This window comes from Pteronotus mesoamericanus, unplaced genomic scaffold, assembly GCF_021234165.1.
Source record: "Pteronotus mesoamericanus isolate MK-2021 breed Mesoamerican mustached bat unplaced genomic scaffold, CSHL_Meso_final scaffold_85, whole genome shotgun sequence".
Classification (NCBI taxonomy): Eukaryota; Metazoa; Chordata; class Mammalia; order Chiroptera; family Mormoopidae; genus Pteronotus; species Pteronotus mesoamericanus.
Window position 1 is genome coordinate 55,422,869 of NW_026555329.1, and position 288,358 is coordinate 55,711,226.

At 37.8% G+C, this 288,358-nt stretch overlaps 1 protein-coding gene and 1 long non-coding RNA gene across 3 annotated transcripts; one reads left to right on the forward strand and one right to left on the reverse strand.

The window, feature by feature from the left end:
- Positions 1-321: 321 nt before the first annotated feature.
- Positions 322-170,607, reverse strand: CTTNBP2 (cortactin binding protein 2). The gene is made up of 23 exons (XM_054564250.1): positions 170,478-170,607; positions 158,153-158,260; positions 98,452-98,676; positions 86,374-88,030; positions 79,988-80,191; positions 78,464-78,563; positions 76,061-76,211; positions 71,012-71,266; positions 58,642-58,759; positions 54,178-54,453; positions 51,434-51,529; positions 50,249-50,328; positions 38,299-38,385; positions 38,117-38,216; positions 30,051-30,203; positions 29,705-29,892; positions 21,666-21,844; positions 19,060-19,265; positions 18,318-18,500; positions 7,954-8,017; positions 6,738-6,870; positions 5,560-5,661; positions 322-1,145 (listed from the first exon to the last, which is right to left on the reverse strand). The coding sequence occupies exons 1-23, from the start codon at positions 170,556-170,558 to the stop codon at positions 900-902; spliced, it is 4,992 nt and encodes a 1,663-aa protein (XP_054420225.1). The 5' UTR covers positions 170,559-170,607; the 3' UTR covers positions 322-899.
- Positions 76,735-118,065, forward strand: LOC129063287 (uncharacterized). 2 transcript variants are annotated; one of them, XR_008528336.1, is made up of 3 exons: positions 76,735-76,844; positions 103,152-103,241; positions 117,831-118,065. It is a non-coding gene; the product is annotated as an uncharacterized LOC129063287 (long non-coding RNA). The 2 variants fall into 2 exon arrangements; XR_008528335.1 differs by lacking the exon at positions 117,831-118,065 and adding an exon at positions 104,230-104,346.
- Positions 170,608-288,358: the final 117,751 nt, after the last annotated feature.

A 288,358-nucleotide genomic window follows, 5' to 3' on the forward strand; every position in this document is an offset into this window, starting at 1 on the left:
TAGAAACTGCAGCAAAATTATTTCACTGATTCAATATTTTATTTGATGTCAAAGCATCTTAACTTTGAATTGTATAGTGTATTTCATTAGTAATTTTAGAAGAAATAGTTCTAAAAAATATCAATTGTACTACTAGAATTCAATTGAAAAGGAAGTTAACTCTTAACTCAATTTATTGAAGCACTTATGCAATTCTTTTTGATGTTCACTTAGGTACAAAACTTTATAAGAAAGATAACATTTTTATTGCATTATATAATTTTATATTTTACAGTCATAATGCAAACTCATAAGCATAAATATACATGATGCAACCAAACAGCAATGTGACTATTAAAAGATTTAAAACATAAAACTAGAATTTAACAGGCAAAATACTTAATATGGCTTTTAATGGAAAGTAACTGTTTAGAAATGATTAGTTATTGCCTCATTCTAGTCATTCCTTATCAAGTGAACATAAAATTATGATCTCCATTTAAAATGGTAACATCTCCATTTATCCAAGTCAATGTTGTACATATTTTATAACATGTAGTATGCAATATGATTCATGGACTTTCTTAAATATATACATATATACAGATATACAGTACACAGTTTTGTTTTAATACCCCCTGAACATGTTGATTAAAACTATTACAATAATTCTATTCTACAACTACTTGGAAAGTTGGCATAACTTCTTGATATTCAAGTTCAAACCTACAGAATTGGAAAAAAAGCAACAAAATGTTGGTTATAAATACATTCTTTACAAAAAATTGAATAGTGGTCCCGCACTCATACTTCATATTACAGTGAAAATATTTTATTCATTTACAGATATTTATGTCTTGTTGTCCTTGGCTTATGTTTGAAATATATTGAAGGTAAGAGAGAGAATATTGTAGGCAGGCCTATTTGTTAGGTTCTTCTACTTGTTCATTTTTGTGTAAGTTCCAAATCTCTTCTTTTGAGTTGTTGTTTATTTCTATTTGCCTTGTATTACTGCTGCTGCTGCTTCTTTTGGTGCTCTGGGAACACTGTGTAACTTTACTTCTAGGAACAGGAAGAAAAGATTTAACTCTTAAAACACCCAACTCAGTCTTTGATTTACTGTTGCTGCATTCTGTAGTTTGATGGCTGCTGAGAGGACTGACGTCCTGTAAGGGAAGAGAAACAAAAGATATTTGTTGCATTTGACAGTGTTACCAGCTTTTAGTATCAGTCCTAATACTTACTCCTCTCTCTATCTGAGCACCCATGTGAGGGTTTCTCCTGAAGAAAAGTTCTTATGAAAAAAGACAAAAGACCGTGGAGAGAAGAAGCTCAATGGTTAACTTCCTATAGACTTAGTGATTTTCATCAGCCCTTTGTGGTGTCACAAAAATGTGAGATACAGGAGTAGTGAATCAAGTGCCAAAGAGTCTAGGATCTCCTCACCAAGAGAAGCTTTAATAGAAATCACCAAATTGGACCAACTATTTGTAGGCAGTTGTACAAATGAACTGTATCACCTACCTTTTCTGAGTGAGTCACCTAACTTTTCTGCTTTTTACTTTCAGATCTGTAAACTAAAAATTGGACTAATATCCAATAATAAAAAATATTTTTTGAGCATTCACTGTAGGATGGGCACTGTACTAGGTGCCTGGTGTCCAGAAGAGAACACAAAGGAGAAATGTCCTTGCTGTAAATGGAGCCCACATAGTGATATAGGCTTCTGCGCAGCAATTCCATGATTAGGTGGCTCCAAATTTTCCTGGCTTGCTCTCATTTTTTCCCACAAAGAAACTGAGAGCTGGACAGGTAAGATTATCCGCCCAGAGTCGCAGAGTGATGAAGCTGGCACAAGGCCTCAGGCTCCCAACTTTTTATTCACAGTGTCTGCCTCTATTTTGTGTTAAATTCCGCCAAACAGCAACCACGATGTGAGTCACTAAGTGAGCTGCTCCAAATGCCTCTGAAGTAGTTGACATTGATTATTTTCCCTTTTTAAATTTAAAAGTAATAATACAACCAAACAGCAATGTATCTTTAAGAGACTTAAAATGTAAAACTAGAACTTAACAGGAAAAATACTTAATGGAAAGTAACAATTTGGCCTCAGTTGAGAGTTGGATTCTCCAGGGTGTCTTCTTAAATCTGTAAAATGTGACTTTTGCAGGCCTAAAGGCCAATCCCAATTTGTAATTTGGTCTAAAACACCAGCAAATTCAATATGCAAACTATTCAGAAGACACAGCACGTTATAATAAAGATAACAGCTTATCAGTATACAAAACTCATGAGGAAGAGAGGTGGGTGTAACTATAAAAAATTTTTGCCACAGTCTTTGACCCTCTGGAAACCCACAGAGGTAGTGCCAAGGCCCAGGCAAAGTGAAGGTAACACACAATGTGTTCTTTGCTTGTCTGCCACTTCATCTACACCATAAAGGCAAGGGGGGTACATCTTTATGGTCTGAGGCAAGAAATGCTCACATGAACTGAAGTACCAAGAAGCACCTGTAACATCTAAAAATGTGGTTGGGATGTTAAAGTTGGGCATGGGTATGTCCCTTACACCTTCAGTCCTTGGAGGTGTAAGGACAGAACAGGAGAGCATGGAAAATCACCTGCAGAATGAGGTGAATGATTCAATTCAAGGCTGAGAGTGTAAGAATAGGGCAAATGACTGACACACACAGTGATGTTCCTGACACTCTGGCAGCCAAGCACAGGTTTTTAGGTGTTTTCCCCAAAGCTAAGAAGTACCAGAGCCCGGAACTAAGAAAGTTAAGGGTGTTTACTGCTTCCTAGCTAAAACCCAAGAGTTCTCTCCATTAAACATACACGGTTACCATCAATGTTGTGCATACTAAGCTCAAAGAAAACCTACAGTCTATATAGAAAGGCACTGCACATTTGTAGTTTTAAAGAAATATTGTTAAATCATAGCTATTCATTCACTCATTCATTCAATACGGAGCATCTGCTGGAAACTAAGAGGATGCTATAATCTCTGTTCTCTAGATGGGAAAGCAGGAGGCAGGGAGTAAAGGAAAACACTGTAGGGAAGATGGCATTAGAGATGGTGCTGCAAAGACGTGCAGGATTGTGACAGGTGAGGTGGAGAGAAAGGGCTCCATGGGAAGGAGAAAGGGTGAAGACAGACATGGGGAGGAATAGTGGATCACACCTAAAAACACATGAAGGATACCAGATACATCTGGGAGGAAAAGAATGGGGTGGAAAATAAGGAGGATGACAGATCAGAGCTATGTTTTAGAGCCAAGGGTCTAACTAAGCCCCAGCTCTACATAAGAACCACCAGGGAGCTTTTAAAAACTCCAGTGTCCAGGATGCACCTTAGACCAAGTACATCAGAACCTTTAGGGAACATGGGTCAAGTATTGGGGAGTAAAAAAAAAATCATGTGAATTTCCTTATGTAACCAAAGATAAAAACTTTTGCTTTAGGGGGATAAATTTGCATTTTCACGAGAAGAAAACATTTGTTAGTATCTGCTCTATTGCCAATTTAAATGTGTGTTCTTTTTTTGTAATTTAGAAGGGTGGCTAACATGCCACACAATTAATAAACCCCACTATGCTCTCTTACTGTTGGAGCAGTAAGGAATTATATCGTGGCAAATGAAGAGTAGGAGGGTAATTTACTGATTCCTGTCTTCCGGTGTATAATGGTAGCTGCTGAGCCCCAATCCGGCCACACAGGAAAAATGATTTCAAGTAAGCTGGAGAGCTCTTACTTCTAAAGGGAATTACTTCCTGATTACAGAAGAAACTGGGCATCTGACCAAGAAATGCCAGCTGAGGAGAGAAAGGGAATGAGCGTGCCAAGTGGTCAGAAGGTTGCCAAGTGAGTGCTATTTTGCCCTCTGCTGGCAGCTTCTGGGAAACACATCCTCCAGCCATTGGGGAAGTGTCTCCAAATGCGGTTCCATCAAATCACATTTAAACAAGCACATAGTTCTTTTTTTTAAGAGCCCAGAGAGTATAAAAGAATCCATTTTTTAAAATATCCCTTTTAAACAAAGCTGCCCTGAGCTTCCCTGAACTTACGACACTTTCAGTACTATTTTTTTTTTTTTATAGACAGTACTTTATTATAGCAACTGAACATGTTCATGTAACAGAGAAGTAGGGGTACAAAGCTGTCTCCTTTCGATGTGTAAACAAAAGCAGCCGGTCACTACCAGTCAACATTTTTATATAGAAAGTGACTTGGCTCTGCGGAGAAACAGAGGCTCACTGTTCCTCTTCGTAGACCTTCATGGCCCCTTCCACTGACTGTTCCACAAGGAATCCTGAGCAGTGGTCCTGGAGGCCCAACATGCTCTGAGCCAAAGCTCAGGGACAGCTCCTGAACACAACATTTTCCAGCCAGAATTCTCAGTAGTGACCCCAGGTCACCTCCTTTCATCATCCCTTGCATGCTCTCCAAATTAAGTTGTGCTTCTAAACTGTTCTCAGCTGAAGAAAGAAAAAGCAGACATACGAAGTGAGCCAGAAAGGTCTTGTTCATCTTCACAGATCATCTTGTTAGGTATTTTTACGTGGGACTCAGCCTTGCCAATACCTCCCGGCCCCCACTTCTTTCCCAACACACACACACCTCACACAGTTTCACATGTAAGTCATCAGAACTGAAACCTAATAAAGCGGTCACCGGGGCCAGGAGCTCAGGGCTCTCAGGTGATCAGATAAGGATTAGTAACTTAATGCTCTCACCATGTTCACTTTATAATCTTGCTCTCTGTACTTCCCCCTGCCCCAGGTCGCTGGAAGCCACCATGGGAGTGGATGAGAACAGGATGTGAACCCCACTGATGTGGCTTGGTGAGCAAAGCATATAATACTAAATGCCTCCATGAAATCTGCATCCTGGCAAAATGACTACTGGATAAGAAGTAGTTATATTGTTTCTCTTCACCCAGGAGCACCATGCTGGTCCATCTTTTGGCAATTACTGTCCAATTGTAGAAGTTATTTTGAGAGGTTAATGATAAAGCCTTTTGGAATCCTGACTCTGAAGTTTGATATCCTGACTTGTTTTTAGAGGAAAGCCTCTCACTGAGACAATGCATGTTAGAGCAAGTTAAGAAGATAAACTAAAAATGAGATTTTCTTAACATAAAAAGGATCTTTATGTTATCACTCAGCCCTTTGCTGTAATTAACTCCAAAATTCCAAAATGCAGGAAATCTTAAAAAGTTCTCAAATGAAAAACAATACATTTTAAAATGGAACAGCTAAGAAGACATACATTATATTATTTCCAGTTTTAGAATATACAAATGCAGACCTCAAAAGACACCTAAAGTTTTGGAATAAAATTTTAGGTATCAAGTAGAAGGTTAAAAAATAATAATCCTTTTCTGGTTATTGTTTCCTGCTACTATCAAAACAAACTTTCTAACTTTGCTTAACAAATGAACACATTTACCTTTATTCTATTTCTTACTTCATAGTTGTGGCTTAAAAATAATTTTGTCATTTACATCGAAAGGAGACTTGTGAAGTCAATTCCAAAGCAATCCCTGTTTGCCTGATTTTGGGAGCAAATGAACACTTGCCTTTTGTGACACTGGCATTCTTAGATTATTAACAGTTGCCGAAAATGTAGGGTTGTTTCCTGGACTATCAAGCCTCCTTAGATCATCCCTGGAATCTGCAATCTGGAAAATATAATTAATCAAATCATGTTTTCACAGTTACACTGTGACACACTGAAGGCACAATTTAAAGTCACTGTGGATAAGCAGGAGGAGAAGTGTTATCTTCCTCTTCTTCCCCGACGTGCAGTAGCTCTGCAGATTGTACCCTCAAGCCCGGTGCTGCTCCCATGGCAGACTTGAAGCCTTCCTGTGAACTGACAGCCAACACATGAGAAACAGCCTGCTCGGGAAGAGAGCCTACTTCAGAAAGTCAGAAGAAGATGACCAGATGAGCCCTATAAAAAAAATCACTTAGCAAAAAAAGAATATAAAAATTGCAAAATTTTAATCATTACCTTGTTTTTCCAGTGGGTAACTGTTTCAGATCATTTTCAGGAAGGTTAAATAAATTGGTCAATTCTATTTTGTCCTTAAGATTATGACAGGGCAAATGCAATAGTTGAGTCTTCCAGAGAGAGCTGCCCAAGTTATGCTCCCTTTCAAATAAAAGGTATTTATCAAGGAAATTTGGTCTAATTTGCTGTAGATGTCAGCATGTTGAAACAGGCTGAACTTGATGCCACTAATGCTTTCTCTGAGATTTTGGGTTACTGATTCCCATACCTGGATCTCAGTTTTCACAGCATAAAGACTGTGACTACAGGCATTATATCAGCCAGTTACTGTTCTTATTTGTAAGGAAAGTTGCTACTGTTGCTCTGTCTTTGCTCTTACTGATAGTGACTTGTTGCCAAATTTCAGAAGACAGAAAGAAAAACTGCCTGAGGAAACCAACCGAGGCTTCCACAAATGTTGCTCAAAGGTGCTGGTGTGATTTGGACTAATTATAACATAAGCAATTTTAACTTCCGAACTTTCAGAGGAGTTTACAAAAGCAAGTTGTGCTTAAACAGAGATTCCTTATTGTATAAATGATATTTTGGAAGAAAGGGCTTTTCTAAGTCAGGTTAGGGTCATTCTGATCTGGAGCATGAACCACGCTATTCCATAAGGAACTTCTTTCAGGGAACGAACATTATGATGTGGCTCCGAGAAGTCTTTCCACATTTAACGTTCTCCCAATTTGTACTGCTTACCTTGGTTATATCTGATTCAGATTTGCTGGAGCACATACTCTGAAGTTCCTTGACAAGGTCTGCTTCATCATCTGATTCCAGACAGAGTCTTTGATCCAAGTTCAACATCAACGACAGATCATTCCTTGAAGACCTAACACAGTTCAGAAAAGAGTTTTTAAAATGAGAGCCACAATCCAATTCCCAACATGGAAATCTAGACACTATAACTTGTTTAACTTTTGTTGTGCAGTGGAAAAACTGTTTTAAAAATCCCTTAAATATCATTTAATATAACAACCCACTTTCACAGGATTTTGATAACCCGTATTTGAAATTCTCCTCAATAGAATAAAACTTTACTCATGAAGCAGAGCCCACTCTGACTTACAACATTTCAGCCGCCTTACACTGCCCTTTCCTTCTCCATCTCCAAGGCTAGATAGCGCTAAGACACTATAGGGACAGTGTGATAATGGAACAAATATGAATTTCAAAGTTAGCTCTACCACTTACTAGCAATATGGCCATGGGTCAGATTTACTTTTTTCATTTCGTTTTTATTTTTGCCTCCTTAACACTTCAGTTTCTGAGTTCACTTCTGTAATGGATTCCTTATACATGAATTATAGAGTTACTGAGAAAATTATATATATAACAGATCTAGCAGTGGGCCTGGCAGGAAGAAGCATACGGTGCTATTCCCTTTATCTCCTTTCTTTCTCTTTAACCTCCTCATTTCTATAATTCAGTGAACCAGGGACAGGGTCTTAAATGTTACCTGCCAAGTGATAGACCACACAATTTACTGGGCTACTAGAGGGAACTATTTGCAACTGCCCAGCATTTCTACTCTGTGATTAACTAAATCATTCTTTACCTCAAAATTTGTAAGCTGAAATAATCAACAATAAGAGCAACGGAGGAAAACAAATAATAATATCAGTTTAAACATTTAACACCTAAAAGCAAACATCATACTATGTTTTCTATAAATTCAGCATTAAAAAAAAATCAGTCATCGGAAACCTGTTTAAAATGCAAAACACAGGATTTTACATCTTTATGACAAATGCATTAATAATAATTACCAAGTTTGATAAAAATAAAGGTAATAATATTCTAACCCTTTCAACAAACTGCTTTTTAAAATATTATATTAACAGTATAATAGCTGCACAAATAATAACAAGAGTGCATATTGTTTGCTCTGAGTTAATCTGAAAGGAGAACTTACTTTTCTTTTGACAGAGAAGTGTTCCTGTTACAATTCAGCTGTGATATAGTCACATTTTTGATACCTGCGAGGAAAAATGTAATCATTTCAATAGAATGAATCATTGTCACTGTACATCTTGAACTCTGTATTTAAAAAAAAGAGACTATGGGCTCCACTACGTTTTCATATATTCTTGGGTTGAATCCATCTCTTCCGGGGTTTTCCTCAGATTAGTGGCTCCAGATGTAGCTTCCTGCACAGCCACTGGGGGAAGGTACCTCGTGTGTGTTCAGAACTGAATTAAGCTCAGCTAATGTCACCTGAGGCTCAGATCAGGATCCTGCATTTCACTTTTATCAACAGACCCTTTTCTCACCAGTCAGGTTCCTATGTTTCTACCTTTGCCTTCCAGTTCTGACCTTGCAAATCAAGTGCAGTTTCTGATGCGTGGACCCCCATAATGTGTCACAATATGTGGCATTAGTTGTGTATTTGTAGAAATTTAACTTTTAACTGCTGTGCATTATACAGAAAAGAAAATATAAATAGTAAACAAAAAGATACAAAACAGAAAATACCAGATTGCATTGCTTGCAGTAAATATATTATGTCAGTTATATATACACATAAATGCATAGGTTTCTGTGTACTAGTCGTGATGTAAAACATATTTCTCACTGTGGGTTATGGTCAAAAAGTTTGAGAAAATAATGTTATAAACCATTTCAGACTCCAGAAGTCTGTTTTTATAATACACTGATTTTATAAGCACATTTAAACTTTTAGTTGCTTCTGAGTGATTTCTAAAATTGTATGAATATTGTTAGTACAAATTATCTTTAAAGAACACTTTAAAAACTACTTTGAAGATTTTATTTATTTTCAGAGAGAAGGAAAGGGTGGGAGGAAGAAAGAGGAACATTAATATGCGAGGGAAATATCAGTCAGTTGCCTCTTGCATGTTCCCAACTGGGGACCTGGCCCAAAACCCACATATATGCCCTGACTGGGAATTGAACCCATGATGTTTCTGGTTCACAGGTCAGTGCTCAATCCACTGAGCCACACAAGCCAGGGCAAGAATAATTTTGAAAAGTATATTGAATTTAATATATCCTCATTAAAAGCAGTTAATCAGAGATAATGTCTGTACTAGTTTTTTTATGCATACTTTTGTCATTATTGGCAGAAAGCATTGACTAGTGGCTTTTTTTTAATTACCAAAAGTGCCTATGCTTGAGCCATGCAGTGCAGAATCCTATGCTCTGACATCATGCTTTTCTGTTTTAGGTCAGGGAAGAAAGAGGTTGTGTCTTTACTAATTTCATGACTTTCCATGGTGACTGCATGGAATGCAAAGTGGTTCCTATTTTGATACTCTTTTAACAATGGTGTAAAAAAAAAACAACCCCAAATCAAGCCCAACATGTTATAATCCTATACTGAATGCAATTATTGGAAAGAACTACGTTATTAAAAAAAAAAACATAACCAGAGATATATGTGAATCTTTGGTTCATTCATCTAATCATGATGTGTGCTTAAAATTCATGGCCCATAAATTTTACTTTGTAAAATTAGTTTTTAGATTTTATAAATCTTTAAGTTGAAACCTGTGTAAAATATGGTTACATGCAATTTTTTTAATGTATTTTTTTAAAAATTTTAATTTATTTTTTCAAATACATTTGTCTCTGCCAACCCCCCACCACTTTCCCTTGCCCCCTCCCTCCTTCCCTCCCTCAGCTCTTCCCTTTTGGTTTTGTTCATGAGTCCTTGCTATATGTTCCTTGACTTTCCCCTTCCCTTCCTTTTCCCCGCCCCCCTCCCTCCTTCCCTCTTGACTCTGTTGATTTCTTTTCCTTTCAGTGTTGCTGGTCTTATTTTCCTTGCATCTTTGTATTGTTGGTTAGGTTCCGCTTATAGGTGAGATCATATGGTATTTGTCTTTTGACCCCTGGCTTATTTCGCTTCGCATAATGCTCTCCAGTTCCATCCATGCTGTCGCGAAGTTTAGTAGTTCTTTTTTTCTTTCTGCTGCGTAGTGTTCCATTGTGTATATGTACCATGACTTTTTGATCCAATCATCTACTGATGGGCAATTAGGTTGCTTCCAACACTTGGCTATTGTAAATTGTGCTGCTATGAACACTGGGGTGCATAGGTTCTTTTGTATTGGCCTTTTGGTGTTCTTAGGGTATAGTCCCAGCAGGGGAATCACTGGATCAAAAGGCAGTTCCATTTTCAGCTTTTTGAGGAATTTCCACACTGCTTTCCACAGTGGCTGCACCAGTCTGCATTCCCACCAACAGTGGACTAGGGTTCCCTTTTCTCCACAGCCTCGCCAGCACCTGTTGTTTGTTGATCTGTTTACGATGGCCATTCTGACCAGCGTGAGGTGGTACCTCATGGTGGCTTTGATCTGCATTTCTCTGATGGCTAGTGATGCTGAGCATCCATGCAATTTTATTAAACTTTCAAATAAGATTTAATGTTTCAAAGAATATCTTAATTATATATCAAGTAGTTTAAACTACAAAATAATTATTAAAAATGTAAGTAATTTAAAAATTATTTATAATTCAGTTTTCCAAGTTAGACTTATTTTCATAACATTACTTTAATATTTATATTCATTTTATTGATTTTTTCCAACAAGTATATATATTGACAGTTATTATTGTTTAGGTAATTATTTAGCTCAAGAAAGAAACTGGACCTAAACTCTATGGAAATTGTAACAAACTTAGGAATGATGAACAGCCTGGATGGGTGTTCACCTATCTGGGTGCTTAGAGGTTATTACTTGTGCCACAGGATTAGTCCCATGCACTGAAGAAAACAGCATTAAACAGGCAAGAAACGAAAACATGGACAGCAGAACGCTATGTAGCCAGGAGAGGGGATTTTGAGCATAGAGCCAAGGGTTTCTGAACCCCAGTTTTGTTATCTGTAAACGAAGATAATAATACTTATATTAGAATTCTTTTGCATATTATAAGGGGATAAACAAATAGAGGGTATAATCCTTTAGTCCTTGCTACAGAAAGTCATCTGGGGAGTCTCTATGCTACACTGGGAAGCTAGAATCTAATGACTTTATTCTCTGAATCAAACATTCTTTGGGAAGTAATGGCAAGATCTTGAGGTCAGAATACATCTTATTATAAATACATACAACAAAAACATATAAGTAAAACTCATTTTATTCAGTGACTCTCCATTTAATCATTTAAAAAAAATGAGTCACAGGTTTTCAAGATGGCAGTGTAATATGTGGATCTTACTCTCACATCTTCCCAGATCCAAACTGGAAACACATTAAATTGTGGAGCAATCATCCTGAATTATCAATTAAAGACTATCTGAAAAGGAGACTTAAAACCAGGGAAAGGAAGAAGAAGCCACATTGAGACCGCTTCAAACAGATTGGGCTGGCATAGACAGCATCTCTCAGTGGATTATACCAGAGTCCTTTCCAAGAGGCCCATAATCAACACACCAAGTGGCCAGCTTCGGACAATGTTGGAACAGGATCCAACAAGCTTCACAAAACATATTCAAAGGGAGATCACAGCAGGCACTAAACTCTGCTGTGACAGACTCCCCTTTTTTCTTTTTTCCTTTTCCATTTCTTTATTCTCTTTTTTCTTTTCTACTTCTTTTTTATCTTTCCTTTTCTTATTCTATTTTTCCATTTTTTTCTTATTTCTTTTCATATTATTTTCTTATTTTGTTTTTCTTTTCTTATAACTCTTTACATTTTTATTTACTCTTTCTTGCCTTTTCCTATCTTTGTTGTTTGTGTTTTTTTTTGTTTGGTTTGGTTTGGTTTAGTTGTGTCAGAACCTGTACAGTTACATGCACACCATGGTGGGGGTTCAGCCTCACAGTCAGCCTGACTGAGGGTCGATCCCACCCACAAACAGGCCAACAGTAATCAAGACCCAATTATAACAGGAAGCCCACATAACCCACCCAAGAAACATTCCTAGATTCCCCAGTTCAGGAGATGAAGGAAACTGTACCACTCAATTCCACAGGACACCTACTACATGAGGCCACCCCATGAAGACTGGGAATCACTGCAGTTCTATATAATCCATAGGAAAAAAAACACAAAGGGACAGCCAAAATGGGGAGCAAAGATGAGTCCCAAATGAAAGAACAGGAGGAATCTCAAGAAAAAGAGCTACATGAAATGGATGCAAGCACTATATCAGACATAGAGTTCAACGTAATGGTTATAAAGCTGCTGAACAGCATGAAAGAAGACATAGAAACCTTGAAAAAGAACCAGTTGGTAGTGAGGATTAACGTACCTGACATCAAAAATACACTGGAAAGAATAAAAAGTAGGTTGCATGAAACAGAGGACTGAATCAGCAATTTGGAGATAAAGTAAAAAAGAAAACACCTAATCACAGCACAAAAAGAAAAAAGAATGAAAAAGAATAAGGATACTTCCATATCTTGGCAATTATAAACAACCCGGCAATGAACATAGGGGTGCTTATGTTCTTTTGAATTACTGCTTTGGATTCCTTTGGATATATTCCCAGAAGTGGGATCACTGGGTCAAAGGCAGATCCATTTAAAACTTTTGAGGTGTCTTCATACTGCTTTCCACAGTCACTGCACCAATCTGCATTCCCACCGACAGTGCACTAAGGTTCCCTGTTGTCCATATCCTTGCCAGCACTTGTTGTTCGCTGATTTACTAATGACAGCCATTCTGACAGGTGGGAGATGGTATCTTGTTGTGGTTTTAATTTGCATTTCTCTGATGATTAGTGACATTGAGCATCTTTTCATACGTTTATTAGCCAACAGTGTCTATTCAGGTCCTTTGCCCAATATTTAATTGGGTTGTTTGTTTTTTTGGTGTTATTTTGTAAGTTCTTTATAAATTTGGGATATTAATCCCTTATCAAATGTATTGGTGAATATGTTCTTCCATTCTCTGGGTTGTCTTTTCATTTTGTGGATAATCTCCTTTGCTGTGCAAAAACTTTTTAGTTTGATGAAGTCCCATTTGTTTATTTTTCCTTTTGATTCCCTTGCCTGGGGATATATATCTGATAAAATATTGCTATGAACAATGTCCGAGATTTGGCTGCCTATATTTTCTTCTACAATTTTTATGGCTTTGGGTATAACATTTAAGTGTCTATCAGCAGGTGATTGGATAAAACAACCATGGGGCATTTATACAATGGACTACTTTTCAGCCATAAAAAAGAAAATTTTACCCTTTGCAGCAGTATGAATGGACCTGGATAACATTATGCTAAGTGAAATAAGCCAGTCAGAGAATAGACAAATACGATATGATCTTACTCATATGTGAATCTAATGAACAAACTGAACTAACAAGGAGAATGGAGACAGACTTATAGATAGAGAGCAGGTTGACAGCTAGTGTGGACGTGGAGGGATTGAGCAAAAAGGTAAAAGGACTCATGGACATGGACAACAGTGTGGGGATTGCTGGAGGGAAGGGATATAGGGGGACTAAAGGGTAATGGAAAAAATTATAATAAACATTAAATTAAAAAAAAAAGAATATGGTTAATTTAAGGGAACTTTGGGACAACATGAAATGTAACAACATCCGCATTATAGGGTACCAAAAGAGGAAGAGAGAGCAAGGGATCAAGAATCTATTTAAAGAAATAATGACTGAAAATTTCCCTAACTCGGTGGAGAAAAAAGACACACAAGTCCAGGAAGCACAGAGAGTCCTAAAAAAGAATCCAAAGAAGCCCACATCAAATGGCAAATTTAAAGACAAAGAGAGAATCTTAAAAGCAGCAAGAGAAAAGAAGTTCATTACTTACAAGGGGGATCCCATGAGGCTGCCAGTTGATTTCTCAATAGAAACATTTCAGGCCAGAGGGGTTGGCCTGAAATATTCAAAGTGATGAAAAGCAAGCCTTACTACTAAGACTACTTTATCAAGCCAGGAAGTCATTTAAAATTAAAGGAGAAATAGCTTCCCAGTCAAGAAAAAGCTAAAGGAGTTTGTTACCATCAAACCAGCATTAAAAAATGTTAAAAGGCCTACTTGAAGAAGAAGGAAAAGGAGGGGGAGCAGGAGAGAAACAAAAAAAAAAGAAAAAAAGGTAAAAGAATAAAATGACAATAAGTATAATCTTATCAATAACACTTTAAATGTAAATGCCTTAAATGCTCCAATCAAAAGACATAGGGTAGATAAATAAATAAGAAAGCTAGACCCATATATATGCTGCCTACAGGGACCAGCCTCAGAACAAAAGATATGCATAGACTAAAAGTAAAGGGACGGATCAAGATATTTCATTGAAATGGAAATAAAACAAACAAACAAACAAACGGGGGTAGCAATACTTATGTCTGACAAAATAGAATTTAAAATAAAGGCTGTTGTAGGAGACAAAGAAGGGATATGACATAATGATAAGGAAAAATCCAACAAGAGGATATAACACTGGTAAATATTTATGCTCCCAACATAAGAGTACTTAAATATATAAAACAAATCTTGATGGACATCAAGGGAGAGACTGACAATAATAGTCAGAGTAGGGAATTTTAACATGAAGTTGACATCAATGGATATATTTTCCAGAGAGAAAATCAACAAGTGATCTTGAAAAAGAAGAACAAAATTGGAAGTATCACAATATCTGAGAGGCCACTGAAATCAAAACAACCTGGTACTGGCATAAGAGCCAGCAAGTAGGAAATTGGAAGAGAACAGAGAGCTCAGAAATCACCCATATGGTCAAATAATATTTGACAATGGAGGCAGGAACACACAATGGGGTAAAGACCGTCTCTTCAATAAATGGTGTTGGAAAATTTGGACAGATACATACAAAAAAACCTAGACCACCAACTTACACCATACATGAGAATAAATTCACAATGGATAAAAGACTTAAATGTAAGTTGTGAAACCATAAAAATCCTAGAGTTTGAAGACATAAGCAGTAAAATCGTAGACGTCTCTTGGAGGATATTTTTGCTGTTATGTCTCCTGCAGCAATGGAAATAAGGAAAAAATAAACAAATGGCACTACGTCAAACTAAAAAAGTTTCTGCATAGGAAAAGAAACCATCAACAAAATGAATAGGGGACCCACTGTATGGGAGAATGTACTTGCCAATGGTACTCGTGTTAGGGGGTTAATCTCCAAAATATGTAAAGAACTGATACAACTCAACACCAGGAAGACAAATAATCCAATTAAAAATGGGTAAAAAAACTGAATAGACATTTCTCCAAAGAGAACATACAGATGGCCAAAAAAGATGATCAAAAGATGTATTAAAAATGCTCAAGGTCACTAATCATCAGAGAGACGCAAATTAAAACCATAATGAGATATCACCTTACACCCACCAGAATGACTACCATCAATAAAGCAACAAACAAGTGATGGCGAGAATATGGACAAAAGGGAACCATAGTGCCCTGTTGGTGGGAATTCAGACTGGCACAGGCACTGTGGAAAACAGTACGGAATGCCCTCAAAAAATAAAAAATGGAACTGCCTTTTGACTCAGTGATATCACTTCTGGGGATATACCCTAACAAAAAACACCAGTTCAAAAGAATATATGCACTCCTATGTTCATAGCAGCCTTATTTACACAAGCAAGGTATGAAAATAGCCCAAGTGCCCCTTAGTAGATGACTGGGTAAAAAAGCTGTGGCACATGCACAAATGGAATACTATGTGGCCATGAAAAGAAGGAAATCTTACCTTTTGCAACTGCGTGGGTGCATATGGAGATTATTATGCTAAGTGTAATAAGCCAGTCAGAGAAAGACAAATACCATATGATCACACTTATATGTGGAATCTAATGAACAAAATAAACTAATGAACAAAATATTAGAAACAGAGGCATGGATACATGAAACAGATTGACAGCTTTCTGAGGAGAGGTGGAGAGGAGGGACTTGAAGAAAGAAGGTGAAGGGATTAGTCGAAGAACATGAATGTACAACCCATGGGCACAGACAACAGTGTGATGATAGCCACAGGGAAGGGTGAGTAGGAGGTGGCAGGAAGGGGGCAAAGGGGGAAAATTGGGATATCTGCAATAGTGTCAACAATAAAAATAAAGGAAAAGAAAGATGAGGTAACAAATACTGGGGAAGATGTGGAGAAAAGAAAACCGTTGTTCAAGCCCTGTTGGTAGGAATGTAAATTGATACAGTTACTATGAAAAACTGTATGGAGGTTCCTCAGAAAACTAAAAATAGATCTACCATGACCCACCAATCCCACTTCTGGGTATGTATTTGAAGAAAATGAATTATTATCTCAAAGGGATATTTTCACCCCCATGTTCACTGCAGCATTATTTACTACAGCCAAGGCATGGAAACAACCTAAGTTCCCATCAAGAGATGAAGGATAAAGAAAATACTATGTATATACTACTTATATATGAAATGAAACACTATTGATATATATGATATATACATATAATGGAGTACTATTCAGCCCTAAAAAGGAAATTCTGCAATTTGTGGCATCGTGGTGGGACCTTGAGGGCATTGTGCGGAGAGGGGTGAGTCAGACGGAGAAGGTCGAATATTGTATGAACTCACTTACGTGTGGAATCTCAAAAAACCACAGAAACATTGTGAGTACCAGAGGCTGGTGTCTGGGTAGGGAAATTGGGTAAAGCTGGCTAAAAAGTACAAAATTCCAGTTATAAGTCCTGGGCATATGATGTACAACATCATGACTATAGTTAATAATACTGTATCATATAACTCAAAATTGCTAAGAGAGTAAATCGTAAAAGTTCTCATTATAAAAAAATTTGTAACTGTGAAGGGGTAGATGTTAAATAAACATTATAGTAATCATTTTGTTTTATATACACACACATACATACATATATATCTGAAATCATTATGTTGTATAAGTTAACTTATAAATGGTATGTGTCAATTATATCTACATAAAAACTAGAGATAAATGATAATCCATAAAGGAATGGGTATGGCTGTAGTACTAATAAATAGGCCCTTGGTCTACTGGATCATCAGTTAATGAATGTATATGTATCTTATGTATCTTATCTCAAAATTTCCACAGAATGTGATATCTGAGAAAATATTTTAAATTTCATTAGCTTTCCACAGGGATGTAAAGTACAGCATTTGGAATATAGCCAATAATATTGTAATAACTTTGTATGGTGCCAGGTGGGTACTAGACTTACAGAAGGAATCATTTTGTAAGTTATACAAATGTTTAACCACTAGGCTGGACACCTGAAACTAACATAATATTGAATGTCAACTATAATTGAAAACTAAAGAATTTAGAAAGAAAGAAAGAAAAGAAAGTCATAATTTACTAACATGCACTTGAATTACAAAACTCCAGCATGAATAAGGTTAAAAACCACATTAAATTTTTATTAAAAATCAACAAAATACAAGCTAAAGTGTAAGATTATATTAATGAACAAAATGCTTTGTTTTTAAATTTCAGGCATCACATTCTCCTATTTAGCAACCCTACTGCTGTACATTTGGCATACAATGACACCAGAGAGAACAGATGGAGGTGTTTCCTCAAGACCTAAACTTAATTACATACATCAGAAATCCTCCTTGCATATGATGTTGGAATATCTTTTCATTCTTACTCAAATATAGATTTCCTTTAGGAAGGACATTTATAATTTGTATAATTATTGATTATCCTATTATCAAAACCCAAAGAAATAGGTCCAACAACAAAGATAGATATTTCCTTTGTTATGTGTTTCTTTTTTATAAATGACATCCCATTATATAGATTCTATTTAATGATTTATTAGAATGTAAGCTCTATGAGGGCAGGGACTGTTGCTGTTTTTTTGTGCTCTATTTCTATTGCCTAGAATAGAACCTGGCAAATAGTACATATTATATATGAAAAAGAAAAAAGTAAAACAGATTCATTTATAATGGCCTTAACTGGTATCAAATATGTCTGTACACATACCTTTAAACATTTAAGGTTGGCTTAAGGATGACACATTAAGGAAAGAAATATGCCGAAGTGCAATTATTGAATTACAAAAATTTAATTGTGGATGCCACAAATATCACATTAAATTTAAAAAGACCATTAACATGGTACAGATAAATTTAACATCAGAATTCTAGTATGAAAAATTATTTTCAGTTAGGGAGCTCCCAAATATTTTTGGAAATGTACCTACCACATGCTTTTATTCCACAAAAACGTGCTTTGAGATACTCAGAATTTTGTTGAATGTATAGTGAAAAATAAATAAATAAAAGGAAAGCACATTTGCATTCAGAAACTAGATCTCAAGTGCCCAGGTGCCTCTAGGTGGCAGGATGGCCCCCTTACCTTTCTCACTCAGGACTGGCTTGTTCCAGGCAGGTGAAGAGAAACGGCCGGACTTCTTGCGAGGACTGGTGCTCACGTTTCTCCAGGTACCACTCTCTTTCTTCTTGCTGCAACTATTGTAACTTGAAACTCTGCATAAAGGGAAACTTCCTCCTTTGAAATCAGCTGTATGCTGGTCCAGCTCTGAAACAACACAAATCATGTTTTGCCAAAAACAAGGCAGTGACAATGCAGTTTCATAGTGTCAAGCAAAATGCACATTTCCAATTCTCAAAGAAAGAGTCTTCAAAGAGAGGGAAGGAGGGAGGTGGGGAAGGGGAAAAGTCAAATCAAGGGACATTTATAAAGGACCCAGGGACAAAGCCAAAGTGGGGAGGGATTGAGGGTGGGAGGTTGGGGTGGGTGGGGCAGGGGAAAGTGGTGGCGGGAAAATGGAGACAAATGTATTTGAACAATAAAAAAAATTTTTTTAAACACGTTAAAAAAAAAGTCACAGGCCTGCTTAATACTGAAGCAGTAATTTTGTGAACCAGCACACTTTATTTGGAGGTCTCAAATTTAAACATTAGCCCATAATTACAAAACAGAGAGACAGTTCTGGAGCAATGGTATGAAATGTTCATTAATGCTGAAATAATTTTTCTAGTTACAAAGAGAAAAATCAGAGCTGCCTAATAACAAATTTAAACAAGTTTTACATAAGAGTGCAAATTTCCTCTCCTCCTAGTATGAACCCACATACCTGCTCTCTGGAGGGGACAGCCACGCAGAACAGCTTTATTGAGCAAGATGCTGAGAGCAGCTTTAACCACGGCCTGCTGTCCTTGACTAGGGTGCTTTGTAGCAGTTGTTTGCACAAGGCCAGGTTGTCTTTTCACAGAGGCTCTTGCCAATATTGCTTCTTGAACTCTGGGTGCAATGACAGCGTTCCATAGTTTACACATCCACCTTGCAACAGAAGGGTGGACACAGTGAGGACTAGGCCTCTCAGGAATTATACGCGAGTCTACTGAGTACAATTTGAAGATGATAGAAAGAGCATAAGTGTTTCTAAATATATGCTATTTTTTTCCAAGTAGTTCTGGAACAAGTGTAATTTTCCAACCCCAAAGTAGTTTGACTTTGCCTCAAAAATACAATCTATTTCAAACGAAACTGACTGTTTACATGTCTCTCTTCTTTTACTTTATAAGATCCTTGAAAGCAGAAATCAATGCTTGAGTGTGTGTTGGATTGAATGCATGAATAAAATACATGCAGATATTTCACTTAGGGTGGTAAACACACAAGGCAATATACAGATGATGAATTATAGAATTGTATACATGAAAGCTATATAATTTTATTAACCAGAGTCACCCCAATAAACTTAATAACAATTTTTTAAAGACATGGGAAGAAAAGTAAATTTACAGACAGAAGAAGTCTGGAAGAAATATTTCCTGAAAATTTGTGTTTAAATAGCTTAAACTTATTTGCCTTATTTCCTTAATAAGACACATATATTTTAATATTTCTGAAACTGGAATACATCTAAGAATTGCTGGCAAATTAAACCTTGCCCCGAGGCAAGGGCTCAGTGTCTACAGTTGGGTGGGCTGAGCCTTGCAGAGAGGGGACAGGTCAGCCAGCCTCAGGTGGACCTTTGCATTAAAAGCTGTAGCAGCGGAACTTAAGCTCAAGTCTGGAGTACCCCATACCAATGAAAATTCCTTCAAAAATTACATTTTGTTGCTGCATTAAAAAACAGTTAATGTGATTAGGGTTATAGAGGAAAACCACATCTCCCAGAAGACGAAAATTTTCAAAGCCATTACGTAGTGGCATAAGCCTTTTAAGACTATTAAAACTTACCCATGTATCAAGGATCTATCATAAACTTTTTTGTTGCTGTCTAGTAATACATAAATCAAGAAAAAAAAGAAACTACAGTAGAGTGTATAGAAAAAAATCTGGTATTCTACCATGTGAGTCAAACTTGCACAGTTACTCTAAAAGTGCTAAAGGGATAAAGATGATAAGCTTTGTTTAAAAAAAATTAGCAGTTCCTTAATATGGCTGTTGGGAGATACTTCTCTATGACACATCTGCACACTGTGTGTCAGTTTTTGTTCCGGACTATCTTTTCAAGGATGTTAGTAGAGCACACAGCTTTGAAGATGGACTCAGTGTCTCTTTCTGGAGCAGAGGGCAGGTTTGTTTCCTGACCAGGATAAGTAAAGTAATGTCTCCTTCCAGGGCAAAGGGTGAGCAGATCTGGCAGCGATCCCGTCAGAAGTCAGGGGACTCCCAAGCTTGGAGTTCTGCAGGTGTTGATGCAAAGCCAGTATCCACCTGGGTCACTGTGTATCACCCAGGGGGACGTGAGCAATTAATTCAGTATTTTATGAGAAAAGATTCATAAAAATCTTTGTTTTACCAAATAAAGCAATGGGGAACCAATGAAATGTGAAGCCCAGTCTGAAGCCGTGATGCGAGTGATGAAGTCCTTGGCCTCTGACGCAGCACCCTGAATTTGTTAGCTTGCAAATAGGGTACAAATCTCAGAGTTTCTACAGTTCTCTACAATGACTGTGTTCCTGACAGGAAAGGCCAGAATTGGATCCTAAGAATCTTGAGGCTGTGGATGTGAAAAGGCTTAACTTAATTGTAATAGTGATTTTAAAAAGGGGGTAATTATATGCATCAATGTGTTTCTGTTCTTTAGCAAGAGAATGCTGTGTATATTTTAATACAGTGATCCTCCCTCCCTACCCCCAAAATAGCTGTAATTAAATTGACAGTTTGTCTTAAAATAAAGAAGATATATTATTTGTATCCCGCTTTCCAAAATGGATTTCTTCCAAGGAGGCCAGAAATTACAGAATCAAAGCTAACAGCTAATCACAGAACCCTTACTAAGCTGGATTATGACAATCTTTTTCAACCATTCAATTTCCTCCTGATTTTCTGTTTCATTAACCATATTGTTGACACGTCTGTTCTCATAAGCTGCTGCAAAGAAAAGCATCGTAAGTACGTAAGTCTCTTTAATATAGGAGGAAGCTCTCAATTCACCAATAGAATATAAGGTTTTGATTTTAGTTAAAGGATACTTGACAAAATTTCTGATATGGGCCTGCCCAGGAGACAATGCACAGCCAGTCACACATGACTTTGATGAGAGTTTTGCTATCTAGTTCTTAGTAAAAATGGTTTCCTAAAGAGTTACCCAACAGACAAGTCATAGTTTCCCTCTGCCACTTCCGGTTGATGACAGGAGGTGGCTGTCAGCATTCTTACTCTTGAAAAACTGAAACCGGCCACAGCTCTATTTTAAAAAGGCAAATAAGGAGAAATGACACTTACTTCACTGTCACTTGGGCATGTCCTGGGACTACAGGGCAAGACAGGAAATACTTTGGCCCAAGAAGTGCTTCAGGTGTGCCCAAGCGGGCCAGGCAGGAGTTGAGCTGGCGCCAGACAGCCAGGGCCCAGTCGACTGTCTTGCACACAGGGTCGCAAGGAGAGGGCACCAGACCTCTGAACTAGAGACAGGGAGGCGGAACACCAGGGCCTGATTTAGAATAGTGCTTCTTCTCATTTAACAGTCCAAAATTAAGAACGTAAACACTTAAAACCATAAAACAAAAACGTAGGTGAATCTGATTTTATATCACTTGGGGTCACTGAAGGAAGGATAATATCTCAAGTGTTAGCATGAGATACAGACCTGTAGCTCCCTACATGAAATGAAAAGGTTTAGACACAATGGAACAATAAGCAGGCTAAGGAGAAACTCTGGATGAAGTCTTAAACATCAATTCTGGAAGAAATCATTTGTTCACATGTACATAAAGCACCTCATAGGATCTTGCAAATGGGTGCTCATAAAAGGATTTTTGAATTAATGAAATAAAAAATAACATTAAATACTTGCATATTTTGGGTGATGAGATCCACATGGCACATCTGGATCTGTGGCATGTTCACCTGTATTGATTTAACTTCCCTAGCTAAAATGGTAACTTCCTTAAAATGTACAGAGCTCTGCCGATGTAAGAAATTTTTTTAGCATTTGTTATGAGGAAAAATATTACTCAGTTATATAGAAGTCAGATATAGCAATTAATTATTTTATGAGAAAAGATTCACATAAATCTTTGCTTTACCAAGTAATTATGGTATTAAGACTGGGAACAATCTGTGAATGTAGGTATGTCCTGCATAAAAGGATACAAACTGGCCAAGTGAAAATGAAACAGTGGCTCAGTGATACTGGCAGCTCTGTTAAAATACTGTGTTACAAGAGGCTTTGGGATCTGTCATCATAACTTCCCTTCTCTTAAGAAGGGGAACAATCATATGTCTGTTACTTTCCCTGATATTCTTCCATCAAGAACAAGACTATGTATTACAATTAATGATGGCTCAATATTTATTTTATACTAATAAAAGTATATTCTAAAAAATACTAGTAGAAAGCATGGTATTGTCCTGGAAGATTCATTTATTTGTATCCTTTAAAGGAATTGAAAGAAGAAGTTGTGATCAAGTGCCAGTGGGCTTCTGAGTGTCCCTAAAGATTTGGTTCTCTTCTGTAGTTACAATATATCTGATGTTTTGCTGAAGTCATTACTTCCCCTTGAACACTTACCCCAGAAATTATTTTGTTAACCTACTTGAAGTGATTCTTGGTAAATGAAAGGTGTTACCCTTTTCTGCCCTTTCTGTTCTGCAAAGAGCACCCCACACTCGCAGTCTCAAACACAATGGAGAAGAGATGGGAGCTTGAAGCTTGGAACTGTCATTTCGAAAGAAAGTAGGAGGGATCACAATACCTGACATCAAACTATATTACAAGGCCACTGTAATCAAAACAGTCTGGTACTGGCATAAGAACAGACACATGGATCAATGGAACAGAACAGAGAGCCCAGAAATAAACCCATGTCTATATAGTCAATTAATATTCAACAAAGGGGGCAGAAGCATAAAATGGAGCAAAAATAGCCTCTTCAACAAATGGTGTTAGGAGAGCTGGACGGCTACATGCAAATATTGAAATTCTACCACCAACTGATGCCATACACAAAAATAAACTCAAGATGGATAAAAGACTTAAATATAAGTTGTGACACCATAAAAGTCCTAGAGGGGAACATAGGGAGGAAACTCACAGATGTCCCATGCAGCAATATTTCCACCAATATGTCCCTTAGAGCAAGGGACATAAAGGAAAGAATAAACAAATGGGACTTCATCAAAATAAGAAGCTTCTGTACAGCTAAAGGAAACAACAGCGAAGTGAAAAGGGAGCCAACAGTATGTGAAAATGTATTTGCCAATGATATCTCAGACAAAGGGTTTGATCTCCAAAATATATAAAGAACTCACACAACTCCACCACAGGAAGACAAACAATCCAATTAAAAAATGGGAAAAGGACCTGAACAGACACTTCTCCAAGGAGGACTACACAGGGTCCAGAGACATATGAAAGGATGCTCATCATCACTAGCCATCAGAGAAATGGAAATTAAAACCACAATGAGATACCACTTCACACCGGACAGAATGGCCATCATAAACAGATCAACAAACAACAGGTGCTGGCGAGGCTGTGGAGAAAAGGGAACCCTAGTACACTGTTGGTGGAAATGCAGACTGGTGCAGCCACTGTGGAACACAGTTTGGAATTTCCTCAAAAAGCTAAAAATGGAACAGCCTTTTGACCCAGCCATTCCATTGCTGGGATTATACCCTAAGAATCCTCAAATGCCAATTCAAAAGAACCTATGCACCCCAGTGTTTGTAACAGCAAAATTTACAATAGCCAAGTGCTGGAAACAACCTAAGTGCCCATCAGTAAATGAGTGGATCAAAAAACTATGGTACATTTATACAATGGAATATCACGCAGCAGAAAGAAAGAAAGAGCTACTATCCTTCACGGGAGCATGGATCCAACTGCAGAGCACTATGCTAAGTGAAAAAGCCAGGGGGTGAAAGACAAATACCATATGATCTCACCTATAAGTGGAACCTAACCAACAAAACAAACAAGCAAGGAAAATATAACCAGCAGCATTGATAAAAACAAAACAAAACAACAGAAACAAGAGGGAAGGAGGGAGGGGAGTAGCGGGGAAAGGAAGGGGAAGAATCAAATCAAGGAGCATGTATGAAGGGCACATGGACAGAGCCCAGGTGGGGAGGGATTGGTGGGAAGAGCAGGGGAAAGTGGTGGCGGGTAAATGGAGACAAATGCATATGAACAATAAAAATTTTTTAAAAAACCTTTTTCAAACTATGTTTACCAGTGAGTAGGAGCAGGGAGAGCAGAGGTACATTTCACCTGAAACAGTGCCACATCTAGAGAGTAAAACTAGCACCTTTCATAGATTAGGATGGCCCCTGTGCAGGAAGACACGAATTTGTGAAGCATTCCATGTTTTTCCCCTTAGGTAAACTACGGGCTTTGGGTTACTGAGGTGTTCATTCTTGGTAAAAAAGTGTACCACTCTGCTGAGTGATGTTGATAGTGAGGGAGGCCATTTATGTGTGAAGCTGTATATAAGAAATCTCTGTACCTTCCTCTTAACTGGAAACCTGAAACTGCTCCAAAATAAAATCTTTGAAGGAAAAAAAAACTGGTATCTTGTGAGTATTTAAGTGATTTTTTTACAAAATAATATTAATAATTGTGAGTTAATGGAAGTATCAGTAATTTGAAAAGCTAAAAATCTTTCATGATCTTTACCTCACCTTTTTGGCTACTGGTTGAGGTCGTACAAGGGCTATGCTTTGGTCAAAAGTATATATTTATGACCAGGCAACCAACTTTAACATTGCTTGGGTAAGAAGATTTCTCTAAGTAAATTAAGAATTCCAGATATTAATTCAAATGACTAGTGACAGGTACTGTTCACTGAATTACCAAAACCATTCCCACCCCACACTTTTCCCTTCACCTACCTCCTCTGGTCCCCACACCCACAAATGCATGCCCATTCACATTCTCTATATAGCACAACAGACACAATTTTGTTCAAGTACCTGGTAAAGAGCTTTGATCTAAGAAAGGTAGGTCTGGGATAGTCTAGACTGAAGGGTGGGCATGAAACCAGTTTTGGCTAATGGACATTACAGGAAGTCTTGTATTTCTGGGAGTTTCAGAAAGAGATGCTTTCCTCCTCAAGAAGGAAAGTGAAAAAACATCATCCCCACAGTACCCCACTTCCTGCCTTTGAATATGTTTGTGTGAGTATGTGGTGCGTGAAGTCCTGAAGACAGATGCCCTGCAATCCTGAAGGCGGAGGTCACGAGACTCCCCCAGGCCCAGCACCTGACGTCATGAGGTGCTGAACTGATGCCAGCAAAGCCTACCTTATGACATATGGTCATGGTGAGGGGAAGATGCCTCATTTTGTGAAGCAGCTACTGGTGGGGTGTTGTGTGATTTACAGCTTACAATCCTGTGCAGATCCAAATGGTTCCATTGTGCAGGGATACATTTTTAAAAAATCATGCTAAATCAAACTTTTGTTTCAAACCCACTTTGACACACAGCTACTCACTAAACTTAAGATTATTAAATTAAATAGTAAAGTAAAGATTTAGTTAGCCTTAAGTTAATTTTATTATTTGTGAGAATATTTTAATATTCAGAAAAATCACTAGAAGTTATTATTACTCTTGAAAATGTGTGAAAAGAGGTTTCTGTTCATGATGGCAGAGGAGGTAAATGTTGTACTTTCCTCCTTCCATGACCACATCAAAATTACAACTAAACTACAGAACAATAATCATTCAGAACATCTGAAGATTGGCTGAACAGAACTCCTATACCTAAAGATATACAGAAGAAGCCACATTGAGACTACTAAGAGGGGAGAAGACACAGAATGCGCTGGCCCAACACTCATATGGTGGATAAAATCTGGAGAGATATCTCAGCTGTGGAGGTCCCCCCTGGGGAGTGAGGGGTTACAGCCATAAATCAGGCTCCCCAACCCTGGGTTCTAATGTTAGGAAGGGAAGTCCTCATGACTTCTGGCTGTGAAAACCAGTGGGAATTGTGGCTGAGACAAAGGGCTGCTGGAGTCTCAGGTGTTCCTTTTAAATGGCCTATACACAGACGTACTTGCTTATAGACTCACTCGCTCTCAGCTCCAGTGCTAAGGTAGAAGCTCAGAAGGTACCAGGGACATACAAGGAGGAACTAAATTGTCTGGCTTTAGCACAAGGGTTGGAGGGGCAGAGAAAAGTTTTCCCAGAGAAAAGTGTTGGCAGAGGCCATTGTTCCTTTGCTGAGCCCTCTCCCTGCATGCCAAGGCAGGTGGCGTATCTGAGTCTCCATCAATATGGCTAACACTGTTTGGCATCCTTGGTGATTCCCAGAGACCCTACCCCACACAACTAGTAAGCCCACCTGAGTGATTTCCAGTGGCTTTTTCATATAAATGGCCTTCTTGGATCATCCTCTGATCTTTCCTAAAATGTCTCAAAGGTTCACAAACACCAGACAAGTAGCATCTAGCCTTGACATGCCTCATACCTCTCACTAAGCAATCCCCAGCCAAGTATTAGTGGTTGCTGGCCTCAGTTCACAGCTTAGCCTCTCCCAGGTACCTCCAAGCCTAGAACAAGTGACAACCATTTTTAAATCACCTCATAGCTCATACCAAGTGGCCCTGGGTAAGGGAACAAGCAGCAGCTCACCTTGGCCTGAACCAGAGCTCCTCCCAAAAGGCTCCAGAACTAATATACCAGGAAGCTAGCTATAAACCACACCAGAGCACAACCCAACCACCTCCACAAACAATACATCCAAAGGACAGACTTCGCAGACACCAGGCCCCTACTAAAGCAAATCCTGCTCTGTAGGGTCAGCTCCTGCATAACAGCACCTCCACTGTAGTCATGGCCAGTTCTCTCTACCAATCAGCCTGAGGGTCAATCCCTCCCAATGGTGTACAAACAGCAATCAAGGCTCAACAACAACAGTAGGAAACACACAACCCACACTAGGAACACACCTGGAGCTCTGATGACCAGCGTAACTATGCTGCTGGGCCCCACAGGACACCTACTACATAAGACCACTCTACCAAGACTAAGGGATATGGCAGTTCTACCCAATTCATAGAAACAAACAAAGGGAGGCAGCAAAAATGAGGAGACAACTAAACATGTCCCAAATGAATGAACATAATAAAACTAAAAAAGAACTTAACAAATGGAGATAAGCAATCTACTAGATACAGAGTTCAAAATACTGGTTATAAGGATGCTCAATGACTAACTGAGAATGTCAACAAAGAGATAGGAAACAAACATGGACATAGAAAACATAAAAAGTAATCAGACATGAAGAATATAATAACTGAACTGAAGAATACATTAGAGGTAATAAGCAGTAGATTAGATGAAGCAGAGAATTAAATCACCAATTTGGAAGAGAATATAGCAGAAAAAACTCAATCAGAGCAGCAAAAAAGCAAACAGAATCTTAAAAAATGAAGATAGTTTAAAGGGCCTCTAAGGCAACTTCAAACATAACAACATTCACATTACAGGGGTATCAGAAGGTGAAAAGAGAGGCAAGGGATTAAAAACCTACTTGAAAAGATGATGGAAAACTTCCCTAACCTGGTGAAGGAAACACAAACCCAGGAATTACAGAGTCCCAAACATGATGAACCCATAGAGGCCCACACCAAGACATATCATAACTAAAATGCTAAAGTTTAAAGACAAAGAAACAATCTTAAAGGCAGCAAGAGAAAAGCAGTTGGTTATCTACAAGGGAGCTTTCATGAGAGGTAGCTGATATCTCAACAGAAGCTTTGCAGGCCAGAGGTATTGATATGAAATATTCAAAGTGATGAATAGCAAGTACTTATAACCAAGATCACTCTATCCAGCAAAGCTATCATTTAGAATTGAAGGACAGATAAAGGGCTTCCCAGACAAGAAAATGCTAAAGGAGTTCATTACTACCAAACTAGTAATGTAAGAAATGTTAAAGGGACTCTTTAAGAAAAAAAAAAAAAGATAAAAAATATGAATCAAATGGCAATAACTAAATATCAACAATTACATTAAATGAAAATGGATTAACTGCTTCTATCAAAAGATGTATGGGGGTTGAATGGATACCAAAACAAGACCCTTATATATGTTGCTTACAAGAGACTCATTTCAGATTGGAAAACACACATAGACAGAAAGTAAAGAGATGGAAAAAGGTATTTCATGAAAATGGCAACAAACAAAAAAGCTGGGGTAGCAATACTTATTATACCAGACAAAACAGACTTTAAAATGAAGGCCATAATAAGAGACAAAAGGCCTAGCAATTCCATTTCTGGGTGTTTTTCCAGAAAAATCCAAAACACTAGTTAGAAAAGACATATGCATCCATATAGTCATTGCAGCACTATTTATAATAGCCAAGCTATGGATGCAAACTAGGAGTCCATCAATGGATAAATGCATAAAGAAGAAATGGTGTATATGTATAATGTAATATAACATAGCCATAAAGAAGAATCAAATTTTGCCATCTACAACTTTGATGGACTTAGAGGATATTATGCTAAGTGAAATAAGTCAGACATAGATAGACAGATGCCATATTACTTCACTTATATGTAGAGTCTAAAAAACAAAATGCACAAATAAGCATAATTGAAATAGACTCATGGATGAAGAGAACATTTTGATGGTTTCCAGATGAGAGATGGTGGGAGATAAATAAGAAAGAGGAAGGAATTAATAAGTACAAATTGGTAGTTACAAAATAGTCACTGTGATGTAAATTACAGCATAGGGAATATAGTTAATAATATTGTAGTAACTTTGCATGGTGCCAGGTGGGGCCATTTGTTGGCGTAATCAATTTCTAAGTTTTGTAAGTGTCTCTGTTGTACACCTGAAATTAATATATTATTGTGTCAACTGTAATTGAAAAATAAAAAAAATTTAAAAAAGAAAATATGCCAAAAGATAGAGAGTTCTAATTTTTCATGTGACCTTTTAATATTACTATAGCCAGTTTAACAGTCATATATTAAAAGTAGCTTTGAGTGGGTGGATAATGTTCTGAAGATCCCATGGTAGCATTGGCTTCTCCTTAAGAACAGTGATTAATTTTCCAGTCTAGTCTTCTACAGCATCTAGAACTTGGTTAGTTTATAATGGTAAAATCAATTTGCTTTTAGATAACTTAATATGGTCCAGAAACTGTTACTGATTTTATATGCATTATCTTATTTAATCCTTGAATGCAAATATTGCACTAGCTCCAGGCCACAGTGTAAGGAAATGGTAGAACTAAACCCAGGTTTCCTGACACCAAATTCCCTCTCCTGAAAAATAGGCTGCAGCTCTGGGCTGCTTACCTTATTCACAACTTTCCTTCTTAAGGACCTCTGCAGCAGGCCCTGCATGGGCTCACTGTCCCACCGCAGCTGCACCCAGCGGAAATGCTGCTGCACCAGCAAGTCGGAGCCCTGGAGACAGGCCTTGGCAATGGTACCCATCAGAAAGCAGTTCTCATGAAAGTAGTAACATTCTGACGTTCCATTTCCTAAAATGAGCCATGTTATGGGACAAATGTAAATTAAAATAAGCCAAAGAAAGAAGAACATGAAATATATAGCATGTACAGAAAGTAGGGGACAGAAAGTAGAATGACCTCACAGGCGCTTGCTTCTCAGCATGGTCTTGTCTCACCATAACCATTACCTTTTTGAAAAGTACAGGGGCTTTCCATGCTGCGATTTTCCAGAGGTGCCAAGAAGTCCCCCAATAACTCAGACAATGAAGATTTTTCCAAATTCTCTAAGATGATGATGATTTTCTTATTACTAGGAGACTGTTTCACTGGGATCAGACAAGCTGTGGTCAGAAATGAAATTCAGTGATTTGAGCTTTTACAACAATCGGTATGAATTGGCAAAAACTACAAAGTCTGAAGATATTAAGCATTAGTGAAGATATGACATAATAAGAATGCTGCTGAATTGTTGAGGGAATATAGGACTCTGGCAGTTTGGCACTATTTAATACAGTTGAAGATACACACACACACAACCACCCAATACTAGTTTCACGACAGATCCCATATAGAATGAACCCAACTGTCCACCAACAATGGAATGGATAAATAAATAGAAATATATTCATGCAATGGATATGAAAGTGAACAAATAACCTGAAACAACACCACAAACGATTACCACGATATATTAAGGAACAAAATGCAAAAAGATATATACAATATGATTTCTTTATGTTAAGTTCAAATACAGGCAACACTACATATATAATTTAAGGATTAATACATAGGTAGTAAAACTATAAAGAAAAGCAAAGAAAAAGATTATCACAAAAGACAGGTTAATGGTTACTTGCAGAAGGAAGTGTTTGTGAACCGAAACAGGGGCCTGTGGGCACATTTTGGAAGCTGGGAATATTCTATTCCTTGGTCTGATCAGTGGTTAAATGGTTATTTTATTTTAAATTATTCATTGATCTGCAAATGTGTAGGTAGCATGTATTTTACAGGTGTACATTTCACAAAAGGTCACAACTCCTTATATTGCCTTTAAATTGCACATATATAATAAAATATTCATAAAATTAGGGAGACAGGAATGCAGAGAGATGATCAGAACTTTCCTTTCACTTTATAGGTCTCAGAAAGGTTACTGTGATGTGACAAAGGTTTCAGAACAGTGGCAACAGAGGACTAAACTCTCTAGGACTTCTGAGTCTTCTTTTAGCAGGCTTCCCATTAAAGATAGGGAGACTGTACTGAATAGCAACTTCAAATAAGAGGGAAAGTACATGGGAGATTATTATATGTAGGAAACAAATGAGTCAGTGGACAAAACATACGTGAGACAGTGCCTCACACCTACCAAGCACTCAAATGTTAATCATATTGTAGTTAAAATGAATATAGTTATTTTACTTCCTATATACCAATGAAGAAAAAAATTAAAGTCACTTTTTAATTGTTTAGAGGAATCTAATAGCCCCCAGTCTTAGACAAATTAACCTTGAAAAAAAGATCAGTTTAAAATACTTGAGTAATTTTGTCAAATATTCCACTTTTCACAAATTCTCCTAGTAATGTATTATACTCCCTTCCTCCTTGTTACTATAGACACAATGCATTTTCACTTTTGAAAGAACTCCTTGAACATTGTAAATGAATTTCTTTTAAGACTGAAATAGCTTTTCTGGATGCTATGAAGCCTTAAAAATCAGAAGACTAGAAACACTAACACCCACCTCTCAATTTAGTTGTATTTGTGTGGGCTGTTACACTAGTGTCTGGTCTGCGTTGTATCCCTTCCAACAAAGTTATTAAGTAAAAAGTGTTAAAATACTATGAGTCTCTGTGTTCAAATGCTCTCTCATGAATAACTGAATATGGAAGTATGATAAATCTAGTTTGTTAAAACAACAATGATAAACTAACAAACCTGTAATAAAAAATAGACCAGGTTGGACAGTTTATGTACCTGCTTTCCTGTAACTAAGCACTAAAGGTTTCCAGTTTTCTTTGATTTGTGTTAAGTGTCTGGCTAGTTTCCAGGGCCCTAAAACTTCTGTATCCAACCAGAATCTCTCTGTAGGAACATCTAACTGCATTTCAATGAATGTTTACCCAGTGCCCCTTCCAGGGCTGCATGGTACAATCACCGGGGACCCATCTCCTAGAGGCTCAGGTTTAATCGGTCTGTGCTGGGCCTGAGCACTGTGTGCAGCCAGGGGTGAGAACTGCGGCTATGATCACAACCCAACCACAAATGGAAAGCGGAAGACCCAGAATGTCATGTTGCGAAGGAGCAACTACCGGCTCTGGGAATCACTGGACTTCTTTAAGGAAGGATATAAACAAAATTTGACTCTTGGTTTGAGATCTCACTTTGATGTCAAGAACTGACTGGAGAGGAAAGAAACAGGAGAACACACCCCTAAGGCTTTTATTGCTGAAGTGAAGGCAGGAGGCAATGGGAACCTCATTGAGGGCCAAGGCAGAGAATGTAAAGGTGTCTTGAGAGCCAGTCAGTAAGCCTTGGTAGTGGCTATCTTGAGAGAGGGGTGGAGAGGAAATCTGACACTGGAGTTTCCACCTGAGAAGAGGTTGCGCAGGCAATGGAGGCGAGGCATATGAGCAAGAGTGTACTTGGGGGTGAGGGTGGGGTGCAGGGTGCTAGTTTATACTGCAGGCTTGATGTGCCAGATGAGCAAGGTGGCCCCACTGAGATGTTCAGCAGTGGGATGTGAGGATGGGTGAAGCAAGGGAGGAGGATTCAGGATGCAAATGCAATAAATGAGTTTATTAGGGAAGAGACAGCAAACTCATTCTTCTGGGTCCCCAAGCAATAACTTTATTAATCCCGCTTTTAATAGAAAATTTGTGCCCTAGACAGGGTTGCTGTTCATAACACTGGGTTGGGTTTTGCCCTCATCTTTGTCTACCTTGGTCTCCCATGAAGTACCAACAAGGGTCAAGTAGACTCGGTGTCGCCACTGAAAAGCTTTGTCTTCTACACTGCTAGCCTCATTTCCTCAATTTTTCAGTAACGCCTATTTCTTCATCTGACCATTTAAGTTCAATATCCTCAAACAAATTAGTCTAAAGGCAAATTTTATTTTAGTTGAGAAAAAGCATGTGCCTAATTCAGGTTATTTAGCATAGTTTCAGGTGTACTTTTTTAACCAATCACAGAAGCAGGAAGTCATTACAGTTTCTAGTTTGAAAGATTCAACAGCCTCTGATCAGGGTTTACAGAGACAAAGGCCACAGACCCCACGCTGCTATAGAGTCCTTCTGGCCTGGTCCCAGAAAGGCAACCATTCGGAGTACTTCTGTCTGATGCTACGTCAAGGCCCTAATTATAGAAATTATCTACCTTTTCTTCCTTTTTTCTTCCAACTTTATAGACTATGTCTGCCCTGCTCCTCTCCTACATGTTGATAATCTTAATCAGACACCTCCATTGGCTAGCTCAGGGCTACACTGCAGTTTCGAACAATCTTGTATTAAAAGTTCTGAACAGTCAGTCCCAGAGCAACACTCATTGTTTTAACAGTATTTAACATATCACATATATAGTTAAATTCAAAGTCCTCTGTGGCTAAAGTGACCCCATGTCTACAATTTCCCCCATGGGAACAAAAAGCAGCTGTCTTTTACGCTGTCTACTTAAAGGAAGGCCCTTCAGGGACAAGGCTCTGAGAGTCCAGATGAGGAGCAAGCGGCAAGCCCTGGAAGAGCCCCCTGTATGTAACGCAGGATCCAGGGAGGTGGGGTGAGTCACGGAGATGCTAATGAGCATGTTCTCCTCATGTTATTACAGTAACTCCATCTTTATTACTTCTAAAAAGGAAAGTTCTCTCAGGAATTTGAAGTATTATTTTAAAATACTAATCTAGGGTTATTATTATTATTTTTTTACTACTTAGTGACATCTGTAACTTTAAAAAAATACCAGTCTTGCTAACTTAACTCCATACCTTACTTACACTGAGGCAAATTTTGACCCAATTCTAGTATATGTTCACACCCTCCTTACCAAATAAGAGAAGCAAGGGGCCTGGCTCTCTCTCACAAAAGACAATATGAAGAGGGAGATGTGGTTTAAATGGTTTTAAAACAAACACAGAATAACTCTTGCTAGTATAAGTATTATGTTACTCTTTTGAAGTTTTCTTTTGTTCTATCTTCTTTTCTTCACTGGTACAATTTTTAATCTCCATATAAATTTTAAATTCTTAAAACTATTTAAAATACATTTGTTATTCTTATTTTTTTCTTGTATACTTTATTTATTCATTCTCTGTACACTAGCTTTCTTCTACAGATTTGTAGAGAGGAACAAAAAAGGTTATATAAGTGCTGTGCACAGTGGAAGATAAAATTCAACATTCTAACCTCAGCCCAATCCAAGTTTTAAATCTCTTTCATTAGAGAAAATAAAGTTAAACATCAGGAATAAGTGTAGAATGCTTAATGATAAGTATATTCCTCACTTGTAGTAATGTTATTTGGTCAATTTCATTTCTTGTTTAATAAAGTAAGGGTGTAACAGATAATTGCTATCCCCTCATTATTCGAAAAGCTTAAGTGGAACAGCCTAGGAATACCATTTTCTTCTCTACTTTCTGCCTTTTTTGAACACCTCTTGACCAAAAGAACATCCCTTCATCGTGCTTTTGGCACTACAGAAGAAGTGACCCCATACCATTGACAGATCCGACCCTCTTTTTCCCTCGAGATTCTCTAGCACTCTCAGAAGCATTTTGTGTCCCCATCTACAGTACTTACCGGGTACATTCTCCACGAGCTCTTCACTGGTCACAGTCAAGAGCAATGGCTCCTACTGAGAAAATGATGGTGCAAGTGGAAGGAGTTTTAGGAGCCGATGATAGACAGGAGCAAGAGCAAGGTCAGACTGAGGCCAGACCACAATGTTTCTTGACACAACACTCAGGGAACTTTGTATTTTATTCTGGAACCACTGCAGTATATATAATAGCAGGGAACTGTTACGAGCAGCTTTGTCTTCTGGACTGAGCCCTATGGAAGCCCATAGAGGGAGGGAGTCCAGAACAAACAAGGGTTAGTGATGAGGCCTCCTTAGTTTCTTGAGCAAGAAATAAGAGTTGGCAGGGGGAATACAGAACAGGAGGTAGAAATGAAAGATAGGAAGCAGGTTCAACAGGTCTCAGGACTGACTAGATGTGGGAAATGAGGCAAACTGAGGAATGGATGATAGTGGTCAGGTAGCGAATAGACAACAGCATTTAAGGCCTCAGCAGATGAAATTTGTTTGTGTCTTAGTATTGCTATTAAAAAAAGAAGGAAGATATTTGATGCTGATAAATGTCTTATCTTTTACTTACTGATAATAATTACTTATTAGCTCCAAATACAGAACATTCTTTCATATTTGGAGATGACACACTGTTTCCTACATAAGAAAGTAGAGTGGAGACTTTGGGGGCCTCAGTCTACTGCTTAAAAAGTTCATTTTTCATGTATTGTACAGCCCGGTGACTATAGCTAGCAATGTGGTATCGCATATGTGAAAGTTACTAAGAAAGGAGATCTTAAAAGTTCTCATCACAGAAGGAATTTTTTTAATTATGTATGGTGATAGATGTTAACTAGACTTACTAATAGTGATCATTTTGCAATATACACAAATATTGAATCATTAAGTTGTATACCTGAAATTAGTATGTCATGTTGATTATATTTCAATTTAAAAATAAAATAAATTTAAAAAAATACTTCATTTTTCAAATCTAATTAACTCTATCTTTTTGCCCTATCAACTACTCTCTTAGCAGCCCCTGCACTCTCTAATCTTACTTCTTACTGCCTTCCCTACTTGCAAGTTCTTCTACTTGCTAGCACCTGAATATGACTAGCATTTCTTTTTTCTTTTCCCATTCTATTTCCTATATTAGAGGATTCATCTGTTTATTCAACATATAATCACTGGCAAGGTAAAGTGAAAAAAAAAAGCTACACATCACTAGCCTTCAAGGAGCTCACAATATAACATGTATTTGGGCCAAGGCAAAAGTCTAAATAATACCCTCAACTGCCTTGACCTATAGTTAGGTGAGAAACAGAGGTTTAAACAAAGTCTACTGCTATTTATTAAAAGGAGTTGTCATATTGGGAGGGATCAGAGAGGTCTTCATTTGAGATGTCCTAAGAGCATTTTAACAGGTACTTTTCCTGTCACAGACCATATCTCTTTTAATCTTTATTGTATAATATAACACTTTGCATAGTACCTGCCATGTGGTAGTCACAGTGTATATTGGCAGGTGGGAGGACTGTGTATTCACTTTAAAATTCTACGTGAAAACTGCAGCATGAACAAACACATGGAGTGTGGAAAAAACAAAGAACATGTAAGAAATAAATACCATATTTTGCTGGAGGATAGACATCTATTAAAAAAATCAGATATTTTAAAGAAGACTTACAAATGGCCAATGGGTACGTGAAAACTCAACATCATTAACCTTCAGAAAAAATGCAAATCAAAATCACAATGAGATATCACCTCATGCCTTTCAGAATAGCTATTATCAAAAAGACAAGAGATAAGTGTTGGCAAGGATGTGGACAAAAGGGAACCATTGTATACTGTGGGTAGGAATTTGTGCAGCTACTATGGAAAACAGTTTGGAAGGTCCACAAAAAGTTCAAAATATAACTACCATATGATCCAGCAATTTAGGTATATATCCCAAAAAGATGAAACCAGGATCTTAAAAAGATATCTGCTCCCCCATATTCACTGCAGCATCATTTACGATAGTCAAGATAAGGAAACAAGTGTTAAACAAGAGATGAGTGGGTAAAGAAAATGTCATTACACACATACACACACACACACAGTGCAGTATTATCTCACCATAGGAAAGAATAAGAAAATCCTATGTTTGTGACAACATAAATGGACTTCGAGGGTATTATGCTAAATGAGATAAGTCAGGCAGAGAAAGACAAATACTGTATATCACATATGTGGAATCTGAAAAAGCCAAACTCATAGAATCAGAGAGAGTAGAATTGTGGTGGGCAGCACCTGGGGAGGATCAGGATGATGGGGAGATATCGATCAAAGGGTACAAACTTTCAATTATAAAACAAATAAATTTTATTTTCTGGCCAGGCTAGTTTCTGGCCAAAGGCTAGCCTGGGTACTACAGCAATACTCAGATTCTAGTGGGATTTTCCTGTATCCAAAATGTGCTTCTAGGTTTGGGAATCCTCAGTCTGTCCCCAAATCTGTCTCTTACTTTTATTTCTTGATTTAGGAACTATTGGTCATTTCCTTCTTCCTAAGCCTGGTCACTTGATCATAGCTCCAAAGATAAGAAGTACCCTTCCCTCCAAAAGGGAGATTTGAATTTGGTTTCCAAACCATCCTTCATGTATCTTGCAACTGCCTCCCTCCTTCACCTGCTCCTCAGGGCTCTCTGTGGCTCTAATCCTGTGGAGACTGGAGTCTGGTTCATTTAAGTTTTGTGTCATAGTCACTAGTCATGCTATGCTATGCAGGGCTATGCTAATTCCACCTGTGATGAAACTCAGGGTCTTAAGCTCTGAAACCTAAGATACAAAATTCACAAAAATGTTACAGTACTAATAAACTCATTTAATCCAGTTCTGCCACTGTGCAGTTGTGGCAAATTATTGACCTTCTCTGTGCCTATTTCCCCACCTTTGAAATAGATAATTACACCTACTTGCATAGTGTTCACAGAGATTAAATGCATGCAATGTGTTTAGCAAAGTGCCAGTTAATACTGTACTAAGGGTGAAGTGGAGAAAGTAGCTCAATAATAAAAATTACCATAACCAATCTCTCTCTCATTATCTCTGTGCTATTCTAAACAGCATCAGTGATGCAATACTTAGTCCCACTAGGGTAGGCTGCTCCTGCCACTTCCTCCTTGGTGTACTCTGGTGCCAGTAATACAGTCCACTCAAAACAGATGAGTTATAAACAAAAGATAAAAAAAGGAGAAAATAAAATGCAGGATGTACAGTGAGTACAATGATGCGTATAATTTTTACAATTGTTGATAAGCATAATGTTTGGCAAATGTTCACCTGAGCTCCCAATTTTTATCCCATAGCTGTTGAATAATTGAAAAGTCGATTTAAATTTATTTCCAAGCATTAACTTTACTGCCTTTAATGACATCATTGAAGAGTATGCCTTTGGTTATCACAATTCAGTTTGCTAAAATGGTCTTACCTGAATTGATGAACAGGTCTTCTAGCTGTTCCTTAGAGAAACCAGCATCCACTTCGGCTCTCACTATTTCACATGAGAATCCTGCAGCCATTTGCCTGTGCTGTGATAAAGAAATACACTGGTTACTTCCGCACGCATTTGAATTTTCAAAGAAAAGGAGAGGGTATGCAATTAATTGATACCTTCATACAGAGTGCAAGCTGATGTACTATGTAGTCCTGCAAACTTCCTTCTGGGCCATGGAAAATGACGGTATGATATTGCTCAACCTATTAATAAACCAAGAAGAGAATTTAGGTTAAAATTCTAAGTTCAGAAGAGAAAAACAGTGGTACACAAGTGTAAAATTCCCTTTTTGATGGTCCTCAGCCTTTCAAAATATTAAAAGTAATATTTTAATTAATTAGCTTTATTCCTTGGGCATGTCATGTTTTTCACTTTAATGTGAAACACTGGAAAATGTATTTATATATTTATGTATTTATATATTTTGTATAGTGTTTATATCTTTAAAGCAAGAGGTGGTATTTTTATGAAAAAGCATCCTCCTTGTTCTATTATCTACAGCTGCAGTTCAGTATATTATCTGGGAACAGGGATCCTAGCATATTTTGTCCCTTGCAGATATTTTATGACTTTTTTATTATTGCTTGTAGATGATCTTTAGTTTGAGTTTTCCCAATGCTTACTTTACTTTTCAGTGAATAAAACAGCAATGAATTTTATTGAGAATTTTGAAAAATACAAAGAAACATGAAGAAGCAGAGAAATCACTAAAGCAACCATTATAAATAAGTGTTTCCTTCTAGCTTTTTTTGAAAAGATGTTTTTCAGAATATGTGAGGGTTATCTTTTTAACAGCTGTTGTACATCAGAGAGTATCTATGACTTCTTATGTAAAGGATATCTCGATGAGTATCAAAAATTCTCTTATAAACTAGGGGTGTCCAAACTGTGGCCCACAGGCCATTGCAGCTTAGGATGGCTATGAATGTGGTCCAACACAAAATCATAAATTTACTTAAAACATTATGAGATTTTTTGTGATTACATGTCACAATGTATTTAATGTGTGGCCCAGAGATGCAGAAAAGTTGGATACATCTGACAGTATTCCATTCTGAATTCAGAGTTTCAAAGAAATTTAGGTAGAGACTGATCACTATTACTTGGTAAAAAAGAAAATCTATCTGGATGCCAATACGATTTTAAAAACATTTATCTTCACGTATAAGTATATTTCATCTGAGAATGTGTAGAGATGTAGCATATGCTGGGATGGAAAGCCTATAACCTTCTACGTAGGGCAAAGGCAGTGATGTTTGGAGCAAGATGTGAAGGGGAAGTCTCCACCTCCATCATCTCAGTGTTGAGCCCCCACTCCCAGCCCACATACTTGGAAGAAGCTTTCTTCTTGGAAAGGTCTTCCAAAAAACGACGCAGGTAAAGTGCCAACCTCACCAGTACAGTTGGAGGTAGCTCATATATGTAGATTGAGCCACTCAGACTTGGAGAAATGTTAAACATAAAAGGGTCTGTCTTCTCTTTATAATTTGGAATGGGACAGAATAATATACACATGCATATGCTCCATTGTGCTCTGATGAGGCTGTCCCTCCCTTTGAGATCATAAGGGAAAGCCACATCTTTGAGAGTGTCTGGGGTGGACCTCTATGAAGACAGTCAATGTGCTCCTAGCTCAGTATTACAGGAAAAGGCAGATCCTGGGAAATGAAGGGAAGGCTTGAGGGAAAGCCCTTGGCAGGGAAGAGGGAACTCCTTCCTACCTGGGGCCTCCAAGGAGACCAATACATGCTGAGAGGAATGTATTTTTTTTTTTTTTTGACTAGTACGTGCAAAAAAGTGAAACCAGACTACCAACTTATACCATACACCTGAGTAAACTCAAAATGGTTAAAACACTTAAATATATTTAAGTTGTAACACATAAAAGTCCTAGAGGAAAATGGGCGGGAGAATTTCAGATATCCCACATAGCAATAATTTTGCCAATACATCTCTAGAGTTCAGAAGGATCATGGCCTTGACACAGAGATACTCTTTATGTTGAGCTTTAACTCATGAAACCTTGAAGATGTTGCCAGGGGCATGTCAAAGAACTCCTGGCAAGTGGAGAAAAATGAGGCTTGACTACCAGGTGTCGGACCATGAGCTAAAGAGAAAGTGGTCCTTTAAGGGACTCCTTATGTTGTTGGACTTGGGACTGGGTGTTAGGCTCTGAAAGACAACATATCTTGTAGCTACCAGTGGTTTTCTCTGAGTTTGAATACTATTCCACTATTGCTAAGCCTCCAGTAGAAAAGGGAATGGTTGGATTCACACTGGGACTAAGGCAGCAACAGGGAAAGTGGTGCACCTGGAAGAAACATGACAGTGGCTACAGGTGCCCGAGAAATGTCAGCATCCTAAAGGCACAGGACGAACTCAGCAGTGCCTGGTCTGGGCTGTTTTCTGTGGTAGGGGGTCTGTGAGCCAAAAAATGGTAGACCTGCAGGCAAGGAGCAGGACATGGACAGGACCTCCCCCTCAGACATGGGATAGAGAATGCCCTAGCAAGTTCAGCTGAGGTTCTGCTTCTAGGGAGTGAGGCTATGGAGCCACCAAACTGCAAAAGAAATTACTAAAGAATAATTTTTAAAGAATAACCTGTTCTCATTTGTACCTAGGAGAGGGAGAAGCTTGGGAGATAAATAAATTGTACCTGTAATAAAAAAATGTAACCCAGATTTGTCTAGCTGTGGCCTCTCTCTCCCAATTTTAAATGGAACATGGTAAGTCCTTTAGTATGCACAGCCAGACATTGTTTTGGCTTAGAAAATTTTTCTTCTTTTTTTTGTAATTTCTCCTTTTCTAGCTCTATTATCTCTAAGGAAAACCTATCATCCTATGTTAGAGTAGGCAGCTAGTTAGATATTAATAAGGAGAGGGGGGCCAAGAAAACAAAACACCAGACTAAGCAGGTAAACAGCCCTGCAGTCACAGATGGGAAGGTTGGCAGTAAAGGACAGTTCCTCCAGCTCAACAGGCCTGGAAAAAACCACAGATATCCTGAGACAAGAGAGAAAAGGGCAAAGGGAAATTCCTATTATTAGCTCATGCACAGACCTGGACACAAGTCATCTTGAAGTGGCCTCTCCTCAATTATACCTTGATTATAATAAATTAACATGTGTTTTTGACACCTGTCACCCTCATTGTGGGCAAACCTAGAGAATTGTGGGGAGGAGCCAAAGTGGCAGGACACCACCCTAAAGAAAACAGAGGACAGCATTGGATAGCTTAAAAAAATCCTCCTCTTTTTAGGGATGGGATAATTCAAAATAAACTCTTTTCCCAGCCCAAAAGAATACAAGGATCATAGCCCCAAAGGATTGGTGCAGTTGCTCTTGGGGCTTGCCTGCTCTCTTTCCCTCTCTGAGGGTGTACTTTTGCTTTAAGGGGCATTGGCTCTTTCGGCCTGCCCACTCTCTTTCTCCCTCTGAGTGGACCTCCCCTTTAATAAATCTTGACACTGCTGCTTGAACATCTCCTGTGTGTGTGTCCCTCAATTCTCTTCCATAACACCTCAAAGAACCTTCTCCATCCGGTGACATTATCATGCATATCTATGTTCCCTTTCTGTGCTCTGTGAGGACATCTATCATCATCATAACTCTGTCCTCTTCTACATTCTGGGAGAGCTCAAGTTAGCTTTTTCACAACACTGACTATTTACTGTCTCACTTCTGCTCTTTATTGTCTCAAGTACAGTTTAATGAATCCATTGCATTTTGAATTGTTAGAACTCCTTACCCCATCCACCTCCTTTCAACACTTTTCTTTTTAATTTTCACCTGCACTCTACCATGGCTTTACTGTCCTGCTTTCATAATCTATCTTCTTGCATTCTCTCGAGAATAAACATAATTTTCCACTTTTTTCCTAGTAATTTTTAAGGTGTGCTTTTCTTCAGAATTTTGAAAATGATGAACTCTGCTAATCTTCCGCAGTATCCTTCCTATGTATAATGTTAACTTGTTATAAGTATTTATATACTTGTGAAATCACAGGAAGAATTCTGCAATAAATCAGGATGTGTGAACTAGGACAGGCTTCATTCAGTGTCCACTAATTTTTTTTGGCTGAATTCCTGCCTTAGGCTATTGAGTGGGAAGTGGGCTGGTGTCTATAGTTTATAATTAAATTCCAGGATCCAGGACTAGCTGCAGTTGGCTGAACTCCTGCTGTTCACCATGGAAGACAAATGTGTGAGATAAAACTGCGGTCCCAGGGAGCAGGATGCTCCTGCATCCACCCACTGACAGTGCTTATCTAACACATTATCCAGATACAGCACAGTCTCCCCAAGCCCACCAACTTCCTGCCAGGTATTCACAGGAGCTTCATCTCTGAATGAATGTCAAAGGACCTGTACTGACAGTGGGTAAAGGAGAATATTGTGGTGCCACAAATAGCAGAGACTGTGAAGTTAATGTTGTATGTCCATTTTCTAACCAGTGTAATCTTGCCCTTTTAAATATTAGTAAGATGATACTAGTGCAGTAGGCAGTTAGAGAGGCACGAGCAGAGCAAGGGCGATAGGCCAGGTACCAAAGGCCACCCTGGATACCTAGCAAACAGACAGTGAGTGAGACCTCACTGCCAGGGTGACCTTTCCTCCACTAGCATATCACTGGTCATGTGGTTTAGACCTCCCTGACCTTTCATATTGCTGGTCATGTAGTTTGAGCACTCCCTGACCTTTCCTCTCCTGGGATGTCACTCATCATGTGGTAGATCCCCTTCCAGGAGGAAAAAGGGGATCAGAGTATAGCCTCATATGACTCCCATACAAGCCCTCGCACAATCACGCCCTTAAGCATTAAGCCCTAGAGATAACATCTAGGCCTCGGTTGTGTGTCAGCTCTAGGCCCAGGAAAGCAGCGAGGCCAGATGGGGGTGACATCATGGCTGACACCAGGACCAACTGCAATGATTAATGACCCCTTGCCTTGGAGCCAACCAGTTAGTAGACACCATGGCCCTGAAAGGACACACCAGGGAAGCTGGTGAATATTCTATCAAGAAACTCTCCTAAGACCTCCAGATAAAAGATACAAATCCTTAAGACAAATGACTCAGTGCAGTGTCTGTCTGTCTGTCTGTCTGTCTGTCTCTAGCACACCCATGCCTTTCTCCACTGTCTTCTTTCCCCAGGGGGCACTTTCTCTCTCTTTCTGGAGTATGCCTGTGCTTCTCCCCCTCTACTTACCCCAGGCACATTCTCTCTGCTTTCTTCCTCTGATGTTCCAAGGGCCCTTCTTTGTGCCTGTAACTTGTTTCCTGAGCCCATGCAGCCCAGTTGGCTCACTCCTTCCATGACTCACTCCTTCTACCTCTGTGACTTTCTACATAAAATTTGCTTGTATTCTGAGTTGTGGCTCTGCTTAGACAGAACTCAAGTACTGATCTCCCTGAACCAAAGTCCAATTGTGGGTAGCATTCTGATGCCTTTTTGTGGCTGACATTAGAAAGGTATGAAAATTGTTTTCCTACCTAATTTCTAGTTGGCCTCAAATAAGTAGGCCTAACATTCTCTTGCCCCTATAAAGACAGTGGCAAGTTTTTCTAGATTATCATCAAAGAGAGAACTCAGTTCTCTCCTTCTGTTATTGTGAGGTTTTGTCACTTTTCCAAAGCATTTTAGTGGGAAACTGCGTGTTAGGCACTGCAAGCCATGTGCAACTTTAAACCTTAAGTTCTGAGCTCTCCAAGTTAATCTCAAACTGCCACAACCCATCGTGTAGAAATTCTCTCACAAAGAATGGATTGTTTCACAACAGTGAAATTGAATACAGAATTTCGAGATTTACTGAATATTCTACCTCTGAGATTTTTAAGTAGCATTGCTATTTAATCTTGTCTCACTTTTGAAAACAAGAGTGCTCTCTATTCACTACAGCCATCCTGACAAACTGCCTATACTTCCTTAAGATCGATTTTGAAATCATATAACAGCAAGAGACTCAGCTTTGCAGATAAGCTGTCTTCAATTTCAACACCTCATTTGTTCTCAGATTGTAGGGTATTACAAAACATAAGCAGGAAACATTCAATTTAAAATTTCATTGAAAAGGCTGTTCACTAACAGTAAGCATTTTGTGTTCACATAGACTATTATCCTTTCTGGGAAAAGGTAAACTACAAATAAGTGAACTAAATAATAAAGAGAAAAAGAAATCCATACATTCCAATAGTAGGTTTCTCCTCATTTCAGGTATTAACAATTTTTTGTTAATGTTATTTTGTGCTAATTCATCAAATAATATGGTTTTGTTGGTTACCATTTAAGTTCTGAACCAAAAAATTTAATTGCTGGGAGCCTAGTACTCTACCCAGACTGGTGCAAACATGCAAAGCTATGCCAAGAAAACATATTTAGCTATTCTAGCATTACCATTTACATTTCTCTAAATAGCAAGATCTGAGGTATAATAATTATATATGCTATGCACTTCCAGCAGAGGGCTCTAAAGATAGATAGGTAGGTAGGTAGGTAGATGGACAAACAGGCAAGCAGACAGATTTTTCAGGGCAGGTGGTAAACACTGTAATTGTGTTAAAAGGAGATCTGTCCTTTGAAAAAGAATATCAAAGTTAACATCTAAAAAGGTGAACTGTAGTTGTCAGAATCATCCCCTAAGTGCATGCTTACAGTGTACATTTCTGCTTATTAGTCAAGGGACATGGGCCTTATTATCACAATTGGTACCAATCCCTTTTGTTCTTGTGTCTTCACAGCCTATTCAGGAAGCTGTTACCACTTGTCAATTAGTGCTTTGTGAGGCAAATGAATTCTGGATTAAATGGGAACAATGACCTCAACAAAAGGCCCATCCATCCCTTTATTTTTTCCCTGCACAGTGTTTTTTCTGCAGAATGGAGTTTACAAGTCTCCACTATGGTCAATGTGGCAGCTGTAACATGGTTTCAGACATCTGGCATTATTTCAGAATTGTGGCAATAAACTTTCACCTTTTATTTGGAATTTTACTTGTCAAAGTCTAAGGAAAAGCTTCTATTATCTTGAGATAGTTTTAGGCCAGGCTATGGTGAGATGCTGAACTCAAAAAAGAATGAAAACTAAAAGGTCTTTATCAAGCCAATAAACTTGGGATGGCTACAGCTTAACGTGTCATGTAGTTAGAACTTTCATTCTGACCTCTTCTGACACTGTTTTAAAAAAATAATTCATATATGACTTTACAGCCACAAATGACAGTTACTATCAATTTATACATATAAAATCCCCCAAATATATTCACACATCCAGCATGGAGAATACACAAAACTGGAGTCCTTCTTATTAGGGAGGGTTTTAACCATTTGCTGAGGTCCCTCTTAATAGAAAAGGTATAAGAGAATACAATGGGAGAGAAATTACAGTTCACAAATGGAGACACACATTTCCCATTTTAAAAAATTACCCCACTGAAACCGTAAAGGTCAAGTTCAGACTTGGTTACTAAATTCAAAGAAAACTAGGTCATCATTTATTAACACAAACATGCTAACTTGGGTATTATAGCTATTTAGGAAAAAAGGACTCATAGACAACAGTGTGGTGATTGCTGGGGAAAAGGGGGTATAAAGGGACTAAATGGCAATGGAAAAAATATAATAAAAAATACATAAAAAATAAAAAGATAAAACCATAGACATCTTGAACCTAACATTCCCTTGCACCTAGGCTCCAGCACTCATGAACTCGTCCTGCACCAGACCACCTCTGGGCTGACAAATGGCCAGAATCTTCTCCCACTACAGCCATGGGAACCTAAGGATCCACTGCTGTTGGAGCCACCTCTTCCTCATACCAGGGAACTGGCCTCCTCCTTCTTCCACTGGGACCTCACCCAGCCTTGCTTCTCCACACCATGAAAAACATCAGGCTGGACCCGGTCATCTGCTGAAGGGACTGATGGAGGTTTTGTGGGCTGTTTTATGTATATAACCACTGTTTATGACATTATTTTTATGGGAACATAGCACATTTGTTTGGGGATTTATGAAAAGTAAATATAATCTCCTAGTTAGGACTAGAGTGGACAGCCAGTATGCAGAAGAATCTAAAGAATTATGTCCTGTTGGAATCAGGGTACTACATTTTAAAAACAGGGCTCAGATTAGGGTGATCTATTCAAGTATCTTTTTAATATAATAATCACTTAAGTCACTAAATTACTAAAATACAAAGTTATGAATAAATTAATAAAAATTGCTAATTGGGTAAGAGAAAAGATTGAGTTAATGCAATAAGTTCAACTACTATAAATTATTAGTGATTAAAAATTCAAATAAGTTAAATGTTTCCTTATTAACTCAAAGATGGAGATTTAAAATATATTTGTATTAATTTAACTATTTAATGAAAATATTTAAAAATAACAACTTATTTTAAAAGCCTGGTTTAAAGTCTTTGTTCCATTTGGCTTTCTGCATAAAGGCTTTAATACATGCATTTTATATAACACATTTACATGCATAATAAAAACTGGTTATAAACTATGATTAAATGTATGTGAACAGAAGATAGCCTAGGTTCAACTCCTTAGGTTCCACCACTTACTTGCTGAGGACCTTAGGCAAATTATTTTGAATCTTGGTTTATTCACCTGTAAAATGGTAGTAACTGGCATAGGTACCTATCTCATAGAACGAGTAAATGAGGCCACCTATATACTTAGAACAGAGCTTGGCATATAATAAATACTCATTAAAGTTAGATATTACCAGGTTTGCATCTCTATTGTACAGATTTTCAACAATTCTACTGCACAGCAGTGTGCATATAATTATGTTTGCACATGCTAATCCCTTTGCTTCAAACACCCTCCCTGAGGCCTTCGCTTCATTTGGTCTTCCGTTTCCATGGCACCACGGAAGATCTTTCCTACCAACTCCACCTGAAAGCTCTTTCTGCCATCCCTTCCACTTGCTCTTCATTTCCTCACCTGCTTTATTTTTCATTATACTTATAATTAGTATTGGCCTCACATTATATGTATTTATTTGTTTGTTTTTTAATCTGTGTTCCCCACTAGAATGTAAGCTTCATGCATTTAGGGAATGCATCTTATTTATACTTAGCTATATCTTAAATTCCTAAAACTGTCTGCATTTAGGAGTCTTTCAATAAATAGTTGTCAAATAAGTGAATTAAATAACTACACAAAATACAAAAATGTGTTACCCATGGTCTATCTCCTTAAGGGGTTTATAATCTTGTATGGAAGAAGAAACACTGACAACGATTATAATATACTATTGCCTCAGTCACTTACATTTGATTGCTAAAATGAGTGATAGTTTTTATCCTCATCCATGAGTTAACTGTTAGATTAATAAAGCCCTTGTGAACACTCATTAAATGGAAAATAGAGTTAACAACAGTGTTCATTTAGTGTCTGGTTTCCTGGTCATTGGTACTCAAACTATGTCTTATGCACGGGGAGAAACACATTTAGTTACAATTGGAATGTGACTAGCGGACATTTCATTTGACAGATCTACTCAGGTAAGGCTAAAATGCAGTTGTAATTCAGTTTTCTATTCATTTTATTATTGAAATAGGTGAATGAGAAGCACTGAGCCATAACCTAGCCTGGTACAGAGATGCTGAGGAGGAGGAAGGAGAGGAGGTGGCTGTAGGAACTGACTTCACTGAGCCTGAGGTTCACATTCCTGAAAACCAGTTGGTGACACAACTCCAAGCTTCACTTAAGCAAAGGAATGAGACATATCTCCTTCCCATTTGTATAAAATCCACAGGCTTACTTTGATGCATTAGAGAAGAAGAGCAAATAGCAAATAAAAAAATGAAAGTATCAAATTTAGAAGACACCATCTCTCCTAAATTTTAAGGCCTTTGAATGTTTCTATGCTACTGTAGCTACTTTTACAAAGGTCAATCTCAACTTTGACTAACTAAAGCAACAGAATGGTTTTTCAATACTTCTTTTCATAAGGGCTTCTGCCTAGTCTTGATGGTCAAAAAGCAGGACTTACACCTGCTAATTGTCACAATTTCTGGTAAAAGAAGGGGTAGAAAAACGCTGGAATCCAGTAAAATTTTCAAGCAGCAACAATCTTTGACCAACACAACACTAATTAAAGTAGCCACAGCTGCTGATTCCTTTGAATGAACGAAAAGCTGCCTTTGAATCTGTTTTTATCGAAACTAGTAAGAACCTACCTGATTACACTGGGAAAAGCAAAGATCTTTGGTATCGATCATGTTTGCCTATAGTTGAGCTATAGAGCACTTTTAAAAAATTACTTCTTACAAAGAAATTATTCTACAATCCAATGAACACATTTATTAATTGCTATTCCAGATATTTTTCTGTTAGAAATTGTTAAAGTTGTATACTAGTATGTTGGTCTAGCGACCTGGTTACATTTTGTAAGTTACCGGACTATGAAGATACTTGTTTCATCTAGATTTTAAGATTATGGAAACTGGTATCATTTTCATCTTACTTAAAACCCCATGTTTATTAAAGAGATAAGAGTGAAGAACTATAGAATATACTGTTTGCTACAGTAGGGATTATTAATATTTTTAGAATTCTACATTAACTGTCTTGGAATTTTCAGAAATTGAGTGCTAACATATGAGAACAGGAAAAAAGGCTAATTTTTTTACAACTTTAATTATACTGAATAAATATTTTCTGATCTGTACTAAAAATACTTCTTTTCAACAGGAACAAAAATACCAATTCATAGTTAATCAAAGCAGTTTTTATAAAGGGTCACACTCAAACCCATTTGTTTTTTCTTTTTAAAAAACATCCTCACCCAAGGGTCCTTTTTAAATTGATATTAGAGAGGCAGGGAGGGAGGGAGAGAGAGAAACACTGATGAGAGAAACATGTGCCTGGACGAGGGCTCGAGACCACAACCTAGGGGTGTGCCCTGGCCAGGATCTGAACCTGCAACTTATTGGTGTATGTGATGATGCTCCGACAAACTGATCCAAAAATGATTGTTTAGATAATGTTTTACACCATCAACATATATTAGTTTTAGATAGATCTCACATACACAGACACACATGTGTATCAGGGACTGCATAACCCTGGCTTCATCACTCACTATCTAGGTGGCCTTGTAATTGTTTTACCTCTCTTTGTTTCAGTTTCCTCACCTATAAAATGGGTGATATTATCTACCTCAGAGGGATGTTTTCAGGAATTAATAAATACTACATATTGCCAGGCATGTAATAAATTCTGGACAAATGCAAAGCATTACATTTATCCATTTTGTATTGAGGATTTGCTACTTTCTCTTGATAATCATACTCCCTACTTCTGCCTTTGAGTAACAGAACTGCCTAATATTAGCAGAGATGCCCAGCAAAACACCACACTTGCTAGTTCCACCTGGACATGTGTCTAAATTCTGGTCAGTAGGATATAGGCAGGAATGGCATGTGCAACTCCCTTGAAAGGAAGGGGCTTGCCCTCCAGCCTCTCCTCCCTCAGACGGGAGCCTGGGGATGCAGTGCTGGCTGTCTCAGACAAGCCACACAAGCCATGCGCCAGGGAATAGCAAAGCACTGAGAGAGAAGGTGCTGCAGGGGTCACCTGGCCCCTTCGCCCTCCCTGGATCTCCCACCTGCCAGGACTTCTATATTTGAGAAAAATAAACTTCTACACTGTGTAAGTTACAGTTTTCTGGTTTGTTAAGTGGCCAAATCAATATTCAGATTAATGTTAATATACTTGTTTTTCAATTATAAAAGTTTATTGCAAGGCATCTTGGTATTATTTACAGCCATTCTCTTCCAGGTTGATTAGTTATTTGATGTCCAGTCCTTGTTAGGGAAAGACAATCTTCTGTTGCTCAAGTTATAACACACCTCACAGGTGGTCTCTGGCTCCAGGTAATTAACGGCTGGATGACAATGACAGAAATCCAGAACTAAGCAATCAGCAGCCTCCCAGGATGGGGTCAGAGCACAGGAACAGGGTGGGCGGGAGCTCACATTCTTCTAAACATAAAAATGGGACACCCAGTGTCAGGGATGGGAATGTGAGGCTCCACTCAGCAATGTCCACCTACCAGCCTGAGGTAGTTCTGCAGCATCTGAAGAGGGATCATAGATGCGTAAGTCACACTACAGAGGCAGCCTTCTTGCGGACCTATGGGAAAGAAAAACACAGAAGGAACACTGGCTCTGATCACTGCATTCACTATTTTACTGTTTATAAGCAAACATTACCAGACCTTAGTTCTGATCCTCAGAAAGTTCGAGCCTTGGTTAGCATTAATGCACAGGTCTGGGGTCTCCCTTTAGGCCCACTCCCCAACTCCAACTTCCCAACCCCCCCATAAGTTTTGCTGCTCTCTCAATACATTGTTTGAGCCTAATAGAATTTTCTAGGAGAATCACACATGTTTTCTAAACTAAGTATAGTTCAAACAGTAAAATAAAACTTTATTTGTTGAAATAGAATTTTTAAAGACTTTATTCCCAAATATGGGAAGTACATGATGAAATCTGTAGCCTTCAATCTGAGCTTTGATTTCCTTGTATATAAAATGAGGACAGACAGAAATATGTATCCCATTAAGTTGTTATAAGGATTAAATAAATTTATACTTTTTAAAAAATCCTCAACTGAGGATATTTTCATTGACTTTAGAGAGAGAGAAAGGGAGAAAGAGACAAAGGGAGAGAAAGAGAGAAACATCAATGTGAGAGAAACATTGATTGGCTGCCTCCTGTATGTGCCCTGACTGGAGATCAAACCCGCAACCTAGGCATGTGCCCTGACCAGGGGTCGAACTTGCAACCTTTTTGGTGTACAGGATGATGCTCTAACCAACTAAGCCACCCAGCCAGGGCATGAATTTATACTTTTTAATGTGCTGTAATCAACAGGGCTTAGCACATAGTAGGTATTCACTAAACATTAGCTTGTACCATTATAATAATATTGACCATACACTATGCTTGACAGTAACAAACTTCTTTTAACACTATTTCTGTCACTCTGTCAGCGTATCAGTTTGGCCTCTGGTTTGTTCCTAATGAAATGCAATCAAAATTGCAGGAATAAACAATCATCACCACAAGTGTCCTTCTTAAGAGAAGGTTCCAACAAAAACTACTTATTAGTGGTAGTCGTATGTACATGGCTAGAGGATGCAGGACTAAAACACACAAGTTTAAGAACTGGTATTTTGAATCAATCATGACGCGAAAGCTCTGTCAATGTTTATCTCACTTTAGAGTATCTTTACCTGACAATAGCACAGTGACTTGCTCTGTTTTATTCTTTCTCATAAAGTCCCACGGGGACAGGGTGGAGCTCTGAACTTCTGACCATGGCACACTTCCTAGTTCAAAAAAATTAAATTAAAAAATGTCAAAAGAGATTTAAAAGTAATTTTTCTTATATGGGTCGATGTATGATCTCCTCTGTGAGAACCCTAAGGAATCCAGAGCTTAAACTGTCAAAGGCATAGACAGAATTTGTAAGGGTCACAGGTGGTTAATGTGATAGTACAACTTTTATTGAAGGTCAAGAGGAAGACCTTCAAACTACAAGCTTCTCCAAAGCTGTCCTGGGGAGGGACTGGGAGAAAACTTGAGTATGAAAATACAGCTAAAGACTTCTAGGGTTAGGTTTTCAAGGGCAAAGCTGGTCATAAACTTTCATGGTTCTTTCAATGCCTACTTCACAAAGGCCAAGCACTCTAATGAGGAACAGGTCCTTTATGATCTAGTCCCTGCCTCTCTTTCCAGCAAATTTTTAGATTCCAGAAAAAAAAACCCCAGATAACCTTAGGTGCTCAGGAGTCTTCTCACAGTCTGGGTGTTCTCTGTGGAGGGATTAGTAGTAAGAACCTGTTTTCATCTCTTTCCTTCCACAGATCAATTCTTAAATAGCTATTCTCAGCATGTCCTTAACATACATGCCTACCTCACCTGTAACTTTCTGTTAGCCTGTTATCAACACAGTAGAATCACTTATACACATATATTAATAACAATAATAATGCAGTTACCAATTATAAGTGGATATAGCCAGGCACTAAACTAAACCCTATACCCACACAATGATATTAGATCTAAAATTCTACTGGGGTGCCCTGCCCTCAGTGATGAGCACGAACACCAAAATCCATTGCTCAGAGGTAAATCTATCCGATGGTGGTTAATACTGATTTTTCTTTGCCAGTTTCCAGATTAACTGGATGAGGGCTGATGGTAGAGGTCCATTTCCTTCAAAACATGGCTGTGCTGACTTTGTTTATCGCTCCCTTAAGGAGGACCCACACCTTTAATAACGCTCTGCTGTATGGGCAAAATGTGATGAAGTTGGAATCATTTCCGACTTCTTTTAATGCAATTATTTAATTATATATATAGTTTGATGATAATTATGGTAATATTAATGATCATGCCAAAGAGCCATAAAATTAAGTTGTGAATAATTTATTTTAACATCTAGCAGTAATATATATTTTGAAAGTATATGTATGACCCATGGACATCAACTAAGGGGGAATGCAGGTGGGAAAGGGGTTGCAGGGTAGAGGGGGAGGAGGGAAGGAAAAAAATGGGATAACTGTAATAGCATAATCAATAAAATATACTTTAAAAAAGTGAATTTGCATATATGAGTGAAGAAAATAAAACACTTTCTTAGCCTATACATTAATAGCATGATGAAACCTGCCCTTCCCTCACCCTTGATCATGCTTTTGCAACACGGTGCTGTTGAGGTATACAGGCTTTCCTGTCAGATGGACTGGGGTTTGAGTCCTGGCGGCGTTGCTTGTTACGTGCACTTCAGACAGGTCATTGCGTAACTTGTCTAGTGATCTGTAAAATGAGCCTGCTGCAGGGACTTGCTGAGGTGCCAATATAAAGTGCCCAGCACAACTCTGGCATTGTGCCAGCTGGTTCCTGTAGATGTTAGTTCTCCTGGTTTAAGAGGAAAGAAACTAACCAGGGATAACTAACATTTACAGAATACTTACTAAGCTCACAAAAAAGCAAATCTTATTTTTATGAGGTCTTTCAAGGCTGTTTATGGAACCTATCAAACAGGAATAGTCAAACTTTGGTTCTCAAATGTCTTGGTTCTCAACCAAGTTGTTCACAGAAAAAAATGTCTTGGTTGTTTAACAAAACTTCAGTCTCAATTCTCTACCTGACAACACTTTCATGCTGATACCTGTATGATCAGTCACAGGTTTCTCAGGTGACAAATAAAAGAGATTCAATTTTCAAAAGAACTGTTTCTCAGTTTTCTGGGATGAATTAAGTTCCAGAACCAAGGTTCCACTGTAACCAGTCATCACCCTGATTCATCCCATGTGGAAGCTTTAAATATGTCTTCATTAAAGTGCTTCTTCCAACTCGAGACTTCAATAGGACCCCGTTCTTGGAGGTAAGGTGCTAATGGACATGCAGGGGTGTCCAACCTGCGGCTCCTGGGCCACACATGGCCTGGGATGACTATGAATGCATCCCAACACAAAATCATGAATTTACTTAAAACATTATGAGATTTTCTGTGATTACATGTCACAATGTATTCAATGTGTGGCCCCACAACTCTTCTTCTTCCAGTGTGGTCCAGAGACATGAAAAGGTTGGACACCCCTGGACAGCATCCCTGGAACGGCCCGCTCACAAAGTCGGAGCTGTGTTCAGTACTTGTGTATTAGCAAGCAGTTGCAGTGTGGTTAGTTTCTTGCATTTATCTAGAACAGCAAGTGCGATCACAAATCCTCATCAAGGGCTTTCATGTTTTTTACTCTCTGGGTATTATCTGAGGCATAAAAGCATTTTTATACTAACCGGCAACGTTATGTAATGGCTGCACTGCGAATACGCAAATTTCAGCACCAGCAGCTGCCACAAGTGAGCTCTGAATATGTTTAATCAGTGAAGTAAGTCTCAGGTTATGAAGCTCATAAACACAAATAAATGCAGAAATTTAACTTTCTCTTCATCACAGAACTGATGATACCTAGCGTGATGGATTGCACACTGCCTGCACCGAGGCCAATGCTGGAGTCAGTGGTGTTATTAAACGTCACATCTTCCAGACTCCACCATTTATCAGAAGAGATGGCTTGGAAATGATTTGTCAGAGCTTGACTCACTGCTTTTGAAAAATCATCCCATGATGTCTGTTTGCGGATATTTAAAGTACATACTGTGTTTTCACATTCAAAGTCATCAGAACCATAGTTGCCTGGCTGAATCTCACCCACTGATATCCTTAAGGGTACTTTAAGAGCATCTGTTGGAAGAACAAGAGAATCAGAAGTTTAAAAATAAATCCTGATAGAAAAACAGCAAAACTACTATAGAAAATAAGTAAATATGAATATTTCAAAGCAAATCTAAGGGTACCTTTAATATTTTTGTAAATAACCAATTTAGTGTACATATATTGCAGTAAACTTTTGTCTTTCATCTCTTCCTGGTTTTTTTTTTTGAACCAAGGTTACTTGAACTGTTCATATTTCATTTTATCATTGTTTTTTCCTACTTTACTGACTTTTCCTATGGCACAATTCTCAAGTTCTTTAAAAAACCGGTGAGAATAAGGGCCCTCTCTGAACCCTGAATTCTCTGTATTGTCCTTTTTCCTTATTGTCATTTGATAATGTCATGCATGAAGCAGGTTATATATACTTTACATATATTAAAGCAACCACAGCATGAGTCTACAGGGGCTTAGCAGGACTGTTGAGAACAGAACACTGTGGACATCACTCATTCACTGGGTGGCCAGGAGTCAGAGCTGGCTCAATGGCATGTAACATACACATGGCTCTGTAGGTCAATGTGCTTAGGATATGGCTTCAGTCACACAATCTTGGTCTCAGCCTCAGGATCAGCAATCTCTTAGCTGTGAGTACTTCATAAATTGCCCTCATCTCTCTATATCCCAATTTCTCCTACAAAATGGAAGGAATATACAATCAAGGTGTTATGGGGAATAAACTCACAGTGGGAATGAATTTAATACAGTCTGTTACATGATAAGTACTAGCAGGAATTTGATCATGGCAAACGGTACGATAAAAGCTTCTAAAATGATCTTTCCAATCTCTCTGAGGCCCCACTTAGGTGGGCAGCAACCCCATGCACTTCCAATTATATAAATTGATTTAGATGCTTACCAAGAGTCACATGTGATTATTCCCAAACCTTCTTTGTTTGTTAACTCATCACTATAATTAGTAAGTTAAATATTTCATGAACTGATGAAATGAGTTACTATTCCTATGAAAACTATGTCAAACACTTTAGAGACACTGAACAAAGGAGTTCTAAGAAAAAAGTAATCTAATGAAGTACATATGAGGCAATTACATAAAATTAGTAAACAATTTAATTATCTCTATACAATACCATCTGTAGTTTGTTTCACAAAAGCAAGATTTGTCCAGAAAACAGTCCAGCCATTTTAATAATGAGAATGGTTTTCAACACTGATGTAACCTGGCAGCCAAGGAGAGCGAACTGGAATGTGCATGTACGAACAATGACGATTTCACTACACTAGTCAGTGAGGTTGGTAGATGCCACTGAGTGAGCATGTGTACTGTCTGGCCATCATATTCAAAACGCCTGAGTGAGGAGAACAACGAATCTGCATCAAATTTTGCATTAAGCTTGAACATTCCTCCACAAAAACTATTCGGATGGTTCAGAAGGCCACAGCGGTGGGCAACTGGTAATTGGCAGCTTCATCACGACAACATACCCACTCATACATCACATCATGCAGAGGTTTTTTTTTGTGTGTGTGTGTGTGTGTGTGAAACATTAAATCACAAAAGCCAGGTGACTCAGACCCCCTACAGCCCAGATTTGGTGCCCTGAAATTCTGGCTTTTCCCCAAGCTAAAATCACCTTTGAAAGGGAAGGGATTTCAGACCATAGGTGAGATTCAGGAAAATACAATGGGGCAGCTGATGGCGACTGGGAGAACTATGTGAGGTCCCAAGGTGTCTACTTTGAAGGGGACTGAAGTGTTATCGTCCTATGTACAATGTTTCCTGTATTTAGTATCTTCTTCAATAAATGTCTCTGTTTTTCATATTACATGGCTGGGTACCTTCTGGACAGACCTCGTATATTTAAATCCTCAAACACTAGATATCATAGGTGAAGCATTGAAGGTGTGGTTTGTTCAAACAAGAATAGTATATGGAACTTCAGTCAGTAGAGACATACTAAAATGGACTTTCATCTAAAAATTAGTAAAATATTATTTCAAATTAAAATAAAATGTTTAAAAATGTAAATTTTTATGACCCCCTTCTTAAATTGGCTTTTTCCATTTACTGGCCAACTAGTGGATTCTTTTCTTTTCTGGTTGTTAACTCTCAGTTCTCATTTTAGTTATCACCAGCATCTGACAGAACTGATGTCTCTGCTCTGTGATGCATACTCCTACTGGATTTCCTCGTATTTCAGTATCCACTCTTTAATGTTGTTCTTTGTGGGTCCCTCCACATTTTTCCAGATTTCTCAATGACAGAGTGTTGCAAAGCTCATTTCTCTTATATTTCTATCTGTGTTCACTTCCTTTGTGATCTCATCCAGTCCCATGATTTAAATATCTATAGACTGCTGACTCTCAGATACACATATCCAGCTCACACTCACCTCCACAATTCTTGCTGACTTGACATCTCCATACAGTTCTAACAGACATGTCAGATTCTTACATCCCAAACTGAACCTCTGATCCTTATTAGCAAAATCTGCTTGGTCTGCAGCCTTCCCCTTGACAGTTAACAGCAACTCCAGTCTGCCAGTTAGTTGCTCAGGCTGAAAATCTGGAGTTATTCACAAATCCCCTCTCTCATACACTTTATTTAAATTTTATTTTTCAGCTCTGGTTGGTGTTGCTCAGTGGTTTGAGTGCCAGACTGCAAATCACAGGTCGCTGGTTCGATTCCCAGTCTGGGGGACATGCCTGGGTTGTGGGCCAGGTCCCCAGTAGGGGGTGTGCGAGAGGCAACCACACACTGATGTTTCTGTCCTCCTTTTCTCCCTCCCTTCCCTTCTCTGAAAACAAATAAATAAAATCTTTAAAAAATTTATTTTTCAATCACAGTTTACATTCAATATAACTTTGTATTACTTTCAGGTATACAGCATTCCCCTCTCTCATACTTCAATTTTAATCCAGCACTAAGTTTGCTTGGCTCAACCCTCAGCTATGTCTAGAACCAAGCCTCTTCTTACTACCTCACTGGCTACAGTCCCAGACAGAGCCATCATTATTGTCTCTTCCCTAGAATAATACATCAATGGCTTAAGAAGTCCCTTGATTTTACCTGTGATTTCTTATAGTATATTCTCAACAAAGCAGCCAGTGAGACTATTAAAATGTACTTCAGATGCTGTCACTCCTATACTCAAACATGGACATGGTTCCCTCCTAAATCCTTAGGATGCTTCAAATTTCAACAAGATCAGGCCCCCTGGCCCACTGCATCTTTTAACTTCTCTGACCTCTCTCCCTTCTTCTCCACCCTTGCTCATTCTAACCCAGTTGCCTTGACAGTTCCTCAGACATACAAGTATGCCCCTACCTTAGGGCCTCTGTCTACCCGATGTTCTGCCTGGAAAATTCTAACCTGAGATATCTACATAGCTGCTCTCCTCATCTCCTTTGAGTGTTTGCTTGGATGTCTTATCAGTGAGGCTACCCTGTCCATCATCTTGAAAACTGAAACTGCTAAACTCATTAAAAAAAAAACCATTCCCCATCCTGCTTGATCTTTTCCGTAGTGCATACTACCATCTCACATACCCTAGAATATATTATCTCTTATGTTTATTGTTAATTTTTTGTCTCAACATTAAAGTACAAACTGAAGTAGAATTACTTATAAGGCTAGCTGATAGAATGGATTGAGTGATAATCTGAACATAAGAGGTTATATGTATTATTTTGTATGATCTATCACTCCATATTCATAAACCCACAAATGAACCTTTCATATAATGTGTTGAGAGTATATATGCTGTGAGCTAGAAGACACCAAAAAAATCTCCAATTATCTTCACAGACAGGTAGACAAACAGATATGGAGAGACAATCGACTTGCCTAGGTTCATACAACCAGCGAATGGCAAAGTACCCAGCCATGACTTATACCCTCTTAATCTCATGTCTATAAGGACAACCTAAGTCAGAAGAAAAGAATAATAATTACTTAGAATGTTTTCCTAGGAAGATTTTTCAGTATCTGAATATCAACTAATTCTGTAAAAAAGCCATTCTACATGGAAAAAATAATTACCACTGTTGTAATCAATAGTTTTTATAACAGCTAGAGTTCAAAGAAAGGTAAGCAGAGAATGGGAAAATTGAGTTGCATTAATATTTTTCCCATGGTCCCAGAGGCCCCCACATTATGGATGAGGGATGAACAGCAAGGCTGCAAAAAGCACCCACTCAGGTTCTCCAGCAGATGCTTGCAGTCATCAGTGGCGACATCATGCGCAGTCCGGCCGCACTTATCTCTCTTTTCTGGCTTGAGTCCTTCATGCCTACACAGGATTTCTAGGCAGTTCTGTAAGGACAAGAACTCCATTACCTCATGTCCAAATGAATAAACTTGAGCTAAAGCCCCAAGGGAAAAGTCTGTTGCCCACAACAAGCAAGTCAGGAATTTTCAGCCAGAAATCTTGTTTCAATTCCAGCAACCCAAACATATAGACCATTCTTAACAATGTTTCAAAAAGAAAAGCAAAGAGTGTTTCATTTAATTTGTGAATCATAGGATCAAAACATTGCTCCACAGAATAGCCTCTTACCTTTCAAGAGAAAAAGAATTAGTTTACTAATCACTCAGCTTGCATAATAAAATTAGGAAAGAAATTGACTTCAGCAGACAGTATTCCCTCTATGCTAATTTGGCAATATAAACCAAAAGACTTATCCTATGACTAGATGCTATTTGCTGTCTTTTAGGCTATGAACTGCTTTCCTGGTCACATAAGTTCAAGGCTCCAATTTTAACAGTTCTGTCTCAGAGTCCTTGAAAACACTTTCAAATTAAGATCTTATACTGTCTGTTTTTCTTTTAAATTTAACGTACATAAAGACCATATTGGTTCAATTTTTAGAAAAATATTCCCAACAGATATTAGAGTTACGTTCCCTCTCTTTTCCAGCTTTTCTTCTTCTGTGCTTAAGAAAAATCTTCACTGAAAAGTGATCAATAACCTACAAACTGACAAGTCTTATTTTTCAAAAATCTTCAAACTAATTTAGAAGTAAATGCAAACATTTTCTAATAAATAATTGCACAGCAGGATATGACATCAGGATATTTACCAAGGAACTCTACTAGCTCAACTTCTATTACCACAAGTTTTGTTTACTGATTTCCTGCAAGAACAAGCACAAAACTGAATAGACCAGAATCTATCAAAAGGAATGAACAACCAAAACAAATAACATCCTTTTCATCACACACACACACACACACACACATTGACATAAAACACCCCTTTTATGTTTGACAAAACACACCTTTTACTTTTTATTTTAATATTTAACTGGAGTAGAATATTTACATAGGAAGTACACAAATAAGTGTGCAACTTGAAGAATGATCACAAAGCGCAATACTTGTGTAAGGAGCACTCTTGTGAGCTTCCATCTCAATCTCTAGCCCTTCCTTTCTCCCCTCACAGGTATCAACAATTCTGATTTCTAGTATGAGAGACTGGCTCGCCTGTTTATGAACTTTATATAAATGGAATCATAGTGTAGGCACACTTTTATATTTGGCTTGCTTCGGTCAACATAATGTCTACAAAATATATCCATGTGTTTGGAGTAGTAACAATTCATCTTTTTGTTTTATTCTTTTTTAAATTACTGTGTGGTATTCTACAATGTGAATACACCAATATTTATAATCTCTTATGATAGGCATTTGGGTCCTTCTATGAATATTCTAGTACAAGTCCTTTGGTAGACACGTGTACACATTTCTATCGAGTACATGTACCAGAGTTGGATTCCTAGGTCATGGGGTATGCATATGTTCTAAGTCAGTATATACTGCAAAGTGCTTTAAAAGTGGCTATACCAATTTCCACTCCCAACAGGAGAACATATGAGTTCCAACTGCTTCATATTGCCCCTAAACATACTTTAAATGCAACTACCAGTTCCCAAGGAAATTCAGGAAATCCCTAACAGCCACGAAGAAAACCAAGGAGTAAGCTGAGACCACCAATTACTGAAATTTGAACAAGAAGCCAGTGCTGGTTTAAGGGCAAAGTTGATACAGAGACTCATTTTGGAGCTGTAGGGATGGGTGATTAGGCCTCAGGACCCACAGATTGGAGGAGCTGAGCCAGAGGGACCCTGGGTAAAGAAAATCTACCTGTCTGCAAAGGGAATCAGCTAGGACATCTATCTGTTTCTCACTGCCTCTGCCCAGGTTGGAGGGATTGTCCCTATAACTGTAATCAAAGTCTAGCTTCTGTGGGTCTGGGGGCAGATTTAAGAAATCACTAAATCAAGAAATTAACTGAAAACAAAGTCAAATATATAAATAACAATTCTAATCAAACTGTTTCATTAATTTGCACAAAAGCAGTGAAGGGGTAAGGTCGTTAATGAGGAATTCAGAAATGTTGACTTAAAGATTAACTCTTTAAGTTAAGAAGAATGCAGTCTGAGCACTAAACTTTGTGAATTCCCAGATGATAAAAGAGAAAAATAACATATATATTATGCAAGTTAGTACCTGTAGCAAAAGCAGTAAGAACCAAAACAAGTCTGGATTATAATCCTGCCAATATAAATTATTTTATCTATATCTTTGGTAAATCATTTAACATTTTTTGCTTCAGTTACTTTATCTGTGTTTCAAATGACTGTTTTCATAGGAATTGTTATATCACTTATATGAAAAGATGCATAAAAAGCTCTTGCTCTTATATTCTCAGCACCTACTAAACTCTTCATATTTATTAGCTGCTGTTATTATTATAATCAACATAATCATCATCAGTTAGAAAACAGCCTGAACAGTTAAGTGGTAATGTATTACAGTGCATCAATAATTGTCACTAATTTCAACATAATTACAAAACTGCAAGATTCTTTTATTTCTGATCCTTGAAGAATGTTACATATAATTTCTATTGCACTCAGGTAGGTCAGCGGGCAAGATGTATAAGCAGTGACTTTCTCTTTAAGGAAGCACAAAATGTCAGGAAGATGGCAGGATAATGCATATCCAAACACTGCTACAGGTGTGACTTCTACAGAGCTATGTTGGGTTCAGTGGGGAACAAAAAGAAGATGAAAAGTTTACCCAACTGCCACATAGCAACAACAGCTACAACAACTATTTGCATGCATACTAAGTGCCAGGCACAGTCCCAACACTTTCCAAGTATTTAGTGCTTATCTATCCACACAGGTGCTGTGTTAGAGCCGAGGACTGTGATGATGAGTAAGATAACATTTCTGTTCCTCAGGGAGGAATGCAAAATGTAGTAACGAGTTAGACATGGGGAAAATGTATACAGGAAAAGGAGCTGTTGATATGATGAGCAAAGTTTCACTATGTAGAAAAGGAAGAGGAGGGAAAGGTGAAGCAAAGAAGCTCTCTAAGCTCTCTCTGATGGGTGGGATTGTGTGAAGAGGATAAATGCTGTGATGCCAGTCACTGCTTCTGGAAATGGATTCCCAGGGGCCTTAGTGGAGCAGGGTGTTGCACCCAAGTGATGTAGAGCAAGAGACATAGACGAATGAGTCCAAGCTAAAGTTCTATTAGTTACTATACAGCTACAACTGTAATAACAGCGGCTTAAAAAAGCAGTGGCTTAGGTCTCAGCTTTCACTTCTACTCATGTCCCATTCATCAGAACTTAGGTAAGTGGCCATAGTTACCTACTGTGGAGGCAAGAGAAGGTAAATCTTTATTTTGGGCAATCAGGGGTCCCTCTGAGAACTGAGCAATCTGTTATTATAGAGGAAAGGTAGAAGAGATGTTGAAGGCTAGTGAACCATTTCTACCATGGTCCTTTAAGGAGAGCTGAGAAGCAAGGTACTAGTGCCAAGGGGACTAAGTAGAAACCCTAAGTCCAAAGAGCTTGAGATAAAGTCAAAGTCAAGGAAGAGAGTCGAGAGTCTGAGACTAGACAGAGGGAGAAAGCAAAGGCAGTTTGCAGACACAGAAGAGGTAAGGCCGAGTGCAGGTGCTGGGAACAACCTTGGGTGTGGGTGCACCCACTGTTTTGCAGGGCAGAGGAGATGAAGGCTGTTAAAATGGGAAATAAGAGCCAAAGGAAAAAGGTAGATTTTGGGGTGAGTGGTCAGAAATGAAGACACTGGAGTCAGCTGTGAAGGACTGAGTGCTGAGGAGTTTGGATGCTTTCCTATTGGCATGAAGATACGTTCAGGTAGCAAAGTGTTATAATCATCTCAATTCTGAAAATGAGTTGGTGCACTTGGAACATATATTGGAAAGGAAGATGGTGACAGGAAGGGAGTTTTCAAAAGAACTCTAGTAATTGATTCAATAAACAGTGCTTCTGGGCGAGAGACTCTGCTGGGCATATACAAAGATGGAAAAATGATTTGGGGAGGAGGCAGAAAAGGAGAGAGGCATGCAAACAATTACAGTTTTAAAGTACAAACTCACTAACTGAAGTGTGAAGATGTGCCCTGGGAATATCTAACTCTTGGAAGCCAAGACTTAAGCTGAGATGTTTTCCAGGCAGGGAAGGGTCAGGACAGGAGAGGAGGCCATTTGAGGTAATGGGAATAGCAGATGCAATGACAGGGAGAAAAGAGAAAGCACAGGCTGTTTGCACAGCAGAAGTAGTGTGTGGTTAGAGCACAAATGCATTAGGGAAGGAGACAGGAAGTGTGCCTGCGGAGGGAGACTGAGGCCAGGTCAGGAAAGGACTTGTCTGCTGTGACAAACGTCTGGCAATTACCCCAGAAGTGACAGAGCCTTGTAAAGACATTAAGCAAGTAAACAACGTGACCTGTGTTTCCAACTGCAAGGTCCCTCTGATGGCAGTGTGACAGAGTAGGGGTGACTGGGTGGAGAGACGCCCCTAGGTGCCTGAACAGATGATAATGGCACTCCCAGGGCAGTGCTCATGGGGCATGAAGGAGGCAGCATATTCAAAATTCATTTATGGAAGAATAAAATCTAGAATTGATTCACCATTTGAAATCATTAAGTTAGGAAGATGGAGCAAGTAAACACAAATGACAGGTGATGTTTTTAGATAAAGAAAGGAAGAACAAGAGATACAGCAGACTGGCTAAGGCGCGTAAACATGGGAACCCAAGGATTTACCCACTTGGAGCTGTTGGGTGGAAGCCAAAATGAATATGCTCATCAACAGGGTTACCATGGAATTTTTTAAACTGGGACACTTTGAGTAAAAAGGAGGCACTGTTAATAATTACACTGCTTTCACAGGTATAAGCAATAACTGTATGAGCCAGACTGAGAAGTTTGTTTCTTTAGTTATCAAGGAAATGTCCTCCAAACTGTGGCTGTCTGGATGGATTCAGAAAATGGTAAATTGGGCATGAGGTAAGATTTTGTAATCTCTAACAGACTGTATTATGAGGATTGATAAAATCACTTAAGAGAGTAAGTACAGAGTGGGAGGAGAAAAGGGTCAAAATCCAGACTAATGGAAGGTGTTGGTGAAAACACTGGAAAGTCCATGAGCATGCTTATTAGAATTTCTCAGAATAATTTAGTTGGCTAAGTTCATGTTAGAATCCTTTAGGATTCAATCAGTTGTTAACTGCTGCTCAAATTAGGCAAGAATGCCATACTCTGCACTGAACATTGTGGAATGTGTTAAAAAAATAGTCTTCCCTTTGTTTACACAAAGTCAGTCTGGTCTTTCAAAAATAATTTTATAAAAATTAAGAGAAAAAGAAATAACCATGGAAAATCAAAAGCACAAGAACAGATTCCAAAGAAGAGATTTCTATGTATAACAATTAACCTCTAGTCCCAAAGATACAGTTCAACTTCACAGGCATCTTGTCTTTCTCCTCTCAGCCATTACCCACCCCTGTGTGACTTCTGATCATCTTTTCCCTTTCAGCCATGACCTACGAGGAGGGGACCTAAATCTCAATGCCTCGAGTGGGCCTATGCACTTGAGACACACACTTCATCCAGACCAATCAGTTGGGGGAGATGGTACAGTGTGAATGGAAATGCCTGACACTCACCAGGGTAAAAGCCAATGATGCATCAGGCCGACAACAATCCTAACATAATGCAAGAATGGCCTAAAGATGGTGACAAGGGGGCCACTGTCTGAGCAGATGACAGTGGGCCTGCCAGGAGATAACTTCTAGGATGCTGGAAATGTCTGGAAGACAGTTAAAAAGCCAGATGTGGAGACTGGGATTGGGATTAGTTATTATAGAAGCCAAACTTAAAAGCTAAAAGACTGGGCAAATTCTTAAACAGAAGGACTAGCCAGCAGTGAATGGAGCTTGGAAAATGCTTAGGGTTAAACAAAAGAAAAAGACACACAAGTCCAGGAAGCAGAGGGTCCCATTCAAGAGGAACCCAAAGAGGCCCACTCCAAGACACATTATCATTAAAAAGGCAAATATAAAAGACAAAGAAGAATCCTAAAGGCAGCAAAGGAGAAACAGGCAGTAACCTACAAGGGAGCCACGACATGGCTAGCAGTTGACTTCTCAACAGTAACACTACAAGCCAGAAGGAAATGGCAAGAAATATTCCATGTAATCAAAAGGCCTGCAATCAAGACTGCTCTACCCAGCAAGGCTCTCAATTAAAATGGAAGGAGATGAAAGGAGTTTCCCAGACAAAAGAAGGCTAAAAGAATACACTTCCACCAAACCAGTACTGCAAGATATGCTAAAGGGACTGCTTTAAGAAGAAAAGAAAAAGAGTAAGAAAGAGAGGAACACAAGTATAAAGGGAAAAAATGAATAAGTACCTATCAGTAATAACTTTCAATGTAAATGGAATAAATGTTCCAATCAAAACACAGAGAGTAGCCTAATGGATAAGAAAACATGACCAACACATATGCTACCTACAAGACCCACCTCAGAATAAAGGACTTACATTACTGAAAGTAAAGGGATAGAAAAAATATTCCAAGCAAATGGACAGGGAGAAAAAGAAAAAAGCTAGGGTAGCAATACTTATATCAGAGAAAATAGATTTGAAAACAAAGGCTGTTTAAAGAGACCGAGAAGGACACTTTATAATACTCAAAGGAAGAATCCATCAAGTACACATAAACATTAAAAAACCTATATGCACCAACACAAGAGCACCCAAATATGCAAGGAAAATCTTGGAGGATTTCAAGAAAGATATAGACAGCAACACACTGAAAGTAGGGGATTTTAACAACCTGCTGTCAACAGTGAATAGATCTTCCAAAGAAAACATCAACAAGAATATTGTGGAACTGAACAACGCATTAGATCAAAGAGACTTAATTGACATCCATAAGACCTTTCATTTGCAAAGAGCACAATACACATTCTTTTTGAATGCACATGGAACAGTTTCAAAGGTAGACTACATGATAGGACACAAAGAAAGCCTCAACAAATTCAGGAAAATTGAAATCATAACAAGCATTCTTTCAGATCACAAGGGCTTGAAACTAGAAACCAACCTGAAGGAAAAAACTTAAAAACATTCAAACTCATGGAGACTGAATAGAATACTACTAAACAATGAATGGGTCAATAATGAGATCAAAGAAGAAATCAAAGTTTCTGGAATCAAAAATAAACACACAACAGTCCAAAACCTATGGGACACAGCAAAGGCAGACCTGAGAGGGAAGTTCATAGCAATACAGGCTCATCTTAAAAAGATAGAAACATTTCAAATAAATGACCTAACCCTACAGCTTCAAGAACTGGAGAAACAACAACAAAGTCCACAGCGAGTAGAAGGAAGGAAACAATCAAGATCAGAGCAGAACTGAATGACATAGAGACTAAAAGAAAAATTCAAAGGATCAACCAATACAGGAGCTGATTCTTTGAAAAGATAAACTGAATCAACAAGCCTTTAAGAAGACTCATCAAGAAAAAAATGGAGAGGACCCAAATTAATAATATCAAATATGAAAGAGTGGAAATAACAACTAATACCACAGAAATACAAAGGATTGTAAGAAATTACTGAGAACAAGTATATGCCAAGATATTTGAAAACTTCGATGAAATGGACAAATTTCTAGAAAAGTATAACTTTCCAACACTGAATGAAGAGGCAGAAGAAAACCTGAACAGACCAATGACAGCTGGTGAAATTGAAGCAGTATTCAAAAAAACTCCTGACACACAAAAGCCCAGGGCTGGATGGTTTCACAGGATAATTTTATAAAACATTTAAGGAAGAGCTAACCCCTGTCCTCAGATTCTTCCAAAAAATTCAAGAGGGGGAAAGACTCCCAAACTCTTTTTATGAGGCCACCATCATCCTAATCTCAAAACCATATAAAGACACACACAAAAAAGAAAACTACAGGCCAATATTGCTGATGAACACAGATGCTAAAATCCTCAACAAAATATTGGCAAACTGCCTCCAGCAATACACTAAAAAGATCATCCACCACGATCAAGTGGGATTCACCCCAGGGATACAAGGATGGTTCAATATTCACAACTCAATAAATGTAATAAATCACGTAAACAAAAACCACATGATAGTATCAATAGGTGTGGAAAAAGCATTTGATAAGATACAGCACCCATTTATGATAAAAACACTCAGAAAAGTGGGAATAAAGGGGGCATACCTCAACATAATAAACGCCATTATGAAAAACCTACAACCAACATCATAATCAATGGGCAAAAAATGAAAGCTTTACTGCTAAGATTGGGAACAAGACAAGGATGTCCACTTCACCACTTCTATTCAACACAGTATTGGAAGTCCTAGCCACAGTGATCACACAAGAAAAAGAAATAAAAGGCATCCAAGTTGGAAAGGAGGAAGTAAAACTGTCATTGTTTGCAGATGACATGATAGTGTACATAGAAAACCCCATAGACTCCACTAAAAAACTACCCAACCTAATAAGTGAATTTGGCCACACAGAGGGATACAAAGTCAATATTCAGGAATTGAAGTCATTTTTGTACACCAACAATGAAATATCAGAATCGGAAATCATGAAAAAATCCCATTTGCTATAGCAACAAGAAACATAAAGTACCTAGGAATAAACCTAACCAAGGAGGTAAAAGACCTGTACTCAAAACTACACAAAACTAAAGAAAGAAATATGGAAGACACAAATAAATGGAAGCATATACTGTGTTCATGGATTGGAAGAATTAACATCATCAAAATGTCCATACTACCCAAAGTGATTTATAGATTCAACGCAATCTCTAAAAATAACAATGACATACTTCACAGATATAGAACAAACATTTCAAAAATTTATAGGGAACAATAAATGACCACGAATAGCTGTAGCAATTTTGAGAAAGAAGAACAAAGGGGGAGAGATCACAATATCTGACATCAAACTATATTACAAAGCCACTGTAATCAAAACAGTCTGGTACTGGCATAAGAACAGACACATAAGTCAATGGAACAGAATAGAGAGCCTCAAAATAAATCCATGTATCTATAGTCAATTAATATTCAAAAAAGAGGGCAGAAGCTTAAAATGGAGTAAAAATAAGTTCTCCAACAAATGATATTGGGAGAGCTGGACAGCTACATACAAAAAATTGAAATTCTACCACCAACTTATACCATACACAAAAATAAACTCAAAAAGGATAAAAGACTTAAATATAAATCGTGGCACATGTGGACAGCTAAAGAAAACATCAGCAAAATCAAAAGGGAACCAATCGTATGGGAAAAGTATATTTGCCAATGATACATCAGATAGGGGTTTGATCTCCAAAATATATAAAGAACTCACACTACTCCACTATAGGAGACAAACAATCCAATTAAAAAATGGGCAAAGTGACCTGAATAGACACTTCTCCAAGGAGGACATACAGAGGACCCAGAGACACATGAAAGGATGCTCATCATCACTAGCCATCAGAGAAATGGAAATGAAAACCACAATGACATACCACTTCACACCGGTCAGAATGGCCATCAAAAACAAATCAACAAACGACAAGTGCCAGTGAGGTTGTGGAGAAAAACGGAACCCTAGTACACTGTTGGTGGGAATGCAGACTGGTGGGGCCACAGTGGAAAACAGTTTGGAATGTCCTCAAAATCTAAAAATGGAGCTGCCTTTTGACCCAGCAATTCCACTGCTAGGATTATGCCCTAAGAATCCCAAAACACCAATTTGAAAGAACCTATGCACCCCAATGTTCATAGCAGCACAATTTAAGATAGCCAAGGTGGAAGCAACCTAAGTGCTATCAATAAATGAATGGATCAAAAAACTATGGTACATTTACACAATGGAATACTATGCAGCAGAAAGAAAGAAAGAGCTGCTGCACTTTGCGACAGCATAGTTGGAACTGGAGAGCATTATGCTAAGCGAAATAAGCCAGGGGTTATAAGACAAATACCATAAAATCTCACCTATAAGTGGAACCTAATCAACAAAATGAACAAACAAGAAAAACATAACCAGTAATATAGAAAGGAAAAACAAATGGACAGTAATGAGATGGAAGGTGGAAGGTAGATAATGGGAAAAGGAAGGGGGCGGGTCAAATCAAGGAACATGTATAAACAATCCATGGACAAAGCCAATGTGGGGAAGGATTGAGGATGGGAGGTGGCAGGGGATGGGGCAGGGGAAAGTTGTGGTGGAAAAACGGAGACAAATGTATCTGAATCAAAAAAGAAAGAAAAAATAACGAAATATTTTATGAAGTGGGAATATTTTTCATAAATTATAATAAATAGACTGCAAACTATCACCAACAGAATAACAGCATTTTTTGTAAATGAAGAAATAAATTTCCCAGGCAAGTCACAATAGTGGTAAGGCATTTAATACATATTAATAAAAAAGGCAGTGTAGTTTCAAATGCAAACTTCTCACATTTCCCAGCTTTGTCTCCTAAAAATTTTTATGTCAAATGCTATTAAATTCCATGCAAATCAATACACGTGCATATTTATTAAGTTCACAGGAGTTTTGTAGTTTTTTGTTAAAGAATAAAATGAAAAATTGCTAATGAAGAATACCTTACCATTAAATTGAATCACACCTTTTTCTCACTTAAAAAAAATAAAAAACAACCAAAGTCCAAAATTAACAGCTTTTCTAGATCATAATAACACAAAGTCACCCAACCACAGGTGCTCCAAATGCATATTTTTATGTATTCCCAGGTGTCTCTAACTGGATGAACATATCACAGCACTTAAATTCAGCTTGTCTGAACTCACATTCTATCTTCTTGATCACAAAGATACCTCTTCTTTCTTTCTGGGAACATCACTGTTACCCTTCTGTTTTGCTCCGTCATTTCCCATATCTAATCTGTCTTCAACCTGTGGACATTTTTAGTCTTAAATACCTCCTATTATTTCTACCATTCCCGTCCTCTTTAACCTAGTCTCTCTCCCTTGACACCCACTTTTTCATAATCCCAAATCTTCTAAATGTTTTTGCCAAATTAATTAATTTAAACTAGAGAGCTGATTTTTTTCTTCTTTGTGCAAAACCTTTCAACGGCTTTAAATGACTAGTAAATAAAGCCCAAACTCCTTAATATATCACTGAAGGCCCATGCAATCCCATGGAACTCCCAGTCCAGTCTTATTTCTCCTCCTTAGGTCAGATGGAGCTGCTACCCACCTGCCTTCCCATTTTTCTGTTCCTATTGCTTCCTCCATCTGAACTACTCTTTCCCCATGACAATGGCAAACCCAGCCCACTCTGCAAGGCTCCAAATGATATCTAGCTCCTCTAGAATGAGTCACTTCTGAGCCCAACACCCCTGCAAAGTGCTCTCTGAAATTAGTGGGCATTCTCTCTTTTTTTCTCCATAAAAATAGTGCATTTTTGTACTGTTCCAACCATACACTTCTTTTTAATATAATGTCAATTGTAGTGGACTTTCTATTACCTTGTTTTAGTTTTTTTGTACTTCTCTTATCCTACAGCTGTCTTGTACATACACCCTTGCCACTGGACTAAAGAGTTACCTAATGGCATAAATGATCCCTGCAAATGATAGCATGCAGTGCCATGCACTCAGAAGTTTCTAATACCTTATTATTGCTAGAGCATATTATTTCCAAAATAGCATAAATAGAAAAAGAGGTATAAATGAATGTCCCACTATATCATTTCCTTAATAATCAGAATCGTTTTCAACTCTGACTGATGAGTAAAATCCAGAGCTCCCTCTATAAGCAGGACAACAAAGGTAGGGTGTAATGAGGCTGTTCATATTAGAGGGCATGTATTTGAGTCCTGGCCCTCCCTCTAACTAGTATCATGGCCTTGGTACTGAATCAAACAACCTAGTGGACTAAATCAACACCAAACTTTTTTTCCCTAATTTTAGATGAGATAGTCTAAAAATTCTCCCACATTTCTTGTTAACAAACTCCAAACATTTTTTATGAAAAGTGTCATATACTCTTGACCATAAATATCTGCTCGACAGAAAAAAAAAATCCGTTCATATAGGTAGCTAGCTAATCATCTACTACAATGGTATCATTCAGTCTCCTACTATTCAACTGATATACACTCAGTCAACAGCAGACAACTTTGGCACTCATCAAATTATAACTGCATAATGAGGTCAGCTGCCCCAGACACACCTTAAAACCCTTTGAAGCAGCAATATGGGCAGCAGTCCAGCCTTCTCTGTCGGCGTGATTAATGAGGTCTGCAGGAACAACAGGTTTGGCTCTGCCTTCAGGACTCTCTTCTCCCTGATCCAAGTCAAAAACATCCAACCTGATCTCCTCCTCATGCAAGGAATTTCCACGAGTTGGTGCTCTATGGTACATAAGAAGCTTGAGGCTGTCCACATTACCAGTGTCCACAGCTGCGTGAACTGGTGTCCAGCCATCCTGAAAATAAAATGATCAGGGGAAGTGGTTGATTACAGTGTTAATATTGAGAATGGTGTTACTTAAGGTTCACCTCTAAATGTTCCTGAGCATGGACCATTGAGCTGGGAAACGCAGGCATTCCAATCCTGAAGTTATCACTGATGAGTCAAGTTCTCTGACCTCTGTCAATTAGTGTATTGCCATTGCTATGACTCATGTTTGCTATTTTGTAAGAATTTCTACTTAAAAGTTAACCATTTGGAGTGAGTAGGTACTGCCCAGGCCAATATTAAACATTATGTATGGTGAACCAAAATCTCAGTTTAATAGTACAAAAGACAGTGAACTTTAGCATAAAGAAATTTTTAAAAATGTGTATCTAGCTACAGTGTTATTAACAATGTACTAAATAAATGCTATTATAAGCCAGTTTTATTTATAGGGCAGAGTCCTAATTCTAGTGATCTTAAAATTTTATGTTAATGATTCCAAAAGATTGTAGATAATAGGGAAAAGATAGGGATACAGGAAAAACAGAGCCAAATTACTGCATGGTGTGCCCATGGGCCTCTACTGAGTGTTTTGTGATGGCAGTGGGCCATTGATACATGCAAGCTTAGAAAATGTTCCAACTAAAATGACTGAGTCCATTTTCTGGAATATGTTACTTTGAAGGCTCAATCACCCACTTAGCTGGTTTCTAGAGTAGACTCAACTCTTTTCTAGGGCAGTGGTTCTCAGGTATGGTCTCGAGACGATCAGCATCAGCATCACCTGAAAATTTGTTAGAAATGCAAATTCTTGAGCATCACTCAAAACCTACAAAAATCATAAAATTTTAGGGCATGGCAAGCAATCCAGGTGATCCGGATGCACTAAAGTTCAACAAGCACTATTCTAGGGAAAACCTTTTTACCCTTTGAGTCCTGTATATATTTTTATATAGAGATGGATCTGCCTTCTACTCAAGTACTTGTCTTCATTAGATTTTTAAGACTTTCATAAAAGAACTGAGCTTTATTTTGGTGATTTGTGTTTTGGCTTTATTTTATTTCCTACCAGCATGTTTTTTCATGCAGTGTTGTCACCAGTAAACAGTCTGTCCAGAGCCTGGGGAATCTCCTCCATTGGCCAAGATGGAAGCAGGGGGAGGTTCTTAGACTCAGAGCAAAAAAACAGCAAGATAATTGGATAGGAAAAAGCCTCCTCCCTTCCAGTACCAGATTGGGGGTGGGATCAAGTGAAGGCAGGCACATGCACCACAGAAGTCAAAATGGTATCGGGGGAGGTGCCAGACTGAAGAGGTCTATCAGTCTAGCCTGGGAAAAGAAGGAATTGGTTGGGAGGTAGACCCACCCAAAGCACTCAAAAGTTTGGATTTTGAGAAAGCACCTGGCCTGCTTCACACCCAAGCTAATATAATCCCAAGGGAACAAAAATAATAGGCCTGCTCTGGCTGGTTCATGACCTGCACTGGCACAGGGCACTGTTCCGTTCTCTCCTTAGCAGCCATGGGGCCCATGGCCTCCAGGAGGGAGCCTCTCTCACTCTTGCCCACCTGGTGATGCTCTCATGTGCTCTCTCCCTGGAGCACACAACCTTGCAGCCCTAGCAGCTGCATGGCCGATGACCACATAGGCTCCACATGCAGGCTTCAAGAGGTAGCCTGAAATGGACGGCAGCTGGGAACAAGCTAAGCTACCTGGACAGCCACTTAGCAACCATTGGTGGGCTTCAAAGGACTGTATTTTGAAATGTACTTTTGTCTTGGTTTTGCAGAGGGTATGAGCTTTGAGACAGGGGTCTGTCATTCTCATAGATTGTGCAGCACCTGAATAAAACCTCTTTTCTCTTACATCATCATCTGCTTCATGAGTTTGGCTTCTGTGACTATAGGCAGCTTCACCTCCATTTTTGGTTTGTTAATGGTGTTTCATACTGTTATGCTAGATATTTTTTACTGAGCTTCAGCACACTTTAAAAAATATAGGGTAAAAGACAGGGAGAAAACTAGACAATAAATGGTAACAGTCTACACTTAGATTGAATCATCTGATCATTTGCTAAAGCTATCCTTTGATAAAGTGGGTTTCTTGTCTGGTTCTGTACTGCATACCAATGAGGTCAACTTGGCTGAGATAAGACCATGGGCAGTAACTGGAATACCATACAGTGCTTGGACGGACTCCAGCAAGCTCCAGCCAGGCAAAGCGTTTCATGGCTTGTTCTCTGCTGGGCTGTGGACACCTTTACTTGGGTATCAGCCTTACGCAGCTCCTGGAGTATAAGTGCTCCTAAGCATACCTAATTTACATTATAAATACCATGCAGCCTTTCCTGAAAAACTTTCAATCTTCCATTCTCCTTTGATTTCTTATTAAAAGTAACAGGAGATAATTATTCTTTAAAATCCTCTATTAATTATACTGTTTACCTCTGTACTTTCAACAACTTGCAGGACAGCATGGATTTCTGTGTTCTCCAACTTAGAGGGATGTGACAAATTTTTCTGTGGCACTATTTATTTTTCATTCAGCTTGGTAATGTAAAATTCATTCAATTTTCACATTAAGGTACAATTTCACAATTTCATAATGAAATCTGTGTGTGTAACCTCATAGAATTCTCAGATAAAGCATATAAAATAGCATGAATAAACATAACACTATTCTCTCAGATTTTCAAAAATAAAGTTTTTTAAAAAATATCTTTAACAATAAGATTCAATGGAAAATATTTATACCTAACTTATTTCCCTGGTTATACCCTTTAGTATTGGTTCTTTTGGGAAATTTCTTAAAAAGTCCAGATCAAAGAGTGATCTATAAAACAGATAATGTACCTTTTTATCCTAAAAAATTTTAAGGATGTTTCCTGTGAAATGGATACCCAGTACAGTCAATTCTCTATTAACAGAATGAATCTAAGGTACAGATAACCTTTGGAAATTAAAAAGTCTACATTTGTCTTTCATTAGGAATATGTTGGAGGGTGGTGATTACTACATAATATTATGGGAAGTTGCAATAACAAAAATAATATAATGCCTGAACCCAATGAACAATGGATCATGATGGAAGCTCCGTAACTCCTCCAGCCCTTAGATGAGCCTCCGTCAGAGAAATGCTTGTCAGTGTACACAGGGCTGCTTTCTCAGTCTTCAAGAGCATCATAATAGCTTGATGAAGACAAATTTTGGAGACTTAATTGAGACGTTTTATTTCAAATGTATTCCCATGTGGCTGAGCCAAAAGTACTATCCAAGGACTTTGTCAGCTTCAAAATCTTTCTTCACCTGTGCAGTTTTACAGGCAGTATCAAAACTGTGCAAGGTGAAGTCAACAGTTCCATTAGCATGTTAGGTTTTATAGTGCATTTCCACATAGTGTTTCAAGTTCTGAGGCAAATTAAACCAGTGACCCTAAACTCTGTGAGGTGCTGCACAATCTTAGCAATAACAAACATCATTCTAGGAGAAAGAGTCAACACAAATAAGCCTCCTCCAGTGCAGGGCAAAGGTCATCACAAAATTCCCTTTCATTTACACGTTACAACTCAGTTCTCCTATTGATGGTGGTGGTGGTGGTGGTGGTGGTGACGATGAGGACTGCTAACATTTGTCGAGTGCTTACAATTCTCAGGCACTATACCAATCACCTTATATAGACAGGCTCATTTCAATACCCTAATAATGGCGGCCACTATTAACCTCATTTTATAGAGTGATCAACCAAGGAAAAGAGAAGTAAGATAACTTGCCCAAGATCATGCTACATTGTGGAGACAAGGTTAAAGCCACAAGGTCTAACTCTGGACCCTGACTTCTCAGCCATTACACAACACTTTTTCTAATACCATCATTGCCACAACTGCCAAAGTTTATACTTCTGTAGCACTTTAAAAATATATATAATGCACCTTGAAAATACATCCAGAATTGGACCATTCCTCCCTCTACCCTTCAATCTTGATCCAAACCACTACTTTTTCCCTCAGTTAATACAACAGATGCCTGACAGGCCTCCTGTCATCTGTTCTGTGCCTCCCTACTTACAATTTCTTCTTATCCCTGCAGCCAGAGTGATTCTTACAAAAACGAGTTAGTTCATATCCACCTTCTGTTCAAAGCCATCCAGTCTCTTACCCAGAGTCCTCATCATGACCCACATCTCCCTGAAGTACACTGAGGTGCCACCTCTCTCCCACCTGGGACCTCTGCATTTACTGTTTCTTGCTCAGGCCTGGCACATGGCTCTCCTTGTCCCTTCTTGACCCATTCCTTCATTTCCTTTAGGTCTTGGCTCAATTGTCACATTTTCACTGAAGACTTTTCTGACTGGTTATTGTAGAGTAAACCCCGCCCCCGGCACTCCCATCTCCTACACATCCAACTACTATCTATTCTCTTATTTGTTTACTGTTGCCCTCCCCCCAATAATGGAATATAAGATCAATGAGGGCAGGGGCTACTTTGGCTGCTGCTGTCTCCCTTAGTCCCTAGCACACCTGGTACTCAGGGAATATCTGTGGAATGAATAAAAGCTAGTAAGTCCATTCTCTCACCTAATTCTGAAAAAAGTCAGGACACAGATATTCATTTTGAATAAGCTGAGGTTCAAAGATAAAGGTCTGGTTAGGTTAAGACAAGGCTTTTAGTTAGTAGAGACTGAGAGAATAGACACTGTCCTTACCCAATATCCCAAAAGCAAAACAAAGCAAACTCTAGCTTTTTAATATATTTTATTTTTCTAGCTGTACAATTTGTAGACACATTGTAAATTACAGAACAAAACCCCCAAAACTGATACTCACTCTGGTTTTTATACTTCGGTCACTTCCAGCTTCCAACAAGAGTTTAATACATTCTTCATTTCCATTTTTACAGGCCAGGTATAGAGGGGTCTGTCCTCCATCAGCAGCATGATTAATGTCAGCATCATATGCAACTAAGAATTCTACACACCTAAACACCAAGATTATAATTAATTTCAGGGAAACTGGGTTTGATTTCTGAAGTGCCACCTGACCAAAATATTAAATTTTGATAATAATTATGAAGTAATTTTGCATCTTTATATACATGAAATATATAAGTGTGCATCATAAATTATTGTGGGTCTTACTATATGGGAATTGTTTCTTAACAAGGCTAGAAGATGTATTTTAATCACAAACTTCATTACTCCCATGAACATTTAAAACAGCAACTTTGAGTAAGTGAAACCTGGTTTATGACCTTTCTCTGTAACCAACTTGGAAAAAGTGGAGTCCTTAGAATGTGTTTAACTTATTAGTATGAATGATTTAACTGTGCTTGACATATATATTATTAGTGGTTTGAAATAGTTTGAACCTTCAAATAAATCAGGCTGCTGAGTCATTCTGAGATTTTTCATTTGAGAAAATAACTATAAATAGTGCAGACAGCCAGCGGGGCACCATGTGCCTCCACTATAAAAAGCAGCAAGCAGGGAGGAAAAGGTTGCCTGGGGGGAAAAGACAGCAGAGGCTGTCCCATCTCCTAAAGGGATGCTAGTTTACCAGGAAAAAGACATAGCTAAGCAGAAACTCATTGCCCTGAGAATCAAGACATGAGGTAAGAAATGAGGTAAATTCAAGACAAACTATCACTTACTAAACAACTAAACACTGAATCTTGAGTTTATAAAATTAGATGAAAATAAACTTAGAAAAGAGGACTAAATCATAGTTAAAATAAGGAGCGATTCACATCTTTTTTTTTTTTTTTTAACAGCGGATGCATGTTTTCTTGTGGATTCCCTTAACATTTGATTTGTGTGTGTATGTGTGTGTATGTATAAACATATACTAAAACTAAGTTATATTTTAAAGTGTATGTATAATATGCACATTTAAATTAATCAACCCCAGCATTCTTCCTTTTTGTAAAGCTATCTATGCCTCTATTCCCATGACTATTATACTATTCAAGCAAGTGGCCCTGCAGATTGCCTGGTGACAGTAAAGGTAAAAGTATAGCCCAGAAGAAATCCTTTTGGAGGACTCAAGACATGCAAAAAATGAGGGCAAAATCTACAGTTTTCAATAACAACTCAGGGTGATGACATGCAGAAAAAAAGAAATAATGTATACTTTATGGATGCATTTTGAATTTAGAAATTTTTCCACTTATAATTTTAATTGATTTTATTGGGGTTATACTGGTTAATAAAATTATGTAGGCTTAAGAATTATTATATAATTCTACAATACATCCTCTGTATATTGTATTGTGTGCTCACCACCCCAAGTCATGTTTCTTTCCATTACCATTTAGCCGCCCCTCACTCTGGCTTATGTCTAGCCACTCCCTTGCCCTCTGGTAAGGACCATACTGTTATCTGTCTATGAGGTTTTTGGGGTTTTTGTTTGTTTGTTTGTTTGTTTTGCTTAATCCCTTAACTTTTTAAATAACATTAGTATGAACCTTAAAACCCCTATTTTAAGAATTCAGAAATTTGTTAAAGAACATTTCTATCAGGGTAGCGATGTAAAAAATTGAAAATAGCTTGTAATCCCTGCTTTTTCAGCACAGGCAAAGAAAACAACTTAGCTAAATTCTCTTTCAGTAAAATAGGACACAATTTAAAAAAACTATTACTATGTTCAACTGCCTTAGTAATAAGCTACTGAAGGAATCACTGCTAAAGTTATGTATATTTTAATTGATAGGCTCTTTTCGTTCTGTGCTCTCATTACTTTCAGTATATAAAATTTCTTCTTCATTTTAAAAAAAGAACAAGGAAAATAACTGAGATTTAATACTGAATAAATTGCTACTAGTAAGTTAAGATTGTTAAAAAATAGTATAGTTCTATGCTTTACTTTTAATGCCATTGTAAGTAAAAAGGTTTCTTTGTGTTGGGGTGGTGGAAAATAGCAAAAAACAAAGTCTAACAGCCCATTAAAATTACTGCATATATGTTACTATACTGCCACAAAATATATGTTACTATACTGTCACATGAGGTTTGGACACTGCGTATTTCTCTTCTTCACTTCCCTCGTATGCAACGCTTAACCAATTACTGAGAGCAATTTCAAGTTCCTAGTGTGTTTAAATCCTCAAAAATACTTAGTAAATTTACTTGACACTAGATTTTAAGCGCTAGTTTACATATTCAGCTAGAACAAAAATATGTGTGCAAATTATGAAGAACTTCTCCTCATAAGAAAAGAAAAAGCATCACTTACTTGAAATGTCCCTGAGAAGCTGCAGCACACAAGGGTGTGAAGCCATTTTTATCAGCAGCATTGACTTGGGCTTCTGCATTCAGCAGCAATCTCACACAGTCTACAGGTTTTAATAGAAAGTCACTTTCATTCCCCATGTAGAGTTTCAGTGAGCCAAACTCTATGAAAACTGTAGACAGATACTAAACCCAAAGGACCTCTCCCTAAGGACAGTCCACCCGACAATTAGTTGTATCATGGCAAATGTGAGATTCCAGACTGTTTACAGGGAAAGTAGCCTCTTTTTCTGAACATTGAAATACCCCAGACTCACCAACTAAGATATGATCTTTACTTTCTTTTGGTGCTTTGGGAAGAATTGCTGATGAGTGAGAGAACTGCCTGTCATGTGTCAGAAAACACTTTACCAGATTTTTCTACCATACTACCCCAGAAAATAATGTTATTGGATGGAGATCCAAATCCATTCACTAAATTGAAATACCATTCTTTATATTTAGTAAACTCTTACTTTATGTTTTCATCTTTAAAATGCTTTTGTGTAATGGTCATCCTACACTTAACTCCATAATGACAGTAAAGGAGGATCCATAGAAAGTCGCCTGACTCAGTCATAAATAGCACCACTTAGATCTCATGTTCCTCTTGTAATTCACTAGATTTAATTTCTCTATACTAAAGAAAATTCCCATAATGCTTTTGAAGTAAAAATGAACGCCAAACTATTTTCAAAACAATGAGCTACTTTCTGAGCTCATTAGAATCTTCCATTTAATCCACCTGAATACAGGAAAGTTCTGAAGACTTCCAAGGAAGCCACCTTATCTGAATTAATCGACAATCGTATGGCTACCATATGCAATGGTATTTGACTTTGCATCTGCAGTCAAATCATCTTTTTCTTCACTAGCTTTTATTTTAGTATATTTGACTAGGCTTTGCAATTCAAGGAACAAAAATAATGCCTGGACTTCTTCAATATGTTGTTTACAATTGTACAACTTTTTAGTTTCTAAAACAATCCAAATAAGTATAAACTGCATCAACTACAGAACAATTTCAGACCCATGACTTTTCATAACTACTAAAACTTTCCCTCTGTAGCATGCACTGAAGTTCAGGTGCTTTGACTTTCCCACACACCAGGTATTTCTAACAGGCAAAGTAGGGCTGTTTTGTCCTGATCAAAGTGATCACAGATGGAGGACTTTATTCTACAATGTGTGTTAGTTACTAGACCTAAAATTTCTACATACATAATACATTTATTGGCACAAAACAAAGATTACTTTTTCCTAGCTGCTAAACATTTTACATTATGATAAAACTGTATGATTTGGATTTTTAAAAACATTTACAAGAATCTTTAAATCATAAAAAAATAAATTATCCAGTGCTACCTGTAAGGGAAAATTGAAATAAAAATGAAAGTCTTGCTCATGACAGTGTTACAAATGCTTTTGCCTCTCCATCCTTTTGCAAACGGGTATTTATACGATGAGGTAATACTATCGATATCTTTACCTGTATGTCCATTCTTAGCAGCAGAATACAAGGCAGAATGGCCATCTTCACAGGAGTAATTAATGTCCAGTCCTTCTTCATTAAGCAGCATTGATAATAAAGTGACATTTCCCTGGGCAGCAGCTTGCTGAAGAAGGGTGGGCCTGCCAGCCAGGGGGGCAGGACCACCACTCATTAGCAAAGGGGTTAGGGAGGGTGACCAGCCTGTGGGTTAAAGTGACCCCAGTTAGAGAGTAGGAGCAAGGACAAGTGACAGACATTACCCATTGCTTTCTGAATTACATACACACAGACACATGAACATGTATTCTTAGAGGATTATGTGGTTTCTAACATTATCAATCTGTTAATAAGTACTTAGCACAAATCTGTACTGTTATTTCAATCTTACATCTACTAATTAACATACATGGTGACATTATTTTTAGACATCAGTCTTGCACAGATAAGGGTTAAAGTGGGGATTGGTTTTAGGAAACTAAGATGGCTGTTTCATATTGGAAGTTCAAATTCATCTTCAAGGTTTCAAAGCAATTTGAATTTTAAAATTATGTACAGATGTTTTCAATTTCAGTATCAATCTAAAAAAGTGAACTGGTATCTTCAGGTATAAGACAGAAATAATTTTAAGAAATAGAGATTTTCCTTTTCTGACAATGTTTCCAAGCTACTTAATTTTACATAAACCATTGAGTTGGACCAAATACTGTCAATTTACTTACACTCCTTGAATTTCCGTATTTGAGAATAAAAATAATGGGGGGCCAACTACTACTCAGTATCAACAGCTAATTAAAGCACTACATATATAATTGGATCTAAAATATATCAGCACAAATAATCAATACAATTTTGAAGACTGTATCATCTGGCCATCTTTATAACATGTATTCTGGACATTTTTAATCAGCCAACAGAATAGGACACTGTACACAGATTTAACAAAAATTATAAGAGTTATCATAGTTAGATATTTATCATCAGTATTTAGCAGCTTTAGAAGAGAATCTGTTAAGTGTGTAAAGTCGGCTGCATAGAGCATGGAAAATTTTCTGAATTCTTCCTTGATCAAAAAGCTGTAAAAACAGTAAAGTAAAAATGTTTATTTAATGTGACATAGGTATTTTGTGTATTTTATGCTTAAATACAATTAACTTTCAAAATACATGATTTTATTTTCTTCCTCACGGAGCCTGAAATACCTCTAGGCAATGCTGATGTGACTATAAAGGCATGTGTGCACATTGTCACTCCTCAGGGTACAGTTTCTACATATATCTGGTAACATTCCATATAGTAATATATGCTTAATGGATGTTTTATAGTCTCTGCACACTCTAGGTATATGGGTTTTACATTACTATGTATGTAGTAGTCAATTCTTATAATTGAATCTTAATTATTGGCCTTAAATTATTTTAATAAATATTGAGTACATATCAAAGGATTTCTCAGCATTTTAAAAATTCTTTGTAATAAAGTAGTAAATACAAATGAAACTAGAATTGCTTATTAAAAGCTGTATAATATATCTTCATGATCAATTTCTTTGGGCCCATAAATAAGTTATTGCTTTTACTCTATTAGACTGCAATAACATACAGAATTCAAATTGCCATAAAGTTAAATATTTATTGAAACTTTGTGATATTTTTCCATTGATATTCATCAACCTCCTCTTACAGAAGTTATTATTTTTACTTCATACTTACAAGAAGGCTCCTCTCTGGTACATTTTACCTTTTGTATTAAAACAAAAACAAACCCGCAAAAATTATATCAGTACTTATCAGAAATGGGTGATAAACAGAAAAACTGTAAACACCAAGGTACGAAACCTTGACTGCAAAGCAAACACAATGGCAATATGAAGGTATTGTATTGTCCTCTGCAGAACAGCAGGGAATGTGGATCACACTTTATTTCTCCTTTCCTCTCTTCTTTCTTTCCTTCCCTCCCTTTCTCTGTCTCTCTCTCTTATACTTCCTCCCTCTGTCTATTTCCCTCTATCTCATCCAAGGGTTCTTAGTTATTGATATCCCTTTAAGAATATTACCCTGGCCAGGTGGCTAAGTTGCTTGGAGCGCTGTCCCATACATCAAAAGGTTTGATTCGATCCCTGGTGTAGGCACATACACAGGTTGTGGGTTTGATCCCCAGTTGGGGCACAACCAATCCAGGTTTCCATCTCTCTCCCCTTCCCTTTACCTTCCCCTCTCTTTTCCTCTCTCTAAAATCAATAAAAACATATCCTTGGGTCAGGATTAAAAAAAATGTCAACAGGTGTATATTAAATGGTTTGCTGTTATTTGGGTTTTGTTTCCATCTTTTTTTCTATACAATTCTAACCTTTGGAAGACAATTTAAATATAACTTTATTTAACTGATGTATAAGGAAATAGTCAACTATAGATATAATTTCCTGAGAAATCTATTTTTAATGAAAAGCTATCTGAAAGATAAAGTATTTTATCACAAAATTTTCTTAATCCTTAAGACCACTCAAGAGTCTTATAGTTGTTACGCATAACTGCAGAAAAATATATATTAATTTTCTCATTACTTAGCAGCTTGCATTTTTTAAAATTATTTACAAAGATAAACTACTATAAAGTTTAAGTAAATTTTGTATCTGCACTATCATTTCCAATTTTCTCTAGCACAAACATAAATTATCATAATAAATCTCCTATAAGTATGAGAAAAATAAAACTTTACCATGAGAATTTATTAACTCATTTGAAATTTCCAACAATGATAAAAATGATAATATTTAAATGACTTTTTAAGTAATGCTTTAGTAATGATAGAACAGATCCACGGTCACACAGCTATTTTAATGATGTTAGAAAATGGTCTTCAGCTCTGCAGTGTCACGTGCAAGCATCAGTAAAGGTGAGTATCTCACAGAACATGCAGTGACGAAGGGAACAGACAGTACGTGCCATGGCAGTAGGAAGAGTTGAGAACAGCTTCTGGCATCAGCTTCAGAGTGTGGAGAAGGTTAATGTATAGCTCAGATCAATCTTGCTTTCTGATTTAGCCTTTAAGCCAATCATTCATGGAGGAGAGTAATTTTTAAAATGTATGTTTAAATAAGGAAAAAAGGTCTGAATCAAAATAAATTAAATGTATCAAATTAAAAAACAAAAACAAAAAATTTCCAAGGGTATGGAAACTCAGCTGCCTGGGATGATTCCTGGTTTAGGCTTCTATTCATCTGACACTTAAAATGTGTTCATCTAACAAGTCCAGGAAGAACAAGAAATCTAATTTATTTATAATTCAATATGTTATTTAAAAATTTAGCATATGGCCATAAAAACTATTAATAAAGTTAGAGTAATTTACAACATAATCCATTGAAATGGTATCTTTCATCACTGCGATCTTCTCAGTGCTTTAGTAATCATCTTTGTTTATCATAAGCTGAGATAGAAATACAGAATTTTGGATTTTGACAGATCATGAGATCTAGTGGTTTTCCAAGGAGGGAAAAGGTAGTGGGTTGCTTAAAAATTCAATAGGCAAGTTTCATAAGTCTTTTTGGTCTAGAATTATGACTTTTTGGTTCAATGCTTTCATTTTTAGAAGGGAAATCTAATGGCTAAGAGAAAATTTGCTCTTTAGCGTGATAGCTAGAAAGGGGCAGAAATGGACTAACTCTACCTTCTTATACTTAGTCTAGTGCTCTTTTCATCACTGAAACTGGAACAGACCTCCACTGTGTATCTGGCAGATGTGCTCTGTCCCCATGCCCTTCTCTTAGCGATTACAATGGTTTTGGTGGCTTTTTAGAAGATTACTACCCTGCAATGAGTTTATGATCTGTAGAGGCACAAACTCACCCAGGCACAAATGGGTTAAGAAGCAGGCTGGAGGGATCTCTGATGCTTCCTAGCTGCAATGAGCAGGGCAATACAAATAGGAGCAATCTAAATGGAAAGCAGAGTCGAAATCCTATATCTCATTTAGAAAGTTTTGGTTGACCTACACCCATGGTGGAGTTGTATGCCCCCATTATGTAATTATTTCCATTCCTGAATATACTATATGTTCAGTAAACACTTGCTGAATAAGTAATGACCTCCACTGCTTCCATTTCAACTAATGCACCACATCTTCCAATCAAATGAAATAGAAACCTGTTATCCCACCCAAGGTAATCCTGTAGTTCTGAAAATATTTTGGGCAAATTACAAAGTCAAAGAATAGAAAATAAGGAACCAGTTTCACATATTTTCAGTGGCTGCTATTTCTTTGGTTCCGCTATTTATTCTTTAACTCTATAGATACAAACCAAGGGAATTTTTCAGATGGCTCTTCTATCCAAAATTCTGCTATATCCTATGCAGGTCATTCTGGTGAGTACACAGGGGTGAGCAAAAGTAGATTTACAGTTGTTTGTATGGAAAAATGATACAATAATTAATAAATAATAATACAAGAGTAAACTGTTTCATTTACTCACAACTATAAACCTACTTTTGCCCACCCCTACTGACAAATGTTCATCTGTCATGATTCCTGGTTTTAAAGCTTTTCTACTGAACCCTGGTGCACAGAAATGACCAAAACAACTACTGACAAAACATCAAGGTACAAAGGGAAGATAGTTTTGTATTTTTTAAAAACTGACAAAATTTATATATCCCAGGAAGTGTTTTCTGTTTTGTAGTTTGTGCATTTATGTCAATAACACTCAACTGCTCTGAACATTTTTGGAAATCTGTTTTGTGACTAACTTATAACCATACAGCACATTCTCTGATTCTCCTGAATGCTAGCAAAAATTCCTTCTTTGCGAGTGGATTTAACATGTGGGAAACACCCAACATCATTTCAGGCCAGGAGAAGGTCTTCTAGCTCAGTAATACCATCTCAGGCTGTATGTATAATGTTGAATGCCTGTAAAGATGTAAAAAAGTAATACTGAAGTCATTTCTAAAGCAAATTTTCAAAAATGCTTTTAGTAATGATATCATTGAAGCAGCAATATCACCTTTAGTTATTCATCACTCATGCTGCTCTACACTCAATATAATGCTCTTTCACATATTATATTAAATCTTCCTAATAGTCACCCTCCCCATGTTAGTAGCAGAAGTTCCAATGAGAAAACTTTCTCAGTTCAAGAAAATGCACCCAAAGCACACAGTTGTAAGTGGCAGAGCCCAGATTCTAACACAGATGTAGATGTGACTCATATCGAAGTCCCTGCTGTTTCCAATTTTGCCCCTAAAATATAAAGATAGCTTCTCAAGGAACTTAATTTCAAGGAGACAGTTTATAATTGGGTAAATAAGTTCTGGTGTGCTGCTCTCATTACCTAGTCATTACCAACGACCTGTTTTTCTATGGAGAGCAGATGACACCTAGTGAGGAGGGGGTTGACAGGGGAGGGATGGAGCAAAAAGGAAAAAGGACTCATGGACATGGAGAACAGTGTGGGGATCGCTGGGGGACGGGGAGGATAAGGGGACTAAATGGTAATGGGAGAAAAATACAGTAAAGATTAAATCAAAAGGAAGAAAAAAAATTCTTAAAGTTCTCTCTTGTCAGAACAAATCGTCTCTGCTAACCACTAAGATCCTGTGAAGAGCTAATCTAGTCAAGTTGGTAAAAAAACACTTCCTCTAGTACTATAACAAAAGGAAAAATCCAGATTTCTCAACTTTTTTGTTCAAGAGTCCCGGATTCTGTGACTTTGTAAAGTACATCTGCAATGGACACCTTCTCTAATGTAGGCCACATGCTAACCACCTGTGCTCAAGTGTTGGAAGAAGGCAGCTCGAAATAAGAGTAAATGACTTCTGAAATAAACTACACTTAAAGCAGAGATTGATAAATATACACAATTTTTGAGGTTAAAAAATGTTAACACCAAATTGATATTAAAATTTAGGACATACCAATTACAGAACAATCTAATCAATTTGATAATACATGTTGGACTGTAGTGTTAATACCTGCTTGAAAGGATTGCTTTTATGTCATCTCAGATGCGGTAGAACTGAACACATACTGCCTGGTGATGACCCACTAAAATTGAAGTCTTGAGAGATAAATATTTAATAAAAAGGAATAGTCTTTTTTTCCCATGGAAATGATTTTGTCTTCCTAATCAATGGTCTCTGTATGCTACAAACCACTGTTTTGGGTTATAAAAAGCAAAACGGAAAAGAAAGCACTTAGCATAACAAAACTGCAATTCACATAGCAAGATGAATCGCCATACCCTGGAGACTTTAAAAAAAGAGAGGAAAGAAATATATATTAAAAAGTATCAAATTAAAAAAAAGTTTCAAGGCGATGTGAAAGAAATTAAGGCAAGTGAGAGGACAGGCCACATTCTTAAAAAGGGTATAATATTACAATCCCTTTACCTGATGCTGTTACCAGGAGGCTGTCTGAGGCACCTGTTCTACAGGATGAGGCACTAACAGGGTTTATGGAAGAGCAAAAGGCAATGGTGGTGGGAATGGCAAGGGAATGTTCTGAACATGCGGGTTGGTTCAGTCCAGGGGTTTCAGCAGGCCAGGCACCCACCTGAGACGTGGCCAGGGCTGAAACGGCACAGCCTGCAGGTGCCACAGTTAAATCTATGGATGGTTTTGGTGGCAGCTGAGGGGAGGATGATTTAGGGAGATTCTCCTCATTTATGACCCTGTTCCCTTGGGATAAACTGGAAGGAGGTGAAGCCACAGTTTTGTTATCCACTTTGGCCCCAGCACTGGAGGCCCTGCTGCTATCCATAATAACCTTGAATTGGGGGTGGGGTGGAGAGGGAGCTTGGGAGAGCCCTGGCTTTTTTGGAGGGATAGGAGGAGGGTTTCCTCTGTCAACTCGTGCTACACCAGGGGTCTTTACGCTGGTCCGACCGACTGGAGGGTAGGTGCCAACATCCCCCGTGGGGGTCACTCCAGGCCTTGGGGGTGCTCCTGCTTGAGGGCCCGTAAATCTTGACAGTGCTTGGGTCACGGTATTCCGAGCCAGTTGTTTGGCCACTAGGTTGTCACGACTTGTAGGAGAGACATCTCTTGATGGAGGACTTTGAGTAGTATTGCCATTTTGGTCTGGGTCATTAGCATTGCCCTGGAATCTAAATCTAGCTGCTTGGATTCGTGGGTTTAGACCTGAATGCAGAGATGCATTGGCACATGGTGAATGTAAACTGTGCACAGGTGGAGCTTGTGAGTAGCTCTGGGGAGCTGTGCCTGGTGTTTGCACGGTGGGAGGGGCAGCATTATTGGGAAGTGGGGGTGTGCTACTTGTTAAATCTGGTGTTGAGCCTGTGCTGGGTCCATTTTCCTCAATTCTGTTTGCACTTGGAGGTGGAACAGTGGGCAGAGAAGAGCCAATCAAGTCACCATGGGAAGCCTGCCTGTCAATACCTGGTCTGATCAAGGTGGCATTGGTGCACACATTGCCTTTTGCATTTGCAGAAACTAGGGGACTCCCTGTGGAAGGCTTTACAGGCACAGTCAAAGGCAACTTCTTCACGTGGTCAGCGCCTTCTGTTACTAGGTCTGTCTGGCAAGCAACAGATCTTGTCATAGGGCCTTCTGTTCCCACAGATATGGAGACCAAACGCCTCTCTTTTGTCTTCCGGGGGAGAGAGAGGCTTGGTTTGCTGTCATTTCCCCTTTTCAGTTGCTCAATCATTTTCTTCATCTTGTCTATCTCCTCTTTGAGGTCAGTGGTGTGTGCTTCTTCTCGGTGCAGCTTGGCACGAAGCTGTTCTCGTTCGGTGTCAAACTCAGAGAGCTGTTTCTCCATCTGAGCTTCCATTTCCGTGCTTCTTCGTTTCTCAGCAGACAGTTCCTCTTCTAATGCACTGGTCCTTTTCTTTTCCTCGTCCAGTTTGGCCATTACTTCCTCTAGCTTCTGGGCCTCCTCTATAACTTTGCCTGAGAGCTGTTTGCACTCCTTCACCAGCATCAGGACCACATGCTTGTTCTTGCCACGCTCTTCCTCCAGGCGCGAGGTCAGCTTCTTGTGCTCTTGCTCAAGGGTTTGTAGCTGAAGCTTTTCCATCTCCAGCTGAAAGAAATCCACAGGACAGCTCTTTTAATATGCAGAGAATTCTTTTAGCCAAGAAGTGCTTCTTGTGAGGTTTTAGACTCATTAAAATGAGAAAATAGATGTAAATGATTTTATGAAAAACATCTAAGTTACACCAATAGAGAATTTTCTTAAATCTACTGAAGTTAACTACAGAAAAGAAAAACAGTAATCTCATACTTCAAATCACAGCGCAGAGTTCAGTAACTTTTATTTTTTGTAAAAATAAAGCTCTGTTAGGAAATGGATTTTTTTAAGGTTTAATGCTTTAAAATTACTCACCAATCTTTGAGGTAAAGTATAAAGAAAAGTGCCAGTAAACAGCAGGCTTCAGTTAAATTATAAGCTCCTTCTATGTTTCCTAATTGTATTACTTAGGATTTTTTTTAAAAAACTTCAAACTTCTTATGATGGGCTGCTGTAGAAATAATATAAAATTATGTATGAAAGTTCTTTGAAAACTAGAAAGAGCTAAAAACTAGAAAGAGCTAATAAGAAATATCTTATTAGAACTATAATCAATGTCAGTGAACACAATTTCTGACATCTCCGACTTCAGTCTCACTTGCACACTTAGATCCCACTACATTGGTTTCTCTTGAGTATCCTGAACATTCTTGAACATGTTCTTGCCTCAGAGTCTTTGACCTTGCTATTCTCTCTGCCTAGAATGCCACCGCACATCTTCATGTAGGGTTCCTGCACCAAGAGATGAGAATGGCTTCCTGCCCAGAAAGGAGTCTGGCATGTTATTCATTTCCTTTCGGTGCTTCCTGCTTTGAAAGAGTTGTTGAATAGCATCGCAATGGGCCCTATATATAGGTGATCAGGAATACAGATAATTCTCCATGAATAATTAGAGGCCACTGTTTATTCACATACACTCTATTCTACAATATAAAATTTTGGGGATGACTTTATAAGTAGATTAGGTAAGATCTGGAGTAAAATAATGTCATATATTTATATATTCATATTATATTGATCTGGGTAACAGAGAAGATTTACTTATAGTTAAAGCACATGTAACTTTTAATGCATCAAATAATAGGTTGTTGTGGAAGGAATAGACAAAATTGGAAGAAAATTTTAAATATATTTTATATTAGCACCTCCTATTCTTATAAGGTGCAATGAAGGAAAGAGCAGAAACTACATCAGGTTTCAGATTATTTTTAAAATATGAGGGTTTTTTTTGTTTTTTTTTATAATTTATCTCTGACATATGTCTTGCAGAACTCTAAGAGCTACCTTCATTTTACAAAACAGGTAACTACTGGCCAATTTGTGATTTGCCTAATGTCATCCAGTTAATCAGTGGCAGAATCATGTAACTCACTCAAGGTTCCACTTGTCTCAAGCTTTTCTCACCACAGGATACATCTTGCCCACAGCATTTCTTCATTATCGGTCATCAAACTTTATTTTTGAAATGATAATTTTAATCTGAAACTTCAGAATCAAATTAAAGACCGGCTTCCTACAGGAGATGAACTCAATCTCAAATATTTATGTAGAAATCTATACTACTCTAACTCTCCCATAATTCACGTGTATCTTTTGTCCTAATATCTCTCATTCCTTATAAATATTATCTCAGACCAACATGAATCGTTTTTAATCTCATCACAGACAGAAAAATACAGAGGAACCACATAACTGATGCACCTACAAAACATGGCTCCAAATTCAGCTGAGCTCTGAGTCCCAATCATCTATCACTCTACCTAACTCTGCTAACTTCCCTCGCAGGGATGTCCAAACTTTTGGCATCTCTGGGCCACACTAGAAGAAGAAGAGTTGTCTTGGATTACACATTAAATACACAAACTCTAACAAAAACTGATGAGCAAAATAAGGGTTTTAAGTAAATTTATGATTTTGTGTTGGACTGCATTCATAGCCATCCCAGGCTACGGGTTGAACACCCCTTCTACGTTCACTTCAAGGGATATTTAAACCTCTGCCTCTCTGCCCTAATTGGTGTGCCTCAGTGGGTTGGGTGTTGGTCCTGCAAACAGAAAGGTTTCCAGTTCAATTCCCAATCAGGGGCACATGCTTAGTTTGCTGGACAGGCCCCTAGTTGGGGGCATGTGAGAGGCAATAGACTGAATGATTTTCTCCCTCCCTTCCCCTCTAAAAATAAATAAATAAAATCTTTTAAAAAACAAGTAAATAGTAAATAAATGGAAAAACCTCTGCCACTCTCCCCAAAACTTCACCCAATGATTACTCAACTGACCCTCAGTCTATTCTAATAGACTCTTAACAAGATAATTCAGACTAACTCACATCCCATCTTCTATATCCTGTCTCCTGCATGAAGCCTTTTTATAGCCACACTAATCCATATGTTCTTCCCCTCACTCTAAGGGAGAAAGGTTTCCATCTGTTGAAGGTCAGCCATTCTTCAGCAATTAATTTTATTCTCTCCTGTCACCTCTGAGACTTGCTTCATTACTTATCACACTGCTCTTCATATTAAACATCCCCTTCTCTACTAGCTCCTTTCAATTAGTATAAACATACTCCCATACTTTAAAAAATAAGATTTTACATTAAAAATTTTTTTTGACCATTCTGGCTCAGACACAAAGTTTTTGTGCTTGAAAAAGTTAAGAGATGAAGCCCTGGCCAGGTAGCTTAGTTTGTTAGAGCATTGCCCTGATATGCCAAGGTTGTGAGTTTGATCCCTGGTCAGGGCACACACAAGAATTAATAAGTTGATGTCTCTGTCTCTCTCTCTCTCTCTCTCTTTCTTTCCCTCTAAACTCATTCAATAATTTAAAAGAAAAAGTAAAAGATATAGTATTGAGTTGGCAAAAAGTCCATTTAGTTTTATCTGTAAAATAAAAGACACATTTTTCATCTTTACCAATAACTTTATTGATTTAGATATTTTGAGTATGTCAGATATACCCATGTGGCATAACACTGATTATTCTCAACTAATGTCTCGATTTGATTACAATCAAACTTCAACTGGCCTACCCAGCCATGGTGCATCATACAGTGAGGAATCTTTAGCATGAAACTTTGCAAACCACCTCTGACACATTTGATCAGTCACAGCACTTTCCCCATACACTGCACAAATTTTTTATATTTGCGTTTCAGTTGAGTTTTCACCTTTCTTGAAATAATAAAGCATAATATGCCAAAAATGTTGTGTATTTTTCTTCATGTTCAATATTAAAATGGCTACACAAAAATTCACCATGATTTTTATAGGTTGTTTTAAATGCACGCTGACATGACAGCTGTCACAATACTATCTAACAAAATTGTTTCAAATGAAGTTATAAAGACAACTAAGCATTACTAGAGACATCTTATGGACAAAACCAGACGAACTTCTTGCACAATAGAGGAAAAATAATGATCATTTTACAGATTAAATAAGGCAGCATATTAATGCATGAATCATTGTGCTTGGAACTAAAAAATGTTAAGTTTTCAATTTATAACAACAATTTGTGCTATTTAAAAATGTGTTACTTTTGCACAGTGTTTCTTCTCTGAAGACATATTTACAGGCAAACTAGGATCTAGAGAATTGACCATATTAAATATTAAAAATATAGATGGATATGTTTTTGTAAGTTAGATAGCTGTTGTAATTCAACAATTACAAAGTACAACAGAAAAAGTTTCACTACCAGTAATGGTGAAATTACTTCTTTAGACTATCCTTCCTGCAAATAATTATGAACCTTTGAAAAATACAAAAAATAACTATTTGAAGGTTCTGGAGAGCAATAAAATTAGTAGAAATGAGAAAGGAGCCAACAGCATTGGATGAGACTTGCCCCCGTGTAGCTTTTCAAGTAAGGCAATTCTCTGCCCTGACAGCAAGAGCTCAAGCACAGAGCACCTCTTATTCTGGCCTGAGGAGGCAGAGGATGAAACTGAGGCTGCCACAGTTAACCCACCAGCATCTTTGGTTGGCCCTTGAATTACACATTCATCAGGGAGACTCCACACTAAATGATAGAGATGGCTGCTGAGTGCCTGAGAGGACTCAGCAAATATTTTAGCTATTGCCAACTGCAGGGAGACAGTGTGTATACCATGAGTCTTACCAGGTTCCCTGCTTCTGAGAGGAAAATACATTCTTCAGAAAATAACAGAATCTAAGGTCTCTACCATATCATCCATAATGTTTAGTATACAATTACAAATTACTAGACAGGCAAAGAGTTTATTTTTTTTTAAGTGATCCATCGTCAACAGAAATGTACTCAAATATAAAGTGGGTCCAAGATGATCTATATTGGAATTAGAAAACAAGGGCCTTAAAGCAGCCATTCTCAAAGAAAATATGGTCACAATGATAGAACAGAAGGAGAATCTTGGCATAGAAACAGAAACAAAAAAATAATTAAATGAATATCTAGAACTAAAAAACATAATATCTAAAATTAAACAAACTAGTTCACCAAATGAGCTTAATAACAGATTTGAGAGGGTAGAATTAAAAACAAATTCAAAATGAATTTGAAAACAGAGCAAAAGAAAGTATCCAATTTAATAGATAAAGGAAAAAAAGACTGGCAAAAGTGAATAGCACCTCAGTAACCTGTAAGACAATATGAAGTGGTCTAAATTCCATGGAAGTGGAGATTAAAAAAGAAGAAAGAGAAAATGAGGAAGAAAAACATATTAAAAGAAAAATACCAAAATAATTTACAAATATGATTTAAAAAAATTTACAATCCAGGAAGCTCAGCAACCAAAACCAGGAGGACCCCTGTAAAGAAAATCATACCTACGCACATTATAGTAAAACTGCTGAAAACAAAGTTAAGAAACAATCTTGTAAACAGAAAAAAAAAAGATGCATTACATACAGAGGAGCTAAAATATAAATGATGGCTAAATTATTATCTCTAAAATATATGAAGCAAAAACTGACATAACCAAAGGGAGAAATAGAAAAATATATAACAATCTTCTCTCATAAAAAAACAAACAAAACAAAACCCCACTAGATTAAAAATCTGCAAGATTAGCCCTGACTAGGGTGACTCAGTGGGTTGGGAGTCATCCTTTAAACTGAAAGGTCATGGTTTGATGACTGGTCAGGGCACATGCCTACGTTGCAAGCCAGGTCCCCAGTTGGGAGCGTGAGAGAGGCAACCGATCGATGTTTCTCTTGCACTTCAAAGTATCTCTCTCTCCCTGCCCCAATAATAAATAAAAAAAATCTTTTAAAATATCAGCAAGAATATAGATCTTAATAATACTATGAACACGCCATGGCCTAAGTGACATTACGGAACAGGATACTTTAAGGCTACCGAAGATGTAGTCTTTTTCTAAAGCACTCGCTAAGCTATTCAAAGCCACCAAAAACATTACAAGACTAAAATCTTATAGAATATGTTCTCTGACCATAGTACAATTAAATTGTAAATAAATCAGAATATTAAGAAACCCTAAAATCCAAAAATAAAACAACATAATTCTAATAATAAAAAAATGTAAAAAGAAATCACAAAGTAAATAAGAATACATTTGCGGCTGAGTGAAAATAAAAACAGAACATACCAAAATCTCTGGGATGCTGTGAAAGAAGAGTATTTAAAGGTGGCTAGAGCAGAGGACAGAGAGAAATTTATATCTTTAAATGCTTACACTGGAAAAGTTTTTCTCAAATCAATCATTTGAGTTTCACGTTAAGAAGCTATGAAAAGTTAAGCAAATTGTAGAAGGAAATAACAAAGGTAAAAAATGAAATACAAGAGACAAATGATAGAGAAATTAAGAAAGCCAAAGGTTTTTCTTCTAAAATATTGATAATATTGTTAAACATTTAGAATAAACAGGCTAATACAGAAAAACACAAATTGCAAATAACAGACATAAAAAAGGACATAATCACTACAGAATAATATTAAAAGAATAATGAATAACTTTGTGCCAACAAATTCAACAAATCAGATTCCTCTGAAACACATTTTATTTCTGAATTGACAGAACTGGCATAAAATGGCACAGAACATTAAATGGCTTTCTATCTTTTAAAGATACTGAATTCACAAATAAAAACTTTTCCTCAAAGATAACTCCTAGCTCATATGGCTTTCTAGTGACTTCTCCCAAACATCAAAGAAAGAAATAATGCCAAACTTATATATACCCTTTCAGAAAACAGCACGGGAAATGCTTTTAATTCACTATACAAACCTAAAATTACCGTCAATCAAAACATTCAAATATTTTTTTTAATTTACAGAAAAATTATCATTCATGAACACAGATACAAAACTTCTTAGCAAAATATAGGCAGACTGAATCCAGCAATAAATAAAAAGAATAAAAGGTAACCCACTGAAGATTACTTCAGGAATCCAAGTTGCTTTAATATTTGAAAACCAATTAATGTTTTCACAAAATGAAAGAGAAAACTATGTAGGTGGTTGCAGAGCAACAATGTAAAGGCAATTAGCTCTAATTCAAAGTGGAAAACAGAAAGGGAAGAGATTGTCATCATTCATAAAATGAAAAAGCAGAGTGCATGTTTGTCACAACCACCAAATATTCTTATGACATTTAATTATATCCATTATTGCTTCCCTGTATATTTTGATACTCACTGCATCTTTGTCCTCTTCTGCAACTACATACTCCCACCCACCTGCCCAATATACTGGTAAACCAATAAATAATAAAACACATAAAAATAACTTTTTTTCTTTATAGGGGCTGGAGCTCCCAGTCAGGAGTTTGGGCTCTGCAGATGTCATCTGTCTCTTTCTCTTGATCTAGAGTTTCAAGGGGAGGAACACAAGACACGGGTCAAGTGAACTGGCCTCTACTCTTAAGACCAGAGTCAAGAGTCACAGACCTCAGTAGCCAGCTCCCCCTTAACAGTCACTGCAATGTGCCTGCGGAGTCAAAATGCATGCTGAAATGTATCAATGAATCATACAAAAAAAGACTCAGATATTAGCTAAAAACAATCACTCATGTATTTAGAAATGTCCTAAATACTCTTCCTAAAAATGCTATCTTAGATGATTTCCTATAATGGTATCCTCAAATAGAAGTCTAGACAGCAACTTAAAATTATATGTTATAAACCATTATATAATGTAGAGAGCACTGAATACAAGTGGCAGAATAATATAATCTGTTACAACAGGAAGAGAAGACACAAAATAAATTAAACAAAAATAATCTGATTATTCTTTTCTGGTCCAACTGTCATTTTTTTGGCTGTCTAGCACTTGAAGCTCTTTCTTGTGTTAGAATTCTCCACCTTATGATTCTCCCCTTCAGAAGTGAAATATGTCCAATAGTAGCTTTCCCAGTTGTCCTGTAGCCAAGGAGAGGGTATGGGGCCTAAGCTTGACCAATCAAATGTGCCTGTTCTTGGGCTTCAAGCGGGAAATGAGGGATGCAGAGAAGCAGGGCCAGGAGAGGCACCACTCAAGGCCCAGAGCAGTAATGGCAGTGGTGCTGCCTGGAGTCTGCAACTTGCAGGCTCCTCAAGTATCACCATTTAAGACTAGATCTATAGTGAGCATTTGTTATTGGTGATGTTGGCTGACAGGAGCTGGTCCCTAACTGTCCCAGCCAAGCTCTACCTTGCTGTAAACTAACCAATAAATGCTTTTTCTGCTTAACTCTATAAATACTGGCTTCATTTGCTCACAACTAAGAATCCTGTGTGATACATCCATTACCATGCAACCATCCTCAGTATGCTGAGCTGCCACCTAGAACAAGCTATACCCAACACACAGAGCTACTTGTAGTTTTTACACTGCTGAAAAAAAAATAATTTTGCCCCCTTCTAAATTTCCTTAACTTACCTGGCTTCTTACTTTTAAAGGCTCTGTTCAAATTAAAAGGTCTTTCCTGCTTCAGGGTTAGAAATTATACTTTCTAACTATGAATAAAATGATTGAAAATAAATTAGGAGAGAAACTCTATTAACAGATGATGTACAAGATAATAAAAACCCAAATACCATTCAACTCTAGGTTACTGACTATAAACGAGGAGTAGATTACTGGAGGCTCCCCCATGATGATTACTCATTAGCTTATTCAAAGCTTTAAGGGCTCGGTCCATTTGCCAAATTGATTCTTGCCAAAATTTTCCTGGCACACAAACTACCAGTTAACCCTCCTATTAGCAGTCTCAGTGGGAACCAATGCATGAATGAGCACAGAGCCTCTTCTCTCTCCTGGAGAGGCCAACCAGAGCAGTGTTCAGGCCAAATGTCTTAGAATTACCCAAGAGCTGTGCCCAGTGTCAGATAATAAATACTAGAATTGTAAATGATGAGGCCCTTGGTTTCCCTGACTCTTGCTCTGGCAGTTATTTAAAGAACTGGACTCACTGAAAAGAATGGATTTTTTTTGTTTTACCACTTTTACATTTCTAAAGCTGCAATCTATCCTATATGCAAGGGAACTGAGGATGTCTGGTTAAAATATTTACTTTCAGGACTATAGATGACAGGTAATTTTGTTACTAAAATGATGACTTCGGTGTTTCTGGTCTTATCGGCTGATGTGATTATTTCCTTTGCAAGACTGGGGATAAGAGTACAAACACTAATTTTTCTTAGACTTCTTACACGCTACAGTCTACCAGAACAGAATATCCTTTAGGGACACAGGGTAGCACTGCCTATCAGAGAGAACCTTCACTGAGACTACACAGCCAATGAATTCGCCCATAAAGGACCACTGTATCCCCATTAGATGGGAGACAGGTCACTGGCTCACTTCATATTATCCTGTCAGGACCCATAGGAGAGAGGCAATTTCCTTTCATTCCCAGCCAGGTTGGAAATGACCCAGTCATTCAGAAACAAACAGGATGTAAGTTGGTTTTTAAAAAATCAGCTGGATAAAAAATCTTTGATTCAAGTCAAAATGAGTTTCTTTTTTTTCTACAAGAAAAACAGTAGATAAAATGCACAACTGAAGTAAAATTTAAGGAAGCATGCATTTTTATATATTAAGTGAAAACTCTATATAATGAAAACCGAATATTTCTTGATTTTTGATAACATAGCATAAAATCCAGCAGAAGTACTTTATTATGAAATAGCTCATTTGACATGTTAAGAACGTAACTGAAAAGTGTTCCATATAAGAAATACAAATGAGCTTCAGTGACATCAGCTGAAATACACTGGGTCTTGCTTATGTGGTTTGTGGGGACTTCTGGCAATCTTAGGAGACCTTAGTGGTTGTCTGCTGGGCTTTGCAACATCCAAAGTAAAACTGTTTGATTCCACCTCACATCCATGTTCTTTCTTTCTTCTTTAATACATTACCTAGTCCTTTAGTTTTCTACCACGTGACATACTGATGAAAATGTTTGATTTTATTCAACACCCATACCAAAACACTGACATACATATGTTAATGCAAAGATATAATTACAGGGAAAAGACATACACATTAAATGACAGTATCATAAATATTTACAGTATAGTACATTCAGGTTGTCAAGCAGGTGTTAGATGTAAGCTATAACAAGTTCTTTGAAAAGGACAAACAGAAACATTTTAATTTATGCTTTAATAATGATTGGAAGAACACATTGCTCTTAATTCTAATTATACTACATCATTAGCTTCCATGATTTCCTCACTCTCTTTTCTAATAAAGGGAATTAGCAGTCTTGGCTGCACATCAGAAGGACAAAATTGAAACTTTTATTTCCTCATGGTGGATAAAATATTAAGCTTTTATGACTCAGGACTCTTTGGGCCCTCTACTCCTGCACAATAAATAAGTGTGTGTGGGTTGGGGAGGGGAGAAGAGGGGAGAGAGTCAGTTTAATTGAAACACATGTGAGCGGGAGCCTGGAGGTCTGCAGCGAGCACAGCTATCAGACCCCTGAGGCAAGTCTGAAACTAACCAGGACTTCAGGATGACATGAGCGAGATTGCATACAAACTTCCATTCTAATTCTCCTCGTGCTAGTTTCATCTTCCGGAGAAATAATTTAAAGGATTTTTAGTTTTAAATATTGGAGACAGCTGGATAATGCAAATTGGGAATGCCACCATATCATCAGAGTCATGGTTGCACGACTGGATCACCCACCTATTAGGTAAGCATGTCTTATGACACTAGAAAAAGGAAATTCAAAAGGAAAAAATTCATATTTTAAAGAAAGTATTAAAGTCACCATTACAGAAAACATAATTTCTTTGTCAAACACCTTTCCTGGATTAGTGTGGCTGTTTAATTTTGAGTGACACTTGAAAAAAAACCCACCAGAATCTGTCAGAATTTTGAATTTCTATGTATTTATCCCAAATTTTTTTGAAAATACAATATTTAAGAACAAAAGATAACCTCAGAGATGGTCCCTGCATTCTACACTGTATTATGGGAAAAATAACCTTTTGAAAGTCTCAATACCTTCTTTTGTCTGCTCTCTGCAGCAGCTAGCTGTGTGGACATTCTTTCTTGCATTTTTCTGCAGTGGGCCATGACTGCTTCAAGGATGGAGAGGGGGTTGGTACAAACTGGCTTCTTGTCTTTATCGCCGGCACCTGCTTCATAGTCTCTCTGCAGTGCCAAGAATGGGTCATTTAAATTGAATCTTCCATACCGTTCCTGGATAAATACCTCCTTCCTGCGAGCCTAGAACAAAACCAGAGAAATATACTGAAGAAAGAAATGAAAAGTTAAGATATTTATAAGATTTTGTGATTACTTTTCCAAATGGTATTCACAACTCTTTTGAGTAATGGCTTGCGTATGATATTAGGCAGAGAACAAGACGCAAGGGGAGTTTCAGCCCAATCCCTGACTACCCTGGAATATCATTGCATCTACTTTTAAATTTTCTTCCTTTAAAAATGTTGACTTTTAAATTACAAATGATACAGATATATTTTTCCCTTGATGACCACTCCTTCAAGGATCCATTTTAGGTGCTGCCTTTTCTAATTTAAAGTAAAATCAGAAAGATCAACAATTAAAATAAGCTTTAGCACAAGGTCAAAAATAAAATTATCTCTATGTTGACAGAACTTACATATATCTCATAATACTTATGAAGTCACAAAATATAAATCTCCTGTAAGTTTCATATAGCCAAAAGAATTTATAAGGGTATCTACTAAAAAAGAAAATATTTCATGAAATTTTTTAGTCAAAAATTCACAACAGTCTCATTTTGTGAAGTTTGAACAACTACAAAAAAACTTCCAGAAAATTTAAAATGTAAATATCTCATCATTGAAGGGCATTAAAATATAGTTCACAGAATCCCAGGAAAGAATGTAACCGCATTTTACTCTAAATGTCAGTCCATCACCATCAAAGTTAATTAATTGCACATCCATGTGGGACTAAATGCAATTTTTGATAATTAGCCTACTATAGTCTGTCTTTGCATAAGATGGGAAATAACAATAGAAATACATTGAAAACTAGCAACGGTCTTCTAACTCAGGTCATTTGGAAGAGCCCCTAGAAAAAAAATTACTCTATGTCACTGCTAGTGAAAAAATAAAATTAGTTTACTATAAATCAAGATTAATTGTCCCAAATGTTAAGTGTATTTTCTAAAGATATATTACATATTTTTCCTCACTTTAAAAAGCAACCACATTGAGCTAAAGTTTTCCATTTTTAGACCACTGTTAGCAAGCCAACAAATAGATAAACACAAGTGCAAATGACAAATGGGAAAATCTAACTTTTTTTCCGATTACCAAATTAGATCAATTTGGAGATGTAATTTACAAAAGTCCAGTTTCACCATTAAATTTAAGCTAGTGTTCACTAGCTAAATTTTAAATAGTGATGCTTAAGTTAAGCATCACTTGAAACTTAAAAGTTATCATGGTTTATGAATCAAAAGCATTTGATATTTCTACATTCTTATGTAATCAATACATTGAAAAATATCACTTTAGAGATGCACTTTCAAAAGCATTTCATTTTGTCCTTCACTTGTCTCTTAACTTTTTTCAATGTAATAGTTCATCCCCCACCCCTGAACGAAATCCCAAAAAAGCACCATGGTTTTTCGAATTACTTTTATCCAATACAAGTCCTATTGTCACTTTAAAACATAAGAGTCTCCACCTGGCTATTAGAGTATCTGGCTTCAGTGGTATGACAGCTTATCTTCCCCAGCTAAGACCTGCTACAGGTTAACATGCACCACCTGGGGAAGGAGTGTTTATGAAAATCTCCCCTTTTATCCAAATCTTCTCCCCCTTCCTAAGCTGTTTTAAGTCCTCTCTGGGTTGGAAAGGCCTGGAGGTAGATGATAAAAATGGAGGTCAGAGAAGCAGCAGCATTCTACCTGACTGGTTCACTAGCCTTATCAGCAAGTGTGATGAGTATTTAAAGCCTACTCTTTCCCACTTTAGAGCAGCAGTCCCCAACCTTCTTGGCACCAGGGACTTTTCACTCTGGGGGGAGTGGATGGGGGACTATGGACGGTGTAGGGGGAGATGATTTCAACATGATTCAAGTGCATGACATTAAAGCTCACCTCCTGCTGTGTGGCCCAGTTCCTAATAGGCCATAGAGAGGAGCAGTGCATGGCCCGGGGGTTGAGGACCCCTGCTTTAGAGAACTACCCCTTCTCCCACTGCTGAGACCCCATCATCATAGTTTCCTCAAGGCAGGTAATAAATTTAGGACTACATATGGTAATCTGTGGAATTCCAGTTAAAAATGAAAACATAAGGCTGCCTATTTAAAAAATTAATTTCAAGATGGTAGCAGCACCCCATTTAACCAAGTATGGGGCCCTTCTTAGGGCCTTGTCTTTTTGCAACTGCACAGGTTGCACAGCCATGAAACTAGCCCTGCATACACTTCTTATGAAGCATCTAGGAAGCAGGTTTTGTGGTCCGAGGGTCCATGTTCTCCAGACTTCTTTAGTAAAGAGGACCTGAACCAATCTCATTCTCACCCTTGGATGTCCACGGCCCACCACAGTCTATAGGAAACACCCATGGGTCTTCATCTAAACAAAATTTGGCAGTGCAAGATGACTCTTGAAGCCACCATTCTGTCATTTCCACAGGAGTTCAGCTTTTTTATCTCCCCCTATATTCAGCCCACCAAGGCCTTCAGGAGAAACTTATGAAATCATTAATTTGTGTCCTTGAAGCCTGTTTTTCTTGACTTGAGATGAAGGGAGAAGCAACTTGAAGGGGTAGGACTCAGCACAAGTCTCACCAGAGACTTAAACAAAGAACATTTACTCTTTTATAAAAACAAACAAAACAAAACAAAAACGCTTTCTCTTTAATCTCCAACAACTAGATTGTTTTATACCCTCAATGTGGGCAAGGACTTTAAAAATTAAAACCAGATTCCAAAATTTCTTCACAAAATTTTTTATCTTCTTCCTCACTTTAGTATCCAATATTTATCATCATGGGTCCCCTGCTGAAACTTATGTTTTAACAACCAATTATAATTACCTGATGTCTACTCACACATCCAACATATTTTATGACATACAGTACTATAACGCACTCAAGCCATTTGTTAACCACACAGGTTATTCTTAAATTGGAATGAACATTTGATAAATGAGTTAAAATTAATTTTTTATTAATATAATGTGAGAGGTAAATACATGTATCACTGACATATTTCCAGTTTTAATAGATTTTATGGTAAGAAAATATTTAATACATTTTTTTACTAGTGTGGAACAGTTTTTTGTTGTGTTTGGTTTTGTTTTAAAATTACTACTTTAACTGACAGCCCCACTGTGACATGATTAAATGTGGGCAATTTTTTTTTTCCTGCTGAAAATGTTGTACAATTATATGCAGGATCATCAACAAAAAAATGGCCAGTGATTTTCTTTGCAAATATAGACTCACATTTAACTTTTATGTCGAAGTGCAAGATCCATACATTCAGTTCTTTTAAGGGGAGCAGTAGTGGCTCTTTATTTGCTGCCATTCATTTCAAATTATTTTCTAAGTTCCTTGTGATTTTGTCTTTGCCATATGAATTACAAAGAAATTTTTTTTCAAAAATTTTCAGATATTTAGAGTTTTCCTATATAGCTCATTGTTATTGAGTTCTCATTTAATTCTACTGAGGTCAGTGAATACATTCTACAGATATAAATGTCAACTAATTAAGACAACTGATAGTGTTATTAATGTTTTCATTTTTACTGTTTTTTCCTATCAACTGCTGGTTGTTTATCAACTACTGATAGAGGTATTAAAATTTATGATTATGAAATTCTCTGTTTCTCCCTTCAATTCTGTCCATTTTTGTTTTAGTTTCATATATTTTGAGGTTCTGTTACTAGTCACATAAACATTTTTAATTACTCTTTGTGATGAATTATCCCTTCTATCTCTATAATACTGGGTCTGTTTCTGCAACTTCCATTGTTTCCGTTTTCATTCTATTCATAATTCTCCAGTACAAATGCTTTAATTTGTATTAAGTGCTACCAAACAGTAGGATAAGCCTCCTTCACAAAATCCAGTTTCTAAAAATTTCTTTGCTATGTTACAAGATCATTCTTCTAGATAAAGTTTCAATTTATCAACTTCTAAAAAATCAATTATAATTTTGGTTGGAATTACACATATAGTAGACACACATGGGAAGAAATTTTCATGAAACTGAGTCCTGCCAATGGAAAATAACCTTTTATTAAAATTTGTTTTATCTTATAAAAGTTTGAGATCTTCAAACCAATTAGCATAACCATAAAATAATGGAATCCTTTTTACATATCCTTGGCAACATTCCCTACTTTCTTAATTATCTGTGTACAGTACATATTTTACCTTGATTTAACTTGGTAAAGCAGCTCTTAGTGCTGGCCGCTCATCAGATTCACACTCAGCTTTGTCCAAATACTCAATTGGTAAGTCTATCAAGAGCCCTCTAAGTACTTAATGCCCCAGCCAAGGAGAAGAACTAATAACCAATTTTTTGTTCCCTTTTGCACTTTCATACCATTACTTATTTTTATGCTGATTTATAGCTAGGTAAATCTCCAGGTCATTCATTTTTCAAGTAGCTTTTGGATGGGGATATTTTATATCATTGTCAACCTCAGAATGATTTTTATTTTCTTCTTGCATGACCACTACCCTGTCTAGGTAAAAACATTCTTATGGTGTCCTTCAGCAGAGGTACTGTTTCTGCCACTTTCTGAATTCTGCAGGGCGCAAGAGCAAGTCCAAAGCCAGGTAGGGTTTTCTCCCTTTCAAGTAAACCTGCTTTTCTGCCTGATTAAATTAATTGGTTTTCTACCCATTAAATTAATAAATAACATTTAAGATTATTCCTAGTGTTGGCTGGTATTGTCCTGGCATGTAGCCATTTTCATCTAAAGATTCTGCTACATTTTGTTTGCAGCATCAATTCCATTTGTTCAAGTCTCTTTCAAAAACATGAATTTCCTAGTGATCTCCATTCTCTATTGTCCACATACATATATCTTTTCTACTTTATCATTTTATTCCCTTCCTCTGGATTCTTAGTTTCGTTACGGATTCAATGTTTTAATAGTGTTGGTTTTCCACTGTTACTTTAATATATTCTTTGATTCTCCTAGTTCATTTTAAATTCTCCTAACAACCATATTAAGTAGGTAGCCTCATATTATAGATAAAAACACTGAAGCAGAGAGGACAAGCGGCCTGTCCAAAGTTGTATGGCTAGAGCCTGGGATGGCTAGAATTTGGGACCTGAGACTCACTCCCAAATTCTTGCCTCAAAGATCTATGCTGCATTCTCTGCTCTTTTCTCCTTAGCTTTGCAGACATGCTCTCTCTTCATCACAATCTGGCTTGCCTACCTCTCAGTCACTTCAAAGCCTATGTTTCCCTGAATTTTAAGGTCCAAAGCAGATGCTATCTAAAAATTAATTTCTAAAATTTACCTGTCTCTCATAATTTTGCCAGCTATATGTTGTTCCCTTGCATTTTAAATGTTATTTTTTTTTCTCTGCTGCAAAATCTTACATAGGCCTTTTCCTTCTTTTCCTTTTCTTTTTTTCTGCTTACTCCAACTTTGGATGGTAGGAGTCAACCCATATCTGGCATTTACCCTAAGCAGGGCAGGTAGAGTCTCCTTGAATATCTTTACTTCAGAGGGTTACCACCAATATGCTTCTCTAACATGGGGAATCAGTGGGCAGAATGGTGCAAATTTACATCGCTGCGTTCCTTTCAGCTGACAGTATGAGAAGTCCGAGCCACAGCCCCTGCAAAGGCCTGGAAGTCAGACTCTGCCACTTTCAAGTTATGTACATTAGGGCTGATTACTTTACTGCCCTGGGTCTTCACTGGTTCCATGAAGATACTCGCTACCTAACCCATGAAATAATGCATGTAAGGAACTTAGCAGGGCCGGGACAATCATGAACATGTAATAAGTACCAGCTGTCATTTCAGTAATGATGACATTCTTTTTGGCTTGTTTTTGCCTATTTTTATATCCTTAGTTGATCTGACAAATGGGAGGCTGGGAGTGAAATGCCTGTGCCGGTCTCCATGTCATTCAGAGCTCCCCGGAGAAGTCTGCCAAGTGTCCAGTGTTCTGGGTGACTGTTTTCATGTGTGTGCCCACGTGTGTACAAGTATTCTGCCTCTGCTACTGCATCATATACCTTAAGGGAAAAGCCTGTGCTTCTGAAGTCCATTATTCTAGAGCCCCCTCAGTGTGCGTAGGAAGCCAGGCACTGAGGGTGCACTCATGATACTACACAGGAACAGAATCAACATGCCCATGGGCGGAAATAAACTCGTCATCATCACATAGTTACAGAAACACATGTAAATATGACACTCCATGGATAGAGAAAATATAAATAATAAAATCTTTTTAGAGATCTTTTTAATGAATTACAGAGCAAAAAGCAAAGGCTTAGAACAAAATACTACAGAATCCTATTTCAATACTACTCTTCAATACATAAAATCAAATGTTCTAATGCAAATCAAATGATGGGCTCTGAAGCACCAAATTTAGAGAAAGGAGACACTGTTATGCCATTTACTTCAGAAGCTTTGCCATTACGAATGGAATTTAGATATCACATGTAAATGTTCTATTTGTGGCCCTAAAATAACAAATATACCTCATTTGCTCAAGTTGTAAATGATATTCTTCATGCTAAGTTTTCCAAGGCTTCTAGATACTGAGTAAACTGGTAGAATTTTCCAACAAAACAAGTAACTCCATCAAAAAAATGTATCAAAGTTTACAAAAATAGAGTGAAGCAGCAAAATGAAAGCTCCTGGTAAAGAGGTGACTTAGAACGTGTTTGAAAAAATGTTTCCAATAAGTGAAAAGAGAGTAGATTTGACTTTACCATTGATTTTCAAAACAAATGTTTGAAAATAGGCTTTTGTTGAGTAGTCAGACTCTGTGTAGAGAAGCAATGACCACTTCTGGGGATTGAACAGTTCTGTACCAACCAAGCAAAGCACGCCAGCCGGGATTCTGCAGGTACCTTCCTTCACAGGTGCCAGTGCCAGACCAAATTTGTGTTCTAAAAACCACCAAACAGGTTCTTTTCCCATTTGCCTATTATTCCCATCACGATTCCCATCGTGACTGCACAGAAATATTTTCTTAACTGGCTTTAATCATCTAGAACTTTTAACTCCTAACAAGAAAAAAAAACAGCATTAAACTTATTTCCTAAAAATGAACATATAAGCAGTTATCCAAACAACCAAGCACACCTGAAGAAAAGGCAACATAGCTTCCTTGTAGTGTTTGAACATTCTAGGAATAATGTAGTTAGCCAATATTATAATTTCAGAAATACCTACTTACTTATAACTCGAGGGAAAAAAAATATGGACACAGTGTTAACATAAGCATGTCCGCCCAAAATTTTTAAAAGTGAAACACAAAGAAATAAAGGCGGTAACTTTTCTACTGGGGTAATATAACAGATAATTTCTGTGGACAAAAGTTGTGATTAAAATTTTAAAATACCTTCCCTTTTATAGCTGCAACAAACATAAGTTGGCTTAGTTAGAAATAAAAGTCCCCTGGACACAAAGAGACAATGACGAGGACAGTTTTGTTCTTGGTGCTGTACCCTTTCCCAACTCCCTACAAAACCCCTTTGGTCACTGAGGAGTAACCTACTAATCATAAGAACTGGTGAGCACCAGCAAAACACAAACAAAAAGGTCTTAACATTCTCACCTTCTACCAGCTGAAATGACTCTCTTCCTTTCAACAACAAGGGAAAAGAAAGGTCAAAGTTTTGAAAGCAGTCTTTATTCAAACTGCCAGTAATTTTACCACCATTAAATGTGCCCCAGTTCCTGAAAGAATGTATACCTGCTGCCTCTCCCCACAGCAAACCAGAAAATGGCTGCAGCTGCCAGAAAAAATTCACTCCACAGACACAGAGCAAACCTGGGAGAAAGCACAGTCCCTGGAGGGAAACTACATCATATGCCTGCATAAGGATGTGCGGCCCCTTGGGCAGGCTACAGAGGTGCAAACTGTGGGTTGGACACTCCTGGCTACTCTTAAGACAGAGACACAGGGACCTAATAGGCAAAAGGTGAGGAAAAGAGCTGATTGTTTTAAAGGGACAAGCATATCTCAGCAAGACAAGTGTCATTTGCAGGAACAAGGTAAGACTCCATTTCAGATCATGGATTTCTGTATCCTTTCATTGTATCTGATGCAAGGACAGCTGTGAAAATGCTTTAAAAACCATCAAATGTGGTGCATAGGTTGGTTGGTATTATTAACATAAAACTGGTCATTTATCACAGGCCTGTTTGTGTTGTTCACATCAGTAAAAATGCTCAACTATTTATTCAAGCAAGGCCTGCGCATAGGCCATTTTTCTCCAGCAACCAGCTGCCTTTCTCTTCTTTATTCTGATGGGCATTTGTGAGCAGAATGGGAAGGTGTAGTTAACTAGTCTATAATATAGAATAAATTACAGAATCCTGTAAACATGTGTTATACATTATGAAACAGTGGAATGTGGAGTATCCTCCAAAGGAGTTTAGGCCAAGATGAATGGTAATCATTTCCTGAGTCTCCAACATGATTTATGACTGTCTGTGATCAATTTCTGAAGAGTAAACCTGAACTATAGTTTTAAAGTTTATTCTTGTAAGAATCCAATTTCTCCTCTCCAAGCTATGCCACCCACTTTCTCAATAAAAGACTTAGTGGCCTTAGACCAGATGACACTGCTCTTCTGTGTAGGTGGCACTTTACAGAACTCGCTGGAAATTGCTGCAGGAAGGAGACCAGGACCTGGTCACTCCCACCCCCTCTATTCTGGATCAGCTGACAAAGGCATCTGTTTTTGTCCTCTAATATCCTCAGTCTCCTGTTAATATTCCTGGAGAACACAAGGACAGTGAAATAAAGTTAGTTAGGATGGGATTAAGGTCACCACCTTTTGCCAAAATCATGTAAGCTCTCAAAAAACTGATCAGTTATAGGGAATTGTTATATGTAACTAAAGCCTGTGGTCACAGTTCCTCAGCCAGAGTAAATAAGGCTGTGATTCATATTAAAGGCTATAATTTTCTTTTTATCCAAATGCCTTTGCTTTGTATACAAGATCAATCAGATTACGCTATGAAATGTCCCAAAAGACATACGTCCCTCGGAGCAATAGGACTGGGAATGGGATATACAGGCACATTTGTCACCCATTCCTATAGGTGACTGTCCCCACCCTGAGGCTAGCCAGCTGGAAAGGACTCATGTACAATTTTACTGCCTGTGTGCTATAGTAAATGCCCCAAATGGGAATCACATCCAAGGCCATGGTCATAGCCCCACATTCATAACAACTGACCTAACTTGCACATCAGTATTTCTAAAAAAGGATTTGTCAGAGTACACATAAGTCACCATGAGAGCTGTCTGAGCTGTCAGTACAGCCATGCATTTAGAAGATCCCTCTAAAATAATATCATGCTTGGAAGCAAATGCACAGACTGTTTTGCCTGTATAATCTATTTTTAAATATTGCTAACAGGCACATGGGATACTTGCAGCTAGCTGTGTTTGAGAAGTAAAGGATAATATGTACTTTCTTGAAATTAAGCATGGCATCCATAGAAAGTCCACAAAAATGACCAAAAACAAACAAACAAAAAAAACCCCATACAATTTATTGAAGGAAAAATTTCAAAAGCCCATTTCCAAGATAATTCTTCCTGAAGCTGATTTAGTAATTAGTAACAGTCTTAATTTTATTAATATTTCCTAGTGTTAAAATGATCCTAACAAACAAAAGATTTTTTAAACACACGACACACATGAAGTTTACAAAAGACCATCAAATTCTCTTTACACCATAAAGGATAATAATCAAATAAATTCACCCTTAAAAGTGATCTACGTTACAGTGTTTTTGCTATGACCCTGTTGTGCCAGAGTCACACTAGAAGACCAGCATCAAGGGCTCCATGGGTGTCTTCTAAGGTGAAGACATTCATCAGCACTCTAACGTACTAAGAATCTACCCTAGGATTAATGAGCCCATTAGCCAACACCTGAGGGAAAGGACCAGCGACATATTAGAACACACTATGCATGGTATCTCTTTCTTTTCTCTCACTTTTCAAATGCAAAGATTTTGAAATTAAGATTTGGAAATGAGAATAAAAAATTAGAAATCAAACATACAGCCACTGGGTGGAATGCTGTCCTCATAGTTGAAATATTATTTGGAGGAAGAAGAGCCCCAGAAAGGCATGAAAGCTGCTAAACAGCTGATGGTTTTGCTGTAGCATTGGACTGTTTTTCCTTCCTTACAAAGGATTCATTGGTAGAATGAACCACATTCTTCCCTGAATATATGGCCCTGGAGGCTGCCTGCTCCTCATAGGAAATAAACACCTCTCAGCCTGAATTAATTGAAAAAGTAATGGTTGTTTTTGTTTCACAAGGTCATAACTGGAATTTATATTTGAACTACCCTTTGGGGATGAATAGCCTAGATTACTAAATGGTCAAAGAATCCTATTGGCTATAAAGAGGCTAATGATGTTTCCACATGTAAGCTTTTTTTTTTTTTTTTTTAAGTAATGAATGTTAAGGTAAGGTATAATTCTAACTGTGGATAAAATATTTACTGGTTATTATATTTTGATATCAAACACTTGGGGAAAAATAAAACAAAAATAGCTTATCTAAGAGTTTAGTGTCCCCTACACCCCACTTCACTGAAAAATGTTCTACAATCCAGGAGGCCCAGAATTATATGGATAAGCAAAAGGATCAGAGCTTATAATTTATTAATGTCCTTGCCCCCGCTGGAACTCTCCTCAATATTCTGATGTCCTGGTGTTACTGTAGACACTCGGGGAGTGCCGGGGACTCTCCCCTATAGGCCTAGATGGTACAGGGGGAGGTTCTTACACTGAGTGCACCAAAAACTAGAAAGTTGAATGGACAGGACCCAAGCATGCCAAAAGCTGCCAGATAATAGGATAGAAAAAAAAAGGCCTGCCCTCCCTATCCCTGCAAGAACCTTGCACTTGAGCAGGAAGGGGGATGGTCTTTGACATGGGAGTCCACCATTCTCCCAGGTCACAGGACCTGGATAAACCTCTTTCCTTCTGTACCAGCACCTCTATCATGAGTCTGGCTTTCACTGAAGCAAGCAGCTAAACCTGTGTTTTGGTTTCAGTTTTTGGTGACTCTGCTGGGACAGTGTGGACCTTGGTCCTGGAGGGCCTGGCCCGGGGTCCCAATTACCTGTGGCAGGCCAACCCCAGGAAGGGGACTATGGGGACTTCCGACAGGTGCTGAGAGCTTTATTTGGAATTTCCCTGCCTTCCTTATCAAGGTGTCAGCCACCTAAAACACTTGGCTAGTAAAAGAAAACAGTTGGCTGGGGAGCAGGGAGACTCCAAGACTAAGTTGAACTGGTGTGCACACTGAGGGTTTCCTATCCCTGCCATTGGGCGTTGTGCTACTTGTAATTCACGCCATGTGGGCTTTATGCAACTTGGGCTTTTCGCAACTTGGTCTTTATGACACTTGGGTCTGGTTAGGACCATTTGGGGTATCCCTTGGTAGGCTGTCCGTGATGATTAAGCTTCATGCCACTTGGGCTTTGTACCACTTAGGAACAGTTGGGATCGTTTGCAGTACTGGTTGGTAGGCTATCCCTGCTGCTTGGGCTTCATGCGACTTGGGCTTCGTGCCACTTGGGTACGATGAGGAATATTGCAGTATTGGCTAGTATGAGATAAGATGCTATGACTTGCTTGTGAATGCTCTTTTGGACTAACAGAATTAACAGATCCAAGTTTTGTTCATATTTTCCCACTTAGTCAAGGGTCTTTCAGTGCTTATGGTTTTGGGTTTGTACTTTCATGCCATCAGGGGTTGCTCTCTTTCAACTCCTAAAAGGAATCCACTGGGCTGAACTGTAGCAAACCAGTCTATGTACAGTTATGATCCAATGACTAAGAAGGAACTGGTTTTCTATTGAAACACTGCTTGGCCTATGTATACTATAGACAGTGGGGGAAAATGGCCCCCAAATGGTTCGCTAAATTAGGACATCACCATACAATTGGAATTGCTTTGCCATGAGTCAGGGGAATGGGGCAAAATCCCTTATGTCCATGCATTTGTGTTTTTATACAATAAGGAAATGGCAAAGAAAGGGAGCAACCTAATGATGCAGAGAAGGGAATTGGACTCAAACGGCCCCACCCCCAATAGTAAGACACAGTAAGAAAAAGAAAATGGGGAGATGAGTCTCTTTAATGCCCTGAACCCAGAAGACCCAGGATTAGCAGCAGGAGGATTTCCCCCACCACCACCACAGCTGCTAGATACTCCTGAAATAGGACCCAGAGGGGTGACAGCCCCACCTTTGTATGAGGAAGGAATGGTCTCTCCCTCAAAGACCTGAAAGGGAACCCAATTTTCCCTTGGTGCATCCTATCCAGAGCAGGACAATTCCTTTTCAGACAACTCCCTATAGGCAGAATAAACGAGCCCGCTGGCCATTACTGGGCCCATACTCCATTTTCCACATCAGATTTGCTGAATTAGAAAAATTCCAATCTCTCATATAGAGAGGATTCTCAGAAAATGGCAGATATTATCACCTCCATTTTTGCCACTCACCATTCTAACTGAGCAGATGTACAGGCTCTCCTTAACATCCTGCTCATGGCAGATGAAAGGCAGCTGGTTAGAGATAAGGCTCATTACTTCCAACAAAAGAATCCCATTGTGATCCCCAGCCCAACTGGGGTCATCCCCTTGATAGAGCCAAAATGGAACCAAAATAGTGAGGACCTAGTTTATCTAGAAGATTACAAAGGTGCATATTAGAAGGGCTGACAGGGAAGTGCTTAAACAAAAGAGCCTGAATATGACATGTGTCATTCAACAACAACAACAACAACAACAACAAAGCCCTTCTGAATTTTTAAAAAGGCTCTATCAGGCCTATCAAAAGCACATTGATGCTGACCCACAGGTACCAGAAAATGTCTACTACATGATAAACACGACTTTTATTGGGAAAAGTGCCCCAAACATCAGAAGGAAGCTCCAAAGATTAGATGGGGCAGTGGAAATGAATCCCTTCCAGCTGGTGGACAGTCTTTAAAGTTTACCATGGCCAAGAAACAAGGAAATAAAAGCAGGCCACTGTTTTCATAGAAACGGTGCAGGGAAACGAGGAAAAAGTGGCCCAAAAGAAAAAGGGAAAGACCCACCCGGTGCCAATCAATGAACCTATTGCAAAGAGGAAAGGTATTGGAGAAAGGACTACTTGGACTCAAAAAGAAAAATATTGATAAAAACGATAGAAACTCTGCCAAGAAATAGGATAGCAAACGGTTTTCAGTCCTAGACTTGAAGGGTGCTTTCTTCCTGTATCCCAATAAATAAACAGGCTCAAATGTTCTTTGCTTTGAATGGCAGGACCCAGAAACTAAAGCCACACTCTGATACTGTTGAACTATGTCACCAAAGGATTTAAGAATTCCCCTACTATATTTAAGGAAATATTAGCAGAAGATTAAAGGAACATTCAATTGAAATCAAGAATTCGTCTATAATATGCGGGTGACTTAACACCTACACTGCTCTAAGTATGTCTTCATGGTAGTCTGTATCAATAGGGCAATATGGAAAGAGAGGACTCAACCTCAAGGAATAGGACATCAAACCTGCAAAAGAGACTTTAAAATTTCTAGAAGCAGTGGATCTATCAAACCAGACTGCCATAATGCACTTCCCAGGACATGAGGACAGTTCCCAAACAAGCCAGGGAAACCAAACTGCCAACAAAGCAGCAAGACAAGGCACCCAAGGGTTACTACTTCTAGGAGTTTTAATTCCCCACCTAAACTAGTGAGAATTTAAATTCCACTACAGAGAATAAGATAAGGAATAGGCCCATGGATGGGGATTCTCTAACACAGACCCTAATTCTATATGGAAGGTCAACACTCATGGTATGATCTTAGTCCCTGAAGCTCTAGTGTATACCATCCTCAAACACCTCCATGAAGGGATCCATTATAGAAGGGATGCTTTAAGGGACCTCATTAGACCACATCTGAAGAGTGCTCATTTATAAAGAACCATTCAGAAGATTATTCAAGATTGTCAGATATGAGACAAAAACAATTCTAAGATAGAATGTGTCCCAGCAGGACAGGGAGTACAATATAAAGGAATATGCCCATTTGAGGACTGGCAAGGTGACTTTACGCAGATGCTTAAAACCATAGGAAACTTTAAATTTTTATTCGTTTTTATAGACACCTTTTCTGGATAGGTAGAGGCATATCCCACTAGAACTGAGAAGGCAACTGAGGTAGCAAAACTTCTACTCAAATAAATAATTCTTTGGTTTGGCCTTCCTTACAGCATTCAAAGTGACAATGGGCTGCTGTTCACTTCAGAAATCTCCCAGAAGACAGGACAGGCACTACAGATTCACTGGGAAATACATGCATCTTGGAGACCCCAATCTATATGGAAGACTGAAAACATGAACCACAGAAGAAAGAAGACATGCCAGGGAACACATTTGAAGCGAGACCACGCACTCCCTATTACTTTGCTCCAGATTAGGGTAGTGCCCCAAAGCAGGCTTAAATTAAGCCCTTTTGAAATTGTTTTTGTGAGATCCTTCCAGTTCCCATTTTAGGAACACCCCCTTTGGAAAGGGCCAGCTAAGCTAAGTGACAATGTTAATGTTTTATTTTATTTATTTATTTTTGACAGTTGCTACCGATAACGCTTTTTTCTATATTCCCCAGATAGTGGTTTTCTTGGCAAACTTATCCTGCTGTTGGGTATGGCACCCAAAGCCCCACTCAGGATTAAATCATGGGGATCCTTTAGTCTCTCCAGTTTCCGATTTCACTACAATTCCCCTTGCACTACTAGACATATTCCCCACTAAATACTTGATTCCTTGTGTATGCAATAGGCCTCACTCTGGAAGCCCATCTACAACACTGCCTCTTGAAATATGAAGCAATTTACCAGCTTTGCTTGTTCAGCAGTGTGATCCTCTAGACACTGCATGTGCTGCCTTCCAAAATCAGCAATCCTTCTTCCTTACATAAAGGCTTCCTTCCATTACTGAATCCCTTCTTCCTTTAGTAGACAACAAGAATCTCTGGACCCAGGGATAGATAAGACTGTGTCCTTTGAAAGTAGGAAGAAATTTTAGGACATAAGATCTGTATCTATTCATCCTTGTAAAATGACAAGGGTCCAGAGATTTGAACGGGTGAACTGTTATTGTAGGCAGTCAAGGAGCACTGGGAGTCTCCCCCATTGGCAAAAATAGCGCAGGGGTAGGATCTTATAGTAAGTGCACCAAAAGCTAAAAAGATGAATGAGCAGGACCTAAGTGCACCAAAAGCTAGTAAGATAAATGGACAGGATCTGAGATCGCCAAAAGCTGGCACGATAACTGGATAGAAGAAAATGTCCTCTCCTCCCTATTCCTCTAAAACTATGAACTTGAGCAGGAAGGGAGATGGTCTTTGACACAGGAGTCCATCATTCTCCCAAGTAACGACACATGAATAAACCTCTTACCTTTGCACTAGTACCCATCTCACATGTTTGGTTTTCACTGAGGCAGCCAGTTGAACCTGCATTTCAGTTTCTCTTGGACTCCATCATGACTATGCAAAGATCTCAGTGTCTTCCTTTTCCCCCAATGAATCTCTCACTCAAACACTTCTCTCCATTCAGTGGAGAGCTCATGCTTCTCCAGATGCTATTTCTTCAAGCCATTATTTCTCAATATTGCATGCTTGCATCCTTCCAGAATATTTCATCTATTCTTTCTCAGGAGGTTGAGTGGTGTTAAAGCACACGATAGTATATTTTAAAGCTAACACACACATAAAGTCTACAAACTCACCTAAGCTCAAGGAGCCAAGACTTCTACAGATCTAGTTGATATTGATTAAAGGAGTCTTATCCTTTTACAGGGACTTGGTTGCAGGGTAAACATTACAAAACTTCTCTTTATTCCTAACCCATCTTCAGGTTCCTCATTACATTCAACCTTGCTTTCCTCCTGCTGTTGGTAATCACTTTTTTTTAGTACTCACAAAATTCTGTTTCCTCCCTAATTATCTTTCTGAAAGGAAACTGTCTCTAAGGTTAATTAATTCTAACTATGCTATAATTCACTTTCCCTCCCTACTTCCCTTTATCTCAAAGCTGCTACAGATAGTACTCTGTGACCAAAACTACTTTTTCCAGGCCCTTAAATTCAACTGCCTACTAAATTACTTACCCTGTAGGTTTCAACAAGACCAGAAAACTCAGTAAGTACCAAACTGAACTCTTCATCTTCCCCACCACACACCTTTTACCTCACATATTCCCTGCCTTGGCTGTGGCACCACCACCCTACAGCTCACCTGAAACTTGAGTGTCAAGAGAGATACCACTTTCAACCCTCATACCCACAGCTAATCAGTAAAGGTTTATCACTTCTACATCCTAAATTTTGCTCACCTATATCCCCTCTTCTTTAGTCCAGCCATCACTGTCTTACTCTAGCCCCTTGCTATCTTTCCCACTAACACTTGCAAGAGTCTCCGGTGTGGTCTCCGCATCTCCAGATCTGACACTCCTCCAGTCAATCTTCCTGTTTGTTGATAAGAATGATTACCCTGAAATACAGGTCTAAGGTATTATTGTATTACTTAAAATTTGTCAAGAGCTCTTTACTACTTCCAATGCTGCTGCAAAACCATCAGCTATTCAGTGGCTCTAATGCGTCCCTGGGGCTCTTCTCCCTCCAAGTAATGTATCAGCTATGAGGACAATATTCCTCTCAGTGGCTGTATGTTTGGATTTCTAATTCTTAACTCTCAGTTGCAATTCTTAATTCCAAGTTTTTCACAGTTGAAGAATGAGAGAAAAGAAATGGGAATACCATGCATAGTGTGTTCTGAATGTGTCTGTTTCACTCAGACATGGGCTAATGGGTTTATTAATCCTGGAGTAGATTTTAGTATATCAAGGTGCTGATGAATTTCTTGACCTTAGAAGATCTCCATGGAGTCCTTGATGTTGCCGTCCTAGTGTAACTTTGTGGCTCAACTGGATGATGGCGAAAAAATACCCTCCCAGGGCCAGGTGATGATCAGAGACAGCAAATGACTCTCCAGGAAGGGTGACTTTCTCATGTAAACCAAACGATCCAAAGCCCATGCCCCCTTTATCAAATTCTCACACTTCAAGCCACTATTCCTCTGCCCTAGTGACCCCAGGGCCAAGTATCAGACAACCAGGGACAGTCCCTATATCCTAGAGCCTTCTGAAATTATTCAAACTAGCCAAACTACACCTGCTTACCTTGGCTTGTCCTTCCCTTCACAGTGAAACCACAACAAAGGCTTTGCCTATGCTTTGCCTCACTTTTCCTACTTCCTGACTGGCCCTGGTTCTTCCCCATGTGGCCCTGCAAGGCAATGTTGCACTTCTTGTTTCTAGGGATCTGAGTATAAAATCTTCATCCTTCAAAAAAGTCATTTTCATGCATGTGTGTCTTACCATATCTGATTAAAATAAATCCTGTTTTACATTATAAAACAAGGTTAAACTACAAAACTATTTACAAGGCCCTGAGTTCACCATGCTGTTGCATAACTCCATGTGTAGCTGGTACGCTGTATTCTTCTTATGAGACCCAATGTCAAGTTTGTTTTTCTCTGGAAAGCCTTTTCTGATCACCCCAATGCTGAACTGCTTCTTTGTGCCCCCACTGTATTTTGCATATAGCCTTGACTGAACATTTGCTATTCCACCACAACATAATTATTTGCTTGAAAGTCCACCTCTCCTCTCTTCCAAGAAAGCTTGGCTGTAAACTATAATAAAGATGCTAGGCATACTCATGTTTATTATAAACATGGAGCCTAGTACACAAAGAGAATTCAATAAATTCTTCATAAGCTAATTTAAATGTACATAAATAGTGTTAGTATTTAATAGTGCTGATAACTAGCTTTAGCTTTCCAATTAAGAATTTCCAGCTGGACGTTGATCAGTCATAATGTTACACAGCTTATTCTCAATCATTTCAACTATCCAAATACATACAGACACACACACATATATAGATAGCATCTTCATGATGGCTCAGCCACTCAGATATACTGACTGACTTCAGAATGTATTTTTATATATATTATTTGGCTAAGGCTATGTGATATAACCTGAGAATCCACAATACAATACCTTAAAAAGTCAGAGAAGACAATCTGATTCTGACCTACTGGGAACTTGAGTCAATTTTCTTTTTATCTTCCTACTTAAGATTTGTCATTCATTCCCTTTAGGAAATGATGTAACACACATATAAACAAACCGATCCCTTTTCCTCCTTATGAAAGGCAATTTAAAACTTCAATTATAATATATTATATAATATAGCTATACTATAACCATATATTATTATATGGTTATATTATAGGAGGAATGACCAAGACTGATGTTCCTACTTCCTCCTGCTACTTCAAGTTTTAAATACAGGCAATGTTCTTGGATTAGCAAGACAGGACCTGCTCTATAATTTTTCAAAGACTGTTTTTTAGAGCAGTTTGAGATTTGACAGGAAGGTACAGAGATTTTGCATACACTTCCTGTCCCTGCCTTCCCCCATTATCAACACCCACTACCAGAGTGGTACATTTGTTACAACTGATGAACCTATACTGGCAAATCATAATCACCAAAAGTCCACAGTTTACCTTAAAGTTCACTCTTGGTCTTGTACATTCTATGGATTCAGACAAACATTATGACATATCCAGAGTAGATCTGCTGCCCTCAAAACACCCTGTGCTCCACCTCTTCATTCTTCTCTCCCTCTTCACTCCTGCCATAACCACTATCTTTTGACAGTCTGTTTTGCCTATTCTGGAATGTCATATAGTTGGAATCATACAGTGGGTGGCCTTTCAGATTGGCTTCTCCTACTTAGCAATTTGCATTTCAGGTTCCTACAGGTCTTCTCATGGCTAGACAGCTCATTCATTTTAGCACTGATTAATATTTCATTGTCTGGATGTACCACCATATTATTTATCCAGTCACTTACTGAAGGACACGTTGGTAGTGTCCAAGTTTGGGCAATTATGAAAAAAGCTGCTATAAAAATCCGTATGCAGATTTGTGGGTAGACATAAGTTTCAATTCCTCTAGGTAAATACCAAGGAGCACCACTGCTGGATTGTATGCTGAGAGTATATTTCCTTGTTTTTGTCCTCACCCAAGGTCATTTTTTCATTTCTTTTTAGAGAGAGGGGAAGGAAGAGAAGATGGGAGAGGGGGAAAAAGAAACATTGATGCAAGAGAGAAGCATGGATTGGCTGCCTCACAGATGCACTGGGTATTGCACATGTGTGGACCAGGAATTGTATGTACCCGGACCTGGGACAGAACCCACAACCTAGGCATGTGCCCTGACCAGGAATCAAACATGCAATTTTTCAGTCACAGGATGACGCTCCAGCCAACTGAGCCACACCAGCCAGGGCAAGAGAGTATGTTCAGTTTTGTAAGAAACCTCCAAAGTGTCTTCCAAAGTGGCTGTACCATTTTATATTCCTGTCTGTAATGAGTGAGAGTTCCCATTGCTCTACATCCTCACCAGCATTTGGTATTGCCAGTGTTTGGATTTTGGCCTTTCTGGTAAGCGTGTAATGGCTGCTAAATATTTTATCATTTCATGTATTTTTCCCCTCGTGTTTATCTTTAAGAGTGGTCTTTATGAATCCTGACTGAGAGGGTTAATAAATATAAGTCTTTTAGAGATACTGTTAGGACAAGGGTCTCAAGGTCTGGGCCATTCTTACTAAATGCTATTCTTGCTAAACGTCAAAATGTAACAAGGTATTTTGTAGACCAGCTTTGAACAGGATGAGCTTCACAGGAACCTAACCCAGCAAGTCTAGCCAACTGAAATCAACATACAATTGACTAAATAGCGTTATTTAAGCAATAGCTAAGTCCCTTTTCAGGGAGGCAGAAGTTCTGGATATGAATCTGGTCTCCTTTACTTGCTACAAGGAAATAAAACTACGTTGTGACAACCACATCTTGTTTTTGAATAGAGCATTCCAAGTGGCAAACCCCTTGAGTTCACTAACAATACCCTAATGCTCCTCTACCAATAATTGCACTTTTCAGAGAAACCAGGGCAATTTTTGGTGATACTGAGTTCTAATTGACATCACTTGAGTCCCTGGGTTTAGCCACATCTGAACCCTAGACTTATTCCTGTGATTTTTCATGAACCAATATACTCTTTGGGAGGTGTCTGGTTTCTGTCAATTGCAACCAAAAAATTCTTAATAACAGTGACACTTGATTCCAGTTTCTAGCAATACCACCAGTAACAACAAATGTTCATTTGTTAACATCCACCAGCCCAAGAAACTTTAATTGCTCTCTCACCACCACTTACTGACAGCATCCTTTACAGATTCTTTCTGATTTCCACTAATCCTGTCTTGGTTAAACCCTGGCTACCATCTTTTCTCTTATATTCTCCACATCACTGGCCCTAACAAATCTGTCCCAGTTAAGGAAATACAAAACTACCTGCACTCGAAGAATGGCCTGGAGGCCCCATAAAGGTGGCATCCACCTGAACCTGAGGCCCACAAGGTCCTTCCTTCTAAGCTTCACCTCCCACTGCACTATCCCACCCACTAGCCCATTTGAGCCCGACCAACCCACAAAGGCCACAACAGAACAAATCATTGTTGAAAATAAAAAATGTTGGATATTATTTATGTGGCAATAGATAACTACAATATTGGCCTAAGGGATATAATCTCCTGAGAGGAGATACATAGACCTCACAAAGAATTTAAGTATCACACTCAATAGCACTGTATAGTTTAATGCTTTCCACAAATCTTCCTACGCACCAGAGCCCATCTTTGGTGTTAGAAACCACCAGGATAAAGTGAAAAAAAAAACAACAAAAACAAACCAACAGATTCTGCCACTAAGACCAGTGCAGTTAACCAGCTTAGCTGCAGTTTCCCATTGTAAAATGGAACACATTATACAGACTGCATGGCACAAAACATTAGCACATTCTCTATTGTAAGCAATATTAAAGGGTCTAACATAATATATGATACTGTAATGGGAGTGGGTAATGCCGAGAAATGTGGAGGGGTAAAGTGCAGAAGACGGTGCACATGTGTGTCACCCCGGCAACCAGGATGATGTGCATATGACACAGCAAAAAGCAACGTGGCATAGGGCTGGTGCAGAAAGCTGGAAAGCTAACTGGGTGTGCCGGGCATACTTTTCTATCTATTCCACTGCATGGGGAATCATGGGGGCAGTTTTAAAATGCAGAGTACATGGAAATTGGGTGCTTTTGCTCCCCCACCCCCTGGCTGGGTGGTCCGTGGCTGTGGCTGAGGTTCCTGAGCTGGCAGGCCTTGTCCAGAGGATACCTCATGCCCCTGCCCAAGTGCTCCAGGACCTGCCTGGCCAGGAGTGCAGCAGGCTGATAAGGGGGCAGAAGAGGGGCAAGTGGGCTCAGGAGGGAGGCTGTTATGGAATCCCCACTCTCTTCCCCAGAAAAGAAGCCATGGTCGCTGGTCAGGACAGGTCTCGCACCCCTCCCCAAGAGCTCTGGTCCTGACCTGGAGTGCTGTGGGTGCTAGGCTCATAAGAAATAGGGAAGGAGGCTAGAGATGGAGGGTCCTGGGAGGCGGCACAGCCAGGCGACAAGCCCTGTCCCTCTCCCCCAGGCAGGGAGTCCCAGGAAGCTGCCTCAGCAACCATCCAATACCAGCCCGCACACTCCTTCAGCTAGAGGTGGGTCCCATTGAGGAACCTGTTGTGCATATTTTAAATAAAAAATTCCTTTTTCTTTTCCATTCAATTCTGTCTCTAGAGTCTTTGCCTATGAATGGAATAGGGCCTCACTAGGTGTTTGGTTATAATAATGGTGCCCAATGTGGGGCCTCAGCTGCTTGTGGCAGGTTGAACACCCTTCCCCAGGAAGTGGGACTGTGGGGTTCCCAGTTACTGGGAAGTTCTCTGCAGGCCCACTAAAGGCATCAGCCACTTAAACACACATGGCAAGTAAAAAGGGAATGGGTCTGGGAAAGGAACAGACTCTGGGAAGGAGGATCACCTGAGTTTTGGGGCTGTCAACTGGGGTCTGGGTGAGGACAGGCCAAGTTTTGGGAAAGCCATTGGTTGGGGTCACTGTTTGCGTAATTGGTGGGCAGAAAAACTTGCTTGTGATCATTTGTTAGAAGAATGGAGTCTGAGTGACAGTTTTCTCTGTATGTTCCCAAGTGCCTGGCTTCTTTTTGTCATAGGGTTTGGCCTGTTGTATATGTGGGCCAGCAGGAACCATTCTGGGTTGGTTCCTGGAGGGAGCCCACTGGGTAAAATTTTAGTGGACTGTGGTACATACAGCCATTATCCAAGGTCCAAGGAAGTATTGGTTTATTACTGTAATATTGTGTGGGCTATATACATTTTGGATTGTGGGTAAAGGGGGCCCACAGATGGTTCCCTAGATTACTGTACTATTATGCAACTAGAACTGTATTGCCAACAGTTACATAAATGAGATGAAATCAGTTATGTCAAGGCATTTATGTCATTGCATAATAGGATTTCACCAGAGACAAAGATCGACATGACAGTGCAGAGACTGGAAGGAGTCTTGAAACCTCTTCCTGATAGTACATAGGGAGAAAAGGAGAATAAGGGAATATCTCATTAATGCCCTGAACCCAAGGGACACAAGGTTCGTAGCACCTCCTCCATTGCCACCCCCACTGCTAGCTATCCCTGAAGTAGGGCCTACAGGGTCAACAGCCCCACCTCTTTATGACGAGGGATAGATCTTCGCAATCAAGACCCATTAGGGCACCCAATTTGGCCAGGGAGTGCCCCATCTAGAACAAAGCAGTTTCCTTTGAGGCACTATCCCATAGACAGAGTAAACAAGGAAGATCAGCCTGCTGTCTACTATTAGACCCATACTCTGTTCTCCATTTCAGACTCACTGAATTGGAAAAATCTCAAATCCTCCACAGGGAGGATCCTCAGAGAATGGCAGAACTTATTGCCTCCATTTCTGCCACTCATCCTCCAGCATGGTCAGATGTACAAGCTCTCCTTAATATCCTGCTAACAGCAGATAAGAGATGGTTGGCTATAAGTAAGGCTAGTGAAGAGGCTCAAAGTCTCCACCAAGAGAATCCTAATGGATGGGACTTCAGTTGGGGCAATTTCCTTCGCAGAGCCTGACTGGAACCCAAATGGTGGTGGCCTACCCTTCCTGGAACATTGCAGAAAGTGCATACTAGAAGGGCTTAAGAAAGGAGTGCCCAAGCAAAAGAGCCTGAGTAAGATACAGGCCCTTCAGCAAAAGCCAGATGAGGACCATTCTGAATTTTTAGAAAGGATCTATCAGGCCTATAGACGACACACTGACACTGATCCACAGGCGCTAGAGAATGTGTGGATGGTGAACATGACTTTAATGGGCAAAATGCCCTGGATATGAGAAAAAAGTTCCGGAGTTTGGATGAGGCAATGAATCCCTCTCAGCTGTTCGACATAGCCTTTAAAGTCTACAATGACCAGGAACCAAGGAATGTAAAGCAGGCCACAGTGTTTTTAGAAATAGGGTGGAAAGACCAGAAGAAGAGGTGGGACCATAAAGAGAAAAAAGAGAGGCACACTAGGCACCAATCAATGTGCTTATTGTAAAGAGTAGGTCCACTGGTGAAAGGAGTGCCCGAAATTCAAAAGGGAAAGTAGGAATGGAAACCCTTGCTGGGAAATGCTAAAAAGGCAACGGGAGTCTGACGATGAATGAGGAGGACCAAGGGCTCCATTGGACATCTCCTGACCCATTACTCTTTCCCCACAGGAGCCCAGGCTACAGTTGATGGTGGGAAATAAGCCAACTGATTTTCTTGTACACACAAGAGCTACATGTTCAGTGCTGAATACAAAAGTAACTAAGGAAAGTTCAGATATAGTAATGGTTACTAGAGTGATTAGACAAGTACAAAAAACAGGCATTCCTTCAACCCCTAGATGCTAGCTTGGGAACAAAACACTGCACAAAGTTTTCTCTACATTTCAGACCACCCTATTCCACTGCTGAGACAGACTTACTTTGCAAATTGCATGGACAAATAACTTTTTCTCCTGAAAAGCAGCAACTATGTATAGAGGTCCCACTGGAACATGCTCTCCAGTTTCAGGTGCTCCTTACCTGCCCCGAAGGCCTCAGAGGTAAACTCTCCCCACCTGAGATCCATGAACAGGTCAATTGAACTGTTTGGGCTGATGGAATCCCAGGTAAAGCAGTTAACTGTGCAACTCACAGAAGTCAACTTAAAAGAAGGGGAATGGATCCCATGTAATAAACAGTACCCATTTAAAAAAGGAGGCTTTAGAGTGGATTCAGCCAATACTGCATATGTTCTTAAAATCGGGACTAAATTTGTCATACCAGTGTCCTGTAACACTCCCATTTTTCCAGTCTAAAATGCCTCACTTTAATGAATATTGATTGGTACAGGATCTTAAGAGCCATAAATGACATTGTGCAAGGCAGTCATCCTATGGAGCCCAACTGCTATACTCATGGTGTTTGGACATAGCAAATGTTTTCAGTCCTAGACTTGAGGGACACTTTTCTCTGCACCCCAAAAGATGAACAGGCTCAAATCCGTTTGCTTTTGAATGGCAGGACCCAGAAACAAAAGCCATGCTCCAATACTTGCTGGATTCAAGAACTCCCCAACTATATTTGGTCAACTATAGCCAAGGACTTAAGGAATATTCAGTTGAGATCAAGAGTTCTTCTGCAATATGCAGATGATATACTGATACCTCACAATACCTTTGAGGATTGTTTACTCAACACCATGGCAGTCCTAGATAATTTGGCAAAAAGGGGATATAAGGTATCACCCCCAAGGTCCAGATTTGAAAACAGGAGGGGGCATACCTGGGATTTCAACTGAAAAAGGGCACTAGGAGCTTGATGGTGGATAGCAAACTAGCCATTGCTATACTAAGCATCCCAATCCTAGAGAACTGAAGGCAGGTTTGTTGGTTCTTAGGGATTATAGAGTTCTGCCAAACTTGGATTCCAAACTTTGTACTTTGCATGGTACAATCCTTGAAAGGACTGGATTCTGAACCTTTAGAACCGACAAGGGATTCTCAGGTAGCAGTTGATACTTTGAAGGAAAAGCTGTTTTCGGCTCCCATGCCAGGACTGCCCAATTTAAGCCTTTCAAATACTATGTTCATGTAGGTAAGGGACTGGACTGGGTTTACTAACCCAAATTGTGAGAAACATCCCCATATCCACAGCCTGTCTCTTAAAGAAGTTGGATCATATGACAACGGCATGGCCACCATGTCTTCGAGCAGTAGTAGCTACTTGTGACATCTTAGAGAAAGCTGAGTTCACTTTGGGACATTCTACTACAGTATTGGTACCACACTAGGTCCTAACCCCATTGGAACAGAAAGAAGGGTACTGGCTGACAGCAGGGTGCATGGGAAAATACCAGGCCATTCCATTGGACAGCCCAAATGTTACTCTGAGAACTACCTCAACTTTGAATCTGGCCACTCTGCTCCCAGACTCAGAGGAAAACTCAGTCCTCCAGCATAACTGCTTGGAAATCACAGACAAATTTATTCTAGCAGGCAGGATCTACTGGACCAGTCACTGGCAGCACCAGACTGGGAGCTATATACAATGCAAGCAGTTTCATGGACAATGGCCAATGAAGAGTGGGGTATGAGGTAGTCACCATACACAAGGTAACAGAAGCCCAAGTCCTTGTGCCAGGACCCTCAGCAGAAAGAGCTGAGTTGATAGTCCTCACGAAAGAATTAGTACTGTCCCAAAGAAAGAAGGTTAATATCTACACAGACTCCATATATGCCTTTGAGGCAGTCTATGCCTATGGAGCAATATGGAAGGAGAGAGGACCCTTAATCTTGAGGACCAAAGATGTTAGACATGCAGAGATTTTACAATTGCTTGTGGCAGTGAATTTTCTGGACCAGGTTGTCATAATGCATAGCCCAGGACACTAAAGGGATGGTTCCCACGTGAGCCAGGGAAACCAAACGCTGATAAATCAGCAAGTCAAGCAGCCAGAGGGCTGCCACAATTAAGGGTATTGATCCACTGCTTGGACTTTTCAAAATTTAAACCTCGTTACACAGAACAAGATGAGGAATGGGCCTGTGAATGGAGATTCACTAGCACAGATTCCAATTCCATCTGGAAGATCAACACCCATCGAAGGATCTTTGAGGCTCTAGTGTATCCCATCCTCAAACACCTACATGAAGGGACCCATATGGAAGGGATGCTTTGATGGACCTCATTAGGTCACATTTGAAGGGCCCCCATTTGAAATGGACTCTTTAGAGAATTACCCAAGCCTGTCAGATATGTGCCAAAAACAATCCGAACACAGAATGCACCCCAGTGGAAAAGGGAGTACAATATAAAGGGTTATGCCCATTAGAGGACTGGCAAGTAGATCTTATACAAATGCCTAAAACGAGGGAATTTCAAATTTTGTTTGGGGACCCTTTCTCTGGATGGGTAGAGGTATACCTCTCTAAAACTAAGAAGTTGACTGAGGTAGCAAAACTTCTACTTAAAAAATTCCAGAGTGTGGACTTCCTTGCAGTATTCAGAATGACAATGAACCCTCATTCACTTTGGACATCTCCCAGAAGGTTTGACAGGCACTGAAAATAAAGTGGAAACTACATGCATCTTGGAGACCTCAATCTACAAGACTGAGAAAATAACTCACAAAGAAAGACCCTGGCAAAGATATGCCAGGAAGCACATTTGAAATGGGACCAGGCACTTCCCACTGCTTAGCTCTGGCTTATGATAGTGCCCAGAAGTAGACTTTTGAAATAATTTATGGGAGACCCTTCCAAATCTCAGTTCTGGGAGAACCACCCCCCCAACCCCAGCTATGCAGCATGAGTCAGAAATGAAGCAATATGTGCAACATTTAGGGAAAATATTAATCACTGTGCACATTTGCTCATTGCAGGCCTACCTATCTATCTGACAAGCCTTTACACCTATTCCAGCTGGGGGACTGAGTCTCATTTAAGACTTGGAAGACTCAAGTTAGCCAAGCAATGGACTGGCCCCTATGACATAGGACTGACAATGTGCTCTTCTCTAAAACTTGTGGGAATTAAGCCCTAGATCCACCCAACACAAATGAAATGGGTACCACCTGAGAAGAATTCAAACCCTGCTGCTGTGGTTGATGCTGAAAAAAAAAAAGCTGGATCTGTACTCCAGAAGATTTAAAATTTCTCTTTTGGAAGAAAACTGCAGGACTCAATGAAAAGTGACAGTATTCCTTTATTTATTTATGTGTTTGCAGATTTAGGGGCTTTTAGCTGCCAGATACTGAGTCTGAGTGTGATCCTTTACATTGTTAAAAAGGAAAAGGACTGAAAGTGTGTTATGGTCATTCCTTATTGAGTAAGAAGGTTTATGAAAGTTGCAGAAGGTGTGTAGAAAGTTGTACGTGTATAGAAAGCAAAAGAAAAGGTTTGTGAAGGTTGTAGAGGTCATAGAAGTGCGTGAATTTTTTTTTGAAAGGAAAGAAACCTCAGTGCTTCAATTCAGTTATTCTTTGCTTTATGTTTTATTTTGTTTCTTGTTTTCTGATCTCTGGGGACTTGGGGAATCCTCTGTCTCTGCCATTTGGGGCTTGGTGCCATTTAGACCTAAGAAAGGTCATCTAGTGCCAGTTAGAGCTGGCTGGGGTGAGAGAGCATGTCTCTGCCATGATACTGGTTGGCCAGTGTTCATGTCTCTGCCAGGAAACCAGTGAACACAATAGTAAGTGAGAGAATGCCTTAGGGCTTTGTGCCATTGGTGCAGGGTAGTCTCTGCCATTTGCGACTTCATGCCATTTGGACCTAGGAAAGGTCACCTGGTGCCCATTAGAGCCAGCTGAGGCAAGAGAATCTCTCTACCATTGGGGCTTCACACTATTTGGGACCTGGGAAAAATCGTCTGTGTGACTTGTTAGTGTGACTGGTTGGTAGGGAACAAGATTCTAAGGCTAGTTTCAGTCTCCCCCTTTTTTATTCCTGAACTTTGTTTTGGGTTTTTTTGTTTTGTTTCTGTTTTAAAAAAGAAATCAAGGTTTCTAAGATATAATGAACAGAAATGCAACTTTGGTAGATATTGGAAGGCCAAGGATTCTCCTTTTTGCTTTGTATTTTTCACCCTACCTGATCCCTCTAGATTTTGGCATTCTCAGTGATGAGTAATGAATAAAATTTATTTTACATGAAACCAGTAAGACTGGTTTCAAACTATGGTTTTAATAACCAAGACTTCGACTAGACTTTTATGCCTTGAGGAGGCATGCCTGGGTCCTGGTTGTTACCAGAAAGCCTTGAAGAACTAAAATTGACTTTGGAAGCTAATAAAAGCCCATTGGAGAAATGGCCCGGTATCTTATTTGGCCATGTGGTTCATGGCAGTCTTTCCAAGGAAGAAACAAAGGTTGCTTTCTTGAATGATGGCAAGGAGGAAACTTAAGTCTTCGATGGAAACCTCAAAGACATGAGGAATGCAGGTACTGCAGGCAAAGTTGGACCGCAGGTGTGGGGATTGGCTTCTGTGCCCTGAAAGGTTGACTAAGGGTCAATCTAAAGGTTCCTTGTGTAAGTTCCAGAAAGTAGATTTGGATAATCAATGTGATCAACTGTTGCTCTTGCTGTTTTTATGCAAACAAGAAGGCAAAACTGAAAACCGGCAGTTGTTTTGATGACAATGAGGGTGATCCTTCAGAGAGGAAAGAGTTTAAGGAAAATCACAATGGTCAGTCATGAACATCGGACTCTCATGCAGCTGTCTTCAAAGTTTGTTTTCACTTGAGAGTTGAACTGGTTTCACCTGATAATATAAAATTGTCACTGCTTAGTATCATTCCAGCAAAGACCTTGCAACTGAATGTCTTCTCAAAAGACAGTCTTGCAGATATAAAGATGGTGTAGGCCTCACTTAAGAAACCAATCTGCATTATCACCTCCCGGGACTCAACGGTTTGGCTGGAGTAAGTGGTTGAGTTGGTGCAAAACAGGGCAGCTTATTGGCGTCACCTTAAAACTGCTTTTGTTTTCAGCCATAATGGTTCAGATAGAAAGAATCCATAAGTGTTAAAGGGTGGAATCTCAGGATATTGCCTTCAGCCTAATTTAAGTAGTAGGCAATAGTGCTTCGGACAGGTGTGACACTTTACACATCTTCTTTCAAGGAAGCCACTTTTTTTAATTAGGGACACTGTAGAATGAGCCCCTACCTTTTGTTTGTTAGTGGTATAATTCTGATTGTGCCTTTTAACCCTCTTGCCAAATTTTTCACCTCTAGAATAAGACAAGGATGCCAACTAGTCTAGTAATGCCATCTTTGGACACTGCATATGCCGCTTTCCAGGGACACCACTGACCTGGACTTTGCAAGATCCTTCTCCTTTGCCTGAAGGCTATCTTCTACTCCAGAGCCCTATGTTAGGGACCTCTGGACCAGGGAACAGGTAGGGCTATGCTACTTGGCCAGCAGGAAGTAGTTGTCCATTTTCTCTGGCAATTGGGATGACAAGCTCATGAAACAGCAAAAAGAGGAAGGTAGGGCTGGTGCCAAAAGCTAGGTAGGTAATTGGATAGGAGGGATGTGCCCTCCCATCTGCTTCTACTGTGTGGGGTGGCGAGGGGGTGTTATGGGGCAGTTTTAAAAAGAGAAGCATGTGGAAAACTGGTGCTTTTGCACCTCCATCCCCTGGCTGGTGGGTCCATGGCTGGGAGATGAAGTTCCTGAGCTGGTGGGCCTTGCCAGAAGATTCCCTGTGACCCTGATGGAGCACTCCAGGACCTGCCTGGACTGAAGTGCAACAGGTTCTGATAAGGAGGCAGTGGGAAGGCTTGGGATGGCAGGCTCAGGGAGCATGGCTGGTCAGCAAGCCCCACACCCCTTCCCCAGATGGGAAGCCACTGTGGCTGCTGTCCACTCACAACCCACAACAGTGCAGGTCTGTTGGGTACAGCTCCAACATAGTCAGGGTACAGGCCCCGAACCCATCCCTGAGCACTCTGGGCCTGAGCAGGAGCACTGCAGGTGCTAAGGTGGTAAGAAGTTGGGGAGGAGTCTGGGCTGGTGGGTCCTGGGAAGCAGTACAACTGGGCAGCAAGCACTGTGCCCCTCCCCGGTGTGCAAAGCTATGGGAAGCTACCGTGGTGGCCACACACCAGTCACCTGCACAGTCCTCTAGCAGTGGCGGGCCATCAAGAAACCTGCTATGCATATTTTTAATAAAAAAATTCATTTTTCCTTTCCACTGGACTCTGTTTTCAGAGTTTTTGTCTATTGGTGGCGTGTGGTAGGACCCCACTGCTCATTCATTTACAACACCTTGTTTGGGGGCATAACTTAGAAAACTATAGGCAATTCTTTTCTTGAGACACTAATCATTATACAGGAACAGAAAGGAGAATTTTTAAAATTCATTAACATATATGAACTGCAGTATTACAGGCCCAATCTTTGAAAAATACCCTGCCTGTTAAACAAATTTAGAGCTCTGAATTCAGTCTTTTTATTTTTATTTTATTTTATTTTTTTTTACGAATGATCAGCTATTTAACAAGTATCCAATTTTGAAGGCTTGGAGCAGAAATTCACCAAAATCTACTGGTTAATTTACAGGGCTTAATTCTTATATATTACTTTTGATTGTGCCTTTACAAAAATGATTAAATACCGGCATATAAAATACTGAAAGAAACCTTCACAAAAATAAAGAGTTTAGGACTTAATATAGTTCCTCTAGGCTTCTTTCTAAAAATCTTTTTAATAATAAGCATTCTGTAGCATCTGGGAACCACAGCATCATTTCATTATTTAGAATTTCTTTATTTCTTTCAAGTGTTTTCTATATTTTTGTTTAATAATGTATATGAATGTTTGGGACTTAAAAAAAATCCTCCAAAATGCAATTTCCACAAGTTCAGGGTCATTTTCCAGAGAAATATATTGAAATTAACTTTAAGGCCTCCCTATCCACCCTATTCAAAGTAGGAACCTACCTATTATTTCCTTAATACAAAATCTTGTCACAAGTACTAATAATTTCCAGTGTGTTATCATCTTCCTATCTAGCACATTGCAAGAGCTAATGACTATTAGAATTTGCATATGCAACCTCATTAAGTACTCACAACCACATTAAGATAGCTATTTATACACCATTTGTCAAAATGGTAAACTGAGATTTAAGGTGGTAAAAATTTTCCTAAAAACCACAGAGCTGAAACAGGCAAAGACTGGACTTAGTCCGAAAGCCCTGATTAGTACCATAGAACTGGCTTAATAATGAATCTAGTAGTTGGTAAAATCCTTTAGTAATGACTAAAGGGATCACAGTAAATGAATTTACTATACTATTGGGTTGGCCTAATAGTTCATTCGATTTTTTCTGTAAGATGGTTCTAGTAGCATTTAACTTTATTCAAATCAATTCTGTTAGACCGTATTATGACAGCTGTAATATCGGTGTGCATTTAAAAAAATCAAAATGGGTGAATTTTTGTATAGCCATTTTAATACTGAAAATGGAAAAAAATAAGCAACATTTTCAGCATATCATGCTTTATTATTTCAAGAAAGGTAAAAGCACAAATGAAACACAGAAAAAGATTTGTGCAGTATATGGAGAAGGTGCTGCAACTGATCAAACACATCAAAAGTGGTTTGCAAAGTTTTGTGCTGGAGATTTCTCACTGGACAATGATCCATGGTTGGGTAGACCAGTTGAAGTCGATAGCGATCAAATTGAGATATTAGTTGAGAACAATCAATGTTATAACTTTCAGGGGATAGCCAACATACTCAAATATTTAAATCAGTGAAATTATTGGTGAAGATCAAAAATGTGTATTTTATTTATGGAAAAAACTAAAGGGATTTTGTGGCCAACCCAAAAGATTATTCACTTCAATAGTATCCAAGCAATGACTCTTGTTAATTGTTCTTATGAGCATTTTGGCCACAAGGTTAATTTAATAAAAATGCCTCTGGCTTCAGGAACAACCTGGTAGAGTGGCAGGCACCTGGCGTCATGTCCCAGCTCTGCTCCCTGACCATTGCTGGCCGGCTGCAGGATCTGACCCACAGCCCGGGCCCCACCCTCAGCTTCATCATTCATAGTGTGACTACCTCCGGGTCCCATGGAGTAGCACATTATACATCTATAAAATTCCCTGAAAATGGTTTTGAAAACAGGCTTTATCCTTTAAATGTTTTTCTTTACAACCATCAACTACTCTCTATAATTATAAAGAATTACCAAATAATCAAATCTGATTAACCTAAACCTCTAAACCTATGACTTAAATTATTTTCATGACTAAAGAGTCACTAATTTATGTGTAGAAATAAACACAATTACATATTTATATTTGTATATGTGTATATACACATAAAAACACATACACATATAAACATGTACACATATAAACACCTCAAACATTCCATAAATATTTCAGGCATACTTTAAAGGGTTTTTGAAGGCTGAAAAGTACAAAACCATAACTAAATATCACAGCTTTACTGAACCCATTGGCTTTTGAAACATTTCTAGTCTCAAAAATAAGCTGGAAGGGGGGAAGAATCATCTTTTGAGCAAAGCAGGACAACTCAGCAACAACTAGCACTTCTGTTGGAGTCAGAGAAGGGGATATTTCTAATTCTTGTCAGCATCTCCACAATCAAATTGAAGTCAGACATATCACAGGATAAAAAAAATGCATTTCCCCTGCCCCCCAATGTCCTCCCCACATATGTGAACTATTACCACACAGGTGCATCATTTATAAGCACACGTCCGGATGCTGTGCAGTCATCTCACAGAATTCGTTTTTAGCAGCTTCAAGGAGTATAATTCTATCTCTTTGGAAAGGAGTCTGGGCTTCTCCTGCAGGCAATTATTTCTACTATCACTGGGAAAAGCTTTGCTTTCCAGCAGGAAGTCTAAATTGTGAGGGCAAACCCTATGTAATCAAGATAGAGGAGGCCACTGAAAGGCCTTTGTCTTTTCCTCAGAGATTGCCATGAAAAAGTCATGAACTGAAGGATGCCATGATTTGCCACTTATATTAATTGGAGCACTTGTGACTGCTCTGGAGAATATAGACTATAGTGCAGTAACAGAAGGCGAGTTTTCACAGGAAGAATAATTGCCCCCAAGATAGCCATGCCCTAATATCTGCAACCTGTAAGTACATTACCTTACTTGGCAAAGGAGACTTTGCAGATGTGATTAAGGATCTTGCGATACAAAGATTATCCCAGGTTATGCGGATCAGCTGAATATAATCATACGGGTCCTTGTAAAAGTGACTAACAGAAGGAGAGAAGAGGTAGGGGAAGAGAGAAGGGAAGGATACATAATTCACAGCTGTATTTGAAGATGAAGAAAGGGACCACAAGCTAAAAAATGCGAACAGCCTCTAGAAGCTAGAAAAGCCCCTTCCAAAGGAACAGAGCCCTGGCAACCCATTTTAGACTTTTAGCCTCCAGAACTGTAAAATAATAAATTTGTATTGTTTTTACACCACTAAATTTGTGATGACTTGTTACAGCAGTGCTGTAGGTCAATGTTTTTGTTCTTCTAAAATTCATATGTTGAAACCTAATCCCTAATGTGATGGTATTAGGCAATGGGGTCTTTGGAAAATGATTATGTCATGAGGATGGAATCTCCATGAATGGGATTAATATGCCCTTATAAAAGAGACCCCACAAGTTCCCTTGCCCATTCCTCCATGTTAGAATGTGAACCAGGAAGTAGATTCTCACCAGATATTGAATCTTGATCTAACCTTGGACTTCCTAGCCTCCAGAATGATGATAAATAAATGTTTGTTGTTAAAGTCACTCAGGCTATGACATTTTGTTATAGCAGCCCAAATACACTAAGACAGCAACAGGTAATTACTACAGAGAAATGCCATCGGAGATGGTGAGGAGTCAGATTGTGCATTTATCTTACAGGTAGAGCCAACATGTGGAAGAAAAAGAGGAACTGAGTCTTAATCCAAAATGTTTTATTTTGGTTTTTTTCCCCTTGTAATTATAAAAATGGACGGACTTTTGGTTGCGATAGTGTTAGAAAAAAGCCTCATTAAAGTAGGTCCAAGGGAGAATGGAAGAAAAGGCATGGCATCAGCTAGTGGACAACTATTTCAAGGAGTTTTGCTGTGACAGGGCAAAAGGAAATGTAGTAACACAGAACCAGAGCCAATTTGAGGAAAAATGATGACACAAAAGGTGTGGATAATTGCTTAAGAGGTGTCCCTGAATATGTGAGAGGGCACAGCACCAGGCACACAATGACCATCTGACCCTGAGCCAGGAACATAAACGGTCTGCCCACAGAGAGAGGAGGAAAGGTGAGTATATGGGTACAGATGCCATTTGGTGATGTGATGGTGAGGGAGTAGGGAGGTTCTTTCTGATTGCTTCTACGCTCTCAGCAAAACTGAAGACAGCTCAGAGTAAAACAAATGAAGGGGGTGCTAAAGGAGGGTCTCAGAAGACTCAAGTGTTAAAAAAATCTAGAGTAAATCTCTAGAAATGTGATACAACTGCCAACCAGCACAAAGGACCACCAAGAAGATGTGGTTGTGAATTTAAAATGAGACCAGTAGGCAAGGCTGGATGGTTTTTCTCCAGGCTACACAACCCTAAAGGTATGGGCAGGAGGTGGACAAAGTTGAGTTTAACAAGCACTGGATTTTTTCCAAGTGAACAAAGGCAACCTGAGAGCACTGAGGAGATCAGGGGTACCAGCAACGGAGGGACTGTAGCAATAGCTCATGTGCTCGAAGATGGGTAAGGCGATTTCCAATGAAACAACTGAGGTTTCATTAAATAATATGCAGTGATGAAAGATCACAATATTGAAGAAAATCTAGTGACATTCACAATATATTGAGAAAATAAACAGGCTGCACAAATTATTATGTAGCGTATGATCCTACATTGAGAGGGATATATTATATATACTCATTAATAAGGCAGAGAAAAATGTTACTTCTGAAAGGTGGGAAATTTCCTTTTTTGTGACCTTTCAAGATACTCCACAAAAAAAATGTTATTACTTTAATAATATATCCCAGGAGAGTATTATGCATGTTATTTTAAATAGCATAGCTGTTAAAATTTTGTAAATTATGCCATTTAAAACAGTACCCCCTTAAATTATAGGTTTAATTGTATGAGTAGGTTATCCTAAAATCATTAAAAAGTGCTGCCAATGGGCATTAAGATGACAAAGATTTTTACAAGTAAATGCATTTGATTGGATTGTGCATCTCCCTGGAAGGTTTTCCAAGCTGAAACATTTCAAAAAGATACACATAGCAAAGGTTCTTGTTCAGCCAGCATGCATCAAGATGGTATAACGGATGCCATCTGTCCTGGTTAGTTAGGCATCCTTTTTGATTCACTGGTTGTCTATGTGGTTTCTGTTCTGAAATATTTTGAACATGATTCCTGCCCACAGCTAACAGAAAAACAGAAGATGAGAGAATATAGAGGAATAATTAGGTTTTAGTTCTTCAACCATATAAAACACAGCTTAATCAAGAAGGTTATAATCTACAAACAGTAGAAACACAGGAAATATTTAAAATGCTTGATTTAAAAAATGGAGAACTGTGTTGAATAACCTGGTTACAAACTATGTTATGGTGGTAAGATTATGGGTGAATTTTTAAGTTAGTAATTTAATAATTAAATGACATATGGTTCCATTATGAAAAAGTACCATAACTTTCTGGTATATAAAGGATTAAACTCAGTTATTAGTAAGGAAAATAGAGCCATGGAGAAAGACTGATCCTACATGGGTCCTGTAGATAAAGTACAAATTTTTTTTTTTAAAAAAGGCTGTAACTTTAAAACATCATGCAATGTTATCTATCCAGCTAACACAAAAATTAATGAAAAGACATTTAAATAGCCTGTAGAATAAATCGTTCCATTTTTACAAAGCTGATATAAATTTTCAATTCTCATAAATAATTATCTTTAGTAATAAAAATGTTAACATGCTGTTCCATTCTTACTGTTATCTGGTAATACTCTTTTGTTAAATGTGTGAAGATTTAAAAGCTAGTCTCTTAAAAACAACGACTTTTTTCAGCAGATATTTATATAATTCAGTATTGTCTCATAACTATTTTCATTTTAATGAGGCACACAGCCTAACTTAGTTATAGCATAACTTAGTTATGATTTTAAAAACAAACTATCTACTTTAAGACACCACAGAAAGTAGCAACGAGGCTCTTTAAAAATCAATATACAATTCACTGGCAGAAAGTAACAAATGAATAACAGCATTTTGGATTATAGGGTTAGGAGGGGCTTGTAACATTTTAAACCATTTGAGGTGTGCCAAGAAAAAAAAAAGGTGGCATAAACTGGTTTTCAAAGCATGGAAAGTAGAACAATAAAGGGAGTTGAAAAGTCCAAAACTAAGCAGGTTGAAAACTGGTACGCTTTCAAACTGATGAACTTCCAAATGGAACTAAGTTGATTAGAGGATATATTTAGCAAAATTATTACAGTGCTATAAAAAATGTTTAATGTCAATCAAAAGTACTTAAATTGTAACATATGCATAAACTTATAACATAAAAATATTTGTGTTATAGGCATTCATCATACATTCTTAGGAAAAAATGTTATAGACCAAAATGATCTGACATCAACTCTTGTTTTCTTTTGAAACATTGATATAACTGTTTTCATTCTTTTGCCTCATGTTCTAATTTTTATAGCTACTGCTTTGTCTAGCCACATTTGAATATAAATGATATACTGTTCAGTCTGGAAATCACATACATAAAGTGATTAACCAAGGAACATTAGCAAATGGTATGAGATTATATTGGTAAATGGTTTGAAGGTCACCCAAGCCCATCTGTTTATTTAGAGGATCTACTTGAATGTCTAGTTCACAGGAGAATATCAAAAAGCTGTGCATTTAAAACTCCCACTATCTTGCCCGCCCCTCAACACCACCCCTTCCCTTCATTTTTACCCCAGTTACTTCAGCTAAGCATCTGCCTCTCACTCATGTCCCAGAGGATATGCAAACACACCCATTTACAGCCAGCTATTGCATTTTATGTGGATACTGTTGAAAACAAAGCCGGACCACGTTACACAACACCTCTGATTTGAAGGGGCATTAAAGAAATGTTAGACCTCTGTACCAGGAGGAGCTTGCCTTCCTTGAGGAAGTAACTGCCATGGCTTTTTCCACTAGATTACATAGGAAAGTAGTTAAGATGCGTTGGGAATGAGAAAGGCCTGGCTCCAAGTTTTGGGGCCACACTTGTCAGCTGTGACACAACAGATTTACTTAACCATAAGCCTTAAAGTGAGAAAGTGAGATAGCAATAGTATCTCTTTCAAGGGAGATTGGTGAGGATTAAATGAGACAATTCACGTAAAGTACTAAATAGAGCTCCTGGCAGATAGACCTCAGTAAATAATACCAGCAGTTTTCGAGAATTTTAAACACATTACTCCCGAATTCTCTGATACTCCTCCCAAGTGGTCAGGTCTATGTATCTTCAGGGCCCTGTGACTACTTGATAGATGGAATATAATGGAAAGTGACTTCGTAACTGAGACTTTAAAGAACTGGCAGATTCTATTTGTGTCTTGGGATGTTATTCACTAACAGATCCTAGCCACTCTGTGGCAAGGAAGCCCAAGCAGTCCATGGAGAAGAACCCAAACCGCCCAGCCCACAGTACCCACCAACATCTTAGTAAACAGCCAGCCACGAGGGGGCCAGCCACCTTGGAAGCATATCCTCTAAAAGCCACAGCCACATGAGACGCAGGTAGTGAGCTGTCCCCACCATGCGCAGCCTAAATTGCAGATTTGTGAGCAAAATGAATGACTACTGTTGTTTAAATCCATTATGTCTTGGGTGGTTTGTGGCATAGCAATACATGACAAGCAGAAACATGTTATTATCTTTGCATCCTTTCTTTTTTCTAGCAGAGAGGATCACAGGTTAGGACCTTAAAGAATGTTCATAACAAGATTCAGACAATTCCAAAGGGAAAAGTCCTCCCAGGAGATTTCTTTCGGTGAGTGAACAGAGAACTCCCTGGGAAGGAATTTATTTTAACCTAAGAAAACACAATCTTAGTCCTCATCTCACCTAACCCACACCAGACCTTGGCAGAATCCTAAGAAATTGAGGCTTCTATAAATATAATGGAGCTTTAAAAATTTCTCTATAAAGCCAGCTTCACTCTGCCATAATCCCAAATATCCCAATGAATGCTAAATAGAGGAGACTAACATCCATTTTGAAAAACAAGGAATCACGAGGCCACCATCTGCATCTACGGAAAGAGCAGATGGAGACAGAGCACAGCAGCTGATACACACTCAAAAATAACTTTTGGGGCTACTGCGCAAAATCTAGAGGCACACAGTGAGCAGGGATCAAAACAGGAACATGGTTATTTTCCTGTTATTAAATATATTTAAAATGTTAATATTTTACTAAGTTACTAGCATTCTTCCTGACAGTTTTACATGACTCTCCACAGTGCATCTCAGAAACATATTCATTATGGCACTTAATGATAATGTAGAAAAGCATCATTGATTTTTTAATTACGGTACATATCACGATGCCCAGTACCTCTTTGCTACACTTATCACAAATAAGACCTATTAATCATGGTTACTCTCCTTCCCTAAGACAGTAAATTCAATGACTACAGGGACTGTCTAGTTTACACTCTTCCCAGGACCCAGCACCAGGCATGACAGAATACATTCAATAAATATTTGTTGGGTGAATGTTGAATGACTAGCACTCTTTTGAGTTATTGAAGGAACTAGAGTTTATGATTCCTGGATTAAGTGTGAATTCACATGGGGCAGAAACACAATATTCTTTAAAAAAAAAAAAAAAAGAAAAGCTTATACACCAATACTGAAATTGCTTCAGAAATAACTGGCTGCTGTCACAGGTTAGAAAATAATGCATCCTTATGCAGGAGAAGTTATTTTTATTCACAATCTCCTTTCCATCTATTCATGTCCTTTTATTGTACCCTAGCAGGATGTCACCTACACTTAGAACCATCACCCACAATTCAGAGCTTTATAGAACTCATATTTTAATAAATGTCAATTGTAATTGCTTCCTCAGATCCATTTTCTCCCTTTTTCTGTCAATCTGCTCCCAAAAGTGGTTAACACAATCTCCCCTAAACACTGTTTTCATCATATCTTTTCCCAACCTCAGAGCCTATAGTGAATCTCAGCTGCCAACTGTTTGAAATTTAAGTTCATTAAGAGTTTGACACATTAACAACCTCCATTAAGGGGTTCTAAAGCTCTTCCATTAATGGTCCTACCTCCTATCCCTCCAAACTAAACTTGTAGCTTATTCCCATTCATTCCTCAGATGGGCATGAAAATGCACAGAACCTGTGATACAGCTCAGCAGAGTTGATAGAAGATGTCTTCTCAATTACACCAATGAGGTCTCATTATTTTGTCAAGACATTCCAGAAGGAAGCCCAATGTACTTTTCAGAGTTTATATGAAAGATTTATCCCCAGTGACTCATGGGAAGAGACTCATCAATAGAAAACCATTACCAATTATAAATTAACTTTTAGGGATTACTTAGAGGCTTATATAAAATAATCTAATCTAAGACTATTCGATTCTGTTGAATCAGCCTTTGTGAAGGAAAACCTGAACTTCCTAAGAAAACCAATGTATATCTCACTATACTAAGTATTAGGAATATTAAATCCTTCATTGGTAGTAAATTTACCATTATCCTGACTACATAATCTGCCCTTCCAAATTTTCTGCAACTACTACTGACTGGGGAAAAAAAAATCAAAGGATTATATAACTGAAGAAAATCAGTACAACAGACTTTCATGAAAAACAAAATAAATTCCTATTTAATTACTCAATATACCACCTGTCAATTTTTAGATGCAAGCAAAAACAAATTGATCAAATACCAAAACAATCAAAATATGAAATATAACTGTAAGAGACAGATTTAATAATGACTGAAATGTGGGAACATGATCAGGATAATAACCGCAGTTCCTTAGCTACTGCATCCTTGTCCGTTTTAAAAAATCTCCTTCCTTAAACTTGGTGCATGCAACATTCGCACATGCTCCAACATGTTTGCAGCAGAGGATGAGAATATGCTAATTAGAGAAAAGTACAAACTTTTCTGTACTTTGTGTGATAATTAGTGAGAAGAAAACATTGAAAGATCAATGATGCTCTTCTACATTATCATAATAGCCTTTCAATAAGATCTTATAAGTCTTTCAGGGTTAAATTCTGTTTATAATTACCTGCAGTCAATGGGAGGGAACAGCAAATGAATGATTAAACACAGAAGACTAACAAACAATTGCAGTGGTGCTTAAATTTCTGCGCACCTTTTGATAGTTACAATTGATTACAGGTGTGTGGAGATGGTCTGGGAATTCACAGCATTTAAAGTAAAATAAAGGATCTAGGAATGACAACCTCCAGCTCTAGGAAAATGCTTAATTTCATTAACAATGCCTTTGAAGCAGAGGTATGGTAAGAGCCAAGGTTAGGAGTCAGACAGAAAATGGCTTATTCTGAGTCTGTTTCTCCTTTCCTAAAGTGAGGTAGTATGACTGATTTTAAAGGATTTCATAGCGATGCCAGGGGATAATGCACGTAAAGTGCCTGGCACACAATAAAAGTCCAACCATGTTAAGTCCCATGCCATCTCCATGTGCTGCTCCAACATCAGCCTGCTGGAAACAGAAGAAAACTGCAAGACTCCTGAGCACATGTGCCAAAATGACATCGCCCCTTTTCTTGATTTTAGTTTGTCTACTGCCTAACCCATAATCATTGGGTGGAGGAAGGAGGTTGAAGAAAAATTGTTTGGATTTCAAAGTACTGAATCACTTCCTTCCTCCTCATTTTTAGAAAGCTGTGAAAGAGGTCACCGTAAACAGAATATTCATGCAAAATTTAAAATACTGTCACTGAAAATCAAAGATTTAACATCATAAAGAATATGCTGCCTAAATATGGAGATGGGAGGAATGACCTGGCATGCTAAGGATGAATGTTTATAAAAATTCATAGGTCTAATTTTTATCATGACATTCCTACACACATAAAGGCATTTTTGAGAACAATTAATACATATCATATTCCCAATACACTTCATTAGTTTCCAAAATTCCTAAGGCCTCCTTGGGGTCTAAGGGGAACATGTAGATCCAGGGGGAACACGCAATTTTGCTTTCGAGAATGTTATCTGGATAACATTTGACAAGTCACTTCTTTCTCTCCAAGACACTCTTAAAACTAACCATTCCGAACCCAGAGTGGCTGGCCACTTGAGCCCACAAAAATAATGCTGACCCCAGCTCTTTCCAGTGCTTGGTTTTATTATCCAAGATATCCATTTGATTTCACTTTACTGCTTATTTCTCACTTATTGTAGGCTTGCTGTGAGGACAAATTAATAGAGGAGCTTAACCTTATTTTCCACCTGCCACCCTCCAACTTGAAGAGTGTAAGTTCCACCCTGGGGAATAAGGGACAATGTCCACTCAAGACAGGATTCTGGCGACCAAGATCTGTCCTGTATCTTTCAAAGTGTGAGAAGGAGAAAGTTCAAGGGGAAACCTTTCTACTAAGACAGACTGGGATTCAGCAACAAATTCTTTCTCAAGCACCTACTATGTACCAGATCCAATTTTGTTTGATCTTTAAAATTCATACAAAACTACAACTGTGTATTAAGGCCAAAGCAGTGAAATAGTAAAGCATCCACTGAACTTTGTTTAACTAGGGATTTAAAGGCCACCATAAAGGCAGAATGGGTGCAGTGGCCAGACGTAAGCAAATGGACAGGTCATTTCCCCCTAACTTGGCGAATCTCAACTGCTATTGTGCATAAAAATTATTACTTGAATATACAAAACCATGTTTGAAGTACTTTATGGATAAGTTCAGAGGTTCCCAAAGGTTTATCATCTGTAGTGTTTTAACCATTAAAACATAAAGCCCACAGGAGCCTCAACCCCCTTTGATACAGGTAAGATGCCTAGTGTAGCACCTGGCACAAAGACAAGACTGTCTGTTGTCTGATTCTACAGAAAAATTTCATGAGAAGAGTTCAAAGCTGTTGAAGAGCTTGTCAGCTCTAGTATTTTTATTTTTGTAGGGAATAATTATGTGAACATACCCCCTGCAATTGTCCACTTAAAATAGGCCAACATTCCTGTATTGGAGGATAACAAAGTCAGACACTGTTGAAGCATATTTTACATTCTTGCCAGGTCAGTTTTAGCCTTGTGTAAAGCAATGTTCTGCTACTTCACCCAATCCTATGAGAAAAAGTTTTTTAAAAGTTGATTTTATAATAGATAAGCCTTTAGAAATATAAAGTAATCTTCAGGTCTAAAAGGAGAGCTTGTAAAAATAAAGTTCATTCAACTTAAAAGTCTAAACTGAAATGAAATGAATTGGGCTGGAAAAAATAAAACTGAATATAGAATTTTGCCTTTAAAAAAAGTTCAAGTGGAAAATTACTCTAGAAATCTTATTTCAGGTATACAATACCTTAACTAAAAACCATAGCCAGCTCAGCTGAACAATCTGAGGAAAGACACTGGTCACATCTAAATGACACACTTTACGTGAGGAAGCACATTTTCCATGCCTTTAAGGCGATAATTATAAACATTTGAGATATTCACATTTCTTAGACCACCACCATGACTTTCTACCTTCACTTTGGCTTTCCTGAAAACTTTTGTCTGCTTAGCAGTTAGGGTAGTCTTTGTCATTTTTCCCTTGAAAATCAGGATAAATTTTAAATGTTTACATTTAATAAATTAAAACTTTTAATGCAAAAGATAAAATACAGTATAACTGTGCTATGAGAGTGGTCTTTAAGAACATACATGTGAAACCACTGGCACTCTTGAGCTTAAACACTTCAAATGGCTATCCACCCAATATAGGATGAAATCCAGCTTTACCATAGCCTTTACCCTTCAGCATGGTTGGGTCTCAGCCTAGCTCTGCACCTGATCTTGCACCATTCTCGCTCTACGTCGGTCTTCTCACAGGTCCTGTAAGTTGCCAAACTCCTTCCTCTCTCAGGGTTTTGGCATTTGTGCTCTCTTTGCCTGAGCATTCTTTTTCCAACTGGGTTTACAATATCCCTCCTTCAAGTCTCAGGCAGAGGCGTCCATTCCTCAGAGAAGCCTTTCCTGTCCCAATCTACAGTACCATACTGCTTAATCCCTCTCATCGCATTCTTTCCTTTTCTTCTATAAACATAATTTGTACTTAGATGGTTTGTTTATTGGTCTAGTGTCAATTTTGTCCACTAGATTCTATGTCCATGAGAAAGAAATGCCCATGTTCACCATCTTTGAAGTCAAGGACCTGCCTAAAGACAATAAACATCAGTTAAATAAATGAATCCATGGATCACCACTATGTTCAAATACTATCTGAAATATAGGATATAGCCTCTCCTTTCATATTTCATTTGTTCAACAATTATTTATATTTGGACTCAGAAAATTGGAAAGGTGGGGGATCCAAGATGGCTTCAGGGTAGCTGGAAGCTCTGTCCACTTGCTCCCAGACAGGGAATGGTCTTGCAGCTAAACCACTGAGCAATCAACTCAAAATTCCAGCTGAAAGTGAGATACAGCATGTGTGAGTGTATGTGCGGACAAGTGTACGGATCACATGCGTGAGTGGGCAAGAGGCTGCCTGCCTGCAGGGCACTCGGAAGTGGGCGGTCTGGGCCCTCCTAGTACAGCAGCTATCCAACCCAGCACCTCTGGCTGTGCACATAGGCGGCAGGAGCCATTTTGAGGATTTTAAAATATCCTCCTTGGGAAGAAGCCTCCAGAGTGCTGGCACCACAGCACTCAGACGTGTCTCTGTGCTCTCTGCCCTGGCAGGGCCATGCAACCCATTGTGGCCAGAAGCTAGGATCCAGAGACTACAGTACTTACTAGAGAAGGGGCTGTCACCTCCCTGACCCCACACACCACAGGAACTGCAAACGGGACACAATGTGATAAAGGAGGCTGCAGTTTGGCTTAGCAGCTGCAAGCTCTGGGGGCGTTGAGGGATGGTTGAGGCAGTGAGAGATGGTTGGGCAGTGTTGGCTGCAGAAACAACATGGCAGGAGCAGGCCCACCAGAGGCTAAGCATCACTGGAGGGAGCAGCAAACACAGTCCTCCACTGCCCAGTGTTACAGCATCGCTGCGGACTCCTCACTGCGCATCCGGGAGAGATCCAGAGAGAAATTTTATCTAAAACTATTGGAGGCTCATGCAGACTCTGGCCAGCCCTGACCAAGAAAAAAAAGTTTTCTGGGCTTTTTGGGGACGGGGAGCATGTGGAGAACAGTCTCCCCAGGGCTCTGTGCTGCAGTGAGGGAACGACACAGAAACTATTTTAAAAAAGAGCTTAGGCGAGAGGAGAGACTCGGCAGAAACCCTGTACTCACACACACAAGGATAGCCAGGAGCTGAATGCCTGAGATTTGCTGCAGCCAGGCAGTTCCCTTCACAGGAAGGACCTGCGGGATGACAGGCTCAGGAGTCCCCTGCTGGGTGCATATCCCCACTGGAAAGATAGAAGCTCTGTAAGAGTCCCTTCTACCAGACACAACAAGCTGCACTGTTCCTTAGGCCCTGATCCACTGAAACCAGCAGAGCAAAGAGATTAGAGACAGGTGAAACAACCCACGTTCAGGGCCCCTCCCAGCCTCTCTACCTAGACAGAGCTGCTGTCTGCACCAAGGAGGAAAGAGCTGACCCTTTTATACAGATTGGCTCCTCACAGGAAATGGACAGTTAATTCACCAGAAACCGTACATTATTGGAAAGAATGTGGGACAGACCAGGTCCTGTGGTGAGGGGGTGGGGAAAAACTCACACCATCTTCCCTAAAAAATGAACAGCATCTCCTGGGGGTTTCCCCGGTTTCCTACCCTCCCAATTGCACCAAAGGTCCCCTCTGGAGACAAGTGGAGATGGTACTGGTAGTCGTCTTGGGTCATTAAATGAACCACTCCTGGGTCCTGGGCAGAGGGACAGCCAGCAGGGCAGAACAGTGGGGACCAGCCAAATCTGAAGAAGACAGTCACACACTATGGATCACCTGTAGTCTCGAACAGGCTGCCTAAGGCCAGTCCAGGACACCATCTGACATCACCAGAGGCGGACCCGGAGAGAGCAGGCAGTGGTAAACACTGGATCCTACAGAGACGAATTCCACCATGGTCTTCGTTATTTGTGTTATTTTCTCTCCTGCATAGCTCTTTAATGTTCACTTATTTTCCTTCAAGTTTGTGCTTATTTCATTTGTTTGTTTATTTTAGTTTATTTCAAATCTCATGTTTTGCTCCTCCATTCTCTTACTCCATTTTGCCTTCCCACTTCCTCTTCTTATTTTCTTTTTCATTTTTTCCCCCTCTGGCTATGTCTTGTTTCTGTTCCACACTCTTACTATTTCTGCCTACTCCAGCCTCTCAAACCCCTTATTCTTGTCATTAGTCATCTCACATTCTTTTTCCAGTTCTTAAAATACACTTATTCTCTTTCCAAGTTTATCAAGCTTCACTCATTGGTTGTTGATATAGTGGTTATTGTTGCATTTCTCCAATTTTATTCCTAGATCAGAAAACTTCCCTAACTTCATGAGACAAAAAGTCATGCAAGTTAAGAAAGCACAGAGGGTCCCAAACAAGAACCCAAAGAGGTCTACTCCAAGACACATCATAATGAAAATGGCAAAATTTAAAGACAAAGAGAAAATATCAAAGGCAGCAAGGGAGAAACAGCTAGTAACATAAAAGGGAGGTCCAATAGGGGTATCAGCTAATTTCTCAATAGAAACACTGCAAGTTAGAAGCAAATGGTAAGAAGTATTCCAAGTAAAGAAAAGCAAAAGCCTGCAAACAAGACTACTCTACCCAGCAAGGCTCTCATTTAAAACAAAAGGCAAAATAAAGAGTTTCTCAGACAAAAAAAGAAAGGCTAAAAGAAAACAATTCCACCAAACCAGCATTGCAAGACATGCTAAAGGACCTCTTTAAGAAGATGAAGAAAAAGGGAGAGACAAACACAGGTACAAAGGGAAAAAATGGCAATGAATAAGTACCTATCAATAATAACCACAAAGGTAAATGGATTAAATGCTCCAATAAAAAGACACAGAGTAGCTGAATGGATAAGAAAATAGGACCCACATATATGCCGTCTATAAAAGACCCACCTCAGAACAAAAGATCTATAGACTGAAAGTGAATGGATGGAAGAAAATATGTCAAGCAAACGGACATGAATAAAAAAGCTAGGATAGCAATACTTGTATCAAACAAAATAGACTTCAAAACAAAGGCCTTAAAGAGAGACAAAGAAGATCACTACATAATACTTAGAAGTCGATCAAGAAGATATAACCCTTGTAAATATATATATACACACCCAACATAGAAGCATCTAAACATTAATGAAAATCTTGAAGGACTTCAAGAAAGATATTGATAGCAACACACTCATCACAAGGGATTTTAACACCCCATTGTCAACAACAGACAGATCTTCCAAGCAAGGAATCAACAAGTATGTTATGGTATTAGCAACACTTAGACTAAACAGACTTAACTGATATATACAGTACCTTCCACAAAAAGAAGCAAAATATACATTCTTTTCAAGTACACATGGACATTTTCCAAGATAGACCACATGGCAGGGCAATAAACAAGCCTCAAAAAATTCAAGAAAATTGAGGTATCAGTCATCTTCTCAGATCATAATGCCTGAAACTAGAAACCAACATCAAGGAAAAAACTCAAAAATATTCAAATACAGGGAAACTGAATAATAGACTATTAAATGATAAATGAGTAAACAATGAGATCAACGAAGAAATCAAAACGTATCTGGAAACAAATAAACACAAAATAGCCCCAAACCTATGGCACACAGCGAAGGCAGTTGTGAGAGGGAAGTTCAGAGCAATACAGGCCTACCTAAAGAAAACAGAAAAATCTCAAATGAACAGCCTAACCCTACATCTACAAGAACTACAAGAACAACAACAAACAAAGCCCAGAGTGAGTAGAAGGAAGGAAATAATCAAGATCAGAGCAGAATTAAATGACATAAAGAATAAAAAAAACAATTCAAAGGATCACTAAATCCAGGAGCTGGTTCTCTGAAAAGATAAACAAAACTGACAAGCCTTTAAGCAGACTCATCAAGAAAAAAAGGGAGAGGACCCAAATAAATAATATCAGAAATGGAGAGGAGACATCACAACTGATACCACAGAAATACAAAGGATTGTAAGAAATTACTATGAACAATTATATGCCAAGAAATTTGAAAACCTGGGCAAAATGGACAAATTTCTAGACAAATACAATCTTCCAAAACTGAATCAAGAACAAGCTGAAAGCCTGAATAGACTAATAACAACTAGTGAAATTGAAGCAGTAATCAAAAAATTCCTGGCACACGAAAGCCTTATCCACTTTCACCACTTTTATTCAACATAGTATTGGAAATTATAGCCACAGCAATCATACAAGAAATAAATGGCATGCAGATTTCAAAGGAGGAAGTAAAACTGTTATTATTTGCAAATGACATGATAGTGTACATAGAACATCCTAGTCTCCACCAAACAACTTCTGGACAGAAGTGAATTTGGCACAGGTGAATTTTATCAAACATTTAAAGAAGGACTAACTCCTTCTCAAACTGTTCCAAAAAATTAATAAGAAGGAAGAAAACTCTTTTTATGAGGCCAGTATTATCCTAATTCCAAAACCAGTAAATACACAACAAAGAAAGAAAACTCCAGGCCAAAATCACTGATGAACACAGATGCTAAAATCCTCAACAAAATACTGGCAAACCGCATCCAGCAATACACTGAAAAGATCATACACCATGATTAAGTGGGATTCATCCCAGGGATGCAAGGATGGTACAATATTCACAAATCAATAAACATAATACATGACATAAACAAAATAAAAGACAAAAATCACATCTACCAATAGATGCTGAAAGAGCATCTGCTAAAGCCCAGCATCCATTTATGATAAAAATATTCAGCAAAGTGGAAATAGGAGGAGCATACCTCAACAAAAAATGGGCTATATATGAGAAACCTACAGTCAACATCTTACTCAATGGGCAAAAACTAAAAGTTTTCCCCATAAGATCAGAAACAGGACAAGGATATCCACCTTTCTCCACTTCTATTCAACATAGTATTGGAAATTTCAACCACAGCAATCAGACAAAAAAAGAAATTAAAGGTATTCAAACTGGAAAGGAGGAAGTAAAACTGTCACTATTTTCAGATGTCATGATAGTGTACATAGAAAACCCTATAGTCTCCACTTAAAAGCTACTTCATCTAACAAGAGAATTTGGCAAAATACAGGATACAAAGTCAATATTCAGAATTCAAAGCCATTTTTGTACACCAACAATGAAATATCAGAAAGAGAAACTAGAGGGGAAAATCCAATATGCTATAGCAACAAGAAACATAAAGTACCTAGGAATAAACTTAATTAAGGAGGTAAAAGACCTGTACTCAGAAAACTACACAACACTGAAGAAAGAAATTGAGGAAGATACAAATAAATGGAAGCATATTATCATGTTCATGGATTAGAAGAATTAACATCATTAAAATATGCATACTACCCAAAGCAATCTATGTATTCGATGTAATCCCTATTAAAGTACCAATGACATACTTCACAGATAGGAAAAATATTTCAAATATTTATATGGAACCAAAAAGACCCCAAATAGCCTCAGCAGTCTTGACGAAGAAGAACAAAGTAGGACGGATCACAATACCCGATATCAAGCTATACTAAGAGGCCACTGTAATCAAAACAGTCTGGTACTGTAATAAGAAGAGAGACACAGACCAACGGAACAGAACAGAGAGCCCAGAAATAAACCCACGTCTCTATGGTCAATTAACATTTGACAAAGGAGGCAGGAGCATAGAATGGCATAAAAACTGCCTCTTCAATAAATGTGTTAGGAGACCTGGACAAATACATGTTAAAAAAAAAAAAGAAACTAGACCACCAGCTTACATCATAAACCAGAATAAACTCAAGATGGAAAAAGACTGAAATTTAAGAAGTGACATCATAATAGTCCTAGAGGAAAATACTGGCAATAAAATTTCAGATATCCCACACAGCAATATTTTTGCCAGTATATCTCTTAGGTAAGGGAAATAAAGGGAAAAATAAACAAATAGGACTATATCAAGTTAAAAAGCTTCTGTGGGCTAAAGAAACCATCATCAAAATGAAAAGTGAACCAACCATATGGTAAAACATATTGGACAATGATACCTCAGACAAAGGCTTCATCTCCAATATATATAAAGAACTCACACAATTACACACCAGGAAGACAAAAAGTCCAATTAAAAAATGGGCAAAGGCCTTTAACAGCTACTTTTCCAAGGGGGACATACAGATGGCCCACAGACATATGAAAGAATGCTCAACATCACTAGCCATCAAGAGATGCAAATGAGATACGACCTCACACCATTCAGAGTGGCCATCATTAATAAATCAACAAACTAGTGCTGGCGAGGCTATGGAGAAAATGGAACCCTAGTGCACTGTTGGTGGGAATGCAGACTGGTGCAGCCACTGTGAAAAACAGTATGGAATTTCCTCAAAAAACTAAAAATGGAACTGCTTTTAGACCCAGTGATTCCACTGTTTATATTATATCCTAAGGATCCTGAAACACCAATTCAAAAGAACCCATGCACTCCTTGGCTCATAGCAGCGTTACTTACAATAGCTAAGTTTTGGAAATAGTTTAAGTGCCCATCAGCAAATGAGTGGATCAAAGAGCTGTGGTAAATTTACACAATGGAATACTATGCAGCAGAAAGAACTTCTACTCTTCACAACAGCATGGATGAAAGTGGAGAATATTATGCTACGTGAAATAAGCAAGGCAGTGAAAGACAAATACTATATGATCTCATCTATAAGAGGAACCTAATGAACAAAACAAACCAGAAGCACAGTAAAAGGAACTGACTGACAGTGACCAGAGGGGAGGATAGAAGGGTATAAGGGTGGAAAGACGTGGAAGGGAGTAGTATGAGTGACCCACGGACATGGACAACAAGGTAGGGATTGACTGTGGGAGTGGGTGTTGGGCTCAGTAGAGGACAGCAAAGGGGGAAAAAATTGGGGCAACAGTAAGAGAATAAAATATTTAATAAAAAATGAAGCTTCCTGTCAAGATGGAGGTGCAGGTAGATATGCCTCACTTTCTTGCATAATCAAAGAAGGATAACATCCAATTTAAAAACAAAAAACAACCCAAACTGCCAGAAAATCTAACTGTATGGAAGTCCAACAACCTAGGAGATAAAGAAGAAACATTCATCCAGACTGGTAGGATGGGCGAGACAGGCAGCTGGGGCAGAGAGGATATGCAGCAAGACAGCAGCTGGTGGACCGGGCAGTCCCACATTCACATGCGGATAAACTGAGAGGAACAATTGGGGAAAGAGACAGACCTTGCAACCCAGGGTTCCAGCACTGGGAAATAAAGCCTCAAAGCCTCTGACTATAAAAACCTGAGGGGGCTGCAGAGCAGGAGAAACTGCCAGTCTCACAGGAGAGTCCACTGGAGGGGCCCATGGAGTCCTAGAAAGTACACAAGCCCACCCACCCAGGAATCAGCATCAGGGCAGCACCTAGAAGGCCACAATTCATTTGTGGGAAGCAAGGGAAGTGACTGAAAGCCAGGCGAGAGCCAAGCAAGCGGCATTTTTCCCTCTCTGACAACTCCCCCACATACAGCACCACAATGTGTCAAACTGGGTTGACCCACTCTGGCAAATATGTAAGGTTCCACCCCTTACAATGTAACAGCTGCACCAAGACAAAGAAACATTGCCCAAATGAAAGAACAGGTCAAAACTCCAGAAAAAGATCTAAGTAATGAAGAGATAGCCAACCTATCAGATGCAGAGTTCAAAACACTGGTAATCAGGATGCTCGGATAAATGACCGAGTATGGCTACAAAATAAAGGAATAAGTGAAAGCTATACAAAGCGAAATTAAAAAAATATACATTCAGGAAACCAAGAGTAAAGGGAAGGAAACCAGGACTCAAATCAATGATTAGGAATAAAAGGAAGAAATAAGCACTCAACTGGAACAGAATGCAAAAACAAGAATTTATAAAAATGAGAGGCTTAGGAACTTCAGGGACAGTTTTAAATGTTCCAACATCCAAATCATAGGGGTGCCAGAAGGAGTAGAGGAAGAGCAAGAAATTGAAAACTTATTTGTAAATAATGAAAGAAAATTTCCACAATCTGGCAAAAGAAATAGGCATACAAGTCCAGGAAGCTCATAGAATCCCAAACAAGTTGGACATAAAGAGGAACCCACCAAGACACATCATAATTAAATTGCCAAAGATTAAAGATAAGGAATCTTAAAAGCAGCAAGAGAAAAGAAGAGTGTTACCTGCAAAGGAGTTCCCACAAGACTGTCAGCCAATTTCACAAAGGAAATCTTGCAGGCAAGAAGGGGCTGGAAAGAAGTATTTAAAGTCATGAAAATCAAGGACCGACATCCAAAATTACTCTATCCAGCAAAGCTATCATTTAGAATGGAAGGGCAGATAAAGAGTTTCCCAGATAATGAAAGTTAGAGGAGTTCATTATTACCAAGCCCTTATTATATGAAATGTTAAAGGGACTTATCGAAGAAAAAGAAGATGATGAAAACTGTGAACAGTAAAATGCGAACAAACTCACAACTATCAACAATGGAACCTAAAAAGACAAAAACAAACTAAGCAAACAACTAGAACAGGACCAGAATCACAGAAATGGAGATCACATGGACAGTTATCAGCAGGGTGAGGGAGAAAGGAGAATGGGGGGAGAAGGTACAGGGAATAAGAAGCATAGTTGGTAGGTACAAAATGGACAGGGGGAGATTTAAGAATATATAGGAAATGGAGAAGCCAAAGAACTTATATGTACAACCCAAGGACATGAACTAAGTGGGGAGGAATGCTAGAAGGAATAGGGGTACTGGGGGAGGGGGACAAAGGGGAGAGAAAAATGGGACTACTGTAATAGCATAACCAATAAAATACACTTAAAAAAATTGGAAAGGTAGATGAGTGCTCTTAATTCTTCTTTCCAAAACAATAATCAAAGACAAGAAAGGTAGACTTTTATAATACTGCTTTAGATCTTTGTTTCCTCTTTTTTTTTTCCCAGGAAAAGCATTTTCATTTTATTTAAAAATTATTAACAATTCAATAAGCCTTTGTAATGCTTTATTTTAAAATTATAATCCTCTTTTTTTTAAAACTGTTTTCCAACCTGAAGAAAATTTCGGGTGGGGGAGTTGGGGAATAGGGGAGCGGTGACAGGCTCCTCAGGGATGATGGAAAGCCCCAGCAGTGGCCTGAGTGGTAACGTAGGGAAGACTAGCCAGGCAGGCCCTCTTGGGCCAGTAGCCAGCTGGGCAAGAAGAATGCATGATGACATTTCTTGCCTGAAATTCACAGTTGACTGGTTTGTCAGACCCTCGTTTCCTCTTATAATGAAGACACACAATCAGCAACCTTGGCAAAGGAAATTCTCACAAGGTGGTTAAAATGTTATCAAAATGCCTCAAAGGAACACCTGGTGTTTTTAGATCAGAAGGAGCTAATTCTAAAAAGGAACTGTTAATTAAACTGACAGTTCCCCAAAATATGATAATCTTCAAAGTGTACAAAAATACATTCCTGGTTTCATCCCTTTTGTAACCCTGAATCTGTCCTGCACCCAGTGCGGATCAAATGGCACATCACTGAGGTGAGAAACCCTCATTTTTAGTTTGTTCTCATAATATCCTGACGATTTATTAATAAAAATCAGCATGAAAATGTTGCTCAAGTAAATTCAGTTGCTTATTGAAAGGTAGTGATCAACATCTTGCTTTCATGGCATTACAACCTTCATTTCTTAATCTATTTTTTTTAATTCACTAACAGTAAATGTTCATCAGAAATAAAGGAAATTTCTCAGAAGAATCAAAATTGATATTTCTTATATTTGACCTACTGCACAAAATACAATGCTACTTAAAAATCATCAGATATTTTTATTTTATAAAAATGATTTGCTTACAGAAACAATACAATATTTGACCAATTCTTTTTCCTTTCTCTAGACATGAAATAAAGGCATTATTTTAGCAGACAGAGATACAAACAATTTATGTTTTCATGAATTCAGCTCTGCTTAGCAAATTAATTCATCCATTAAATAAAACGAACAACATAAAAAGGTATGTTTTGGTCAATTAATTGCCTGCAATCATAAGAGAATTTTGAAATGCAAGGGGTTGTGTGTTCTACCAAGGTGAAACCAGAATATTATTCTTTTTGTCATTATTTAGCAGACATGTCATATGAGGAATAACCTCACAATACTCGGTAGTATACCAGAAGCCGCTTTCAGCATTATTCTATTTAATGCTTTTATCTTAAAGAGATTTCCTTGGTTCTATATAAAAATTCCAGCACTACACCATAAAGGTTTTTTTTTATTTAAAAAATAAGCATTTAAGCTCTGCTTTAAAAATGAATGCAATTTAACTATGTGGAGTATTTTGAAAGAGTCATAAAATATGTTAAAATGAGCATTTTCAGATTAATTTAACTTTAAGGAAAAATATTTCACCAACAATATTGTATCATAGTAATATATATTTGAATAATTAGAGTTCTTTCACTTATGTCAGTGGATATAGTTTTAAAAGTGGTATTTTCTTGACCATCATTACTTTATATCAGTGTTTCCCAAGTATAGGGCTACAGTGTTTCCCACAGGAACACAACTGGGGAGGTGCTACTGGCATACAAGGAGTAGAAGAGGCCAGGGCTGCTGCTAAGCATCCTACAATGAGCAAGACAGTGCCCCTCCCGACAACGGCAGTGAACCGCCATTCTCAAATGTCAATAGTGCAAACCTGCTTTAAAACAGCACTGTTAAAAACATTTTTTTAAGAAAATGAATTTTGAAACCAGTTACCATCAGATTTTAAAAACTATGGAAAACACTACGGAATTTCCTCAAAAAACTAAAGATGGAACTGTCTTTCAATCCAGTGATACCACTGCTGGGACTTTATCCTAAGAATCCTGAATCACCAATTCAAAAGAATCTGTGAACCTCACTGTTCATAGCAGTGTTATTTACAATAGCAAAGTGCTGGATACAGTCTAAGTGCCCATCAGTCAATGAGCGGATCACAAAACTGTGGTACATTTACACAGTGGGATACTATGCAGCAAAAAGAAAGAACTCCTACCCTTTGCAACAACATGGATGGGACTGGAGGGTATTATGCTAAGTGCAATAAGCCAGATGGTGAAAGACAAATACCTTATGATCTCACCTATAAGTGGAACCTAATCAACAAAACAAACAAATGAGCAAAATATAACCAGAGACTGGAAAGAAAGAACCAACTGACTGACCAGAGGGGAGGGGGGAGAGGAGCAACGGGGGAAAGAAGGTGAAGGGGCAAGCAAAAGAACATGAATAGAGGACTCATGGGCAAGGAATATGGGATGTGATGGACTGTGGGAATGCGGCGGGGACAGAGTAGGGGAGAGCAATGGGGAAAAGGGGATCAACTGAGTAACAATAAATAAAAAAGATTAAAAAAAGAAAAAAATCATTTCAGGCAAAGTCTGAAGATACTGAGTTACAGTCTAAGAAAAGTAAATATAAAGTCAAGATATATAATTTTCTAAATGGACACAATTTCAGCATAACAACAAACCTCTACTTATATTCACTTCAAACATTTTTTGTGTATGCCAGATACATACTAAGTACTCAACAAACACTTGAGGGAAGGACAGAATCTATCTTCTTACAACATATGCCAGAACATTTTATAAGAGAACTTGAAACCAAGATAATGGACTGAACTAGATTGTTTAGATGCCTTCTAAAGTCCTCCCATCCTCCTTAATACTAGCATGTTCCCAGGAAACCAGAGCAAGTTCCCAGTGTCCTCTGCAGCCAAGGCTGTCCACAACAGTTCTCACCAATGCACATTTGTGCACTGCTTAGAAGCTCCTGGTCCTTCATTTCCTCTCTTGTACCTTTTACCAGAGTTTGGGATATGGAGGTGGCATTGACTCAGCTTCAACCATGCAGATGAGGTAATTTCCTAAGGTGAGCAGTAAGACAGGAAAACCGAGGTTGCTGAATAACCACTTGTCATCGAGCTGCCTCTCAAGCGGAGATCACTCACCTCCAGAATGATATGTGTGAAATAAACTTCTTAATCAATCTATTATACTTTCGGTCTTTTTGTTGCAGCCACTAATATAAGGCAAATTTATAATTTGACATCCCCTATGAAACAAGTGCTATAAATGCATTCTACCTGAAGAAATGTTAACCTAGCTAATTCTTTTAAAAAAATGTCAATGCAAGTAATACTTGAAAATCTGGATTATATAGTCACTGATTTCTTAGAAGGAAAAATGGCCAAGTCTACAATACTGTAATTCTCAACTCTCTAAAAAGAAAAAAGGGATACAAGAAATCTAGAGCTAATTACTCAAATAATTCATTGTTGCAATGATACACCATTCACATAAACTCATGCTAATAATAGCAGGCTAGACCCTATAAAATGTAGCTGAAAACACAACTTTGACTCTTAAAATTTTATGATTATAGCACTTTCATTTTTTTGCTCTTTTCTCTCTTGACTAAGATACTGATAAAAAATACTAGTAGCAAGAAGGAAAAGGAAGTGAAGGCCAGAAGATTCTACAAACAGAACAATTAGCATTGAATAAATCATTACTGAATAAATTATATATTCAAATTTTAAATATTCAATTAAATTTAATTCAGAAGCCTTTGTGTTTGTCTTGGATTTCAGAAAATGTAGCTGCTTCCTCAGAGTACTTTCCTCTAGACTTCATCTGAACACATATATTATTTGTAGATTTATTCTTATTTTGTGCCAATGAGGGGGAATCACTGAAAAACAGTATTTCTTATGCAATTCAATTAAAATATTTCAATTAAACAGCTTCACATTTCAATCAATATTTCTCTTTTAAAATATAATCCCCCAATAAAAATTAAATATCTTGAATATTACATATGTTATAAATCCACAGAGTTGTTTTATTGGGAAATATTTTCACTTTAAATACACAAAAATAGTAAAAGTACCAAGACATATATTGTAGTTTCATAACACCCTCCTCCCAAAATCCCATTTATGGATTGTACTGAAAAGTGTATTGCCATTAATTCAATTATCTATGCAATTTTTAATGATAATTTGAAGATCAAAAGCATCAAGTTAGCATGATTTAAAAAGTAAAATAGCTTGGTATGGAAATATCTTTTTAAAGTTTCTAAAATTCTTAAGGATTTGAGTGCCTCATAAGGGAATCATTTCTAAGTTTTAATAAAGTTCAGGGTACAAATTAGGTATCTTTATATCTAAAAAAATCACAATTTATATATTAAGTTCAAAATCATTTACTATATGCAGAAAAATATTACTTTTGCCTTATTTTAAGAAAACAAAATGCACTAAATAGCAGCATACTTATTACTCATTAAGTAGATTTTGACTTTTAATTGAGGAATAAGTTTATCTGATAATATGAAATAAAAATATAAGTTTCCAATTCTCTCTGCTTCCCAATTTCTGTATGGGGCATTCACAAGTCACTAAATAATATTCTACTATTGAAGGAAAAGGCAACTAAGTAACATATCTGGACCCAAGTATTTCATTAGTTTCACTGGCTCCAATGAATAATTCCCCCAAGGGAATCACAGTGAGACTACGACAGCTATGACAGGTAATGTGATAATGACATTATTACCTACTCTTAACAATACAATCATCTACATACAGCAATCACAATTATCAACTTAAAAAATGACAATAATCTTTAAGAATCTCCAACACACCCAGTTTGTGCATACCACGTTTTGACCTAAGTCATAATCTCTTCAGGCTTCTTTTAGTTTGTTTGATTTTAATCTACAAACAGAGGAGACTGGTAGCACCCATTGGTTCTGCATGGCGGCAGTACCCTAGGAGTCATTTTGGACACAGGACATAGCATTTTTAATTTTCACAGTCATTGGCTCTAGGGGGCAGGGCTGGGGGTCTGCCACACATCGAGGAACAGTCCTGTGCCCCCAACAACTTTCAAACTTCCTTTTCATTCCTTTCATCTGAACCTTTAGTGTAACTATCTGAGCCTAGAGAGTAATTTCTTTTAACATATTTCAGTTTTAACAAACATTGAATTTTCAAGGGATCCAACCCTCATGTAAATATGCACTTTGGTTTGGAACTTTATCAAGAGTCATCCCCATTTCAGAAAAAATCACTTCACCCACCACAAATCTGCTCACTATATCTGAGTCAACAACATGGCACATCTGGATCAGAACTCTTTTGCAAAGATTATAATCATAGCAATGCTATGAATAGGTGCAAATAGCCACCTACTTTATCATGTCTTCCAGAAGAGTCATGACCGAGCTCTTTTATGTTGAATGTACAATGTTGTGGTATAAATTTCTTTCCTGTTACTTTATTTCACAATTAGGGCAATGTATTGGATATTTTTAACATAACCTACTTATACATGCAGGTATCCTTAAATTTCATTGCAGAATAGCAAGAATAATACAAAGTATTTTAATGAAATGAAACATTAGATCTAAAAGGGATACAAACCATTGACCTAAACATCATGTAGGGATCTTTGCATCTCAACATCCCCTCATTCTGTGAAAAAACTTTCAGTTTGGTAAGCCCTGAGCATTAGTGAAGACTTACCTCTACTTTCACACTTGAAAATATTGCAATTAAGTTAAAAAGAGAAATACATGTGGTTGCTGAAGTGATACATTAAAAGAGACTCCACTGAACTCTTAAACATTTGTGTGAGCAGTGGGAAATGCTATATGCCATAATGATGATGCCTTTTACAATTAATAGAGAGGGACAGAAAAATACCAAAGTAGAACAGGCGCCTTCACATCTATTTGGTCTCAAGAGGCTATTCTACTGACCTCACAGGTGACGGTCTCTCCTTGAACCGAGGGTCACACATTATAGTGATATAATGCCTTAGCATTTCTTCCATAAAGTTCATTCAAGAAAATATTCATTGGTAAACAATGCAAATGTTCCAAATGTGGAGTAGGATGAAAACCTCTCACAACCAAACTGCAGTTTACTTGGCAAATCTTGTTATTCAAAAAAGCAACACCTTCAACTGAATACTGGTTTAGTTATACTGGTATAACTATACTCCCATTTTTGTGAAGCAATCATTCTCTGTCATCAGACTGAGGAATAATCAATATCCCTATTATATTAATTTTCAGTTTGTGAAAATGTACCGAAGTCATGATTTCAGGAACTCCATCATCCCTTCCCCACACAAATGGATTCTCAGCACATTGACCTTCTCCCTTATTTCTGACCACCCACTATTATTACCTCTTTCCCCCACCATATCATTGGGGCAACAATTTTTTGACATTCCACAGACCTGCATGTGTTAAAATAAACTCCCTAAAACAAAGTATGAGGAAACACTCCCTAGTGAAAAAAGATATCCATACTGCATGTATAATAAATATATCCATCTTGGCCAAATGACTTAAGTTTGGCTCACAAGCCAAAATAAGTGAAAGACTGGGAACAACCAACTAGAAAATTCTGTATTAATAAAGTTTAACAACATTACTTTATTTAAAAAAAAACTGTATTGGGGTATTTAAGTAATATATTAGAAGATAATTCTTCACAAGTTTCAAAATAACTATAAAATCAGATGAAAAAGTAATAATTGAAGATATATAGACATGAAAATTTAATTTTTAACTCTTTTAAGTTTCTGAAAATAATAATTAATAATTTATATAGAAAGGAAAAAGCTTTGCTATCAGCAATATCTTTTTATGTGATTCTTTCCATTTTTCTTCACTGAGCATACATTCAAATTTTCTGAAAACTATGTCTTTAACCAAATAAACTCATGAAACATAAAATGATTTAGGAACCATAAGCCCTAATTCTCAAGTTTCCCAAATTAATCAATATTTGGGTTTATAATGATTATGGGTTGATGTCCGGGGTAAGGGACACAACGTGATGAAACATTTTAAAACTACACGACTGAAAAATTAAGAAAAAGAAGCTTTACCACTGATCCTCTGAAAAAAGAAACTGGCACAGCAATGGGACTCAGTCCTGGAAAACTCTTACCCGCAGGGCCTCGATGACGAGGTCTCTGGCCTCCAGCTCCCCTTCCATCACGCTGAGGAGCATCCGGAGCTCAGACTTACTGAGGGTGTCCACATCAAACTCTTTTTTCTGTAACACAAATTTTTAAAAAGCCATGAAAAAACTCTCTAGGAACAATTCACGTATTATGTCTGCAGCCCCTTTAGAAGTATCATGCTCTTTACTTTGCTACCCCTGCCCCCTGAACACACACACATACAGACACAAACATGGAGTCGGTATGCAATGTATTATCTTTATTCCAGTGGCTCAGTAAATCCAAGAAGCCCTGGGGCCCTGCTCAGCAGCAATCTTCCCTGACCTTGAAAAGGAGGAGTAAAACCACAGTGCCAACTTCGTAAATCTCTCCATTAGGCAGATCTCTTTTCCCAGCCTGCCTGGACATCTAGATTCAGAATCTCTTCAAATTGCGACACACATTGTAAAGTACCTAGAATGTGCATCAAAACAGGCTCAGAGTGTGTTGGGGAGAAGGCTGTTGCAAAGGTAGACAAGAAAGCACAGAATGTATTCCTAGAATGGCCCCAATGTAAAGGCTCCTGGAAGGCTGTTATAATCCAATAACATCAGGTCATGTTTTTAGAACACTGCAGTAGAGGCCACCAGCTGGCAACCTACAGCCAAACCTAGTTCACAGATATGTGTTAGTTGGACTACAAAGCATTTTTATTTTTTTATTCAGCCAGCATTAAAAAAACCTGAAGATGTCACCAAAAAATCCAGATCTCTGGCTTCTCTTCAAACTTCAGATGACTGGGTAACCCGAGACACACATTCCCATGGGGTAATATGTAAAGCCAAGCAGCAGCAGCCCCTTTGGAAGGAATATGCTCTTTACATTGAGGCTCATGCGCTCACACACAGCTGGTAATGTGCACTTTTGAGAGGCCTGGCCCACCACCCACACTTCGTTATCTGGGCCTATGGTAAGGTGAGTCTGGGACCCCAGCTACATGGTTATCAAATGCTTTCTGATATAACACCTCTGTAGCTTCCTGCTATTTCAAGGGCAGCTGAGGCTGGAATAAATGAGCCTCCCAGAGACCAGCTACACCACAAGGCTCTGGCTTCAGGCCCCTGGGGGCTGTAATCCTCACCCATTACTCTTCCAGCCCTGCTGTCTTCTCTGCATTCCTTCTCTAGGGACTGCATCCAGTACTACCATTTTAAATCCCACTGATCTATCCCTGATTCCCAATTCTTTTGTCTCAAACTCTGCCCACTATCCTCACAGCAAATTTTATGAGCAGGTCTTTGGACAGTCATATTCCAGGTGAAGCTGAGAGGATCAGTGTTCACAGCTTGGCCTGGAAGAGTTTTTCACAGCCTTGGCTCCCTCCATCGTACATGCTGTGCTGATCTCATCTGGGGAAAGAATCATTTGATGAACCCAGTCACCATCAGAGGGCAGGGAATACACATTCATCCCCAAATGTCTCAACCTCATAGCCAACCTCAGAAGCCATACTTTAGGACATTCCGTATTATCTCTTCACATTCGCGTAGCACCCAATGGTTTCTAAAGTATTCTCAAAAATTCAAATCTAATCCGGAGGATACCATCTTGTCTATGTTTCAGTTAAGAAAACCACAACTCAGAGAAGTGGGATTATGTGCCCAGACCACGCAACCAGGAAATAGCAGAATTACAACTAAGTGCTTGACTTGTCTACACACTTTATCAATGCAAACATTCTAAAGATGAAAAATAGTACCATTCTCCACCATAAACAAATCAACAAGTACTGGAAAGATTGTGGAGAAAAGGTAACCCTAGTGCACTGGTGGCGGGAATGCAGACTGGTGCAGCCACTGTGGAAAACAGTATGGAATTTCTTCAAAAAACTAAAAATAGAACTGCTTTTTGACCCACCAATTCCACTGCTAGGATTATACCCTAAGAATCCTGAAACACCAATTCAAAAGAACATATGCACCCAATGTTCATAGCAGCATTATTTACGATAGCCAAGTGCTGGAAGCAACCTAAGTGCCATCAGTAAACGAGTGGATCAAAAAGCTGCAGTACATTTACACAATGGAATACTATGCAGCAGAAAGGAACAAGGAGCTCCTACCCTTCGCGGCAGCATGGATGGATCTGGAGAACATTATGCAAGGTGAAATAAGCCAGGTGGTGAAAAACAAATACCGTATGATCTCACCTATAAGTGGAACCTCATCAACAAAGCAAGTGAGTGAGAAAAACAGAACCAGAGACATGGAAATAAAGAACAAACTGACAGTGACCAGAGGGAAGAGGGGAGGGGAATAACAGGGGAAAGAAGGGGAAGGATCATAAAGGAACATGTATAAAGGACTCAAGGACAAAGACAACAGGGGGGTGAACTGAATGTGGGAGTGGGGGTGGGTAGGGCAGGGGAGAGTAATGGGGGAAAATAGGGACAACTGTAATTGATCAACAATAAAAAAATTACACAAACAAAAAAGAAAAAGAAAAATAGTGCCATTCTATCGATAAGCTAATAAGGAGTAGTTTAGCAGCTATGTAGCTGACCCTACGTTACCCCTTTGACACAGAAGTAAACATGGCAAGCCCATAAGTGATTCCAGGGGCTTTCAAACAGGCATTGACCAGAAGCTGGTCACTTCTCATTTTCAAAGGAAACTTCTAAAAGGTCATAATAATAGTATAAAGGGGAAAGAGACCAGAGGTTGTGATTCTTGAAAGAAAAATTTTAAAAGAATCTTCCTCTTAGCAGTTGTTTGGAAAGGCAGGGGCTGAAAAAGAAAAAGAAATGAAAAAGCGGTAGGAAGCCTAAAGCATGGGTAGTTCTAGGAGGCTTAAAAGTTTAAGTTTGAAATGTTCCTTATGACTAGTAAAATCCAATCCAGTAGGGTTCAAATTTTGCTCCCACTATTCAGTGGTGTCACCTAGGTCTTATAACCCAAGTGTTCTCAAATTCAGACACACAGGGTAATCACCCGGAGGCCTTGTTAACACAAACAGCTTGGGCTTCACAGCAGGGTTTCCTGGGTGAGTTATATCTGAGGTGGGGCCCTGAAAGTGCCTTTCTGATAGGGTCCTGCTGCTGCTGGTCCAAGGACTGCACTTGGAGAACCATTTCTGCAACTTACCCTAGTCTCGATTTTCTCAGCTATATAATAGAAAACTTAACATCTATCCCACAAAGTTCTTGTGAGGATTAAACAAAAACATAAGTGCTAAATAAAGATGTGTGATTGTTACTAAACCTAAGCACTCATGTATTTTACATAGGGAGGCGTGAGGTATTGGCTATAAGCCTAATTCTTTGAAAATCTACTAGCCCAAGTCCAATAAACTCAGCTTATTGACTATGACAAAAGACAAACTCTTTTATCCTCATTTTTTCCCCACTAAGATGGGAGAGTAAGTTGCAATTCTTATGTGCTCTAGAGAAGTGATTTTCAACCAGTGTGCCACAAGAATTTTTAAAACATGCAATACCTACTAGTCAGGGACACTGACCTCTTTTCCTTTAGAGTGTCACACTTAAAAAATGACACAGCTGTCTGAGGTAAATGAATAAAAATTATACCTATTTTTTTGTCAGGTCAGCAAAAAATATATTTTTCAATGTGTTGCAGAATTTTAGTAATTAGTTTATGTGTGCCATGAGAAGAAAAAGGCTGAAAATCACCACTTTAGAAGGTAGTGTTTTATTAATGCTGCTGCTGGTGTGTTCTAAGTTTTTATTAATTGTATATTTTATTGTCCTTTCCCCCCAAAGCTTCATAAGTAAAGCACTCCATTTTAAAAACTAATACATTGTGAAAGACATTGCCAAGATTCTTATTCATGTTAAGATTGGGAGAGCTTGTCCTGATTCCATCATCATCATCAACATCACAGCATGTGACCTGCAACCAACATTTCTGTTTTTTAATATATCAGTAAAAAGAGAAATTCATTAAAATAAAAAAGTTTCAAAGATTCTTGCTAAACCATGGATTGTTAATAAATTATTTAAAAAATAATCTGTCTTTCATCAAAATATATAGGGTTGGACAAAAAGATTGTTTTTTTCCTATAAGATGTCCCTAGTAGCACTTAGTTGTCTTTATAACTTCATTCAAAACAATTTTGTTAGTCTGTACTGTGACAGCTGTCATATCAGTGTGCATTAATTAAAAAAAAATCAAAATTGGTGAAATTTTGTGTAGCCATTTTAACATTGAAGATGGAAGAAAATAAGCAACATTTTGGGCATATTATGCTTTATCATTTCAAGAAAGGTAAAAACACAATTGAAACACACAAAAAAAGATTTGTGCAGTGTATAGGGAAGGTGCTGCAATTGATTGATCAAATATGACAAAAGTGGTTAGCGTAGTTTTGTGCTGGAGATTTCTCACTGGACAATGGTCCACAGTAGGATAGACCAGTTGAAATTGATAGTAATCAAGTCAAGACATTAATTGAGAATAATCAATGTTATACGACACGGGAGATGGCCGACATACTCAAAATATCCAAATCAATAAAATTATTGGTGAAAATAAAATGTGTCTTTTATTTTACAGAAAAAATCCATAAGGACTTTTTGGCCAACCCAATGTTAAGTGATGAGTAATTTTTACAAAAAAAGACTACTACTTCCTGTCCTGCAGTAATAAAAATATTAGAAAATTTTCAAATTATCATTCTCAAATGCTTGTTGTTTCCATCCCCTATTTTGTGAAAACAGAATAAAAGAAAGCACATGAAAACATTACAGGGCATACTTTGGTTATTTTACAAATTAATTAGCATTTTGGTATTTTTAGAAAAATAAAGATGCCCTAAAGCAAAAATTCAAATAAAAAATGTTATTATTGTTTCAGAAGAAGTGGCATTTATTTGATGTGACATATATATGGTACAAAAGTATTTAAATATAGACAAAGTAAGTTTTCTTGGTTTATGAACAATATAATTGTTCTAAATCTTATATTTTTAAACCACTTTGTTAAGGCATGAATGACATATGAAATTGTTTACATATTTAATGTATACAACTTGATGAATTTGGAGAGAAGTATACAACCATGAAACCATCACCAAAATCTATGCCATAAACAAGTCTGTCACCTCCAAAAGTTTCTTCCATCCTTTTTAAAAAATCCTCACCCCAGAATATATCTATTGATTTAAGGGAGAGAGGGAAAGAGAGGAGAGGGAGAGGGAGGGGAAGAGTGAGGGTGAAAGGGAAGGAGGAAAAAACAGCAATGTAAGAGAGAAACATCAGTTGGTTGCTTCCTTTTTGCACCCTGACTGGTGATAAAACCTGCAACCTAGTACATGCCCTGACCAGAATCAAACCCTCGACCTATTGGTGTATGGGACAACACGCTAACCAACTGAGCCGCCCAGCCAGGGCCTATCGTTTTTTTATGATAAATTTTATATTAAAAAAAAAAGCTAACCTGATAATTTAATTTGCAAAGTAAGATACAACAAGACAAGATCCAAATGCCACATTCACATAAAAATTAAGATCTACATTGGGGTACCTGTGAAAACATGACACCCCTCAAAAAAAATCACAGCAGACATGTTCACAGACTAAGCTTTATTATTACTGTACACACTTATCCAGATCTCATCTGTTAGTGACGGCAAGGCACTCAAAAACAAAACAAAACAAAACAAAACAAAAACAAAAACCCTGCTAGATTTCAACTCTGCAGGCCTTTCCTCCGCCCATCATGTTTTCTGCCTGCCAGAAAAAGTGCTCCAGGAAAGTGTTTCTTAATACCAAATTCTACAAATCTGGCATGGGAAACTTAAACTAATCTAGAATAATCATATAGAGAGTGAGCCTTCTTTGGGACATAAAGAAATTATGTATAAAGAGGAGACACAATCTCAAAACTCTTACTGTTCACCACAGCAGTTTTCAACAGTTCTGAATTATTTGGCGTGGGTGTGGGGAGGGCATTCTTTTCTAGTTTCTCAGTGTGAAAGAGAGAATGGGGGAGAAGGGAGCCGGGGAGTTGCGGGGGGAGAGAAACAATAGAACCTGGCTAAACTGTCATCTTAAATTGTCAGAATTGAACAGAGACCAATACCAAGTTTCATTCAAAACCACTCTCCCAAACCTGCCCACAAGTTAAAAAGTGCTGTGTTTATGTATGCAATTCAACAGTCACAGCCAAATAGGGCCAGAAGACCCATTTTCTTTAAGAATTCATAGAGTCAGCAAGTCAATGATGTGTAAATAATAGAGGCAACTAAGTAACTAATAGCTCCATCATTTCCATTCATTGTTTCAAAAACCACTAAAAATAATATAAACAGGACAATTTTGTGTGTGCCTTTAAAGCAATGCTAAAAACTTGGGGTCAGCTCTCTGTGGTCATAACCTCAAATCAACCAAACTGCCCAGGGTCTTTCATGCAAGAGAAGCAACTCAGTATATTGGAAGGAGGTAAAACTGACAAGAAAACAGGCTCTCAGAAAGGAATCTTGGTATTGAATGTAACTAATTTTAAGTAGAAGAAAACTGGAGTGAAAAGCAGAAAAGCAGCTCAGTCAGGGATGGCAGCCTCTGATTATTAAGGACAGCTGCCACTCTTTCCTCCTTCACATGTCCCATCAGTCCCTATTTCCTCTTTGGTATAAAAGGACCAGAGCTCCGATCAAACAAATGTCTATTTCCATCCCAACTCAGCTTTTCAATGTTCTAGGAGTTCTATGTGAGACATGGATCAACTCCACATTTGAGCTGGTATCCAGATCCAATAACTGTCCGTTAAGAAGCTCATAATGCACTGAGGAAGATCAGCTGGGTTATCGGCAGATGGCAAACGTCAGCATGCCAATTTTCCAATGAAGAGGCTGAGACATGGATGGCTAAAGGATGTTCTTATAGTTACAAAGCCCTTCTGTGAAGAGTGCAGGCCTTCGGAATCACCTTGTTGCCTTTTCAATGCAATATAAAAAGGTCAAAACCAAATAGTTTGAAAAAAAAACTACTCCACAGAGCAAAGTAACACACTTGAAAAAACAAAAACAAAAAAAAAACTACAATCTATTCTGATATAGCTCACTGTCTAGTGAGATTTATAAGTACAAATGATTTTTAAAAGCCATCAACAAACAACTGTGACAGAATGTTGTAAAAGGTATTCAAACTGATGTTTTCAAGTAGGAAGTAACTAAATGCTAATATCTCAAGAAACTGTCACTTGAGGATAAATAATAATAAAATGACAACGGAACATTAAAAATGGCTTTTTTGATTCATCCTCAACCTATTTGGTTATTTATTAACAATATATTCCAAGACAACAGTTTTTTCCCTTAAAATCAGAATTTCTACATGGATGACATCATATTGCACATGGCATTAATACTATGATTTCATTTTTGTGCAAGCTATTTATAACTAAATAAGCTACAAATTTAAAAATCCCTTGCTATCAATGTCATCATCATCTCTCTTGTAACTGGTCTCCATTTCATTAGATAATTATCAAAGACAAAAGACAAGTTTCCTTTTCCATGTTATATAAATCTTTCAAAGGAGCTCCAACAGAGAATACAATTAAGTACATTTAAGTAATCTCTCCTAAAGTAATCTCCCCTAAGCAATAGTCAGATGTGCTTAGTGCTTCGGTGGCAAAGTATGTGGGCGTGGAAGGGAGACTGCTCCAACCTTCCCAGGCACATTCAAAGTGGAATTCTAGTCCCATATTTCTGGGCATTTGCAAATGATTCCAAAGCCTTGCCTAACCTCCTTCTTCCTGCCCACTCTCTTCTTTTCTTCCCTTTCCCAGTTTCCAAACTTCCCTGTTTTTGTCTTGATACCCTGTGGGTGATTTGGCCTGATTCTATTACAGGAAGAATTCCGGATGGAGAGGGGGTGCAGTTACCATCTCAACACTACATTCCTAGGCTCGATCAGTATTTCGAAGAGGAAAGAATCTAAATGAAAAACTAACAGTGTTAAATATTAAATTAATTTTTTTAATCTGTAAAGTATCTGAAACATTACTGAGAAAAGCAGCTTGGAAAGGGACCACATACAAATGAAAATCAAAAAACAAGGGTCATCCTTCTGAAACGAGAAAAGATCTATGATACCTACAATGTTAATTATTACAAATCACAGGCCAAGAGTTTCACAAAGTATTCCAATTGGCCATTCAATGTTAAGTATTATGACACAGCTTCTTGGTGAGTGTTCATTTTCTTCATTCAATAAATATTGGTGAAACACCTACCATGTTCCTGACACTGTGCTGAGCAACCTTTGCTTTCTTCTAAAAACAAAACCCACACAGCTCTTCTTGAAGAGGGAATATGTTTCCTCCCAGACACAGACTTGCTTTCCATATGATAAACAGAAGATATTTGTAAATGGCTAAGTACTAAATCTGTGAAATGTTTTCTCACCTCACAGTTACCTGAAACACAAGAGAATAGAACCAACTGGATTCAAGCACAAAGAGGATAAATGCTTTTCTCTAAACAAAATTGCTCCTGTGAGAAATATAATAATAACAATGACACCCCGAACAACAATAAAGTTTAAACAACGGGTACAAATTACGTAAGAAGGAAAAAAGAATAGAATGAAAAGCATCACACTGAAAGCAGTTATATTCTAATCTTGAGGGAATGTTTTAGTCTATTTCCTCAACTTCTAGGCTATTTTCCTAAGCACATAATCGATACTGAAATTGGAGCTTACATGCTCATCTTTGAAAGCCCCTCACATGTGGTCTGGGTTACCTCTCAAAGAATCCTAGAAAAATCCCAGCCACACTTGGACACAACTTCCTATGGTCTTCCTATCAAGTCCTTCTTATTTCTCAAGGTCCAATTCAAATGCCATCCTTCCGTGGAATGTTTCCAGATCCGTCCATTAGTAACCCTCTCCATGATTCTTTCTCCCCAAACTCCTAATGTAAATTATTTGTGCCTCTCATGACACCATCATCTCTGATTTGATTCCTGGTATATGTCAGTTTCTATCACTGGAATGTGTTACTTTAAGATAGCAAGTATGTTACTCATGATGCCTCCATCTCACTAAGTGCTCAGAAATGTATGTCTAATTAAAAATTAGATTATTTTCTACTTAAAAATTATGCTGTGAAATTTTCAATAGTCTATAGCTGCCATATAACTATAACTGAGTTTGTTTTAAAGAAAACTTAGCAAAATTGCTAAAAAGATTCTTTTCATTGCATTTATGTTCAATACTGTGTCTAGAAATAAAAATTTCAAGGTTCTGGCTGTTTTTTTTTGTTTAACATCACTGTTGTACATTTTTAATAAAATCATTGTTCAAGTTTTTTCTTGTCACCATCACCATGACAACAAAATTTATATCTACTTTTTGCATAGTAGCTGCTCCAGAAAACCCCAGAATGACAACAATGTTGGTCTATCCCTGACTGGTGTGGCTCAGTGGGTTGGGCACCATACCACAAACTGAATGATTGCCGGTGTGATTCCTGGTCAGACCACGTGCCTGGGTTGTGGGGCCAGGTCCCTGGTTGGGAGCATTAGAAAGGCAACCTATAGATGTTTCTCTTGCACTTCAAAGTTTCTCTTTCTCTCTCCCTCTCTTCTCCTCTAAAAAATAAATAAAATCTTTTTTTTTTTTTTTTACAAAAAGAATGTTGGTATGCTTTCTAAACATAGCTCTAAAAAGATCTCCCTTTTCCTTTCACTCTTAAATTCTCCGGTGACAATAAAAAAGAGTTCTGTTTTCCATACTGCCTTATCCATTAGTAGTTACTTTCAGAGTAGAAATAGCAATACATGCTATAAAAGTCATCACATTTGGCTAAGGTGCTGAAAATAACCCAGTTCTCTCGGCATGGTTCACAGCAAAAAAAACTATTATTATGATCCTAGTGAATAATGTACAGCTTTACACTTGGGATGTTTTCAAGATTTAAACAGCTAGACCAAGGATCGCAAACTAAATTTAAAACATACCACTGAAAATCATATTAAGCTGAAAACTATAAATTAAACTTGTCTCTAAGCAACAATCTAAATAGTCAAAACTTAGTGAAAACACTTTCAAAAATAGCCTACTGCTTTGGAGTGTCCACTGGCTTATTACTGTCAGATATACATATAAAAACCCACTGTATGTAAACTGAAATAAAATAAAATGAAAAATTATTCACGAAAAAAAACAAAAAAAGTAAGTCCACAGTTTCCACAAACCCAAAATGCATAAAAATGTCTTTTGATTTTTAAATCATTAGATAAGGAACACTTATAATGATAAATATCATTCCTCAACCTAGATATTCTTGAATTTAAAAATCAATCTACAGGACAAGTGCTGATATGAAAGGACCATGCCTTTTTAAGTGAAAAATAAAACACTCAGTTTACTGCATAGAAGACATCAAAAATTTACTATAAACTCAAGTTATTTAAAAATAAAAAACTATTAGATTAAGAATCCTTACTGCATCTCCTCACAGCTCTAAAGAATTCTATGGAAATAACAAAGGACTTTGACTTTCACAGATTTTCCGTGGCTATTCTCCTTCCTAGGGTGAAATGATCAAATCCCTACCACTACAGTCTGAAAATCAGACTCCTGGAAATTTTCAGCATCAGAAAGGGAACACAGACCTGGTTAACACAAAAATCTGCCTGGCGTCCAAGGTTCTGTTTACAGTCTAACCAAATGAAACTACAGATCAGCTACAGACCATAAATCAGATGTTCTTGTTTGGTTTAATTGTCAAATGATTAAAATACTGAGGCTAGCCGAAAGAAGCCTGTTCTAAGTAGATTAAATAAACAAATACAACCTTCCTGGCAAAACAAGAAAACACACACAAACAGCTTTTTCTCTCACTCCCTCCCCTTTCAATCTCTTGGGGATAAAGGTACCAAATCATTTCAACTTCCCAGAGAGGCTTGTATTAACAGCAAGCTTCCTTGTTGTACTTCCCAGAGGGGAACTGATCCACTGCATCACCGGTAGGCAAGGTTAATTTGAAATCATAAGTAAGTTCTCATTTTCCAGGCAAAAAAAATGAAAAATCAATTTTTCTTAAAGTTTCTAATCTAAACGACAGTTTCCTAAGTAGAAATCAGCAGCTCTCCCCCTCCTCCGGTTTTCCTGCTCTCCCTTTCTGTTTTCTTTTCTTTCCCAGGTTTGGCTCCTCTCACGCCCCAACAGCTTCCTCCACATGCCTCCTCTCCCGCTCCAGAAAGCCTTACCTCAAACGCTGAGAGGGAGGAAGTTAAAGCAGCCCTGGCTATTCACACCTGCCCCTGCCCTCTGCTGCTTCTGCACCGATTACGCTCAGGTCACGGGAAGAACTGAGGGACGTCCACGCTCCTCTCACTCCGTCCCACCCGGAATCTGGCGGGTGGGATCGCGCGATGGGTGGGAGGCGCTCCCACAGTTGCCTTTCTATGTAGATCCTTGCAGCTTTCGCGAAGCTGCTTCCCAAACCCCGAGGACGTTGTTTTCCCAGGAAATGTGGGTCTACCTCTCCCTCAAGGTAGGGCTGGAAACCATAATTGAGACTGTGCGCGGATATTCTGGGACTGAGAGTGGTGATCAGCGATGAGTAGAAGCTCATTCGGTTTCCAGACCCCAGAGAAGAACACTGTGTTGATACCAGGTGCTGAACTTCCACCTCTGCCGGGTGCCTTCTCAGGAAGAACGAGGACCCTCGCCCCTACAACCACCACCACCAAGTGACGGGGGCAGGCAGACAGCTAGGACCCCAAGCGCCGGCGTTCGGCAGCAGCAGTGCCCACAGCTGGGCACAGGGCCTCTCCTAAGGGGCCTCAGCACACACACAATAGGCATCCCCACACCTGCATGGTGATGCCCCGCGCCCGTCCCCCGCGCCGTGCTTTCCTGGGGCCCCTGAGAGATGCCAGGCACCGCTAAGGCACGCGACCACAGCCACGCGAGCAGCGAGAGGCGAACAATGGGAGGGGGTGTCAATTTCACCGGGAAACACACCCCAACCCTCACCTCTGGCCAAAGGCGACCGCAACGGAGGGAGTGGGCGTAGGGGTCGCACGGGACACACGCAGGAAGCCTCGAGAACGGGGCGGTCGAGGCTGCTTCCCGCGGGGCTCGGAAAGGACGGGAGGGATCCCCAGCCCAGGCAACCGCCTCTCCCCACAGGATCCGGCCTCTGGCCATGAGGACACCCCGAGGAAAGGCACCTCGGGAAAGGGGCATACCGGGAAGCCCAGGCTTAAGGAGGACCCCGGGTCGCAAGCCGGGTCCAGCCGGGACTCTGGCCCCCGTCTATATACTCCCCACGCCCACCCGGGGACTTCGGTTACCGCCGCCTCCGCCGCGGCCCCCGCCGCGTCCTCCGGAGCGCGGGAGAAGTCGGGTTCGCAGCTCGCGCCATCCGTCGCCATCTTCCTGCTCTAGCGGGTCCAAACGCGAGCTCGGAGCGGCGGCTCCAGGTTCAGCCCTCTCGGCGCGGGCGGCGCTTAACCCGCTGCGGTCCCGGGGCGCGGGCTCTCGCAGCCCTGCCGCCGCCGCGTTCCCTCCGCCCCTCGATGCCGCCCCCGCTGCCTTAACCCGCTGAGCGCCGGAGCGCCGCCTGCGCCGCCGGGATGGGGCCCGCGCCCGGCGCCCCGCTGCCTGCGATCAGCGGGCCGGTCCTTGGAGGTACCGGGAATGGGCACACGCCCAGGCTCTGCTGTGGCCCCGCGCGCACATGGGGAATCACAGCCCCCGGGTGCGGTAACGGAAAAAAGGAGCCCAAGAGGTGATTTCGCCCAGCACCGTCCCCACCAAGACGGCGGCGCACAGAGAGACCAGATGAAATGTCAGGCCTCCTGATCTGAATTCTCTGTAACAAGGAAAATCCTTTACTTCAGCACCTCTGCCCCACCGCGCGGAATCACATAAGGCGCCCGTTTATTTTTTAAGTTTTTTGTTTGTTCGTTGGTTTTTGCAAGACTGGCGCCAGCGCCAGTCTTCTGGTGTATCTATCTTCTTATATCGTATTTTATCTTCTTGGTGTATCTATCTGGCTTTGTTTTACAGTACCGTTGCCTTGTGTCCTCCAAGAACCATCAACTCCCAAGTCAAAATGCTTACTGCTACCCTTTATTTCGCTGCACCTGGCCCCTCAGCCCATACCTTTCTATACAACCTCTTTTTCTAAAAAGTTGAAGCAGAGTCCCCTTTGACCCCAAGTCTGAGATATTTCATAAAGGGCTAATCAAGAAATATTAAGTGACATTGCTTATAAAAGGAGGTCTCTACTTCTAAAAGAATTGAAAAGAATTGACTCTATGCAGTGGATACACCCATCCCCCCCAGAAAAAAAATTTTCTAAAAATAGATTTAACGAGAAGTATAGGTTTTAAAAGACACTACATGGGATTAATGAGTTAGGCCCAAATTCTCAATTTTCCTTTCTCACATTTGATTCAATTCATACACTTTTCTGCCAATTCCCAGAAAATCTATCACCTTATGAAGGCCGTATGGTACAGGCCTTTCCAAATCACCAGATCTCGCAAAAACGTGTTGAAAGCACAAAATCAAATAGAGACATTCAAGCTGTGTCTGAAAGAAGTAAAATCAAACCACAGCCAAATCCTGGACTTGAAATGCTGGAAGATGAATGCCTGGAATGTTGAGTCCGAGGGTTACAGATCCTAATTTTTTTTTAAATGGTGGACTCCTATAGAAAGGTTTTGGCACTTTAATTGCTTCAGGTCCCAAATTGGATCTAAATATGACACAAACCAGAGCAGACAAAATCCTTCCTGCAAATGCTCTGAAAGCGTTGATCAATAAATTGTATAACGTTTCCCCCCAGAAGAGATCTACATCAAGAAAGAACTTTGACCTGGAACCTTGGGGTTAAGGGTCCACGGGTTTAGAAATTACCCGAGGTTTATCCTATAAGCAGAGATGCTCAGTGATTTATTTTCTTTGACTTTATAGCAACTACATCTCTTAGCCCTATGGTTATTATCCCCGTTCATGATACCGCTTTCTTTTATCAAACATTTTCTCTGAAAATGCTCAATATTGGAATAACTAGAGTCCTTATAAAATGAAAGAAAAGCATTGGGCAGTTACAGTTACATGCCGAACTGATAGTAAAAATTTGAAGTTGGAGCCAAAAACATTGTTTCCAAAATGCATATTCACACATTTACAAGGCAATGAATTTTCTCATACTGATACTTGATACTGATGTTGAATTGCTATTTAAGAAATTAACTGACTTGCTTTTGGGGGGAAGAAAAACGATATAAAAATGAACTTGGGGATTAAGAACTAAGAATATGACATGATAATATTTCTGGGAAGCAATCCCACTTATTTTATACAAGCAGCTCAATCTTTAAAAAATCATTATTGAAAAGAAATAGCTTCTGTTAGTCTAAAAACAATTAGAGAAGAGTCACAACAAAAAGGAGTCAATCAATCTCTGAGTGGTTTCCCCCCTCTCATCTCTTTTATTTAATTTAGTAATTTATTTTTTGGTAAAATGAAAAATCAACAAGTGGAAAAAGTCACAGGACAGCACATTTTTTTAAGTGCCCAAATCCAGGGCTTTGGGAGGAAAATACACAGTTTTCATATTTACCTTAAAGCTGCCACCGCCCACTGTCCAGGGTTGATGGAATGTCCCACCCTGCTGCACAGAAGTAGCACACTAGGAGTTAATTCTAAAGGGAGGACACTAACTGGTTTAAATTCTCTCCTGAGAATTAGTCTTATTGAGATTGAGATTGCAAATTAACTCTTTCTGAAAGACTTTCTTTGCACAAAGGCAAGCTGTATTAGAGTCAAATGAAATGTATCTGAAAAGGTAGTGACTTGATGGCTTTAGAAATTAAATCTTTTGAAGCTTCATTAAACAGCTTCCAAAAAAAAAGGATGTTCCAGGACTAAGGTGAAATTTTCTAAAGATAGGAGGAAAGCTAAAAGTATAAATGGGAAGAAAAGAAATCCCTGTAACAAAATTAAAAATGATTTTTAATCAGTAAATTACTTGCAGCCTTTAATATGGAAGGATACTGAATACATTGCAAGGAGAAAACAGTGTAACACTAGTTACACTTTTAACCTAGCGAAGTAGATGACCTGACAAATAAATTTGGACAAATTATTTTCTGACCCCTGAAATGGAAGTGTTTGTGTTGAGCCATAGCACACTCTTCAAGATTGCCTTCTAAGACCCACGAAAGGGGTTGCTGCAGCTAGGAATGCAGAGCGTGAGGAGGCCGGGGGTGGGGTGTGGGGAAAGAAGGGAGCAAGTGATTTTCTGATTAAACAGTGGCCTTGGCCACATCAGCCACATTCTCCAATCCACTAAACCAAAACCCAGAGAGCTATACATAATGATACAATAAGATGCTTCCTCCCATGTGAAAAGATAAAGGAACATACGCATATCCTAAAACAGTTGCCTTGTGGAATAAGATAATTCTTTATTTCAGTCAAATAACAACATTTATGTTAACTCCAGAGAGCAAACCATATGTTATCATGTCTTAGTATTGCCAAATGACAAAATTATGGAGAAGCAAATCACTTCTGACTATATCCACAAGACTGTAGTTATACAATTTAAATATTCCAGACCACGCTTATCCCTGTCTACACCACTGCAACCAATTTAAGCCCCAAACCTTGACACAGGGAACTCTATCAAAAAGCACAGAGGAGCTTGAGTGCCTTGTATCTGTAACATGCTTTTGAAACCAAGACATTGCCAGAAATGAGTTTTCACATGACCTAACTACATTCCCTCATAGTTAACTTGTCATTATCTACATATGCTTAGGCTCTTTGTGGATTTTACTCAGTAAATTTAGCCCTAATTTAGTTAGCCATTCTTGTCAACAACCTATGGTTTGGAAGGCCTCCTCCACCAACTGTAGTTGGTTTGTGCCAAGGGAATGCAAGCTAATTTTACCAAGTTAATGCAAAACATAATTAGGAAATTAAATCTGCTAGGTAGGAAGCAAGCCAAAGTTTAACATAAATATCTATTTATAATCACTTCCAGCCCCTTTTAACACTACCTCTAGCTGGAAACTTAATTTGACCATTCAATGCTAAAGTGATGACCAAATATAAGGTTTTATTGAAGAGTTAACATACAGTAATAACACTATTCTCTAGACTAGTCACTCTAAGAACAGAAACTAGGACTGATACAGAACAATAAAGTAGTGCTGGTTTTGCTCTATTAAATGTTTTTTTAAAAACCATTGCTTTTTAGTTTGGATTCTTATCTGCAGAAATCATTTTCAAGAGTAAGTTTTAATGCAGATGGATGTTTTAGTGAAAAAACATTATGGAAAACCGATTTGAATAAAGGAATCTGGCCCACTGCTGTCCCTCATCCACCCGAATTGGAAATAGATCTGAGTATTTCCATGTATTCAGCCTCTTTAGCAACCCCACCAGCCTGCAGTATGTGGTTGCTAGGCAACCACTAATGCAGAGGTATTTATACCATTAGACATTAATTATAGCAAGCTTTATTTTTCTTAGAAAGTTTTAAAACTATATAAATAGGTTGTGAGATCAGACCTTTTTCTCCTTTGATTAAGAATGAAGAGATAGCTAAGCGCTAAAACCAAAGGTGAGATTTGCTTTTCACTGTGGGTGTATATTGTTCAGTTCAAAAGAAAATGTAATGTTTGAAGCATTAATAAGGAAACTAAAGATCCTACCTTTAAATTTTAATAAATAAGGAGATGACATGTATGATTAATTCAGTGATGATTTACTTATCGTACACAAAGCAGGAGAAAAGCCATAAATGTATAGCTGTCCCATGAAAAACTGTGAAATAAATCAACATACCAACTTTTCCCATGCAATCATAATCATTAGCCATATACCAAGTTAATGCAGTTTTAAATATCTTTGGAATTTTTGAAACATGAATTCCACCTTATACTTCCCAAAGTCTCAGTTGATGACATTTTTTGCTTTATTCAAATCAGTTGGTTTAATTTAAAATCACCTGGAAATGGGATGTTATTATTTGAAAAAACCTAATTTAAATATATATAGCAAAATTTACTCAGTTAATCAATAAATAAAAAAAATGTAATTCACAATGTTTATTAAATAGTGTCATGGCTAGACTTGAAGGCTTAATTATATTTGTGATTCAAGAACTGAAAGGAAAAAAAGCATTGGCGGTATTGTTTTCTTTCTAGGGAAGATGAAATCATTTTGGAGAAAGAAAGAATTCTGGTAAATCAACATTAAGGTTTAAGGAAATGGAATGTTTTATTCTGGAAATTAAAGAAATATTTAACCACTAAAGTAGTTTAATGCTAGCCATACAATATTTTTTCCTTATGGAAAAACAGAAATAGATGCATCCTGGCCATTACTACCAGAATCAACATCCCTTTATCATTACATCATCACTTAATGCTCATGATTTATCACTTTCAGCATGAATGTCTTCTTTGTTAAGAGTCAATTCAGTTGAGATGTATTTTACAACTACTATTTCCTCCCTTCAACATCTGCAAAAGAGGTAATTTTATCAAGTTTTAGTCTTCACCTCCTGGCCATTGGCCATCCAAAGGCATGATGCCATCTGGATCATAGGGCACTTTCACTTGACATTTTATGCTTGGATAAGCCCTCTACCTCCATCCAATGAGGCCATAGATACCGACTGGAATGGCGATGGGAACCCCATCCTCACAATTTAAAATCTGAGTTGGTGGTAGGGAGGGGTTGAACTGAATCTGCTCAAGAAACCCTGAGCTTGAGCAATGGGTAAAGGCTCCATTTACAAACACCACATTGTATGGTTCTATTTCCTGTAAAAATCATTTTTAGAGATATAGAAAGAAACAAAAATGGAATCATAGATTCATACATGAGTGGTAAAGCAGTAACTTCTAAAAAGAAAATATTTCCATGAACCTGTTAATTAGGTCATAAATTCTTACTTATAATGCAATCTAACTTATCAATCTTTTTCTTCTATGGTTAGTGTTTTGAGTCCTGTTTATGAAATCTTTCCTCAGCTCCTTGCTTTCCTAGATGCTGTTTTCTATTGGCTTTCTTAAAATCTAATCCTGCACATGCTTGGCTTAGTATGCAGCCTAAAATTTGAGACAAGATTGTGTACAGTTTTTTGACTTTTTCTCTTAAATTTCTTCCTCTATGGCACTTTGTCCTTCAAATCCTGGGCTCTTAGGTAACTCCAAAATCCTGACCTCTATCTCCTTACCTCAGTAAACTCATCTTTACTCCCCAGTTGTATCCCACCCGCCTCCTAGCCCTTGTCTTCGGAATCATAGCTCCCCCATGCCCCTCCTGCATTCACATACATGTTGATTCACTTTTTTTGTTTCTCTCAGTAGGAGGGTTGGACCACAATGACTAGAACTGAAAACCACACATGCTTACTTTTAGAGACAGTGTTTATAACTAAGGAAACTTCCTAATATTCCCTTGTCTAATTGGATTGTATTCAGGACTGTATTATTTGCTTTTCTTAGAATTGGGATGGGGATAAACCCACCTAGATACTCCAGTCGCCATTGACAAACAAAATCCAGGCACTGATCTGCTAATTCATCTATAGTCAGACATGAAAAACCATGTTGGCAGTAAAGGATGATGTTGTAGTAGTAGAGTACACTGCCATGATGGATGAACTATTACCAGTCTCAAAAATTTAGCAATATTTCTCTTATTTCAAAGGAGTGGTATGCCTGCATGGTTTTCAAAAATGAGAGAAAAGTTAGTGATTGAAAAGCAAAGGAGAGGAAATAGTGTGAAGGTGGCCTTATGTTTCCCTCAGTGAAGAGACTGATGATTACGTGGATGTCTTTCAAAGAACAAAAGTATCTTGAATGTGAAGATTCTGGCACATTCTGGAAACTTTTGGTAGATTTCTGAGCTTCAAGGTCAAATGAAGTCTGGAAGGTCTATAAGAACATTAACTCTGTCTAAATCGACAATACCTAACATGTCACAAGCAGTAATAAATATTTGGTTAACTAACTCAATGGAACAAGTGGGTGGATAGCAAGAAAGATAGATGAATAAATAGATGAAAAAATACAATTATTTACTTTTTTATGTCATTGACACCTTTGGTATTATAGTGAGACAGAAGGATTCTTTCTCAGAAAAAAAATTAAATAATTTTTATGTTTTGTTTTATGCATTTAAATAAATGTATAAATGCATAAAACAAAACATAATATCATAAAGAAAACCAGTTATACTCAAATGCAATGATCAAAATTCTGAATATAAAAACAGATTTCTAAGGTAACAATAGATTTTTATCACAATAAGTAACATGATATTGTAGGCCCCATAATTAATGTAATTTTGAAGTTTCTGTGACTGTAAATGATATTTTTGTGATCTCTATAACAATTATATTGGGATTATAACATATCTGTCATTTCTACTGTGACAAAGTGACAGGCACTGCCAAGTCTTTCGTGGTCTGTTGCCTAAATTCGTAATTGAAGTAAATTTTAACTGTTGAAGGTTAGTGAACTGAAAAATATAATTTATTCATTTTTTTATTGTCATGGAGTTGCTACTGAATTCTATCTACAAACTTCATTGTTTAAGAACCTTATATTATAGACATTAGAGTTCATACTTATTAAAATGAAAATTTTAGACATTTAGTGACATACATGTTATTATGTATATAATATAGAATGTATATTTATATAAAATATTTATCTATACATTTATTTTTATTTTTAGGGTAGAGGTTAACATTTCGATGTGATAGGCAAAGTAGGGTATGCAGAGGAGAGAGGTTCAAGGTTCTCAAATGTCACACTCCCTTCGTTCCCAAAGAGAACAGCTCAGGTCCCACACTGTAGCGTAATAGCTAAATACAAGATTACATGATTTAAGATTCTGTTTCTAGCTGTGTGATCTTGGGCAAGGGCTTCTCTCAGTTATCACTTAAGTGGCCATCATAATGGCTCTTCCCTCCACAGGATTGTTGAGAGGATTCAATCACTTCATTCATTTAAAGCACTTAGAATACTGTCTGGCCCCCAGTAAAGTTTCAACTCATTACTATTTTCATGGTCTTCACACACCTATTAAAAAGTGAACAGTCACTCTAATATACATGGAATTTCAAAAATAATTTATTGAATTTAAAATAATCCTGCAATTACACAAAAGTCTTAACTAGGTTATTTGTGTATTTTTTTAATTTTAAACCAAATATTCCAAGATGTTAGAATAAGTAGTAAAAACTCTTCATAAGTGGTTGCAGAAGTCATAATGGAGAAGTGTGGGAGAGGTCATAGTAATCAGTTTCAGTCAAATTGATTGTTGCTACATTTAGAGCATGCCTCTTTTTACCAAATGAGGAAATATATTTAATTAAATAGTGCATAATAATTGTTCAAAAATATAACTAGGGGTTGTGTAGAGCTAAGATCACAAACTCTGATCTAGTCCAGGCCATTAGATTCAAAACTAACCTAATTCAAGCCAACGGGCTAAATTACATAAGAAGACATGTTTTGTTTTACTCATACGATATTTCTTTTAAAAAAAATACTAAATTGCCAATACTTAAAAAATGAGGAATTTCACATAAAATTTCAGCTTTCCATATCTCAGAAATTCAGAGGATGATACCACTGGGCTCACACCAAGTCCGTTTGAGACTGAGGCATGCCCTTTCCAGCTGGCTGGAACTTCCATCTACCCTTTTTTATTTTACTTTACTGCTTCCCATTATATGTCATTTGTTTGTCTTTCATAGAGTTTTAATTTTTTATAATCCCTAATGCAAAACATTGTAGTTTACGTGATTACTAAGATTTAACGCATCTTATTCATTTCAATAAGAAAAGATAGAAGAAACTTGGACTTAAAAACATGTTTAAGTCCTGGTGATGCCAGTATCTTGCCATTTACCATAAAAATGCATGTTCACAATTCATAAATCCTCTGATAAAGGTCAGTATAAGCATCTGTTATGGACTGAATTGTGTCCTCCTCAAAATTCATGTGTTGAAGTTCTAACCTTCAGTACCTCAGAATGTAACCGTATTTAAAGACAGAAATTTTACAGCGGTAATTATGATATAATGAGGTCTTTAAGGAGAGCCCTAATCCAATAGTGCTGGTGTCCTTATAAAAAGAGTTTAGGACACAGACACGCAGAGGGAAGACCAGCTGTGAGAGGAGAATATGGCCATATACAAACAAAGTAGAGAGGCCTCAGAAGAAACTAACCTGCCAATACCTTGATTTTGGACTTTTAGCTTCCAAAACTGTGAGAAATAAATTCCTGTTATTTGAACCACCCAGTCAGTGGTACTTTGTTACAGCAGCTTTAGCAAACTAATATAGCATCTATTCTGAATGAACTCATTTTTCCTCTGCTCTCCCACAAGATGCTTTTATATCAGCCAGCTAGGGTAAGAAGTTATGGACAAATATGAGGCAGTGTGGGGTGTCTTGGTGCTTCTCAGTGCAAGTGTTTTGACATAGGGGCTTGTTATGGGCAATCTCAAATTTAGTCATAAGCAATTTGTCCTCAATGATAGGCATACTGAAGTTTGATCACTTCTATATCATCTCATTGGCTTAATTTTAATATGCTTTAATGAGTCTGAGAAAAACAATTTACACCCAGCCTACAATGAGTTGCATAACGCTTGTCACATGTCTTCCTTATGCCTGCAGTGTACCCCACGTGTAAACCTTTTCCATCAGTGTGCCAGGGCTCAGAACCACCCACACTGCACAACTCCATCGGATTCCATTTGTCTGGTGGTCTGTGTAAATAGCAACCTCATCCATGCTCCACAGAAAACTGGGAAGACTGAATAACATTTTAAAACAAACATTGATTGTAGTTTAAAATGTAGGGATTTGGTATTAGAAGACCTCTTTTGATCTGAACCAAGTGACACATGCTCAGTGAATCTGTTTTCATCTCTATAAAATGGGAATGATCACTTTAATATTTAATTCACAGGATTTTTATGAGGATTAAATAAGATTTACATGCCAAAGTGCCTCAAATACTGAAAACAAGGGGTATTAATGACCTTGAGTTCCCTTCCAGCCCTCAGATTTAAGGATTCTTTCAACTGGGCATCTGTAGCCTCATCATTAGGAAACACTGCCAGCCCTTTCTTAGGTGAGACCATGATGGAACTTCTGTCCTAAATACTCACATATTCTGAGCTCTTCATTGAAGAAATGTCTTTGAGGTTAAAACATTGAAGGAGTTTCTTATTCCTTCATTACCACGTGTTTTATATGTCAAATTTCCCCTGTCAGAAATACGAGATACCATGGTGACAATTGCTATAGAAATGCTAGATTTAGAAAGAACTAAGTGATTTAGATTGTTTCCTGCTACCTATGTTTGACAACAAAACCAAACCAAACCAACTAAACCAAACCAATGTCAGCCAGGTGACCAAAAGTGATCACTTGCCCCAAATATGTTGACCACTCTCTGCTCTAGAACCTAAAACTCCCACTTTCTAAGACCTTTCAGAGGTTGTGCATAGAATTGTCCTAGCCTAATGTTACCTGGAACACAGGTAACCCAGGATAACATTAACAGAGTTGATGCTTTAAAAATATGTGATTATCCACTTGAATATAAATCCCAACTTATTAAATCAAATGATTGCAAGGTATGTAGGCTACTGAATAATGATAACCAGGTGTATGAGACAATAGAGAATGACAGGGTCTTGAGCCATCAGGAAGGAACAAGCTCTATCCAACTAAAGATGAAAAATTCCTTGAATTGAGTTGAGTTGAAATCCATGATATCAGAGCTTGAAATTTTTGAAGAAAGAAATCAACCATTTGTGTAAAATTTTCAACATCTGCAAGTCAAAACTGACCATGGCTGTGAGTGCTCTGGACAACCTGAATCCAAAGAGAAAGGTAAAAATGTGGATTCCAAGTGGCCTCCTCAGATAGCCCCACTGAGTAGGCTCCTTTTGTAGGCTAAGCAATGACATATTTTAATAAGCAGCCCAGAAGATGCAGCTGGCGATCACCGAGGAACCATTTTTGGGGGCAGAAGATAGCACACTACTCAAAAGTTCTTATTTACCTTTCTGCATCTGGGTGCATCACAATACCAGGTACAGGAAGTTTTAGGAGTGAATGAGTTCTTCCATACCCTAGGGCTGCATCATAACCCTATACACAAATTCACTAATAGTTGTATTAACTATTCACTAATAGTTATAGCAACTCATTTTCATTTAATTGTCTTCAAGTACCTAGCAAGACCCCCCAAGGTATGAGATACTAAGCAAATAGAGGAAAATAAATTTCAGCCAGGGAAGGAGAGAAGAGCAAGGAAAATTCTGGGATAGGGCATTGTCTGGGGAGGACAGGCCTTGGTAAAAAGCCTTCATGTGTAACCCCACAGCATTTAAAGGGCTTGAGGCACTGAGAAATGTTTAAAGGCATCAGAATAAACTCCACTGTTTTTTCCACAATAGCAAAGTTTGATGCAGTGGAAAATAATTAGGCCCTGAATCTCTAGCAATTACCATTTATCTTCAGGTACTTTTATTTGTCAGAATTTTGATTGTTAATAAAATAGATCTTTAAGTTAAGGACAGATAATGATAGAAGTCTCTGAAACAAAATACCATAAATAATTGATATTGGGTTGGTCAAAGATCATTTAGCATTTTTTCCATAACATAAAAGACACATTTTTTGTTTTTATCAATAACTTTATTGATTTGGACATTTTGAGTATGTTGACTATCATCTGATTGTGGCCTGTCCTTGGTAGAGGGCAGGTGTAATGCTAAACATCTTCCAATGCATAAGATAGCCCCACAGCAAAGAATTATTTGGCTGAAATATCAATAGTACCAAGAAACTTTGCAAACCACTTTTGACACGTTCGATCAGTCACAGTATCTTCTCCATATACTACACAAATCTTTTGTTTTGCATTTCAGTTGTGTTTTTATCTTTCTTGAAATAATAAAGCATAATGCACTGAAAATGTTGCATATCTTCTTCCATCTGCAATATTAAAATGGCTACACAGAAATTCACCAATCTTGATTTTTTTTAAATACAAGCTGATATGACAACTGTCACAATACAACCTAACAAAGTTGTTTTGAATGAAGTTAAAGAAAACTAAGCACTACTAGAGCCATCATACAGAAAAAAACAAACATATTTTTTGGCCAACACAATATTTTGACTGGAAGTCCAGATTTTCTACCTTAATTTCCCTTGAAACATTGATATATTCCTGTAAGTATCTTTATAGTGAATCGAAAATTTTCAATTATTAAAAGTATCTATGCAGCAATATTTCTTGCTTCTCATGAGAGGAGTGGTAAATTTTTAATCAATGTTGATTTGGAACAACATTGTAAAGAGTATTTAAAAAGATTATATTTTTTCCAAATTATTTTCAGGGCTAGCATCATAAAAATAATAAGACACGGGTATAATAAAAACAATATACAGTTATATCAGCATTTTCCTACTAATTATAAGGATTCCCCCATTTCTACCTTCTTCTTTTGTAGAAACTACCTGGACTCTCCTTGTTCAAGGATCCTGCTGCCTTGAAGCTTTCAGAGGCTGGGCCTCCTATCTCAATTCCAATAGCTCTGTCCTCTCTGTTATCCACTTGGAATCACTCCTAGGTTGCCTTGTGACCTTTTTTTTCTATATCTTACTTTGCTACAGCTATATGATTCTGGCCTACAAAGTTTTGATCATTATATGGGTTGATGAATGCTTGTTTGTTGACTGTTGGCTAATTGCCTGATTTTTGGTGTATGTTTGGGGGTGGGAGGTGCCTCAGAAAATGACAGAATCTTTGAATGGAAGAGACCTTGGCTGTCATTCATTCTCTATAGATGAAACTAAGGCCCAGATCGACTTGATTTTGGCCATACAGGAGGTTGCCTTTTATTCTTCAAACATTAATGCAATTCCAGTGAGCAAACTGTGTCAGCCTTTGTTTAACATCCAAATGAAATAATGTGAGCTGTCATCCCACAGAACTCTATGTCTAGTGCCCTCCTTTTTATTTCTAAGGATTTCCTAAAAGTGTTTTCAGTCCCCTGATGTTAGTCCCTTCCCTGCTGTTCTGAATCATTACCTTTGACCTGCTTGCCCTCAGATTTCCAAAGAATGCCTTGGTTTACTTTTTTTCTGCACAGCAGAGGATCTATTCTTAGCTTTTTCCACCATAAAACAGCTCTCCACATTTTAAACCCAGTGAGCCTTTTAATAAATATAAAATTCCAATTCCCTGATGATTCAGAAATATTCTCCCAACTGTGCTGAAAGTCACCAACATTTGTGTATTTCTAGCAGCAAAGAAGATGGTTACATTTTACTCCCAGGAGTGTGAATATTAACATCAATTGTTTTCAAAACACAAAATTGCATTGTTATGCTAAGTATGCTTTTCTTACTACACATACACTGCCCATACCTCCAGAGATTCTAATACCCACCTCCAAACCCAGAAATTCATGCCCCTCTGGTGAGAATCACTGTACCTTAAAAGAACCGGGTATAGCTCCAACTCTGGCAGAAAACCTAGGCATTTAGAGAGGAACAAGGCTCACCTTAGGTTATGGTAACATTCTACCACTTCTGGAGTCAAACACAAAGCACACAGCCAAATTTACGCAGTTCACTGGAGGAAATTAAGACACACTTTGCCACCCTATGGACAAAGATTTTATGCTTACAAGTAACCTCAGAGTATGGGCATAATCAAAGACTTAAGTTATCCACAAAATAGAAATACAGGGTTCTCATCTAAAGAAATAGTGCTAGAGTGCAAAGCAGTGATAACAATAATGGTGTGAGACTACCAGCTGTATTAATGGAGTCGAGAGGTAAAACAAAAAGGTGGCCCAGGACAAAGGGTATTTTCTTAATTAAGCATGGCAAAGGATGATCATTAAATCTTTATAGGAAATGAACTGGAATAAATATTAGTATCCAACTACATATCATTTGTGGTTGTCAAGTAAAATGACATGTGAATAAAAATTTCATTCTGCAATATAATTCTCAACTAATTCTTCTGATGATTCATCAAGGTGTTATATCTAAACTGGGGAATAAAACTGAGTAATAACCTTTTGTAGGGCTTATTATGTCTCTATGTGCTATTATATGTTATGTTGGATATTTTGCCTAAATTTAAAACTTCACCCAAATCACTATAAATTGGTTCTTTTATGGTCTTTTACACAATAGTATAAAACTGTGGCAGAGGCAATGCTATGTTTTCACTAAGGCCCATTCAATTACATAGGAGTATACCATTTATCAGCCTTCCCGGTAGTCTGTTTGGGGTCAAGTGACTAATTCTGGTAGCCTGGCTGTAAACAGAAGTGACACATAGAACTTCCTGGCCAAAGCATAGAGAATGGCTGTGATCGCTTTTCCCTTGCTTCGGGATCCAGAAGTCAACAGTTCCACATGGCATAGGTACAAGGTGTATCCTCGAGTCACCACCTGAATGGCAGGGACTCAGAGATTGGCTGGGTGTAAGAAACACTGCTCATTTTGTTACACCACTGAGATGCAGGAAGTAATTATTACCACAGCGTCACTTACCACATTGTGACAAATCAAAAATTTTTAAAAAAGATAATAATTATTTTTATCTTTACATTACTGGAAACAATTGTAAAAATGAAATAAAATTAAAAGTCTGAATCAGAACCCTGGCTGGGTGGTTCAGTTGGTTGGAGCATCGTCCCTTACACTAGAATTTGCAGGTTGATCTCAGGTCAGGATATATACCTAGAGTGTTGGTTCCATCCCACGCTGGGGCACATGCAAGAGGCAACCAATAGATATTTCTCTCTCACGTCGATGTTTCTCTCTCTCCCCTCTTCCTCCACCCTCCTTCTCTCTTTCTAAAATCTGAATATATCCTTGGGTGAGGATTTTTTAAAAATCATTACCTGGAGATAATGAATTATGTTAATGAGGAAAATCACAACCTTAGATTGCATAAAAAGTTATACAATGAATTTTTAGAAGTTGGAAATAGATTTGCTGAATCTAAAATATAAGAACTTTTGGATTCAAAAGTTACTGATCCTAGATAAAACCTATTCTATTACAGAATAGAATACATAAATTATAGAAAATACATAAAACTATTTACTACATTGTAAAAAGTAGAGCTGTTTTCATGTACATTTATATTATTCAAATTGAACTATGTAGCCTTCACCTTTAATTTATTCACGCCCTTTTTCCACTTTAAAGAAGACCAGTTTCCAGTGCTCTAGGTCAGGTTCATTAAACTATGACTTGCAACTTAAATCCAGCCCTAATAAACCTTTACTGGATCACAACCACAACTGTTAATTTATATACTACCTATGACAGCTTTTTCTCTGCAATAGCTGAACTGAGTAGTTGCAATGGAGACTGTACAGGTCTACAGAGCCTAAAATTTTAGTCTCTAGGCCCATGTTAGAAAAAGTTTGCTGTGTCCTGCACTACAGAAAGCAAGACCACAGAAAAAAATGTAAAAACAAACACAAAAAGTTTTGTCCTTTAAATCTTAAGGAATTCTTCATGGTGTTTTTAACTATGTGCAATTTTCATCTTAACACACTGAATTTAGGGCCATGTTGCAGTGGACTGAATGTCTGTGTCCCCCCACCTCCACATCCAAATTCGTATGCTGAGACCCTCATTTCCATGTGATTGATGGTATTTGGAGATGGGGCCTTTGGAAGGTAATTAGGTCATGAGGGTGAAGCTATCTTGAAAGGTATTAGTGCTCTTTTAAGGACAGGCCAGGGAGCTAGTTAACTCTTTTCTTGCCATGTGAGAAAAGAGACAGAGAGAAGAGAGCCATCTACAAGTCAGAAAGAGGGCACTCACCAAGAACCCAACCATGCTGGTTCCCTGACCTCAGACTTCCAGCTTCCAGAACTGTAAGAAATAAATTTCTGTTGTTTATAAGTAATCCAGTCTTTGATATTTTGTTATGGCAACCTAAACTGACTAAGACACGTGCATAGGATGTTAAAATCAGAACACTTGGACTGGTTATCTCAAATTCTGAATGAGATTAGTAAAAAGTAGTTTAAATTCACAGTATGTGTTGTTCATCTTCAATATATGGTTGTGTTACTTTTAATTCTTTTTCCAAATTACCTTGCACCTCTTCAAGACAATCTTATGTTATATCACTCCATAACATTCTTTTTGTGTCAATTCAGATTATTTACCCCTTCTCTTATATCCTATATCAGAGAGAATAGGATATAATTTACTTATAGGTGACAGAAAACTTACTACAATGGCTTAAGCAAATAAGGGTTAATTTTTTCCTCCCTTACAATAAGAGATTTGGAGGTGAGTGTCTACTGTTGTTGTCTTGGCGATTTAACAAATTCACGGCTTATATTTCTTGAATGCTCTAGACTTTTCCCTCATAGTCAGAAGATAGCTACTGCAGCAGCATCCATCAGATTCATATTTAAGACAGAAAGAGAAAAGGAAAGGTTAATGTAAACCATAGCTGTCCCTTTTACCAAGAAAGCAAAAACTTTACCAGAAACTCCAAGCAAAATTTTATTCATATGACTTATCCTCCAGAACTAAGTTTCATGATGATATGGCCACCCTAGCTGCATATACTGGGACAGTATTTAGACTTTCTGTATCCTAAGTAGAAGCAGACAAGGACAAAGTGGCTAGGAAAGTGTGTCTGGGAAGCAATTCAACAACTGCTATATAAACACTGAGCTCATTTCTGCCTCCGTGTTCTTTCGCTCTGTAAAATGCTCTCTCCATCTCTGCTTCTTCCAAACCCTACTCTTTTTTTTTTTTTTCAGTGTCCAGCTTTACATTCATCTCTTTCATTAGGCATACTCTGAAACTTCCAAGAACCAAGACCTTTCCTTTCACTGAACATGTTTTTCACACACAAAACATAAAAATCTCAGTTTTCAAAACACTGAATTTTGCTCTACTAATTTCACATATTTTCCTTATTGTCCTCATAATGGGATACTTAAGTTCTTGACGGGAAGACTGTCTTCAGTGTCTTCTCTTCGGTGTCTTCTATCTACAAGAGACAGTCTCTTTTAGGTAAGAGTAAATGGTATACAAAAATTATACTCATTTTATTTAACTAGTTGGTGGCTATGTTTCAAAGGATCTCATAGAGTTTATTTATGATTGTTTTTTAAAACTATTACATGAATTATGTCTTTACAATAATGAGACCGAGACCTTAAATCAACCACAAGTATAACTTTAAAGTTACCTTTTATACATACTGTTACCTTTAACATTGTTAATTAGATAAAGATACTGACTTTAAAATGCAATGTATTTTTACATAATAAAAATTATTTTATTGGGTGTTTGGGGCTGATTACTTTGCTTATTGGGGTGTGAATAGGATCTCTAAATCACATATATTACATAGGAGGCCACCATACTGATACTCCCTGAAAAGGTGGATTAGCCAGGAATTTAAGCAGGAGTTTGAGTTCTTAAGTAACTCAAGAGGTTGGAACAATTTTTAAAAACTCTTTTCCAGGTTCCCTAAGCACCTTTTAAAAAGCTCTAGTTTGTTTTTTCAGCACCTTATCCCTCACAAGGTAAACCTTATTTTTTTCCTCATTCTTTGTTAAAGGCTTTGTGTTTTCCTTTCTGAACTAAGTATTTTTAGATTTGCTTTTTCATATGAAATATATGACTTTCCCTCACAATGGAATAATTCTTTCTCCAAACAAATTACAAAATTACCTAGAAATTGTTTTAATTCTTGGGTGGAGATATGAATGACAGAATATAATTTATAATAATAAACTCACATGAGCAAATGTGGGGATGCTTTTGAAAAAAAGGTAAAATAAGAATTAATGAAAGAAATTCCCCACTGATTTAAAGTGAATCTAAGTACAAGCATACTTCATTTCGTTATGCTTTGCTCTATTGCACTTCACAGATGTTGCATTGTTTTTTACAACTTGAAGGCAATACCCTCCACCTGCAAAAAGATTATGACTTGTTTTATTGTGGAAGTCTGAAACTGAACTTGCAATTTAGCCAAGGTATGCTGGTAGTGGGTACCAATTTCATCTTAGAACAGGCTTCCCCACCAACACAAACATGCTCCAAAGAGGACACTGAGAATCTGAAGTAGAAGAAGCTGTAGGGCAATATGGTAATGTACAGATGATTTGATGTTAGAAGAACCAGGCAGGCTGTAGAAGAGATGAGAGAATGTGGCTTTCACAGAGCTCCACTCTTGGCCTCCTTTTCAGGGAGTAGGCTTTTACATTGGGAAATAAACCACACACCTTTGGATGTTATGCCACATCAATCATATGTTTTTATATACTGATTAACAGCCTCTCTCAGCAAGAGGAAAGAGCCAGCCAGCTTTCTCACACAAAAGATACCAGTTTTGCAGCTCATGAATTAACCCTTTTATTTCCAGATAAACTGTTTTTCAGGGTAATGAAAACAAAGAAATAACATGTTTCAAATGATTGGATGGAAAAAATAAATAGTGATTATCTTCTCACTAAACTTATACTAAGTATTAAGATCACTACCTAATAATCTAGAACGGCTGCTAAAAACCAGAGGTCGCTAATGATAGAAGAATGAACAAACTGAAAACATTGGTAGCATGCATTCAGAAGCATTCTGCATCCAGTTGAGAAGTGCAAGGGACTGAAGTAGACATGGATTTACAGAGGATTAGTGCATGCTTGACGTTTGGGAGAACTGAGTTGTCTGATTTTCCATGTAGAATTTTCTAGAATAATGCTTCTATAACCAAAATGTATCTACAGATATTGATAGATTCAATATATCTGGATGAGTCCAAAGACTCCATATTTCTAACAATCTCCCAATTATTGTGGCTGCCACTGATCTGTGGACCACCCTGGGAAGTAACATGGTATTAGAGGACTTAGCCTTAATTCACTGATCTCAACCCATGCTCCAAAGTAATGATGTAACCTTCATTCTCTTTAAAAATGTGGGGTCTCTGTAGGTCTACAGTCTCTCTTGATCTAAGCCTCAACTTTAGCCAGACAAGACTAGTTGTCAGTTGTGTCAGTTGGCTAGTGTCAGTTGTGGTCTGTCACTAGATATAGGTAGATAGTGGCGGACTGCAGGTTCAATTGTATTATTTTCAAACATTATAGGATTTGCTTTATTAAAACATTATATAAATTATAACATAAAATAGAACAAAACAGAGGAGAAGACTGTTCATTGCATAAAATATGTAATCCACCTAAGCACATGGGTTTTCTGACTACTTTGGCATATGTAAAACATATTTCAGGAAAAAAATTACAAGAATAAATATACATTCAAGAATGTATTTGTGGTGTTAAACAAGTAACTTTTACAGTACATCTTTTGGATCAATGCGCAAATGAAGAGTAGTAATGATACCTTACTTTTGTATATTTAGTCACAGGGCACTTTCATTTGCATTATCTCTTTAATCCCTATAATATCCCTTTGATGTAGGTGTTATTATTATTTTACAGATGAAGAAACAAACTGAGAGATTCTGTGCCTAATTTCCCAATGAATAGGTGGCAAACCTCAGACTTAAAACCCAGTTCCTGAGACCACTTATCTTTCTAGCATCTCATATACTCAGCAATAGTTTTCAAAGTGGGTTCCATACTGAGATCCCTGAAAGAGCTTAAAAAAATGCTGATGCCTGGATGCTACCTTTAGACATTGAGAGACAACTGGTCTAGAAAGTGGCCTGAAAATCTGAATTTTTAAAAGCTTCCAGGTGAACTTTCAGGGTTTCTCAACCTCAATGCTATTTACATTTGGGGCCAGATAATTCTTTGTTGAGGAGGGCTGTCCTGTGCATTGTAGGATGTTCAGCAGCATCCCTGGCCTCTACCTTGCAACTGTGACAACCAAGTGTTTCCAAACATCATCAGATATTCCCTAGGGGAGGGTGGTGTGGTGTAAGATCACCCAGTTACAAAGCACTGTTTAATGTACAAAATGTGAATGGATAACTGATAAATAGCTAAATTATCAGCAGCAACTATCAGTTTATTTGTTCATTTGTTAATTTGGTCTACTCATATCCAAGGAGGTGAAACAATTCATCATATTTGCCTTTTCCCAATTTCATAAAAATTATTTGTCAAACCTGACAAATATTTTTGGAAGACTGTGTGGTTATTATCTGATCTAAAGGAAACTTGATAGTTCTGTTTATCTGCAGTTTTTAATTCACTCAATTATATTTTGTTTGTGTTACTGCATGCTGGGTCAGTATTTCCCCATCTTGCCTGATGATACAAATCACCTGATTTGCTTGTTCCAACAATAGATTTGTAGACACTAACCCAGAACTACTGAGTCATAATTTCCAGGGAGAGGCCAGATGATCCAGACAATTTCTCAAGTACCCTAAGGTAATTCTTATCACTAGAAAACTTTGGGAAAAACTGGGTAAGGCATGGAGGATACAGAGATGAATAAGACACAAGGAGGCATGTAATCAAATAGTTATAATTCATGCTGGTAAGAGCAGAAATGCAAATATGTAGAAGCCTGCAATGTAGTGTACAGGAGACAGTAATTTGGGTTGGGAAGCACTGCTCAGAGAGAGTATATGTTAGAGATGATACCTGTCTTACAGTTTGTAGTATATATAGAGCTAGCCAGGAGTACAAGGTATAAAATTACATTTCAAGTGGTAAAAAACAACAGGAGAAAAAAAACTCCTGGTTCCAGTTCTTAGTTGCCTAGTCTATAGTCATGCATGTAGTAGATGCTCAATAAATATCTGTTCTTTGGTCAACCTTAAATTCACTTCCCATTTATCATAGTGATCTCTTGCCAATTTTTATACTTACTCATTATTATCCTTAAATGGTCATGAGAAAAATTTTTCTAGGTTAGAATGTTGCCAATAGATGAACATTTTGCATCTCATTTAAGCCCACCATATACCCAGATTTAATTCTTATCTCCTCCAAATTACCTTCCCTGCCTTTGTTTAATAGCTGCTGATTTTTAAAACCTTATCCCATAACTCTTTGTAATAGGCAAATTACTATATGACTACTGTGCAGGCATAGAAAGATTCAACAAGCTCCTAGAGAATATTTATGAGAACATGAACAGTATTTCTGATTTGTGCAGTCCTATTTTCAATGGATGATGGCAGTAGAATTGCAAGTCAACCTAAAATCTGGGGACATCTCTGTCCCTCCTACTTTGAAGGCTACCTTCCATGAAGCCTGATGAGATGCGGTTGGTTCCATAAATGGCCAACTCAGATGTAATCTTCTCAACATGGCTTTCTCTACCTACCACTCACTATTTCTTTCATCTTTCTCTTTATCTTTTTCTCCATAGCATTTATCATTCCCAAACATTATGTTAGTTACCTGTTTGTAAATGTTTGTGGCCAGTGAGGAGAATGAGGTATAGGGGTTCAGTGTAAAGGTTCAGAGTGAGCCCCAAAACCCAGTGGAAGCCATGGGTTGGGTCCTATCTCTTGAGCTACTGTTAGTAGTAGGCATTCCTCCCTAGAAAGTCACTCACAACCTAAAAATGGATTCCACATTAAAAGTGGGCTATCTATTGACATTACCTTCAAACTAAATCCTGCTTCATGCTCAATATACAATTGTGTTCTGGAATTCTTGGCTCCCAGTGCCTGGAACCCTCATCCCCTGTTGTCTTCGGGGCATTCCTGCACCTCTTTTGAGGGTTGTTGTTCAAATGTCACCTTATCAGAGATTTTTGCAAGGTGATCATTGTTGGTGCTCTCAAATATGCCTTACAAAATCTTTATCTATTATGCCACACATAGAAGACAATAGTATTTGAATGGCACACTTGAATAAGTAGACATGGCTGCTCCTCCTGCCAGACAGCCCAGAAGAGCAGTATATTAGGCATACCTGAAACTCCTCTGAGAGGTAGCAATCAGTCTGCAGCTCACTGTTTAGCAGTTCTGCCCTGGCAGATGTGTTATTAATTTCCAACAATCATGGAGGGATTAGTTCATGTTAGGTTCTTTATTCATCCAGACAATGTTTATGTTCCAAGCACTATTTAAATTAAGGGACAAAATAATGAATAAAGCAAAGACTCTTCTATCATTAAGGTTACATTCTAGCAAGGTGAGACAGAAAACAGAAAAATAAACCTTTGTCAGCTGATGACCAAGTGCTATGAAAGTGAATTCAGCAGGATAAACAGATTAGAAAGTAATGGGTGTGAGACAGAAATGTGAACAATTTTATATAGGGAGTGAGAAAATGTCTATGAGTTCCCTATTTCTGCTGTAACACATTTCCACACGTTAGTGGAAAAACAGCACAAATTTATTATCTTTCAGTTCTGGAGGTAAGAAGTCTAAAATGAATCAACAGGGCTGTAATCCTTCTAGATGCTCCAGGGAAGAATCCATGTCCTTGCCTTTTTCAGCTTCTAGAGGCTGCCTGCATTCCTTGGTTCATGATCTAGTCTTCCATGTTCAAAGCCAGTAGTGCAACATTTTCACGTTTCCCTCCTCTCAATCTCACTGTTTCTTTTTATAAGGCCCAAATGATTATATTTGACCCAACTAGGCATTCCAGGATAATTTCCCCAACATGACATTCTTAATCACAGCTGCAAAGTCTATTTTGCCATAAGCTAATATACTCACAGGTTCCAAGGAATAGGACGTCAACATCTTTGGTCAGGATGGTAGGGGACGTTATTTTACCAACCACCATCTCTGAAAAGGTGACATTTGAGCAACAACCCCCAAAAGAGGTGCAGGAATGCCATGTAGACAACAGGGGATAAGGGTTCCAGGCACTGGGAGTAGCAAATGCAAAGGCTCTGTAGGAGAGTGGACTTGACACGCTCAAGGACTGGTAGGGAGCTGAGGGCAGGGAGACGGCAATGGGAGAGAGGGGAGTTAACCTGGGAGAACAGAGCAGAGAGGCGGCAGCAGAGTGAGTCAGTTGTTTAGAACCTGGTAGGCTGTTTCACGGCCACTTGGATAACCTCATTTGTTCTTCACAACAACTAGATAAAGCAGCAGCTATTATTCGTTTTCTTTTTTCAGGTTAAAAACCAAGGCTTAGAAAAGTTAAGTACACAGCTTCCAAGTGTTTTTTTTCCCCGGCTCTCTGATTCCAGAGCTTTCACCCATGACCCCTCCGCCACACTGCCTCGTCACATTCCGAAATTTGAAGAGCCTACTTTGAACTGGAGCCGACAATCCTGGTTTAGGGAAGTGAGAAGATTCTCCAATGTGGAGAAAATATTCATATCCTCTGAGTCACTACTTCAACTGGGACTCAGAAGCCAAATCAATGGGTTAGAAAGCACAGGAGCAGGGCCGAGATAGCTGCCCTCCTACCAATTCCCCACGTGACAACAAAATTAAGGGCTGAGGGTGCTGGTATGTAACTAATATTAAGCCAGGCAACCTTTCTTGTCCTTCAGGTTTTCTATCTGTAAAATGATAATGCAGAACTGCAAATGTACCTTGGTACTAAAAAAATAAAAGAGAGATTCAGACTAATATGAAATTTCAAAATAGAAAAAAGGGGCTTTGTATCATCAGAAGCCACTGCATTAACAAAATGATCCAAAGTTTTTTCTTTAATAGTAAGTTCTGGTGCACGGATTCTTTCTCTCTCTCTTTTTCTGATATTTGATTGACAATTTTTTTTTTTTTTTAGAAAAGCACCAATTACCACAAGTGTCTTTATTTTGCATTGCATATATTAGTTCCTTTCCTCTGTCTCAACATTTTTTTTGCCATAAGCTCTGGTAAAAGATGAAGAGTCTTGGGGTGATTTTGCAGGTTGTATCCCTGAGGGGTTCTTGGAAAGAATAGAAGGCTTCTGAAAGTTTTTTAGTCACAAAGAAGTGTTTCCTCCTCCTTCCTTGAGTTCTGTGCCCTGTGACTACACTGCACTTAGGGAGGAGAGCCAGGCTCAGTATGGTTGGCATTGTTGCTAGAACAGTCCAGCCATGTGGATGATTAATAAAATTAGATGTTTATAGAAAATTGGGCAATTTAAAAGCAGAGCTATGCGTTCTGTTCCAAACACCTTCTTGCTTGTTTAGAATAGAATTGTTGAGCATGCCAGTTGATTCTTTAGTTTCCGGTATTCATAGCTCCCACTCATGGGCTTGGAAATTCCTTTGTGGCATCTACTTACAGCAGTCAAATTACAAAAGTTAAATGACACACATTAAGACAAAATGGGCCCCCATGGCTCTTTGTGCTTTTTTGTCCTGTGAGGAGTCAGGGACCCTAGAGGGACCTGCATTGTTCATGTAGCTGAGCTTGCAGAAACAACACATGGCCCCCCAGTGCCAGAAGTCATAAAGCATCTTCCTTAATGTGAACCATATCGCAGCTCCCTGCTCCACCACATGGTGCCGCCCACAGGCTCCTGCCACCGAGCCTCCCCCGTGTGTCTTTACATCTGGCAGCTCTGGAGAAGGGGCTCCAAGTCCCTGCATTGTGTTCCACCTCCCACGTTTTTCTTCCCACCTCATCCTGCCCCAGGTGAGTGTTTTGGAACCACAAAGCTGCCAATAAAGAATAACAGGCCTGAATAACCAGGACAAGTTCATGTGAGGTCTGAGAAGTGTCCCAAAGGGAAAAGTTTGCCTCATAGGCTTGTGGTGAACTTGAACAATGGAGCAGGAAGCACCACAGTGGGGGACCCAGAGAAAAATGGACCTTTGTGCAAGTGGAAATACAGGGTGAGTTAAAAGTAAGTTTCCAGTTGTTCATATGGAAAATAATACAATAATTAATAAATAATAATACAAGAATAAACTCTGTTCTACATATAACTGTCAACTTACTTTTGCCCTACCCTTATATCTAGGTGTAGAACTTCCACATTTAAAGATATTCAATGATGCAGTTATTATACATACAGTATCTCAATTTTTAGACACTGAGGGTCCCTGAACTGAACAGAATGTGCTTTTGAGTCTTCAAGGACTTCTGTGACCCTTCCCAAACCTTGTCTAGTTATCTGGCTTCAGCATTCAGTAGAGCCAGCTCTGCTGGGAAAGAGGATAAACTGGGATTGGAATTGGGAAGAAATATGTTTGAGCTTAGTTTCTCCCCTTACTAATTCTGTGAACTTGGGCAGCTTTCATATCCTTCTGAACCTCAATGTCCACATAAGAAAAATGGGCATCATGTTTCTCTTGCTGGCTTGTTGTGGGGCACAAATGACATAATGCATGTGGGGGTTACTTTGTAACCTGTGAAACTACAAAAATGTAATTTATGAATATAATTAATAGGAAAACCAAAATTAACTCATTGGCCTTGTACTCATTCAATTTCTTTGTTCTGTTTAAATGTGGTGACCTTTTTTCAAAAGAGGTATAGACATAGTTTCAATATTTGATATCATTAGAAACCAACTCATTATTAACATAATTTTCAACTGACTGATAAAAATGTAATAATGCAGAATTGCATTAGTTATAATGAAATAACGAGCCAGCTTAAAGTAGTTGTAAAATATGAAATGTTTCAAAATAATGGGGCTATTTTGAACAGCTGACCAAAAAAAGAGGGTTGGTTGAAGCTGAGCTGGGGTCTTCCTAACACATCAGAGTTAGGCATTTGTGTCTACAAAAGGGGCGGTCTATTCGTATGGAAGCCCATTTCCCTTAGACCATGACAACTGTAGCTTTTCACTAGTCATGATTTAAATGCAGCAAAAAATATAGCACATGACGTGAGTAATAAGCTAACTCAAAATGTCTCATGTCCGTGATGAGACCTGCAGGTATGCATGCCGTAAAGTCAATTTCAATAATTTTAGGTATTGCCATTCTGTGAGCATGGCCTTCCTCTTGTCTTCATTCTTCCTCTCATTCCCATTTTTCCTTTCTTTCTGCTTGCTATTCTTCCCTCTTTCTATCTCTTTTTGAAAGACCAGCTCTTTGTCTTTTTAAGACCTTTAAATGTAACCATTCAATCAGATAGACTGCTTCAGTCAGCGTATCAGATCAAACCAATATACTCTGGTTAAACCCCTTGCTCTTGAAATGCTCATGTCCAATAAGGGAGATTCTCTAATGATGGGCCTGCAATATACTACTATGTGCTGTAGAGGGAGAGGTACATACAGGTATGTTTGGAAAAAGAACAAATATCCATGTTAAGAAAAATGAGGCAGGTGTACTTATCCATTCAATATACTCTGAATTGAACCAGAAAGGACAGCAAGGCTGTTTGACATGCTGCAAGTACACCCAGGTGATCTAGCAAATGAGATGTACTGGCATTGTAAATTGGTTGAGTGACCTTTGAGAAGAATTAAAATGCTACATACAGCTCTAATTGAATATTTTTCATTTTGCCTTAGTCTGATAAATTTGTGAGAAATAGAGGCATATACATGTAACCTACATCTTTATCCTTAATATTGATGTGACTCTTTGAGTTTTCCCATTAATTAACAGTGATTTTCTCCACATGCTCATTTGTCAGAATATGAGTAAGAGAAATATTTTACTGATATGACTTACTGCAGCAGCACAGAATGTTCAGAAGTAGGTATAAAGACTATATATATATATTTATATAATATATAAAAATATATATTTTTTCATGACCAAGATTTCGGAAAAATAGATGTGAACAATTCATACTAGTTTTCCTAGGACTAGGAAACCTCAGTTGTCATTTTAGTTGTTTCTGCATTTCTAGCTCCTGAATTATATATGCTATCCACCTTCCAAAAATACAGAACTGGAGTATAAATTTGCTTCTTATATTGCTTGGGACCTAGCCTTAACATCAAACAATTTTTCATATTCTTATCACATCCTTGAATTCAGTTTTTTAAAAATGCAATTCTTTCAGCCTTAAAAAGAAACAGTAGCTTTTTTGTTTCTGCCATGAAGTATATTATCAAGCAGGTTGCAATTTGAGAATCCTTCTTAATATTTTCTGAATTTCTCATAAATAACATACATATAAATGGATTTTAGTAGAAAATATTCATGCACCTTGATTTAAAATGAAAGCAGATTCCACTATTTATGGTGAATAGTTTTTGAAATGACTAATAGAAGACATCAGATAATGTAAACAAATGTTAACAGAAATATTAAGCTCATTAGGAATATTTTAAAATACATATAGTCTTTTTAATATAAAAATTTGTGCTTTTGTTAGGTTGCTAATATATCATATATTGAACAAATAAAAGGAATGGTACTTAAAATTTTAGGTATATATTCTTAGTGTAGATCGTTTCTATCCTCTAAGGTAGGAACTGTGTCTTAGGCATTTGTATTTACTTAGTACCAGGCAAAACACTTCACTCAGTCACTTTCTGGTAACTGAGGAATGGACACTGCCTGATCTCTCATCCTCCCCTGATTTCAGCTACAGCCTCTGCCCTGCTTCCCCCCATCTCCAGAAATCCCGGGTGGGTTTTCTCTCTATTAAGTCCTTGTCTCCTTTTAACATCTACCACAGTGCTCACTCAAACTTGCCTCAGGGTCTTGGAACTCCCCAAGCCTGGCCTAGAGCAGGTGCTGGCCAAGGCTCTGCACCATCAGCACCTCTGCTCGGGGACTGGGCCAGAGCTGAGCTGCTGAGCATTGTAAGAACAGCAGCAGCATATCTGAGAACCAGGTTCCAGAGAATCTTTTAGTTCTGTGGCTTGTGAAGCTGTTCCTTAAAGACCTTGCCTCCAGTGTCAGCTGAACATCCCTCCACACATTGAACAACACACTTCACTAAATCACTAAAGGGTAATCCAATACTCAAAAGCAAGTTCTTCATGCACTGACAATGTTGTGACGGATCTTGTGTTACATAAAAAGTGTTTATGAGCTCCACAAAGAACACATATGCTTCCTTCTCATCTCAGAGAGACTCTATATTCATATGCTCATGTTTGGCAAATGCACTCTCTCATTTTCATCACATCAAAATTAACTTTGAAATGCTACTTCTGTAAAGTAAAAGTTCCAGTAAAAAATGAGAATGTACTCAACATGGTTAATATCAGGCAGTACCACCCATCATTTTTTCCATGAAATTGTTTATTTTAAAATTGAATTCATCAATTTTTTTAAAAAAAGTTAAATAAAAGGCATGTGATTTAACTTAATAACTAGCTATTTATTTTTCCCAAATATTTCTTCCACCTATCCCTCTTCATATGGCCTTTTCTCTCCCATCCAGAACAACTGTCTGCTCGTTCTTTGTCCTCTTATATTTTATCTTCACAGTTGAGCTTCTTGCTCTCCCCTCCATCCTGCAACCAACCATTCCCCACCTCTCACATTCTGACTTACCTTCCATTAAACCCTTTCTCTGGAAAGAGAGTGGTGGTCTCCCAGTTGCCATTCTTCAGGTAATCTTTTAATCTCCTTATTATGGTCCTGAAGCGTTTTAGGATCCCATTTTAGTTCTTTTTTTCTCCTTATGCAACATTTTCCTTGCTTGCTTCAATTTATACCCAGAACATCTGTATTAGCCAGGGTTCTCCAGAGAAACTGAACCAATAGAATACATATGAGATTTATTATAGGACTTGGCTCACATGGTAATGCGTCTAGAAGCTCCATCTGCCTAATGCAAGCTGTCGTGCCAGGAAAGACAGTGGTATAATTCAATCTGATTCTGAAAGGCCCAGAACCAGGAGCACCAAAGTCCAAAGGAAGGAGAAGATGGATGTCTCAGCTCAACCAGAAAGAGCAAATTCGCCCTTCCTCCACTGGATGAGGCCCAACCAACTGAGCCACACCAGCCTGGGCTAGACATTTTTCAAGGCTTTTAGGCGCCATCTTTATGTGAAACTTACCTTTTCGTTTCCGGGCATACATGCTTCCATTGTTATCTCATCATAACCTGAAGGATCACTTTTGTTGATCTCTAATAGATTGTAACCTCCTGGAAGGCTAAGTTATATGTTTCCATCTATGTATTTGTGTCACATATACATAGTGTCCAACATAGTAGGAACCCAATAAATACATGAGTGGGCTAAAGTAGGTTAATAATAATAATAAATAAGACAAGAATAAACTGTGTTTTTCATGTACTCATGACTGTAAACCTACTTTTGCCTACCCCTATATGTGTTAAGGCAATAAATAACTAAATAAGTGAGTGAAATTACTAAACCAGTTAATAGCTTCAAAACCATGCAATGCCAAATATTTTCCATTTCAGCTTCTTATCTTGATTCTGTGTAGACACATCATTAATTAAATTCTGGGTCCATGGCAAGCTTTATGGAGCATGATTATATTTCTATCTAAGATGATGATAAAATATTTACATGTAAATGAGACAATACTCAGTTTCAGAGAAGCACTGCCTCTTAATACTCCAAATAAACTCCATTACCTGTTGGGAAATAAATGAAAATGAATCCACTACAGTAATGGGTTTTCAGACCAATTTCCCAAGCAAGAGCTCATTTCTTGCTGAAAGTAAATATGCTCCCCAAGCTTAGGAAATCAGCTATTGCTTTTGTATACACATGCACTGAGGATGAGCTCACATCTCATTCAGGATCTATGAGCTTTGAAATGAGTTCTGAGTGTGAGCAAGACATTTGTAGTTTCCACAAATTCCAAGTGTTCAAATTAACAAGCAAACCCTTACATTTCTAAATAATTTGAGTTATGAAGACAACTCATATTTGAAGCATTTGCTCTTGTCTCTAAATAGAGAACTATTTCTTAACTCTGGAAATAAATCAGGAAAATGACCCATTCTTTTGGTGGTTTTAATGCTGTCTTCCGTTTTTCATTCATTCCCTTCTCAAATCTCTTTAATGCCCCTAATAAGTTGTCAATGGAAGAATGTGATGGTTTACTATGTACCAACACTAGGATAAGCAGAGTCATTTTCATTGATTTTAATCCTCTTAACAACCCAGTGAGATGGATACTACTATATTCACGTAACAGAAGAGGACCTGATGCAAGCAGAAGACAAGTCATACACCTCACAATTGGTGAAGCCAGGGTTTGAGTCCAGGGCTAATTCTAGAACTTTGCCTGTTGCCATTTGTGGCCCACCTCATCCAAAGCGTGGTTAACATTTGTGAGACAGAAAATTATTCCAGCTTCTTTTAAACTACCTCACACTCTATTTAACGACAGTTGCGCACATCCCATTATTATTGTTATATTATCTTCCATGTGTACTTTATAAAGTACATAGGTTTATAGCTAGTGGTGCTGATTCCGGTTTGTGAGATATAATAAATGGTTTAGACGGGCTAAATGTGCTAAAGAAAATGGAGGAAGTAGGGAAGAAACTTTTCTACTTCCTGGTCATATGATTGAGAAATAAAAAACCAAAACAAAATCTAAGAAAAAGGAGAAATTTCAGGTAAAGCAGCAGTGGCAAATTTTTCTTAAAGGATGAGATGATAAATATTTTGGATGTTGCAGAAGCTTTTCCATCTGTCACAACTATTCAGCTCTACTCTTGTAACATGAAAGCAGCCATAAGTAATGTGTAAATGAATGAGTGTGTTTGTGTTCCAATAAAACTTTATTTACAAAAACATGTAGTGACCCAGATCTGACCCATGGGCCATAGTTTGCTTTAAAGTGTCCAAAAATATTCCTTACATTGTGTTATCAACCCAGATATTTGGAAATACCTAGGTAATTAGGAAAATGATGATAAGTGATAGGCAACTAATAGCATTTCAGCTCTATCAAGATTATTTTTGTGCCACGTAGCTGTAGTCCCACTGTTTTCTTGGATGTTATGAGTTCAAATGGAGGTGATTTATTTAAACTCTAGGAGCAAGCTGTCTGGCAATTTGTGGAATCAAACCATGAAGGCTTAAAACAGCTTTTGACAGCTATGGAACTATGTTCATACAATTTAAAACTGCAATCTTACCTGCGAGGTTTCAATTCAGACTCAAATACAGATGATGCAAACAAAGGTGTTATAAATCTCTGCAGTAAAACCAGCAAGAGAAGCTGAGCATAGAGGTGTCATTGTCCAAACTGACAAAGTGCAATTTTTTTCCCCTACAAAGACATTAGAAAGAAGAAATATGAGAGCTGTGTATATAAATTTCAATTTCACGGATTTATTAAAATTGTGATTTATTTTAAAATGGCAAGCCTATTTTAAGGTTGTTGTTATTGTTATTTTCAGATGGATTAGGATGGTGGAGGAGTCTTTGGAAATGTAGTTTTTGAGCTGAGAGCTCCATTCTGCCACTTCCTGAGTGTGCAAGTTCTCAATCCTCTCTTAGCCTGCATGTAGGCCTGGCGCATGCTAACTTCTCAGCAAATGTTTGCAGAAATGATGGTGTCTCTCTTCTCCTTGACTTTCTCTGCCTCCGGGTGTAGGTCTCTGCTTTAATAGAAATAAAAAGGAAAACTGAATCTGGATGTTAAATTCTAAAACTGGATTGAATGCTAAGGTGAAAGGCTTATAGCTAATCCTAGTAATTGATCCCAGGCTACAGCTTCCTCATCTTTATAATCATTCATTACCAGTTAGTCTTTCCCCCCAACCTTTAAGGGATAGAAAAGAAAATGAAATTCTCTTCTTATGGCTTCTTGGTATCACTAAAAATAATTTATATGTAAACCTGTTGTATGTATTTGATACTTTGTTAAAGAAAAGATGTTGTCTTTAAGTGTGTATATGTGTGCGTGAGAGAGAGGGGCGTGGGGGCAGCTAATGGGCTTCCTCTGGGTAATATGCACAATGCAGAAGCGGCGATGGGGAGAATCGCTAAAATTTCTTCTTAATTGACCACTTTACTGATATTTGAGAAGAGGAAAATATTGATGTACAGCAGAAACCTGTGCACATCTCATTCACTTTATCTCTGTTTTAGGACTGGGGCAGAAGTTTCCAAACCCTTACATCACAACTCTAAATTTTTGAGGGAGAGATGAATAATACACAAATAGACAACTAACTTTAAAAGGCAATTACAGGTTGTGAAAAGGCAATTCAGAAATAAGGTGAGGTGACTGGGACTATGCTTGGAAGTCTCTTTGCCTCTCCCACCCCAAACCCATCTCTACCTTTCTCTTGCTGTCCAGGTTCAGGTTGGGTTCAGCCAATAGGAAGCACTAGCAGAAGATCAAAGGGTGGGAAGAGAGATAAACCAGGGTATTTTCCCCTAGTCCTCTGCTTTGGTCCACAAACTGTGGCACGAGCCACACACAATGAGTGGGAAGGGGGCATTGAGTGCTTCACTGAGTCATATTTTTTCTTTTAATCTTGCTCACACCTCTGTAAGGAGTCCCCTCCTTTATTAAGTCTTTTCATTTGTACAATGTAGAAGCAAATCTGTTTTCTGCTATGGCCTTGATTGATATAAGAAATAATTTGAAGGAGGCCTAATATGGGCAAAGTGTTCAGAATATTATTCTACATTCCCAAACACTCTAGATTACTTAAGCTATATTCTGTTGTTTCAATATTTTCTCCCCACCAGTTTTACTAATGTCATTTTTATTTCATATTCTAAAACACTAAAGGCTACACATATCTGCCCTCATTAGAGAGTAATGAGGTCACATTTCCACATCATCAACCAATATAAGCAGTTCTCTGTATAAACTCATTTTGATCTAAATAATGGTCTAGGAATTAACTTCCTCACACAATAATATCACAAAGAGAAGTTGCAGTGAACAAAGAAGCCACATTTTTCACTTTTTCCAATGCAGTCATTCCCATTCAAATGTGGGTCCCAGAATTAGTATATGCATATGTACATATGTATGTATATGTATATGTATATATGTTGGGTTGGCCAAAAAATGTGTATTTTTTCCCATAAAATAAAAGGCTTTTTTTTTGTTTTTACCAGTAATTTTATTGATTTGGATGTTTTGAGTGTGTCAGCCATCTCCTGCATGGTATAATGTTGATTGTTCTCAATCAATGTCTTGGTTTGATCTCTATCAACTTCATCTCGTCTATCTGGCCATGGAGCATTGTCCAGTGAGAAATCCCCAGCATGAAACTTCGCAAACCACTTTTGACATGTTCAATCAGTCACAGCACCTTCTTCACACACTGCACAAATCTTTTTTTCATGTTTCAGTTGTGTTTTTACCTTTTTTGAAATGATAAAGCATAATATTCTGAATATGTTGCTTATTTTCTTCCATCTTCAGTAGGAAAATGGCTACTTAAAAATTCACCAATTTTGATGTTTTTAAAAAAAATGCTTGCTGATATGACAGCTGTCACAATACAATCTAACAAAATTGTTTTGAATGATGTTAAAGACAACTAAGCACTACTAGAGCCATTTTTATGGAAAAAACCGAGTGAACATTTTGGTAAACCCAATATGTGTATATGTATATGTATGAGTATGTGTATGTGTATGTGTATGTGTATGTGTATTATTTGTATATTATGGCTGAACACTTGGTGACTCTTCAGGGGGCACCACCCACCCTCCTAGGCCTCGTCCTAGTGCATCTCATCTTGGTCTCTGTCTCTGCAGTGGTGGGGCAGAGCTCAATCTTCCTCTGCTCCAGGTGCTCCCAATATCCCTTGTAATGAGGGATAACCTGGGGAAGGAGAATGACTATGTGAGGTAGCAGTGCTTTGTGGCCATTTAGGGGATCTGGCTTCTTTTTTAAAATTAAGTTTAATTTTTTTTTTTTACTTCATTTGAGGACTTGATTTGTTGCCTTTTCATATGTGCCCCAACTGGGAATTGAACCCACAACCTGGGTATGTGCCCTGACCATGAACTGGACTCTCAAGATGATGCTCCAACCAACTGAGACACACTGGCCAGGGCGGGGATCTGGCTGCTTTATTCTGGCTGCACAATGACTGGATTTCAGTGCAGTGGGCTGCCTTTTGAAATCCAGAGCATGTCCAGTGGCACAATGGCCTCTCTTTAGACAGCTATGCTGGGCTGCCACTCCTGCTCCAACTTCAGACAGCTCTGCTTGGATCGCATCTTCCCCTCTCTTGCAGCACCTTCCTCATTGAAGGTTGCAAGAAGTAACCGGTACCTCCAAAATCCTGATTTTTTTCCTACCAAGTCTTGTAAAGCTCTAAGTTCAATGAGGATAGATACATGATCTGGATAACGATAAGTAACCTATAAGGATTAACTAACTGCTTTGCTACTACGTTTCCTAACTCAGGATGGAGAAACTGCACCTGAACATAGCCATTTCCACATTTTGAGTCAGTCCCTCTCAATGCCTCTTTTCCAGCTACCGACTCCAGCATCAGTTAAGGCTCTGCTGGTTGCCAATGGCATGGACCCCACCCAAAGGAGCTAAACAAATGAAGAAACAAAAAACACAGATTCCCTAGAGAGCAGTGCTGTTTCAAAAAAGTATAATTTGAGATTCATATGTACTATAAAAATTTCTAGAAACGATGCTAAAAAATAAAGGAAATATAAATAGAGGAAAATAATTTTAACCTCTAGTTTATTTAAACTAACATAGCCAACATTTTATAATTTCACATTTATTCATTATAAAAAATAGTGAGGTATTTTGCAATCGTTTTTTTCATGCAAAGTCTTTGAAATCTGTGTAACTTTAGACATACAGAACAATTCAATTTGGACTAACCACATTTTAAGTGTTCACTAGCCACATGTGGTTTGTGGCTACCATGTTAGAAAGCACAGAACTGAAGTACATAATGGTGGGTCTTGGACTGGAAGGAGCTCATTAAAAACACCTTTCATTTTGTGTGATGGCTTCATTTTGTGTGCTTCTGATCTGCTTTCTCAGTGTGCTTGGGCACACGGCTACCAGCTTCTCTGCACTCCCCGACTCAGTTTCACTGTCAGAGAGGAGAAAACATTTTTTTATCTCCCTGTCAATCACTATTCTCCTGAGTACTCCAGCTCCTTTTCAAAAAACCTATGGGAAGAACTCTAACAGTGCCCACATTGGGTAACCGCTTGATGGGGGGAGGTAATGATTGGTCTAGCTTGTGTTGGGGTGGAGTTCTGTGATTGACAGCTCCCAGATAAAACCTTATGACCAGAGAAAGGAAGGAAGAGCTCTCCAAAAGAAAAGGGTTTGCTAAACCAGAATAGGAAAAGAGGTGCAATAAATACATACTACCATATGTAAGGAAGAATAAAAATGGCTCTTTATGCAAATACTATGAGTCTTTATTCTCAGATGAGCTGAACACTTGAGGACAGATAGCGTATGTGCTTGCTACGTAAATATTCTATAATAAGTTTGGAATGTCAGGAAGATGAAGCTGACAGCTTCATTTAACAACTAACTCTTTAATTAACTTATTATTCACACTTATTTTTGTTCCTTTGTTAAACAATAATCAGGATGTGTAATAAATTGATTTGGTACTTAATATTAATCATAATCCCTCAGTAGGAATGTCTGAATAAAAAAAAAATTTCAGGAATTAACGGCATTTTTTTAGAATACAGGCATGGTAACTGACTTACAAAAAAGAAAAGATGTCAGACTCCCATAAAACTCTGATAAGCAACAGACCCTGCTGATTCCAGAACATTTCCAATTACTGTCATTTTGCGAGTTTCTTCCTGGAAAGATTGACTGATGTACAAGTGAAACTTTGGGTCTTTTCAGATCAAAGACAGAATAGAAACTACTCCTGCTACTATGGCAGGTGATCATTTTAAGATGATGACTGTTTACCTTAATCCCCTGGGACCCATGAGCAGCTTTCAATGCTGTGAGTATGAGATGCTAATGGTTTTTGTAAATGTTCTGGCTGAAGGAGTCAGCTTTCTCCAGGGTAAGTGCTGTCCTGTCTAACACACTATACCTGGAGATGTTCCTATGCTGAGTTTAAATTGGTACCGACTGCAGAAAATGTTTTGAGAACTGATGGAGTTAAAAAAAATATTTTATAATTTTTTCTTGAGTTCTGTCTCTTTCATGCCTTGCTGGAAAGTCAAAAGCAATGTCCATTATGGTACCCGCTTCATCACTAGATCAGCTGTTCTCTAAGCAAGGTGGGCATCACAATCAGCTAGGTGCTGGTTAAAAATATATCTCACCTGCTCCTACCATTAAAGACCTGAGTATTTCTGGGTGGGATTTAGGAATATAGGTGTTGTATAAACCTTAAGGTGATTATAATATATATCACACTTTAAGAAAACCTACTTTTTAGTTCATAAGCTGTGTCAAGGTAATTCTCTACTCTGATCATGTAAGTAGAAATAAACTAAAATAATAGGAAACGAAAATTCCCTTTATGTAAGGCTCCTTGAAACTTCTTTAATGCAGAAGTTCCCAGAAAAGAAAGGCCCTGGAGGAGGGCCAGGTGTCCGTGAAAATCCTGAGATAGTGTTAAGGGAGAAACTCAGTTCTTCTTGCTGATGGAGTGAAGAATTATAGATCAGCAAGTCTAGTAGCTTGCAAGCAAAACTTATGAGAGATATGTTCTCATGGAAGAGAATGGGTCTTGTCGAGGTCACAGTGAAAGGCATAGGCTCAGGTGACAAAAAGCAAGGGTGGCAAGAGCAGTGGTGGCAAGAGAATCAGATCCTTTGTCCTGAGGACTTATATAGTTGGCGGGATGGGAGTGAGGGAGTTACATATTGATTGGTGGGTAAAGGTGGTGCCAGCTTTCCCTGGGGAAATGTTACTACACAAATGTAGGCATGTGTGGGGTTGTGTTAGTTCAAGTTCTAATCTTGCTTCAGACTATATTTGTTCATCTTGTTGTAAAACAGATATGTGACAGGAGGCAGTTAATTTAAGTTGAGGCAGTTACCCAAAGTTATTTATGGGCTCTTTCTGTAAGCACTAGGGACCCCTCATAAAACAGATAGTGACCAGAGGTAGGCAATTAACTAAAGTTGTTTTATGGGCTTCTTCTTTGGGCACTGTGGACTCCCTCCTCTGCCCCACCAGATCTTGTGATAAATACAGTTTCAAAAGCTTTCTTTCCCAGGTAGTGGGAATGATACATACAGAATTTCAAGGGCTCCTGTCCTCCTGTGCTATTATGGTGTTTCTTGTGATGTTTGGAACACCTGGCAATATTTTATCTGACCACGCTCAGGACTGCTGAATTAGTGGGTGAGACGCGTCTCTCTCCTTCTACCTGCCTTGGCTTACTGTCTACCCTACCTAACAATAGTATGCAATATTTTGTACACATACACACTCTTCTGGATAAATGCATCCATAGCTTTCACCAGTTACTCAAAATTCTCAAGCACTGCATTAATAGCTCCCCACTGACTGCTGAATTAAGTACAAATCCCCTCAATTTGGCGTTTAAGACATGTATAAAACTATTTTAAATTCCTTTTCTAGTTTATCTCCTACTCCTCTAACATGCACTCCAGTTCTAGTTAGAGACTACTGACTGTCCTCTGAGTTTGTTCCTATTTCTACACTATCTTAGTTCAGACTGTGATAGTAAATTATCATAGACTGGATGACTTAAACAAAAAACATTCATTTCTCACAGTTCTCAAAGCTGGGGAGTCCAAGATCAAGGTGCAGGTAGATCCAGTGTCTGGTAAGGTAACTCTTCCTGGTTTGCAGATGTTGGATTTCTTGTTGTGTCTTCACATGGTGAAGAGCAGGGTGTGATATCCCCTGTCTCACCCTCTTTTTATAAAGGCAACAATCCCATTCATGAGGCTCCACCTTCATGATCTAATCATCTTCCAAAGGCCCCAACTCACAATCTCATCACATTGAGGATTAGCTTTGACATATGCATTTGGGATGCACACAAACATTCAGTCCATTACAAGTGCCTTTGCCCATGTTTCTCCCATCTAGGAGCCCCCTTTTTGTTGAAACCCACAGTCATCCATTTTCTATTTTCTGTATCATCCCGTCTATTTGAGAGAGATCCTTCCATTTGGGCGTGGTTTCTTTTTCTTCTACGACACCTTATTCTAAGCAGTTGGTTTGAATCTGTTTTAATGTTAGAGTTACTTGCTTCTTATTTTATATTTCTTTCTAACTATAGAAGAATTGATTTGCAGCTATCTCTGTGACCACTCTTAGTGCCAGCCCTGCACTTAGCATAATCTCTTCCACATAAGATCCTAATACTAAATAAATATTTGTTAAGTTAAACTAAAAAATCTATTCACTTTGGGGTGTAATACACTTATCTGAATAAGCAAAACACCTTTTCAACTCTTCTTTAGAAACTAAAGGTAGAACACATAATTTTTTCATTTTTTGGATATTTTTTCACCTCAATGGTGAAAAAGTCATTGTGCTTTGAGAATAAATGATGTTAGAAAACACTAAAAAATTCATCTAAATTTAAGTCAGTTGGAGCTATAAATAAATATTAGTGTGGGACTGACACTCACACAGTTCCAACAAACTTGCACAAAATGTTTAAAAGCAAGAGTTACCAAAACCTACAGCACTGGAAGGCAGAATTTTTAAAAGCCAAGGTTATTAAGGTATAATTTACATACAATAAAATGCATCCATTTTAGTTTAAAGTTTAAGTTTTGATTAATGTTTACACTATCACAATAACCAATATATTGATTATATCCATCATTCTCAGTAGTTGTTCTGTGCCCCAATGGAGAATACTCATTCCCCACCTCAAGCCCCTGAACAACCACTGATATGACTTCTGGCTTATAGTTTTTCCAGCTTTCTCCAGAGTAAATGGAATCATGCAATATGTCATGAGCGTGCCTTACATATTTTACTTAGCGTAATGTTTTTGAGATCGAAGGTGACTTTTAAAAAGAGGACATCACTCTTTTATGCATTCTCTGGATATTATTGAAAAATTGCATCAAAAACCCTATACATAATTTCCATTGTAGCAAATTACCTCAGAATTGGTTGTTTAAAACAACAAAAATTTTCCCTCATAATTATAGAGGCAAGACTTCTGAAATCAAAGTGCCAGCAGGGCTGTGATTGCTCCAGAAGGCTTGAGGGGAGATTCCATTCTTTACCTTTTTCTGGTTTGGTAGCTTTTAGCATTCCTGGGCAAGCGAATGTATTTCTCAACTCCTTCTGCATGTTCACATGACCTTCTCTTTTCTGTGTATTTCTCCTTTGTGTGTTTTTCATAAGGATGCTTATCCATGAATTTTTAGGACTCACATAGATAATCCAGGATGATCTCATCTCAAAAATCCTTAACTTAATTATTTCTGCAAAGATTTTTTTTCCAAATAAGATCACACTCACAGGTTCCAGGTAGCATAATGTAAAAGCATATCTTTGGAGTGGTCACCATTAAACCATTACAGTCTACACTCCGGTCCTCCTCCAAAATGCCCATCTGTTCTAGGTACAAAATACATCCGTCCCATTCCAACACCACCAAATGTCTCAGACTATTACAGTGTCAAGTCTAAGCTCAAAATTTCATCTAATTATCATCAGCTCAAAAAGTTCAAAATCTTATGGTCTGGATTAAATCACCCAATCAGGTATAGGTGATTGGGTTGATTTAACCCAATCTGGGTTTTATTGATCCTAAAGCAAAATTCCTCTCACCTATAGACCTATGAAACTAGAACTCAAGTTATCTGCTTCCAAAATACGGTAGTGGGATATGCATAGAAACACATTCTTATTCCAAAGGGAGAAAAGAGAAGGAATAGGAGTAACAAGCCTCAAGCAAGGTCAAAATCCAGTGGAAAATCAAATTCCATTTAGTTTCTGTGGCTCCAGGCTCTCTCCTCTGGGCCCACCACAACACTGTGGGCCCTGTGCTTGCAGCTCCAGCTTCCACCCCTGCACTCATGCTATTGCCCACAGAATCATTTTTTCTTCGGAGTAACTCTATCAGCTAATTTCTTAAGTGTAGAATTTTATAGTCCAATAGCTCTTTTTCACTTTGTCCTCTTTATCTGTTGCTTTATGTCCAAGCTGGGAGTATTTTTCCTTATACATGTGAAGGAAAAGTCAGAGATGCCATATGGCTCCAGCAGCAAAGTTATCTGAGAAATGTTGGACTCTGTTTAACCTCCTTTGACTGTTTAACTCTTTACAGCCTCAGGCTTGGCTGACTACTTAGAAAGTTGGAATGCCGCTGTGTTGCAGCCTACCTAGGCTGGGCAGGTCCACTCAAAACTCAGGTAGATGGAAGAAAATGTGCAGAGCCATGGGGATGCTTGACATGGCTTTATTCGAGGGAGCCATGAAGGCCACAAGCTTGTGTCTATATCTGCGCACACACTAAGAAGCCCCTGCCTCCTTAAGTACTAGAAAGAACAAAGCTGGCTACAGGTCAAATTGTTAAGTAACATTGCTTGAGCTGCACATGCAAGCCCACTTCATGTTATGGGAACCATTTATTGGACCAAGTCTCAAGGTCATGAGATCCAGGCTCAAGGCTATGAGAACACCTCTTTATCAGACCCCTTCAAGGTTGTAAGAAACTGCTTCCCTTAGTTACCTGGACACCTGGGTAAAGGAACCAAACTGCCTCCACTTACCCTAAAACTGCTCAAAGATAAACCCCCAGGAAGAAACTTCATGAATGTATAGAGTGTGGATAACTACCTGAGATATCTGTTAATTTAGGAATATATTGTTTTTTTCTGGTGGTCTACGTGACTACCCACCATATGGTTTTACTGTTAACTCCTTATATAAAAGACACCCTGCCCTGAGAGGGGTGGATTTCTTCCTGGCTGGCCACCATGGGGAACAGCAGTCGCTTTGCCTGTGTATATAAGTTTCTCCTATTAAAGCTCTTAAAAATTTGAATAAGAATATGTGTCAGCAATTTGAAATCAATCCTGAATTTAGATTTTGGGCTTTCCCCCAACAACAGACTTTCAAAAGCCTTGTGGGTTTTTGTAGATTTGATTAACATGTGATTCAGCTGACTTTATATAAAGAAGATTATCTTCACTAATATAGGTGAACCTGATTCAATCATTTACTTAAGAGCCAAAACTGAGGCTTTCCTAAGGAATAAGAAATCCTGCCTGGGGAAGCAGCCTCAGCCTTTGCCTTAAGAGCTTCCCATCCTCCTTCCTGATGGCCTGCCTGACAGGTTTTGACTTCTGTTCCTTCCTCACAATCATAGTAACTGAAACCATATACTCTCTCTTTCAGGCTGTTCTATAGTCCTCCACTTTCTCATTTGGTTTTAAGAGTTTTACTACAACTCAGAACAAAACACAAACAGGAGATAACAAATGTAACCAGCATGGAGATTTTACAAACATTCCCAGAGAGCTGCAAAATCTTAACAGCCATGGATCAGTTCCTAGCTGTTTCTGAAACAAGAGATAGGATTCTTTAGGGCTGTTATTTGTTTGAAGGAGGGACTCACTAAATATCCCTTCTACTAATCTTTCTCTAGGGCATTTCTTACTAATTTGAAGATTGACCAAAGGTAGACCAATTGATTCCTCTTTGTCTTGTGTGGCCAGCCTTCCTCTCTGCTGAGACATAGCTGAGTGCCTGACCAGTATCTCTCATGTCTTTAGCTGACAGGTAAAATTATGTGGATTTAAAATTACAACCAGTTTAATACTGCTAATAAGCAAAATTTGTCTAGTCCAATAATATGAATATTTTTAAAATATCAAGATTCAGAGTTCTGGCCAAGATGGAGACATAGGTAGATATGTTTCACTTCCTTGCACAATCAAAGAAAGGTAACAACCAATTTAAAAACAAAAAGCAACCAGAATTGCCAGAAAATTGAACTATATGGAAGTCCAACAATCAATGAGATAAAGGAGAAACATTCATCCAGACTCCTAGGAGAGGTGGAAATGGGCAGCAGGGGTGGAGAAGAGGCATGGCAAGGCAGTGACTGGTAGGTGGGGTGGTCCCACATTCATGTGCGGATAAACTGAGAGGAATAACTGAGGAGTGAGATAGATCACACAACCCAGGATTCCAGTGCCAGAAAATAAAACATCAAAACCTCTGACTGTGAAAACCTGTGGGGGTTGAGGCAGCAGGAAAAACTGACAGTCTCGCAGGAGATCCTGTTGGAGGGGCCCATGGGGTCCTAGAATGTATACAAGCCCATCCAGCCAGGAATCAGCACCAAGGAAGCACCTGAAAAGGTGAAATTCATGTGTGGGAAGCAGGAGAAGTGATGGAAAGTGAGGTGAGAGCTGAACAAGTGTCATTATTCCCTCTCTGACCCCTCCCCCACATACAGTGCCACAATGCTTTAAAGTGGGTTTTCCTGCTCTGCTGAGTACCAAAGGCTCTGCCCCTTATAACATAACAGGTGTGCTGAAACAAAGAAATATGGTCCAAATGAAAAAAAAAATGATCAAAACTCCAGAAAAAGAACTAAGTGACAAGGAGACAGCCAACTATAAGATGCAGAGTTCAAAACATTGGTAATCAAGATGTTCAGAGAAATGATTGAGGATGGCTGCAAAATAAAAGAAGTGAAGGCCATACACAGTGAAATATACACAGAACCAAGAATGAAGGGAAGGAACTGGAACTCAAATAAACAGTTTGGAACAACAGGAAGAAATAAACATTCAACCAGAACAGAATGAAGAAACAAGAATTCAAAAATATTAGGAGAGGCTTACGAAACTTTGGGACAACTTTAAACATTCCAACATCCGAATCATAGCGGTGCCAGGAGGAGAAGAGGAAGAGCAAGAAATTGAAAACTTATTTGAAAAAAAAATTAAGGAAAACTTCCCCAATCTGATGAAGGAAATAAACTTTCAGGAGGTCCAGGAAGGTCAGAGTCCCAAAGAATTTGGATCCATGAAGAAACACACCAAGGCACATCATAATCAAGTTACCCAAGATTAAAGATAAGGAGAGAATCTTAAAAGCAGCAGGAGAAAAGGAGGCAGTTACCTACAAAACAGTCCCCATAACACTATCAGTTGATTTCTCAAAAGAAACCTTACAGGCAAAAAGTGGTTGGAAAGAAGTACTCAAAGTCATGAAAAGCAAGGACCTACATCCAAGATTACTTTATTCAGCAAAGTTCTCATTTAGAATGGAAGGGCAGATAAAGTCCTTCCCAGATAAGGTCAAGTTAAAGGAGTTCATCATCACCAAGCCCTTATTATATGAAATGTTAAAGGAAGTTAAGAAAAAGAAGATGATGAAAACTATGAACAGTAAAATGAGAACAAACTTACAATTATCAACAATGGAACCTAAAAAAAAACAAACAAAAAACCCCCAAACAAACTAAGCAAACAACTATAGCAGGAACAGAATCACAGAAATGAAGATCGTTTGGAGGGTAATCAGGGGAGACGGGGAATGGGAGGAATCAGGGGAAAGGTAAAGGGAATAAGTATAATTGGTAGGTACAAAATAGACAGGGGAAAGTTAAACATAGTATAGGAAGTGGAGAAGCCAAAGAAGTTATATGTATGACCCATGGACATGAGCTAAGGAGGTGGGAAAATGCTGGAGGTAATGTGGGTACTGGGTGGAGGGATAAAGGAGAGAAGAAAATGGGACAAATGTAATAACATAATCAATAAAATATACTTAAAAAATAAAATAAAATATCAAGATTCAAAACATGACTATAATAACCAGTCATCATGACTGATTGGATTTGTAATGAATCATTTATTTAGGGTGAGTGACAGGAACTTTTAAAAATGAATGCTGTTGATATTGTTATCAGAGTAAACTGACCCATGCTCTCAGTAAGAAAGGCCAGAGGAAACACCCAAGGCAGTGTGGGTGAAGCCAGGCTGCCTAGGTAAACAAGCTAGTGGCTGCACATGATTTCACATTTCCCCACTTCTGTATAGGGATGTGGCAGGGGAAATCACTGAGCATATGTGAAGCTAGTGATTGGCTACAGGAAAAGCCCTTATGCTCCCTTCTGGTACATGGTGGTAGAGGGAGGTGCTGTTCTGGGAAAAACCTCAGTCAAACCTGGGAAAAGGACAGGATTAACTATGGGGACCAGACCCTCCTGGAGCCTGTAGAAGTTTGGGCGGGGAGATTTAAACAGAGGGAAGAGAGAATTGTGTGCTTCCTCTTGGACCCTCAGCACAGACGGGTGGGCTGGGGCCTGCAGGACATTTTTTGTCCTGGAGGCTATACAGCTAATGGCAGTGTTGGCTCTACATGCTGCTCTCAGGAACAACCTAAGCCAACTGGATGGTCATGCTGCAGCCACCTCTGGTTCCTGAAAAACAGTATTTTTAAATGGGAGAATGAACTCTGGGTGCAGCCTTGGACTAGTCTGGCAGAGGGTGGCTGGGTTCTCCTCTGGGTTTTTTGGAGGCAATGGGCTTTGAGTCAGGAGCATGCCATTCTTCCAGACTGTGCAGTTTTTGAATGAAAACCCCCTTTCCTTTCCTCACCTAACCTCTGCCTCTGGAATTTGTCTATGGGTGGCAGTGGGCAGCCAACCTCCACTTCTGTTTGGTAACGGTATCATTCATGAATGCTATGGCAGTAGAGAGAACAGTCAAAAATATGCTTTATTTTCTATTTCTATATCAATAAAGATAATTGTATTGCAAAGAAATGTATACCAGAGACTTTGTTAAACAGAAATGCAGCAGTGTTCTACCTTTTCATGATATCTTTACTATATGGGATCCAAAGCTTTTACTGACAAATTTAGGATCATAGTGTTGCACACAAATTTAGTATCATAGTATCAATAGGAATTAACATGTTCATATGTTGTTTTCACCAATTCAAGCTGAACAAGCAAGAGAGTACAAAATAAACTAATAAATCCTGAGATTTTTAACACAGACAAGTTGGATAAGTTCAACTGTGAATATTTCTGATCAAACTTTTTAGTTAACTCTGAAAATGAGCCTCTGTGTCCATGGTTGCCTTCCAAGTTCCAATGAATGCCAGCAATGTGATCACAGGTGTGGAATACTGTGCTATGGAGGGAAAGGAGACACTGAATGATGAAAAAAAAATGCAATTTTTTATTTTTAAGTCTCATAAATACCTCTAAATCTCTTTTCTCGTTTTCCTCTAAAAACTGTCTTTAATATTGGAGAAAATATGTGTCTAAGAAAAAATAAAAGCCAAAGCTTTCAAATATTCCTCTAGAAATTGAATGCATCAGAGTTCCTTCATATAGATCTTTCATTCTTTAGTTTAAATTCATTTACCACATTCGAGTCCAAAGGATTTGATATGTAATTGGATTTTGCTGCTATAATGATAGTAATGATCAATGTTCTGCAAATTTTAAAAATAGTTTTGAGCATATGCTTATGCCTTATAAATATCTAATTTTAAAGTAAATTCATGGGCACAGAGTTATTATAATAACATAAAAAATATGCATCATATATTTATCCCTTATCAGCTTTCTGACTTTGGGGGAATCATGTGACTTTCTGTGAGTCTCAGTTTTCTCATTTATAAAACGGAGATCATAATAAATATTATAACTCAAAGTATTGTTTGGAATTCACTCACTTAGCAGAGAACCTGGCACATTATTGGCACTTCTAGTTCAAGTCATTGTTATCATTGTGGTTGAAAATATTATTACAGTTCAGCTCCATGTGCATGCAGGTGGTCTAGACACAGAGCATGGAAGGAATAAGCCATAGCTCCTTCTCTTGAGAAACATCTTGTTTAGCGGTAAAAAAGGCACATAACCATTTAATTACACTTCAGTGTCACACCTGAAGAATTAAAGCCCACTGCCTAAAGTTTATGGCAATCCAGGAGAGACAATGTTAAGATTTCCTGGAAATAGCAGGATAGGTTTGGGAGGAAAACTGATTTTTGAGCTTAGCTTTGAAGGATGGATGGGACTCTTATAAATCAGACCAGAAAGTGGAGGAAAATTTTATTTAAAAAAATTTTTTTAATTGAATTTATGGGGGTGAAATTGGTTCACAAAACCATGCGGTTTCAAGTTTACAACTCAATAAAATACTGCATCGCATGCCCATTAACCCAAGCAAAAATCTCTTTCCCCATTTATCCCTCTTTTGCCCACCTCCACCTACCCGCCATCTTCCTTTTCCTCTGGTTATCACTATGCTATTTTATGTGCCTATATGGTTTTTGCTTAATTCCTTCACCTTCTTTCATCCAGTCCCCCAACCCTTCTCGTCTTTGACAGCTGTCATTTTGTTCCATGTATTCATGTTATTGTTTATGTTTTTTTCATCAGTTTATTTTGTTTATTACAGTCTACATGTGAGTGAGATCAAATGGTACTTGTCTTTCATCACCTGGCTTATTTCACTTAGCATAATGCTCTCCAGGTCCATTCATGCTATTGCAAATAGTAAGATTTCCTCTTTTTTTCTTGCAGCTGAGTAGCATTCCATTGTGTAAATATACCACAGTTTGTTTTTTTTAAATCTATGTACCTACTGATGGGCACTTGGGCTGTTTCTAGATCTTGGCTATTGTAAATATGCTGCTATAAACATACGGGTGCATATATTATTTCTAATTAGTGTTTCAGGTTTCTTTGATTATATTCCCAGAAGTGGAATTGCTGGGTCAAAAGACAGTTCCATTTTTAATTTTTTGAGGGAACTCCATAATGTTATCCATCGTGGCTGCACCAATCTGCATTCCTATCAACAGTCCATGAGCAGTCACTCTGTTCTACATTCTCGCCAACACTTGTTACTTATTGATTTATGTTGACAGCAAATCTGACAGCTGTGAGGTGATATCTCATTATGGTATTTCTCTGATACTTAGTGATAGTCAACATTTTTTCATATGTCTGTTGGCCATCCATGTCCTCTTCAGAGAAATGTCAGGCCCTTTGCCCATTTTTTCAATTGGATTGTTTGTCTTCTTGGTGCTAAGGTGTACAAGTTCTGTATATATTTTAGAAATTAACCCCTTAGCAGATGTATGGTTGACAAATATGTTCTACAATTTAGTGGGTTCCCTTTTCATTTTGTTGATGATATCTTTTGCTGTGCAAAATCTTTTCAGTTTGATGTAGTCTCATTTGTTTATTTATTTATTTTTGTTTTGCTTGCCTAAGGAGCTATATTAGCAAAAATAATAATACAAAAATGTCTGAGATTTTAATGCCTGTGTTTCTTATAGAATGCATATGGTTTTGTGACTTACATTTATGTTTTTAATACACTTTGAGTTTATCCTTGTGTATGATGTAAGAAGGTGGTGTAGTTTCATTTTTTTCCATATATCTGTTCAAATTTCCCAACACCATTTTTTAAAAGTTTATTAGTTATTTTTAGAGAGAAGGGAAGGGAAGGAGAAGGAGAAGAAGAAAAACATCAATGTGTGGTTGCCTTTCGTATGCCCCCTACTGGGGGACCTGGCTCGCAACCCAGGTACGTGCCCTGACTGGGAATGCAACTGATGACTCTTTGGTTTGTAGGCCGGTACACAGTCCATTGAGCCACACCAGCCAGGGCCCAGCACCAGTTTTTGAGGAGACTGTATTTACTCCATTATATGCCCTTGCCTTATTTGTCAAATATTGATTGACCGTAAAGTCACAGGTTTATTTCTGGTCTCTGCATTCTGTTCCACTGATCTATATGCCTGTTCTTATGCTGGTACCTGGCTGTTTTGATTACAATGACCTTATAGTATAGTTTAATATCAAGTATTGCGATACCTCCAACTTTGTTCTTATTTCTCAAGACTGATGAGGCTATTCAGGATCTTTTTGATGATAATTTTTTTGAATGTTTGTTCTAAATCATTGAAGTATGCAAATAGTACTTTAATAGGAATTGCATAAATCTATGGATTGCTTTGGGTAATATGGACATTTAATTATGTTAATTCTTCCAATCTTTGAGCATAGTATATGCCTCCAGTAATTTATATCTTTCTCAATTTCTCTCTTCAATGTCCTAAAATTTTCTGAGTACAGGTCTTTTACCGCCTTGGTTAAATTTACTCCCAGGTACTTTTTGTTTGTTGCAATATTAAATGGGATTGCTTTCTTAATTTCTCTATCTGATAGTTCATTATTGGTGTATAAAAATGCCACCAATTTCTGAGTATTAATTTTGTATCCTTCTACTTTACTGAATTTATATATTCATATATGGCATGAATAGTTTTTTAGTGGAGTCTTTAGGGTTTTCTGTGTACCATATCATTTCACCTGTGAATAATGACAATTTTACTTCTTCTTTTCTAATTTGGATGCCTTTAAAAATTATTTTAAATCCTCAGTGGAGGATATATTTATTGATTTTAGAGAGAATGGGGAGCTGGGAGAGAGAGAAACATTGGTGTGAAAGAAACACTCACCAGTTGCCTGCTGCATGCACCCTGATCAGAAATTGAAACTGCAACTTAGGTATTTGCCCTAACCAGGTATCAAACCCACAACTTTTTTGTGTACAGAATGATGCTCTAACCAACTGAGCTTCCTGGCCAGGACCGAAGGCCTATCATTTTTGATCCTTGTCTGATTGCTGTGGCTAGGACTTCCAGTACTATGTTGAATAAGAGTGGGAAAAGCAAACATCCCTGTCTCATTCCTGATCTTAAGGGAAATGTGTTTAGTTTTTGCCCTTTAAGTATGATGTTGACTGTAGTTTTGTCATATGTGGTCTTTATTATGGTGAGGTATGATTTCACTTTGCTGAGAGTTTTTAATTTAAAATGGATTCTGGTTTTTAGTCGAAAGCTTTATTGATAAGACCACGTGATTTTTTTAATCTTTTATTTTGTTTATGTGATGAATCGCATTTATTTATTTGTGAATATTATGCCAAACTTGCATCTCCAGAGTAAATCTCATGTGATCATGGTGTATTATTATTTTAATGTATTGCTGAATTTGGTTTCTAATATTTTGTTGAGGATTTTAGCATCTATTTCATCAGGGATATTGGGCTATAATTTTTTTTTTCTTTTCAAGTGTCTTTATCTGGATTTTGGAATTAGGATAATGTTCATCTCATAAAAAGAGATTGAAAGTCTTCCATCCTTTTTAATTTTTTTTGGAGTAGTCTAAGAAAGATGGGTTTTAGTTCTCCTTTGAATGTTTGGTAAAATTTGCTTGTGAGGCTAACCAGTTTAAGACTTTTATTTCCTGGGAGTTTCTTTGATTACTGCTTCAATTTCATTAGCTGTAATCGGTCTATTCAGGTTTTCTAACTCTTCCTAATTCGGTTTTAGAAGATTGTATGTTTCTAGGAATTTATCCATTTCTGCCAGAATGTCCAGTTTGTTGTCATACAGCTGTTCATAGTATTTTTATTTTTTACAGTCCTTCGTATTTCTCTTATGTCAGTTGTTACTTCTCCTCTTTAATTTCTGATTTTATTTATTTGGGTCCTCTCTCATTCTTGATGAGTCTGATTAGAGGTTTTTCAATGTAGTTCATCTTTTCAAAGAAGCAGCTCTGAGTTTAATTGATCTTTTGTAATTTTTTTTAAGTCTCTATGACATTTATCTCTAATTTATTACTTCCTTCTTTGTACTTAGGACTGTTAGCTGTCATTTTTCTAGTTTTTTTAGGTGTAAGGTAAAATTGTTTATTTGAGGTTTTTCTTGCTCTTTGAGGTAGGCCTATACTGCGATGAACTTTTCTCTCACACCTGCTTTTGCTATGTCCCATAGGTTTTTTGTGCTGCTTCTATGGCCAGTTGGGTAGAGCTGTGATATGATCTGAAGCCGTCCACTGGTTGTGCTGGTTTTGGGTCCACCTAGGCATGGTTCAGGTACAGGCTGGTGTCAAACGTGTGTGTAACCAACCTCGGACCACCTATCTGAAGCTACCACACCATTTACTACTGTTTGTGGCTGCATCAAGTGGGCCTCCATGTGTGTGGGAAGGGCCAATCTGTACAAGTGTTGGCTACTTCCATCTTGTACTGAGGGCAGATCTATAAAAATTCTGAGGCTTCCTGAGGTCCACCTCCACCTATCAGCTATTCCACCTCCCCTTGAGGTTGCTTGAATCTTCTTCCAGAGCCTGCTGAATAATGAGTATAGAGTGGGCTCAAGCTGGCTACAAACCACAGGTTGTGAGCTTGGTATGACAACATGACCAGGATCAGGAGGAGGGGGCTTATTGATCTTTTACTTGGGGGCCATGTGGTCAGGTATTTAATGAGGGAGAGGAGCTCCTAACCATTGAGACTCTGCTAGAGACTTCAATTCTAGCTCCCCCAGGAAGAGTGCACTGTAGGTTCAGGTTTGGTGCAGCCAGCAATCCCCTCTGCAAGAGCAAGCTCAGTAGGCATAGCCTTGTGGAGGAAATTTTTGTAGGTAAGGAAACAACATCTGAGAGAAATGAATGAACATGGCTCATATGCAGAATGTGAGTAGTTCAGAAGGGATGTAACATGGAAAAATAAAGACTGGATGGTTAGTTAAGAAGTAAGGTCTATGTATATTATCTATTTCTCCTATTAGAATTTAAATTTCATCGGGGCAAGGGCTTATGTTATTTTTATTCTTTCTTTCTTTTTTTTTTTACCTCAAGCAAATACCAACATTTCTGAAACATGGGATAAATATATATTGGTTGAACAAAGATATTAATCATTTATCTATTACACAATTTACTTGCCTCTAACATCCTTTTTATCCATTTCCTATGTGCCAGTGTGCTACTTTGTTAGTAACTTAAAAACTTTACCTTTCTTTGTGAGCCTCTTATCTCTCTTACAGATCAGAAGCTCTTTATGAAATGTGGTCAGTGTTACAGCTGCTGGCACATAGTAGGCATGCATAAATGTTTGCTGAATTTAAATACAGAAGTAGAAAATACTCCAATCAGATTATTTCCTGATTCATTATATGGCATGAATATGGAAGATGCTGGAAATAGGGCAGAGAAAAGATGCAGATGGCAGCCTAGACTTTCCTCACAATTTGTGCCTTCAGAGGCTGTTTGCTGTCACTGTTACAGAGAAATGAAAGCTGCATGGTCCATGCAGGTGTTTTATGCTGTGTATGGCCACAGTGTAGCATACGAGTATTGCTAAGTAGCAGTTGCCAGATAGCTATGTCTTTCCGTACATAGAATGAGTAATTCAAATGTTTTTTCAAGCAATTTTGATGAACCAAAACATATTTTGAATGCTCACTCCCCAACATTTTTGTGCATAGATCTTTTTACATAAAGAAAGCATATGACTCCCATGGAGCCTGGTGGAGTGATTTAGGGAGGTCAATACTAACTGTATAGCCAATGGCCATCAATTCTCTTTACAGAAAACTATCACTGGAATTTTTCACACATTGTTTTCCCTTTCCTTCCCCTTGAGTTGTGACATGGTACTTATAAAAATGTGTGATCTTTGTTCTCTAGGGTTTATAACCAGCCAGAGAAGAGAATTTTAATAAGCAACCATGAGTCTAAACCTTAGCTGCTACCATGATCAACTGTTTTTACTCTTAATGGTTAGATTAGGTCGACAAGGGCCAGGACCCTATCAAGCCAATGTACTGTTTTACCCCAGAGCCTAGTCCAGTGCCTAGCACACAGTAGGCAATATTTGTGGGGTAAATGGTTGAATCCTTTTCTATTGAGTAAAAGAGATTTGTTGTCTTACCAATTCCTCATGATGATTTTTGTAACTCTTTATAAATATATTCTTTGTATAAGGACTAGTTCAGTACTCATCAACCTCTTAGTGTGTGTGTGTGTGTGTGTGTGTGTGTGTATTCCATAGGGGAGGCATGCCGAAGAGTGGGATGTGGTAGAAAGAGTGCTAGATTTATAATCAGTCTGAGTTTCTTCTTTAGTATCCCTAGGTATGTCACCTAAGTAACCCCCTTAATTCTGAGACCCATGTATCCAGTAGGAACAGTTCCTTTCCTGATATGTTCCAAAGCTGCTATATATGAAAGTATTTGCAAATTATTGTGAAATATACAAATGTAAAAAACTGTTATTCCCAACATAGAGTCAGTATGGGTGAAGGGGCTTGTGCTCATCAAGCAGTTTGGTGAGCCTTCTTGACCATTGAGTGTTCCACTGACCTTACCATTGATAGGTGACAGAACACTCATGAAGGCAAATGCAGCAGGTTCAGTTCTTTCAGGAGGCAGATAACATTACAATGATGGTGCATCCTGTACAAGAATGGTACGGCACATAAGCATAATAACAACTTCTCAGACTTGGTTTTATATTTTTATATTTTTTTAAATCTTTAGTACTTCTTGTATATATTGTTTATAAAGAAGGTTTCAGCTCTTCTCTCCTGAAGAATACCTGTAAGTGTACACCCAGCTTTGAGGTAAATACAGGCAGCACTAATCTATGTTACTAGTTTACATATTGATTGGGAGTGATTTTAGCAGTTTCACAAGGGATGTAAATCTAGGTGTGACAAGAAAGCAAGACGCAGACTCTCATATCAATCCATCATTAGGGTTAGTATTGAAATGCAAAAACCATCAGAGAGTTAGTAGGTAAGTGTTATCAATCATATAGATATGCATGGATATGCCTTTTCCTTTCCTGATGTAGGACTAATGTTGTGAAGGACAGAAGGTGCACTGAGTGCTGGAAAGGGAGGGAGGGTGGGTGGGGCAGGGAGCCTCTGGAGGGAGAAGAAGCACAGAAAGGCCATCGTGGAGGCAATAGGAGGTAAAGTTTGTGAAGAGCTAAAATGATGTTAATTTCTATTATTTTGCCATCTATATGTATTAACTCATGATCAGTTACAAAGAGTTTAAACATTCTAGGGAAAACCTGCATGTTCAAGACATCTTGTTCTAGTCTCTAAGTGGAACCTAATCAAAAAACAAACAAGTGAGCAAAATAGAACCAGAGACACGGAAATAAAGAAGAAACTGACAGTAACCAGAGGAGAAGGGGGAGGGGGATAATGGGGGACAGAAGGGGAAGGGTCAAGTCAAGGAACAGGTATAAAGGACCCAAGGACAGAGACAGTGGAGGGGGGAATATTAAATGTGGGAAGTGACAGGTTGGGGGGTGGATAGGGTAGGTAAGAGTAATGGGGGAAAATGGGGACAACTGTAACTGAACAACAATAAAAAATTTAAAAAATAAATACAGTGGGGGATTTTAAGTGTATTACATACTTGAATAGCTAATTTCTTTCAACACAGTTTCTTGATTGGTCAAAATTTCTTCCTGTTCATGCAGTGAAGGCTCCAAGTTGATGTCTTTATAAATTATTCTCCTTTTTTTGGGGAAATATATATTGCAAAAATGACAGTGGCTGTCTAAATAAGCAAAACATTCAATGTTCTTTCTGGTACCTTTGGCAAAGTCTTCATGTTGGAGTATCAGGATTTTGATCAGGTACCCTGAGTGTGAAGGAATAGTATAATTCTCACTAGAGTTCCTCTTTCCATTAAGAAAGGAAGCAGAACTACCTATTTTTAAGGATACACCTTTTATTCAATATTTTTTCAGCGCACCTTGAAAAATATTCAGTCTTTGCCAAGTTGTGTTGTTGTGGAATCACAAGGCTCTATGGAACTGTCTCAGGAATACACTAGGAAAAGCACTTTATTCATCTTGTGAGCATACAAAGTTACAATTATGAAAACTTTGGAAAATGAAAGAGTGCTGGAATACTTGAGGAGGTACATTTGGGGTTGTGACTACAAAAACCAGGATGCAGATGGAGTTCTTAGTGAAAACAACAGAACCCTATCATGCTATTGTATCCAGTAAAAAAGGTATTAAAGAACACTAGGCAGGTCACACACTCTCTGGGAGTTCAGAGAATGGGCCTTGGAAGCTATGGAACTGAGAACAATGCTTAAACCACACATCGAGGTTAATACAGCAGATGAACCTGCTGTTACTACTCAGCACAGATATATAACTTGCCTCACTGCTACTTAACACTTGATTCTAGAACTTCCATCACTGCTTCTCTACAAGCTGGATGTCTCTGTAGTTATTTTTTCTGGAAAATGAATTCTCTTTGGTACTTTTTCCCACATGTTGGCTTCTTTGCATATAGTAATTTTCATCCAGTATATCCGACTATGTCTATATTAACTGCAAGAAAGGCTGGGAAAGACTTTCTGACTTCTATCTAGGCACATGGGACACAATGAGGGAAATACTCCAAACAATATAAGGGGAGTTAAAAAGATACTGGTAATATATATGATAAAAGTCCATAACAAATAAAGTGTTTTTACTTGCTCCTTCCACTCAACTAATGCAGGATTTCATCCCCCACCCACCAAATATACCCTTAATATTATGCAGGACTTCCATGTGAGTCTCACTCATGCTCATAAACAAAACTAAAGCATTACTAATTAGGGACTATTTGAATACAATGTCCCTCAACATTTCTAGTATTATATTCTGTTAAAAGAGTGTTAACATGGTCTTGATTATTGCCCAAGGCCTCATGGAACTTTTAGGAAAACATCATCTTTCAGTGTTTGATTGCATTCAAGTCTATGTCTTTATCACTGGCCTCAGAAATGAATCCCATGGGTGCTGGGCCCTGTGCAAAATCTAAGTGACTGCGCACTATACTTTACAGCAGGGTTGTTCCAGCACCCAGTGTAACTGAACTTTACTGCTGGGTCAAACTGCTTCCCTTTCATTAAAAGATGCTTTTTCTACCAAAAGATGCCTCAGTCCCTCCTGCAAATAAACTTCTGGATGACTTGCTTCTAAATTTGCCAAACTCACCAGAGCATTTATGAATCCTCTTTAGGCACTAGCGTGTTTTCTCACCTTTTGTATATCTGAAGTTTTTATCTCACTTTAGGTTTTGAAATAAATTTTGGCCAGATATAGAATTTTAGATTGGTAGTTTCCTTCTTTCAGTAATTTAAAGATGTCACCCTATTATCTCCTGGCTTGCCATATTTCTGATGAGAGTCTGCTCTTATTCTTATATTTGGTTCTTTGTACACAATGTGTCTTTTTCTCTTTGGGGGTTCTTAAGATTTTCTTTTATCTCTAATTTTTAGTTACCTGAATATCATGCACAGTGATGTTATTTTGTTTATATTTATCCTTTTTGGGGTCGTGAGCTTCTTTCAAACAATTAAATTGAAATAAAGGCATTTTTAGACATATAAAAGCTGAGAGAGTTTATTGCCCACCAGGCCTGCACTATGTTGTGCGATGTCAAATATTTAAGAGATAGCTAGCCAGCAAAACAGTCCTAGATCTATTGCATTTTCCAATTTCATGGTGTAAGTAATCCTATTGTGGCTAATTTCAAGGTATCAACCAGTCATCTCTGAACATAGAGTAGGGAAGGGATGCACATAATTGACTCTTGCAAACCTATGTGAGTTGGCTCTAGCACACCATTGCCTGCACTATAAGAAATACAAAAGGAAGTACTTCAGGCAGAAGAAAAATGATACTAATAGAAATTGGGATCTACATAAAGGATTTAAAACCACTAGAAATAAGTATATGAGTAAAAATACATGGGTAAACATTTCTAATTAGATGTTTGGCTTTAAAAGATAATCGACTGCCTAAAACAAAAATAATAACAATGTGGACCATAAATCCTAGAGTAAACACTAAAAAAGCAATGACAATATAAATAAAACAACACAGCTAATAAAATAATAATAAAACATAGAATTATACATAAATTACTCAACCTTTCCCCAAAAAAGTCAGGATAAGGAAAAAAAGAAACAAAACCATGCAAATTGAACATCTAAGCCAACCATTTTATTATTACATAAAACTTAAATGATCTAATAACTCCAATTTTAATGTAGAGATTGTCAGATTGAATTAAAAAGAAGGTCTAACTACATACTGTTTTTAAGAAACCCACTCCTATATATGTAACCTTCTCATAAGAGGTGAAGAGAGATACTTGTGCAAATCCAACTGAGGGAAGTCATTGATGATCTGTGCATATAGAATCTTAATATTTGAAGAAGTTTCATAATATACATTTTCAAGTTAGTAGGCAGTCAGTTCATACCACCTGTAAGTTCAACTAGCCACTGAGGTGAAGGGATACAAAGGATGATAATATGTGATCTCTAAATTTAACAAGAGATTAATCATATTCTAAGAAGAAAGAAATACACTTATAGTGTTCTGAATTTGGAATCAGAATATCTGGGTGGGTAGTCCCTGTCCAGCATTTTATTAGCTGTGTGGCTTTTGCTAAAGCCCACTCTGGGACTCAATTTCTGTTTCTGTAAAACAGTGCATTCTCCGGGGAGGTGGGGAGTCTTGTATCAGAACTTTAAAATATTTGTGAGACTACCTCACAGCCCTCTCAGATTCTATATATATTCAAGCTGAGTTGAGAGGTTCTGCCTAACCTAGTATGCATTTTGAGAAAGCTCATCAGTGATTCCAATGAACAGTCCCTCCCCCAGCCCCATAGCCTACCCACCAGCTGAAGGTCCCTCAACTAGATAATTTCTTTGGCCCTTTCTCTCTTTGGTGTTTACTCATTCTTTGAAGAATTAATATGTGAGTGTTCTTTAAATTACCTCAAATTTGCAGCCACCAATTTGGCCAGCATTGACAAGCCCCAGGCTTTGCTTCTTGGCATCTTGCCATGTTTTTCAACTGATAGATTGGAAATGTCATTCTGTAACTCTGTTGATTTATCTATAGATATTTTATTTCAGAGTGAGTGCATAGATCCAATAAAGAGTACACTGCAGATGCTCCTATTTAGTTGTCTGTGCACCTCAGTTCACTATAGCAGAACTGCTGAGGGACTGTTCAGTGTGCCTTGGTCTAGGGTGGCTGGCATTGATCTGTTGAAAAATCAATGAAGTCTGTGCTTTGGAAGAGAGAGCACTAAATTAGTTTCACTGGTTCATAACACTGGAAAGTAGTTCATTGCCCAACATTCCAGTAATTGCTGCTGGCTCTTCAGCAGGCTCAGTGGGCAGACATTGAGGACAGAATAACCACCCAGAATCTTGGAGCAGAGGGAATGAGGGCCTGTGATTCCACGAGGAGACAGCAAAAGCATAGTCTTTAAAAAGGAGAGTGGGAGCCTTCATTCAGCTTTCAGAGAGGGCAGCAGGAAATAATTTTCTGATACAGCATATGGTTTGTTTTAGTTTTATTATGTCAGGGAGGTTTCCTTTAATTATTTTCCTATTATTTTTGCTTTTCAAAAAAATGACTTTACCCATCCCTTCCCTAAGAGTGCTTGAGGATTCTGTGTTATTTCATTTTGAACATGTTACATTTCAAAAGACTTGTAGAGTTAAATCTTGGCAGAAAAGATGGGCTAATTAAGTAAGAGTGGGTCATGTTCTAATTTCCAATTCTTAGAATGAAAGTTGTTTTAATTGTAAAGATTAAGCTAGGGGACTAAAAATTCTATTCTAATAATTATGAATATCACCCTCTCAAATGTAGGTCAAAAGAGAAATCTCACTCAACGAAGCCATCAATGATTTCAGAGGGAAGGAGAGGGAAGGAGTCAGAAGCAGAAGGGAGAGCACTCTGGTGTTAGCTATCTTATAGCACATAGGGTGTTGCTCTTGTGGCCCCTGGTGGAAACCTGCATTATATATTTAATGAGTGCTAGACGTTAGCAAAATTAAGAAGTAGGAGAAGTATTTTGCTCCTGACTTCACACCTCAGTTCCTCTTGTGATTGCCCTGACTCTCAATGTCCTTCCTTCCATTCTTCTCCCTGCAGAGAAGGTGCCTGTCTTGCTCTGATGTACCCATCTTCAAGGCCAGGACATAGCATAGCTGCAGGAGGCCCCATTTAGAGATTCAACTGGCAATAGTGCTTGGATTTAGGCAATCCCCTGGTGTTTTCACTGAAAACTCAAAAAGGATTTAAGAACTTCACTCTCCAGTGGTGGAATGTTAGGAAACTTGGCAGAGGACAAGAGAGACAGTGGAACTGGTAGCTTCCTAGTGTTCTAGTGCCACTGTATTTGCAAGAGATTGTACACCACATGGAGTTGGCATTGATTCTTGAAGGATAGCATCACTGTTTCATGGTTTACTACATTTTCTCAAGGGTGTAATGGGGAGGATTGGAATTTGTTGCTAGAGATCTTGTAATATCTTCAAAGTTCTGTGACATATATTATATTCTTTCAGACTCTTGACATCATTTGGGGGATGGAGAAATCATACATTATTATGTCCTCTATATGAAACTGGAAACTAGAGAACAAATTATATTCCTGATATTCACAAGTGAATACTTGAGCTCCTCTAGACAGGAAGTTTGCTGCCTTTAAAAGTCAAATGTCCTGCCATTAATCCACCTTGCTCTAAGCCTTTTGTGTGTGTGTGGTATTAGTTCTATACATTCTTTTTTGTGGTAGAGAATTCCTTTTTGGAACAGGTCCACTTAGGACTATGAAATAGAAGCCAAAACAAACATAGAGTTTTTTTGTTTTTTTTTAGCCCAGATTCTCTTGGAAACAGAGCCTGAGGCAAGAGCTTCCCTGCTAATGCTTTATTAGGGGTGAATCTCAGGACATTAACAGTGCAAGAAGAAGGAAATGAGGCAGAGGAGGAAGAAAAGCTTAGTTGGAGCTGTGATACATCACCCAGATCTTGCCCCAGGAATTATGGGGGTTTTCCACCAGCTGCTGGGAGATAGTCTTTAGCTGTTCAAGAACTCTTCAAGAACTGCCTTGGATGAAGAGAGAAAGTCCTTATCCTAGCAACACCCTTCTCCCAGACCAGACCACAACTAGTGACTGCCCAATGCAGCAGCAAAACTGTCTGATCTTCTTCCGTCAATATGAGCAACTCTGAAGGGCCACCTTAGTTCCAGAAGTCCCCATGGAGTCAGATGAGGCCTTTGCTGGGACTCATCATAAGCCAGCTTTTCCGCCTTTCCAACCTCTGTTTCCATTCCTTCTCAAAATCACTTCCTAAAATACTTCCTGCATGTCAGCCTCTGTCTTATTCTGCTTCCCAGGGAACACAACTTGCAAAAATACATGTTATGTTTTGTATTAGGGTTCTGTTAACTCTCCTGACCTTTGACTGAGGCTTCCCTATCTACTTATAATGTTTCTCCTTCAGGAGGCATGTAGATGAACATGTGGGAGTGCGAACAATGTATGAAGATTTTTGTATTACATGCAATATCCACTGGAGAACACCTATCACAGAAGAGGAACTAAACAACCATGTACACTAAACAACCATATACACAAAACAACTCAGGCAGTTGACATCAACTACTCTCTGTCATTGGCTACTTAATGTTGGCATAATTAGCACATGGGTAAAGTAGCTGTGATAGCAGGGCCCAACAATATGAACTCAACAGCATCTAGTTCTGCTGACTTGGGCTAATCCATTATTGTTATTGCCAAATGTCCAACTTGCCATCAGCAGAGACCAACTCTATGTCCCTGACGCTGTCATTATCACTGAATCAGTCACTTGGATGCAAGTTGACTACATCAGTCTCCTTCAGCCTGAATGGTCCAGAAATTTATTTATCAAGACTAGATACATATTCCTTGCATGAGTTTCCCTTTTCCTAACCCTAACCTACTCAAGGTCTTACAGGGTTTTTGATCCACTAGCATGTGATCCCATATAATATTGCTTTGGACCAAGGGACCTAGTTTACATCAAAAGAAGCACAAGAATTGGCACACAAGCATATCATGGACTTCACTACTTAGAAGGTGCTGGCCTAACAGAGCAGTGGATTGGCTTTATGAAGGCACAATGAAAGCACCAGCTTAGAGGTGATAACTTGCGAGGATGGAAAACCTTCCTCCAGGATACAGTATATAATCTAAATCAATAATTATTTATGATATTGTGTCCCCAATAAGTACAACTATGAACTCTGTGTGTCTAGATGTCCTGGCTCTAAGGAGAAACACTTCAATTAGAGGACACAACAAGAGTCACATTGAACCCTAAGCTATGACTACTCTCTGGGGAGTTTGGAGTCACCATGCTGTCAGGGTTAGCTAAAATTGATGTCAGGCCAATGTTATATAATGAGGCAAACAAGAAATATGTTTGGCTCTCAGGCAATCCACTTGGTTGCCTCTGTGAATGGTAACCATATCTGCAAAGGGCATGATGCTCAATAGGGCCAGGTTCCACAAGGATGAGGGTTATACCGCTGAGTTAGCCACAGAGACCAGCAGAAGTTTCAGCTGAGGGTGAGGTGAACCTAGAATGGACAATAGATGAGGGAGGTGATCAATACCAATTGAGGCCCTGAAACCACTGCACCAGTAGTGGCTACAGTTAACCCCATTATTTTTTATCTTATTAAGTTTCTCCCAGAAAAAGGATCCCACCAGAGTCCTAAAGGAGCTGCTCCCAGAACTTATACAAAGAATTGGATGTGAGCAGTACAGGGTTACATTAAATAGATGTTGTGATGCATCCCCTTGACCCCCTTCAGGAAAGAGAACTTATTTCCTTAACTGTCAGGACTGCTATCAGAAGAAAATCCTCAACTGTCAACCCTCTTCAGCAACTGCCTCTCTCCAGGTCTTGCTGCCTTTCTAGGACAGCTCACATCCAATGACTGGTTGAGCAGAAGTAAAGTACCCAGTCCTCTTGTACCAATTTGGGATAATTGTGACAATCAAAGCCTCAGAGCTCTCTGTAGGTGTGGTTGATATCTTCAATGAGATTACATTACAACTCAACTTTTTTCTTTTCTCAGATTGCTACTCCCTTCCCTTATATATGCATCGATCCCAAGAGTATTTCCTAATACAGCACAATAAGCTCTGTCTTAGAGTCTGCTTTCCAAGGAACCCAGCCTGTGACAGAGAGCAAATACAAGGAGGTATATTACCAAGGTGACTACATCAATCATCAAGCATGTCTGGTTGTTCAGTTTTCATAGGGTATCTCCAGAGAGATTGTCTGATGGAACTATACCTCAGAATTCTTCATGGGGGATTGAAAGAGGTGAGGAAGACAGAACAATTTCTTTGTTGGCTCTCTCTTCTCTCCCATTGGTCAAAATCTTCCCCATAGAGAGAAAACACCTCCACACTTCTAAGTTGGGTCACTCAGCCACTCAAGGTTACCACTGGGGAAGCCAGATTCTTCTTTTGTTCAATCCTTCCAGTGCCTAGGCACAAAGAGTATTCCTTGTCAGTCAGAAGTTCACAGGGGCTCCCAAATCTGTAGTAGTGGCAGCAACAGCAAACAGAATTTCTAACCACAGACATGGTATGAGCCATCACCAGTAAAGTCCAGTCAGAAGGGAGAACAAATGACTGAAGAGAGATGAATTATGATGGAACATAAACAGTACAAGTAGTACAGATGTGTATACACATTTTTTCCTGATGAACCTAGTTATATATTTAACCCACTATAAAATACTTACTTTTCTCACTTGATTGTGAAAGAGGAAAGAAACAAAATAGTGAGAGTGGCAAAAATAATAATAGTAATATTTTAAATAAAGTTACTGCTAACAAAAGTGGAAAAGTATGCTACTTTTCTAGAGGATAAATTTGTGAGACATTTTTTCCCTAGTCACCTACAAGCACTTCAACTTTTTCTGTTAGCAAAGGGAGCATTTGATGACTGGGATTTTTCTAGGCCAAAGGAAAGCGGGGAAGAAGCCATAGAAGCCTTGATATGGAAGGACATTAGAGGTGAAACATAATCCAATCACCTCCCTTACAAACGAAAAAGCAGAGCTAGGGAAGGAAAATGAGCTCTGTGTCAGGTTTTGACTTAGGAGGAAATGATTAGGAGGAAAGTGATTATATTCATGTTAAAATTAAATGGTGTCCTCATTAAAACTCTCTCTCTTAGGAAGGCTTGCGTTTACTAAATCCCTATTATCTTCCATGGATTTCACATTTATTATTTTCTCTAATTAACTGATTGATCTTCACAAAACCTTAGGAGGTGTATATCATCACACTTACTAATTAAGAAGTTTAGTAGCCTATACAGGGCCAAATTAAAAATTAATATCATGTTCATACAACAAATAGCATTGCACTGACTCCAGAAGTGAAGCAGCTACAAGGTTATTGAAGCCAAGAGCAATGACATCATATTTTCATTTTAACATGCTGTTTCTACTTTTCATTTTGAGTTAAAGCATCAAAGATTATAAGACAATAGTTTGCTCCAAGTTAATAAAAGCTTAACTTTCTGTTCGAATCAATAAAACACTGACAGAAATATGAGCAAAAACATCTAGGAAAGACACATTTCTGTATCTCCTCACCACAGACTGCAATGTATTAGGCAAAACAAAGGCCTCCCACCCTAGTATCTCCCTGTCTAAAACGAGGACATCTGTTTCTGGGTGTTCAAGTTTCCTTCTAGCTCTAAAACAAACAAAACAAAACAAACACAACCACTGCATATTTCTTTTGTTTTGTTTTGTTTTGTTTTGTTGTAATGAAAATCTTTAAAACTTCCAGGAATAAGAACACTAATGAATGAGGAGGGGCAGACTTGCTGAAACACTGACCTAGTGCAGGCACAGGAAGTGCTTCAGCAGAGTGGAGCCTCACAGTGAGTGTTCTGACCTCTGCCTGTGGTGATTTAGATTAATTGGCTTATGCTGGCTGGTTGCACAGTCCATGGGGAGCCTGGATGCTCTCATTACAGCATAGTCATAATTCAGGTATTACTTGGTAAAAGAATAAAGTGATCCATTTAGACCCAAATATCTGATCACTCACAGGGAATACCTTTTCTCTTAGTTTAGTCATTGGCTTTTCTCTCCTGGTCTCCTTGCCCCCCTTCTCCTCAAATGCTTACTGTGTACCAGGCACAGTTCTAAGTATTTTATATAAATATATTAACATATTTAATCTGCATAACAACCCTGAGAGAAGCATATTTGTTATTATCATTTATAGATGAAGAGACAGATACACCAAAAGGTAATTCAATATCTTTGGTCACATAGTAACTACATTTTGGGGTCAGGACGTGGACTCAATCAGCCTGACTCAAAAGTCCATGCCCAGAACCACAAAGTTATTCAGGTTTCATGCTGAGGACACATGCTTCCTACTTCACAGTCTTGGCTCAATCCAAAGCATCTTAATCAGCTCATTTACAACCCTGGGAAGACAGTTGCAGTGAAATTCCTAGTTCTTAACAGCATTATTTTATTTGGGACTGCTCAGGGCTATATTTGTTACTTATTTTATTCATTCATCTATTTATCACCTCTAGCTTCAAAGTCATATGCAGCCTTCCAACACTCCATGTTCCATCCACACCTGATATCCTCCTGCACTTCCTTGCCTCCATGCTTTACCTGTGCTCCTGTAACTGCCCATAGTGCCCTTCCGTACTGGGGGAGCATTTTCCATCCTTGTAGCCTTACCTTTCTGATTCTTAAGTAGAAACATGACTTTCTCATGTGTCTTTTGCCCCTTCTGTATTGAACATCCCCTGAGGAATGTAACAAGAAGAATTTTATTCTTCTCTGTGTTATTATCTGTAAGATAATAAAATAAAGACACAAAGTTAACTTATAAATAATTTACCAAGAAAAATTTAAATGTGAGGAAAATCCTTTTAAATGTATCTGGTATTCAAAATGTTAATAAGTATTTAGGGAAGAGTTGTTTTGAGAGAAGTTCATAATCCTCTTATTTTTTTCCCTAAGACCTTCAACCAGTAATCCAAAAAAAAAAAAAAAAATGTGAAGGAAGTATAATGAAAAATGCATGATAAAAATAAGCTTATGCTATTGTGTGTATGCCAATGTGATTTGTCACAAACTTCCCAGTACCTAAAGGTCATTCTCCTCCATTTGCACGATGCCTGGCTGGCCAAGATGCCCATTTCCTGCTACAAGAGTTCTGGAATTAAGGGAATCGGTGCTCTCTGATAAGGTAGTATGTGTTTACGTAGGACCCAAGAGAGATTACTGAAAATTTATACCCAGTGAGAAAGACCCACTCGACCTTATGCTCTTGCTGGAGTGAAAGACTATGGGAAATCCTTCCACTGCAGGTAAGACTAAACTGAGGATGTCCTGGCTGGGGTACTCCCACTGCCTTATAACCCAGGAGCAGAGACCTGAGCATACATGTGCTGCTGCTGTGTATGTTTGACAGTTTTTTTGTGCCCAGAGAAGCACATGATGGAATCTGGCCAGGATAGAATGGCCTCCTCAATATTCTCCCTCTTATCTATTAGAGGGAGAACCAACATGAGGAACAGACTGGAAGAGTACACATTGAATAATGTGGACAACTGAATTTGTAGCCTAGTGGAAGAAGCGGGTTGACACCAACATTTATTTACATTTTGTTGTGTTTTGTTCATTAGAAATAAGTAAGAATAAAACTAACATGTGATTCACGGCTGGGCAATAATAAAAATAATAATAATAATAATAAAGTAGAAAAAAATAGCATCATTAAATTATCGATTGACTTTTAGGCTTCAACTAAAGCCTACACAGAATACATTTAGTGACTATTTTAACAAAAGGAGAGAATTAATATTCTACTATAGGAAATTCAATGACTAATTTTGCTTAAAATGGACAATGTGTGATCTCTACTCAGGTCCCTGTTTTCTTGAAGGTAATACCAGTTCACTGTTTTGAAAACCAAAAGTTTTTCATAACTCATTTGGTGGCAATATCTGAACTCAGCAGTAAAACCAGATAGAGCTGAATGGATACAAAGCTGTTTATAGTCTTTACTTATCACACTTATTGTGAATTTATACATTTCTTAGCAGAAACAGTAATGTATTTCATTTAGTGGTGCTGCCCCAGATTTGGAAGAAGGTTTTTGTTGTCTGTCCATTTTGCATTTTGAACATTAACAAACTCTAAATTCCAAAACACATCTGGTTCCAATGGCTTAAGGTATTAGACAGTGAGCATGTATATAGATAACAGTTCCTTCCTGGATGACAGGCTTTTCATCATCCCAGAAATCAAATGCATTTTGAGCGGTAACCACCCATCAGCTTAATGCTTTATCCCTTAATATCTGTACATGAAAAAAAAGTTAATTTTTTTGTTGGATTCCAAAATGAATTAGGGAGGTTATAATTGTGCATTTTTTCCACTTAAAGCTTTGAATTTTTATTTTTTAATTGCTAAGGTTATACTAATTTATGAAGTTATTCTGTTTTATACCTGGGATGGTGTCCATTCTAGCTAATGAAGGATAAAGAAGAACAGTGTTTATTTTTGCATTTCCCAAACCAATCAATCAATTTTAGGGATAGAGAATATAGTTCTCAGAAATAGTACTAGATTCTAGTGCTACATAGCTCTCTTTGATAGACAATTCAAAACAAAGAACAGATTTTCCTTGCTAGACGTTAGTGGTGATTGAGTCACACTGCAGAAGATCATAGTTGTATTTTTTATTTCTTGTTTTAGTCCAGTGCTCTACACATAGCAGGTAAGCTGTGGGATGTCAGTTATAAATCACAAGTTGGTTCAATTGTTTTAGGCATGGCTGAGAGTGGGACAGCAGGAAGCCATTTGGAACAAAGTAAGCTTAAGAGGGAAGGAGTAGTAATACTTCTTTAGGAAGCAAACAAGTTTCAGAAAAAGTCAGTAATGCTATGGAATTTCCACATAAGCCATTTTGATAGAGTTTTTCTTTTCCCTAGAACAACTTTCTCTCCCCAAGTCTGTCTTCTGCGTTTCTATATGGTTCAACATTATATTCAAATGTCACTACCTAAAGGAAGCTTGTGTATCTCTGGTGTAGATCTTTGCACAGAATATTTATTTTATTCCAAATTAGGCAATTAAATAATTACAACTAATTTTGCATTTAGAAATAATTTTAATAGCAGTTTGGTGATAAATTCATATATATCCTGATTGAATAATTCCTGTTTAATGTTAGAAGACAGCTCATTTTATTAACTTCTTTATTTTTTATTGTTCAAATACATTGGTCTCCATTTTCCCACCACCACTTTCCCCTGACCCACCTACCCCCATCTCTCACCCTCAATCCTTCCCCACTTTGGCTTTGTCCATGGGTCCATTAGACATGTTCCATGATTTGACCCTTTCCCTTCTTTCCCCCATTATCCTCTTCCTCTTACCCTCTAGTTACTGTCTTTTTTTTTTTTCAATGTTGCTAGTTATATTTTCCTTGCATGTTTGTTTTGTTGTTTAAGTTCCACTTATAAGTGAGATCATATGATATTTGTCTTTCACCGGCTGGCTTATTTTGCTTAGCATAATGCTCTCCAGTTCCATTCATGCTGTTCCAAAGGGTAGTGGCTTGTCCTTTCTTTCTGCTGCTTAGTATTCCATTGTGTAAATGTACCATAGTTTATTGATCCACTCATTTACCGATGGTCACTTAGGTTGCTTCCAGACTTGGCTATTTTAATTGTGCTGCTATGGACATTGGGATGCATAGATTCTTTTGCATTGGTGTTTTGGGATTCTTAGGGTATAATCCCAGCAGTGGAATGGCTGGGTCAGAAGGCAGTTGCATTTTTAGCTTTTTGAGGAAATTCCAACTGTGTTCCACAGTGCCTGCACCAGTCAGCATCCTCACCAAGAGTGTACTAGGGTGCCCTTTTCTCCACAACCTTGCCAGCACCCATTGTCTGTTGATCTGTTTATGATGGCCATTAGACTGGTGTGAAGTGGTATCTCATTGTGGTAATTATAATTTGCCACAGTGGTAATTTGCATTTCTCAGATGACTAGTGATGCTGAGCATCCTTTTATATGTCTCTGCGTTCTGATTAAGTCTTCCTTGGAGAAACATCTGTTCAGGTCTTTTACTCATTTTTTAAATGGATTGTTTGCCTTCCTGGAGTGGAGTTGTGTGAGTTGTTCTTATGTTTTGGAGATCAAACCCCTGTCTGAGGTATCATTGGCAAATATATTTTTCCTTCATGGTTGGTTCCCTTTTCACTTTGCTGTTGTTTCCTTTAGCTGTACAGAAGCTTCTTATTTTGATGAAGTCCCATTCATTTATTCTTTCCTTTATGTCCCTTGCTTTAGAGGACATATCGGTGAAAATATTGCTGCATGGGATATCTGAGTTTCCTGCCTATGTTCTCCTCTAAGACTTTTATGGTATCATGACTTATATTTAAGTCTTTTATCCATTTTGAGTTTATTTTTGTGTATGGTGTCAGTTGGTGGTCGAATTTCAATTTTTGCATATAGCTCTCCAGCTCTCCCAACATCATTTTTTGAAGATGCTATTTTTACTCCAGTTTATGCCTGTGCCTCTTTGTCAAATATTAATTCACCATAGAGACATGGGTTTATTTCTGGGCTCTCTATTTTGTTCCATTGATCTATGTGTCTGTTCTTATGCCAGTACCAGACTGTTTTGATTTCAGTGGCCTTGTAATATAGTTTGATATTAGGTATTGAGATCCCTTTTACTTTGTTCTTTCTCAAAATTGCTGCAGCTATTCGTGGTCATTTCTGGTTCCATATAAATTTTTAAATGTTTGTTCTATGTCTGTGAAATATGTCATTGGTATTTTAATAGAAATTGTGTTGAATCTGTAAATTGCTTTGGGTAGTATGGACGTTTTGATGATCTTACTTCTTTCAATCCATGAACATGGTATATGCTTCCATTTAGTTGTGTCTTCCTTAATTTCTTTCTTCAGTGTAGTATAGTTTTCTATGTACAGATCTTTTACCTCCTTGGTTACGTTTATTCCTAAGTACTTTATTTTTCTTGTTTCTATAACAAATGGGATTTTTTCCCTGATTTCTGATTCTGATATTTCATTGTTGGTGTACGAAAATACTTTCAATTTCTGAATATTGACTTTGTATCCTGCTGTTCTGCCAAATTCATTTATTAGGTTGAGTAGTATTTTGGTGGAGTTATGGGATTTTCTATGTGCACTATCATGTCCTCTGCAAACAATGACAGTTTTACTTCCTCCTTTCCATTTTGGATGCATGTTATTTCTTTTTTTTTGTCTGATTGCTGTGGCTAGGACTTCCAATACTATGTTGAATAGAAGTGGTGAGAGCAGATAAACTTGTCTTGTTCCTGATCTTAGTGGGAAAGGCTTTAGTTTTTGTTCTTTGAATATGATGTTGCCTGTAGGTTTTTCATGTATGGTCTTTATTATGTTGAGATATGCCTGCTTTACTTCCACTTTCCTGAGTGTTTTTATCATAAATGAATGCTGTACCTTATCAAATGCTTTTTCCATATCTACTGTTATGGTCATGTGATTTTTGTCTTTGCTTTTGTTTATGTGATGTATTATGTTTATTGATATGCAAATATTGAGCCATCCTTTCATCTCTGGGATGAGTCCCACTTGATCATGGTGGATGATCTTAATGTATTGCTGGATGCGGTTTGCCAATATTTTGTTGAGGGTTTTAGCATCTATGTCCATCAGCGTTATTGGCCTGTGTTTTCTTTCTTTGTTGTGTCTTTATCTGGTTTTGAGATTAGGATGATGCTGACTACAAAAAAAGACTTTGGGAGATTTCCCTCCTCTTGGATTTTTTGGAATAGTCTGAGAAGGACAAGGCTTAGCTCTTCTGTAAATGTTTTGTAAAATTTTCCTCTGAAACTATCTAGTCCAGGGCTTTTGTGTGTTGGCAGTTTTTTGATTATTGCTTTAATTTCACCAACTGTTATTGGTATATTCAGGCTTTTTGCTTCTTATTCATTCAGTGTTTGAAGGTTATATTTTTCTAGAAATCTGTCCATTTCATAGAGGTTTTCAAAGGTCTTGGCATATAATTGTTCATAGTTATTTCTAATAATCCTTTGTATTTCTGTGGTATCAGTTGTTTCTCCTCTTCCTTTTCTGATATTATTTTTTGGGTCCTCTCCCTTTTTTTTTGAAGAGTCTGCTTAAAGACTTGTCAATTTTGTTTCTCTTCTCAAAGAACCAACTCCTGGATTTGTTGATCCTTTGAATTGTTCTTTTAGTCTCTATGTCATTCAGCTCTGCTCTCATCTTGATTGTTTCCTTCCTTCTACTTGCTCTAGGCTTTATTTGTTGTTGTTTCTCCAGTTCTTGTATCTGTTGGGTTAGGTCATTCATTTTAAATGTTTCTATCTTTTTTAGGTGGGCCTGTGTTGCTATGAACTTTCCTCTCAGGTCTGCCTTTGCTGTGTCCCATAGGTTTTGGACTGTTGTGTGTTCACTTTCAATCCCAGAAACTTTTTAATTTCTTCTTTGATCTCATTATTGACCTATTCATTGTTTAATAGCATGCTATTCAATCTCTGTGAATTTGAAATTTTTGAGTTTTTTCCTTGAGGTCAGTTTCTAGTTTCAAGTCCTTTGTGGTCCAAGAAAAAGCTTTTTATGATTTCAATTTTCTTGAATTTGGTGAGGCTTGTTTTGCATAGTATCATGTGATCTATCTTTGAAAATGTCCCATGTCCATTTTTAAAGAATGTGTATTTTGCTTCTTTGGGATGAAAGTTTCTATATAGGTCAGTTAAGTCCATTTGATCTAACGTGTTGTTCATTTCCACAATATCTTTGTTGATGTTTTGTTTGGAGGTTCGATCCGTAGTTGTCAGTGGGGTGTTAAAATCCCCTACTCTCAGTGTGTTGCTGTCCATGTCTTTCTTGAAGTCCTCCAAGATTTTTCTTATATATTTGGGTTTTCCCATGTTTGTGCATATAGTTTTTTAAAAATATTTATGTCTTCTTGATGGATTTTTTTCTTTCAGTATTATGAAGTGTACTTCTCAGACTCTTTTTACAGGCTTTGTTTTGAAATCTATTTTGGCTGATATAAGTACTGCAATCCCTGCTTTTTTTTTCCCACTCCAGTTGCTTGGAATATTTTTTCCCACCCCTTTCCTTTCAGTCTGTGTACGTCCTTTGTTATGAGGTGGGTCTCTTGATGGCAGCATATGTGTGGGTCTTATCTTCTTATGCATTCAGCTACTCTGTCTTTTGATTGGAGCATTTAATCCATTTACATTTAAGGTTATTATTGATTGGTACTTAATCATTTTTCCCCTTTATACCTCTGATCCTCTCTTTCTCACTCCTTTTCTTCATCTTCTTAAAGCAGTCCCTTTAGCATATTTTGCAGTGCTGGTTTGGTAGAGGTGTATTCTTTTAGGCTTCTTATGTCTGGAAACTCCTTACTAAACATTCCACTTTAATTGAGAGCTTTCTTGGGTAGTGCATTCTTGATTGCAGGTCTTTGCTTTTCATTATTTGTAATGTTTCTTTCAATTCCCTTCTTGCTTGTAGTGTTTCTGTTGAGAAGTCAGGTGCCAGCCGTACCAGGACTCCTTTTTATGTTGCTACCTGTTTTTCCTTTCCTGCCTTTAGGATTCTCTCTTTGTCCTTGACATTTGCCAGTTTAATTGTGATGTGTCTTGGAGCTCATCATTGAGCTCCTGTTGAATGGGACCCTCTGTTGCTTCCTAGAATTGTGTGACTTTTTCTTTCTTCTAATTAAGGAAGTTTTCCATCATGACTTTTTCAAACAGGTTCTCTATCCCTTCCTCCTCTTCTTCTCCTTCTGGTATCCCTATAATATGGATATTATAGCATGTCAGGTTATCCTGCATTTCCCTAAATGTCTCTTCATTCTTTTGGAGTCTTTTTTCATTTTCTTGCTCTTTCTGGGAGCATTTTTTGACCTTATCTTCCAACTCACTTATACAATTCTCTGCTTAATCTAGCTTGCTTTTGATTCCGCCTACTGTGTTCTTCAATTCAGAAATCGTATTCTTAATATCCACTTGTGTCTTCTTGATAATTTCTATGTCCTTTTTCATGCTCATATAGTTTGCAGTAAGTTTCTCTTAGTTTCCCTGTAGTTTTTTGTAGGTCACTGAGCTTCCTTAGAACCATTGTTTTGAACTCAATATCTGATAGTTGACTTACCTTTATTTCATTTAGTTCTCTTTCTGGGGATTCCTCCTTTCCCTTCAATTGAGGAGAGTTTCTTTGTTTTCCCATTATTTGTGAGATTCTTCTTTTTGGTTCTGCTTCTTAAATTGATTTGTCTTGATTCCCTGACTTCGTGGCATGAACTTCTATGGCTGGAGATCACTGTTTCTTCTTTCTGGATCTGCCATAATCAGAGGCAGAGGTCTGTCTGACCTTAGGCAGTCTTTCTGAGACTTCGAAATATCTACTGTCTGTGGCTGTCTCCTTCAGTTGTTAATCTAGTCACTTTGTACTCAGCAGTCAGGCTTAGGAACCACAGGGCGAGACAGAGTCCTTCTGGAGGGTGGGTTTATTGTGTCCTTCCACCCTGCTGCTGCTCAGGGAGGGAAGTCTTCCTGAGTAAGATGGCTGCTGCTATTTTGGGGAGGAGTCATTACTGGAATCCTCTTGGCTACGCTCTCAGTTCTCTCCCCAATGCCTCTGTCTCCAGACTCTCCTCAAGTGTCTCCAAACCACTCTGCTCCCCATTTAGCCAAGGATCTACTATTTGTGGCTGCCACTCTGCACTCAGAAGTCAGGCTTGCACCTTGCCAAGCCAGAGCAGGGCCTCCTGGCAGCAAGGCTATTGTATCCTCTCATGCTCCTGCCCCTCAGGGGAGTGGTCTGCCTGAGTAAGTTGGCTCTTGCTGTGTGAGGGAGGAATCAGCACCAGGATCCTGCTGGCTACTCTCTCAGTTCTTTCCTCAAAGACTCCGAGAAGACTGCTCATTTAATAAGCATTTAAACATAATGTCAACCTGTGAACTGGAAAATTCAGAAGAAAATTGAATAATGACATATTCTGTGCATGTACCTCAGCAGATATCCTACTTTCTGTAGATTAATTGTTTCTTTCACTTGGAAGAAAGATAACTATTTTCTAAAGGAATAAAGTTCCTTCTTTAAATTATTTAGAAGTTATGTGAGTGTAATGTGAGATACTTCCTTTTTTACAAAATAACCTAAAGTTGGTAACAGTTTGTAGCCTTTACCTAGGACTTCTAGTGTCTTTTAAAACTGCTTTCTCACAATTTCCATGAGGATAACTTAGAATTCTAGTCCAGGCCCATTTTCATCCTTCAGAAATAATTACTGTTAGTAAATTTTTTCCAGGCAATACTTACTTGACTTTACATCTTTAAACAATTTCTTGTCCCACAGTTGCTTCTTGCATCTTCTTTTTGAATTCATTTTGCTGTTATTTTTATTACTAATTCTTTTATAGAGAGGTCTTTCTATGCCTGCAGATGTATTTATTTTGCTTTTTGCCTTGAATAAGAGTCTCCCTTAGCACTAGCACTTTTAATATATTATTTTATTATCTTTAGGTGTTTATTTCTATAAGTAAGAAGTCTATGTTCAATCTACTGTAATTGCATTGTAGGTAATCTATAATTTCTTCCCAGTAGCTTTTCATATTTATATTCTATCCTTGATAGTCTGAAATTTCACTGTGGTATATCTAGCAGTATAGTTAAAAAAATTTATTTATCTTATTGAACATTAAGTAAGATTTTTGCAATTTAAGGATTCATACCTTCAGTTTTTGTGAAAAATTCAGATACTATTTTTACAAGTATTTTCTCATTCTATTACTTCTACTCTTGTATTCCTACTTATTTGAGGTCTGTTAAGAAGGTATCCAGCCATATAATATGAAAAATAGAGACGTTTATTGAAAAAGATGCAAAATATAAGAAATATTGGACATAGGACAATGACAACTCAATCCCCTTCAGAATAGGCACCTTTGGACCCCACACAGTTTTCTCAGTCACCATCAGCTGCCTTGTATTTTCCTGAATCTCACTGACAGCCTGAAATCTCTTCCCTTTCAAAGGTGATTTTAGTTTTCGGAAAAAGCAAAAGTGACAGGGCACCAAACATGAGTCACAGAGGGGCTGAGTCTGCTGGGTGATTTGATATTTCTTCAAAAAACTCTGAATGAGATGTGATGCATGGGCAGGCATGTTATTATGATGAAGCTGCCAATCACCAGTTGCCCTTAGCTGCAGCCTTCTCAATGATCCAAATAGTCTTTGTGGAGGAATGTTCAAGCTTCATGCAAAATTGGTCATTTTACCTGGTCAGTCATTTTGAATGTGATGGTCACACAGTACACATGCTCCTTCAGCAGTATCTATTGCCCCCACTGACTAGTACAGTGAAGTCATCCTTGTTCACAAATGTATATTCCAGTCTACTTTCCTTGGCTGCCAGGTTACATTGATGTAATGTAAACTAATCTTGTTATATTAACAATGGCTGGACTTTTTTGGGGCTGATCTCATATTTCGGAATTTGTCAATCTATCTTCCATTTTCCTTAATGTCTCTTTCAGAGTTTTTATCTCCTTCTGTACCTATGTTGTATTCTGAGTGAGTCCTTCTGTTTTAACTTACTACTACTTTTATTTTTCTAAGTCTAGTTTATTCTTTAGTTCATCTGAAATCCTTTTTACTTTCAGTAACTATATTTTTTATTTCTATCATTTATAGTTGGTCTTTTAAAAATATATTCTTGCTCTTATTTGATAATTTTGTGTTCTTGTTTGCAGGATGCTATGCACTGCTATATCTCTGAGAAATTTAAACATACATATTTTAAATGAAGAATGCTATCTTATTTATATTTTATCATTTGTGAATTCTGATGTATGAACAATTTGTGTCACATGAGAGGGATTTCTTTATATGCTTTATAACTTTTAGTTGTCAGTATATCTTCCAACAGACCTTATTTTTACTGATATCTCACCAAAGCCAGTGATTTCATGGTTGCCTCATTCAGCAGTCTGTGTTGTTTAGTACAATTAGGGTAGTGTCCTAAGCTTTTTTTTTTTTGGCTGTTGCTGTTTTGTTAAATGACCTCATTGAAAACTTTATGATATTCTTCTTCCCTTTCCTTAAGAAATACATAAGCAGATATACATATACTACTTTATTATTAACTTCAGGAAGTAAATAGGCCCCTCAAAGCCCAGTCATTGATCCTATAGGGGAATTTAGATCTCTGGTTAAGAACTCTGGACAAGAGGTTTAGACTTTTTGTCTCATTTGGGTAGAAAAATTATATATGTATAGCCTTCTTTCAGTACAGCACCAGTTATAATTATCTTGAAACGTTTTACTTAGACCACAGATAAACCACATGTTTTAATTTTTTAGCCTTCCTTTTTATAGATGTGTAGTAGTAGCTCACTGTGTTTTTAATTTGCATTTGCTAAAGACTAATGATGTTGAGCATCTTTTTGTGTGCTCATTTGGATTCTGAATATTTTTGGGGAGAGTAAAGTGTCTGTTCAAATATTTTGCTTATTATTTAAAAACTTGGTTATTTGGTTTGTTATCATTGGGTTTTTTGAGTTCTTAATACTTTCTCTATGCTAGTCCATTATCAATGATATGATTTGCAGATATTTTCTCTCAATCTATGGCTTGTCTTTTCATTCTCTTTATAATGTCTTTCAAAAAGCAGAATTCAAAAATTTTACTAAGTTCAATTAAAATATATTTTTTTGTTCATTATGTTTTTGGTGTTGTACCTATGAAATCTTTGACTAACTTAGAGTCATAAAGATTTTCTCTTATGTTTTTAAAAAAGTTTTATAACTTTAGGCTTATGGTCTATTTTAAGTTAATTTTTAGATGTAATATAGAATTACTATTATTTTAACTATATTTTTAAAATATTTTATTTCTTCCTTTTATTGGGAGCTGAGGAGATAGGTTATGAGCTTGTTTACCCCATCAAATTGACCCTTAATTGATATTACATTATATAGTGCTTTTATTCAATAGCTCACTTGTTTGATATGCAAATTAATTATATATAGGTTAATTGGCTAGTTTCCAATTAAAAAAAGGAACTGACTGGTCAGGCATGAAATACTGATTAATGCAGAACAGTATTAAATCATTCTTTCTGATTTTCAACAGATTTCCTAACTCTTTGAGACTGCTGCACTGGGAAAGTTATTTACATAATGAGACCAAACCCATGAATTATCAAATACTTATTTCTAACTTAATAGTATGTATCAATGGGCTCTAAATAAATCAATGCATAGGTGATCAGTAAATTGAAAATATAGTGTCAGTTCATGAATTCACAGAAACATGTATTCAAAATATAGTATTTATGAAAATATTCAATGAATATACATGTAATCATGGGAACTGATGGGGTAAAGGTTTTCTATACTGTTTTGAACTTTAATGTATTTTTCCACCAAGCTTCTAATATTAAAAAGTGCAGAAATTCCTTCACACTTTTCTTAAGAAAAAATAAGTTTCTTCGTGACCCAGAAAATGAGAAACTTTTTCATAACTAACAAACATTTTTAGAGGGAAAAGAGAAAAAGGAAAAAAAGATTTCAGAATGAGGCAGTAATATATGGAATTCATATTCATGCCTACTTTGAAAAATGTAGATCATTTTGATTCCATTTCATCTTTTATATAAATATTCCAAAAATTATAAAATGTGAATTGTAAGAAAAGATTCTTTACATTTGCACCTTGCTGGGGAAAACTACTGCTAATAATTTAAACTGTATGAAATGTTTTTAGCCAACTTTTAGGAGGGGACTATGGATGATTGGGAACATGTTTCAGTTGGAATGTAAGACCTTAACAGGGTACTGATGAAAATTTTTATGTGAAGAAAGAGCAAATATTTGTTACTTTGGAGAAAGAAAAGGGATAAGAGAGACAGAAAACTGAGATCAGCTGGATTGCAGACTACTGTCCATCCCCTGTCAAGAACTTCTCCCCTTAGCTCTAACCTCCTAAAGTCTTTAGTAAAATGCACACACAGATTACAAAATGAATAATATTGGACATCTTGTGAAAATGGGGATGAAGCCAGACTCTCATCTTGGACTAAAACAGTGCAAACAAAGGTATCATATGCAGATGAAGATCCTAAGGAGGTATGCACAGCTACCAGCAGAAAGAATGTGGTTTCTCACATAAGACTGTGGAACTGGGGTTTGGATCAAGTTTATCCAGATCTGTAGGGGTAAGGGAGAACCCCAGTGGGGAAATCATCTGGGCTACATATAAGTTTTACTGATATTAAAAGGAACAGGGCAAAAATACAGTATTTTCTGATATAAAAACTTCCCTCAAAATATTCAATAGAAAAAACAGGTTGTATAACTGCATTCCATTTTTCCACAAGTCCACTGGAAATTGAATTCTAGAGAAAAAATGTATTATGCAAAACTAATCTACATTAGGATGAGTTTGGAAACAATGAACAAGTCCTGGCAGAAGAGCTCGAGTAGAAAGAGAACAGGAGAGGGTGAGGAAAGTCGGAGTTGCAGAGGTGCAAGGCAGAACAGGCTCTTCAAAGAGAAGTGGGAGCGGGAAAGGCCACATAATTTGATAAGCCCAGTGAAAAATGGAAATCTGGGACCTCCTGATACAAATTATAAAGAATTCCATGATGGCCACTGCAGAGCATTAAATCATGTGCTTCCATGTGCCCCATCCAGTGCCACTACACAGGTCAGATGTACATGAAGTTGTCCCTTGACTGAGAGAACACAATAGATAATTTCTGTGCTTCATTGCACATTTTTTTTCTTTTAAATACCATTTTTTTAAGGAAAACATTTCTTTTACCCAAAGAAGACACATAATTAGAGAGTGACGTTTTATTTGCCCCAGATCTCCTTGCTTACCATCTATCCTTGCCTCATTTCAGCCAGGCAGCTTGAAAGACAGCTCCTGCAAATACTCTTCTTAGTAATCAGCATTAGCAAGTCTCTCATGCTGACCAAGATCTGAAACCTCTCATGCACATGACTCAAATACGATTTGCTTATTATTTTGTATTTCCAATAAAGCTACAATCCTACCTACTTGTTATAGGAGCAGTGTGGTGAAAAGAGCAAAAATTTCTGGCATGCAATGGGTTTTCAATACCTTTTCATGAATCAGTGAATTAATCAAAATTTCATTCTAGTCCCAGTTCTGAATATTTCTGGGGAAGAACTTAACATTGAAAAGATTCAGCTTCTCTATTGAAAAATATTGAGTTAAGCTAATTATCAAGTTTAAAAATGTCTATTTATTTGATGTGTAGAAAGATTCATATAAAAAGAGAAACAGCAGAAAGGTTAACAGGACTTATTTGCAGCAGGTGTTCAATCTGCCTTGGAAAAGAAACATGTAAGCTATTGGAATAGGACAAATTTCCATAATCACCATTTCTTGATTTCTAATACATAGTCATTTAATATCTGTGTCTATAACTTCCACAATACACTCACAGTTGCATTATTTGTTTATTCTACATATCCGCTATGCTATTTCTTATGTGGGAGATATGATTAAGGTGGTTAGTGTGTGACCTTATTTAGTTGTTCATCCAGACTATTAATCCAATAACTGAAGTCAAGGCTTGAAACTCTGTATGCTGTTCTTTGGGCAGGCCAAAATTAGTTGTCCCCATGAGCCATCTCTTGAAGTACAATGTATATCCCAAAGCATACAACTACTGTTATATCCAAGAGAAATAGCAATGGAAACAAGCAAATAACCAAGAAAGAAAATGGCATTGCATGGGATTCAGTATAGAAACTAAACACAAAGTTTCCCTTGAAATAAGACTTTGTGTATTGACAGATAAGAGTCAAAATGTTAATCACCATTACTAATATCAGCTGATCCAGAGTCTCTTGGAAAATTAAAATTTTTGCCAGGGAGGCAGAGTCAAGGAGGGAAAATGGTGACCACCTTATTTGCAGTTAAACGTCTACTTTACCTCCTCTCTATTTAGAAGTGGAGCTATATCTGAAAAAATTCTCACACATCTAAAGTAAACTAATAGCATTCAATTACATGAATGTACCACAGCTTTTTTTTAATCCACTGATCTACTAATGGGCATTTGGGCTGCTTCCAAATCTTGCTTATTGTAAATAACACTGCAATGAACATAGGGGTTCATATATTCTTTTGAATTAGTGTTTTGAGTCTCCTTGAATATATCCCCAGAAATGTAATTGCAGTTCAATTTTTAATAATTTGAGATAACTCTATACTGCTTTCCACCATGGCTGTACCAATATGCATTTCTACCAACAAAGCATGAAAGTTCCTGTTCTCCACATCCTCGCCAACACTTGTCGTTTATTTGTTGGTGATAGCCATTCTGACAGGTATGAGGTGATATCTTGTTGTGGGTTTAATATGCATTTATTTGATGATTAGTGACATTGAGTATATTTTCATGTGTCTATTGGCCATGTGTATGTCCTCTTGGGAGTAATGTCTATTCTGATCTTTTGCCTATTTTTTAATTAGATTGTACTTTTTGGTGTTGAATTTTATAAGTTCTTTATAAATTTTGGATATTAACCCCTTATTTAATGTATTGGCAAATATCAGTGGGTTGTCTTTTTATTTTGTTGATGGTTTCCATTTACACAATGGAATACTACTTGGCCATAAAAAAGAAGAAAATTTTACCCTTTGCAACAGCATAGATGGACCTGGAGAACATTATGCTAGGGGAAATAAGCAAGTCAGAGAAAGAGAAATATCATATGATCTCACTTATATGTGTATCTAATGAAGAAATAAACTAACAAACAAAATAGAAATAGACTCAGATTCAGAGAACAGACAGCTGTCAAAGGGATGGGGAATTGGGGTCTGGGGACAAAAGGTAAAGTGATTAAACAAAAATAAAAATCACACTAAACCAAAACAAACCAAATACCTCATCCTCATAAGCAGACAACAGTATGGTGATTACCAGAGGGAAAATGGGGTGGGGAGAGGTAGGAGAGGGTAAATGGTGGATAAATTGTGATGTAAGGTAACTTGGGGTGGTGTTCACACAACGCAGTATACAGATGACATATTTTAGAATTGTGTCCTTGAAACCTATATAATTTTAGTAACCAGTGTCACCCTAATAAGTTCAGGTAAAAATAAATAAGTTGCAAGTAAAAAAAAAATGAAGTAGCCTAATAGCAAATTTAGAATAATATTTTGTGATGAGTCAGATTAAATTTAATTAAGAGATTTTTTATATTGAACATAATACCACTTTTCGCCTTTTCTCATTCTGAATTATCAATGAAATTCATAATCTGAAGAAGATAATTTTGTCTGGGAAAATTAACTCAGTAAAAAAAACTTCAAAATCATTCAAGTTGTAAGAAATTTTACTCCATCAGCCAATTAGTAAAAATACAATACAAAAAAGTAAAATACAGAGCCAATTATGAAGTAGTAGAATGACAACTGGACTTGAAGTTTAAAGTTTTAAATTGATGCTTTGCTGTTTATTGGGTTGAGGCTTTAGTTAGACGAGTATGAAAACTACCACAAACTTTATTTCCTCACGTAGTGATATATAATCTGTATATAGCTCACAAGGGATGTTATGAAGTTCATACTATAGAACAGCACCATTTGCATTTGTTGTACAAATAATGTACATTATTCCACAAAATTAAAATACATAACTATGTGCGCTCTTTTATGCAATCAGTACTTTCAGAAATGGATTTTGTATACTATTTTTTATTGTATACACTATAAATACTACGTTCATACATATGTATAAAATCATGCATGCTATTCCTTATGAACTAAGGGATTTTTGTAATTTTATCCATATGTGATTTTCATTTTATGAAATGATTTCAAACATAATCCCCAGATAAGTTGCAACTCCATTACCTTTGGAAGTATTTTGCACATCATAAAAACCATGCAGATATAAGATGTTATTGATATTTTTGTTTTCATTGAGGACAACCAAAATACAATAAAAAAAGATGAAAAGCAAACATTTTACATAAAAGTTTTTTCATATTATTTTTCTTAACTGTCCCAATTTTGTATTTAGATTAAATACTATGGCACAGTGTTCTGTCTTTAATCCTTAAAGAGTAGATTTGTATTCATTTAAATATCTACAAGCTTAAAAACAGTAGCTTTATTTTAATGCAATATTATATATTTAATAGTTATTATGTTAGTTTTTAAAAAATAAGCTAAGTTTAACTGCATTAAATAAACACTTTCTGACAATAGATGAGTAACCAATTTGGGACTCTTCATTTTTGTTCCATGGTTGCTAGAATCTCACTAATAATTTTCAAAATAACTAGTTATTCAACTAAAATAATACACAAATATCTGTTTTATAAAATAAAGAATACTTTAAGTTATAATTTACCAAATGTTAGAGCTATAGAAATTTTAAAGGTGATTTTCTGCTCCGTTTTATAATTTAGAAACAGAAATTATAAAAGGTTAAGTGGATAAAGTCAAGCACATATTGTGGAGAAGATGGAACTTGAAGCAGAAAAGTTGAAAGCTGGGGAAAACAAGTCAGCCCAGCAAGGATAGCTGAACACAGCCTGCTCCCAACCTTTGGCCTTGCTAAACTTTTCAGAAATATCAGAGCTTTTTGGCTGGTCCCAGAAACGCTCCAGAATAAATACATAAGGCCACAGGAAAGCAGAGGAGGATGTCAACTTCAACATGTTCAACATTTAGAAAAACGCTATACAATATATTCATTATCATCAAATCATAATTGTATGCCAGCAAGACTTTCTCTTTGCTTTATTTCCACTTTTGATAGACTGAATGATTTTTCTTGATTCTTTAATTTATGTTCCTCTGTGATTAAAACTTACTTCCAAGTATTTAGGTCTAGCCATTATCCTTAAGGGGTTTTGTGGCATTATGACCTCAAGGAATATGTGCAAGTTTCTAGTGAGACAGTCTTGGATGTGAACCCTGCCTCAAGCACTTGTTAGATATGCTGAATCAAGACACTAATTCCCTGAGTCTCTATTTCCTCCCTTGTAAATAAGGATAATATTGCACAGCAGATGGAAAGATTAAATGAAGTATATAAAGTGCTTAGAATAAAGTAGGCTCTTTATCTCCAAGATATCAAAAGTTTTGCATTTTCCTAAAGAGAAGGAATACTACCTCCAGAAAGTAGAGGAATGCCTCTTCCATGGAAAAAAAGACCTGTTTGAATAGAGCGATTGGCTTTGTTTTACGATTTTCTCTTTTTGGCACTTTTGCAGCACATTTCAGATCACATTGTAAACATATTTTTCCACATTTATTGAAGTATGATTGGCAAATAAAAATTTTATATTTTTTAGGTTTTACAGTGTGTATGTAAAGGTGTACAATGTGATAATTTAATATGCATATGCATATGCATTGTGAAATGATTACCGCAATCAGGTTAGTTAACATATCTATCATCTCACATTTACCATTTGTGTATATGTAGTGAGAACTCTTAAGACTTATTTTCTTAGCAAATTTAAATTATGTAATATAGTACTATTAACTGTAATTATTATGCTGTATATTAGATACTCAGAACTTATTCATTTTTAAAAAAAAATTTTATTCTTATTCTATTACAGTTGTCCCTACTTACCCCATTTGCCCTTCACCCAACCCCACCCCTCACTCCCAGAGTCAATCCCCACACCATTGTCCATGTCCATGGGTCTTTCATACATGTTCTTTGACTACTCCCTTCTGCTTCTTTCCACCATTATCTCCCTTCCCCCTCTTCTCTGGTTTCTGTCAGTCTGTCTCAGATTTCCATGCCTCTGATTCTTTTTGCTCATTTGTTTCTTTTGTCCACTAGGTTCCACTTATAGGTGAGATTATATGGTATTTGTCTTTTCACTGCCTGGCTTATTTCACTTAGCATAATAGCCTCTAGTTCCATCCATGCTGTCGTAAAGGGTAAGAGTTCCTTATTTCTGCTGGATAGTATTCCATTGTGTAAATGTACCACAGTTTTTGGATCTACTCATCTACTGGTAGGCACTTAGGCTGTTTCCAAATCTTGGCTGTTGTAAATAGTGCTGCTATGAACATAGGGGTACATAAATTCTTTTGAAAAGATGTTTCAGGGTTCTTAGGGTATAATCCCAGCAGTGGAGTTGCTGGGTCAAAAAGCAGTTCCATTTTAATTTTTTGAGGAAATACCATACTGTTTTCCACAGTGGCTGTACCAGTCTGAATTCCTGCCAGCATTGCACTAGGATTCCATTTTCTCTACATTTTTTCCAGCACTTACTGTTTGGTGACTTACTAATGGTGGCCATTCTGACAGGTGTGAGGTTAAATCTCCTTGTGTTTATAATTTGCAACTCTTTGAAGGCTAGTGACTTTAAGCAACCTTTCATATGTCTATGGACCATCTGTGTGTCCTCCTTAGAGAAATGTCTATTTAGATTCTTTGCCAATTTTTTAATTGGATTGTTTTTCTTCCTGGTGTTGAGTTGTGTGAATTCTTCATGTATATTGGAGATTGAACCCTTGTCCGATGTATCATTGGCAAGTAGTTTCTCCCATATGGTTGCTTCCCTTTTCATTTTGATGATGATTTCTTTACTGTACAGAAGCTTTTAATTTTATGTAATCCCATTTGTTTATTTTTCTTGTATTTCCCTTGCTCTAGGAGATATACTGGTAGAGTATTGCTACATGGAATATCTAAAATTTTACTGCTTATGTTTCCTTTTAGGACTTTTTTGGTATTATGACTTATATTTCAGTCTTTTACCCATTTAAGTTTATTCTGGGGTGTCGTGTAAGTTGGTGGTCTAGTTTCATGTTTTGGCATGTACCAGGTCAGTTTTTCCAACACCATTTACTGAAGAGACTGTTTTTATTCCATTCTATGTTTATGCCCCATTTGTCAGACACTAATTGACCAATGAGACATGGGTTTAATTCTGGGCTCTCTATTCTGTTCGATTGATCTATGTGTCTGTTCTTATGCCAGTATCAGACTGTTTTGATTACAGTAGCCTTATAATATAGTTTGATGTCAGGTATTGTGATCCCTCCTACTTTGTTGTTCTTTCTCAAAATTTCTGTGGCTATTCAGGGTCATTTATGGTTCTATATAAATTTTTTAAATGTTTGCTCTATGTCTGTGAAATATGTCATTGGTATTTTAATAGGGATTGCATTGAATCTATAAATTGCTTTGGGTAGTATGGACATTTTGATGATGTTAATTCTTTCAGTCCATGAACACGGTATATGCTTCCGTTTATTTGTATCTTCCTCAATTTCTTTCTTCAGTGTCTTATAGTTTTCTGAGTACAGGTCTTTCCTCTCTTTGTTTAAAATTGTTCATAGGTACTTTATTTTTCTTGTTGTTATGTTAAATGGGATTTTTTCCCCTAGTTTGTCTTTCTGATAGTTCATTGTTGGTGTACAAAAATACCAGTGATTTCTGAATATTGACTTTGTATCCCACTATTTGGCCAAATTCACTTATTGGGTCAAGTGGAGCCTAAAGGGTGTTCATGTACACTATCATGTCATCTGTAAAAAAAATGACAGCTTTACTTCTTCTTTTCCAATTTGGATGCCTTTTCCCCCCTTTTTCTTGCCTAATCACTGCAGTTAGAACTTCTACTACTATGTTGTATAAGAGAGGTGAAAACAGATACCCTTGTCTTTTTCCTGATCTTAAGAGGAAGGCTTTAATTTTTACCCATTGACTATGATATTGGCAGTAGGTTTCTCATATATGGCCTTTACCATGTTGAGGTGTGCCCCCTTTATTCCCACTGTGCAGTGTGTTTTTATCATAAATGGGTGCTGTACTTTATCAAATGCTTCTTATGCGTCTATTGATATGATCATGTGATTTTTGTCCTTTTTGTTGTTCATGTGGTATATTATGTTTATTGATTTGCAAATATTGTAATAAACATGCATCCCTTGGATTATATCACTTGACCATGGTGTATGATCTTTTTAATGTATTGCGGGATTTGCATTGCCAATATTTTGTTGAAGATTTTAGCATCTATGTTCATTAGTGATATTGGTCTGCAGTTTTCTTTTTTTGTCATGTCTTTATCTGGTGTTGGAATTAGGATAATACTGGCCTCATCAAAAGAGTGTGGGAGTCTTTCCTCTTCTTGAATTTTTTTGTATAGTTTGAGGAGGATAGGAGTTAGTTCTTTTTGGAATTTTTGGTAAAATTTCCCTGCGAAGCCATCTAGTCCAGATATTTTGTATGCCTGGAGTCTTGATTAATGCTTCAATTTCGCTACTTGTTGTCTACTCAGGTTTTCTGCTTTTCCTTGATTAAATTGGAAGATCCTAGATTCCTAGAAATTTATCCATTTTTCTCAGGTTGCCCAAGTTCATGGCACATAGTGGTTCATAGTAATTTCTTATAATCCTTTGTATTACTGTGGTATCAATAGTAACTTCTCTTTTGTGTCTGATTTTATTTATTTGGGTCCTGTCTCTTTTTTTCTTGATGAGTCTGGTTAAAGGTTTGTCAATCTTTTTTAACCTTTTAAAAGAACTAGCTCCTGGATTCTTTGATCCTTTGATTTTTTTTTAAACTCTCTCTGTCATTTAATTCTGCTCTGATCTTGATTATTTCCTTCCTTCAATTTGCTCTGGGCTTTGTTTGCTGTTGTTCCTCTAGTTCTTTTTTCTTTTTTTTTTTTTAGTTCTTGTAGATGTAGGGTTAGTTGTTTATTTTAGATTTTTCTGTTTTCTTTAGGCAGGCCTGTATTGCTATGAACCTCCTTTTCAGAAATGTCTTTGAGGTGTGGAATAGGTTTTGGGTTGTTGTGTGCTCATTTTCATTTGTTTCCAAATACTTTTTGTTTTCTTCCTTGATCTCATTGTTAACCCATTCATTATTTAATAGCATGTTATTCAGTCTCTCTGTATTTTAATGTTTCTGAGTGTTTTCCTTGAGGTTGGTATCTAGTTTCAAGTCATTATAATTTGAGAAGATGCCACTTAAGATTTCAATCTTCTTGAATTTGTTGAGGCTTATTTTGTATCTTATCCTATGGTCTGTCTTTGAAAATGATCCAAGTGTGTTTGAAAAGAATGTATATTTTGCTTCTTTGTGGTTTAATTTTCTGTAAATACCAGTTAAGCCCATTCGATCTAGAGTGTTGTTCTATGCCACAATATCTTGTTGATTCTTTGTTTTGAAGATTTATCTATTGTTGTCAATGGGGTGTTAAAATCTACGATGTATTGCTAGTGATCTTTTTCTTGAAGTACTCCAGCATTTTCCTTATATACAGGTGCTACTATATTGGGTGCATATATGTTTACAAGGGTTATGTCCTCTTATTGGACTACTCCTTAAGTATTATGTAGTGACCTTCATTGTCTCTTTGGCTCTGTTTTGAAGTCTAGTTTGTCTAATATAATTACTGCTATGCCACGTTTTGTTTTTCATGTCCATTTGCTTGTAAAATTGTTCCCTCCTTTCACTTTCAGCCTGTATAGATCTTTTGTTCTGAGGTTGGTGTCTTGCAGACAGCATATATGGAAGTCATGTTTTCTCATCCATTTAGCTAGGCTTTATCTTTCAAATGGAGCATTTAATCCATTTACATTTAAGGCTATTATTGATAGGTATTTATTTATTGCCATTTTTTCCCTTTGCACCTATGTTCTTTTCTTTCTCTCTTTTTCTTCTTCTTAAAGCAGTCCCTTTAGCATCTCCTGCAATGCTTGTTTGGTGGAGATGTACTCTTTCAGGATTTCTTTTTTTTTTTTGTCTGGGAAGTTCCTTATTTCACCTTCCATTTTAAATGAGAGCCTTGCTTGATAGACTAGTCTTGGTTGCAGGCCTTTGTTTTTCATTACTTGGATCATTTCATGTCATTCTCTTTCAGATTCTAGTGGTTCTGTTGAGAAATCAGAGCTGATAGCCTTATATGGCTATCCATATAAGTAACCTCCCTTGTATGTTACCAAATGTCTTCCTTGATGCCTTTAAGATTTTCTCTTTGTCTTTAAATTTTGTCTTTTTAATTTTGATGTGTCTTTGAGTGGTTCTCTTTGAGTTCATCTTGATTGGGACTCTCTGTGCTTCCTGGACTTCCATGACTTTTACCTTCATCAAATTAGGAAAGTCTTCTGTATTTACTTTTCAATCAGGTTTTTAACCCTTGATCCTTTTCTTCTCCTTCTGGTATCCCTAATATGCGATTATTATTATGTTTTATGTTTTTCTGCAGCTCCCGTAAATTACCTTCATTATTTTTTAGTCTTTTTTCACTTTTTTGCTTTGATGGGGTGTTTTTTTCTACCTTTCTTCTTACTTTTTGATTCAGTCCTCTACTTCATCTAGACTGCTCTTGATTCCTTCTAGTACATTCTTTTTTATTTTTTTAATATATATTTTATTGATTATGCTATTACAGTTGTGCCATTTTTTTCTCCCCTTTACTCTCCACCACCCTGCACCTCCAGCATTTCCCCTCCCTGCTTAGTTCATGTCCGTGGGTTGTACATATAAGTTCTTTGGTTTCTCCATTTCCTATTCTATTCTTAACTTCCCCCTGCCTATTTTGTACCTACTATTTATGCTGTTTATTCCCTGTACCTTTCTCCCTATTCTTCCGCCTCCCCCTCCTCTCTGATCTCCATTTCTATGATTCTCCTGTTCTAGTTTTTTGCTTAGTTTGTTTCTGTTTTTTTTTTTTTTTTTTTTAGGTTCAGTTGTTAATAGTTGTGAGTTTGTTGTAATTTTACTGTTCATAGTGTTTGATCTTCTTTTTCTTAGGAAAATCTCTTTAACATTTCAAATCATTAGGGCTTGGTGATGATGAACTCCTTTAACTTGTCCTTATCTGGGAAGCACTTTATCTGCTTTTCTGTTCTAAATGATAGCTTTGCTGGGTAGAGTAATCTTGGATGTAGGTCCTTGTCTTCCATGAATTTGAATATTTCTTTCCAGCCTCTTCTTACCTGCAAGGCTTCTTTTGAGAAATCAGCCAATAGTCTTATGGGAACTCCTTTGTAGGTAACTGTCTCCTTTTCTCTTGCTGCCTTTAAGATTGTCTCCTTATCTTTAATCTTGGGTAATTTAATTATGACATTCCTTGTTGTGTGCTTCCTTGAGTCCAACTTCTATGGGACTCTGAGCTTCCTGGTTTGGAAGTCTATTTCCTTTGCCAGATTGGGGACGTTCTCCTTCATTATTTTTTCAAGTAAGTTTTCAATTTCTTCCTCTTCCTCTTCTCCTTCTGTTACCCCTATGATCCAGATGTTGGAACTTTTAAAGTTTTCCCGGAGGTTCTTAAATCTCTCATCATTTTTTTGAATTCTTGTTTCTTCATTCTGTTCTGATTGAATGTTTTTCTCTTTCTTCTGCTCCCAATTGTTGATTTGAGTCCTGGTTTCCTTCACTTTAATGTTAGTTCCCTGTATATTTTTCTCTATTTAACTTTGAGTAGCCTTCATTTTTTCCTCAATTTTGTGATCATACTCAGCCAATTCAGTGAGCATTCAGGTTACCAGTGTTTTGAACTCTGTGTCTGATAGGTTGGCTGTCTGTTCAACGCTTAGTTCTATTTTTGGAGTTTTGATCTTTTCTTTCACTTGGGCCATATTTCTTTGTCTCAGAGCACCTATTACATTGGAAGGGGCGGAACCTTAGGTATTTGCCAGGGCGGGGCAACCCAGGTTACTGCATTGTGATGCTGTATGTGGGGGAGGGGTCCGAGAGTACACAATGCTGCTTTCTCAGCTCTCAGCCAGCTTTCAGTCACTTCCCTGGCTACCCACAAGCAAATTGGGCCCTTCTGGTGCTGATTCCTGAGTGGGTAGGGTTTATGTCCTAGGATTCCATGGGTCTTTCCAACAGACTCTCCTGTGAGGCTGGGAGTTTCTCCCAGTGCTGCATCCCCCACAGATTCTTTACAGCCGGAGGTTTTGAGGCTTTCTTTTCCTGCTCTGGTACCCTGGGTTGCGTGGTCTGTCTCACTCCCCAGCTGTTCCTCCTGGTTTATCCACATGCAAATGTGGGACTGTTGGGTCCACCACCCGCTGCCTTGCCAAGCATCCTCTCTGCCCCAACTGCCCATTTCTGCCCCTCCTACCAGTCTGGATGAATATTTCTTCTTTAGCAACTTGGTTGTCGGTCTTCCATACAGTTTGATTTTCTGGAAGTTCTGGTTATTTTTCATTTTTAAATTTGTTGTTATCTTTATTTTGGTTGTGCAAAGAGGTAAAGCAAATCCACCCACACCCCTATCTTTGCCAGAGGTGCCCTTCTAGTATATTCTTCATTTCAGATATTATATTCTTCATTTCCTCCTGGTTTGTATTCATAGTGTCTATGTCCTTTTGTATGCTGATATAGTTCCCACTAAGTTCCTTTTAGCTCCTGTAAAATGCCTTATAGTTCTGAGTTATTCAAGCATCTTTAGAACCATTATTTTGAACTCTATGTCTAATAGATTCCTTGCCTCAATTTCATCTAGCTCTCTTTCTAGGGATTCTTCCTTTTATTTCAACTGGTGGTTGTTTTTTTGTCTCCCCATTTTAGGTTACTCTTCTTGTTTGTTTCTGAGTATCAGATTGATCTTCTTTGACTCCCTGTCTTTGAGTGGTGGCCTTCTGTAGTAGGAGACCTGTGGGACTCAGTGGTACAGTCTCCTTGATCTTCTGAGCTGGATGCTTTTGGGATGCCTTTCATGTGGACTCTTGTTAAAATTTGGTTGCTGTTGGATTGTTCTTTGGTGGGTTCTTTACAGTGTAAATAAAAAGGAAGAGAAAAAGGCAAAATGGAGGAAGAAAAGGTAAGAATATAATATAAGGTTTAAAAATTAGAAAAAATCATGGAAGAATAGAAAAAAAATTGAAGAAAAGCAACCCACAGCAATATCAATGACCAATGAGCAAGGATAAATAAGAGTGTAAAGAGAATAAGAAGGAAAAAAGAAACAAAAGATAATGAGATGTGTAAGGGAAAGAAAAATAATTTTGAGAAGATAGAAGGAGAGGAAATAATAAGAGTAAAGAATAAAAACCAGGCTAGTACAGAGAAAAATAAAATTTAAAACAAAAAAGGAGGAGAAGACAAAATGGAGTAGGAAAGGGGAACAGTAAAATTTAAGATTTGAAATACAAAATTAGTGAATGTCTAGGAATAAAATTGAAGAAATGCAAAAATAACCACCATATCAACAAAAAATGAGCAAAAATTAATAAAGGTGGAAAGAGAATAAGGATATTATAGAAAGGGAAAAAGGGAGTGATATGACTAATGGCAAGAAAAATGGTTTAGAGGCTGGAAGGAGGGAAAATAGTAAGAGTGAAGAATAGAAACAAGGAACAGAAAGGGAAAAAAGAAAATATAAAACAAAAATAAGAAGAAGGAGAAAGAAGTCAAATTAGAATAAATGAAGGGAGGAGTAAAATATGACATTTGAAATATAACTAAGATAAAAAATAGTGAAATAATAGGAACAAACTTGAAGAAAAAGAAAAAAATGTTAAAAACTATGTCAGAGAAAAAAATAACGCCTAGACTGAGGTGGAATTTATCTCAGCAGCGTCTAGTGTTTGCCATTGTCTTCTCTTTCTGATTCAAACCCTGGTAATATCAAATGATGTTTCAGTCTAGCTCTAGGCAGACTATTCATGGCTACAAGTGATTCACAGTCTATGACTGTCTCCTTTAAGCCTAGCGGGACTTCTCTGTTTTGCTCTGCTGGTTTTCCATCAGCACAAGGCCCAGGAGTGGTTCATCAAATGTCTGAGAGCACTGCTAGTACTAGTTCTACCTGCCTCCAGGGCAGGCCTATGGTGCAATTGGGAGGGTGGATTCCCTGGGTCACCCCCAGGAGGCTCTGTTCAGTCTTTAGGGAAGATGGTGGGAGTGTTTCTCCATCTTCATGACATACATCTTGGTTTGTCCCTGATTATTTCCAATAATGTATAGTTTTGATGAATAAACTATCCCTTTCCTGTGAGGGGCCAATCAGTGTAAAAGGGTCAGCTCTTTCCTGCTTTGTGCTGACAACAGCTCTGTATAAGAGCTGGGGCTGGGTGGGGTCTTGAACCCCCTTTGCTGTGCCTGTCTCTAATCTCTTACCTCTACTGGTTTTAGTGGATCAAGGCTTGAGGAACCAGCATAACATGTAGTGTCTGATAGAACTTCAGAAAGGGCACTTTCAGAGCTTCTCTTTCATTTCTCTGCAAATATGTGCTGAGCAGGGCACTCCTGTGCCTGGCCTCACTGAACTGTAGAGCAGCCTGCAACCCCTCGGAGGGGATTTGGGCACACCTGCCTGTCAGGGTACTTGCTTGGCTACAATGAATCTCAGGCGCTCAACTCCTGGCCACCCAGTCCTCAGCCTGCCACTCTTGCAGGAGGCTCAGACCCAAACTCTCTGCTCTGTGTCGTTCTCTGTTCACCAGCCATGCTCAGTCTGGACCCAGAGTCCCTTTGGTGTTTCAATTTCTGTTTGTCCAGCTCAGCTGGACCCAGTGGGAATGAATTGCATTTTCCCTCTGGTTTCTTTGTTGGCAGAGCCATTGTGCATGAAAGTCCAGGGTCCCTGCCCTGCCACGCCTTAGGTTCCCTTTTTAAAAAAGTCTCTCTGTGGCACCCACAGCACTGTCCAAAACCACGGGCCAGCTCTCTGTGTGCTCCACTTCTCCCAACAGCAGAAAGCCTCTCTTAGTCAGGGCTGTCCACAGCCTGCCAGTATCTCTGACAGTTTTAGGAGATATACTTTCTCTCTGGAACTCTCCCAGTTGGTGCTGCAGCTATGGATGTGCTGCTTGCTGTGTGTGTGCAGCCCAGACTTTGTATATCTTTCCAAGCCTCTCCCGATTAGGATTGGGAGTTTTTCCTGTGTGGGACCACAGCTTTGGTCCGGGAGGAGAAGGAGCCATTAAGCTGTGTTTTGTGTCTGTTCTCTCCTCTGCTGCAGGCACCTCACACAGGGCACTTCCCCATCAACTTATAAAATCTCTTACTGAATGGTGCAAAAATCCTCTGTACGTACCCTTAGCCTCAAAAATTCATATCAACTGAGATTCCATTGATTATTCAGCTTACTTGTTGGAAGATCAGCTGAAAATTTGTGTTAGGTGCACAAGCAAGTGGACTCGGCTTCCACCTACTTGGCCACTATCTTCAGTCTCCAGAATTTATTCATCTTATCACTGGAAGTTTGTATCCTTTGACCAAAATCTCCCCATTTTCCCTGCCTTATGCCCTGATCATCACTATTCTACTCTTTGGTTTTATGAGTTCAACATTTTTGGGTCCCACATATAAATGAGATCATACAGCACTTCTCTTTTTGTGTATGTTTTATTTCACTTAACATAATGTCCTGCAGGCTTATATATGTTCTCACAAATATATTTGAAAGTATATATTTCATTTTTGTTCTCCATTCATCTGACAATGGACATTTACTTATGTCTTGGTTATTGTGAACAATACTACAATGTATGTAGGAGTGCAGATACCTCTTCAAGATAGTGATTTCATTTCCCTCTGACATATAACCAGAAGTGGGATTGCTGGATAATATGGTAGTCTTATTTTTTTTTAAATTTTTTGAGGAATCTCATAATGTCTTCCATAATGATTATACCAATTTAGTCTTACCAACCATGTACAAGGTTTTTTTTCTCCATATCTTTGCCCAAACTTATTTCTTGTCTTTTATTAATAGCCATCGTAATAGGTGTGAGGTGATTTCTCATTGTGGTTTTGATTTGCATTTTCTTGATGATTAATGATGTTGAGCACCTTTTCATATATATGTTAGCAATTTATTTACTTTCTTTGGAAAAATGTCTATTCAGGTTCTTTGTCCATTTCTAAATTGAATTACTTCTTTCTTTGCTGTTGACTTTTGTGAGTTCCTTTTGTATTTTAGATATTAACCCCTTATCAGGTATATGATTTGCAAACATTATATAGGTCGCATCATTTTGTTGATTATTTGCTGTGCAGAAATTTTTAGTTTGATATAGTCCTATTTGATCATTTTTACTTTTTTGTCTGTACTTTTGGTGTCATAGCAAAAATAAAAAAAGAAAAGAAAAGAAAAAAATCATTTCCAAGAACGATGGCAAGACATTTTTTTCTGTGTTTTCTTCTAATATTTAAATCATTTTAGGTCTTGCACTTATAGTTTAGTTCATTTTAAGTTAATTTTGTGTAAGATAAGGGTCCAATGTCATTCTTTTGCATGTGGATATCCAGTTTTTCCAACACCATTTATTGAAGGAACTACCCTATTCTTATTGTATACTCTTGGCAGCCTTGCCAAAAGTTAGTTGATTGTATAAGTGGGCTTTTTTTCTGAGCACATTGTGTATTATTTTTATGAGAACGCCATGTCTCTCAATTTATTGACATGAGTGTTCATTGGGAACAAGAACAAGGTCCAAAGAAACCATGTTATTGTTATTCTGGAAAAATATTTTTATTGGATTATTTCTCTTGCCATTTCATCTTATTAAAAAGGAATAAGAAAGATCTTGTCTTAAAGGGAAAAAATTTATAATCACTAGATATTTGAAATGCAGTCTGACTCACATTCCTTTGGGAGTCTTATCAATCCTATCCTCATCCAGATGCTTACTGGCTAAATAATTGCTTTTGTCCCTGACATGAGTATAAGCAAAATTTGACTTTGTCATTTAGGCTTCTAACACAACCCTGAGTAATGATAAATGCCGATGGCAAGTAAGATCAACCTTTTTTTTAAAAAAAAAAAAAGAATTATTTATTTATTTTAGAGAGAGGGGAAGGGAGGAAGAAAAAGAGGGAGAAAAACCTCAATAGATTGCTTTTCTTATGTGCCCCAAATGGAAACCAAACCTCAACCCAGGCATGTGCCCTCACTGGGAACTGAACCAGCAACCTTTTGCACTGTGGAGAGAGGCCCAACCAACTAAGTCACACCAGTCAGGGAAAGTAATATCCACCTTTATGTTAGTTCTCAAACAAGATCTAGTGCGAGCAAGAAGTCATTAAACTATCTAGGTCTAAAAGGATAGCAGCCTGACCTAATGTGGCAGAATTGACACATTTACAATGACAAGGGACTTCACAAAATATACAGACTAGCCAAGAGGATGGAATGTTTTTGTTGCTTGGAAAAAGTCGAAATAATCTGGGAATTGATGTTGTCATATCAATTTATCTTAATTTCAGTATTACTCAATGTATCTGTATAAGAGGTAATGCGTTCTTCAGTATTGATGGGAAAAAGCCTGAGTCAGATGGAAACAATGCTGTTCAAAAGGCTTCTTTGATCACACTAGCTGGAAGTGGACCTTTTTCCTTCCAATGCTCTTCAGTATCAGTTTTGTCTTTTTAACATGTTCCCTTAGATAGGAGTGATTTGAATCTCCACCTAGAATAGTTTTAAAATATATAGTAGATAATAAAAATGTATAAATGAATATATAAATGGAAAAGGGAAAGAAGTGGTTTAGCCCCATTCAAAAGAGTGAGAATGGATGGAAATAACTAAGAGAAAACAAGCATAGAATTGCTTGACTTTGCCCCAAAGCATGGAATCATTACAAGCCTGCAACCATTTTTACTGGTTTGGTCCTAATTCTCCACTTTTTCTGTCAAATATTTTAAAACTTTTTCTTGTGCATATATTTTTATTCCTTTATCATCTTTGTTTTTCATTTATGAGTGTTTTATAATTTAGCTCCTTGAAGTAAAAAATTCAGTGAAATTGAGTAATTGTTACTTTCTTTAAATTAGATCATAAATTAATTACAGTCAGTAATTTTTTTTTCTGATTTCTGTATAGACATCTGGCTCCCTGTCAACCCTCAGTCATCATTAACATCAATAATGCTAATTGCATTTCCTTGTGGAATCCTGGTTGACAACACATGATGCAATTAATCAAAAGCAAAATGAAAGCAAATTGTGGACAGGCTAATTCTTTTTCATAATTAAATATAAATTGATAGATAATTTCGTTAATAAGAAGTTTAGTTACTTTATAAATTGGATCTTCCCCTCCTTGTAAGCAACCAGTAAGGGCTAGTTTCCCTGTCTTTGGAGAATTTGAGGCTCATTTTGCACAGGGGTGGTCAGGACAGGGCCAAGCTTGCTCCTAAATTAATATAATCAATCTCCTGGGTCATTTTTCTTTTTAAAGAAATCTATTAAATGCCTCTGATATGAAGACACTCATCAGCCACATGACAAATGTGATAAAAAACTTACAGTGTAGTTAAGGGAAAACAGAGAAACTAAATGAACCCTCAGCTTTGCTCTCTTGCTGTAAGATCAACTCATGTATTCTTTGGAAGGACACAGAATCTACTTTTTATTTCTTTCTCCCCCATATTATGTAAGGACAGTACAGCTTACACAGAAGATGCCTATTAAAAGGATTCTAACTGAGTTCAAACTACTAAAGACTTGAATTCATTGGGGGCTACAAACACCATTGAATTCTTTTTAATAATTTTCCACTCAAAATATTAAAAGAAAGTGTAATGTATATGGCTAAAGGCATAATAGGGAATTAGAGATATTGTCATGATAAAAGATACTGTCATCATTTTTGTTTTGGGGGCAGTAACCTGAACAACGCCAAGAAAGTTATAAACAAGATGACTAATAGTCTAATAATGGACTGTCAAATGGTATTGTTTTCCATAAATATTCCAGAAGTATGTGAAACAACATTATGTCATTGGAGGAGAGCCTTCACAGTTTTCAGTTTTCATTTGGTTGTTAGGATATTTACTTTTTGTTTGTTTTAAAGTAAAGACCCTTTTTAACAGATATTGGAAACCACACATATTTCCAGTTGGGGAGATATGCCCACCACTTTATTTGTCCCATACAAGTATTTATAAAAATTGTTGATTCTGAAAGCATTGGTCTAATAACTCTTATTGTGCTAGGAAAAAATTTAAACCATGTTTATGTGGCCTCCCTCAGGACTGACATGGATCAGTACCCTTCTTTGTTTTTAATCCTCACTTGAGGATATTTTTAATGATTTGGGGGGTTGGGGAGAGAGAGAAGAAACATTGATGTGAGAGAGAAAAACATTTATTGGTTGCTTCTGGTATGTGCCCTGACTGGGAATGGAATCTGTAACCTATATGGTGGTGTATACGATGATGCACCAACTAACTGAGCCACTCAGCTAGGGTGTATCATTACTCTTCTTGTTCTTTGTGGACACTATGAAGACCCTGAAATACAATTTATAGTGCTCTAAAGATACTACTATCAGATAAAATAATTGTCTTTTAGTTTGAAAGCTGACCACAATGTAATCTCTATTGATTTCTGAAGTGCTATTCAGGTATTAATACTGAGTTCTTTTTTCTTAAGTCAATAAATGAAAAACGAAGTAACCCACAACCAATTTTGTGTTCCTGTAATAACAGGATTGCTACATCTTCCAATTGCATTGCAAAAGCAGTTTGTTAAGAAGGCTAACTCCCCAAGTTCTGCAGTCAGAGAGGAGGGTATGGAAGCACAGAAACAAATATGTTCTGTCAGCCAAAATACCAGTTAAGCTCTGTTTGTTGTGGAATATATAAATGTTCCCTTTGGGTCTAGGAGATGTGATAAAAACGAGGAAGTCACAAAGGGTGATTTGAATGTTAAGAAGACAAAAGGTTAGGAGGCAAGAAGAAAGTTTTAATTGGCTTGCAAACATTTCCAGTAAACTACCCTAAAGAGCTGGGCCTACATAACCACCACCAAGATGTTTCAGAGGACAGTGTCTTAGACCTGGAACAAGAGAAGCAGCCTTCATGGTCCTCCAAGAAAGTATTTAGAGAAACTGTCAGGATAATGCAGACTTTAACAAAGCACATGGCTTTCCTCTTTTTCCCAGCAGGTGACTTTATGTAGAAGATATACTTTCTAAAAATAAGCCATTTCTTTTTAAAATGACATTTTGACTAAACAGAGCTGTAAGTTAGATCTTCAGCACAAAACATGACATAATTTTCTTATGAAAATAGAAGCAATACTTATAGAAGCAGAAAATCCATAAATCCAGTACATTTTTAGTCTTGCTCTAAAAATGATAATTATATTAGTATATCACTGACTAAGGGAGGCATTTCTTTTCTGCCTTTTAATAATATAAATATTTGATTATATTATTATTTGATTTTTTTACATTATTTATTTGATTAAAACAACTTGTCTTTTCCAGTAGAGGGTCTTTGATACTGGCATAAAAGCTTTGAATTCAGCTCTCTTATCCATTTAGTCTATGAATTAAATTCATGCATATGTAGACAGTTATGCATCTGCCTTATATTACATATATATATCATTATATATTTATGTATGTGCTCATATCCCTGCTTATATCATGATGACTAAGTGTTAATAGTAAATACATGCAATAAATTTCCAAAGTAAAAATTTAAAAATAAAACAATTAAAACTAAAAATTAGCATAAAATGTAAATAGTCTAGGGGAAAGTGTTAGGGAGAACAGGCTAAAAATTTCTATTTAGTTGCGAGAACTGAGCCATGAACTTAGTTCTGAGCATTAACAAAATAATAATATAAATAAAGACAAATGAATTGTCTTCATTATATATAAAGGTTAAGAAAAAGACAGAAGGTCCTCAGGAGTATCCCAGCATCTACTTAACAGTTAAATTTTAATGAACTCTTTCATGGGTTTTTGTGTTGGGGACACTGGTGGAAGTTGTGGACATATTCCCAGGAACAATCACAACAAAATCATGCCCAGTAGTATGTCCAGAGGAAAGTTAACAGCTTAACTTTTATGTCAATTAAGTTCTTGACATGTTCATGAGGAGGGAAGATAATATAGTTCATACATATAGAGTTCTGATGAGTGGTTTGACTCAAGAATAAAATGTACTGTTCCTACAGTTAAATAGATGAACTGCATTAAACACATCTATAGATAATTCTAGTGTTGAAAATAACCTATAGAAAATAATAACTATGACTTATTGAGTAATTACTATGGACCAGGCACTTTTTAATGTGCATTTTCAATGTAATTTTTCTTAATATTAAAGAAAATAATTATCATTTCAGCTTCTGTATTTTACAAAATGAGGACATGGAAGCTGAAGAGTATTTAATATGTTTACCAAAGCGTGAGTGTGTGTATATAATATATTTATTTTAAGTTTACAAAATTAAGGCTGTTTCTACCTGCTTCTGGTTGACATTGCCATGGTGGTGTCCAGGGATACTGATTCACAGTGTACAAGATAACCGAGGAGTAAATGGAAGCAACACTAACCTCCTCCTAGGACTAATCTGGAATTACAACAAAATTGTAGAAAAATCATCCTGAATAACCTACTGAACACTAGCTGGGGAGGAGCCTTATACCCATGGACAAATGGAAGAAGCCACATCATCCCAATGAGACTGGAAGGGAGTATGGAGAGGTGCAAAGGGGCTGGCTGGGCTTCCACAGGTGGCAAGTGAAACTTCAAAGTGGTATTTCAGCAGCTGGGGTTACCCCTGAGAAGTGTGGGGTCTAACTCCAACATGGGCTCCCCAGCCTACAGCACCAGATCTGGAAAGAAACCCAGGCAGCATCCAGCTGTGAAAAGCAGTAGGGCTTCTGTCTGCCAAGGAGAGATGGCTGGGGACCCAGAGGGCCTATTAACAGGCCCAGTGAATGAAATTTCATTTGCAGTCACTTAAACTGGGCTCCAGCAGATGGAGGGCAGAGTGGACCAGAGATGCTTGAGGAGAGAGGGGGATTGGTGACTCAGGTAAGAGAACTGAAGGAACAACCAGCCATGAGGATCTCTGTGCTGAGTCATTCCCCATACTGCAAGAACCATCCTTCTCAGGAAGAGCACTCTTCTCCAACTGGCATCAGCCTGAGGGGAAGCAATAGCCCTGCCCACAGAAATCACTCTGCCCCACCTTGTGGTGCTTAAGCTAGGCTGCTGATTACAGCTTAAGGCTATATTATTGATTAGTTTGACAACTAAGGCAGAAAATACAAAGAAGTAGCCAAAATGGGAAGACAAAGAAACAGACCCCAAATGAAAAAACAAGAGAATTCTTCAGAAGAACTGAAAGAAATGGAGGCAAGCAATTTATCTGATAGATTCAGAGTAACGAATATGAGGATACTGGATAGTGTGAAAAAAGAAATGGAACCATAAAAAAGGACTAGTCAGAAGCAAAGAATGCAATATTAAAATAAATAATACACTGGAAAGAATAAACAGTAGGTTAAATGAAGGAGAGGATCAAATCAGTGATTTGGAAGACAAGGTAGGAAAAAACACCCAGGCAGAGCAGCAAAAATAAAAAAGAATTTAAAACAAGAGGAGAGCTTAAGAAACATTTTGGATAGCACAAAGCATAACAACATTAGCTCATGGGAATACCAGGAGAAGAGAGTGAGTGAGGTATCAAGAACCTATTTAAAGAAATAATGACCCAAAACTCCCCTAATCTGATGAAATAAAAAGACACACTGGTCCAGGAAGCTCAGAGTCCCAAAAATTTGTACCCAAAGAGGCCTACACTGAGACACATCATAATTAAAATGATAAAGCTTAAAGGTTAGGAGAGAATCCTAAAAGTTGCAAGAGAAAAGAAGGTAGCACCTGCAGGGAGCACCAAATAGAGTGGCATCTGATTTATCAACAGAAACATTTCAGGCCAGAAGAGGGTGGTGTGAAATATTCAAGGTGATGAAAAGCAAGGAGCTACAACCAAGGCTACTTTACCCTGCAAGGCTGTCATTTAATATTGAAGGATATATAAGGAGCTTCCCAGACAAGAAAAAAGCTAAAGTAGTTTGTTAATACCAAACTAATATTGCAACAAATGTTAAAGGACTTGCTTTAAGAAGAAGAAAAAGAAAAAGTGAAAGAAAAAAAAGCAGAAGGAAATAGTCTAACAATAAAATGGCACTAAATACATTACTATCAATAATCACCATTAAATGTAAATGACTAAAATGTTCCAACCAAAAGGTATAGGGTAGCTGAATGGGTAAGGAAACAAGACCCATTTATATGCTGCCTCCAAGAGACCCATCTCAGATTGAAAGATACACACAGACTAAAAGTAAAGATATGGTAAAAGATATTTCATGCAAATGGAAAGGAAAAAATGCTCGGGTAGCACTACTTGTAACTGAAAAAATACCTTAAAACCAAAAATCTAGTAAGACACAAAGAATGACATGCATAATGATAAAGGGAACAATCCAACAAGAGGATATAACCTTGGAAAACATTTGACACACCCAACATAGGAGCGCTTAAATATATGAAGCAAATCTTGGTGGACATAAAGCGAGAGATTGACAGGAATACTGTCATAGTCAGGGATTTTAACACCTTTTTTTGTCTTCAATAGATCGATCTTCCAACAGAAAATCAACAAGGAGACAACAATCTTAAACAACACACTAGATCAAGTGGATATAATTGGTTTCTTCAGAGCATTTCACCCAAAGGAACAAAATATACATACTTTTCAGTGCACATGGAATGTTTTCTAGCATAGACCAAATGTAAGGAAACAAAACAAATTTCAATAAATTTAACAAGATTGAAATCATATCAAGAATCTTCTCTGTCCACAATGCTATGCAACTAGAAATCAGTCTCAAGAAGAAGAGTGAAAAACACACAAAGACATGGAAGCTAAATAACATGTATAAAACAGTAAATGGGTCAACAATGAGATCAAGGAAGAAATCAAAAGATACCTAAACAAATGAAAATGAGGACACAACAATCAAAAATCTGTGGGACATTGGGAAAGCAGTCCAAAGAGGGAAATTCATAGCATTACAGTCCTATCTGAAAAAATAAGAAAGAACACAAATAAACAATCTAACTTCACACTTAAAGGAACTTGATGAGCAACAAACAAAGCCTAAAGTAAATAGAAGATTAGAACAGAAAAAAATGAAATAGAGTAAAAAAAAAAACCACGCTACAAAAGATCAATGAATTCAAGAACAGGTACTTTAAAAAGATAAACAAAATGGATAAGACTTTAACAACATTCATGAAGAATAAAAGAGAGAGGACCCAAATAAAGAAAATCAATAGTGAAAGAGAAGAAGTAAAAACCGACACACAAGAAACACAAAGATTGTAAGAAAATATTATAAAAAACTATATGCCAACAAACTGGACAACCAGGACAAATGGATAAACTCCTAGAAATATACTAATTTCCAAAACTCAATCAAGAAGAATCAGAGAATTTGAATAGACAAGTTATACCTAGAGAAAATGAAGCAGTAAGTTAAAAAATCCCAATAAACAAAAGCTCTGGACCAGATGGCTTCACAGGTGAATTTTATCAACATTACAAGAATAACTAACATCTCTCCTTCTCAAACTATTTCATAAAATTCAAGAGGAGAGAAGCCTCCTAAACTCATTTTACAAGGCCTGTATTGTCCTAATTCCAAAACCAAAAAGACACCACAAAGAAATAAAATTATAGGCCAATATCCCTGAGGAATATAGATGCTAAAATTCTCAACAAAACATTAGAAGCCTGAATACAACAATGCATCAAAAAGATCATATGCCATGATCAAGTGGGATTTATTCCAGGAATGCAAGATTGGCACAACATTCACAAAACAATAAATGTAACTCATTACATTAAAAAAATGAAGGAAAAAAAGCCATATGATCATATAAATAGATGTAGAAAAAGCATTTGATAAAATCCAGCACTGATTTGTGATAAAAACTCTCAAGAAAGTAGAATTAGAGGGAACATACTTAAACATAATAAAAGCCACATATGACAAACCCACTGCCAACAACACACTCAATGGGAAAAAACTACAAGTGTTCAACTTAAGACTGGGAACAAGACAGACATGTCAGCTTTCACCTCTCTTATTCAACATAGTGCTGGAACTTCTAGCCACAGCAATCAAAAAGAAGAAATAAAAAGCATCCAAATTGGAAAGGTAGAAGTGAAACTGTCATTATTTGCAGATGACATGGTACCATACATAGAAAACTCCCCAGATTGCGCCAAGAAACTACTAGAACTGATAAATGAATTCAGTAAAGTAGCATGATACAAAATCAATATCCAGAGATCAGTTGCATTTTATATGCCATTAATGAACTTACAGAAAGCGAAATTAAGCAAACAATCCCATTCACAATTGCTACAAAAATAACAAACTACTTAGGAATAAACCTAACCAAGGATGTAGAATACCTGTTTTTGGAAAATTATAGGATGCTGAAGAAAGAAATTGCAGAAGATAGAAATCAGTGGAAGCACATACCATGTTCATGGATAGGAAGAATTAACACCATTAAAATGTCCATACTACCCAAAGCAATCTACAGATACTACAGATACAGAGCAACTGCTGTCAAGATTCCAGTGATGCATTTCACAGAGCTATAACAAATATTTAAAAAATTTATATGGAATCACAAAAGGCCCTGAATATCAACAGCAATCCTAAGAAAGAATACAAAGTTGAGGGAATCACACTATCTAATATAAAACTATATTATAAGCCCACAGTAATCACAATAGCAGGGTACTAGCATAAAAACAGACACATAGATCAATGGAAGAGGATAGAGGGCCCAGAAATAAACCTGCACCTTTACAGTCAATTAATATTTCACAGGGGAAGCAAGCCCATACAATGGGTTAAAGATAGTTTATTTGATAAATGGGGCTAGGAAACTTGAACAGATACATGCAGAAAAGAGAAGACACCTTCTTACACACCACACACAAATATAAATTCAAAATGGATCAAATTAAGCCTTAAATGTTATACCTTAAACAAGAAAAATTGTAGAGGAAAACATAAGCAGCAAAATGTCAGGCATTGCTCATACCAATATTTTATCACCAAATGCTTGCATTCACTAAAAATACATCTTTTCTAGAATGAAAGTTTTAATGATTAATATGTTTATACTAAAACAGGCCTATTTTGATGCAGAAATGATATATATATCATATTAAAAGTGTGAATATTTATCAGATATTTCTCCCCAGGCAAGGGAAGCAAAGGAAAAAAAATAAGCAAATGGGACTACAAAAAACTAAAAAGTTTTTATACAGCAAAGGAAATCAACAATGAAATATAAAGTCAACCCACAGAATGGGAGAACATATTCACTGATACAACTAATAAAGGGTTAATACCCAACATTTATAAAGAACTTACAATACCTCCCTGGTTAAAGGGGGAGCCCAGTGGATTAGAGACACTTGAGGAGATCTGCAGATGGAGGCTTTGAGGAGTGAACTGAGAGAGTAGCTGGCAGGATCCTGGTGCTGACTCCTCCTCTATATGGTAGCAGCCATCTTGCTCAGGCAGACTACTCCCCTGAGTGGAGCAGTGTGAAAGGAAATAATAACCCTCCCCTCAGGAGGGACTCTGCCCCAAGCTGTGGTGCCTAAGCCTGACTATTGAGTGCAGAGTGACTAGAATACCAAGTGAAGCAGAGAGCCATAGAAAGTAGATACCTGGAAGTCTTTTACAGTCTGACTAAAGTCATACGGGGTCAAATCTGATATCATCAGAGGCAGATTCAGAAAGAAAAAAACAGCAGTCTCCTACCATAGGCCTTCATATCACAAAGTCAGGAAGTCAAGACAGATCAATTTAAGAAGAAGAAGCCATCTTTGTAATATTGGTTAGGTTCCGCTTATAGGTGAGATCATATGGTATTGTCTTTCACCCCCTGGCTTATTTCGCTTAGCATAATGCTCTCTAGTTCCATCCATGCTGTCACGAAGTTTAGTAGTTCTTTTTTTCTTTCTGGTGCGTAGTATTCCATTGTGTATATGTACCATAACTTTTTGATCCAATCATCTACTGACGGGCATTTAGGTTGCTTCCAACACTTGGCTACTGAAAGGAAAAGAAATCAACAGAGACAAAAGGGGAGGAAGGAGGGGGGGCAGGGAAAAGGAAGGGAAGAGGAAAGTCAAGGAGCATATAGCAAGGACTCATGGACAAAACCAAAGGGGAAGAGCTGAGGGAGGGGAAGAGGAGGGAGGGGGCAAGGGAAAGTGGTGGGGGTAGGCAGAGACAAATGTATTTGACAAAATAAATTAAAATAAAATTTAAAAAAAAGAATTTAAGTGAAGCCAAAAATGAAGAAGCCAAAAAAGCATTGTCACAAATAATAGGAAGACAAAGAAACACCCCCCAACTGAAGGGGAAGTAGTAATCCCCAGAAATAGAACTAAATGAAACAGGCAAGTAAACTATCAGATATTGAGTTCCAAACAATCGTTCTAAGGAAACTCAATGAGCTCAGTGAACTCAGAGAGAATTATCAAAAACTACAGCGAAACTATGAGGAACATACTGCAAACAATATCAGCATGAAAAAGCACATAGAAACTATCAAAAAGAGCAAGAGGAAATGAAGAATAAATTTCTGAATTGAAGAACACAGTAGAAGGAATCAAAAACAGGCAGGATGAAGCAGAGGATCAATTCAGTGAGCTGGATGACAAGGTAGAAAAAAGCTTCCAGAAAGAGCAAGAAAATGAAAAAAGACTCAAAAAGAATGAAGAGACATTCAGGGAAATGCAGGACAACCTGAAACATAGTAATATCTGTATAATAGGGATACCAGAAGGAGAAGAACAAGGGATAGAGAATGTTTGAAAAAGTAATGATGGAAAACTTCCTTAATTTGAGGAGAGAAAAAGACACACAAGTCCAGGAAGCACAGAGGGTCCCATAGAAGAGGAACCCAAAGAGGCCCACTCCAAGACACATCATCATTAAAATGGCAAATATCAAAGACAGAGAATCCTAAAGGCAGCAAGGGAGAAACAGGTAGTAAAATACAAGGGAACCCCAATATGGCTAGCAGCTGACTTCTCAACAGAAGCATTGCAAACCAGAAGGGAATGGCAAGAAGTATTCCAAGTAATGAAAAGCAAGGCCTGAAAGCAAGACTGCTCCAACCAAGAAGGCTCTCAATTAAAATGGAAGGCTAAGTAAGGAGTTTCCCAGGCAAAAGAAGGCTAAAAGAATACACCTCCACCAACCCAGAATTGCAAAATATCCTAAAGGGACTGCTTTAAGATGAAGAAAAAGAATGAGAAAGAGAGGAACACAGGTACAAAGGGAACAAAATGAATAAATACCTATCAATGATAACTTTCAATGTAAATGGATTAAATGCTCCAATCAGAGGACATAGGGTATCTGAATGGATAAGAAAACATGACTTGCACATATGCTGCCTGCAAGAGATCTACCTCTTAACAAAGGACTTAATAGACTGAAAGTAAAGGGCTGGAAAAAAAATATTCCAAGCAAATGGACAGTAAGAAAAAGCAATGGTAGCAATACTTATATCAGACAAAACAGATTTCAAAACAAAGGCCATAAAAAGAGACCCGGAAGGGCACTTTATAATACTCAGAGGAAGAATACATCAAGTAGACACAAACATTGTAAACCTATATGCACCCAACAGAGCAACACCCAAATATATAAGGAAAATCTTGGAGGACTTCAAGGAAGATATAAACAGCAACACACTTATAATGGGGGACTTAACACCCTACTGTCAACAATGGATAGAGCTTCCAAACAAAACATCAACGAGGATGTTGTGGAAGTGAATGATGTGTTAGATGAAACGGATTTAACTGACATATATAGAACTTTTCAACCCAAAGAAGCAAAATATGCATTCTTTTCAAAAGCACGTGGAACATTTTGATTTATTTATTTATTTTTATTTATTTTTTCAAATACATTTGTCTCTGCCTTCCCCCCACCACTTTTCCGTGCCCCTCCCCCCTCCCTCCCTCAATGCTTCCTCTTTGGTTTTGTCCATGAGACCTTGCTATATGTTCCTTGACTTTCCCCTTCCCTTCCCTTTCCCTGCCCCCCCTTCCCTCTTGTCTCTGTTGATTTCTTTTCCTTTCAGTGTTGCTGGTCATATTTTCCTTGCTTCTTTGCATTGTTGGTTAGGTTCCGCTTATTGGTGAGATAATATGGTATTTGTCTTTCGCCCCCTGGCTTATTTCGCTTAGCATGATGCTCTCCAGTTCCATCCATGCTGTCGCAAAGTTTAGTACTTCTTTTTTTCTTTCTGCTGCGTAGTATTCCATTGTGTATATGTACCATCATTTTTTCATCCAATCATCTACTGATGGCATTTAGGTTGCTTCCAACACTTGGCTATTGTAAATTGTGCTGCTATGAACATTGGGGTGCATAGGTTCTTCTGAATTGGTGTTTTGGGAATTGCAATGACTTCTGATACCAGGGCAATATAATGAGGATCTGTAAGTAAATTTTGGGTTAAAAGCCAAGGCCTTTTTCCTCTATCTCTTTGTTTTAAAAATGTGACAAAAATGTATTAGTGAAGATACAGGTTTAATTGCTATGATTGAAAGGCTACTGGGAGGTGCCAGTTAGAACCCCATGGCAGCTAAAACTCAAAGTCCTATTACTAATGGGGAAAGGGGAATAGATATGGAGAACAACTAACAGTCTCTGTGGAGGGTAACAGCATGAGTCCATGCTACATATGTAAATAGCAGACAGATTATGAAGAAACTAAAGTTAAATATTTTGGTCTTTATCTGATAGGTAAGAGGAAACTATGAAGGTGTTTAAGCAATGAAACAGAATGTTCATTTCATATGAAAAATTGAGTACAACCACACTTTTCAGAGGTGCCAGGCATAAGAACAATATCAAAACACCCCTTGAAATTGTCAGAATTATATTCAAGTCATTGTTTCATACTCACATATAAATATTCACAGTTTTAATATGATATATATATATCATTTATGCATCAAAATAGGCCTGTTTTAGTATAAACATATTAATCATTAAAACTTTCATTCTAGAAAAGATGTATTTTTAGTGAATGCAAGCATTTGGTGATATACTGGCTTCCATTATCTGTCTGTGGATGTCCTTTGAAAAGGAATACCTGACATTTACCATAAAATGATAGCGTAAATTTAATTTGATACTCACCTTTATTCTTAACATTCCCTTGGATCGTTTCTTAAACAATAGATTTATTTAATTGGGTTGACACCAAAAATTAGGAGTATTTTGTATGCACATTCCTTTTCATGAAATGGGCAAATTGTTATTCATTAGCTCCTCAATTCCCTAGAAGAAATTTTGACCTAAATACAGTGTTATAGAGAACTTCAAAAAAGAATAAAAATTGTGAGCTTCTTTTCATAACAATTTTTAGCAGCTTTTTACAGCAAAGATTTTAAAGGGAAAGGACTTCACTGGTGTTTTGACAAAGTGCCAATTCATTTATTAAATGACAAGGAAATTAAGGTGTAAGTTGGATGTATATAACATTAAACATGACTGAGTTAGCTATTTTCCTGTCTGTTTTGGTTTTGTTTTTGATAAACATTAGCCATTAGTGATGTGGCAGTCTTTAGATTTTGTCATCGATTAGCTAAAATAATAAGATCAAATTATGTTGCATGATTTCCATGAAGACTAAGCTAGCTGGGCACAATTCCATCATTTGCTGGAAAGTAAATGATTTTCCAGCCATGTACTATAATAATTGGCATAACTTTGTGAAGAATTTATACCCAACCAATTTTATTTTTTTCTACAATTGAGTGATGCGCCATTGATTCTGCAAATAATTGAATGTCATTCTTGTGACATTCAAATCAATCGGTTAGTAGAGATAGTCTACCCAAATGCTTCTTTTTTATCCCCATTTTTAAAATCATTTTTATTTTTCAATTACAGTTGACATAAATTATTATTTTAGTTTCAGGTGTACACCCCAGACATTACATAATTACTAAGTGATCATCCTGATGAATCTTGCACCAATCTGACACCATACACAGTTATTAGATTATTATTGACTATATTCTTTAAACTGTACTTTACATCCCCATAACTATTCTGTAACTATCAATTTGTACTTAATTCCTTAACTTTTTTTTCACTCATCCTCCTGCCCAAGTTTTTCTCAAAGTGTGAGACCATGAGTGCTCAATAGACTTCTCTTACTTAACATATGATTTCTTTTTCACTGATTCGTTTTAATTCTAAGTCCATGTTAGCACATTATTCTTTATCCTTTGTTTTAAGGCATCCTCCAATTGCATGCTCCTAAATAAAATTTAGCTTTTGAAAGAAAAGAAAAATATAATTTAGATTAATTACCTGTATATTAGGAAATAAGATAGAGATTCACTACACTTTTTTACAGAATGAAAATCTTAATGGTTTGGGTTTTGTCGCTCAGTGTTATGAAGAATTGTACCAAGAATACTAAAACTATCAAAGGATTAAAATATTTTTAAAAATTTGAATCAAAGTAGATAAATAGCTAACTGAAGGATTTAAACTGAAGCTGATAAATTCCTTTAAAAGATTATGACTGGAGGCTTTATGAAGATAAAATAATTTATTTTATTCTGTGAAAGAATGGTGAATTTGACCCACTACAAGGTCATGCACCTTAGGGCAACTGAGATGTCTCTGCTATTTGGTAGTCCTTTCAGGCCTCTCTTGGAGGTTGCTTGTGCTCTCAGCTGCAGGAACTATGCCAGATCTCTGGTCTCAAAGCCTAAATCCTACCTAGTTTTTTAGATTTTTAGCAACTGGCATCTCCTCTTCCTTTTCTGACCACATGAAAACTGTCAACTTTGACTTTTTCTACTTTTGCTCTTCTGACTTTGTCTGTCTTCCTCCTATGCTCTTGCAGAATCATGTGATCCCAACTCAGCCCTACCTGAGGCTCTGGAACAGATCCCGCTTCAAGTAAGAGGCTGTAGCTCAAGCAATAGTGCACTAAGGCAAATGTGCTGCTAATCCCACTCTGACTTTATGTCTGGCTTTACTAATTGAGCTTCTGTTCTGTTCTTTCGATCCATGGTGGACATTGTCTTTTTCAGCAATCATCTCTTCTCTTTACTAGCATACCCTCATTATATGTCCAATCTCCAATCTTTTGATAAGGCCAAGTTTCACTGAGGTGATAAGCTCTGTTCTGAAGCATTATATGCCATAAACTCATTCTTTTTTCTTTTCATCATATATCATAGGAAAAAAAGTGTTTCATATTTCCAAGGCCAACTTTTAAATCTTTGAAACCTGTGCTTTTAATCTTCTCTAATCCTACCTCTTTTACCTTCTTCAGGGTTTTGCTCTGTCATTTATTCACTGTCATTGCTACTTTTTCTGTAGGATCTTTTGACTCTGTCTTCAAATACAGACTGCTTTCCCAGGCTTGAGAGAAGACAAATCATCTCTTAATCTTACACTTGACTGTTTTGTTTTTTCTCCCTCCTTAATTAAATAAACTTTTAGAACAAATGGCCTATGGTAGCTGCCTATCATTTGTTAACATCAATTCCTCCTTTTAGTTTTAGATTGTATCCTATTCCTCTCCCTATCCACATTGGTGGAGTTTTTGATATCCTAATCAATAAATTTGGTGATATATTATTAATTCTCATTATTCCTGATCTCATTCTGCAACATTATCACTGTTTATTGTAGCTATTGTATGCTAAACAATGTCCTAGTTTAATGATTTACTAATAGTGTCCACTTTCACTATCGTAGGAATAAATGAATATTTTTAATGTGAATTCCTCATGAAAATGGGTTCAACAAGCAATTAAAATTTGGCTTTAGCTTCTGCTCTGATATTTTTGCTAATTTTTTTACATTTTTTTTGTTGACTCTTAATAGTATGTATTTGATTTTATTTAATTTTTTTAAAATTTACTGTTCAGTTACAGCTGTCCTGCCATTTTCCCCTTTGCTCACACTAACCTTGTGCCTCTATACTCGCACAATCACCCCTATTGTCTGTGCCCATGAGTCCTCTAGTCATGTTCCACTGCTTGCCCCTTCCCCTTCTTTCCTCTGTTATTCCCCTAGCTTCTCACCTCTTGATACTGTCAGTTTGCTCTCTATTTTCAAGTCTCTGGTTCTATTTTGCTAATTTGTTTTGTTAATTAGGTTCCACTTATAGCGAGATCAATAGTAGTTGTCTTTCACCACCTGGTTTGTTTCTCTTAGCATAATGCTCTTTAGTTCCATCCATGCTGTTGCAAAGGGTTGGGATTCCTTCTTTCTTTCTGCTGCACAGTACACCGTTGTGTAAATGTACCACAGTTTTTTGATCCACTCATTTACTGATGGGCACTTAGGCTGTCTCCAGAATTGGCTACTGTAAATAACGCTGCCATGAACATTGGGGTGCATAGATTATTTTGAGTTGGTGTTTCAGGATTCTTAGGGTATAGTCTCAGCAGGGGGATTGCTGCTTTGAAATGGAGTTCTATCTTTACTTTTTTTGAGGAAATTCCAAACTGTTTTCCACAGTGGCTGCACCAGTCTGCATTCCCACCAACAGTGTCCTAGGGTTCCCTTCTCTCCACAACCTTGCCAGCACTTGTTTTGGTTGATTTGTAAATGATGGAAATTATGACTGGTGTGAAGTGATATCTCATTGTGGTTTTATTTTGCATCTCTCTGATAGCTAGTGATGCTGAGCATTTTTTCATGTGTCTATGGGCCCTCTGTATGTCCTCCTTAGAGAAGTGTCTATTCAGGTCCTTAACCCATTTTTTAAATTGGATTATTTGTCTTTCTGATGTGGAGTCATGTGTGTCCTTTGTATATTTTGGAGATCAAACCTTTGTCCAAGGTATCATTGGCAATGTTTTCCCATACGGTTGGTTCCCTTTCCACTTTGCTGGTGTTTTCTTTAGCTGTGCAGAAGCTTTTTAGTTTGTTGCAGTCCCACATGTTTATTCTTTCCTTTATATCCCTTGCCCTACAGGATATACCAGCGAAAACATTGCTGCGTGGGACTCCTTGACATTATAAATGAATTTGGCAAAAAAGCAGGATAAAAATCAACATTCAGAAATCAAAGTCATTTTGCACACCAACAATGAAATATCAGAGACAGGAGTTAGGAGAAAAATCCCATTTACTATAGCAACAAGAAAAATAAAAGAGGAATAAACTTAACCAAGGAGGTAAAAGACCTGTACTCAGAAAACTACACAATACAGAAAAAGAAATTAAGGAAGACACAAATAAATGGAAGCATATACTGTGCTCATGGATTGGAAGAATTAACATCATTAAAATGTCCATACTATCCAAAACAATGTATAGATTCAACACAATCCCCATCAAAATATCCATGACATATTTCACAGATATAGAACAAATATTTCAAAAATTCATATGGAACCATAAACAATCCTAAATAGCCTCAGCAATTTTGAGAAAGAATAACAAAGTAGGAGGGATCACAATACCAGACATCAAACTATATTACAAGGCCACTGTAATCAAAACAATCTGGTACTGGCATAAGAACAGTAACATAGATGAACAGAACCGAATAGAGACCCCAGAAATAAACCCATGTCTCCATGGTCAATTAATATTTGACAAGAGGGGAAGGAACATAAAATGGAGTAAAAATAGACTCTTCAATAAATGGTATTGTGAGAATTGGCCTGGTACATGCAAAAAATGAAACTAGACCAACTCACATAAAAATAAACACAAGATAGATAAAAGACTTAAATATAAGGTGTGGCACCATAAAAATACTAGAGGAAAACATAGGCAGGAAAATTTCAGATATCCCATACAGCAAGATTGGTTTTTTTTTGGTTTTGTTTGTTTTGTTTTGTTTTGTTTTTTGATAAATGTATGTTCCTCTCTGTGCTGGCAATCAACTTCTGTGGCACTTAGTGAGATTTTCTTGCTTGACATTACGTCTTCACTCAGAAATGTGACTTTTTCTGATAATCTGTGCAGTTAAAAGCATGAAAAGACCTTTGTATACCCAAATTACAGAGGTCCCCTCTCTTACGTGAAGTCTCAAGTCTCACATATGCTAGGCTCTCTTTTCTCCAGTGTAAAATGAAAACATAGTTATTCAGAAGGTTTTCTTTTCAGGACTTCATATGTTATTGATACTTAATGAAAACAAATTAAAAAAATAATCTTATCCTCAACAAAGGCACACATATCAAATTGCTCATATCTTCCTAGAATTTCATATTTCCCCTGCTTTTGAAAGCTAGTTGTATTACCTCCACTACCACCACCAACACTCCTTCTCTGACATGCACAAAGTCAAGAGAAAGGAAAGATTATTTTTTAAAAAATCTTTACCAGAGTATATGTTTATTGATTTTAGAGAGAGATGGAGGGAGGGAGAGATAGAATGAAAGAGAGAGAGAGAGAAATATTGATTAGTTGCCTCCTGTGTGTGCCCCTACTGGGGATCAAACCTGTAACCTAGTATGTACCCTGACCAGGGACTGAACCCACATAATTTTGGTGTATGGGGTGATGCTCCAACCAACAGAGCCACCGAACCAGAGTGAGAAAGGAAACATTCTAAACATTCTGTATAGAATCAGCAAGAGGATAAAAAATAGAAAGATATATTTTTATTTTTTTCTTTTTTTTTAATTTATTTACTTTTTAAATACAATTGTCTCTGCCTCCCCCCACCTCTTTCCCTTGCCCCCTCCCACCTTCCCTCCCTCAGCTCTTCCCCTTTGGTTTTGTCCATGAGTCCTTGCTATATGTTCCTTGACTTTCCCCTTCCCTTCCCTTTCCCTGCCCCCCCCTTATATATTTTTAAATGGAGGTAACTGCATATAGTAAACCTGCCGAAACTTCCTTTATGCAAAGAAGAATTACTTTCAAGGCCATTGTGCTTTATCTATAAATGGCTGCATTTCTGTTTATTTTTTCCATTATTATAATTTTAAGGTATGTCTGTGTGATACCATATGAAAATAGGAGAAAAATATTAATTGATGATTCTTCCACTGATCCTCTGAGAAATAAGGGATAAAGTAAATAAACAAATGAGTGGTTACGAATTCAGAATGATTGTTTACACTGGAAACACTCTATGTCAATTTGGGTCCTGTTTTATGCTCAAGTCAATGAATGGCCCACCATTTCTTGCTCAGGTCTGTGTCACAGATATGGAGACAGTAGCTATGTCTCTCTCTTGTCTGGCATACAAATGGGTTTGGGCAATGGGGGCACTAGCAGAAGGCTGGAGGGCAAGAGAAGGGAAGAAGCCAAGGTATTTCTCTGCCCCACCCACTCTATTTTTAGTACAGGTTGGACAGATGCCACTGTGTCGTTTCATGGCTCCAGTTCCCACTGACAGACCCCAGTGGTCCCAGAGTCTTTTGGATGGCTCCGCCCCTGGGCTCTGCTAACACCATGGCTTCTTATGTCCCTTCAGTCTGGGGATGACAGTGGCTTCTTGAGTTTGTTAATCCCCACTGGTCCCTTTCCTTATTATCTTCTGTGTAAACAGTTCCCTGTATTAAATGTCATCCGTTCTAAATATTCAAAGTGGTTTCTATCTTCCTGGTTGGATAACAAGAGATACATCCTGAATATCCAAAAAACTCCAATTCTATAATGACTCTTTCTGTTTCTTATAAACATATTTTTATGAACACAGGAAAAAAAAATCTAAGTACACCCTTCAAAATATTTCAACATTACTCATTTGTTTAATCATTTTAATTTGAAATTAAACTCACCTCAAAACTTTTCCATTATTTCATTTATGGTTTAATGTTTCTGATATTACTCCCTTTTTTTTCATTCAATATTACTTTGTATTAGTTTTATGGTAGGCAGTTAACAGATTTGAGCAGAGCAAGGATGATGGTAGAGGTATAGAAGGTGACCTAGCAATGGGAAAAACTGGGTAAACAAGGACCTTGTCCCCAAGGTAACCTTTTTTTCCTAGCATATTGCTGGTAGTGCCATTCAGATCCTCTCCTGACCTTTCTTCCCCTGGCATATCACTAGTCATGTGGTTTAGACCCTCTTAGAGGAGGAACAAGGGGCCAAATAGTGTCTTCATGCAACTCCCATGGGGGCCCTTGAGCAACCACTCCTTTATATATTAACCTCTAGGGGTAACATCATCCTTGGTTGAGTTCCAGCTCCTGACCCAGAAAAGCAGCAAAAATACACAAGTGTATCATAATTGCATATATATATATATATCTTGCACCTTTAAAAAAATTTTTTTATAGATGTTCAAGTACAGCTTTCTCCATTTTTCCCCACAACACCCCCTGAACCTCCCATCCCCACCACCCACCCTCAATCCTACCCGCTTTTGGCTTGTCTACATGTCCTTTATACATGTTTCTTGATTACCCTCCTCCTATTTCCCCCTGGTATCCCCTCCCCCTCACTACTCTGGTACTGTCAGTCTGTTCTTTATTTCAATGTCTCTGGTTATATTTTGCTTGCTTGTTTGTTCTGTTTATTAAGTTCCACTTATAGGTGAAATCATATGGTATTTGTCTCTTACTGCCTGGCTTATTTCGCTTAGCATAATGCTCTCCAGATCTGTCCATGCTGCTGATAAGGGTAGGAGCTCCTTTTTTCTTCTGCTGCATAGTATTCCATTGTGTAAATGTACTATAGTTTTTTGATCCACTCATTTACTGATGGGCACTTAGATTGCTTTCAGCACTTGGCTATTGTAAATTGTGTTGCTATGAACATTGGGGTGCATACGTTCTTTTGAATTGGTGTTTTGGGATTCTTAGGGTATAATCCTAGCAGTACAATGGCTGGGTCAAAAGGCAGTTCCACTTTTAGCTTTCTGAGGAAATTCTATGCTGATTTACACAGTGGCCTTATCAGTCTGCATTCCCACCAGCAGTGTGCTAGGGTTCCCTTTTCTACACAACACCAGCACTAGTTATTTGTTGGTTTGTTTATGATGGCCATTAGACTGGTGTGAAGTGGAATCTCATTGTGTTTTTCATTTGCATTTCTCTAATGCCTGATGATGATGAGCATCTTTTCATACACCTCTGGGTCCTGTGTATGTCCTCCTTAGAGAAGTGTCTGTTCAGGTTCTTTGCCCACTTTTTAATTGGACTGTTTGTCTTCCTGGAGTGGAGTAGTGTGAGTTCTTTATATATTTTGGAGATCACACCCCTGTCTGAGGTATTACTGGCAAATATACATTTTCCCATAAAGTTGGTTCCCTTTCTATTTTGCTGATGTTTCTTCAGCTGTGCAGAATCTTCTTATTTTGATGAAGTCCAATTCGTTTATTCTTTCCTTTATATCCCTTGCTCTAGGGGATGTATCAATGAAAATATTGCTGTGTGGAACACCTGAGAGTTTTCACCTATGTTCTCTTCTAGGAATTTTATGGTGTTGCAACTTATATTTAAGTCTTTTATCCATCTTGAGTTTATTTATTTTTTGTATAGTTTAAGTTGGTGGTTAAATTTCAATTTTTGCATGTAGCTGTCCAGTTCTCCCAACACCATTTGTTGAAGAGGCTATTTTTATTCTATTTTATGCTTCTGCCCCTTTTGTTGAATACTAATTGACCATAGAGCTTTGGGATCATTTCTGGGCTCTTTATTCTGTTCCATTGATCTATGTGTCTGTTCTTATGTCAGTACCAGACTGTTTTGATTACAGTAGCCTTGTAATAAAGTTTGCTGTCAGGTATTGTGATCTCTCTTGCTTTGTTTTATTTCTCAAAATTGCTGCAGCTATTTGGGGTTGTTTTTTTAAATATATTTTTTAATTAATTTATTTATTTTTCCTTTTTTTATTGTATGATATCATTTACATAAGTTTTCAAATACACAAAATAATGATACATGTTTAGAAACACATATATTTGATAAAAGTACAGAGTATGTGCGGGAATAATCCCAGCAACTTCAGAATGGTAATTACCACCAGAAAAGAGAGCAATGGGATGGGCTTTAGCCATATGGGTAATGCTTTGTTTTTTTTTTTTAATTTTTTTAAATTAATTAATTTATTTTTTCAAATACATTTGTCTCTGCCTACCCCCCACCACTTTCCCTTTCCCCCTTCCTCGCTCCCTCCCTCAATTCTTCCCCTTTGGTTTTGTCCATGAGTCCTTGGTATATGTTCCTTGACTTTCCCCTTCCCTTCCTTTTCCCCAATCCCCCTCCCTCCTTCCCTCTTGTCTCTGTTGGTTTCTTTTACTTTCAGTGTTGCTGGTCTTATTTTCCTTGCATCTTTGTATTGTTGGTTAGGTTCCACTTATAGGTGAGATCATTTGGTATTTGTCTTTCGCCCCCTGGCTTATTTCGCTTAGCATAATGCTCTTGAATTCCATCCATGCTGTCGTGAAGTACAGTAGTTCTTTTTTTCTTTCTGATGCGTAGTATTCCATTGTGCAAATGTACCATGGTTCTTTGATCCAATCATCTACTGATGGCATTTAGGTTGCTTCCAACACTTGGCTATTGTAAATTGTGCTGCTATGAACATTGAGGTGCATAGGTGCTTTTGAATTGGTGTTTTGGGATTCTTAGGGTATAGTCCCAGCAGGGGAATCACTGGATCAAAAGGCAGTTCCATTTTCAGCTTTTTGAGGAAATTCCACACTGCTTTCCACAATGCCTGTACCAGTTTGCCTTCCCACCAACAATGTACTAATGTTCCCTTTTCTCCACAGCCTCGCCAGCATCTGTTGTTTGTTGATCTGTTTATGATGGCCATTCTGACTGGTGTGAGGTGGTACCTCATGGTGGTTTTGATCTGCATTTCTCTGATGGCTAGTGATGCTGAGCATCCTTTCAAATGTCTCTGGGCCCTCTGTATCTCCTCCTTGGAAAAGCATCTGCCCAGGTCCTTTGCCCATTTTTTGATTGGATCATTTGTCTTGGAGTAGAGTCGAGTGAGTTCTTTATATAACTTGGAGATAAAACCTCTATCTGATGTATCATTAGCAAATATATTTTCCCATTTGGTTGGCTCCCTTTTCATTTTGCTGATGTTTTCTTTAGCCATGCATAAGCTTCTTATTTTGATGAGGTCCCACTTGTTTATTCTTTCCTTTATGTCCCTTGCTTTAGAAAATTGCTGCGTGAGATATCTGAGAGTTTCCTGCCAATGTTCTCCTCTAGGACTTTTATGGTGTTGCTACTTATATTTAAGTCTTTTATCCATCTTGAGTTTATTTTTGTGTATGGTGTCAGCTGATGATCCAATTTCACTATTTTACATGTAGCTGTCCAGCTCTCCCATCGCCATTTCTTGAAGAGGCTATTCTTGCTCCATTTTATGCTTCTGCCCCCTTTGTCAAATATTAGATGCCCATACAGACCTGGGCTTATTTCTGGGCTTTCTATTCTGTTCCACTGCTCTAAGGGTCTGTTTTGTGCCAGTACCAGATTGTTTTGAGTATAGTGGCTTTGTAGTATAGTTTGATGCCTGGTATTGTAATCCCTCCTACTTTGTTCTACTGTCTCAAAATTGCTGTGGCTATTCGGGGTCGTTTATGTTCCACATAAATTTTTGAAATGTCTGTTCTATTTCTGTGAAATACCTCATTGGTATCTTAATAGGGATTGCGTTGAATCTATAAATTGCTTTGAGTAGTATGGACATTTTGATGATATTAATTCTTCCAATCCATGAGCACGGTATCTGCTTCTATTTATTTGTGTCTTCCTTAATTTCTTTCTTCAATGTTGTATAATTTTCTGTGTACAGGTCTTTTACCCCTTTGGTTAAATTTATTCCTAGGTACTTTATTTTTCTTCTTGCTATATCGAATGGTATTTTTTTTCTGATTTCTCCTTCTTCTATTTCATTGTTGGTGTAAAAAAATGCCTTTGATTTCAGAATATTGACTTTGTATCCTGCTGTTTTGCCAATTTCACTTAATAGGTTGAGGAGTTTTTTGGTAGAGTCTACAGGGTTTTCTATGTACACTAAAATGTCATCTGCAAACAATGATAGTTTTACTTCCTCCTTTCCTATTTGGATGCCTTTTATTTCTTTTTCTTGTCTGACCACTATGGCTAGGACTTCTAATACGATGTTGAATAGAGGTGGTGAAAGTGGACTTCCTTGTCGTGTTCCCGATCTTAGTGGGAAAGCTTTCAGTTTTTGCCCATTGCGTATGATGTTGGCTGTAGGTTTTTCATATATGGCCTTTATTACGGTGAGGAATGCCCCATTTATTCCCATTTTGCTGAGTGTTTTGATCATAAATGGGTGCTGTACCTTATCGAATGCTTTTTCTGCATCTATCAAGATGATCATGTGGTTTTTGTCTTTTCTTTTATTTATGTGATGTATTACATTTATTGACTTGCGTATATTGAACCATCCCTGCATGCCTGGGATGAATCCCACTTGATCATGGTGGATAATCTTTCGAATGTATTGCTGGATGCGGTTTGTCAATATTTTGTTGAGGATTTTAGCATCTATGTTAATCAGTGAAATTGGCCTATAGTTTTCTTTCTTTGTAGGGTCTTTATCTGGTTTTGGGATTAGGGTGATGCTGGCCTCATAAAAAGAGTCTGGGAGTCTTCGCTCCTCTTGGATTTTTTGGAATAGTCTGGGAAGGACAGGGGTTAGCTCTTCCTGAAATGTTTTGTAAAATTCTCCTGTGAAACCATCCGGCCCTGAGCTTTTGTGTGCCGGGAGTTTCTTGATTACTGCCTCAGTTTCCACAGCTGTTATCAGTCTGTTCAAGCTTTCTGTTTCTTCCTCCCTCAGTGTTGGAAGAGTATACTTTTCTAGAAATTTGTCCATTTCATCCAGGTTTTCAAATTTCTTGGCATATAATTGTTCATAGTAGTTTCTGACAATCCTTTGTATTTCTGTGGTATCAATTGTTATTTCCCCTCTTTCATTTCTGATATTATTATTTTGGGTCCTCTCCCTTTTTTTCTTGATGATTCTGCTTAATGGCTTGTCCATTTTATTTATCTTTTCAAAGAACCAGCTTCTGGATTGGTTGACCCTTTGAAATATTCTTTTTGTCTCTATGTCATTCAGTTCTGCTCTAATCTTGACCATTTACTTCCTTCTACTTGCTCTGGGATTTATTTGTTGTTGTTTCTGCAATTCTTGAAGTTGTAGTGTTAGATCTTTCATTTGAAATGTTTCTATTTTTTTTAGGTAGGCCTGTATTGCTATGAACTTCCCTCTCAGGACTGCCTTTGCTGTGTCCCATAGGTTTTGGAGTGTTGTCTGTTCATTTTCATTTGTTTCCAGAAATTTTTTGATTTCTTCTCTTACCTCATTATTGACCCATTCATTGTTTAATAGTCTATTGTTCAGTCTCCATGAGTTTGCAAGTTTTTGAAGTTTCTCTTTAGAGGTTGATTTCCAGTTTCAAGCCCTTGTGGTCCAAGAAAAAGTTTGGTATTATTTCAATTTTCCTGAATTTGCTGAGGTTTGCTTTGTGTCCTATCATGTGGTCTATCTTTGAAAAACTGCCATGAGCATTTGAAAAGAATGTGTATTTTTCTTCTTTGGGATGTAAGGTTCTATATATGTCAGTTAAGCCTATTTGATTCAGTGCATCATTCAGCTGCACATTATCGTTATTAATGTTCTGTTTGGAAGATCTGTCCAATTTGACAGTGGGGTCTTGAAATCCCCTACTATCAGTGTGTTGCTGTCTATATCTTTTTTGAAGTTGTCCAACAATTTCCTTATATACTTGGGGACTCCTATATTGGGAGCATATAAGTTTACAATGTTGATGTCTTCTTGATAGATTCTTCCTTTAAGTATTATAAAGTGCCCCTTTGGGTCTCTTTTTATGGCCTTTGTTTTGAAATCTACTTTTTCTGA

What these genes read in the sequence shown, in the direction of transcription:
- CTTNBP2 (XM_054564250.1), bottom strand. Translation starts at nt 170,558, where the DNA reads ATGGCGACGGATGGCGCGAGCTGCGAACCCGACTTCTCCCGCGCTCCG. An exon ending in CCCCTGTACTTTTCAAAAAG is followed by an intron (nt 29,893 to 30,050) that starts GTAATGGTTATG and finishes GGCTCATTTTAG; the next exon opens with GAAATGGAACGTCAGAATGT. An exon ending in GAATGCCAGTGTCACAAAAG is followed by an intron (nt 1,146 to 5,559) that starts GCAAGTGTTCAT and finishes CTTCCCTTACAG; the next exon opens with GACGTCAGTCCTCTCAGCAG.